This window comes from Taudactylus pleione, unplaced genomic scaffold (genome assembly GCF_031769625.1).
Source record: "Taudactylus pleione unplaced genomic scaffold, aTauple2 ptg000114l, whole genome shotgun sequence".
Lineage (NCBI taxonomy): Eukaryota > Metazoa > Chordata > Amphibia > Anura > Myobatrachidae > Taudactylus > Taudactylus pleione.
The window spans coordinates 6,436,720-6,693,582 of record NW_028284516.1 but is presented as its reverse complement, the minus strand read 5'-3'; the positions used below and the strand labels follow the sequence as shown (position 1 = coordinate 6,693,582).

Below are 256,863 nucleotides of genomic sequence, written 5' to 3'. Positions count from 1 at the left end.
GATGTGCGAACATCGCTCGGAACGAGCGTACTGCCGCTAGCGAGTGGCTCTGAATGAGGGCCATTGTGTAGATGAAGCAGTTGGGGGGGGAAGTCAGTAATAGTATTGAGTGTGAAATGAGGGAGCAGTACAGGTCAAAGATCAAAATCAGATAAAGGAAGAACAGTGCTGGAAGATGTAAAGGCACAACTACAATAGTATATTATAACTAGGGATGTGCACCGGACCATTTTTGCCGGATTTGGATTTGGATTTGGTTCTAATTCGTCGTCCGGCTTTGGATTTGGATTTGGATTTGCCAAACTGCGGTGACTGGCTTTGGATTTGGATTTGGATTTGGATTTTTTTACAAAAATTGACAAAAAAAGCTAAAATCACATAAATTGGTCTTTTTTTTCTTCCTAGAGTATTATTAACCTCAATAACATTAATTTCCAGTCAATTTAGACCATATCACAGCTTATAATATTGTTTTCAACATTATTGGCCAAAAGTTGCAGTGAGCTGACTGGTTACTAAGCGACAAAGCAGCGGCACAACGACACAGACACCACAGTATAAAGCACATCTATGACACATTGCCACACAGCAGTGGCAGAAATGAAAAGTAGTGCACCCACCCAGTGGGGTACGGCCAGCAGAGTCACAGTACTTGTTTACAAAGTGGGCTACGGCCCTAGGAGTCACAGTGCACAATCTTATTAGCATTACACCGCACATAGGGCCTGATTCACATTACACCATAAAGTAGTGTCTCTTATTTATGTTATGACACACAGTAGTGCCCCTTTTACACAATGCCCACAGTAGTGACCCTTTTACACAATGCCCACAGTAGCGGTGTCCCTTACACAATGTCCCCCAGCAGTGGTGCCCCCTATGCAGTCCCCTTAGTAGTACGGTCCACTATGCAGTGCCCCCAGTTGAATGCTCCCCAGTAGTATGCCCCCCATTAGCAGGCCCCCCCCAGTAGTATGTCCCCCATTAGCAGGCCCCCCCAGTAGTATGCCCCCCATTAGCATGCCACCCAGTAGTATGCCCCCCCAGTAGTATGGCTCCCCCAGTAGTAGGCTGCCCCAGTAGCAGGCCCCCCCAGTAGTAGGCTGCTCCAGTAGTAGCCCCCCCTGTAGTATGGGCCCCCCCTGTCGTATGGCCCCCCCTGTAGTAGGCCCCCCCAGTAGTATGGCCCCCCCAGTAGCAGGCCCCTCAGTAGTATGGCCCCCCCAGTAGCTGACCCCCCCCAGTAGTATAGCCCCCCCCAGTAGCAGGCCCCTCTGTAGTATGGCCCCCCCAGTAGTATAGCCCTGCCCAGTAGCAGACCCCCCCCAGTAGTGCAGACCCCCCCAGTAGTATAGCCCCCCCCCAGTAGCAGGCCCCTCTGTAGTATGGCCCCCCAATAGTGCAGATCCCCCCCAGTAGTATGGCCCCCCCAGTAGCAGACCCCCCCCAGTAGTATAGCCCCCCCAGTAACAGGCCCCTCTGTAGTATGGCCCCCCCAGTAGTATTGCCTCCCCCAGTAGCAGACCCCCCCAGTAGTGCAGACCCCCCCCCAGTAGACCTTTGACAAGTAAAAAAATAAAAAAAATAAAACTTACCTGTATCCCCGCTCCCGCGCCGTCCGCTCTGTCACACGCTGAGGAGGGAGCCGGAAGACAGAGCTCATGTGTGAGCTCCAGCCGGCTCCCTCCATGCAGCAGCCAATGAGAGTCTGTGTGACTCTCATTGGCTGCTGTAACAAACACACAGCTGCTGCTGGCGGCTGTGTGTCTGTGTCTGTGTAGGGCAGAGCGCTATCACTGCGCTCTGCCCTACACGCGAGGAGACCTGATGTCGGATTGTCTAGTGAGAATCCGACATCAGGCGGCCGCCGTTCGGCCCCGAACGGGGATCCGAGTCAGGCGGTGAACACCCGAACAGGGTTCGGGTGGACTCGGATCCCCAATGTTCGGAGCGGTTCGGATTCCACAGAATCCGAACCGCTCATCTCTAATTATAACCAAAAAAGGAATATAGAGCTGTTAAAGTAGCAAGACTTGAGAATTAGTATAAAGTATGAATATATAAAAAAAATAAAAGGTATAGGTGTGAAACAATGGTAGATACTACAGTGGTATAAAGATAAATTGACAGTGTCACTGGAATGATTTAAACAATGCAGAGAAGAAACACAAACATACAAGAATTAAATGTTCAGTAAGCAGGTAGTTGCTTACAATGCTGAAGCAGAGTGTTGGCAAAAGGTGTGCCCAGGTTATAATGAAAGCTGGTGGCTGAGCAGGGTTCCTTTGCTTTTTTTCCAAGTTATAGAGAGTTCTCCTGTTTAACTCCTGATTAAATCTTTAAGTTATGCTGTACATGTAGTCCCACTTAGAAAAAACCCACTTTGAAATAAAACCTAGCAGCCTTGTACAAGCCTAAAGCCTTGTAACCTACTGATTATGTAGTTAAGCATAACATGTGTAGTCAGTGATTACACCCACCCCCAATACCCTCACCCACACCCACACCAGATACAAGTCATAAAATTCTAATACAAACAAGCAGAGCCAAAACAGCATCCCATGAAGCTAGGAGATAAGATCTGACTATATAATTCAATTTTAAGTTACTCTGGAGTTTACAGATATTAATTAAAGACAATATACCTAGCAAATCAATGAATTTCAGACAGCATTGGTATTTCAATAATAGATGCCTGGTGCAAATATATGATTACCTAGCAAATCAATGAATTCCAATCATACATTGTTACTCTAATAGATGGTCAGTTACCTGGTGGAGTAGTACCAACATGGGTGCTTGGTTCCTTGCCTATTGGTTAGCTAAGCATCTATGGTGGCTGGCAACACCTCTTAAGAATGGGCTCCTACCACTGCATTCCCCCGGTGGGCCCTTCATGCCCCAGTCCGACACTGGACCTGTCTGCCTGGAAATCTTGTCTGCCTGTCCTAGGAGCTTAGATTCCTGCAGAGGAGGTAGCAAGGTCCCTTAGCAGAATCCTGTAAGTAAGTTTTGGAGGGAATCATCCCCTTCCTCTATACGTGCCAGCACCTGGATGGCGATTATCTGCCCAGTTGGGCACAGAGAAGTGACCACTCCCCATTGCCTATAGGGGAAAATGGGCCTGATTCATTACTGATCGCAACTACGATTACGCATGCAATTGGTCCTCTGTTACATTCTGCAAATGCATATGCATTGCAGTGCGCGTGCACGAACCAACCACTGCGATTGGAACTGCAGTGAGTAAGCAGACCCATTGCAGAGTGATTGACAAGAAGTGCCATTTGTGGGAGGTGACAGGGGGGTGCATTGTGAGGAGTGTGCACTGTGGTTGGAGAGGAGAGTTCTTGGCTAATTTGATGATTGTTGTTTGCTGTCTTTTTCTGTTTTCTTGCTATTTTTTACAGCGGTTACCGCAACCGCTGTCCCTGCGAGTTCCACTTTGTTCAGACGCCTTTCGATGTACTCGATTAATCTAATAAATAGCGGAGATGACGGATGATGCGAACGGCCAGGGGGCGTCTTTACAAAATAGCGAGCGCATATTTCGTTCGCTCGCTCAGACATAGAGGCATCAACAGACCGCAAAGAGTGAGCACTCTATTAAAATATCCGGCCCCTTTTTCTGAACGAGCGAGCGCAAATAGCGTCCGGCTCTGAATCAGGCCCTAATTTCCTACAGTATGAGAAACTTAACTTGATAAAGAAAGTTTTTATGGTGACATCACAAGTAGTAGATAAGTGCAAATCAGTGTTTACAGAAGACAGTGACATATTTGAAGGCTTAGGTTGTCTGCATGGTGAGCATAAGATAAATATAAACACGCAAGTTCCTCCAGTGAAACACCCCTGTAGAAAAGTGGCATTTGCACTGAGAGAAAAACTACAAAAAGAGTTAAACTGCATGGAAGCTTTGGGTGTTGTAGAAAAAGTTGATGAGCCTACTGAATGGGTGAGCTCCTTAGTAATTCTGGAAAAGAAAAATGGACAGCTCAGAATATGTCTAGATCCAAGAGATTTAAACAAAGCTATTAAAAGAGAACATTTCAAATTACCAACCAGAGATGAAATCATGTCGCAATTTGCGGGAGCAAAATGGTTCAGTAAATTGGACGCATCTTCAGGATTCTGGCAAATGAAGCTAGATGAAACCAGCTCAAAGCTGTGTACATTTAATACACCCAAAGGTCGATACAGATTTCTTCGACTACCATATGGGACACTGGGTCTCATTCAGACCCGCTCGCGAGCGCAGGACGCTTGCAAGCGGGTCGATGGTACCCAAATGCGCATGCGCACGACGGAGGCTGCTCTGTCGTGCGCATGCGCAAGACCCGGCGTCCATCATCATGGATGCTCGCATAAGCTGTGGGTGGTAACCCACAGCTATGTGAGCATCCAGGAGGACGCACCAATAAAAAAAAAAATACGCCCTGGCTCTGAATCAGGCCCACTGTCCACTCCAGAAGTATACCACAAAAGAATACACATGATTTTTGAACATATGCCAGGTGTTGAAACAATGATGGATTACATTATTATCTGGGGTTCTACAAAGGAAGAACATGATTCTAGATTGAGACAAGTGATGGAACTTACCAGAAAAGTGAATCTAAAGCTAAACAAGGACAAATGTGAATTTGGTGTGAAAACACTTACCTTTATGGGTAATGAAGTCTCAGATCAAGGTATGAAGCCTGACTGTCAGGACTGCGACTATTTCAGTACATAAAGATAGGCTACTTTTGCCAAAGTTACATTGTGGTCGTTGGAGGAGCTATCCTGCTTGCTGGTATGCTTCTCATTCAGGGGACAGAGGGCCTGATTCAGAGCCACTCGTAAGTGGCCGCTCGTTCGCTCCGAGCGATGTTTGCACATCTGCGCATGCGTATGGGTTTTAGTACGCATGTGCCAACCAGTCAGTGCGGCCGAAAATCGTGTGCTCGCAAAATAGCGAATGCCTGCTAATTTGAGTGACAGGATGAGGCGTTTGTGGGTGGTAACAGGGGAAGGTGCTTGAAAACGGGAAGTGGAGATCCGAACGCAGGCGTGCCAAAAGGTCAAAATGGGCGTTTTAAGGGTGTGCATAATTAACAAAGCAGCGTCATCGACCACGTCAGTTGGGTGTCTTTTAGCCAGAACTGCTCGCATGATTGCGGTAGGAAAATGCAACCACATCAATAGCGAGCAGTTCATTCGCCTTTCGATGTACTCGATTAATCTAATAAATAGCGGAGATGACGTATGATGCGAGCGGCCAGGGGGCATTTTTTACAAAAAAACATCCGCATGTTTTGTTCGCTCGTTCAGACATAGAGGCGTCAACAGACTGCAAAGAGCGAACGGTCAATTTAAATAGCCAGCCCCTTTTTCTGGACGAGCGAGCGCAAATAGCGTCCGGCTCTGAATCAGGCCCAGAGTGTTAAAGTGATCATTTGTTTCCCAGGTGTCGTCAGGTTATGGGATTCCTAGATTGCTCATTATTTCAATCCTGATTCCATTTGGGTCACATGTTCTGAAACTTCCTATGGATCATAGACCTCTAGTATAAAGCCTGTTACTAACTATGTCTCAGTGTCTGTGCAACGTTGCTTTCAGGTCTTTTCTTGGACTCCTGCCAGATCCCCGCTGTGCCTGTGGATTGCTGTGGACTTTGTTGTATTACAGATGAACTTATGATGTCAGTCACCCACTGCACTACAGGGCCCAGCATTCCTATTGCCTAAGTATTGCTTATTGCTCCATCACTGCAGTTTCACCATTTTGCTGCACTATTTACTTTGCCTGTTGTTTTTATGTTCCTGTGGATATTGAACTCATCCTTGTTACAGTTGTCAACTGCACCATTACAGTGTTATCTCTGCATCACGGGGCTCAACGACGCTCCGAACCCTAGCCGCACCACGGGGCTCAACCCTGCTACAATCTTCTCCGCATCATGGGGCTCAACACCGCTCGGAACCCTAGCTACATTACAGGACTCAACCATGCTCAAAACCCGAGCCGCACCACATGACTCAACCCTGCTACAATCTTCTCCGCATCACGGGGCTCAACCCCACTCCGAACCCTAGCTACATTACAGGGCTCAACCCTGTTACAATCTTCTCCGCATCACAGGGCTCAACCCCGCTCCAAACCCTAGCCGCACCACAGGGCTCAACCCAGCTAATAAACAGTGTTCGCATGCAGGATATTGTGCATTTGCCACTGAGCGTCACGTTAGCAGTGCAACTGTGCGTAATGTGCGATGTTTATGCATCAGATTCTATCTATGATGGACTTAACATATATATATATATATATATATATATGTATATATATATATATATGTATATACATATACATACACACACATATCTCATTCCTTACTTACAGTTTCAAACTGCAATGCAAATGTGTTACCCCCAGCTGTGAAGCCGGGGCCATTCTGTCTGGATGTGGGACTAAAACCTGTTTAGGATTCAGACAAATTCAATTGTGTAGATCAATGTTTGGGTTATATTACAATTGCCACAACTATACTTGTCTATATACAGGGATTCCCAATTTGTATGTAAAACACTCACAGTATTATGGTGTATTGTCTATTCTATTTACTTTTCTCAGGGGCTGTTTTTCTAGTTGTTTTGGTAGATTATCAAAAACATTGCCATCTGTACTTAGCTCATGAGTTGTAACTTAAAATGGCGCTGGTCGCAAAATGGCGTCTTGCAGATTCTTGTTTCTAAAATGGAGTCTAGCTGCCATTTGCAAGATGGCGTTCCGCACGCTAATTTTTATGCTGATTCTGTCTCAGCCACTAATCCAGCTTCGACAGTCCACCCTTTGATAGCGAACAACATGCTATCGCATCCTGATGTTAAAATTAATTTTAGGCATACATACGTATATTACTTAATGTTATTAGGGGGATGGTACAAGGTGGTTCTTAATCCATCAATAATGTGTCTCTAGGAGGGGACATAAAACTACCATTGTACGCACACCGCGGACCTTGGGAGATCATGTGAAGGATGTGGGGATGCACCAGTTCTATAAAGGCAGTCTTGAAGGGAAATTGAGACTTTACATTATCTGAGGTGTTTCAAAACTAACATTTCAATAATACATGCTATGCACGTCTAAATATAATACATTAGATGATGGTATTTCCTAGTTCAGGGTTGTAAAGCAGTTCTATATTTACCTCAGTATTCATATTGCCATAACTGACCACCATCATAATTTTGTTCTTTCGTCTTACTCTATTTTTATATTTTCCACACTTCAACACAATAGGAACATACCGGACACATAGGCCAATTACTATGATGACAATCAGTATAAGGATCAAGAATTTGCCTATGCTGGCAATCACTTCCTGGACCCATTCCCCTAGGCCTGAGAACCATTTCACTGGGTTCAACCATGAGACCCATCCTTCTATTTTCTCCCCTACTTCAGCCACTGAAGCATTATGGTTCTTACGAAACTCCCATTTTAGCTGCAGAATTTCGTCCATCTTCCAGTCTATCACCTCTTTGGGGTCGTTGGTATCATTGGTGACATAGGTGCAACACTTCACTCCAAATTGGGTGGCCAAAGTTACGCAATACCCTCCAGTAACAGCAGTTAAATAATTTAACACTAGTCTGTGTTGCACCAGTTCTTTCTTGTATGCTTGCAATTCTCTCCCTGTATACCTGAATGTGTCATCATACATCTCGGTGATATTATCTATTAAGTTATCAAGTTCCTGAATATATCTAAAATTTAATGTACCCCGAGCGATTCTGGTGGGATTCAGTGCGACTAAAACTTGGAAGCCAGTTGTCTCACTAATTAACTGAGTGGCTTTATGCACGTCACCAGGTATCATATTTCGTTTGCCTCTGTGTTCATACTGCGTGTGAAGATATGGTGATGGTGTGTTTTTATGGATACCGAGCATTTAAACATGTGTGAGGGTCATAACTTCTGGGACAACTCTTCCCAGGTAACACAAACCTTCGGAACTCGGGGAGAGCCACTTATACGCCTTTCTTCCACATATAAAATACACATTATCGGGGAGAACATAAGGAATAGTATGCATCATTATCATTAAACACATTTCCCTTGCAAACAATCCTATCTCAGGGTCTTCCATCTGGTACATGCGAGTCTCTGGTTGTATTATGTTAGCACAATAACCATCTGGGTACCTTACCAATAATTTCTTTGGTGGAAATCAATGTGTACCAGTACCCAAAATGTTTCCCACTAGATTTAATTGAGCGTAACAGATCATGGTTTATGGACTCATTATCAGCTCTCTGTGAGAAGGTCATCGTCTGATTATTCCCCGTCACTTTCCAACTCCCGGGTTTATTGGGGTTGGTTATGTTTAAACACAAAAGTGATCCCTTTTTGTAATTCTAAAATTTCCATGATATTCAGCGGAAATGGCACCAACCCTACGTTATGCTGTCCCTGTGGCACATGTGAACACACCCAGCAATCAGTTTGATTTAACACTTTGCCTACCATGCTATGATAATCCTCTAAAGGATACCCACCCCAGTACGGGTTATATTTAGGCTGGCACCGTTGAATACAGTTCTCATCAATTAGGGACCCACAAAGCTCACAAATACAGGAATCTTCAGACAATAAAACTCCACACCATCCCCGAGTATCTTGAATTATAGCTCTCTTAACAATAACAGTACTAAGATTGGTCAGACACTCCCCTGATTGGCATTGCACTCCTCCAGACTCCACTCCATCAGCACTGCCATCAGCTCCCATCTCCTCAATTGGTCCCCCGTCACAGAAACTGGCTATCCCCGAACCAACCAGAATGGTGAAAACTCTGGAAAAGAATATGAAAATGAACACAGCAGGCCAGTCCATTGTCACAACAAAGACCTGCAAATTTCTTTTAGTTCAGGTATCTCACTACGACCTTTTCAATCCTCCCGGAACAAGCTCGCGATAGACAGTTCCACGTTATCAGCCTTGTCTTCAACTTGTTTCTCCACCGGTTGATTGACCTTTTTGCAGTGAGTAGAATGGACCCAGGTATCTCTCTCAGCCACCTTCAAAGATGTAGTACTTGTCAGCAGCACCTGGTACGGACCTTCCCACCGGTCAGCCAAGCAACCTGAACGCAAGAAATTTCTGATCATAACATATTCTCCTGGTTCAACATCATGACAGCTAGTTTCAGGCATATCATTGGACAACAATTTCAGTTTCTGCTGTTGTTGTTTTAACTGCTTACTCATTGATATAAGATACCTTACAGTTACCTCATTGTTACCCTTCAAGTCTTCCTGTGGACTTATAATCAAATGAGGTTGACTACCGAACAGTATTTCAAAGGGGGACAGATTTAAAGGGGGTCTAGGAGTGGTCCTTATACTATGTAGAACCAATGGTAATGCTTCTGGCCATCCTAGTCCAGTCTCTGTCATGGTTTTACTTAACTTATTTTTAATAGTCCCGTTCATCCTCTCTACCATGGCGCTGGCTTGCGGTCGGTAGGGGGTGTGAAGTCGGCTATTAATACCCATCAGCTTACACATATTTTGAAAAACATCACCTGTGAAATGAGTACCCCTGTCACTCTCAATGATTTTAGGGATACCGTACCTGCATACAAATTTGTGAACTATTTTCTTGGCAGTAAATGCAGCAGTATTAGTGGCCGCTGGGTAGGCCTCAGCCCAGTTGGAAAATACATCAGTGCACACTAATACATACTTAAGATTCCTGCAGGGTGGTAATTGGATGAAATCAATTTGTATTACCTGGAAAGGTCCATCAGTCGGTGGAATGTGGGATGGTTCTGTAGGGATCACTTTCCCTATGTTCTTCCTCAAGCAGGTCAGACAGGAAATTGCTCTCTTTTCTGCTTGGGAAGAAAAACCTGGTGCACACCAGTATGCCCTCACCAATTTACACATACCTTGCTTTCCCAGATGAGTCAGACCGTGGGCTGCCTCAGCCAGGCTGGGGTAATATGCTTTGGGGGCTACTGGCTTACCTTGTCCGTCCCTCCAGAGCCCAGAGGACTCTTGCCCACATCCCTTGGATTTCCAGATAGACTTTTCCTGGATTGAACACAAATTTTGCATCTCAGTTAATTTCAGCATGTCAATTGTTTGAAAAGACATTATTTGTTCAGTTGGAAAAAACATTTTTAACCCTGCTGCCCATTTTGCAGCTTCATCGGCTCTGTTGTTGCCCAGTGACACCGGATCACTCTCACATGTATGGGCTTTACATTTAATTACTGCCACTGTTTTCGGCAGTTGAATTGCTTTTAATAATTGTTTTATGTGTCTGGAGTGTGCAACTGGTGTGCCTGCTGCTGTCATAAAATTTCTCAGACGCCGTAGAGCTCCGAAATCGTGCACCATCCCGAACGCATACCTAGAGTCAGTGTAAATGTTAGCAGACTTGCCTGCTGCCAGTTCACACGCTTTTGTTAGTGCTACTAACTCTGCCACCTGGGCTGAGTGAGGAGGACCAAGAGGTTCAGCTTCTATGATGTCTGTGTCATTTACAACAGCATAACCTGTACATAACTCACCTGTGTCTGTTTGTCTATGACAACTCCCATCCGTGTAAAAAGTCACATCTACATTCTCTAAAGGTGTGTCACGTATGTCAGGTCTAGCAGTAAAGGTCTGATTTAGATATTCCATACAATCGTGTGCATCATTATGTCCACTGAACTCACCTCCCGCCAGCAACTCGTCTCCTTCCACCCTTTGTACATCATGTTGTACATATGGTAAATACGTTGCTGGATTCAGCGTGCTGCAACGTTTAACAGTGATGTTTGCAGGTGCAATTAGAGCTAGTTCCCATTTGGTAAACCTAGCTGAAGAAACATGTCTGGTTTGGGCAGAGTTCAGCAGAGCAGATACAGCATGAGGAGTGTAGACAATCATATCATGGCCCAATACTACGTCCTCACTTTTACTCACCAATAGAGCAGTAGCTGCTACACTTCTCAAACAGTGATCTTGCCACAGTGTCCAATTGGGCACTGTAGTATGCTACAGGCCTACTGGCATCACCATATTTTTGTGTGAGGACACCTGCAGCACAACCATCGGCTTCCGTACAATACAAATCAAAAGGTTTTTCATATTCAGGTATTCCCAATGCAGGTGCTTTTGTCAGACTATCCTTAAGATTAAGGAAAGCCTGCTCTGATTCCTCTGTGTGTATGACACGATCGGGCTTTGAGGAAGAGACTAAGGGCCTCATTCAGAGTCGGTCGTTGCGGCCGCACGGTCGTACGCCACCGATGCTAACGCTAAACTGCGCATGATTAAAGTTCGCAATGCGTGTGCACAAACTAGCTGCTACGATCAGAAATTTCTCTCTCCTTGAACACAGCCAGGTCGGTAGTTTGAGTGACAGAATGAGGCGTTTGTGGGTGGTAACAGGGGAAGGTGCTTGTAAACGGGGGAGTGGAGATCCAAACGCAGGCGTGCCTAATTATGCGAACGGCGTTTTATGGGAGTGCATAATTAACAAAGTAGTGTCATGGCACACGTGACATGGGTGATTTGTACATTAACCTGATCGTAGTGCTTAAGAGAGGGTATGGTCAACCTTAAGCTCTACGACCAGTTCCGATGGTTACAGATGGTCTCGATTAATCCTTATATGGCTGGAGATGACGTGCAATGCGTACGAGAAGGGGGCGTATTTTTTGTCTTATGGCCGCATCCTCCCCTTGGTCGGCCAGCTAACGATCCGATCTTAAGGACGCAACTTGCGAGTGCATCGTTTGCATATCCGGCCCCTTTTCCCTTATGACCGTGCGGCCGCAATGACCGACTCTGAATGAGGTCCTAAGTCCTGTAAAGGCAAGGCCAAAATAGAAAAACCTGGGATCCACATTCTACAGTATCCACACATTCCTAAGAAGGTACGAATTTGCTGCTGGTTCTGCGGCAGTGTCATGTTCTGTATGGCCTGGATTCTATCATTTGTGAGATGTCGTAACCCCTGAGTTAGGCAGTGTCCCAAATATTTTACTCTGGATTGGGATGGCTGTAGTTTGTCCTTAGCAACCTTGTGTCCTGTATGCGAGAGATGAAGCAACAACAGTTTAGTATCATTCAAACATGACATAAATGAATCAGAACATACCAATAAATCGTCCACATATTGAATTAGAACAGATCCATTGGTAGGTTGAAAAGATTGTAAACAGTCGTGCAAGGCCTTGGAGAAGATACTGGGGCTGTCTATGAAACCTTGGGGCAACCATGTCCATGTATATTGTACACCTCTGTATGTGAATGCGAATAAATACTGACAGTCAGGGTGGAGAGGCACAGAGAAGAAAGCAGAACAGAGGTCAATGACAGTGAAATGGGTTGCATTTGGTGGGATCTGCATAAGAATGACAGCTGGATTTGGCACTACCTTATTAACACCTCTAAGGTCTTGTACCAGCCTATAACCCCTCCCACCACTCTTCTTTACCGGAAAGATGGGACTGTTGGCTACACTAGCTGTACGAACTAAAATTCCCTGTTACAATAATCGCTCAATTATTGGAAAAGCCCCTAATTCTACCTCCTGTTTTAGTGAGTACTGGGGAATTTTTGGAGCTTGCCTACCGCCTTTTAAATTTACCATTACGGGGCTTACGTTTGCCATTAATCCAGTGTCCTGTCCATCCTTAGTCCAAAGGGAACCTGGAATTTGGGACAACATTTGATCTACCTGAGATGGATTTTCATTTAAACTGGTAGAGTGATACATTATCCTTTGGGGAGTGTCCAACATATCCTGCACCTCGTTCGCAACTCTCTCTGGGATATCTAGAAATACAACATCACGGGTGCAGTATATGACACATCTCATCTTACATAACAAATCTCTACCCAGCAGGTTAGTAGGAGCTGCTGCATCCAGAAGAAAAGAATGCCTGGTATGCAACTGCCCGATTGTAACCTCCGTGGATTATGTTGCACTTTACCTGTTACACCCATTGTTGGTACTGTCTCTTTGGTCACCTGTAAATTAACGGGAGATTTTACCACTGACCTGGTCGCCCCTGTGTCTACAAGAAAAGGATATTTAGTACCAGCTACATCAACCATCATGACCAGTTCTTCCCTAGTACTTCCCGTTAACCTGACTATCTGTAGACTACAGGTGTGACCTGACCCCTAGCGTTGGCTACCTTTCTCCAATAATGCATTTACGGCCACAATTGGAGCTGGTGCCTGCTGGACATTTGCTGGTCTCTGTGCATATCCTTTATGGGGATATCCAGGTACTCTCTGGTTTGGGGGTCCTACCCTTTTTACCGGACAGTTTCTATTTAAATGTCCTAATTGTTTACAATTAAAACATGCTCGTGGATCAGATGAGGACACGGGTTGTTGTGAGATTTGAGCAGGGGGGAAAGGTGGTGGATATGGGTAGGGATATGGAGGATATGGGTATTGTGGGGGCATGAAGTTTGTGGGTAGTATAGGACCTGTGGTTGTGTAGGGTATGTGGGATAGAGCTGTGTTTGCTGTTGTGTGGGATTAGTGAGGGCGTATAACTGTTCAGGTGAAAGTGTGTCTGCTGGCTGTGATGTTACTGTTATTCCTTCCAGAGCTTGGATACTGACAGCCATTAGTTTTTCGCTCTGGGTCTCTCTGTTTTTTTAGATGTTTTTATCATGTTCTATGGCAGATTCTATGAGGGTATCTATTGTGACTCCCCTCCAGCCAGGCTGTGAGGTCTGAACCCGGGTCTTTAGGTTCTCTTTAAGACCGTCCATGGGTATAGTGACTATCATTCCCCTGTGGTGAGTGCTATCTTTAATATCCTCTAACCCAGTGTACTGGGTGATAGTCTGCAGAGCCCGGTCGCAATAATCTTCTGCAGATTCACTCTCCTTTTGCTTTATGGTGAAAATTTTGTTCCAGTTAACTACTGCTGGAAAATATATACCAAATTGAGTTACAATGCGGGAAATGTTACCTTGATTTACTTGATCTGTTAAGGGAATGTCACCATCCAATACACAATCCTTGATCAATTTTGTCACCTCGATATTGCGTGGTAGACAGGCCCTTAACACCACTCGCCAATCTTTATTAGTTGGCTCATGAGAACTACCCAAATTCCTCAAAAATCTTTGACATTTGGCTAGTTCCTTTTTGGGATCGGGGAAATCATTTATGATGGAATTGAGTTCTGCCCTTGTCCAAGGACAATGCATTATCACTTCCCTCGTGGGCACTACACCGTTCGCATCTGCATTTCCATTCGGAAAAGTTATTGTCCGAATGGGATGCAGACCGGCAGCGCTGCTACCTTTGACCTTGTTACCTGGCTGGGGGTTTAATCTGTTGCTGCTACGTATGGTATTAACAACTTCCTCTACGGGTGCAGAGGGTGTTAGCGCTTCCCTTGCTGTTACTGATGGAGATGGCGGCACCACTCATGATTGTCATGGTACAGCATCTATCATTTGTACAGCATGGGAAATGGCAGACATTACAATAGGCTCATCATCCACATCATGAACATTTTCTTTATGGTTGGAGGGCACAAATTGCTTGTTAAATTTTTATGGGTTTTTTCCTTAACTGTACTTGGATAACTGTATAACTGATAACTGGATAACTGTACTTGGATGGGGTCATCCACATAAGGTGGCGGTGGTGCACGTGAACTGCTGACAATACCTTCCGCAACGCTACCTTGCTGCACATGCGCGCCATTTTGCGGCTCGCACGCATTGCAATCCAGCGCCGCGGGTGTATTTTCTGGCAATGCGTTCGCGACGCTAGTTTGTGTCGCTTGCACATTTTTAAGCCACGCATCCCCTTCATGCTGCCACAATTTTAAACATTCATAATATTTTCCCTTCTTACCTCGAGACCGCATCAGACTGATGTGGTCCCGGACATTATCCAATACATCTTTATCAAAACTACCAGTTCTGGGAAACGGTCTAGCACTCTTCATCGTTATCTTAAACCATACATCACAATACCTTATTGCATAAGTACCGTACTTTGTATGCATGATACGACTGGCCGATCCAAGCGGCACTTCCATTAGCAGTACATCATTGTCTAACATCTCTATTGTTTGCGTGGCTCCCATCTTAAGACAACTCCTACATTTTTCAATAAAGATTTAAACTGGTGAAAGACAGTCAAGATACTTTCACTTACCTGCGGACGCCTTTGAAAAGGGTGTATCCACCAAACCCTATGAAGGACCTCTAGATGTCTTCACTCACCTATGGAAGAAAGATGCTCCCATACAATAAAATCCCTTTTTGACTATGTTTCAACTGCTAGGGGGCAGCTAAGTACCCTTTTTGTTCCAGTTGATTTCATCCACCCTCTCACCAGCTCACAATTAAAATCTAGCCAAGATTATGCGGTTCAATTATAATGTTCAAATAAGCCTAACAGATCACACACATTGATTACTGAATACTATAGTCACGCTGGGAGCCGAACCCTAACAAAAATAACAAACCATACACCTGCTCTGTGTAAATTAAACGGTAAGCTGCTACCGAGTCACTAGGCCACCTTCCTGTGCCTAGCACTTAAGGGTCCTACCGTACCCTTAACTTTTAGGTCCCGTGTTACACCCTAAACAAACACTCACAGTTACACACTTTTTTCCTGCGCAGAAAAATACACATTAACTCAGTTATTGGTAACAATTGAAAAATGTAAACCTCAACGGCTTTGTATAAACACGTGGCATAACAACCGGAAAAACGTATACGCTATTTTGCGACCAGTCGCATACACAATAATGTGACTACTACGCAACCGTATGACTTACCCTTAGCTGCGTACGCAAAAGTGCATCTTTATTGCGCGCAAAAATGCGACTTAGCCGCGTGCGCAATACTGCGACACCCCTTTTAAACGCAAAATACTATCAACAAAGGAAAACAAACTTTTTCCTTTCTTGTCCCTAGATTCTAGTCAGCGTACCTTGACTCACACGATAATGGATAACGATCTTTCAGTGGTTGCAGGGAAAACTGTGTGTGGCCACTATCCACCCTTTGGTGAGATATCGATAACTGTATTTTATCGTGTGAACAGGTAAGTGACTTCACTATGAGCCCCCAACTAAGAATTCTGGATTTGAATCTCTATACACTCCTGCCTATACCTTCTAATATCCTTCCTATAAACCTCTAAGGATGACGCTATTTTGCATACGCAGTCATACAGTAAATAAAGACTCCAGACCTTGAACCTGTGGTTCCAAAGCACAAAGTATTATTCAAGTAAAAGTACAGTCAGTTACACGCTATGATCTAAGTACAATTTAGCGCAAAGAAATTATACAGACCCAAGTACAGTTATACATACGCAAGCGCTCTGGACCAGATCCCGGCATCAGCAAGATAACCTCCATCAATCAGCAATCAGCAAGAAGACTAGAAACCCAGGGTCAGAGCACACATATTTATACCCCCCAGAAATAGACAACACAATAGAGGAGTTTGTTGCTGATCCCATTGGTTCCCAGTGCGGGTGCATTTGTTACAGGGCATTTAACAGGTTGGTTCAAATGGACACAGAACAGCCTCTAACAGCTTGTTGCCTCCCCTATTTCCCCTGCATGCACAAAAATACATTTTGGTTCTTTATGTCTTTACGGTCCATAAGTTGCGAACGCATGTTCCGATCTTCACACCGTTGATACCGGAAAGTTGTGGATAAAGTGAGGATCAGTATAATATCAAACACAGCTTACTTATCATGTATTAAACCTTAGATACCAAAATAGTCTTTATTTCACAGCATTTGTAATAAATGAATAAAACTTGGATCTTTTACTTTATAGCTATGGAACCTTTTGTGTAAGTGTGCATTATCTAAGTATTAGGGATATGGGAAAAGACGCTAGTTAGGTTTATCTGATTTGGGGCAGATGTGCACGCATGCAGCTAATAAACAGCATTCACAAGCAGGATATTGTGCATTCGCTACTGAGTGTCATGTCAGCAGCGCAACTGTGCATAATGTGCGGTGTTTATGCATGCGACTCTATCTAAGATGGACTTAACATATATATATATATATACATACACATACACACACATATCTCATTCCTTACTTACAGTTTCAAACTGCAGTGCAAATGTGTTACCCCCAGCTGTGACGCCGGGGCCATTCTGTCTGGGTGTGGGACTAAAACCTGTTTAGGATTCAGACAAATTCAATTGTGTAGATCAATGTCTGGGTTATATTACAATTGCCACAACTATACTTGTCTATATACAGGGATTCCCAATTTGTATGTAAAACACTCACATAGGGTACGCATAATATCATCCTCTGTGAGATGTGGAAAGTATGTCTGCCATCTAGAAACTCCCATAATAAATGTACCTGTAAAGTAGGGAATTCTTAATATATGATAAAAATTTGTTATGGTTCTATCACAGAATATCCAACAGACAGAATAGCGCTATCCAATTGGTTGTCCCAATCCAGGGGGGATAGAAATGATATTAATTTACTTGTATAGTGTGGTGCCTGTAAGAAGGTCATATCGCATATCTGAAGGAAATCATAATTTGCCTGAGCTTGTTGAAATGTAAAAGGATTCTTCAGTGACTTATCGGATAAATGTCTAACTGTGCGTATGCCCTGAGAATGCCACCTTCTAAATGGATGTGTCACCATACCGTTTTTTAAATGATTGTTACCCAACAAAGGGAGATGTAAAGAGTAAGCAGTATGCAATGTGAACTTGTTACGAACAGAGGGCCTGATTCAGAGACGGATGCTCTGAAAGAGCGCTCGCTCTGAATCAGGGCGTTTTTTTTTTTTTTGGAGTGGCCTCCTGGCCACTCGCATAGCTGTGGGTGACCACCCATAGCTATTGCGAGCGGCCAGGATAATGGTCACGATGGTCAAGACCATCGCTACCATCGGGCTTGTGACAAGACCCTTGTGGTAGGGTCTGGTGGCCGGTAGCTCTCCCACTGACATCACTGGTGATGTCAGTGGGGCCGCTCACAAACGGCAGGCGTTCGCATGAGAACGCCTCAGTTTGTGAAGCCACCCCCCACCATGCCTACAAAATGGGGCGAGTTGTCAATCAACTTCGACAGCCGCCCCTTTTGTAGTGAGCCACGGAGCGAGTGCTTTTTGCCCTCGCTCCGGGGCTCGTGCACGTGCAGTGCGCACGCCGCCATGAGCACTGGGCCACCATCGACCCGCTTGCGAGTGCTATGCACTTGTGAGTGGGTCTGAATCAGGCCCAGAGTGCCATGTCGATAATGCCCACACCTGAAGGGTATTATCAAGCAAATACGGGGGAATTTCACATTTTGGCAAAAGCAAAAAAGCTAACCAGTGTGTTGTTGTTGTTAATGTTGTTTATAGTTATAGTATTTTTAATGTTGTTTTCAGTTATGCTGTTTTAATGTTACGGTGTATGAATGCCGTTTAGTCACTAATTTGCGATGCAAGTCGCTTTTCGAAAGAATTGCATCCAGTCTAATCGTGTGGTTCCAAAGCACAAAAGTTATTTATGTAAAAAGGGGTAACATGATGTAAGTTTAACAATTTAGAGTAAAAAGCAATAAAATGGTACAGCCGATACATACGCGTGCAACTGCAAGCTGGTCCCAGTATACAGTCATCAGTCCTGAAGTCTGCGGTCGCAAAGAAGATGTCTGAATACTGGGGTCAGGACACAAGCATATAATATATACCTTACATTTTTCAGAGTTAACAAAGGGACAAACTGACAGGTTTTCATTGGTTCTTGCTTCTGGTCAATCTGGTCATTGGTCGTTCATACAGTGTCATCATGGGTATGACTCAGTCTTCCAACAGTCACATTGTGTAGCTTCCCGACGAAGAACTGGTTAAAACTGGCTACAATACTGCATACTAGTAATAACATTCTATTCAATAACTCCCTATCATCCATAACTAGCGGACACGCGATGCGACTTCTTTGCCGATAGAAACGGATGTCTGCAAATAAACAGGGATTTAGTATGATACCAAACATGACATGTCCACTGTATTCTGAACCTTAGATCTCCTAAGTACATCTTATATCATAATTATTTAGCTAACAATACCTTTAATAACTCTGGGACTGATTCAGACCCGCTCACGAGCGCTGAACCCTCGCGAGCAGGTCGATGTTAGCCCAGCGCGCATGCCGTTGCTCCGGGTCTCGCTACAAAGGGGGCGTGCTGTCGATGGTGAGTGACAGCACGCCCCCTTTGGTGGGCGTGCCGGGGGCGTGGCTGGCCAGACGGAGGCGTTCCCATGGGAATGCTACCGTCTGGGGCCGGCCCCACTGACATCACAAGTGATATCAGTGGGAGTGCCTTCGGCTCTTATAGAGCCGAAAGCCCTCCAGGGCTTGCGGCCACGAGACCCTACCATAAGGGTCTCGTCGCAAGCCCGATGGTTGTGATGGTCTTGACCATCGCGACCATCTTTTTGGCCGCTCGCTATAGCTGTGGGTGGTCACCTACAGCTATGCGAGCGGCCAGGAGGCCGCTCTAAAATTAGGCAGGACGGCCCTGATTCAGAGCGAGCGCTCTGTCAGAGTGTCAGTCATTAACTATAATGTGTGGGAACCATTTTATATGTGTGCGTTCGCATATGTGCATCTGTGTATTGAAATAGCAAATGAGCTTCTATGTGTATGTATGTGAATACGCATACGAGCGTCTGTGTGTGTATGTATATATATATATATATGTGTGCGTTATGTGCGTCAGTGTATGTGTGTTGTGAATTCGCATTTGTGCGCATTGGATTGCACCGATGCAAAGTAGCGTCCTAGTAATACGTCAACAGACCATAGACGACTATATCGTCAGATAACAATTGGAAAGCGATCATATCCAATTATTTGACTTTGACAGGTGTTTTAATGTTGAAGTTAGTTTTGAAATTTTGCATTTTTCTATAAAATTTTATTTTGAATAATTTCATTATATTATATTGTTCATAATATGAATTATACTGTTTTTTTAAATATATATTATATATTCACAATAGGGTTGGGCCTAGAATGGCGGAAAGTGTGACATGCATTTATACACATTGGTGGTCAGTGGGTGGGTCATGCATTTAATACACATTGGTGGATAGGGGAGGGGACACATTGGTGGTCAGTGGGTGGATCATGCATTTAATACACATTGGTGGATAGGGGAGGGGACACAGTGGAGGTTGACGTAAACCCAATAACGAGTTTCGTGAAATCTTTTTTTGGGGGCACGTCTGACATGATGAAACATATTTTTTATTTTCATCCACAGTCAAATGGGCAAACAAAGAGAACTAATCAGACACTTGAACAATATGTCTAATGTTTCAGCTGTTACCATTAAGGTAATTGGGTGAGCCTTTTAACCACCTCTGAATTTGCATAAAAAAAACACTGAACACAGCTCATTTTCCCATTTTCCCATTTTCCCATTATAATAATAATAATAATAATAATAATAATAATAATATTATTATTATTATTATTATTATTATAGTAATATTGTTATTATTGTGTAACATTTTAATATAGACATATTTTAATATACAATCAAAATTATGATAATCCTTTTAGTTTTAAAAAGCAGTTCTATGGACTACAAATATAGAAATAAATGCTATAAATAATAGCACTTATTTCCATTTTGCATAATGCATGCAGTCTCTGTACAAATCTTTTATTCCATTTATCCACTTATTCATGGTAAGACTGAGGATGTAATACTCCTAATGCACAGTAACTGGCATATAAATTATTCTGATGTAATGCTTAAAAAATGTCTTTAATAACTTTTAACATTCAAGTCCGGTTCTGGCGCTCATGTGAGGAGACGCTAGTCACCTCAGCTCTGTTGCAGCCCCGGCTATCGGGAGTTATAGCGCCACACCACCGCTCTTTTATACAGCGCCGCACACCTCATTCTGCAGGGGAACAAGCCTGGCACCCCATAGACAGGTATATGCTTACCTCCATGCCCGCTAAACAGCAACGCCAGCTCTGAGAGAAACGGAGGGCGGAATCCAAGATGGCTGCCGCGAATGACACACAGGTGGGAGAACTTGCCGATTCAGCAGAGATTGCTGTGGATACTCATTACCCGTCTGTCTCTCTATCTATGAAGGTGAATAGTGGAAAACTAATGAACAGCGAGTTGGAGAAGTTTTTCAGGATGTAGCTGATTTGGAAGATTAATATTTACAGAAGTCACATTTTCTACTATTAAATAAAATGGATGACCTTGAAAATAGATCAAGGAGAAATAACCTGTGTATAATAGGTTTACCTGAGTCTGTTAAAGGCCCTGCACTTTTTTCATTCATACAGTCATCTCTCCCTGAGATGCTTGAAATCCAAGGTACATGCTATGATTTAGTGGTCGAGAGGACACACAGACTGGGTGCTATCCATACTACATCCGACAGCAGACTGCGTGTGGTCATATTCCGCTGTTTGAACTTTCTTCACAAGGAGGCCATCTGGACAGCATTCAGACATTATCGTAACATACCACCCAACTTTTCTTCTTCACGAAGAGGAACGTGTTCGTCCAAAAAGGGGGCGCGCCTTCACTTGAAGGGGCGTTGCCTATTGGGAATGGGGCGGGGTCTCGCTGCAACCCGTTGATGTCACTATAGGGGGCATGCCCAGCACTATCCGAGATGCTGGGCAGCCCCCAGGCTCTCCCTACACAGGTTTACAGATGCCATGCGCATGCGCACAGCATCTATTCACCTTCTGCACACCCGCTGCTCTGCAGCAGAGCAGCGGTATGTGCTTTCCCCAACTTCCCCCCCACCGCGGGACACTGCGGCCCACGAATGGGACAGCGGGACAGTCCCAGAAAACGTGACTGTCCCGCTGAATGCGGGACAGTTGGGAGGTATGTCGTAATATTAGTTGGGAAATTTCCAGGATCCATATTTTTCAGGACTACTCCTCCGAGGTGACCCGGGCACGGAAAGAGTTCTCACCTTTCTGCTCTCGTCTTATTAAGGCTAACAAAAATGATTCACTACTATTTCCCTCTCAGCTACACTTATTTGATGGGAACTCCTTCAGAGAATTCACTAATGCTGCTAACGCTGAAGGTTTTCTGGCTGAAGATGCTGACGCTTAGCCTCTCAATCCTTTGATTCACGGAGAAGTGAGCCTGTATTTTGAATGTTTTCTCTACCTTCTCAACACGTTCTTTATACCTAGTTGAGCTATTTCTCCTTTTCTATATCACCTACTGTCAGTTTTGACCTATAATATGAGGTTTTATTTTTATTTTAAAATGATTCTTAAACAATGTACATTCACCCCCTTTGCATTGGATTATGTTTTCAGTATACCACCATTATGTTTCAAGGTGTTCTCTCCTACATCTCTGAAGTGCTACTTATTTGTAATTATTTTCTTATTCGGTTTCTTACTCAACATTGGATATTATTATGTTTTTTGATTCATATTAGCTGGGGCTCGCTAGGAGCGCTCCTGTTTTTCTAACTTAAATAATGTTCTGTCATTTATATTGTTCTATCTCCGGATGTCATATTTGGTTACCAATAGTAAGAGCTTCTCCTCTTGCTGGTTACTTGTTTTCTCTTATTTTTTATTTCTTTGTTTTATTTTTATGTTTCCTCTCCTTCCCCCCTTAAGTTTTTTGTGTCTTGTCGTGTCAATACTATATTTATGCCGTACATGTATTATTGCTTGTGACTTTCCAATAAGTAAATGGTTTATCTATGTTTCTAGGTTGGGCCTTACCCCTTTCCACTATTGCTCATGACTAGTCTGACAATTGGCACCCTTAATGTGGGAGGCTTTAACTCTCCAGTCAAGCGTAAAAAATTGCTTATATATTTATCTACAGGAATCTCATCTATTAGCCCCTGAAGTTTTACAATTAAATTCCCTTGGATGGTGTGTTTTGGCCTCAGCATTCTTCTCTTCAAAAGCCAGAGGAGTTGTGATTTTGGTCAAAAAACATATACAAACTAAAGTTCACTCTACGATTACTGATCCCCAAGGTACAGTAGATATGTCACAGTGGATGCCTCTGTTGATTCTTCTCGTTATTTGTTGTGTAATATATATGTACCTAATGTCTATTCCAAAGATTTTTTTCTGCATAGTCTTTCACATGTGTACACTTATGCAAATGCCCCTATCATATTTGGTGGTGACTTTAATTTAGTTGCCTTGCCTCTTATAGATCGGTCCACTCGTACTGGTATCCACTACCCCAAAGATTGGTATCCCTTATATATCTCAAAAGCTTCACCTGTTAGGTGTACGGAGGGTGTGCCATCCTTTAGAACGTGATTACACTTGTCTTTCAGTAGCCCACTGCTCTCTTTCCCACATTGATTTTATTTTAATGTCAGAACTCATGTTTCCACTTGTTTCAGATTCTAAAATCGAACCGATATGCATGTCTGATCACGCCTTATGTTGGGTAAAATTAGCTACCTCTGTAGATAGAGGGCCTTACAAGCAGTGGCGCTTCCCTTCATATCTCTCCCAATCATTGAAATTTGAACACACAACACAGTGTTTTTTTTAACATAGTGCCTGAAGCCCTGAGCACACAACGGGAAGCAGTCGGGAAACCGATGAACGTAATCCCGACCACCGGCGTCCCGACTGTCTAATCCCGGCAAGTGTCTAATGACAGGCGTCGAAATCCCAACGCCTGACATTAGACCTACGCCAGGAGCCCGACCACCGGCTTATCAAACGAAGGTTAGCCGGGCGCGGACAGCCGCGCTGGGGGAGGGTTAGGTTAGGGGCTCCCGGGGGGGAACTTAGGGTTAGGCACGCCCCGGGAGGTTAGGGTTAGGCTAGGGGAAGGGGGGGTTAGGGTTACGCACCCCCAGGGGGACGTTAGGGTTAGGCACCCCCCCGGGAGACTTAGGGTTAGGCTGCAGGGAAGGGGGGGATTAGGTTTAGGTACTTAGAGGGGGGTTACGGTTAGGCGTTTGGTGGGGAGGTTAAGGTTAGGCACCCCTAAAGGAGGGTTAGGGTTAGGGGGTCATATTATTTTCTTATTCGGGGTGAAGATCCTGAACGTCCAAAGGTAAATATAAACTAACCTAATTCGGACAGCACGCTGCACTGTCACTGCTTAAGCGAGACGTGGAGCCGTCAGGTGACAGTGCGTGATGTCAGCCATCTTGTGTTGTTGATGGGCTTGTAGATTCGCTCCGGGTGAGAAGCTGTGAGAGAGGCCATCATCTCATTTAAGAAACAGCCAGAGTGCATCTTTAAATACTACATCAATGTGGGACTAAGAAAACCTTGCATCAGTGAACTTGAAACCAGGGTAACCAGTATCTGGAAGCAATACTAAATCTCATACCACTGACTTTATTCTCTAACAGTGGGGGCGCTTTTATTGAACTTTGCTTTGTATTCAGACTCTCCAGGTGTCTTTGTGGCCTTCACTTTCTGGGATTATAGGTGCACCCCGCTGGTTCTAGCGCAATTGTACTGTATGTGTTATCATTGTTAAGTAACTGGGCTGTTTAAAGTTTGAGTCACCTGCTGGTGTGTGCCTTACTACTCTGCAACATCAACACCTGTACACACATAATTTCCAACAGTTTATGGGCCCAGGCACCCAAGGTCCCAGACATAGAAGTTATTAGAACGCTCAGAGCAACATACAGACACTTTCTTAGGTGCTTGTGTAGTGTAGACTGCATAAGAACACAGAGTGAGGAACAGTATGTCAACACAGAAGCTAGTCAGTGCACAAAAGCTTCATAAGAACACAGTAAAGGCAGCACAGAGTGTTTTCAGCATAGTATAGCAGAGTGAAGCTGATTAAAGTACAGAAGCTGCACAGTTATGTACAGTATGTAAGAAGCATAAATACAGGACTACACCAATATTGGGGTTTATTAAGCTATAAGGTGCAGAAAATTAAACAACCTGGAAGTTTGCTATGGAGATGCAATGAAAGCATAAAAAGGTTGTGGAAGGTCACTGTAGAACCAGACGCATATTCAAGCCCAGATGATATAGAAAGAGTCATGGGAATCATAGGCTTAAGTGTAGAGCAACATATGTACTCTATAATATATGGGAAAGAGTCAGTAAAGGACATGTGGACAGCGCTGCAAATAGCGTATCAAGATGGAGGTTTCATGATGAGGATACATGTAAGACGTGTATTGTACTGTATAACATGAAATTGAATGAATGCAGCAGTATAAATTTATCATAAACCAGCACCATCACTGAGATTGTGGAATAGAAATTTATCATAAACCAGTACCATTACTGAGAATGATGCATATATGTATCATAAACCAGTATCATCATTGAGAATGGGGCATATAAATGTATCATAAACCAGTAACATCACTGAGAATGGGTCATATAAATCTAATATATAAAAGCGAAAATTTGTCCTTCTGGCTTTCTATACAAATCCACAGTTTACAAGCCACAATCGTGAAATTTTACATACGAGCGTATTAAAACACGAGCGGAGGCAACTAAAAAATTTTTAAATCAAAATTGATTACTGTTAAGTTTTAATGAATGAAACACCACAATTTTTCCATAGCATTCGCCCTCTACAGGCAGGTACGGAATTTCAAAAGGATTTAACTTCTCTACTATTTTTTCTTTTCTATTTCTCTACTATATAAAAGCGAAAATTTGTCCTTCTGCACGTCTGTCTTTTTATACAAATCCACAGTTTACAAGCGAAGATCGTGACATTTTACATACTAGCGTATTAAAACACGGCAGAGGCAACTAAAAATTTTTTAAATGGAAATTAATTACTGTTAATTTTTAATTAATTAAAAAACACCATTTTTGCTGGACGCTCATTGTGGGGCCTCTCGGCATGTGGGTAGGGCCTCGGAGCAAGCGTTTTGTGTTGTCATGTTTTGTCATGATCTTAATGTTTATTATCGAAGAGAGCTTTAGCAGGCTTTCCCAGCATTCTCAGCTCTCTGACTATACCAAATTACGCAACAACATTCACTTCTTTTTTCCAACTGTGTCAAATGATGACTTTGCAAGGACCCTGCTGTACTGTGAGCTGCCAAAATATTACACAGGGAATGCTTCTCCAAAAGTTTTTCTGCACAGAAAACAGTAAGTCGCTGTAGATAGTCATCCTGGTATCAGAGCAACAGAAGCTCTTTACACTGTACATCCTACAAATTTTGAATGCTTCTATCTACGAAGTTTGCTTTACATCGTTACAGGTCCTACTTCCTTCAAAGACCTTGGGGATGTTTGTCACACTTTTCATGAGGAGAGGTTGGTTAGTGGATGATGTGTAAACAAACATTCTTAAAATCCCAGGCAACGCCGAGTACTCCAGCTAGTTTATCATAAACCAGTAATATCACTGAGAATGGGGTATATAAATTTATCATAAACCAGTACCATCACTGAGAATGGTTCATATAAATTCATCATAAACCAGTACGAATCACTGAGAATGAGGCATATAAATGTATCATGAACCAATGCAATCAGTACAAATAGAACCTACCAATTAACTATGCACCAGTGACATCAGAAAAACGGTACTGTCCCACTGAAATCGGGAAGGTTGGGAGGTATGGTTACTGGTACTGTATCTGCAAATTGATTGGCTGTATTCTCATTGATGTCACCAGTTCCTGGTTATGGATTAGGTTACATTCTCTACAGTTGCTTAAATAATTAAAATTCCTTGGTGTCCATAAAATGTGAACCCTGAATTTTAAAGCAAGTAAAATACTAACTACTAATAAGTAAGTAAACAAAAATAGCCCACCCTGTGTGCACAGATGCCTCAAATAATTATTAATTGCCTATTGAGTGAGGACACTAGGAGAATAGGGATTTGGATCAGGCCACCCAAAACTATTTGTGGAAACTAGAACATAGACGAGGCTGAATGGTCAAGTAATGTAATTCATGACTCTAGCATCAGCTGACTACAGTTAAGATAACCGGATGAGATTCCTCAAAGGAAATTAAACAGTTGACTGCTGAGGCCACATGAAAATAATCTAGTGCCTATTGTAAGAAGGGGTGGAGCTATGACTAGTGCTATGTGGGTGTGGCTATTGTTATGTAGGTGTGTACATCCCATATACTATCAGCCTATATGTGTCTCTCTAAATACAAAAGTAGAAACAATTGCATAATTTTTTTTAGGAAAATAGAAATACCATTTTAATACTGTTTTATGGCAACCCATGTGGCCAGCTGGGATGCTGGTCATCATCATACACTGTACTGTAAAATACAATTTTTGACCACCATAAACTTCTTCAAAACATATTCTCTCTCCTCTCATGTTAGTATGTATCTGCAATAATATAAATTGTTATTAATATTAATTGCACATTTGAATTTAAATCTATATCTCATACAATGTACTGGACAGCCCTACTTCTAGACCAGGGGTATACAACATGTGGCCCTGAAGATGCAGCTGTGACAGGGCATGCTGGTATGTGTAGTCCCACTACAGCAGGATGGCTGCATATTGCATATCCTATTCTAGAACCTAGGCAATTGCCTTGTAGGGAATCGGTATGTAAAGATCAAATACCGACAGCCGCAGACCGACGGATTGAAATCCCGACTGCAGCAGGTAAGTACTCTAACCCTCTACTCTCCCCACCCTAACCCTCCCTTAGTGGTGCCTAACCCCAGCCTCCGCCCCTAGTGCCTAACCCTAACCTCCCCCCATTAGTGCCTAAACCTAAACCCCCCCTGCACACTAAATCTAACCTTCCGGGGGGCGGGTGCCTAACCCTAACTTCCCCTTTCCCTACCCTAACCTTCCCGGGGGGTGGCTAACCCTAAGTCACCCCGGGGTCCCTAAACCTAAACCCCCCCCGGCTAAACACTAAGACGCCCGGCTTACCTTCGTTCGGTATGCCAGGTGTCAGGATTTTGTAGTGGGGCTAATGATATACGTCGGGATTTCGACACCTATCTTTAGTCCCGTGTCGGGATGTCAGTGTCGGGATATCGTCGGGCGGGATAGCGCCCATCGGCATCCTGACTGCATCCCCCTTGTAGGTAATCTGGCCTACCACAGTAGCCAGTGGCATGGTATTGGCAATATACTACATTCCTGGAATTAAATGAACATACAATTATAAAAACTATTTGAGGCACTAGAACTGAGCAATGTTTCATTAAAATGAACTTGAATCAAGTCTTGTGCCAGGACCTTTCACAGAGGAGTGAAGTTCCAGGGATATAATTAAAGACTTCCACTTCTGCTTCACCATTTCACAGGATGTCATTAACCGCTAAATGTATTCAGGGCCGGATTATAGGCAGGGCGGACGGGTGGTCGTCCAGGGGCCCACACACACATTGGGAGCCCCCACACTGCCGCAAGCATCCTGGAGTCTGCACACTCTCTGGCTGGTTCCACTCGGCAGCAGACAGCAGCAGTGACAGCTGAGCACACTTATCATAGCTGACGATGGAAGCCCCGCCCCCTCGTTGCCGCGATTCACAGGTGAATGGGTACGGGGTGGAGCCTAATTAAGTGACCCACATCATTCAGAAGCAAAGCACTGCACTGCCAGCCTGATCTGATCCTACAGCAGGTACAGTGTGTGTGTGCACTCTGTCCTTTCTCTCTCTTTCTCTCTCTCTCTCTCTCTCTTACTTTGTCACTCATGACTTCTCTGTCTCTGGGGGTTATTTAATTAGCCATTGCCTCTCTCTCCCTTTCTCACTTCCTCTCTGTCTCTCTTCTCTATCTTGCACTCCCTTCCCTGTCTGTCTCACTCTCTCCCTTTCTCCCTCCCCTCTCTCCCTCCTTGTCACTCCCTATCTTTGTCTCTCCCTTTCTATCCAACTTCCTCCTCCGCTCTTCTCTTTCTCTCCCCCCCCACTCAAAATTCTGCGTTTGCCCCTGGCAGTGGGGGCCAATTTATTAATTATCGCATTTGCAATACGATATGGGCATGACATTACCGCCCATGATTGCACTGCAAGATGCCATCATACCTGTAGAATAACAACCGGCACACGCATGGACAGGGGCTCCATCCCTGCAATGTGCCCGGAGTGCTGCCGGGGCTTCTGCGCATGCGTAGTACTGCTGACTGCACATGCGTGGTCACCGTTGCCGGGTGGGTCCAGGGGGCCCCCACAATTTAGTTGCCCCTTGGCCCCCACAAGCCTTAATCCGGCCCTGAATGTATTAATGCATGTTTAACAGAATATATATTTTAATGAGGCTGGTACAATGACAGTCAATTCATTCTGCATGGTGCTGTCATCTTTATCACTTAAAACAAAATTCCAGTGGTGAAACATTCAACATTGCACAACCATATATTGTCCATGGGAAAATTCAGCACAACCGTTTTTATTTGTAAATGCGCGTTTCACCGAATTTATAGTTTGAATGGCGTTGGGATGATGATAGTCAATTCATTCTGCAGGATGCTATTGTTGATTAGGACTAAGGTCACTTAAAGCCAGATTGCATTGGAGAAACGTGTCATATTGCACGGCAAAACATTGTACAAGACAAATATTTCACACATCTTCTCACTTGTAAGATGATAATATACATTGTTCCTCTGCACAGGTAACCTAAGAACTGTGAGTCAGTTGCATTCAGTTGTGTTGTTGTGTTTAGCATACAGTACATACAGACTAAAATAAACCAGAGGACTTGTGGCTTCCTGACAAGAAAGTAATGTCCGTATCATTTACCAAGAAAACCCTCAGCTGCCTGTTTCAATATACTGTTATTTAAACAGCACATAGAGGAACTCTCCCTGTACTTTTAATTGATGCCTCACACCTGGAAATCTACATTATTTTTATAAAGTTCCAGTAGAACAAAACTGTTACTTATTGATAACTGCAAAGGTAGGTTTGGCTGGCTGACTTTCATAAGATGACATACAATATTAGTCACTGTGTTTTATAGAACTAATTGCTTTTTATTTTTTTACAGACGTTCCATTTTGTTTGTATAAATAACATTATAATGCAGAAGTAAGATTAATACTGTGATCACTCATTGCAGAATATACAGTATTGCAACGACGGGTAAGTACTGATATAAAAGAATACTAAATGTAATTACTAAGGAGTGATCTCTGTATGTAGTATTAGGAACGACTTTTATATTTAATATTTAGTCTTTTATAACTACTGTGTGTTGTTTGTAATGGGCTCATCGCTGTATGGTTACTAAAGAACAATGATTAAGGGGTATATTTACTAAAGTGCAGGGTTTTAGAAGTGGAGATGTTGCCCATAGCAACCAATCAGATTGTAGCTATTATCTGTAGAAGGTGTTAGATAAATGTTAAGTGGAATCTGATTGGTTGCTATGGGCAACATCTCCACTTCTAAAAACCCTGCACTTTAGTAAATATACCCCTAAGTGATTCCGTTACTGTTCAGCATGATGGGCTCTATTTATTAACATTATTTTTACTAAAATAAAGTGAAAAAGGGTGTTTTCACACCCTTTTCACATTATTTTAGTATCACCTATAGTTATTACAGGGCAATTGGAGTAGAATTCTTAAAATTCTACTCCAACCCCTAAGTATCACTTATTTTTAGTAAGCAGATCGCATTTCCCATAATTGTAATGGGAAATGTGATCCGATCAAATTTACTAAAAATAAATTGTGAAAAAAAACGGTGAAAGCCCTGTGATAATAACGCCACCTGGAGGTGGTGTTATCCAGGGTCTCCCCCAGTTACCGGACTCCTGCCCTGCTCTAACGGGGAGAGCAGAGCCCGGAGCCGGCCCCAGTAATCAACTGTGTGGTCTAAACAGACCACACGCTGATACACTGTAAAAAAGTTAAAAAAAAAAAAAGTAAAAAAAAAATTAACTTACCTGACTCCAGGGACCGGTGGTCGGGGCTCCGGTGATGATTCCCCTCCAGTCAGCTGGGCTCCGATGCTGCACTGCGGCCCGGTCATCAGGTGATCGGGTCCCAGTGCAGTATGGGATATCACCTGACTGGAGGACATGGAAGACATCACCGGGGCCCGGATCATGCAGGTAAGTGTAATTAAGGGAGAGGGGGGGTTGCGGGTGGGTCCACGATCTCGGGGAGCGGGGCTTAACGACGGGGTGGGGCTTAGCACCGGGGGGTAGAAGCGGCGGCCGGTCGGCGCATGCACCGGGCACTAGTCACGGTATTTTTTTGCGAAAATACTGTGACTAGTGTGCGGATGGTATTCGCAGGGACAGAGCTTTCTCGCAAGCTCTGTCCCTGCAAGGGACTTGTAGTAAATCCCTGTGATATTGCCTGAATTTGCAATGCGAATTCAGTCGGTAATATCAAAGTACAATCTGCATTACAAATGCGGATTGTAGTAAATAGAACCCTGGGGGAGATGTATGAAGCCCAGAAGCAGTATAAGCTCACGTAAGGTGCGCTCATACCGCTTCTCCCCGATGTATGATCGGGGGGCTGGGCAGTAAATGACAGGGACATAGCCTGGGCCATGTACGAATGGTCAGATCACCTGACCGTTCAGCCCGCTGTAACTGTCGTTATCGACAGCTACAGCCTGGCGCTATCCTATTCCCACAGCAGGGATAGCGCTGTCCCTGCTGCGGTAGCTGCCGGCTCCAGGGCTGCACGCGGGGATCTCGCGATACTTGTGAGATCCCGCGCATGCTCAGTGGAGCCGGCCGGGACTGAGACACAGAGCATCAGCACTAGGCTGATGCGCTGTGGTCTCTTGCGGGTAGTGCCGGAGGGGGGAGTTAACGCTCTCCCTCTCCAGCCGATGAGATGTTCTTACATCTCATTGGTAGTGCTTCCTGCTTCGCCTCAGTAAAGAGGTGAAGCGGGAAGCGCTATAGCGGCACGTTAAGTGCCGCTATCATACATCTACCCCCCTATGTGCTGAATATCTCCCTGTTCATTCCATGTAAGTAGGATGTTTTGGGAAAAGTGCAGGATTGTATCAAGCTAATGAGCAGGATAATAATGAGGATTTGTTTCCTTATGTTATTTAGCCAATGACAGTTTGCTGATGCAGTGCAGGAAGGCAGTATAGTTACCTTACCTATAATAAAATCAAACTGGTTAACAAGGGAGATATTATAACTTATTTATTATGGGGGAGGGCTAAGCATATTTAAACGAACGCTGATATGAAAGCACGCATCAATACACTGTACTGGCATAGAGTCTAGATGTGCTGTGGATCTATTAATACTGAAAGGTGGAAGATAGCCAAACGCATGAGGCAGCACTCATGTTACATTAGTCTCTACAATTAGCCTCTACAGTGAAGAAAATACAGAATTATGGTAAAATAACTTCTAAGATGCTTTTTCCTTAAAACGGTTTTATGTATATACTTGTATTTTGTTTTATAATATATAATTCATTTATTCAAACCACAGCTCGCTGTCTGGCATTACAGTTCAAGTTTCTGTAAGAACAATTGCAGGCCATTGTATGGGGCAAACCTAGTGGAATAAAAATTGACTCTCTCTTTGCCCTAAGAATGTGATTTGTGTTGTGAACTGAGGATTTTATATATTTAGGTTTCGTACACTTCTGAAAAAGCTTTAGAAGATTAACTCTCATTTGTGGCATTGGGGCCCCATAAAGGAATGTAGTCAGAATGGTGATGGTTACAATCAGCAACGGCTCCTATCCTCTTGCATGAGAGCGGTGCCGCTGTTGCAGGTCCGGCCAGCCGGGTCCCAGTGCCTGCGCTATGGATCTGCCGGGACCGACGCATGTGCACAATCAGCGGTGGCGCCGCACTAGTGCATAACACCAGCTTCTAGGGACTGCATCGGCTGCAGCCCTTAGAAGCCTGGTAGGGCTGGCCAAAAGGCAGAGCAACTGCTTCCATTGGAAGCTGTTCTCTGCTAATTGCAGCCTGGAGTGGCTGTCCCAGGCGCAGAAAACACCTCCCACACGGGCTGCCTGTCCTGTGCATGGCTGGCAGGTAGCACTTCTCAGGGCCGTAACTAGGGTAGTGCGACCAGTGCCATGGCACAGGGCACCGCAGGGCAGGGGGCGCTGTTTGGGACTGTCAATATTCCTGTGTATTATCATTCTCACTTGTAGATCCCTCTTCTTTTAACCCCAACATCTCCTGGCCGCCCGTATCTGTTCCCTGGTCCTTCCCCATGAGGCCATGGCTCTTTTTCAGGTGCAATATCTTATGTCTCTATTTAAAAAGTGTGTGGGGAAAGGGGAGGCGCCAATGCTCTCTCTGGCACAGGGCACCAAAAAGTCTAGACACGGCTCTGGCGCTTTCAATGGGAAACAACTGTCAGTTACATTGTAGCTGAGGTGGCAGAATTTTTAATGGGGGGCTGCAGCTCTTAGGTAAAATCCGCCACTTCTCAAAATACTGACAGCGATTTCCTGACAGTCACAATCCTGACACATTCCAACGGTAAGTATTAGGATTAGGGTTAGGCACTAGGGGGAGGGTTAGGCTGTGGAAGCGGAGGGTTAGGGTTTGGCTGTGGGAAGGGTGGGATAGAGTTAAGATTTGTGTTAAAATACCATCCTGATGGCGCTGTTGGTATTCTGACCATTGGCATCTGACCATTGGGATCCTGTACCCAAGCCCCCATAAACTATAATTTTTTTATCGCAGCAGATCACCGACATAATAGATGATTTTAAACACCAATTTATGCCAGTCCCAACGAACAGTGAAGGTATGTGTATTTGGGGGGAGGATAGGTAATAGGAATGACCATGGAACCACATACAGGCAGCTTGATATTTGGTGGTTTCAGTGCATTCTGAATAGGGTTCTGAGGCTGCACAGAGAGAGGCTTTAGATGCAAGAGGCAGAGACTAATTAATATCAGGGGACTAGAAATCCTAATTTATATTGCTTCAGTCTGGGTACTTGGCTAACTGATAGGTGAAGTAAATTGAGACTTTTAGGAGTTCCGAGTCGAACCGAGTTCGGAATCACATTGGGGTACCGAGTCAAAACGAGCCCTGGTACGGATCTTCCAGCGATTCGGGACTCCGATTTTAAAACCAAACTCGTGTTTTGGATTGCATGTAAACAGGTCAAAATTACATAATTTTTAGCTGTTGTTTTTAAAAAAAAAAAAATATATAGATCCAAAACTAAGACATGTGAGGGTGGTTTTGCAAAACCAAATCATGAAGATGAATCCAGATCCAAAACCAGGGTTGGCGCACATCTCTTCTTGAAATTTCCTGCATGTTCTCAGCTAGGTTCATGTAACATGTGAAATACTGATATGGAGAGTCCTATGAATGGGGCTAACATTTTTCTTTCCTCTGTCCCTTTCATTCCAGCCCAGGCCGTGAAAATCAACAAAACATGTCACTACCGTGGACTTTCATTTGCTCTAAGCAAAATGGGGAAAAAAATAAAATCAACAAAGTAGATTCCAGAGGAAAAACTGTGAACAATATGAATGATAAAATGAAGATGAAGCAAGAAATCACATTGTTCAACGGGGTTTCCTTAATAGTCGGCAATATGATTGGATCTGGGATTTTTGTGTCTCCAAAGGGTGTCCTGATGTATAGTGAATCTTATGGACTGTCCCTCATGATCTGGACACTAGGGGGAGTTTTCTCCATGTTCGGAGCACTATGTTATGCAGAACTAGGGACATCTGTCATGAAGTCTGGAGCGAGCTATGCTTATATCCTAGAAGCCTTTGGAGGATTTATTGCCTTCATCAGACTCTGGTCATCGTTACTAATCATAGAGCCCACTACACAGGCCATTATTGCAATTACATTTGCTAACTACATAGTACAACCAATCTTTCCATCTTGTGAACCGCCATATGCAGCCGTCAGATTAATTGCTGCAGCCTGTGTTTGTAAGTATGCTTTTATAATGATTTCATGTCTTGTTGCACTGTGTATGTACTGAGGATCTAATTCATATGTGGAAAGTGTGCAAGGAAGCGGCTGTGCAATACCATCCAGCAAATATTTAAATACTGCAGGAGGCGTCTATAGGAAGCAGTTTTTATGCCGGCAGATGGGATGCCGGCAGTTGAAATACAGTACTGACACCAGAATCCCGCCACCCGGCATAATGCCGATGTCGATATCTCAAAGGACATCAGGATACCAGCATCGGCATCCCGACCACCGGAATCCCGAACGGCGGTAAGTATGCATGGTTAGCCAGGGATGGGGTATTTAGGATTAGGGACCCCGAAGGAAGATTAGGGTTAGACAGCCCTCAGAGAGGATTAGGGTTAGGCTAAGGGAAGGGGGGGTAGGGTTAGGCACCACTGGGGGGAGGTTAGGGTTAGGCACCCCCCTCCCGGGAGGGTTAGGTTTAGGGTGCGGGAAGGGGGAGTTAGGATTAGGCACCACTAAGGGAGGGGAGTACTAGGGTACTTACCTGCCCCTGTTGGGACTTTGTACCATTCTGGCTTCCAGCATCAGTATTTGAACCAGCAGCTATTCAGCAGCCAGCATCTCATACCGATTCCGGCTTCTATAGGAAGCAGACAGCTCCTAACAGCAATAGTGATCTGAATGCAGCGTCCATACACACTGAATCGGATCATCATTGTGACCATTGGTTGAGATGGCGGCAACAAAATTCAGCTTACTCAGGCTGGCAGCTTGCGAGACCAGAAAATCGGCATCCACTGATGCAGACCCTGGCCTCGGCTCTCCCAAAAAACAGGGGCAACACTCCCCCATTTCTGGGAAACCTGCCGAGGCACGCCCCCGCTCCTCCCCCCACATAAGCTGTCAAACATGCTGCCACTTGGGGGATCTGTGAGCAAGATCGTAGGACCTGTTCTGCTCATGTGAAGAACGGGTCCTGCGCATGCATAGTTTTCTGATCATCAGAAAACTGGGGTAAAAAACTGTATCGCTCAGACCTTTTCATTAGAACTGAAAACATACTGTTAACCCATCATTTTGTATAGACAAGACACAGAATACTTTGCATTTTATTTCCATTAATCAATTTATTGTAAATATATATATATATATATATATATATATATATATATATCCTTTTGCAATGAAGCGGCACTCTCAGTCTTTTGATGAAAAAAGTTTTACTGCATCAGCTTATCAATGTTTCGGGGTCATCCCCCTTCGTCAGGATGACCCCGAAACGTTGATAAGCTGATGCAGTAAAACTTTTTTCATCAAAAGCCTGAGAGTGCCGCTTCATTGCAAAAGTGGAGGGGTTTCATACCCCAGGGTGAGCACCTCAGCAGGATATAATTATTGCTCATGATACATTAGAGTTCCGGTGACTGGTTGTGAATATATATATACCACCAGTTAGGGGGATTTTTTGCAATATTAGCTGTTGGTCAAACACAAACTTCTAGTTACTCTTCAAATCACCATTTGTTTATGTTTTGGATATTACAGTATTCATAAAATAAAAGCCCCCTATGGTAGCCCATAATTCTTATACCTGAATTTTTTATTCCTGGTATATCAACAGAGGTAAAAATATATAAAACAATTTACAATACAAATCAATACATAAATAGCATAAAACAACTTTTAGTAAACCTGCCCCAGTACAGAAGGATAGATGTTATCTGCCACCTACACCCTTACAGGTGTGAGCTCTTAGGTGGACCTCTCATGTGGTATGTGCATGGTTTTCAAAGCGATGACCCTACGCATTTTGTCCACATATACGTGACTTCATCAGGGGTAAATACAAAAATGGAACTGGTCTGAATAAATACTCAATGATATGGAACTGGTTAGAACACTCAGTGGTATAAACTTATTTTCCGTCCCTTGATAGGGAGAAATTCTTAGAAAGGCTCTTAGATGCCAAGTAGTTCTGATAACGATTTTACTGGAACAATTAGATGGATGTTTCTCAACTGATAAATGTAAATAGATTCCTTAATAGCAATTTAAATATGAAGACGTATCATATACTCCCAAGGTGTAAAAACGATGAGACCCAGTGCCAAGCAAGCGGTAAAACTCTATTCAGTCAAATGAAGTGTATGTCTCCCTCTGTTACTGCTAACAGAGGGAGACATACACTTCATATGACATGATATGAAATTTCACAAAACCTATTGAATTTTCTGCCACTCAAACTTACAAAAGCAATGAAATTCCGATCTTTAAGGCTGACGCCTTAATGGACGTGTTCCTTGCGCAATACAGATATGCTATGCCATCACACCCTGTGGTTAACTGCAGATTCAGCACTCTCACAGAGTGAGATTGCTGTCACTCACAAAATGGTGGAGCTGCTAATTCACAGAATTGTGTGCTCCTTGGAATACACACATGCAGTCTATGTAACTGAGATCTGAGCAGTTATATGGCACACACATCCCACATGATGCCTACAATCTTCCCATTCAGAGACCACAACAATCCCACTGGGTTCCAACATCCTTCGCACTCAATACATCCATCTTATTCAAAATATACATTCAGCTAATTGCTAAAACTATCATACTCTGTCTATGCATGTATACTTATTTCCCCTATATGCCTTCATGCTGCTATATATTCCCCAATCCCTACTGCTGTGTGGTCTCCTAACTGTGCTAGTCTGCATGCCCTCATCCGCACCAATATGTATTTCCCTATCTGCACTGCCCTGTCTTCTTGCATCCATGCCACTCTGTTTCCTTCCATCTGCACCACTGCCTTCCCCCCAGCAACACCACTCTGTCTACCCCTCATCTGTGCCACTCTTTCATTCTCCATCTGCACCAGTCTGTCCCCTCCCACCCGCACCACTGTGTCTTCCCACCCATCACCACCAATCTGTCTTCCCCAATCCCTACTGCTGTGTGTTCTCCCATTGTGCTAGTCTGTATTCCTCATCCACACCAATCCTCAGCCCGGTGCACAGCCAATGGGGGGGCGCGATCAGCATGATCGCTCCCCCCATAGGCATAGTAGATTGCTCCTGCTATCTCCTAGTGCAGCCTGCTGTGACTTAAGAGCTGGGCTGCTGTGAATTAAGAGGGAGGGGGAGCTGTGCCGGACTCAGGCCCCCGCCAGGCCCCTGCAGCAAGCCCGGGTCCCCCCCACTCTCAGTGCCCCTGGTAGTATCACGCTAGGAATTGAGGTCCCAATGGAGGAATACAATCTGACATTAAGCAGTGACATTTGGCACTGCTTTATTTATGTATAGCACCTAGGATCTGACTTTATTCTCCTTTGAATCATTGGTATCAGTCAATAGAGTAGATTGTATTATTGTATTATATATTCTGAGCATTTAACTTAAACTGACAGAATACATGTGCTAAAGTGAGATTCCACAGGGTGCACAGCTTACGACTGCAATTACTGCCCCGAGCAGCTTTCACTGGGAATACCAATGGGAAGCTCCCTTCTTAGCTATGCTCCTACTACGCAAATATACATTGCACCCAGGGTGTATTTACAATGGGTGTAGGGTATGTGGTGCACACGGGCCCCTGGGTCCAGGGGGGGCCCGCACTGCACACCCTGCGCCTACATTATACTTACCTCTCCAAAGTCCCACGACAGCGCCGGTGTCTGCACTGTTAAAAACGGCTGGAAAATGGCCGCTGCTGCCATTTTCTTGGTCACCTGAGCATGTGCTATAGAATTCAGTGCGCTATAGACTCAGTGCGCTGCTGGCCGCCGGATGGAGAGGAGGGGGCCGTGACGGAGACTGCACATGGGCCCCTTACTGTCTAGAAACACAGCTGATTGCACCTATATTAATGCGAGTACTACCAATCATGTTCTGTCTACCACTATTATTATTATTATTCCAGGTCTCCTAATATTTTTTATAAAGACCTTTCAAATAACACTTTGTGGTCACGCCTGAGAACACCTCATTACTTTACATAGCAAAGCAGTAACTTTTTTTAAATCTCATACCTTTTATAATTGATGTTTAGGACTTTACCTCAGATTCACTTTCAAGTCCATTGGAGCACAATGAATGAATGAAGAGAGAAGGAGGGAGGGGATCAAACAGGGGAAGGGGAGAGGAAAGTGACGATCAGAGAGGGGAGGTGACAGAGGCCAATAGGAAAGGAGAGAGGAGAGGAAAATGATGATCAGAGAGGGGAGGTGACAGAAACCAATAAGAAATTCAGAGGTGCAAGGTTCTCAAAACCTTTGAACTTGCCACACGTGAAGTTAGTTCAGACGCTGCCAGCTTGAGTCAGGTCATTCCCCTCATCAGACTTTTTCAAAAACAGCTGGAGAAACTGAAGAAGGAGCTGAAACGGAGCAATTCCGCTAAGTATCCACAAGGATCCATGGGTCATCAATCTTTTGAAATCAGATCAATATATTTTGGCGACCATACTTAATCCTAGATTTAAGTCATACCTTGTGTCTTTTTTCCCAAGGGACATAAATCTGAAAAAATACAAAGAGCTGTTGGTAAAAAAATTGTAAGCTGAAGCTGCACGTGACACGCCATCATCTCCCACTTCAGTTTCTGCGGCTGCCAGGAAAAAACTGAATTTTCCCTACAGAATCCCTGCTGGTCATGCAGATCAGTCACCAAAAAATGACATCAAGCCTGAGAGAACTTCCTACTAATAGTGACATGTCTGATATGGTCCCCATTCACAGAATGGTGGATGACTATTTTAGGAATAACATCCAAATAGGCATGTCAGACAGTCCCTTTCAGTACTGGCAGGAAAAAGAGGCAATTTGGAGGCTCATACACAAACTGGCTTTGAATTACTTAAGTTGCCCACCCTCCAGTGTGTACTCCGAAAGAGTTTTCAGTGCAGCTGGCAACCTTATCAGTGATCGGCGTAGGAGGTTACTTCCTCAAAATGTGCAAAAGATGATGTTCATTAAAATGAAATACAAATTCCACAAGGAAGACCTCTACCAACAATTACATTAAAAAAATACAGAGGCGCCTATGGTGGAATCCAGCGGGGACTAATTAATATTGTGTGAAGAAGAGGATGTACATACTGATGGGGATGACGAGGACGAGGACGACGACAACATCTGATGTTGTAATGTAAAGCCAGTTTGTGTATGGGATCATTTCCATGTCCAATGCACATTGGCAGCTTGTTTTATGGGGGTCCAAACAAACCAATCATTTCAGCCACAATTTCCAGTCCCTGTCGCTGAAATGATTGGTTTGTTAAACTCTGAATGTCCTGTTTCATATACAGCATATGGGTGGGTGGGAGGTCCCAGGGGCGGATTGGGCCGCTGGGACAGCGGGTAAGTTCCCGCTGGGCCGGTCCCATCTTCCCCTCTGCCAGGCCAGCTGACGCCGCTAGTCAGCTGTTCCACGTTTTTCTATGAGTGCAAGGGCCGGCTGCTGCGTTTACATGAAGGTCCCGGCTTCTGTGTTCCCTCCCTCACCTTCTGACGCCTGCCTATCCCTCCTCTCTCTGTGATTGGTCAGACCATCCCCTGGGGCTGCTGGAGGCTGGGGCGTAGCAAGTGCTAGTGCTCCAGGTGCCGAGGTTGACAGGGAGTGACGTCCTGGCCAGAATAGTACTACTTTTTTTTTCCCTCTGACCTACTAGACCACCAGGGATCGTAGTAGCGTAGCAGATGGGACAGGTATGTGTGCAGGAGCGCCCTAAACCTCCCCCTCCTTCCCTCCTCCATTAAGAGAACACACATACTGACACTGTAGATCACATTCCTGTGGCTGAACGTTACCTGCTATTCCTCCTGTGCCGACAATTGACTAAGCACACACTGTTTGGCTGGCTTTGCTGCTGTGTGCTAATCTCACTCTCCTCCACCTCCCCCCCCCCCCCCCCCCCCCGTCAGGTGCAGCTCAGGGGCTGAGCTGTTGCTGCAGAAGGAAGGTTCTGGTACTTTGTCACCTGTTACGTGATACATACTGGTCCAAATGTGAATTCCAGTGTGTCTCCAGCCTAGTGAGTGTCATAGGTCAGTGTGTGTGTAGATAACTACAATAATATAAATATTGTGTATTAAATACAATACAGTGTACAGTGTATTATATATTATTGGATGTCCCAGTAGAAACTCTCCTTAACTTATTGTATACTGCAGATCATAATGTCATGTTATCTGCATTACATTAAGAGCTGCCTGGTGTACTGACACTGTACCCAATCAATATACTGTACAATCATTGTCTGAATTTGTGACTGATAATGGCCTGAGTCACATTTTCTGCATTGTATTTGTTTGTTTTTTCATTTATTTATCCATATTTCTTTGTACAATGCAGGCTGTGTGGGATTAACATAAAATTATTAGAGGTGTGGTACCACATGAAGATCAAACATTTTAAGTATACTTTTTTATATATCCCACAGAGCTGTATAATTTTGGTTTAATATAAAACACATTTACAGTATGTATAGATGCAGAAGGTATAAACCTAGTATGTTGTACTGGTCATTTGCCGGGTCGCTAGTTGTTGTGCCCAGCATTGAAGAGTTTTTTTTTCTCTCTTTATTCACCTTCCATACTCTCTACCTCTTTCCTCCTATATCTGCCCCTTGTCCTCTCTCTCTCTCTCTCTCTCTCTCTCTCTCTCTCTCTTCCCTGATTCCTCCCGTTCCGCTGTCTCCCTTTTCCTCTAATTTTGCCCCTTCTTTCCCCTGAGACGTATTACCTCACAGCCCTATATCACAGACACATAGCCATTTGCCCAACTCAATAACCGCTCCTCTTCCATGGCCTCACATACTTTGGTCTTTTAATCTTGGCTGACACTTGCTGGACAGGGCTTTTGGGTTGCCATCCCAGCATGGCACCATGAGCTGGGTCCTGTTGAGACTCACTGTCGCCTTTGTGCAGCTATACAGGGAGCTCAGGGGTCCCATCCTTCTCCAACCCATGCTTTCACTGTTGGAGTTTAGAAAGGATTTACCCTCTGGTTCCTCCAGAATGTACAGGGCTTTAGTGGCATCCTCCTTTTCTCCTGTGAGAGAATGAGTAGCTCGCTGTGCATAGGATGGGCACAAGGAGGAGGAACATCTAACTCTCACTGTACATGTCAGGGTCAGATATTTTAATTAATTATATAATTAGCTATGTAAATATTGTGTGGGGGGAGGGGGCAGCGTAGCCTGTACATGCTTCAGACGCCATAGCTCCATGCTACGCCTATAGCTGGAGATGAGCTAAACCTCGCAGCGAGGAGAGGGGTGTGCGCTGCTTTAGCTATGTAGCTGGGGGCAGGAGCCGACTGTCAGTACTGTACATGGAGGGAGGAACGGTGACCGGGACCCGGGAGCTGTGGAGATGTCTTCTTCCAGGTGAGTTCTTCCACTCCCATCCTGTCTGCTTCTTCTCACCACTACTTCCATCCTGCCCCGGCTTCTAACTACTGCTCCCATCCTGATCCCTGCTTTTATTTTTTCCTGTGGGGGCCAATGTGTCTTTTTTCCTATTGAGGCAATTGGAGTTTTCTTATTTTCCTGTGGGAGCCAATGAGTTTTAGTGTTTTATTGTTTTCTGGAAGGGCCAATGTGTTTTATTTTCCTACTGAAGCCAATGTGTTTGTATTTTTTTCTAGTGGGTGCCAGTGTTTGTGTGTTGCAATGATTTTTGTCTGCACATGCATCTGAGTTGCACCTCGGATGGTTCCCGATGGTGTTTATACAGAGTTGCAGTACGGATTCAGAAGCATGCACGCCAAAAGTGTATTAGAAATGTGTTCAATATACTGTACCTAGGGGGTTACAGGGAGCTGGCTAATCAGACGCAGATGTAGCAAAATCAGGCTCTATAAGGAGGGATCTCATCCCCTCAACAGTCCCAGTCTCATTAGGGCTGCTTCCATCCCAATCCGCCCCTGGGAGGTCCAAAGGACTATTCCATCTTTCACCTCTTTTCTCTGCATTATGTGCTGTTTGGGGCATTGCTGCCTGACATTTTGAATTTGATGGTTTATGAATGTCCAGAAATTGTAATGGCCACACTCAGCATCTCCTGTATGCCCCTTTCATTTTTTTAAAATGGCCACATGTTACTGCAGCCCACTGCTGTCGCTTATTTTAGTCCGCCAGCTAGCTGGATGCACCATTTTGACTACAAATGATTGGGAATAAATATTATTAAGGTTAATAATACTGTAGGAACAAAAACAGGCTCAAATTATGTGGTTTTACCTGTTTTTATCACTTTTTGAAAAAAGATCCAGATCCAAAACACACAAGGGTGGTTTTGCAATACTAGATCCAGATCCAAAACACGAAGGAGATACAGATCCAAAACCGAAAACAAAAACAAAACAAGGGGTCAAAAATATGATAATTCTTTCAGTTTCATAAAGTAGCACTAGGGACTACAAATATAGAATTAAGTGCTATAAATGTATTTAGTAATAGCACTTATCTCCATTTTGCATAACGCATGCACTCTCTGTACAAATCTTTCATTCCATTTATCCACTTATTCATGGTAAGATTCTGGTAAGATTCAGGATGTAATACTTGTAGACTCGGGTCGTCTCGCCAAGTTCGGAACTCGGATCTAAAAACCAGATCATATTTTGGATTGCATTTTAGTCCCTCCCTTGCGATTTCAGGTACGGTGAAGTGGCCAAAACTGATTGGAAATGACTGGAAATTATTGTTAATAATACTATAGGAACAAAAACAGGCCCAAGTTATATGATTTTAGCTGTTTAAACTTTTTATCAATTTTTAAAGAAAACCAAAACAAAACACTTGAGGGTGATTTTGCCAAAACCAAAACACGACGATGATTTAGAACCAGAACAAAAACCAGAACCTGGGGAACCTGTGCACAAAACTGCAGTGCTGTACATTGGGAAGATCACGGTGCAAACAAATTACATACACGGACATGAAACAGAGGGCAATAATGTGGACAGTCCCAAATGATGTGTACTGTATAAGACACTTAAAAAATAGGGGTATATATTATTTACTAAAGTGTGAGTTTATAGAAATGGAGATGTTGTCCATAGCAACCAATCAGATTCTAGCTATTATCATGTAGGTGGTGCTAGATAAATGTTAAGTAGAATTGAATTGGTTCCTATGGGCAACATCTCCACTTCTAAAAACCCACACTTTAGCAAATATACGCACTAGCGCACGGAGGGAGGGTTTCTAAGTACCCAGAAACCCCCCCTGACCGACCAATTTTGTTTTTTCTTCAGAGATGGAGACAACCTTGCTGCCCAACCGCTGCCTGTTCAGATGTCAGCGCTTCCGCATCAGGAGGTTTTCATACCACCTGACGAGGAAGCGCTGGCACCTGAATCGGCAGTGGATGGACAGTGCGCCATGCTCACAGCCCTCCCAGAGGGAGCTAGACAGAGGGAGACAGCACTGCCGGAGCCGGGCTCCACCTTCCGGCTCCCACAGTGGCTGATGGGAGAGACGTCATGAAGTTTCTCCCATAGTGCAGAGCAGGCCGGCTTGGGTGGACGGAGCAGCAGACGGCGTGACGATATTAAAATGACCCTAAATATACCCCTGCCTGTACCTTCTAAAATCCTATCTATAAACCTCTAAGGATGACGCCAATTTGCGTACGCAGTCATACAGTAAATAAAAGACTCCAGACTTGGAACGTGTGGTTCCGAAGCAAAAAGTTTTATTCAAGTAAAAAGTACAGTCAGTTACACGTTATTGATCCAGACACAATTAGACGCAAAGGAATTATACAGACCCCAAGTACAGTATACATACGCCGCGCTTTCTGGTCCAGATATTAGGCATCAGCAAGAAACCCCGTCGTCATTCAGCATTCAGCAAGAAGACTAAAGACCCAGTGTTTGAGCACACATATTTATACCCCCCCGAGAATAGACCGGACAACAGAGAAGTTTGTTGCTGATGTCATTGATTCCCAGGGAGGAAGCATCTGTTACAGAGAATTTAACAGGCTGGTTCAAATAGACTCACCCAGCTTCTAACAACTGGGGGTCTCTGCCCTCCTGCCACATGCAACATCCTAACAGTTATTTATATCATATACATTTTATTGCTTGAAGTCTCTGCGGTCCATAACTCGAGAATGCATGATGCGATCTCCCCACCGATATCACCGGAATACTGTGGAAAGAGTACGCATCAATACGAAACCAAACACGGCTTTCTTAGCATGTATAAAACCTTAGTTATCAAATATCTTTATTTCACAGCATTTATACTAAGTGAACAAACTTAAATCTTATACCTTAAAGCTTATTAAACCTTTTATGTTGATATATAATGTGTGAGTATGCGGGGTTTGATATAAAAACGCTAGTTAACTTGTGGCCAATGCATGCGTATTAATGTGTGTATGAGAAATGGTGCACTTAACACTTACTAAGTGAACACTAGCAGTGTGGATTGCTGAGCATGATAGTTCCACATGCCCCCTGTCTCAGCAGCCCCACCTTTCCCGTGTTCAAAGGAAAAGCTCTTTTGTTCTCCCAGACTCTTGTGTGGATGCAAATTAAGCCAGCTACAAGACACAAACCTAAGATAACACTCTAGTCTTTGAAGTTATTTCATTATAGGAAGCTTGCTAATGTAAGGTGTTTATTCTAGTCGGGCCAGCTGGAGTGAGAGCAGACGTTATCTAGGAAGCTTATCTACACAAGCTAGTTGTCACTTGGCCATTTGCTCTGTTCAACTAATGCAATCCAATTTTGGCATACTGTAAAGCCATTTCTGAAATATATATCCTTTATAATATGTAAAGTAATGAAATGGGCTTTTGGTGAATCGCCGTAACCTATAGCGATGGTCACAATGCATTCGCATGATGCTAATAGTATTAACGCCACATGTACTAAAGTGTGAGTTTATCTAAAATGGTGCTTAGGCGGCCATTTCGCAAAATGGCGTCTTGCGGCCAGTCGCAAGATGGTGTTGCTGCGATTCAATTTTAAACTGATCTTGTCTCAGCCAATAATCCAGTTTCGACAGTCGGTGGGCACAGGAGCGTGGATTCAGGTAAGTGTTTTTTTTATTTTTATTGTGTGTCTTTTTCATTCTATATATAAGGAGCACTGCTGGGGGGAGGCACTACTGGGGGGCACTGCAAGGGGGGACCACTACTGGGGGGGCACTGCTGGGGCACTATATAAGGGGCACTGCATAGGGGGGACCGCCACTTAGGGCACTGCATAGGGGGGACTACTATTGGGAGCACTATATAAGGGGCACTACTGGGGGACTACTACTGGGGGCACTATATAAGGGGTACTACTGGGGGCACTGCATAGGGGAGAACTACTACTGGGGGCGCTATAAACACAGTTGCCGACATTCAGCTCCCTCCTTCCGGGAGGGAGCTGAATGCCTGCACACAGCTGGGGGCGTGGCCGGGCACTGACTCTGCATGGGGGCCCCCTCTTCACAAAATAAAGGCATTGTGAAGCTGGGGGCGGAGCCACGATGACGCGATTTAGTGCGAATTGCGTCATCGGGCCCCAGGCTGCTTGGGGTTTCTAGTTGTAGTCAGGGGGAGCAGGCGGCAGCCGGGAGATTTGCCTGCCATTTTGGGGGTCAGGAGCGGCACCCGATATTCAAGAGGTTCCCGACCAAATCGGGAGGGTAGGCAAGCCTGACTATATAAGGGGCACTACTGGGGGACTACTACTGGGGGCACTATATAAAGGGCACTACTGGGGGCACTGCATAGGGGGGACTACTACTAGAGGCACTATATAAGGGGCACTACTGGTGGCACTGCATGGGGGGGACTACTACTGGGGGCACTATATAAGGGGCACTACTGGGGGACTACTACTGGGAGCACTATATAAGGGGCACTACATAGGGTGGACTACTACTGGGGACCTCCATCACGCGGACCTACTTGGGGGGCTCTCTGTTGTTTAACTTGCCCTGGGCTCCAAATACCCTAGTTATGCCACACACACACACATATATATATATATATATGTGTGTGTGTGTGTAGACATATATAATGGAAACCCCTCCCTGAGAATCCTGCGTTTGCCCTTGAAACCTCATACGGTAGAGGTACTGTATGACAATTGCAGCTGGTGGTGAGGTATTGTATTATCAGATAGCAATATCACAGCAGCTATTGGTGACTGGCATTTTTGTGCAGATCTCTGTCCTGTGATATGGTTGGGATAAAGACATACTTTCCAACTCCCCTCATTGTCAGGGAGACTCCCTGAAATAGTAGCAATCTCCCTGTCTCCCTGAAAAGCCTAGTAATCTCCCTGATTGCACGTTACCCACATTATGAAGCTGTTATCATAGGCGAAACTAGAGATCTGGTAATGGGTGGTCCCAGTTTTAGCACCATTGTCCTACTCCATGATGTCACCCTGTTTGGAGAGGGACGATGTGTGAGCGGCATAGCCACGCGCCGCCAAAAAGGGGGCGTGGCATCGTTGGCAGGGGGCGTGGTCACTCGGGAAGGGGGTATGGTCTCGTGGCCCGAACCCCAGTGGTCCGGTGTGTTGGGGGTGCTGACACTGTGCAGTGCCAGCTCCCTCACACTGTCAGGAACCGAGTGCTGCAAGTAATGCTACAGTGCAGCATCAGGCTCCTGTCACCTTGGTGTCACCCCTCAGCGGGTTTTTGGGACCCCAGTCAGTTTGACAGTCTTTTCTTACCTATATGGTGGTTTCTCTGCAACGGGGAACGTCTGAGGAATTTGAGCCTCACTGGGCAGCGTCTTCAGCCGGTATTCACTATTCATGCAGGAGATCACATTATCTGGAAGATGCCTGTTTAGGCAGAAATATAACCATGTCATCATCATAACCAGATAATATATACTGTAGTAACAGAAGCTTTTGTGTAGGAAAAGTTAGAATTTCCCTGATCAAACTTCTGTGTTACTCCAGACCCCCCAATGTCTCCATTACCAGGCCTGTGGTTCTCCAGGCTCTCTGTGTCTCTTTATCTCCAGGCTTCCATGTCTCTCCATCACCAGACCCCCTTCTCCCTCACCAGGACCCCCTGGACCTCGTCATCCTCAGGACCCCCCGCGTCTCTCTATCATCAGGCCATCCTGTGGCTCTCAGCCACATTCCCCCGGCCCCAGTGTGCGTCTCTCAGCCCCATTCCCCCGGCCCCAGTGTGCGTCTCTCAGCCCCAATCCCCCGGCCCCAGTGTGCGTCTCTCAGCCCCATTCCCCCGGCCCCAGTGTGCGCCTCTCAGCCACATTCCCCCGGCCCCAGTGTGCGTTTCTCAGCCCCATTCCCCCGGCCCCAGTGTGCGTCTCTCAGCCACATTCCCCCGGCCCCAGTGTGCGTCTCTCAGCCCCATTCCCCCGGCCCCAGTGTGCGTCTCTCAGCCCCATTCCCCCGGCCCCAGTGTGCGTCTCTCAGCCCCATTCCCCCGGCCCCAGTGTGCGTCTCTCAGCCCCATTCCCCCGGCCCCAGTGTGCGTCTCTCAGCCCCATTCCCCCGGTCCCAGTGTGCGTCTCTCAGCCCCATTCCCCCGGCCCCAGTGTGCGTCTCTCAGCCCCATTCCCCCGGCCCCAGTGTGCGTCTCTCAACCCCATTCCCCCGGCCCCAGTGTGCGTCTCTCTGCCCCATTCCGCCGGCCCCAGTGTGCGTCTCTCAGCCCCATTCCCCTTGCTCCAGTGTGTGTCTCTCAGCCCCATTCCCCGGCCCCAGTGTGCGTCTCTCAGCCCCACTGCCCCGGCCCCAGTGTGCGTCTCTCAGCCCCATTCCCCCGGCTCCAGTGTGTGTCTCTCAGCCCCATTCCCCGGCCCCAGTGTGCGTCTCTCAGCCCCACTGCCCCGGCCCCAGTGTCCCCAATCCCCCGGCCCCAGTGTGCGTCTCTCAACCCCATTGCCCCGGCCCCAGTGTGCGTCTCTCAGCCCCATTGCCCCGGCCCCAGTGTGCGTCTCTCTGCCCCATTGCCCCGGCCCCAGTGTGCGTCTCTCAGCCCCATTGCCCCGACCCCAGTGTGCGTCTCTCAGCCCCATTCCCCCGGCCCCAGTGTGCATCTCTTTGCCCCATTGCCCCGGCCCCAGTGTGCGTCTCTCTGCCCCATTGCCCCGGCTCCAGTGTGCGTCTCTCAGCCCCATTCCCCCGGCCCCAGTGTGCGTCTCTCTGCCCCATTGCCCCGGCCCCAGTGTGCGTCTCTCTGCCCCATTGCCCCGGCCCCTTTGTGCGTTGCTCTTACTAACTGCTTTGGGGCTCATTTACATTTGGATGTAAGTCAGGTTTATGACACGGCCCTCAGATGTAGCAGGACACGCCCACTTTACCATAGGTGCTGCTTTCACAATCTCCCTGAAATGCTTTTTCAAAAGTAGGCAAGCATGGATAAAGAGGGATAGCGGAAGGTGGATACATGAAGATGAACCAGGCACTGTAGGAATCTTAGGACATCAGCTGCTGAACACTGTAACCAGCACCATGTACATGAACTGAACCTCCTTCCTCTACTGGATAAGCCTTTGCTTCTGAGTCCTGCACTTCGCTGTAGCTGTGTACCGGGTGTGTTTGTTTAGAACCTTGCTCCCTGCAGGGCACAGAGCCAGGATTCTTGTTCCTCATGTTCCCAGAAGTTCTGGAAGCAGCAGCTGTCACCGAGGAGAGATCACCAGGGTATGAACAGAGATTGTGACAGTACTGACAGTTGAACTCTGCCTGCCCTTGCTGTGATTACTCCCTGGCACTGCTCTGTCATTTCCCAGCACCTTCACAAACTGTTATCTGCTTTCTATTGCTGAGGAGATGATTATAATGGAAGTGAGGCACAGTGCCGCCATCTTTGCTGCCCCCAGCATGAAAAAAGTTAATTTGAACTGATGTCTTAAACTAATCATGAGAATGAGGGACAACTATACTTTATAATTAAGCTAACATGATCCAATTATATTGTCTCAACAGACAAATATGTAATCCTAGTTTGAGATATTTATGGGCACATTTATCACAATCCGCATCTCAGATGTGGATGGTATGTGATAAATTTGTCCAAAATAGGAATGCGATATTTGAATACATCACAAGGATTTATCAAATATCGCATACTGGGACAGAGCTGCAGCTCTCCCCCGTGATCCCCCTCTCTACCCCACTAAGCTGACACTTACCTGCATGATGATTGGTGATTCCCCCCTCCTCACACCCCCTGCAACCCCCCTCCCCCCCCCACTATAACATACGAAGCTGACACTTAGATGCACGGTGATTGGTGATCCGGTCAGCTTTCTGTGACTCGGTCAGCTTATCTCCGGAGCTCAGTGCCGACTCCTGCTCCATACCTCCCAACTGTCCCGCAATTAGAGGAACAGTCCCGTTTTCTGTCCCACTTTCCCACTCGCAGGCAGCAATGTCCCGCAGTGGGAGGGGAGTTGGAGAGAGCACACACTGCTACTCTGCATAGGAGAGCAGCAGGTAAGCAGCGGGTGAATATATGTGCATGGCATTTATTCACAGTGCAGGGGGACCCTGGGCGCAGGCCAGCATCTCATAGAGTGCTGGACATGCCCCCACTGACGTGAACGGGGGTGCTGTGAGGCTCTGCCCCATTTCCCAGAGTCTCCATCCCCTTTCGTTGAAGCTCCGCCCCCTGTCCTATATCCAAAAACGTTAAAGTTGGGAGGTTTGCTGCTCTGTGACCCCAACATCTGACTTGTGCTGTAAACTGTGATGACGGTTTACAGCAACAGTCAGATGTCGGGGTCACAGAGCAGGATCCCAGTGATCAGCTGACCGGAGTCACAGAGGAGCTCACTAGATCAGTGGCATTACAAGGGGGTGCGGGTCGCACCCAGGTGTCACCCTCCGAGGGCTGACACCAAAGTGCCGACTCCCCCTCAGTGACAGGAGCCGGGTTCTGCACTATAACATTATGTGCAGCACTCGGCTCCTGACACAGCGAGGGAGTCGGCACTTCACACAGGCTGGTCCCTGGGGGCAGCCAGCACCTCAGGTGTGACAAAAACGGGGGTTCGAGCTGCAAGGCCACGCCCACTCCTGTGCTGAGGGCCTAATTCAGACCCGCTCGCGAGTGCTGAGCGCTCGCAAGCGGGTCGATGTTGGCCAAGTGCGCATGGCTGCTCCGTCATGCGCATGCGCGAGACCTGAATAACGACGGCCAAGCCATCGTTATGGGTCTCACACCAAAGGGGGCGTACTGTCGATGGTGATTAACAGCACGCCCCCTTTGGTGGGCGTGCCAGGGGCGTGGTTGCCCAGACGGAGGCGTTCCCATGGGAACGCCTACCGTCTGGGGCCGGCCCAACTGACATCACTAGTGATGTCTGAGGGAGTGCTTTCGGCTCTGATAGAGTCAAAAGCACTCCAGCGCTCGCGGCAGCGAGACCCTACCGCCAGGGTCTCATCGCAAGCCCGATGGTCGCGATGGTCTTGACCATCGCGACCATCATTTTGGCCGCTCGCTATAGCTGTGGGTGGTCACCCACAGCTATGCGAGCGGCAAGGAGGCCGCTCCAAAAAGGAGCAGGGACGGCCCTGATTCACAGCGAGCGCTCTGTCAGAGCGTCCGGCTCTGAATCAGGGCCTGAGTGTCTAATGAGACAGGGATGCCTCTGCACTAGATCACCGATCACTGGTCCCCTGGGTTCAGGTAAGTGTTTTTTTCTTTTTGTTTTTTTTACTGTAATTACTTTGTCGTCTATTTAGACACACAAAGCTGATCGAAGGCACTAGCTCCCAACTCTGCTTTGCCTGTCAGAGCAGAGCAGGAGTCGGTGGGTGAAATGGGGGAAAGCCCTAATAATGCCATCTCTAGGTGGCTTTATTATCATCACAAGGCTTCCCCCATTATTTTTTACAATTCAAATTTACTAAGGGGTCTATGTACTAAGGGGAGAAAAGGGGTAAAAATGTTAAAGGCAGAGAAAATCCCTGTACATACCGCTTCTCAGTATGTACCAAAGGGATTTTCTCTGCCAGCGCTAAGTGCAGGCTACAATATCACACTGGACCTGGGGCACTTAGCGCTGCCATAAACACCTATGGCAGCGCTAAGTGTCCCAGGTATTACTAAGATGAGAGGTCACTTACCGTCTGCTGACTTCTCCAGCGCTGATATCGCCTCCTGTAGCTGCCGGTATCTGTTTCTCCTCACTGGAGAAGCACGACTTCAGCTGTGTCAGGTTGGCCGTTTTTATATAAAGTTTTTTGGATAAAAAAAAAAAGTCACTGCTGCTGCCGGACGGAGCCTGGAGATGGTGAGTCACACACAGGGCTGTCAGGGGAAGGGAGTCTCAGCTGTTACCGCCGAGGGGGTGACTTAACGTTCCCCATCCTCGGCTGGTCTATTTTTAGTAAGTGCTGCGTAGCGGTAGCAGGAGAAGCAGGAGTGGCATTAACGCAGCATCTTAGTAAATAGACCCTTAAATCTGAGCAGATCACATTATCCATTACAGTTATGGGAAATGCGATCTGCTAACTAAAAAAAAATTGATAATTAGGGCAAAATTCTCCTACAATTCCCCATTAGTACATTTAGGTGACACCAAACCTAGTAACGGCTGAGGTGTGTCCTGGGTGGGTGTGCTCATCATACATAACCAACACTTATCTAAGAAATAAAGACACATAGGGCTCTATTTACTACAATCCGCATATTGAATGCGGATTGTAGTGTGATATTACCGAGTGAATTCGCATCGCGAATTCAGGCAATATCACAGGGATTTATTATAAATCCCTTGCAGGGACAGAGCTTGCGATAAAGCTCTGTCCCTGCGGATCCCATCCGCACTCTAGTCGCGGTATTTTCGGAAAAAATACCGCGACTAAGAGCCCGCGCATGCGCCGACCGACCACCGCTACTAGTCCCCCACCGACGCTAAGCCCCGCCCCGGCGCTAAGCCCCGCCCCCGCGATCGCGGACCCCCGCGACCCCCCCTCCACCCCCGCGACCCCCCCTCCCTTCATTACACTTACCTGCATCCTCCTGGCCTCCGGTGATCTTCTCCGGGCTTCCCGATCAGGTGATCTCCCATACTGCACTGGGGCCCGATCACCTGATGACCGGGCAGCAGTGCACTGTGGGAGACCAGCTGACCGGAGAGGAGCCATCACCGGAGGCCCGATCACCGGTCCCTGGATTCAGGTAAGTAAAATAAAAAATGTTTAATTTTTTTTTATTTTTTTTACAGCAATCAGCTTGCGGTCTGTTTAGACCACATGCTTAGACCACATTACTGGTACCGGCTCCCGCCTCTGCTCTCCCCGTTAGAGCAGAGTGGGTGCCCGGTAACCGGGGGAGACCCTGGATAACGCCACCTCCAGGTGGCGTTATTATCACAGGGCTTCCCCCGGTATTTTTTTACAATTTATTTTTAGTAACTATGGTCGGATCACATTTCCCATTACAATTATGGGAAATGCGATCTGCTTTACTAAAAATAAGTGATACTGGGGGTTGGAGTAGAATTTTTCTAATTCTACTCCAATTGCCCTGTAATAACTACAGGTGAAACTAAAATAATGTGAAAAGGGTGTGAAAACACCCTTTTTCACTTTATTTTAGTAAAAATAATGTTAATAAATAGAGCCCATAGACAGTAAATGGAATTAAAAAAGGTCAGCTATTTATTTAAGGAATATTAAATAATTCTATTTTTAAAAGATTGTATTGTGGCAAAAAAGGGCGGCCCCTAAACAGAGCAGCCAGCAATGCAAACTAAACAACCAAACACTGCATTGAGGGCGATACCCGCCCAGTGGATGCAAAACCAATCACTAGGGTACTAAGCACAAACCTTCGACTCTTTCAATCCCTTCCGAAGGTGGCCATACTGCCCCCGTTAAGGTGGTACAGTATTTCGCCACAATTACTAGAAGGTGAGTGTACCCAATGCACCAGCTGCACCCGGGCTGATGACAAGCCGTAGTTTCACACCAATGCCAGATTCTGCCTAACAAAATGCAGCCCGCCACCATACAAAACCTAGACCACCTGAACTATGCTATCGAACAAACTATCCATAAAAAAGACCAGACCCTCATCCGTCAAATGCACTCCATCGGGCCTATAAAGATACTTATCATGGAAACGGATCAAGGGATGCCGCACCACAAAACCACCATGCGCCAACACGAATTTAGCCACAGCAGCATTAATCTTTTTTCTAGCCTCGTCCAAAGCCCTCGGACAACGGGCACAACCCCAATGCTGCCTAGGAGTAATGCAAGACCACAGAATGATACAGAAAGGCCAAGCACCCATTATGAGAAGGAGGTCTGACACATTGCTAAGGCGTAAGTCCAGAGCTATCCTAGAGCCAAGATCATTCCCACCTAAATGGATTACCAGCACTTTACAACCTAGGTTTGAGAAACTCCCAACGAAGACCCCTGAAACCTAACCAACAAATCCAAGTTCACAAAGGACATCGCAGCCATTCTCCAGCCGCAGGGAGATGGAGGCACGGAGGCAGCGCCATTAATAATGGAGAAAGCGCCATTAATACTCAGGGCCCCTGACAGGCCAGGAACCCCAGGGGGAACAGTGGCGCTAATAGCGCTGCCGCACTGTACACTAGAACGCTGGGTCTGACGCTTGATTTCAGCCGTGAGTGACCAGCAGCGCGTGACATCACAGCTGCAACCCGCGTCTCCCACAGCCACTGGCTCTGGGCAGCAGAAACTGTAGCTGCCGCAGCAACTATCGGGGGAGCGGGCAGGGGAACACATTGCTGCGGCGATGGGAAATAGGGGTTTCAGTTGTAGAGAGAGGAGTAGGATGATAGAGACAGAGGCACTGAAAAAAAGAAAGCCAGGGAAAGATAGAAAGAGCAGAATAGCTGAGTGAGCAGGATTGGATTGAGAGTAAAGAAAAAGAGATTAGCAGAGAAAAGGATAGGATAAAAACTGCTTATATGAACAGTAATTCACTAGAAAGTTTTCTTCAGCAAAGAGGCTTAAAGCCTACACTGCTAAAACCACACCCCTAGCTGTCCGATAGGATAATTTAAAAATGCATGTAATCACCACTCAAGCCGGCCCCAGCCTTCTGGTTTAAGGCACTCCCAGCTCATCTTAGCTATTCCATACGCCAATATTTTAGTAAACATAATATTGATAAATATGCCAGTTAGTTTAAGACTACGGGCCCTATTTACTATAATCCGAATTTAAAATGCGGTTGCAGTGTGATATTTCCGACTAAGAGCTGTATTCAATTTGAGCGGACCCGCAATATTTTTCCGCCTCCCAGACTTTTCGCCTACATTGCGTGCTTTGTAGGCGGAAAAGTATCATGCGCGTGCCCGCGTATCCCCGTATTCAATTTGAAAGTATGCAAAAACGGGACCCGCCGACCCTGGATGGGTCTGTCGCAGCTGGGGTGGTGAGTGGTGGCTGGTCTGGAGACTGGAGTTGTGAGAAGAGCCATGTGCACGGCAATGGAAGTAGAGATTATGGGGGTGGGCAGCGCTCTGGAGGGGGGCATTTCTGGAGACTCGGTTATCCCTGGAGACGCAGGCAGGGTTGGAAGAGGCATCGGAGGAGGGAGAGGAGGCAAAAAAGGGGTAAACGAGCTGGTACTAGAGCCAGGCTCAATTTATGTTTTATCAAACCCCCTTTGCCTAGCTTATTTCTAGCAAATGTTCAGTCCCTGACTAGTAAACTGGACGAATTACATGCAGTTCTTTCATACATGAAGCATCTGGAGTCCTGCTCTGTATTAATTTTTACCGAGACTTGGCTAAATGACTTAGTTCTGGATACTGCGGTCTCTTTTGGAAACAGGATTCTGTTCAGAGCAGACAGAACTTCTTCATCAGGGAAAAGTAGGGGTGGGGGGCTGTGTTTGTATGTCCTGCGTACCTGGTGTATTGATGCTATCTGTATTGGTAATCATTGCTCAGTGGATATTGAATATCTGTCTGTCAAATGTAGACCCTTTTATTTGCCCAGAGAAGTTTCGGTGGCAATTATCATTGCCGTTTATATTCCCCCTCAGGCTAATGTGACAATTGCCCTGGGAATTCTTTACGAGGAAATTGCGAAATTACAATCTGTGTATGTTGAGGCAGTTTTCATTATAGCAGGTGATTTCAATCAAGCTGACCTGAGGAAAGTATTGCCTAAGTTATATAAAAATGTATCGGCTCCAACTAGGGGCATGCGTACCTTGGACCAGGTGTATACAAACCTCAAGTCAGCTTATGAAACTGTTGTTTGCCCCCATATTGGCAGATCCGATCATATGTCCCTGTTTCTCATACCTGTTTACAGGTCATTAGTTAGGAGAGTGCGACCGGTCAGACGTCTGGTAACTATATGGCCGGAGGACGCACTGACTAGATTACAGGATATGTTGGAATTCACAAACTGGGATTTGTTTATTGATGAGAGTAGGGTAAATGGCGATATAGATATTGACTCTCTAGCATCATTGATATTAGGTTACATCGGTTGCTGTACGGATAGTGTTACAGTAACAAAGAGTATTAAAATATTTCCCAACGTGAAGCCTTGGTTGAACGGGGAAGTTCGATCTCTACTCAAGGCTCGTGATAGAGCGTTTAAATCTGGTGATTTAGAAATGTTGAAATCTTCCAGGTGTGAATTGCAGAAAGGTATTAGGAGGGCTAAAATTAGTTACTCCGCAAAGATTGAAGCTAGAAGTCATGATAACAGGAATCCGAGAAGCCTGTGGCAGATGATCCAGGATATTACTGGTTGTAAAATAAAAAAGGAGGTGATTAGCAATGACAATAATCTATTAGCTGAAGATTTGAACCTGTTCTACTCTAGGTTTGATCAAGAGAATAGTTTTTCTGTTACGCCCCAAATTCCCCGGGTGGGGGAGTCTCCTCTTATGTTGGAGGAGTATGATGTGATTAAATGTCTACGTCGGGTTGATTTGTGTAAATCAGCCGGCCCGGATGGGATTAGCGGTAAAGTCCTCAAGGGGTGTGCAGACCAGTTAAGTTGGATATTAACGGTCTTATTTAATTTGTCCCTTTTTAATTGTGTAGTGCCGAGATGTTTTAAGAAGGCAAATATTGTTCCAGTTCCAAAAAAGGGGGTAGTAAAATGCCTTAATGATTATCGCCCAATTGCACTAACTTCATTGATAATGAAATGCTTTGAAAGGCTGGTATTAGGACATATTCAATCTTTTTTCCCAGTAGATTTTGATCCTTTTCAGTTTGCATATAGGAAAAATCGTTGCACTGATGATGCGGTACTTACAGCACTTCACTCTATTTTAGCTCATTTGGAAGTGAGGGATTCTTATGTTCGGATACTCTTTGTTGATTTTAGTTCTGCTTTTAATACGGTTATTCCCATCTCACTAACATCTAAGTTGTTTGACTTGGGGTTAAGTGGGTCTATTTGTAACTGGGTTTTAAACTTTTTAACTGATAGACCACAAGTAGTTAGAATTGGAGGTGCTGTGTCGGGGGAAGTGTTGATTAAGACTGGTGTTCCCCAGGGTTGTGTTCTCAGCCCCCTATTATACTCGCTATTTACCCACGACTGCGTGTCGACTTCTGATTCTGTGAAAATCATCAAATTTGCTGATGATATTGCAGTCGTTGGGTTAATTAGCAGGAATGATGAGTCCCATTATAGGAAAGAGATCAAAAATTTGGTTTCTTGGAGTGGTGATAATCACTTGCTCCTAAATGGTGACAAGACAAAAGAACTGGTAATTGATTTTCGTAGGAGATGTTTAGAGCAGAAATTGCCAGTGTCTATTAACAACCAGGATGTTGATATAGTTGAGTCTTTTAAATTTCTGGGTATCCAGGTTGCGGCAGATTTGACATGGTCTTTAAATACACTGTCCCTAATTAAAAAGGCGCAAAAGCGTTTGTTTTTCCTAAGACGTTTGAGGGCCTCGGGAGTTAGCAAAGTAACTATGCTAAACTTTTACAGATGCTCAATTGAGAGCATTCTGACATTTGGTATCATTATCTGGTATGGCAACTGCACAGCGAGTGAAAGAAGTGCACTGGAACGGGTTGTTAGGACCGCCAGCAAAATCATTGGCGTGCAGTTGCCAACTATTCATGATGTTTATGGGCTTAGGGTTCTAAAGAGAACCAAAGGTATCATATCGGATCCAAGCCATCCATTTCATGAATTTTTTGATAAGCTCCCATCTTTAAAGCGGTTTAGAGTACTTCGGGCACGTACGAGTCGCTTGAGGGTTAGTTTTCCTCCATCTGCTGTGCGCATGTTGAATGCTATGATTGTATCTCTTTAGTTAATTTTAATTTTATTATTTTTGTGAAATTGTTTGTGATATCCTTTACCATGGATTGCTATTCACTGTTTTAAAAAAGTGCAATGTAATTTCGTCTGTCAAACTTGTTTTGCTGATGACAACAATAAATACAATACAATACAATACAATACTTAAACAAGCGGAAAGTATTGTCAGATTTGGGGAAATCAGCCTGACACCTCCCAAAAGATGTTCTGACATGGGGGTTAGCTATGGTACCCCCCGATTTGGCTTGCTGAAAGTATTTGGTGTTTTTAAACGGGCTCAATAGCTGCTAAATAGCACTTTTGTATAAGTGGTGCAGAATAGCATTCTGGAGGGTTTTTTTGCAGAAAATAACTTAATCCCAGCAAATTTGGGGTACTTGAAAATGGGGGCCGGCATATTTTAAAGTTGCTAAAGTGAAGTTAAAAAAATTGTGAAAAATCCACCTGCCGCAAGCCCCTGCAATGAAAAAAACACCTGGGGCATACTTGGGGACCCCCTCAGAGTCAAGCTCGCTAGTTTTTAACTTTGGCCCCCAACATTTTATTTTTCACCCTCACATTCAAAGTGATTTTTTGGGGTGTTCTTAAGTGGTTTTTTTTTTAAACATTTTTACACAGTTTACCTTTGGGGGACTGTCTGAAGGCTGCACGGGGGGTTCCCGCAACGTTCCACCCCAAAACCCCATTTCTGCACTTTTTTCCGCCTGCTATTCATAGGCGAAAATTTTCCGTCTATTACATTGCATTGACTTTCCGCCTAGGCGGAAAGTCGTTCAAATTGAATACGGCGATACTTTTCCGTCTGGCGAAATGACGTGATCGGCGAAACTTTTCAGCGGATTCCGGTTTTTCGCCTCAAATTGAATACGGGCCTAAGGCCCTCATTTACTAACTAGTTATATCACCAAAACGAGTGATAAATATCACTGTGTATGATAAATGGTGCTCCAGCCAATCAGCTCCCAACTGTCATTTTTCTAACAGTTGTCAGTTGGAAGCTGATTGGCTGGAGCATCATTTGTCATACACAGTGAAATTTATCACTCATTTTGGTGATAAAACTCGTTAGTAAATGAGGCCCTAAATTCGCATTGCGAATTTAGGAAATATCACATGGCTGCACTAACACTTACATGCAGGGACACAGCTTGCAATAAAGATCTGTCCCTGCGAATCCCATAGGCTCACTTCTCCCTGAGAATCTGTCTGTGCATGTGTCGCTGCCGGATACTGCAACACCCCCCTCGTGACCGCCCTTGCGCGACTAGCTTGTGGTCTATATAGTATAACCAGCTTCTGAGTCCAGTCTGGTACTGGAAAATCGCAGGTGAGGCTTACACTATAGCAGGGAGACACACAGAGTGCAATTCAATTGTTTGTAGCCACCTACGCGTCCGACCGAGCTATTCAATTGTTGCTCGTGTCAGGCGCGATCAGCTACAGGAGCCGGTAATTCAGCTCACACCCATCGGGCGGTGCGAGCTGAAATGCACGAAAAGCCATTTTTCGTGGCTAAACCTGACACCATTGGGTGCGATCGCGCTATATTCTAATCAATTGAATCCTGCCCAGCGATCTCCTGTCACTTTAGACGGGAGATCGGGCGCAAGAAAACAATTGAATACTGTCCACAAAGTGGTGTACCCCCTATATTCTAGTAACCATCACCAGGTTGGGGCTGGTTTTACATTATGGCAGGTGGACCCCCATGCTGTGTCTCTCCCTGCTATAGTTTAAACCCCCCATCTGGTTCAGCCTGGTGCTGGTTACTGGAATATAGAGGGGAACTTATGATTTTCCCCTGATTTTCTAGTACTAGACCGGGCTCAGAAGTCAGTGGTGGGTTATACTGTTGAGGGGAACCCTATACACTTTTTTTTTTAAATCCTTTATTTAATATTTTAAACACCAAAGCCTGCACAGATCATAGTGATCTGTGCAGTGCTTTGAATCCTCTGCTGACTGTGAGCGGCTTCATGGGGGGACCGCTACAGAGAAGTTGAAGGAAGCCGATGGGTGAGGAGAGGATCAGGAAGGGCTTCGGCTGAACGGCTGCTGTCACAGTACAGCAGCTGTTTAAAGAGTTTTACTAGGTGCTGCTGCCCCGTTTTTTTCTCCCCCTGATCCTTGGGGCCCTTCTGATCCGGGCTGACTAGTAGTACTGTAATAATGCAATGTTTGCACATTAAACAGATAACTAGGGGTATATTTACTACAGTGCGGGTTTTTAGAAGTGGAGATGTGGCCCATAGCAACCAATCAAATTCTACTTAACATTTAAATAGCACCTTGTAGAAGATAATAGCTAGAATTTCATTGGTTGCTATGGGCAACATCTCCACTTCTAAAAACTCTCACTTTAGTAAATATACCCCTTAGTATTATTAAGACTACGCACTTGTGATTATTTCTATCTCACATCACTTTTATTTGTACCTTTAGGCACCTTAACATTTATTAATTGTGTCCATGTCAAATGGGGAACAAGGGTTCAAGATGTCTTTACCTACGCAAAGATTGTGGCTCTTCTCATTATTATTTCTGTGGGTCTGGTGAAGATAGGCCAAGGTAAGATCCTTTTTTTCAATCTCTTATTGTTACATTGCTCAATATGGTGATTTGCAAAACTGAATCCAAATGAATGTTAATAAATCTCACATTTTTAAAGTGAATACAAAATATTGTACTTGGCTGATCTATTAGACAGATTTATTGTGTAATGCTGGGTACACACTTGAGCGACCGGCAATCGGGCCGATGTCCAGGGACACCCTGGACATCACATGAATGTCGGTACACACTGCAGCGATGTAATGAAGGACAGAACGATCACTCGTTCCGCACTTGATTATTATGCACGGCGCTACATGCGATATCGTCCGTTTGGCCATGCAGCACAGCAAAACAAAAAATATTGCATGCAACCACGGGAGCGCACAAATTGGACATACACTCTGAGCGATATTCCCGAATCAGCCAAATTGTAACGACATCGCTCCAATGTGTACCCAGCTTTAGATTAGTGCTAGAGATCGTCAAGGAGAAATTGTTTGCTCTCTGCAAGTAGTTTGCCAATGACAGAAAAGCACTTAATCTAGGGTCTAAGGGTGATACAACGCAGCTGTTAATAAAAAAGAGGGATGTGCCTTATCCCCCCAAAAATATTAAAAGATATAACTTGACTGTGCAACTGTGCACCTAAAATGAAAAATAGACTCTAGTAATCAATTACGTTTTGCATTTAATGTAAATATGTATGTGTAGATTGAAGTTGTTTCAGTGTAAAAATGAGGTTTCGTTTGGGCATAAATTAAATTAAGAACAATGATGCCCATTATAAATACAGAACATACCCGGCTCATGTAGGGGCCAGTGGTCATATGAACAAGTTCAAAGTAACAGTACTGTATCAGTATGGTGATGGCACTTTGGCCCCGAGTTCCGAATGCGACTTCGGTATCAGCGGGACAGTCAGGTGCATCTATGCACGTGTCTTTGCAGGCAGTGTGTGGGGCCCCAGCTGGAGGAGCTCAGCCCCTATGATATGAGGAGGCAGGCTGGGGCCCAAAAGGCTAGTCATATGCAAAGTCCGGGCTGTATAGAAATATCCATGTGCTGCAATGATAGAACTCTTACCAGCACAATGGCTGTGTGACTGAAACAATGACCCCCCCTAATTGTGTATCAGCTGCAGGGCCGTAACTAGGGTAGTGCGACCTGTGCCATGGCACAGGGCACCGCAGGGCAGGGGGCGCTGTTCATGCCTGTCAATTTTCTGTTTATTATAATTCTCACTTCTGTTTTCCTCTTCTTTTATCCCCACCATCTCCTGGCTTCCCTTATCTCTTCCATGGCCCTTCCCCATGAGGCCATGGCCCTTTTTCGGATGCCTCTCTTATGTCCCTATTTGGAAAATAGGGGGAAGGGGCGCCAATGCTCTTTCGGGCACAGGGCACCAAAAAGTCTAGTTACGGCTCTGATCAGCTGTAGTAACTTATAATAAGCATGGTTGTCTGTAGCAGAACCATTGCTGACATAGAGGGGTATTCAATATGGGAGCGAAAAGTCTGTGCTGGCCTTTTCGCTCCACATCGGAGATTTTTCAGGGATAAAGTATCGGGCAGGCCTGCTTTATCCCCGTATTCAATATGAAATCTCCGAAAACGGGACCTGGCGAAGTGGGATTTGCGATAAACTACGAAATTTTCCTGGAAAAAATTGTAGGACCCCCCTAAAGTTGTAAAAACATGGGGGATCACTATGGGTACCCCCGTTTTAGCCTGCAAATGAAAGTCGGGGATTTAAATAGCCGCAGCAGGTGTTTTTTCCCCGACATTGAAGAAGTGTTGCAGAAGAGCACTTAGGTTATTTTTTTCGTTTTTTTAAGTGGTCGCATCAAATTTTGGGTACATGAAAATGGGTACTAGCATATTTTTATGTCCCTAAAGTAAGTTTTTAAAAATTCTGCAACTATGCACCTGCTGCTAATAGCCTATTCTAGAATACACCTGCCGCATACTTGCAGAATAGCCCTGAACCTATTTCCCTAATTTTAAACACTTTTTTCCCTTTTTTTTTTTTTTCACCCCAATTTTTTAATACATTTTTTGGGGTGTCCCTATTTTTTTATTATTTTTTTTTACACAGTTCTTTTTAAAATGTCATTCCCAGGGGTGTAGGCTATTTTTTTTTAAGCCTGCACCCCTAAACCCCAATTCTGCACTTTTATTCGCCACCTATTCAGTGGTGAAAAGTTATCCCCGTTTTTTTTCAAAGACTTTTCGAACCTGCGAAAAGTCTTTGAAATTGAATACAGTGTAAAACTAAAACCTGCGATAATGACGTCATAGGTGCGATATTAACGCAAAAACTGAGTTTTTTCGCTCCATATTGAATTCCCCTAATAATATTAGAGTCAGTCATCCTCTATTAGATGTTAAGTATTTAGTTATAGATCATATAGACTTGGCTAAAGTGAAGATTTATCTGGAATTAAATAGTGGGTTATTCCTAAATGGGAGGCCGACATGAGTCTTCTTCAAGATGACCATCGTGAACAGATTTTGGGATCTCTCCATTATATCTCACCATGGGCTCTATTTACTACAATCCGCATATTGAATGCGGATTGTAGTGTGATATTACCGAGTGAATTCGCATTGCGAATTCAGGCAATATCACAGGGATTTACTATAAATCCCTTGCAGGGACAGAGCTTGCGATAAAGCTCTGTCCCTGCGGATCCCATCCGCACTCTAATCGCGGTATTTTCGGAAAAAATACCGCGACTAAGAGCCCGCGCATGCGCCAACTGACCACCGCTACTACCCCCCACCGACGCTAAGCCCCGCCCCCGGCGCTAAGCCCTGCCCCCCGCGATCGCGGACCCCCACGACCCCCCCTCCCTCCATTACACTTACCTGCATCCTCCTGGCCTCCGGTGATCTTCTCCGGGCATCCCGATCAGGTGATCTCCCATACTGCACTGGGGCCCGATCACCTGATGACCGGGCCCCAGTGCACTGTGGGAGACCAGCTGACCGGAGTGGACCGATCACCGGTCCCTGGATTCAGGTAAGTGAAAAAAAAAAAGTTTAATTTTTTTTTTCTTTTTTTTACAGCAATCAGCTTGCGGTCAGCTTAGACCACACAGCTGATTACTGGTACCGGCTCCCGGCTCTGCTCTCCCCGTTAGAGCAGAGTGGGAGCCCGGTAACCGGGGGAGACCCTGGATAACGCCACCTCCAGGTGGCGTTATTATCACAGGGCTTCCCCCGGTATTTTTTTACAATTTATTTTTAGTAACTGTGGTCGGATCACATTTCCCATTACAATTATGGGAAATGCGATCTGCTTTACTAACAATAAGTGATACTGGGGGTTGGAGTAGAATTTTACTAATTCTACTCCAATTGCCCTGTAATAACTACAGGTGAAACTAAAATAATGTGAAAAGGGTGTGAAAACACACTTTTTCACTTTATTTTAGTAAAAATAATGTTAATAAATAGAGCCCATTGTCTCTGATTACAACAATCTAATATTATTATTATTATTATTATTATTATTATTATTATTATTATCATTATTATTATTTATTTTATCATATTATTATTATTATTATTGTTACTCATATTATTATAACTTATTTTATTATATTATTATTACTCAGATTATTTTTATTACTTATTTTATCTTCCATAGACCATATGGTACGCCTGCTGTTCTAGCTCATATTAGCGCTGGTGCCCCTACTAATTGTCCTGAATGTTCTGCTCTTGACTGTGATTTTTGGCATTTGCTGTTATTATTTGGCTTAGCTGTAGAGGAATTATATAATGTTACCATTTAGCCATACATTTTGGGCCTATCCGGTCTGTCCAAAGTTCTACATGTCCCAGGGGATGGGATTTAACTAATGCTAGTTAAAGCATTGTGCGCCAGATTCAGAGACGGTCGCAATGCCGATGTTCTCGCGAATGGCGTTTTTGTTTCTACTGTGCATGCGTATGAGTCTCACTGCGCACGTGCTGTGGCAGTACTGCGATGGCGGCCGCAGTGAGGATTTATTCACAAAGTGATTTACAGACAGTGATCGTTTGTGGGCAGCAATGAGGAGGGGGTGACCCAAAAGCACGTAGCAACCGTTTTCGGGGCATGCGAGATTTGTATATTTTCGCTCAGCCGATGCATTGCGGGATCGTAATGGTTACAATGCTTTAACTGATATTAGTACCGTGTCGACAAACTGTGCTTCACATTACACTGCTAACAATGTCATTGTGGACATTGTTACTGTTGAGAGGTGATAACCAATCCCCTCTGTGGTAGATGACGCTGTTCTGCTTTACTTGTATTTCCTCAGGTGAAACTGATAATCTGAAGGCTCCCTTTGAAGGCTCAACCACAAATGTAGGTTATATGGCTCTTGGCCTGTATTCTGCACTCTATTCTTATTCTGGATGGGACACACTGAACTTTGTCACAGAAGAAATGAAGAACCCCAAAAGGTTTGCAATGTAGACAGGGAATTACAACACTGACATCCGTTTTCACTTCTTCATTTTTCACTTTAACTCTGAAGTAACTTTTTTGATGTAATGCTAGAGGCACCTGTACTGAATTATAGTTACATTGTACTTTACCTATGTACTGTGGGCCTGATTCAGACCCGCTCGCAAGCGCTATGCGCTCGCAAGCGTGTCGATTGTTAGGCAGTGCGCACGCGCGGCGTGTACACTGCGTGTGCGCGAGCACCAGAGCGAGCGCACAAAGCACTTGCTCCGGCGCTCGCATCCAAAAGGGGCGGCTGTCGATGTTGATCGACAGCTCGCCCCGCTTGGAAGGCGGGGCGGGGGGTGGCTGGGCAAACGGAGGTGTTCCTGCAGGAACGCCTGCCATTTGTGGGCGGCCCTACTGACATCACTCGTGATGTCAGTAGGTGGACTTCCTGCTCTATTAGAGCAGGAAGTCCACTGGGGCTTGCGGCAACGAGATCCTACTGCAAGGGTCTCGTCGCAAGCCCGATGGTCGCGATGGTCTTGTGCGGCTAGTTTGTGCACGCGCATTGCGAACTTTACGCATGCGCAGTATAGCGAACATCGGTGGCGTACGACCGTGCGGCCGCAACGACCTACTCTGAATGAGGTCCTGTATGTAGTAAATATCTTAACAGACAACATATAGTGATATTTTACTATTACTATGTTTTACAGTCATTTATTAGGGGGTGATGAATCAAAGCTTGAAGAGAAATGAAGTGGAGCGAGATAAAGTACCAATCAGCTCCTAACTCAGGGCCTGATTCAGCTTGGATCGCAGTTGCTAATACACACGCATCCGGCCGATTGTTGCATTCGAACCGGCCGCTGCGATGGGGACTGTGGGCCTGATTCAGAGCCGCTCGTAAGCGGCCGCTCGTTCGCTCCGAGCGATATTCGCACATGTGCGCATGTGTATGGGTCATAATGCGCATGCGCCAACCAGTCATTGCGGTCGGAAATCGTGTGTTCGCAAAATAGCGAGTGCCTGCTAATTTGAGTGACAGGATGAGGTGGTTGTGGGTGGTAATAGGGGAAGGTGCTTGAAAACGGGGAGTGGAGATCTGAACGCAGGCGTGCAAATGGTCAAAACGGGCGTTTTAAGGGTGTGCATAATTAACAAAGCAGCGTCATCGACCACGTCACTTGGTTGTCTCTTAGCCTGAACTGTTCGCATGATTGCGGTAGGAAAATCCAACCACAAGCACTGCGAGCAGTTCAGACGCCTTTCGATGTACTCGATTAATCTAATAAATAGCGGAGATGATGTATGATGCGAACGGCCAGGGGGCGTCTTTACAAAATAGCGAGCGCATGTCTTGTTCGCTCGCTCAGACATAGAGGCGTCAACAGACCGCAAACAGCGAGCATTCAATTTAAATAGCCGGCCCCTTTTTCTGAACGAGCGAGCGCAAATAGCGTCCGGCTCTGAATCAGGCCCTGTGATCGCAAAGGTTATGCAGACCCATCGCAGAGTTATTTACCGGAAGTGTCGTTTGTGAGTGGTAACGGGGGGAGGGGGGGAGTGCAAACGCAGGCGTGCCAGTGCATTCCCTTGCCGTTTCAGGGGCATGCATAAAGTATCCACTGCGAAGCCATACACAGCGTGAGGTCTCATAGTGTGCGCTGAAGTAATGCCTGAGTGAGGGCTGACCTTCCTTAACGATGCGTATGGGTCCGATGATACTCGATTGTACCGACGTTTTCGCAGTCTTGCTAGCCATTACGGATGTGCGTGTAGGTGGAGTGGGTGTCCTTATGTAGTGGTGCGGCGGCATTGCGATTGCTATGGATTAGCATACAATTGCAGTTGAACTGCGTGTGTACGCTATATTGTGATTTGTAGTGAATCAGGCCCTCAGTTTTCAAACCCAGGCCCTCATTTATTAACGAGTTTTATCTTATCACCAAAACGAGTGATACCTTTCACTGTGTATGATAAATGGGGCTCCAGCCAATCAGCTCCCAACTGTCATTTTTCTAACAGTTGACAGTTGGGAGCTGATTGGCTGGAGCACCATTTATCATACACAGTGACATTTATCACTCGTTTTGGTGATAAAACTTGTTAATAAATGAGGCCCCAGACTGTTAAATGACAGTTAGAAAATGATTGGTTAATACCTTTTCTCTCTCCACTTTAGCTTGCTCCAAGGTTTGATACATACTGTATATCCCCCCTATGGTTTCTTCTAAATTCCTCTTCTCATATGTCTGCATACTGTAGGTGTGTAGCCATTATTTGGGCAGGTCTAAAGATTGAGGAGTATTAATAAGAGAGTGAGCTGGCAGAGACTGACATGTACTGGCAGAGGGCCTGATTCAGAGCTGAACGCTCTGACCAGAGCGCTCTCTCTGAATCAGGGCCCTCCTACCTTTTTTTGGAGCGTCCTCATGGACGCTCGCATAGCTGTGGGTTACCACCCACAGCTATAGCGAGCGTCCATGATGATGGTCACGATGGTCAAAGACCATCGCGACCATCGGGCTTGTGACGAGACCCTGCAGTAGGGTCTCGCTGCCGCAAGCCCAGGAGTGATTTTGGCTCTATCAGAGCCAAAGTCACTCCCACTGACATCATTACTGATGTCAGTGGGGCCGGACTCAGATGGGAACGCCTCCCATGGGAACGCCTCCGTCTGGCCGCCACGCCCACCAAAGGGGGCGTGCTGTCAGTCACCATCGACAGCACGCCCCCTTTGGTGCGAGACCCCGAGCGACGTATTTCTCGTCGCTCGCCGGGTCTCGCGCATGCGCACAACGGAGCTCCCTCTGTTGTGCGCATGCTCAGTATCACAACATCGACCCACTAGCGAGCAAAATTTGCTCGCAAGCGGGTCTGAATGACCCCCAGAGACTGGACTGTGAGAAGTGTGCCAGCATTCAGCACATTGTCTCTGAATCATCACTAGACTAAAAGATGGGGGGACAGTTTTATTTATTTAACTATTAACAGTTATTTATATAGTGCACACATATATACCAATGCTTTATAGAGAATATTTGGCCATTTACATCAGTACTGGGCCCAGTGGATCTTACATTACCTATATTCTACCACATGTACACACATATACAAACTACTGTAGGGTTAATTTTTTTTTGACCGGAGTAAATTAACCTAACAGTATATTTTTGGATAGAGGGAGGGAACCGGAACATCCAGAGGATAACATAACAGCACACATGCCTACCCTCCTGGAATTCGCGGGAGGCTCCCGATTTTATTGGGTAACCCCCCACACCCCCGGAAGGGTAAACATTTCCTAGTGAAGTGGGCAGAATGGGGAGAATTTCCGAGGCGATCGCGGGTCCCCATGTCCCCCGGGGTGGGGCTTAATAATGAGATTCTTCATGAACTGCGTCGTTTAGCTCCGCCCCCTATTTACATTTGCGCCAATCGTGGCAGTTTACCACGAAGGGGGTGGAGATTAATGACGGGAACCATCAGGCCCCGTCCCCATCGCAACCCACCTGCTTCTCCTTCCTGGTAGAAAAAAAAAGTAGGTAAGTATGCATAACAGCCACACTGTGACACTGATGGCATGTGGTCATTCAGAGCCAATGGAGTTGATTTATCAAAGCTTGGAGAGAGATATATAAAGTGTAGAGAGATCATGGGGTCAATTCACCTTGAAGAGAGACAAAATCCAGAAAGATAAGTCCCAGCCAATCAGCTCCTCACTGTCATTTTTCAAACACAGCCTGTAAACTGACAGATAGGAGCTGATTGGCTGGGACTTGTCTTTCTCTGTTTTATCTCTCTCCAAGGCTTAGTGAATAGACCCCAATGTACCAACCAATCAACTTCTAACTGGCACTGTACAGGCTGTGTTTAAAAAATTACAGGAGTTGATTGGTTGGCACTTTATCACTGGATGGTACTTTGTCACCGGATGTTTCTCAGGAGCACAGAGAGCATGCGTCTGCCTGTATATGTGGTGTTTCCCTTCATTAACATTAATTCAGAATTATAACTGGCCAAAAGATGCCTAACTTCACTCAAAAACACCAATTTCAGAAACAAACTATGCAGCTCTAATGCTGCATACACACAGGATGATTTTCGTTCATATCATTAATTTAATTTAATGTAGTGAACGATCGACCAACGATGCGCGTTCCCTCATGAACGATAACGATATCTATGGTAGACCGTACATGCAGGCCAACTTGGACGGTTTTGTCAAGATTTGCCTGTAAAGACATGATTTCACTGAAATGTCTATCATAGATATCTACCCAAAATCGTTTGCCCTGCACTACAGAAAGTCGGAGGGATATCTATCAGCCAGTGTGTATGCAGCATTTTAGTCTTAACTTAACATAACTTTTTTTTTAATTTTTAACAAAGGTTCCTTGTCATTTTTTTCCCACAGAAACCTGCCTCTTGCCATCGCAATTTCCATGCCAATAGTTACCATAATATATCTGCTGACTAATGTAGCCTACTATGTGGTTCTGGACATGACAGCTGTTCTTACCAGTGACGCAGTTGCTGTGGTGAGTTATTTAATGATAGATAGATAGATAGATAGATAGATAGATAGATAGATAGATAGATAGATAGATAGATAGATAGATAGATAGGACGTAAATGGGATTTGTGGCTTTTTTTGGCCGCAAGTTGCATTTTGCAAACTTGCAGTACAGTAAGAGCATGGTGTGGGTGTGCAAATGCGAAGTGCAACTAAAAATGGCAAGGCAAAAACACACAAACATAGCTGCCTGGAGGGGTCTGGGCAGCTGGTGCTATAACCCTGGTGTACGTTGCACACTTTTCGATAATGACTACGTCTGATTGGTTGCAAATTATAAAAACACATCCAGTTATGCAAACGCACTGGAACTGAAACTGATGCAAATGTTGTTTAAAATTTACTTTACAGTACAGTGGACCCTCGTTTTACACAAATGAAGAATGCTCTATGCGCAGTTGAGGAAGGGGATGCCTGCACATAAATTTGTGTTGTCATTTAAAATATATATATATATACTGTATATATATTTGTGTCTGCTTCACTTCACTTTTCAGATGCTCCAAGTCACTTGGGTACTTACTATCTGCACTATCCACCCAATAACCGTATTTCATTTGCATTGTGTACTGCGATTTTTAGCATTTTAAAAACTCACCCTGAACCCATGCCTACACTCTTATTACAGCCACATCAGACCCAGGTATATGGAAAGGAGGGAGCAGCAGCTACAGACTTGCAAATGCGACCGACCCTAAAATGCATCTAAATTAGGACGCATTTTGCAATTCTGTTGCTTGTAACTCTGTATGAGGCCCATTGTTTGTAGTGTGTTGGTTGTTCTAACCCTTATGCATAATTAATGACAGTTCTGATTTCAGTGGGACAGTTCTACTTTTCAGGCACTGCCCCACCCGTGAGCCACAGTGTTCCGCGGGCAGGGGGGGTGGTTGGGGGGGCAATCTTTCACCGCAGCAGTATCGCCACAAGATTGTGCATAACAGGGGGCATGCCTCGCATATTACAAGGCCACGCCCGCACATGAAGGTCCCAACTCTGTCCAATGTTGGAAGGACCCGTGTATCCCAATACTCGTCAGAAGATGTACCAGAGTCTGAGGACTGGATGGCGTGTGAGGCCGACCGTCTTCTGGTTTTTGGCTGTACTGGCCTAGCTGCTTGCTGTAGTTGCTGGAAAGCTGCTGAGAATGAAGCCACATTCTGACCTGAGTGAGAATACATGCCCATCCAGGACGGATGCATAGGTGGCATAAACATAGTAGGTTGCAGCTGCTGAGGGTACCCCATCATCGGGGCATTATGTACAATGCTACGTAAACCTTGTGGCTCCGTATAAATAATCAAAGATAATCATATATAGACAGAGTACATCCACTTTCATATATGCACATTTATGAGAAACTAGCTGGAGTACCAGGCGTTGCCCGGGATTTTAAGAATGTTTGTTTACACATCATCCTCCAACCAAACTCACCTTAGGCAGGCCTCACGAAAAGTGTGATAAACTTCCCCATCAACAGTCCTAAGGTCTTCGAAGGAAGTAGGACCTGTAATGGTGTAAAGCAAACTTCGGAGATAGAAGCATTCAAAATTTGTCGGATGTACAGTGTAAACACGGCCAAGAGCTTCTGTTGCTCTGATACCAGGATGACCATCTACAATGACTCCCTGTTTTCTGCGCATAAAAACTTTTCGAGAAGCATTCCATGTGTAATATTTTGGCAGCTCACAGTACAGCAGAGTCCTTGCAAAGTCATCATTTTGACACAGTTCGAAAAAAGAAGTCAATGTTGTTACGTAATTTGGTATAGTCAGAGAGCTGAGAATGCTGGGAAAGCCTTCTAAAGCTCTCTTCGATAATAAACATTAACATCATGCCAAAACATGAGAACACAAAACGCTTGCTCCGAGGCCCTACCCATATGCCATGAGGCCCCACAATAAGTGTCCAGCAAAAATTGTGTTTTTTAATTAAATTTCACGATCTTGGCTTGTAAACTGAGTATTTGTATAGAAAGACAGAAGGACAAATTTTCGCTTTTATATAGTAGATTATTGCTGTATTACTATCACTAGTATTTATTTTAATATACTACTTGTTAGTTGTTAATCTGACTTTATTTTTTCATAGACATTTGGAAATGAAGCTCTGGGTTATGCCAAATGGCTTATTCCTATAGCAGTGGCAATGTCTTGTTATGGTGGATTAAACTCATCTATAATTGCAGCATCAAGGTAAGAAACTACCATGGCAAAGTATTATACAGTACACGTACATCCAGGACATGTTCTGCTTAACTCACAGTAAACTGTGCACTAACTGTGGCAAACACAGACATTATTGATCTCTGTGGTAAAACTGGCCACAACAAAATGGAGAATTGTTAGATGAAGAACAGTATCGATCAGTCCACGGTGTTTATCTGCTTATTTACAATCTATTTGTGTATGCACCAGTTTTAACTGGATTCATTAATCACTATAGTATGTTTTGCTTTGTTAGGGATCCTGCATTGTACTGCCCATAACTCATGTGTGCCTGAGGTACATTTGTAAATTTCATATGGGTAACAATGACATAAAACTTTTTTACATTATTATTTAAACTCCTCCCACCTGCTACCTGTATCTGTATATTTATATTGATGAGGACCAGTGTAGCTTTAATCTAACATTAGCTGATGTACAGTACCAACTGCTGTTAAATCCAGACCTGAGATAACTCTCTGATTACTCAAAAATTAAAAAATATATATATATAAAATATATATATATATATATTATATATATATATATATATATTATATACTGTATATAAATATATATTTTATAGGTGGCAGCCTGGTCAGCATGGTGGGGGAGCAGTGTGTGGCATAGAGCCTGGCCGGGGATATTACCCGCCATTATGGGTGGAGGGGGAGCGTGACCATGCAATTGTGTCATCATGGCCCGGCTACACAATGTTGAGATTACCAGTATTGTGAAGCAGGGGGCAGGACCATGATGCCTGTGGTGGGGGGGGTCTGTGGGTAGACTGCCGGCCAGGAAACTTGCCTGCTTTTCTGGGCTGCTGGTAGCGCCACCTGATTTTCGGGAGCCTCCTGGCCGTTCCGGGACAGTAGGCAAGTATAATAGATATATACTAGCAACCTGCCTCGGCTTTGTTTGAATTTATGGCGATAGTCTTTTTTAAGTGAGGTCTTATACGAATTCTTTGTACATGACATTACACTTTTTTCTGACATCAACAAGAAAATATTCACAGCTTTCTCCTATTCATGGAAGGGGTCACCATAGAGAAATGTAAGATCTCTCCAGTGGTGCCCCTGGTCCGCTTCCCCATACATAGAGCCATTTCTAGGGGCAGGCAAGCCGTGCATTTGCAAAGGGCACTTTGACCCCTGCTGGCTGCTGAATGTCACTATCCTCCCAGACTGCTATCTGCACTGCGCACTAACATCTGAGTCCCTGACCCTGCCAATCGCATTCTCGGTGGGTGGGCGGGGTTACACATTATGAAGTGGCTCTATCGTGACATCATGATGTCACATTATGCAGCAGCAGAGTTGCCAACTGTATTTAAGGGGTCTATTTACTAAGCTGTGTTAGGAGATAAAGTGAACTGTGATAAGGTACCAGCCAATCAGCTCCTAACTGCCATGTCACAGGTTGTGTTTGAAAAATGGCAGTTAGGAGCTGATTGGCTGGTACCTTATCACCATTCACTTTATCTCCTAACACAGCTTATTAAATAGACCCCTCATGAACTTTACTCTGCAGTGCTGTCGACAGGTCAGGCAAGTCTTCTGTGGGGTGCTGGGGGGCAACTAATGTGTATTTTTTTTTTTTTTTACTGTGGTCGGCTATTGTGTTTTGTTTTTGTTTTTTTCACTGTGGAAGCCATTGTATTTTATTTTTTTACTGTGGGGGCCAGAGTGTTTTGTTTTTAGGCCAAGCCCCTTGTTGTGAGGCCACGCCCCCCCCTTTCGGAAGCACGCGCAAATGTACTATCTTTTTGGAAGATAACTGTGGCGGGGGGCGCATTTCGACTGTGACTGTTCGCACTTACAGTGTATAGAGAGACCAATTCACAGAAGCACGGAAAGCTCAGCTTTCCATTTCACTTCTACAAAAAACTTCACCATCTCAGCACGGCATAATGTGCAGGGGCAAAACTAATGGAGACAATGTAAGCGCCTTCTGTCGGGCACCAGCACTGAAGGGGCACCTCCTCCGTCGCCCACAATATATTGACCCCACTTAGGGCTGTAACTATGTACCCGGGAATGTACCATCATGGCTGCTCAATACATGGCACCTCTTCCCTGCACCTGAGAAGCCACCATAACCATATACTAGTAGAGAGCTCTGTGTCAGACCATGAGTTTCCATCTATCTATATAGTCTGTCCCTGCTCATTGGTGTCGCTGCTCCTCTGCAGCTTCTTATGCCAGTGAGACACGTCTGAAAAAGGGTGTTTTGGGGGAAATCCTGCAAATTTACTTTAGTAAATAGTAGGGGTGAGCGGGTTCGGATTTCTGAAATCCGAACCCCCCCCGAGCCCCCCCGATCCGAGGCAGATCCGAGTCAGGCTCGACTTTTCCCGCCTGACTCGGATCTGAAATCGAGGCAAAACGTCATCATCCCGCCTTCCGAGTCTCGCAGGTTTTGGATCCTATATAAGGTACCCGCGTCGGTGCCATTTTCTCACTCGGCTGTGGACAGTGAAGAGGGAGGGTGGGAGTTAGGGCTGGCTGGGCTGTGTAGTGTTGTGTAGTGTAGTGCAGAGTAGTGTTGTGCTGTGCTGTGCTGCGCTGTGCTGCTGTTGTCCACTACTTCAAAGTCCATAGGGGCTGGCTGTGTTGTGCTGTGCTGCTGTTGTTAATAGGGGCTGTGTCCACTACTTCAAAGTCCATAGGGGCTGGCTGGACTGTGTTGTGCAGTCAGTTCTCCATAGGGGCTGTGTCCACTCCAAAGTCCTGTGCAGTGTCCCAGTCCTAAAGGGGTGCTGTAGTGTTGTCCAGGGGGTGCTCTGTCCATCAGGGGTGCTCCCCCCAAGTGCTAAAAAAATTATATTTTTTGTGTGTTTGTGAATTGTGTGCGCAGTAGCCACACGTGCATCAACAAAGTAGTGCCAAGCGTGCGCCTGTGTCATAAGTAAAGGACCGGCTGGCTTGACCGTTAAAGGGTGCTGTAACCCCCAAAGTACACTCCAAACCAAAAAAATATATATTTTCTGTGTTTGTGAATTGTGTGCGCAGTAGCCGCACGTGCATCAACAAAGTAGTGCCAAGCGTGCGCCTGTGTCATAAGTAAAGGGCCGGCTGGCTTGACCGTTAAAGGGTGCTGTAACCCCCAAAGTACACTCCAGTCCAAACCAAAAAAAAAATTATTTTCTGTGTTTGTGAATTGTGTGCGCAGTAGCCGCACGTGCATCAACAAAGTAGTGCCAAGCGTGCGCCTGTGTCATAAGAAAAGGGCCGGCTGTCTTGACCGTTAAAGGGTGCTGTAACCCCCAAAGTACACTCCAAACCAAAAAAATAATATTTTCTGTGTTTGTGAATTGTGTGCGCAGTAGCCGCACGTGCATCAACAAAGTAGTGCCAAGCGTGCGCCTGTGTCATAAGTAAAGGGCCGGCTGGCTAGACCGTTAAAGGGTGCTGTAACCCCCAAAGTACACTCCAGTCCAAACAAAAAAAAAATTATTTTCTGTGTTTGTGAATTGTGTGCGCAGTAGCCGCACGTGCATCAACAAAGTAGTGCCAAGCGTGCGCCTGTGTCATAAGTAAAGGGCCGGCTGGCTTGACCGTTAAAGGGTGCTGTAACCCCCAAAGTACACTCCAGTCCAAACCAAAAAAAAAATTATTTTCTGTGTTTGTGAATTGTGTGCGCAGTAGCCGCACGTGCATCAACAAAGTAGTGCCAAGCGTGCGCCTGTGTCATAAGAAAAGGGCCGGCTGGCTTGACCGTTAAAGGGTGCTGTAACCCCCAAAGTACACTCCAAACCAAAAAAATAATATTTTCTGTGTTTGTGAATTGTGTGCGCAGTAGCCGCACGTGCATCAACAAAGTAGTGCCAAGCGTGCGCCTGTGTCATAAGTAAAGGGCCGGCTGGCTTGACCGTTAAAGGGTGCTGTAACCCCCAAAGTACACTCCAGTCCAAACCAAAAAAAAATTATTTTCTGTGTTTGTGAATTGTGTGCGCAGTAGCCGCACGTGCATCAACAAAGTAGTGCCAAGCGTGCGCCTGTGTCATAAGTAAAGGGCCGGCTGGCTTTACCGTTAAAGGGTGCTGTAACCCCCAAAGTACACTCCAGTCCAAACCAAAAAAATAATTATTTTCTGTGTTTGTGAATTGTGTGCGCAGTAGCCGCACGTGCATCAACAAAGTAGTGCCAAGCGTGCGCCTGTGTCATAAGTAAAGGGCCGGCTGGCTTGACCGTTAAAGGGTGCTGTAACCCCCAAAGTACACTCCAGTCCAAACCAAAAAAAAAATTATTTTCTGTGTTTGTGAATTGTGTGCGCTGTGGCTGCACGTGCATCAACAAAGGAGCAGCGCCAAGCGTGCGCCTGTGTCCCATAAGTAAAGAGCCGGCTGGCTCATTTCTTAAAGGGTGGTGTAACCCACAAAGTGCACTACTCTCCAGCAAAAATAAAAAAAAAATTTCTGTGTTTGTGTGCGCTTTAGCCGCACATATATATCAATATAACATAAATGGAGGACCAAACTTTCTCCGATAAAAATAAAATAGGGAAAGATCAAGAACCACTTCCTCCTAGTGCTGTTGCTGCTGCTGGGAGTTGTTCATCATCCCAGAGAGGAAGTAGGAACATCACTACTTTTACTAAACAATTGACCCTCCAACAGTCCCTAGCGATGAGGATGAAGTACGACAGCAGTCATCCTGAAGCAAAACGTATAACTGAGGCCTTGACTGCTATGTTGGTGTTAGACGTGCGTCCGGTATCCGCCATTAGTGCAGTGGGATTTAGACAATTGATGGAGGTAGTGTGTCCCCGGTTCCAAATCCCGTCTAGATTCCACCTGCATCCTCAAAGCAGCAGCGACAAGCGTGCGTCTGTCTGTTAAAGGGTGGTGACACCCTCAAAGTGTGCTACACAAACAATAAAAATATTGTTCTTTTTTTTTCTGTCTTTGTGAAATATGTGGGCTGTAGCCGCACCTGCATCCTTAAAGCAGCAGCGACAAGCGTGCGTCTGTCTGTTAAAGGGTGGTGACACCCTCAAAGTGTGCTACACAAACAATAAAAATATTGTTCTTTTTTTTCTGTCTTTGTGAATTGTGTGGGCTGTAGCCGCACTTGCATCCTCAAAGCAGCAGCGACAAGCATGCGTCTGTCTGTTAAAGGGTGGTGACACCCTCAAAGTGTGCTACACAAACAATAAAAATATTGTTCTTTTTTTTTCTGTCTTTGTGAATTGTGTGGGCTGTAGCCGCACTTGCATCCTCAAAGCAGCAGCGACAAGCGTGCGTCTGTCTGTTAAAGGGTGGTGACACCCTCAAAGTGTGCTACACAAACAATAAAAATATTCTTCTTCTTTTTTCTGTCTTTGTGAATTGTGTGGGCTGTAGCCGCACTTGCATCCTCAAAGCAGCAGCGACAAGCGTGCGTCTGTCTGTTAAAGGGTGGTGACACCCTCAAAGTGTGCTACACAAACAATAAAAATATTCTTCTTCTTTTTTCTGTCTTTGTGAATTGTGTGGGCTGTAGCCGCACTTGCATCCTCAAAGCAGCAGCGACAAGCGTGCATCTGTCTGTTAAAGGGTGGTGACACCCTCAAAGTGTGCTACACAAACAATAAAAATATTCTTCTTCTTTTTTCTGTCTTTGTGAATTGTGTGGGCTGTAGCCGCACTTGCATCCTCAAAGCAGCAGCGACAAGCGTGCGTCTGTCTGTTAAAGGGTGGTGTAACCCTCAAAGTGCTCCAAAAAATAAAAAACTATTTTTTTAATGTGTTTGTGACTTGTGTGCGATGTAGCCGCACGTGCATCAACATAGTAGCAGCGCCAAGCGTGCGCCTGTGTCATAAGTCAAGGGCTGGTTTGGACATCTGGTCCGGACTGAAGGATGTGCCAACAATTTCTGACAAGTCTACTGTCACTGCATATGATACTGTCCTCAAAGCAGCAGCGACAAGCGTGCGTCTGTCTGTTAAAGGGTGGTGACACCCTCAAAGTGTGCTACACAAACAATAAAAATATTGTTCTTTTTTTTCTGTCGTTGTGAATTGTGTGGGCTGTAGCCGCACTTGCATCCTCAAAGCAGCAGCGACAAGCATGCGTCTGTCTGTTAAAGGGTGGTGTAACTCTCAAAGTGCTCCAAAAAAAAACAAACAATTTTTTTAATGTGTTTGTGACTTGTGTGCGATGTAGCCGCACTTGCATCCTCAAAGCAGCAGCAACAAGCGTGCGTCTGTCTGTTAAAGGGTGGTGACACCCTCAAAGTGTGCTACACAAACAATAAAAATATTCTTCTTTTTTTTCTGTCTTTGTGAATTGTGTGGGCTGTAGCCGCACTTGCATCCTCAAAGCAGCAGCGACAAGCGTGCGTCTGTCTGTTAAAGGGTGGTGTAACCCTCAAAGTGCTCCAAAAAATAAAAAACTATTTTTTTAATGTGTTTGTGACTTGTGTGCGATGTAGCCGCACGTGCATCAACATAGTAGCAGCGCCAAGCGTGCGCCTGTGTCATAAGTCAAGGGCTGGTTTGGACATCTGGTCCGGACTGAAGGATGTGCCAACAATTTCTGACAAGTCTACTGTCACTGTATATGATACTGTCCTCAAAGCAGCAGCGACAAGCGTGCGTCTGTCTGTTAAAGGGTGGTGACACCCTCAAAGTGTGCTACACAAACAATAAAAATATTGTTCTTTTTTTTCTGTCTTTGTGAATTGTGTGGGCTGTAGCCGCACTTGCATCCTCAAAGCAGCAGCGACAAGCATGCGTCTGTCTGTTAAAGGGTGGTGTAACTCTCAAAGTGCTCCAAAAAATAAAAAACTATTTTTTTAATGTGTTTGTGACTTGTGTGCGATGTAGCCGCACTTGCATCCTCAAAGCAGCAGCAACAAGCGTGCGTCTGTCTGTTAAAGGGTGGTGACACCCTCAAAGTGTGCTACACAAACAATAAAAATATTCTTCTTTTTTTTCTGTCTTTGTGAATTGTGTGGGCTGTAGCCGCACTTGCATCCTCAAAGCAGCAGCGACAAGCGTGCGTCTGTCTGTTAAAGGGTGGTGACACCCTCAAAGTGTGCTACACAAACAATAAAAATATTCTTCTTCTTTTTTCTGTCTTTGTGAATTGTGTGGGCTGTAGCCGCACTTGCATCCTCAAAGCAGCAGCGACAAGCGTGCGTCTGTCTGTTAAAGGGTGGTGACACCCTCAAAGTGTGCTACACAAACAATAAAAATATTCTTCTTCTTTTTTCTGTCTTTGTGAATTGTGTGGGCTGTAGCCGCACTTGCATCCTCAAAGCAGCAGCGACAAGCGTGCGTCTGTCTGTTAAAGGATTACATCGGTGACAGCATCCAAGTAGGCATGTCAGACAGTCCGTACCTGTACTGGCAGGAAAAAGAAGCAATTTGGAGGTCCCTGTACAAACTGGCTCTATTTTACCTGAGTTGCCCCCCCTCCAGTGTGTACTCCGAAAGAGTGTTTAGTGCAGCCGGGAACCTTGTCAGCGAAAGGCGTAGGAGGTTGCTTCCACAAAATGTGGAGAAGATGATGTTCATAAAATGAATTATCAACTCTTCCAGGGAGACCAGCCTCCAGAACGTACAGAGGGACCTGTGGTTGTGGATTCCAGCGGGGACAAATTAATACTCTGTGAGGATGAGGATGTACACAACACTGAAGAGGGTGAGGAATCGGTGGATGAGGAGGATGAGGACGACATCTTGCCTCCATAGAGCCAGTTTGTGCAGGGACAGATTAATTGGCAGCTTGTTTTGTGGGGGCCCAAACGAACCAATCATTTCAGCCACAGTCGTGTGGCAGACCCTGGCGCTGAAATGTTTGGATTGTTAAAGTGTGCATGTCCTGTTTATACAACATAAGGGTGGGTGGGAGGGCCCAAGGACAATTCCATCTTGCACCTCTTTTTTTTCTTTGCATTATGTATAGTTTGGGGCCTAGTTTTTCAAACTGCCATCCTGTCTGCCACTGCAGTGCCACTCGTCGATGGACCACGAGTTTGTGCCGCCCACTCGTATCTCTTAGCATAGTCATCCAGCTACCTCGGTGCAACCTTTTGGACATAAAAACACTATTGTGAGGTGTTCAGAATAGACTGGAAATGAGTGGAAATTAAGGTTATTGAGGTTAATAATAGCATAGGAGCAGAAAAACCCACAAATTCTGTGATTTTAGCTGTTTTTATGCTTTTTTTCAAAAAAATACAGATCCAAAACACAAAACCCAGAACCCAAAACACGGAAGGGTGGTTTTGGCAAAACCAATCCAGATCCAAAACACGAAGAAAGATCCAGATCCAAAACCAAAACACAAAACACGAAAAGTGGCCGGTGCACACCCCTAGTAAATAGACCTAATAGAAACAGTCACATATTTGGGGATGGGGGGCGTTCACCAAATGATAACTTGCCACCGGGTGTCTGGGATGAACTTACGCCACTGGTAATGTGCCAGAGAAGAGCAGAGAAGACTCCTGTCTCCTTGTCTTCTCCCTATGCTCCTAGCCCCCTTCTCAGTCACTGGCCAATCAGAGGAAACCAGGGGAAGAAAAATAAATAAATCTTCTCCCCCGCCACTGCTGCTCTGAACTGTATCACCCACTTCAGTGTTCTGCTGACTGGTCGCTGCTGGCATGCCCTCTCTACCCAACCCCAACGCTATATGTTAGGTGACCCAAGATATGCATATGCAGGGTCACCGTTGACTGCCCGCGGCCCCCACGGCTGACTCTCAGACAGGAGCCGCCAGTCGCATACGCTGGGCTTTATTTATAGTCATGCCAAAGCAGACTCTTATCATTGACTTGCTTCACTAAAATCATCACTGCTCGTCTCCCTTTTGTCATAAATTAATGTTAACCTCCCTCGACAAATGCTCTATAGAATAGTGAAAACTGCATCAAGTGGTTCTGGAGATTAGCCCAAACAGACAAATGCCTACCAGGGACTTTATTTTATACTAGGTGATATATTATTATGATATTATTATATGTGAATATCTGGCATTCGCTATAATAGCAACATCTTCACCCCTTGCCCACCTTAGTGCAAAAAAAACAAACCCTTACAGGTATGCATAGATACAGTTTGTTGTGGGCGGCACTCAGGGATTAAGAAAAACACACAAGACGCCATTTCCTCTTTTCGACATTTTAATGTTCTACCATATTTTCATCAGGACAATAAATACAAAATAGAACTCACCTTATAAGTGCTGCCCTCCACACTACTGCTCCCATCACCATTACAGTACAGTTTACTCACAAATACAGTGCATAGTGCAAATAAATGCAATAAACATAAACAGTGTGTAAGGTATATTAGACCACCAGTTGTAACGAATCAAAAAGTGTAAGTACTAACAGTAATATGAATAGAGATGTAAATGCAGCATCTAGTGGTGATATCTGAAAATGCACACATCATATATAGTAGATAGATCAAAATCTCTAATAATAAGCAGGCAGAACAAAGTAATACCTAGGACTCTATTTACTACAATTCGCATATTGAATGCAGATTGTAGTGTGATATTATCGACTGAATTCGCATTACGAATTCAGGAAATATCACAGAGATTTACTACAAATCCCTTGCAGGGAGAGAGCTTGCGAAAAAGCTCTGTCCCTGCAAATCCCCTCCGCACACTAGTCACAGTGTTTTCGCAAAAAAAACACTGTGACAAAGTGCCCACGCATGTGCCGACTGTCCGCCGCTGCTAGCCCTCCCCCCAGCTCGAAGCCTTGCCCCCTGGCCCCCTCTCTCCCTTAATTACACTTACCTGCATGATCCGGGCCTCCGGTGATGTCCTCCATGCCTCCGATCAGGTGATCTCCCATACTGCACTGGGACCCAATCACCTGATGACCGGGCCGCAGTGCACTATGGGAGACCAGCTGACCAGAGGGGAGACATCACCGGTCCCTGGAGTCAGGTAAGTAAAAAAAAATTTTTACTATTTTTTTTTTCTTTTTTTTTTAGCAGAGATCAGCTTGCGGTCTGTTTAGACCACACAGCTGATCACTGGGACCGGCTCCGGGCTCTGCTCTCTCCGTTATAGCAGAGTTGGAGGGCGGTAACCGAGGGAGACCCTGGATAACGCCACCTCCAGGTGGCATTATTATCACAGGGCTTTCCCCGGGATTTTTTCACAATTTATTTTTAGTATCTTTGGCCAGATCACATTCCCCATTACAATTATGGAAAATGCGATCTGGTTACTAAAAATAAGTGATACTTAGGGGTTGGAGTAGAATTTTACGACTTCTACTCCAATTGCCCTGTAATAACTATAGGTGATACTAAAATGATGTGAAAAACTTGTGAAAACACCCTTTTTACTTTATTTTAGTCAAAATAATGTTAATAAATAGAGCCTGAAATCAGAAGACAAATCCATTATAAAAAACATTAAAGGCTAAAGATCTCAATTAAACCTTTATTGATTCTATGACCCCCTAAAGGGTTCAATGAGACTTTTGGCCTTCAATGTTACTTTGCACTTTTTTTGTGAACAAAACTGTGCTGTTATGGTGATGGGAGCACTGGGGTTACGTTACTGAGCCGCATCACCTGGCGTGAAATGCTGGAGTTCGTGGGATTAGCTTGGTGGAAGGGAGCACTTATAGGGGGGTATTCAATTTGGTGTGAGAATAGCAAAAGTCCCGCACATGCAGGGTGTATCCTGCAGGTGTGGTATTTTTGCTATTCAATTATGTGCGGGGTTTTTCATTTATTGAGCGGCGGGAGGTTTTTTTTTTGCGCACCAACAGAGACAAATTTTTCCTAAAATCCAATTGCTCTTGGACCCCTGAGGCACTCCCCTAATTACTAATTAAGCAATTGGAAGGTTCAAATTAGCTTAATTAGTCAGTAATAACACCGTCCAAAGAGCTGTCTTCTTCCTTTGGAGTGTCAGGACCCGGTCTTCTGCAGCAGCGTGTGTGGTCAGTGTGTGTGAGTGTGTCTGAGTGCGTAAGTGTGTGAATGACCTCCGTGTGTGTGTGAGCCCCACCAGAGGTAGCAGCAAGGAGAACTACTTCTCCCAGCAGCACCTCCCCTGCCATACTTACCTACAGCCGTGGCCAAAAGAATTGGTTTTCACAAAGTTTGCCAATAGTAAAGCATCCTGAGACCATTCATGTGTGGGGTTGCTTCTCAGCCAGGGAGTGGGATCACTCACAATTTTGTCTAAGAACACAGCCATGTATATAGAATGGTACCAAAACATCCTCCAAGAGCAACTTCTCCAAACCATCCAAGAACAGTTTGGTGATGAACAATGCATTTTCCTGCATGATGGAGCACCTTGCCATAACACAAAATGATAACTAAGTGGTTCTGGGAACAACACATCAAAATTTTGAGTCCATGGTCAGGAAACTCCCCAGACCTTAATCCCAGTGAGAACTTGTGGTTCAGTCCTCAGGAGACGGGTGGACAAACAAAAAAACCCAAATTCTGACAAACACCAAGCATTAATTAGGCAAGAACGGGCAGCCATCAGTCAGTATGTGGCCCAGAATTTGAATGACAGCATGCCAGGGCGAATTGTAGAAGTCTTGAAAAAGAAGGGTCAGCACTGCAAATATTAACTCTTTGGATAAACTTAATGTAATTGTCAATGAAAGCCTTTGGCACTTATGAAATGCTTGTAATTATACTTCAGTAAACCATAGTAACATCTGACAAAAAGGTCTAAAGGTCTAAAAACACTGAAGCAATACTTCTCAAAACTTTTGGCCACGGCTGCACTCTCTCAATTTGGCTGGGAGCCTCCCGAAAATCGTGTGCCGCTCACGGCTCCCAGGAAAGGTATGTAATCCTCCTGGCCGGCCACTGAACCCCCCGCGAATGCCAGACAAACCCCTGCAATGTGAAGGGGGGGAAGGGAGATGATGAAATTTGCACTGAATCGCTTCATCATGACCCCGCCCCTTGCTTCACAATGCAGAAAATCTCGGCATTATATAGAGGGGGGGGGCCAAAATGATGTGCCCCGCTCTACTTCCACTGCCGGGTAGTATCCCCGGCCGCGCCCCCCTCTACCGTGCCACGCCCCCCTGCTTGTCTGACCTGGCTGCCCCCTGCCGGAGGGGGCTGCCAGAATGTCGACAAGTATGCCTCCCTTCCCAGCAGCATCCTGGCCACCTAGCAGCCCCCTCGACTCTCAGCAGCCCCCTATCTAGTGCAAAGATGGAGGGGAAATGACCGGAAGCCGTGGAGATCACCGGAGACCACCAGACCGGTAAGTATTTTACTTTTTCTTTCTCGCAGCGCAAGGTTTTCAGTGCTGAAAACCACACATGCATTATTTATTTTTTTATTGAATACTGCGAGTATTGGAAGTGCACCTACACACACATATAATTATTTTTTAAAGGGTAAAATACTGTACTAGAGTAAAATTGACCTATGTTTCTAGGGTACCCATTTATCAACGAAGCATAACCCTTTTAGGGCATAAATATCGGTACCATCAACAGACATCGGCAGCCATCTTGCCCTTGTCTGACCAGCCGCAGACTCAGGAGCTCTCCTCTCACGCAGAGGGCTCTCATGCTGCGTAATCCAGTAGCTAATTTATGCACGCCCATGTAACGGCCCTGCACGCCTGCGTTTTTTTGCCACACCCCTGTCGCCACCCCCAAATGCTGACAACTTGTCAATCACTATACAATGTTTTTCTAAGTGTGCCTGTAATCGCAATGTGAACGCAGCGCACGCGCAGTGCAGCTTATCTGCGTGAAAACAATCGCTTGATCTGCGTGACAATCGCATTAGCGTCCATCTCTGAATCAGGCCCATAGAGTATAACAAGTGTGATAAGTAGAGATGTGGTTTTGGATCTGGATTTGAAAAAAAAATTATAAAAAGTTTTTAAAAACAGCTAAAATCATGTAATTTTTGCAATACAAAGCCCGAAATTTGGATTTAAAATCCGAATTTCCGAACCGCTGGAAGATCAGAACCGCGGATTTATCCGGATCTCCTCAAGAGATTAGAACCGCGATTCGCATCTGTCCGGATTCACAAACTTCTGGTGGATTCGGATTTCTGGAGAACCGAACCGCACATCTCTAATGATAAGCGTAGTATTTCTGATGTGGGAACTGAACTGTAGATCACTGCGGGCAGATATATCACTTATCTGTATTGTGTGTAGAGTACAATTTATAGTCACCCCTTTCTTGTTAGAAGAATCCTCAATGACAATCATCCAGAACCAAAGACTCTCACAGATTAGGGACTTTATTAAAAAAACTCCCAACACTGTAGATACTGGCCTGGCTCTCCCAATCGGTCAGCCACACACTGTTCTCCACACAGTCTATACACCTTGTGCCTCTCCAGTCATGGCAGGGATTGACCGTCCTGTCTATGAACTCCTCAACGGTCATGTTCTGGCAGTCACGCATCCAGGCAGGACAGACTGTAGTCTCCCAGTCGGCCTCCTGGCCCTGCTTCCTCTCCTCTCTTATGGGAACCACATTTGGCATCAAACCAGACCCTTTTAAAGGCTCAGCTCTTCTGTTTCCCGCCAACCATTGGCGCCGACCCCTTCACATTAATCATGCTCGGCTCACTCTAGCAGCCCTGTAGTAGCCATCTTGGCATAGCCCATGCAGCAAATCTCTATCTTGGAAGGGTCACAGTGTGTGTAGCTCCTGAGATATCTGGACATCACTGCCAGGAGAGCAGGGGGGCTGCATATATATCTAATTGGAGCACATTGTTGCAGCTGTTTACACGTATCTGAAATGTAATACACCTCCCATCTGTTCCAATTTGGAAGACGCAGTGCCAATTTGAGAGGTATGTCCTGCTACCACTGCAGTAGACACCTTTTTCCAGACTGTCTGAATTGTAGAAGGTATGACCCATTTTCAGCAGTACCCTGATGAACAAGTGCTATGCGCAGCTGCTACTGGTGCGTTTAGCAAGGCATGTGGGATTTTAGAGAATGAGGGATTGTGCGTAGGATAGCAATTCAAAAGTGCTAGGCATGCCCCAGGCATGTGACTATACCACTTTATTATGTGCTACGTCCCTATTGTCCCATGTTGATTTGTGGAGTTGGAAAGTTGGGAGGTATGTCCCCCCATTAAGACCTATAAAATCCACGGAAGTAGAGGACACATGGGGTTAATGTCAATGCTTTCCTTCTTAACTAAGAACACTCTTTTAATACTCCTAGACTATTTTATGTTGGATCAAGGGAAGGCCATCTACCTGCAAGCCTGAGTCTGATTCACAAGCAGAATTTCACCCCTGTGCCCGCTCTTCTCTTCAATGTAAGTAGAACTAGAACAAGACATGGTCATATCATCCGCAAGGAGCAGAGTTTGGGTATATGCAAATAATACAAAATGCTATGGTTATGCCAATCGCCCAACCGCTAGTTCAAATCTTTTTCTTTCGTCTTTAAACATTTTAATTTTTGAAAAGGATTCTCCCAACAAATATTCATTCCTACAAATAACCTGCCCGGAAGGACAGTATTGATGTAGAATAATAGGTTTCTTTTTATACAGCAATCTTACATTTCAGAATATTCAGCAAATGATTCACTTTATTCCTACAATTGACTGAGAATGTGGCTGGTATTTGTGTTCTCTGCTCTATCCCAACTACAACACACAGCAGAAGGAATGGCCCATTGTCATTTAAAATATAATATCCTTCCTGGATATAAGGGAAGCTTAATCCTGAAGGATTGAAGTAGGGAAGTATTCCTATGGTAAGGAGCAGTAGAGGTCAGTGAGTAATATCACAGAGGTAGCTGGGAATGTCTGGAGCCAGAGTTAAGTCCATTGCAAAAAAAGATAGTCAAAGAACCAAGAGCATTGTCAGAGTTAGCCAAGGCCATGTAAGGTAATCAGAGAACCACTGGATTATGGCTAAATAGCATATTAATGCAAATACAATGGATTGACTACAGACAGGAAGTGGGTGATATCTATAGGCTGAAATGATATACATATATCACATACTGTATATCACGTACAGTATATAAATATATGCTAAGGGTTGCAGAGAAAGCTTCCTGGCTACTCCAAACAATTTTCCATCCTCTCCTGTAGCTACAGCTTTCCCAAACCTCCCAAAATTCTGAAGCTTGAATTTCCGGTCTCAGCGTGACCTTGTGGGAAGGGTGCATGACCTCACGGCACGTCCCTGTTTTGATCACTCTATGGGGGCTTGTCAAATATGCCAAATAGTCTCGTTTGGCACACCTCTGACCAGGGGCGTATTAAGAGAGGAGGGGGCCCATGTGCAGTCTCGGTTCAAGGCCCCCTACTCTCTACCCGGCGGCCGGAAGTGAACTGACCGCAGCAGTAGACTCTGGGCCTGCTCAGGTCACTGAGTGATACTTTTGTTAGTGAAGCATGATGAATGCCTCCAAACAGTTTTTTAAACTTGCAGCGAGTGATAATTATGTAATGATGAATAGACCCCCTAGTTCTTATTTTCCTAGATTCCCTAAAAGTGTGTAATGATTGCTATAAAGAAATCAGTCAAATAGAATGCACGAAACCAGGACTGAGCAGATCAGAACATATTTGCATCATGACAAAGTAATAAGAAGACTAAATTATTAACCACACATAAAAATTCAAACGCTGTATTACACTGGTCTCCAGCAATCAATTAGTTTACTATTTAAATCCCTGCTGCTGATTATAGGGCTCAAGCACAAACAGCCCCTTAAGAAAACTCAAACAGACACAGGGCCTGATTCAACAAGGATCGCAGTTGCTAATACACTCGCAGTCGGATAATTGTTGCGTACTGCAATGCAGTGCGCATGCGCAAACCGGCCACTGCGATTGGGACTGTGATCGCAGCGGCTACGCAGACCCATCGCAGAGTGATTAACAGGAAGTGCCATTTGTGGGTGGTGATGGAGGGATGGTCGGCCGAACTTAGCTGTGCCAGTGCGTTTCAACGCCGTTGCAGGGGTGTGCACAAATTAGCCACTGCGATACCTTACGCAGCCTGAGGCCTCATAGCGTACGCTGAAGTAAGCAATTCCCGAGTGAGGGCTGACCTGCCTTAACTGTGCGTATGGGTCCGATGGTACTCGATTGTACCAATGTTTTTGCAGTCTAACCATTACGGATGTGCGTGTAGGTGAAGTGGGAGTCCTTATCTAGTGGTGCGACGGCATTGGGATCGCTATGGACTAGCATACTATCGTACTTAACTGTGTGTGTACGCTATATTGCGATGTGTAGTGAATAAGGCCCTCAGAGAACTAGCGTTTTCCAGAACAGTTCTTGGAGTAAATAAGATTCCAAAACTAGCTAGCTGCTGCCACCTACTGGTACTAAGACACACAGGACTTGCAGACTGCTCATGCAGGCATTGGTGCACTTTGTAGTGACACCCTGAACAAGCATGCAAATGCCAATCAATAGTTATTATAGGGCTTGATTCAGAGTTGTAAGATTTTGCACAGCAGCTGCTGTTTTTGGATGCAGCTCCTGTGAACAATTTACTAATGTCTGCAGGAGGCATCTGAGGAAAAAGACACCTCCTGCCGATATCTTAGATCCGATGCCTGCGTCCAAAAATGCAGCATTGGATCAACATCACGACCATTGGTCGCAAGTTTGCAGCATCAGCCATCTGAGTAAGCCTATGCTTACTCAGAATGGCCACCTCCTGCCTGTTTGCGAGGCTGGTAAATCCAGACTTGCCTACCCTACCGAATCGGCCGGGAGCGTCCCGAAAATCGAGTGCCGCACCCGTCCCGCCAGAAAGGTAGGCTAGCCTCCCAGCGGACGCCGCCCTCTCTCCGGTGGTAACTTTAGGAAGCACTGCAGCAGGGGGGGGCGGTAACGCGATTACCACTGAATCGCATCATTGTGGCCCCACCCCCTGCTTCACAATGCCGTTAGTTTTGGCATTGTGAAGAGGGTGCAAAACAATTATAATGCAATCGTGTGGTCACGCGCATGATCCGCCCCTAATGTAGCATCATCTCCCCATGTTACGCCCCCTTTCAGACGCAACACGCCCCCCCTCACCCTGGAAGCCTGACAGCTCCCTCCCGGAAGGAGGAAGCTGAAAGTAGGGATGTATGGGTAAATCTGCATCAGAAGGTGCAGACAGCGGCCTCAGCACTCCCAGAACCGCGGCCAACACACCCCCATTTTCTGGAAAATCAGGCAGCGCCGCCCTGTCCCTATCCACAAAAGGCCGCAACATGTAAATCATGCTGTGACTTGGGGGCACTGGGTGTGAGCTTGCAGGACCAATTCTACATGTGTGCAGAACGTGTCATGTGTATGCGCAGTGCCCCCGCCATCAGAGATGTACGCAAACCATCAGGTGTGTGTACGTCTCATGCATCAGGGCCATAGTTGCACATGGTATTTCTATAATGGACAGAAACCATTATTTGCTGTAATAGTGAAATGATTATGTTGTACTGCTCCTTTTTAGGGATTGATGGCCATAATCTATCTACTCGTGGAAGATATATTTCAGCTGATAAACTACTACAGCTTCAGTTATTGGTTGTTTGTCGGACTGTCTGTGGCTGGATTAATAGTCCTGCGAATCACCCAACCTGACAGGTCACGTCCTGTGAAGGTACAGTTTATATTTCACTGATAATGAGAATATACGAATATACGGGGGAAGTGAACTGTCAGTGCTGTGCCGCTGTGATGTGCAGCTGCCCTGGAGATTACAGTAGCCCAGCTTCACTCATTTCCTTACGCACCTGTATGGACTGTGGGCCTGATTCAGCAAGGATCGCAATTGCAAAACTGAACGCAGGCAACTTTGCAATTGCAATCCTTGCAATAATGCAAATGCTATAAAAACAAAATAGATAAGGGAGGCGCTAATAAAATATAATAAATATATGTTTACCCCATCTGTGTCACACCTGTTTGTCTGCCCCTCCCCTTTAGAATGTAAGCTCTTACAAGCAGGGCCTCTATCCTCTTGTGCTTCTCCTTACTTTACTTTTACCTACTTCTTACCCCCCACCAGGGCACCTAACACTTGGCTGCTTACCCTCTGTTGCATATCTAGGTGTTATGGTCACTAATGTAGCAATGTATATTATCCATGTCCTTGTCCTGTATTGTACTGTAAGTCAGTTGTCAAATTATTTGTTTATGTACTTTGTAAGGCGCTGCGGAACACTTGTGGCGCCATATAAATAAAGGATAATAATAAATATATATATATATATGTGTGTATAGCTGCAAGACAAATGAGCCTGTGGAAGCTCAATAAGACTATTGCTAGTCAATATAAATCGAAGACGAAAAGAGAGTCCAGCGCTAGTTTATAAAATATGAATTTACCCAAATATATTGGATATGGCAGAAAAAAATGGATCAAAATGCCAAATTATGTAACAATATTATTTATAATGTAATATAAAAACGATACAATAACATTAATATAGCAGCAATTACTAGAATCTACAAATACATATAAAATATGCTTGGATAAATGTATATGACAATTAAGGTTCAACGTCCAAACCCTTAATAGGACAAAGTTACAAATATTCTCTCCACATTTTAGAGTCTCACCCAGTCCTGTCACAAGCGGGTTAAATATAACAGCTTCTCTATATGCCGGGCTCCGAAGGTTTATAGCGTCTCGCAGCCAAGCTGCGATATAGCTGTGTGTAGAAAAAGCACTATATCTCCGTTGGTGCTGGCGGCTTTGCGGGCAGTAGTTAGGTCAGCTTCGTGACAGCCCTTGCGGTCGCTGTTTACATAGATTATCCCGTGCTGGGTGGCATTCAGGTAAATTACGTGCCTCCAATATTACCACTCTTTGATAAAGCTTCCATCTGGATCCGAAACCGGTGAGAGGACCTTATACAGATTTTCGATTATATTTTTACAAAGAACATTTAAAGCCTACTCCTCATCTCTCTGTGTGCCATACTGTACCAACAACAGACTTAATTTGGAGGAGCGTACTGCACTGTAAGTGCTTTTACCTCCAGCCTCTAATTTACCTGAATGCCACCCAGCACTGGATCACCTATGTAAACAGCGACCCCAAGGGCTGCCACGAAGCTGACCTAACTATTGCCCGCAAAGCCGCCAGCGCCAACGGAGATATAGTGCTAAACCTTCTATCGGATGAGCTGTGTCATGTGTGCAAACCACTTACCTTACTAAAATAAATAAAGACACTGAGAAGTGGATTTGGCAGATAACTTGATGGCGATTTATTGGAGCATAATTATTTATTATTTATTTAAGGATGTATGGTGGCAAAGAAAGGACGGCCAGAAATCAGCCAAATCTGCAATGCCCACACACAACAACAGGCATAGCAGGCGTAGATCGCCCAGAGTGCATAAACATAACAATATAAACCATGTAATCAACAAAAAGGTAACGCTCACTCTTGTAGTAAATAGAGCCCTTTGTCTTGAATAATGCAAATGCAGCAGGAGGTGTATGACACCCTGTGCTACATTTGCGATCCCAGCAGTGCGACCTCCATCGTAGGCTGGGATCACCATCGCGACCATTGGTGGTTGATGGTCGCCATGGTGGATGGCGTCGGCCAGCTGAGTAAGCCTCAGCTTACTCAGGATGGCCAGCTTGTGAGCCCAGCAGACTACGTATGTCCACTCAGTCCCTGGACTGGCCACTCCCGAAAAACGGGGAGGACACGCCCCATTTCCAGGAAAGCCGGGCTACCCTGCCCCTGCACCTCCCCTTTAATGTCTCTGCCAGTCAATCAAGCAGAGGCATTCAAGGGCTTGCGTGCGTCTTAGCAGGACCCGTTCTGCACACTCGCAGAATGGGCCCTGCGCACACGTGCAGATTACTGATAATCGGGAATCTGCTGAATGAGGCCCAGTGTGTGAAAATTAACACTGCTCTGGGGTTCTCACTGTTCCAACAGCATTCTGCCGGCAGTTTGCATATATCGCCTAGAATTTAATTTCACCTTGAAATGAAATTGTACTGTGGCTGTAAACACTTGTCAATCTCATGTTTACAGGAAAAGTAATCATTCTGCATGTGGCTATGTGATTATATATGAATTTGTAGATTTCCATCAACCTATATTGGAAATAAGTATGATGTGACAGTAAAGGCAGGTGGTGTTTTATTAGAGGAGATGGCAGTACCTTGCGCTGGGGCAAGAGCAATAAAGATTTCTCTACTGCCCTGTACATGTCACCTGAGCATATGCCACAGAGTAATGAAAGTGATAATATGCCTCTCACATTAGCGCAGCTCCTTTTTGGCATCATGTCCCATATTTCCGTTAAGTCATACTTGTAGACACATTAATTCTCCTCTTCAGGAGAAGAGATGCAGCTGGCCACCTAGGGGGCTTTGTATGAGATTAGGCACCGTTACCGTCACAAAAAAATACTGCGATTTGCGGGTTCGTGAGCATCATTTTAGCTCCACCCCCTCCAGTGGCAAAAGCAGGATTTCTAGCGGGGGGTTTCCAAATGTCTGATTTTAGAGTGAGTGTGGCCAGTCCGTGCAAAGGGCATAATTAGCACTTATCCAGCTTTAATATGCGTCATACAAAGTATATTGTGTGTCATAATTCCAGCATATAGAGGATCAGTGATCACAATATGCCATTAAATGTGGCAGTAGGGCCATCCTGCCTGAGCTGAATGTTTTTATTTCAGATGTGGGCATCATTCAAGAGCATTGGAGCAAGTCCGGGAGTCTTGGGGAGCAGCAGAAGATCCTAGCACTGCCCTGGAGATATATGTACATATTGGTCTACTTATGCACTGGACAGTGTATTATTATTATAAAGAATTAATAATTAACCCAATTGATGGTCTATAGCAGTGCATCCCGAACAGTGCATGTTTTCCAGATAACCTAGTTGGTGCACAGGTGTATTTATTACTGGCTGAAACATGTTAAAAGAGCCACAGGTGGTGCTAATTAATTAATTTGTGATACTGAGCAGAACATGCAGCTCTAGTAAAATTCTATTATATTACTATTTCTATTGTTCAGGTGTGTACCCACCCTTATTACATTTATATGTGCAGGAGTTGATATTGCAGAGTTTTATAGGCACACACCAGCGGATGATAAACTATGAACAACCCAGTTACTTAACCAGTGGTGTTGGCTTATTAACAGATAGTAGGTACAACAGTACTCACCGGTGATGGAGTGGAGCTTGAGCGGAGTAGGGTTCTATACAGCTCACCAGCTAAAGAGTATATGCTGCTTGTGGGTAGTGGTGCAGGAAGCTGGAACCGCTTTATATGCAAGTATTAACCGGGTCTCTCGTAGGAGCCAAGTGGGAGACTACTGTCTCCCACCATGACACTCTACATAGTACTCAGTAAAGACAAGATGGTCCCTGTGCATGCTCAGTAGTGACCTCGGTGGCCATCTTGGAACATGGCATGAAGCCTCCCTGGAGGGACAGGAAGTTGGAGTCTGCGCAGTAGCACACTCCTGATTCAACAGAATACCCTTGTAATAAAAAAATTTAAACAGAAAAATATAAATTAAAAAAAACAGTCCTGTGTCCCCTCACTAATGTAAAGTTGTAATTAATGATGCGCGTGGTTCCAAAGTGGTAGTAGGCAAGATTTAGAAGTGAATTCATCAAAAATGTACGCATTCCCATTTCATGGGAGGCAGTTCCGACAAGTGAAATCTGGCACTCACCTTTCCATATGCAATGGGGGAAAACTGGCATATTGTAGTTGCGCATAAAAGAATGAATTCCCTATTCACCTTTCTCCCCATGCTTGCGTGAGTTTCTTCCGGGTGCTCCGGTTTCCTCCCACAATTGAAAAATATACATACTGGTAGGTTAATTAGCTCCCCACAAAAATTAACCCTACTGTGTGAGCATGTGGTAGAGAATATAGGCCCTGATTCAGAGCCGGACGCTCTGACCAGAGCGCTCGCTCTGAATCAGGGCCCACCTCCATTAATATGGACCGTCCTCCTGGACGCTCGTATAGCTGTGGGTCACCACCCACAGCATATACGAGCGTGCAGGATGATGGTCGCGATGGTCTTGACCATCGCGACCATCGAAACTGCGAGCAAAAGCCTGCGGTTGGGTTTTTCAACCGCAAGGCCAGGAGTGATTTTGGCTCTATCAGAGCCAAAATCACTCCCACTGACATCACTAGTGATGTCAGTGGGGCCGGCTTCAGACGGTAGGCGTTCCCTTGGGAACGCCTCCGTCTGGCAGGCACGCCCCCGGCACGCCCACCAAAGGGGGCGTGCTGTCAGTCACCATCGACAGCACGCCCCCTTTGATGAGACACTCCGAGCGAAGGAAAGTCCTTCGCTCGTCGGGTCTCGCGCATGCGCACGACGGAGCTCCCTCCGTCGTACACATGCGCAGTGGGGACCCTCGACCCACTTGCGAGCGGATAGCCGCTCGCGAGTGGGTCTGAATGAGGGCCATAGATCATAAGCTCCACTGGGGCAGGTACTGATGTGAATGGCCAGATATGCTCTGTAAAGCACTGTGGAATATGTGTGCGCTATATAAGTAAATAAGGTAGGTTAGAGGTGATGGCCAAAGGGCCCTGGCCCATCAGTTGGAAGCGTCGACCTGGGAAATCCAGAAAATGCTATCTGCATCGCACTGACAAGTACAATGATGAGCCCAATGCAACAAGCGGCATATGCAAATTGTAACAGCCCTTTCTCAGAGTACGTATAGTGTAATATGGAAATTGGTTGTAGAGTTCGCATTAAATACAGTATGCACATATATATATATATATATATATATTTAAATATCTGTATTCTTCTTTTGTGGTGCACTCTCATGTATTTGTCTGCTTGGCCGGTTTCAGATTGCTTACAATGTATTTTCATTATTGTGTGATTGCAGGTGAACCTGTTCTTCCCTGTGGTGTATTGCCTCTGCAGCTTATTCCTTGTTATCGTTCCGCTGTACAGTGATGCCATCAATTCACTCATTGGCATCGGAATAGCACTTTCTGGAATTCCTGCCTATTTCCTAGGTGTTTACCTGCCAGCTGAAAAGAGACCAAAATTCCTATCATATATTTGTGGTGAGTATTGTTTTTCTGCATGTTAATAATTATGTTGTCCACGTGCTAGGTCCCCAACAGCTGGAGCAGGGAAACCACAGGTCGCATAACATGTACTTTGGGTACAACTCCCATCCCCTTCTCCAATGCCACATTTGTCTGAGGAGTCTCTGATGGTCTCCTCAATCTGCCCCCCTCCCCCTATAAGACTGCCCCATAAGAGAGAAAGGACAACAATATATGGTTATCAATATTTCTTAAGGGTCAATTTAGTTAGCTGCGATGTGCTGTATATTGCACTCCGGAATGACACATGGTGTTAGTAATACAAAACAATGTGGCATTCCGGATAGCAAATATTGAGGATTACATCTTGCACACAGTATACGAGAAACAACACTGTCCAGAAGCAAATACCGACAAATAGATCTTGTATAATGAGTAAGATTAGTGGTACAGTGCAATTGCCTAATGTATAAATTAAGAATAGGATATAGAACAAGATTGTAGTATTGTGAAGTAAGTAACCCAATTATACAAGACTTGCACCAAGAACGAGATAAACCGGGTTGGGCACGGGATGCCGGCGTTCGGGATCCCGGCGGTCAGAATCTCGACGCCGGCATCCTGACTAGATTACCATCCTGGCGACTGTAGGTAAATATCCTAACCTAACCCGTAACCCTACCCCTAACCCTAACCCTCCCTCCCCGGTTCCTAAATCTAATCTTCCCACCCTAGTGCCTAAAACTAACCTCCCTCTCCCCGCACCCTAAACCTAACCCTTCCCCCATAGTGCCTAACCCTCCCCCTAGTGCCTAACCCACCCCCCAACCCCGCTACTTACCTTCGGGATTCCATCAGTCGGGTTGCCGGCACTGGTATTCCGATAAGTGACGGGTTTCTGGTGTCGGCATTCAGATAAACCAGTTTTCCAATCATTTGGACTATAAAGTAAACATACTGTATATTTAACAGTACATCCAGTATAGAGATGTAGTACTGTGCAATAGGGACAATCAAACATTTTTAAAATTTATTTTCAATTAAATGTATTTACCTACTCTCTCTGGATTTCTGGGAGACTTCTGGATTTGACTAGACAGCCTCCCCAAATCCAGCCAACGTCTCCAGTGAAGTGGGCCGAGTGGTGCCTTTATGATGTGATTTGCTATGAATCTCGCCATCCTGAGCCGCACCCCCAGTGGCATAATGCCACATGTCACAGCACTACGATGCAGTGGGTGGGGCGGTGATGAGTTGGTTCAATGAGCCATGTCCATCATACATCCCACCTGGACATACCCCTCCCCGAGGGCACCATGACAAAATATGTAAATATGCTGCGAAAATACCTAAAATTTCAGCAACATTGTACACCTATATGTTGTTTACAGACTGCATTGCACAGACCATCCATTGCATGATCCACATTTTTGTTTCTTCTACAATATTATAACTATAACCAGGGGCACCGAGAGAGGGGGAGGGTACTAATTACCCAGGCACGGGCTTGTTTTTAGGGGAGCAGCAGCAGTCTCCTCTCCTCTGCTTGTGGGGGGTGGGGGGGACCAATTGCACTGATCACACCCCTCCCCTGGATTTGTGCCGGGCTGATGGGGTTCACAGCGCCCCCCTCCCCAGCACGCAATGCCACAAAATATTTTTCTAAAGGGACGTGGCCACACCACCTGCGATTAGGTAACGCCGCCGATAGTAATGGGGCCCGGGACGACTCTCTAGGGCCCTAACTATAACTCCTGCTCCACTGCAGTTGGATGAGATGCATGTAGCAGCTTCAAAAGGTTTAAACTTTAAACCTACAAATTTAACTTAATGTCTCCCTCTCCCATATATATGTTGTTCAATAAACAAGAACTGACTGCTAAGGCTTGTGCTACAGTTTCCAGACTCAGGACCAGTTCAGTAAGAAGGAAGCAGGCCATGTTCTGGAGGCACTTATAGTATGGGCAGGTCTCAGCAAAACTGACCAAAATCTAAATGCCGACTATAAAAGTTAGAAGTATAATACACTAAGGGCCTGATTCAGCTGATCGCAGATTCCCGATTATTGGGAATCTGCACGTGCGCAGAACCCATTCTATGAGTGTGCAGAATTGGTCCTGCGTAATCGCACGCAGCCCCTCTGGTGCCTCTGCCTGGTTGACAGGCAGAGGCATTTAAGGGGCGGTGAGGGGGAGGGGTCAGCTGCCATTCCCTGAAACGTGGGCATTTCCGCTCCATTTCCCGGACGTGGCAAGCCCAGGGACGCAGTGTCCTGGGCTTGCAAGCCGACCAGCCTGAGTAAGCTGAGGCTTACTCAGCTGGCTGGCGGGCCAGCGTTGTACACCATCGTGACCATCGACCACCGATGGTCACGATGGTGATCCCAGCCTGCGACCTACGTCGCAGTTCTGGGAACGCAAATGCAGCAAGGGGTGTCATACACCTTCTGCTGCATTTGCATAATAGCAATGACGTAATTCAAAAGCTGCCTGCGCCCTAAGAACTATAAACCCTCATTTACCCATTTATTACAGAATAAAGGTGACATATACTGTTCAGTCCCTGTAGCATCCAGAATTTTTGCAAAATAAATAAATGCTGCTACTGCTACTCCTTTCGCCCCATTGTGAAAAGAACAATATTATTTATAAATAATTATTACTATTACTTTTGCAGTCAAAATTCCGGGGGTGCGGAGGTCCCGAGAGTGCGGAGGATAGTCCTAGGCTCTCAATGGGATGGGTACGGGATGCTGGCGCTCGGGATCCCAGTGATCAGAACCTAACCCTCCCTCCCCGCACCCTAACCTCCCCCATAATGCCTAAACCTAACCCTCCCTCCCCGCACCCTAACCTCCCCCATAATGCCTAAACCTAACCCTCCCTCCCCGCACCCTAACCTCCCCCTAGTGCCTAAACCTAACCCTCCCTCCCCGTACCCTAATCTCCCCCATAGTGCCTAAACCTAACCCACCCTCCCCTTCCCCTAACCTCCCCCCTAATGCTTAAACCTAACTCTCCCTCCCCGCAACCTAACCCCTTCCCCTAACCCCAGTACTTACTTTCAAGATCCCGGCGGTCAGGATTTTGGCACCGGTATTCTGATAAGTGTCGGGATTCCGGCATCGGCATTCTGAACGTCGGAATCCCAGTGGTAGGGATTATGACAGCATCCCCTCTCAGTCCAGGGTTGTTTGGCTTTAGGTTGGGGGGGGTGAGGCATTTTGGAGGGTCCTCACTTTTCTAATGATTCCATCCCTGGGTGACCAGTATGGTGCTGGTTGCTGCTATGCAGGGGGAATCCAAGCTGTATATCTCCCTACTATAGTGTCACTAGCCCTGGCTGGTCCAGCTTAGTGCTGGTTATTGAAGAATAGGGAGGATACCATGCCATTTGTCCCCTTTATTTTTCAATACCAGCCTACGCTCAGACTTCCATGGATGATTACCATTTTGGGGGAACCCCATGACATTTTTTATTTATTTTCACTCAGCTAACAGAGCTAAGCCTGCACAGATCATACTAATTGATATGTGCAATGCATGTCTTGCCTGCCAGAGGCAGGTCTCTTATTTGGGCGGATTTGCTGTTGGCTTTGTGACGGGGAATCTGTATGATATACCGGCGTATGGGATGCCAGTGGTCTGAAGACCAACAGCGGCATCCCGATGGTGAAGAACCCAACAGGGGCCGATAAGTATATAGGAAAGAATCCTGGACTGCACACCCTGAATATTGTATAGGAAAGAATCCTGTACTGCACACCCTGAATATAAGGGGCCGATAAGTAACCTAACCCTCCCCTGGTAGTGCCTAACCCTAACTCCTCTCGGTGGTGCCTAACCCTAAACTCCCCCCGGTGGTGCCTAAACCAAACCCCCCCTTCCTGCATCCTAAACCTAACCCTCCCTGGGCAGTGCCTAATCCTAACCTCCCCCCAGTGGTGCCTAACCTTAACCCCCCTCCCCGCAGCCCAACCCTAAGCCTCCCCGGTCAGTGCCTAACCCTAACTTACCCAGGCAGGTCCCTAAATCTAACCCCCCCCCCCATCCCCGGCCTAACCATAAGCCTAACCCACATACTTATACATGCCGGTGGTCGGGAAGTGTCGGCATCGGTATCTTGATCCCTTCTGATTCCGGCGTCGGAATCCTGACGTCCGGCATCACGTCCGCCGGCATCTTGACTGGATCCCATGCGATGGGTTTTAAAGTCAATGCAAATTAAATCCAGGGATTCTATACTTCAACTGAAAAGAATTGATGGCGAGCCGATGTTCTATTATTGCATTTTAAAGTCTGTATTTTCGGTGGGTTCCCATCAAATTTGCCTTAAGTAAATCAGCGGATTGCAAACCCGACATGCAGAATAAAAACAAACCAACACTTAATAAATATACCTAAAGGCGCATATCCACTATACGATATTCTCAATGAGCGATATTGTCTAGTGTTTGCCCTACCCTGTCATTAACGACATTGAGCAGCCACACTGAACGATAACGTTAACGATATCATTCAGTGACGTCACTCTCCCTCATCCCCGAAATTGCAGAACCTGATGATATCGTCAGGTTGCCCTGCAAGTACGGGCGATGAAAGATGTCGTCAACGACCAGCGGGAGCGCGCATCGATGGTTGTTGACGGCATACACACTGAACGATATTGTGGACGATGAACGATAAAGATATAATTATTGATCAATTTATCGTCTAGTGGATACGCGCCTTAAGACTGGTGTGAAATGCAAGTGTAACACCAGCTTAAGAGGCTTACTGCAATTCTGTAACAACATTTAATACTGTACACAGGGCCTGATTCAGAGCCGGACGCTCTGACAGAGCGCCCGCTCTGAATCAGGGCGTGTTTTTTTTTTTTTGCGAGGCGGCCTAGTGGACGCTCGCATAGCTGTGGGTTACCACCCACAGCTTATGCGAGCGTCCATGATGATGGTCGCGATGGTCAAGACCATCGCAACCATCGGGCTTGCAACGAGACCCTTGCGGTAGGGTCTCGTCTGCAGCAAGCCATGGAGTGATTTTGGCTCTATCAGAGCCAAAATCACTCCCACTGACATCACTAGTGATGTCAGTGTGGCCGGCCCCAGACGGTAGGCGTTCCCATGGGAACGCCTCCGTCTGGGCAGCCACGCCCGCGGCACGCCCACCAAAGGGGGCGTGCTGTCAATCACCATCGACAGCACGCCCCCTTTGGTGCGAGACCCATAATGACGGCTACCCCGTCGTTATTCGGGTCTCGCGCATGCTCAGGACGGAGGCGCCTCCGTCGTGCGCATGCGCATTTGGGAAACATCGACCCGCTTGTGAGCGCTCAGCGCTCGCGAGCGGGTCTGAATGAGACCCACAGTACACACTAATAAAGCAAGACTTACTTGCAAGCCTACTATCTGTAGGAAAATAGGAGTTTGATACATGAGGTTAAGCTCCATACATTGCATATTGTTCCAGCTTGTTGGGCTGTATTATCCAGTCACACAGTAATATTGGTGTGAGAGCCTGAGGGTTATTTGAGTAGAGAAGGAAAATAAATGTAAGTTTCAATGAACTGGGTAGAGAGGCAGTAATCGTTTAGAATATCGTATGATGGTGATTCAGGAATTTTATAACCTTGGTGAGTTTTCTATGCTGCTACATTTAACAAAAAAAAAATAATCTAACCCTCAATCTATCTGATTCTGTGGATCTGTCATCTAATGGGGCCTATCCACTAGGCGACCTGAAAGACTGAATGTCTAGCGTTCAGACCTTCAGGTCGCCGAGGTGTGGTGGCATTCACTGAACGTCATTTGGTGAAGGAGCACAACCTCCTATCTCTAAACATGCCGAACCTGACGAGCGTCGTCAGGTTGACGGGCATGTTCAGTAGATAGTCGGGGATGGCAAGGAACCAGCGTGCACGCACATCGCTGGTCCATTACACGACTTTGTGAACTATGCGACCAAAACTTCCTGGTTTTGGACGGATTGTTCACAAAGTCGGGTAATGGATAGGCCCCTTCACATTACTGACTGAAAACAAAATTCTGCACCATTATTTCTTATGTATATTTTCCTAAGTTTTATACACGGTATTATTCTTGTTTATACTGAGCTCTTAGTCCTGTCAGTATACTGTAGTGACGTTTTTAATTATTTTTCCAGCATGGATAACAAAATATGTACAGATCCTGTGTAACTGCTGCTTGACAGACCTGGATGAAGAGAAGAAAATATAAGGTCCAAGTGATGTCTATATATATATATATATATATATATATATATATATATATAATTATATATATAAATATAAATATATATATATATATATATATATAAAACTTCTTGTAAATATTATATGTATAAACAATGGATTTTGATATTATTGATTATAATAGGCAAATTCTAATGTGTATTATAAAGAATGGTACACCCCTTACTGTAAATTATTAAGGATGTTGGAAGTCACCTCGCTCCTCTGTGACTTCACGGAACTCTGGTAAATTCTAATATCCAACAATCCCATGTATTACTGACTTGTATTTATATTAGCTTTTGGATTGTACTATTATTATTGTATGATACTCGTTTTGTAATTTCTGTATTCCCTGAAATCTGCAATAATCCCATTTTGCTGTGTTTTATTCTTATTATTGTATCCACTTATTACATCTGGGGAGATGTACTAAGCCTTGGAGATAAAGTGAAGAGAGATAATGTACCAACCAATCAGGAGCTGATTGGTTGGTACTTCATCACTCTCCAAGGTTTAGTACATGTCCTGTGCCATTGTCATTGAAATCCATTATGAAACTAGATTGTTTTCCTAACAGAGAATGAGCATAATGAGCCTATTAATGTGTGGGAATCCAGAGCCTTAGGGGTATATTTACTAAAGTGCAGATTTTTAGAAGTGGAGATGTTGCCCATAGCAACCAGTCAGATTTTACTTAACATTTAACTAGCACTTTCTAGAAGATAATAGCTAGACTCTGATTGGTTGCATTCCACTTTACCAGTCTCATTAAGTTTTGTATTAGTAATTTGAAGGGTATTAGCATACAAACATCTCTAAGGGGTATATTTACTAAAGTGCGGGTTTGTGGAAGTGGAGGTGTTGCCCACAGCAACCAATCAGATTCTAGCTATCATCTTCTATAAGGTGCTACATAAATAAGTAGAATCTGATTAGTTGCTTTGGGCAACACCTCCACTTCCACAAACACGCACTATAGTAAATATACCCCTAAGTATCTGCAGAGCATTGCCCTTAGTTAAAATTAACCTAAAAACACCCATTCTCTCCAGCGATAGGGCTAATATCTGCTTAATAAAAATAAATACTTATGTGACTGTAAGTGAGACCAAAGGAAGTTACACTGAGAGAGAGAAAGTATCCGCTGCCTCCTCCCACTGTCACTCACTCTGCTGCTCTCTGTGCTCCTGCACTCACTGGGGGCCTGATTCTGAGTTGCACACAGAAGCGCACGCAGCAGCATCTATTGGTGGTCACTCGTCTGCGACTTTATGCAAATGCTGGTACAAACTACTTCCCTTATCTACATCCATCTGGCTGAACGTGCCATGACTGAGACGCCCACTTTCAGCGTTTGTAGACGCAGTAATACGGATCGGTGCGTCCATCTACCTAGTGATATTCGGGAAGATGGCACATGTGCACAAGAGAGCCAGAGTCTTTGCTTTCATTGTGCAGCGCCATTTTCCCGAAGCTGTCATTGGGAAGATGGTGCCACGGAGGAAGAGGGACTTGCCTGTTCGGTGCAGAGTGTGCAGTGCGGGGCCCTTGTCACCTTGCAGTGCTGAGAACATGTCACCTTTAGAAAGCAGGAGTAGGGGCCTAATTTACCTTGGTCGCAGTGTGGTCCCAAAAATTATAATTCCTTAATGCAGCGATAAGTAATAATTTTTGGGGATATTTATCAATTTATTCATGCTGGGACAACTTACTGGAGCATGCTTGCCTACCCTCCCGAAAAATCGGGTGCCTGCTATCGGCCCCCCGGAAAGGTAGGCAAGCTTCACGGCGGCAGCCACCCTCCGACACAACCGTCACTAGCTACTGCCTACTGATCTTCCTCACCTATGTTTCTTCTATTTCTTGAAATATATTGATAGCACCATGTGCAGGTTTCAAAATGTTGCTTATGATGTACCCTTAATATACAATGTGATTAAAGATGTATGTAAACTTGCATGTGTCACGGTCAGGATACCACAGACATGTGACTTAGCTGTGGCATCTTGACATGGCTCTGTAAACACGAACATGGTTCCCCATAGTTGGGCTTTCCTATACTGTAGATGGGGTATCACACCATCAGTTTGAACATTGTCTGAGTTTCTAGCACCTCAATGTTGTCCATGCAGATTTTGCTAACATACCACTGTTATTTCATTAGTAATCCCTATCAGAGGAAAATCCAAGCTATTTAATTTTCTCGCTTCAATATAATATAATGCATAGTTACCAACATTATAGTTTAAATTCGGAAAGACAGTTGGTTAACTCAAGGGAGAAATGTCAGTGTGTGGGGGTGTGGGTGGGGGGCTGTACCGTTATCTAGGCTAAATGTCAAACACTGGAATAAAACTCTCTGGGATCACAGCTGAGAACAATTTACGCAATGCATCCAGTTACACAATGGGCCTGATTCTGAGTTGGATCCTGCCATATCCGTGTCTGCGTCTTGCCAGTCGACACAACTGTGAGTTTATGTGAAGCCACTACAAAGCCCTACACTGGTGATATCCGTGTCTGAATGTGCAAGGACTGGGACACCCACTTTCAGCTTCTGTATACACTGTAATACCGCCTGGTGGCTCTTTAGAAGCAACATTGGATGCACCATGGAAACTTGGACCAGCCCTATGTCAGGTGCAGATATTCTGTCTGTGTATGGCCTCCTATGTGAGTAATGAAGTGTTGGTGTACGCGACCACTTCAGTGATACGGCTGCGACAGTCCCATAACACGGCCATAAGATGCGTTGGAGAGGGGAGAGCTACCATGCTGTCTCCTACCAGGTAATGACGCACTGCCGGGGTGATGTCACCGTGCATTAATGAGCATATGCAAATTCCCTTTGCGTCACTGTATTAAGAGTATCACAGTGCTGTACGGACATACAGCACATAGCTCCAATCTGAGAACTGCCTACGGCTATTACATTAATCCTATCTTTACCGCTGTTACTAATACACCATCCTACTGGTCAAGGACGTCTATGTGGACTAACATCCATTTCACATACCACTGACACCTACAGAAATCACTTTGGTTCTACCAATAAGACAGACTGTCTCCCAGTCGCCACCCAGGAACCCCGAATACATTTCCAATGTACTTCTCCTTGTGTGCATCTGGAATCGCAACTGCGACTCTTTACGAACACAATCGAGGCGCATGCAATACTTAGATGCATGGGTAGTAAACAAAAATTGCACAACTACATCCGAATTGGTATACAGACTTTAGATAGAAAGTAAAAAGGTCGACAGTACCTAGATAGACACCAGGGGGTATATTTACTAAAGTGAGAGTTTTTAGAAGTGGAGATGTTTCCCATAGCAACCAATCAGATTCTAGTTATTATCTTCTAGAAGGTGCTAGTTAAATGTTAAGTAGAATCTGATTGGTTGCTATGGGCAACATTTCCACTTCTAAAAACTCTCACTTTAGTAAATATACCCCAAGATGTTAGACAGTCAATAGGTTGACAGGGACAAAAGGTTGATACAGAAAAGATCGACATGGAAGAAGGTAGATAGATACAAATGGTTGACATGGTCAAAAGTACGACATTAAAATGGTCAACGCAAATATGGTCGACACACTTTTTTTTTTTTAAGGTTAGGCACTTAGCCCAACGATTAGTGTTAGGCACCAGGAGGGAGGGTTAGGCACTTACTGGAGGGTTAGGCACTAAAAGGCACAGTTAGCGTCAGGCACCTACCCAGACGGATAGGGTTAGGCACCAGGAGGGAGGGTTAGGTACCAAAGGGAGAGTTAGGGTGATGATTAGGGTTAGAAAAGAAAAAAAAAAAATGCTGATCATTTGTGTGTCGAACATTCTGACCATGTCGACCTTTTCTGTGTCAACCTTTTGTCCCTGTCAACCTACTGACCATCTAACATCTGTTGTTTTGACACTGTCAACTGTTTTACTGTCTATCTTTTATACCATAACCCTGGTGCCAATGCGTGTTTCTAATGTTCTTGTCTTCCTAAGAACAATTAGGGCACAAATACATCCTCTAAATGAGACCCTTTGCACTTTATTTTATGGCTTTCAAATTCTTCATATTTAGTTATCAGTAAGGCCACAACTAAACACAATAATATTTATTCATTATCAGGGACAGAAGCAGTTTACAGATTTGGACAAGATACTGTGGGCCGTATTCAATTAGGTGCAAAAAGCCGTTTTTGGCGATAAAGTATCGTGAGTGACGTCATTTCGCCATGCGAAAAGTTTCCTCCATATTCAATTCTGGAGACTTTTCGCCAGTGCAGAAACTCAATGCAATGGAAACTGCGAAAAAGTTTTGCCTATGAATAGGTGTCGAAAAAAAGTGCAGAATTGGGGTTTTGGGGTGCAAACCTCGGAAAAAATCCCTGCACCCTTGGGACAGTCTCCCAAAGGTTAAGAAATTATGAAAAATACTTTAGATTACTCCAAAAAAGTACTTTCATTTTGGGGGTGAAAAAGTCCAAAGTTGGGGGACAAATTTAAAAACTAGCGAAATAGACTCGAGAGGGGTCCCCAAGTATGCCCCAGGTGTTTTTAAGTTTGCAGGTGGTTGCGACAGGTGGATTTTTTAATGTTTTTTAAAACTTCAGTTTAGCAACTTTAAAATATGCTAGCACCCATTTTCATGTACCCCAAATTTGCTGGGACTACTTTTTTCTGCAAAAAAACCCTGCAAAATGCTATTCTTCACCACTTCTGCAAAGATCATTTAAGTACCCCAAATACCTTCAGTAGACCTATTTGGGGGTGTCTATAGTGATCCCCAATGTCGGTGCATACTTTTGGGGGATGTCAGGCTGATTTCCTCAAATCTGACAGCACTTTTCGCCTGTTTGCGTTTCACCGGGTCCCGTTTTCACCGATTTCTAATTGAATACGGGGACAAGCGCGATACTTTTTTGCATGGAAAACCAGTGATGTCAGCGAAAAGTACGGCATGCGAAAAGTACGGGACTTTTCGCACCTGTTTGAAAATGCCCCTGTATGTCTAAGTGAACACAACAAGTTTTGCCAAATGACAGTAAAGTTATTTGTAGTTACAGTACCAAAAAATGAAAAGAAAAGAAAAACCCATATGTGAAATTAAAATCATCACGGTCGTCATCATCATCAATACAAACGATATAGGGAAGTATGGCAGTAGTATCTATAAATAGGTAAGAATGTCTAAACGAAGAACTAATGACTATGGCCATATCCACTTAGCCGTGGGGTACACCGCAGCTAATCATCGCGCAGGTCGGGATTCAATTAGAGGGGATTCCACGCTTGGGTGTCCCCGCTGTCGGACTTTACCTCGTACCTCATGTAGGTGTGAGGTAAAATCTGCGTGAAGCACCCCTTATTCGGCCTCGCGCGAGAGGGTATAACACACTGTTTCCGCAGTTCTCGTGGAATCAGTGTGTTCTCACGCGGAAGTCCTGTTTTAATGACACGGGGGAAAAAGCTATTTAGTTGAATAGCTAATCCCCGTGTCGCGGGACTTTTGCCCAAAAATTAGCCGCTGGTGAAACCCTGCGGCTAATTGGATATGCCCCTATGATAGGCAATACGTGGCATGGAACTACTTTCTGCGTAAATATAAAATTACAAATATGTAGTAAAGTAGTAAGTTCATTTTTTAAAAAACACATAAGGTTCTCTAAAAATAAAAAAACAGGATAATTTGCTTTTAGGATTCCATGCACACTATTTAATGTGCTTCCACTAGGCACATATACATACTGTACATACACTGTTACACCCGCTGTGCTTCTGATGTAAGTACTAATTAATTTGATTTTGTTGCTAAAAGAGGCTAAATGAGGTTGGCTGCAGTGTACTATAATGGGATTACTGATAGGAAGTGTCTGAAGCTCCTGATACTCAAGTATGATTTTGGTTGTTGAGAGGGGAGACATAGACAGAGAATCCAATCCTAATGCTGAGTATGTGAGATTGGGAGGACTGCCTGTGCTAATTTGTCCTGTGTGTGACTAGCATAAGCATGGGCATCCGCTCGACCAGACACTGGTGACTTAACTCGTCAGTGTTCTGAGTGCGGCTGAGGACAGAGGAGCATATTTATGCAGCCCTTTCAGAGGATTTCCAACATTACATTTTTAGAGATATGCTGCAGTCCTATTTTCAGGCAGACATCAATCCCCACAGAAGACTAAAGATTAGTGTATGACTCTCGATACCTAAAGCTTTTGATGGTGCCAGCCATTGCGGCCTACAGGATACAATCAGGGACTGGACTTTGTGGATCCCATAGGAACATTTTGAAGGGGCCACTACCCTAATGCTTCCAGAAAGAAACCTCTATCTGCAGCAGTGGTTCATTGTATGTCCCATAGTAGTGCCCTAGTTCATTTTATAAACCATACTAGTGCCCTAATTAATGTTATGACCCATAGTAGTGCCATAGATCATTTTATGCCCCATAGTAGTGCCCTAGTTCATTTTATGAACCATAGCAGTGCCCTAGTTAATTTTATTACCCATAAAAGTGCCGTAGATCATTTTGTGCCTCATAGGAGTGCCCTAGTTCATAATATGCCACATTGTAGTACTTCCAATACACATAATGCCACATAGTGCCCCTAATTCACATTATGCCATACAGTGTCCCCAGTACACAATATGCCACATTGATGTGCCCCATTGTAGTGATCCCAGTTCATATTATGCCACATTGTAGTGTCCCCAGTTCATATTATACCACATTGTAGTGTCCCCAGTTCATATTATGCCACATTGTAGTGTCCCCAGTTCATATTATGCCACATTGTAGCAGTCTCAGTTAATTGTCTGCCACATTACAGAGCCCCCTCTTCATATTATGCCACACTAGGTACTTCCAGTTCTTATTTCGTTCCACATTACGGTGCCCTCTATTTCATATTATGCCACATTACAGTGCCCCAGTTCATATTATGCCATACTAAAGTGCCTCCAGTTCATATTGTGCCACATTACAGTGCCCTCCAAATTATACCACGTTCCAGTGCCCAGTATAGGTTATGCCACATTACAGTACCCCCTTCCCATTTTACCATCCACTAGACACAGCACTGAAAATGGAATGTAACCCCATTCAGGTCAGGAAGTGATCAGAATAGCTGCTGCTTAGCAGGCAATTCCGGGAACTGGGTAGACAATTATATACCGTATATACTCGAGTATAAGTCGACCCGAATATAAGCCGAGGTACCTACTTTTACCACAAAAAACTGGGAAAACTTATTGACTCGAGTATAAGCCTAGGGTGGGAAATGCAGCAGCTGGTAGTGCCCCCAGTAGTAATTCCCCCTGGTCGTGCCCCTAGTAGTAATCCCCCCTGGTAGTGCCCCCAGTGGTAATCCCCCCTTTCAGTGCCCCCAGTAGTAATCCCCCCTGGTAGTGCCCCCAGTGGTAATCCCCCCTTTTAGTGCCCCCAGTAGTAATCCCCCCCTGGTAGTGCCCCCAGTGGTAATCCCCCCTTTTACTGCCCCCAGTAGTAATCCCCCCTTTTAGTGCCCCCTGTAGTAATCCCCCCCTGGTAGTGCCCCCTGTAGTAATCGCCCCCTGGTAGTGCCCCCTGTAGTAATCGCCCCCTGGTAGTGCCCCCAGTAGTCCTCCCCCCAGTAGAGAGTGATGTAATAAGAATAAAAAAAAAATCAGTTACCTGAAACCCCCGCTCCTGGTCCCGCCGCTAACAGCTCCTCCGGCCGCTTTGAATGGGAGAGACGTCATTACTCATGACTTCTCTCCCATTACCCACTGCGGGAGCTGGAAGATGGCTCCCACAGTGGGAGCAGCAGCAGTCGCTGAGAGTCTGACAGACTCTCAGCGGCTGCTGATTACAACAAACACACAACTGCCGGCTCCGGCGGCTGTGTGTTTGTGCTGTGTAGCGCCGACCGAACTCCGTCCGGTCAGCGCTACACACTTCACTCGAGTATAAGCCGAGGGGGTACTTTTTCAGCACAAAAAATGTGCTGAAAAACTCGGCTTATACTCGAGTATATACGGTAACCTGCGAATAAGAATGTATTATAATTTAGCTAACAGTTGTGGTTATTTCTTGATTATAAAGTACTAAACGTAAATAGAAAAATTTGTCTATTATAAATGTATATAAAATGTATGCAAAAAGTCAGAATGCTTGACATTCATTCTGAATATTTGGCGAGTATGACGACTTGAATGCTTATAATAGCTACATATATATAGGTAAAAATTCTTCTGCTTAATGTTAGCGAACTTGAGCACAGACTTGGAAAGGGCGAGGGCTGAAGTTGAATGTAAACAAGGGATCATCCCGGGGACGTGGCTGATCATCTGGTATGTGGAATTCAAAACGTTGCAGCAGGGATGTAAAGAAGATGAACAGATCCATTCTTGCCAGCTGCTCTCCTACACATATACGGCGACCTACAGCAGAAAAAGAGAGAGGAATAAGACAGTGAAAAACGTAACTCAAGCCGAACGTCCACTATTCTGACGGTCATAAGTGTTCACAGTCATTCAAAGCATCAAGAGGCATATGTACTAAACAGTGGCTCAGTTAATTACTGTACATGTGCACTAACTGGAAGATCCTTTGAACTTATTTCAGTACTTTACACAGACCTTACAGACTAATGAGGGGGAGGTTTATCAAGCCTTATAAAGAGGACAAGTGGAGGTGGTATCCATAGCAGCCAATCAGCGCATAGCTATCATTATTCTACTGCATTCTATAAAATGGTAGGTAGAATCTGATTGGCTTCTATGACAAACACCTCCACTTGTCCTCTTTAGTAGATTTGATAAATCTCCCCATAAAAGCAATATTGATGTAATAGCAAACCCATGATAATCATGGCTGCAAAAAATGAAGAGAGAGGTAAAATAGAAAGTACCAGCCAATCAGCTCTTAACAGTCATTTTTCAAATTCAGGGCCTCATTTATCCACGATGATTGGTTGGAGCCCAATTTAAGATTAGTAACAAGTGAATACAAGAATATCACTCATTGATAAATGAGGCCCATAGACTCTAACGGGTTGGCTGTTATCCCGACTGTCGGGATGCCGCTAGTCAGAATACCAACAGCGGCATCCCGACAGCCAGAATGCCGACACCCATAGGACTTAATGGTGAGTATTTTTCTAACCCCTACCCTAACCCTAACCCCCCCTTCCTGGTGCCTAACTCTCCCCCCCTAGTGCCTAAACCTAACCAGCCCTTGGCCGCACCCTAAACCTAACACCCCCTCCCTGGTACCTAAACCTAACCTCCCCCTCTACTGCCTAAACCTAACCCCCCCACCCCGTACCCTAATCCTAACCCTCCCTCCCGGGTGCCTAACCCTAACTCTCCCCCTAATGCCTAACCCTATCCCCACTAGCTAACGCTACCCTCACCGTGCACCCCGATACTTACCTTCAGGATGCCAACGGTCGGGATACTGATGCCGGGATCCCGACCTGTCGGAATTTCGGCGCCGGTGTTAAAACCGTCGGCATCCTGCACGCCGGGATGCCGACTATATCCCGACTCTAACATGACAGTTAAAGGCTGATTGGTTGTTGCTTTATCTCTCTCCACTTTATCTCTCTCCAATGTTTGATACATCTCCCCCCATAAAAAGGCTGGAAGAAAATCACAGTTACCCTGGCTTTAGTGTTTTATTCCTCATTCTATAATTCAGGGAAGGTATCCTATGTACTAATATATTTAAATAAAGTTTTTTTTTCTCCTACAACTATATGGTTATATGAAAATATTATTGTCACCATTACGGGCATATTGGCATTCTGCTTGAAAATCTGTTCAGAATCTGGTAATCCGTCTGGATGGTTCCTACCTGCAGAAAATGGAATGAATGCTTCTTTCTTCACAAACTTCCCCTCTGCATCCAAGAAATGTTCGGGGTAGAACTGATGCGGCTTCTTCCAAATGGTCTCATCTTTTAAAACTGAAGTCAAGTTGGGTATGATTGTAGTGCCCTTAATTAGCACAGAAATAAAATACATAATTATGTTTTATTGGTTGTATATCTTTATACTTTTATACAACATGTATGTTCCAGTAAATAATGGGTGCATTCATTGTTCCCTCTATATAATGGAGGTGTAGAATTCAGCAGAACTCCTTTCAATAGTTTATTTTTCAGGGTTGGGTTCTGATTAGAGCAATGGCTTCACTCTCAGATACAGCTGCTTGTGTGCTTTGCTATGTTTAGTCTGTACTGTCAGGGACTCTGACTTCTGTATGAAAGAGAACGCCTGCATACACAATACATAAAGCAGATTACAGAATATAAATGAATACACATAGTTACCCACTCTCCTGGAAGTTGCAGGAGACACCCAAATTTGCGTAAGAGTAGGTGGTCCTCCAGCATTCTGCCCATTTCCTAACAAAATGGGCACTTTGACGAGGATTAAGTCTCAAATCGCGGGTAAACAGGCAGGGGGTGAGGGCAACATTACATGTTATTATGCAAAACACTTCATATTGGTCACGCCCATCGCGATCGACCCACGAATCGCGATATTCCCCGTGAGGGGGTGGAGCCTAAAGACACATAGTGCCGGGCATCGTCCTTCACCCTAAAGTCAGTGGCATCTCTACTCTGGGCTTCTCCCAGAGGAGAGAGCTGAAAACAATGTATGTATGTGAATAAAGCAATGTCTGCAGGTTCCACATACACTGTGTATGCTGCATCACATCTGTGGGGAGCAGTCTGAGATGCAATGCATCATGGGAGACAGAGGAGGAAGCATCCTAGCCATATGGATTAAGGTAAGAAAAAGTATACATAAATCCATCAGATTCTTTTCTTTTCTATCTAAATATGGTCTGAAGGAAATCACTGATTTCTCTGGACGGTTCAGTACAGTTAAATATAGAGATAACTTAAATAACACATTATCCAGCTAATATGCTGGATAAATGGAATTATGAGGATTAATAAAAAGACCGCTTAGGTGAATATTTACTAAAGGTCGATTTGGTTTTTGGGTCAATTTTGTAAAAGGCAAAACTGACACAAAATCAACTAAAGAACCGACTTTCGACTACAATAGACCACTGACTCAAACATTGATACTTCTAAATAGACGACTATGCAAAGCGCCTATTTACTAACAGTTGTTTCGAAAGTCCACTCAAGGCCAGTTTTTAGAGAAGCATGCACAGATCGTAGTGGCAATGCATCTGCCTGAGGCAGGCCAGTTTGTGAGAAGCATGCACAGATCGTAGTGACAATGCATCTGCCTGAGGCAGGCCAGTTTGTGAGAAGCATGCACAGATCGTAGTGGCAATGCATCTGCCTGAGGCAGGCCAGTTTGTGAGAAGCATGCACAGATCGTAGTGGCAATGCATCTGCCTGAGGCAGGCCAGTATGTGAGAAGCATGCACAGATCGTAGTAACAATGCATCTGCCTGAGGCAGGCCAGTTTGTGAGAAGCATGCACAGATCATAGTGACAATGCATCTGCCTGAGGCAGGCCAGTTTGTGAGAAGCATGCGCAGATCATAGTAACAATGCATCTGCCTGAGGAAGGCCAGTTGTGAGAAGCATGCGCAGATCATAGTAACAATGCATCTGCCTGAGGCAGGCCAGTTTGTGAGAAGCATGCACAGATCATAGTAACAATGCATCTGCCTGAGGCAGGCCAGTTTGTGAGAAGCATGCACAGATCATAGTAACAATGCATCTGCCTGAGGCAGGCCAGTTTGTGAGAAGCAAGCACAGATCATAGTAACAATGCATCTGCCTGAGGCAGGCCAGTATGTGAGAAGCATGCACAGATCTTAGTAACAATGCATCTGCCTGAGGCAGGCCAGTTTGTGAGAAGCATGCACAGATCGTAGTGGCAATGCATCTGCCTGAGGCAGGCCAGTTTCTGAGAAGCATGCACAGATCGTAGTGGCAATGCATCTGCCTGAGGCAGGCCAGTTTGTGAGAAGCATGCACAGATCGTAGTGACAATGCATCTGCCTGAGGAAGGCCAGTTTGTGAGAAGCATGCACAGATCGTAGTGACAATGCATCTGCCTGAGGCAGGCCAGTTTGTGAGAAGCAAGCACAGATCATAGTAACAATGCATCTGCCTGAGGCAGGCCAGTATGTGAGAAGCATGCACAGATCATAGTAACAATGCATCTGCCTGAGGCAGGCCAGTATGTGAGAAGCATGCACAGATCGTAGTAACAATGCATCTGCCTGAGGCAGGCCAGTTTGTGAGAAGCATGCACAGATCGTAGTGACAATGCATCTGCCTGAGGAAGGCCAGTTTGTGAGAAGCATGCACAGATCATAGTGACAATGCATCTGCCTGAGGCAGGCCAGTTTGTGAGAAGCAAGCACAGATCGTAGTAACAATGCATCTGCCTGAGGCAGGCCAGTATGTGAGAAGCATGCACAGATCGTAGTAACAATGCATCTGCCTGAGGCAGGCCAGTGTGTGAGAAGCATGCACAGATCGTAGTAACAATGCATCTGCCTGAGGCAGGCCAGTGTGTGAGAAGCATGCACAGATCGTAGTAACAATGCATCTGCCTGAGGCAGGCCAGTGTGTGAGAAGCAAGCACAGATCATAGTAACAATGCATCTGCCTGAGGCAGGCCAGTATGTGAGAAGCATGCACAGATCGTAGTGACAATGCATCTGCCTGAGGCAGGCCAATTTGTGAGAAGCATGCACAGATCATAGTAACAATGCATCTGCCTGAGGCAGGCCAGTATGTGAGAAGCATGCACAGATCATAGTAACAATGCATCTGCCTGAGGCAGGCCAGTTTGTGAGAAGCATGCACAGATCGTAGTGACAATGCATCTGCCTGAGGCAGGCCAGCATGTGAGAAGCAAGCACAGATCATACTAACAATGCATCTGCCTGAGGCAGGCCAGTATGTGAGAAGCATGCACAGATCGTAGTAACAATGCATCTGCCTGAGGAAGGCCAGTTTGTGAGAAGCATGCACAGATCGTAGTGGCAAAACATCTGCCTGAGGCAGGCCAGTTTGGGGAAGCATGTTTAGATCATAGTGATCATAGCGATCTGCGCATGCTTCTCCCAAACTCGCCTGCCTCAGGCAGGTGCATTGTATAGCTGCATTTAAAGTCCGTTTTGAAGTCGATTTTCAGTTGATTTTCATAACGATTGTTAGTAGATAGATGCTTCTTAGAGCTTAAAATAGGCTAAAAAATGAAAGAAAAACAAAACGGTGTGGGGTTTTCCCCCTTCCCCTAAACCCATAACCAGTCCTGGACCTTTTAGTCTGGTCTGGTCATGGAAAATCAAGGGGAAAAATGGAGTGGTGTTCGCCCTATTTTTCAGTTACCATCATCAGGCTGAACTAGCCAGGGTGGTAATACCACAGCAGTAAGACACACAGAGTGGGATGTGTTCTGTGCTCAGCACCTTTGAGAAACAGACATGCCCGGCTGCGCTCTGCATCTATAGAAGGGGAGCGGTGTGGGTAATGCTGCTTCATGTAAATCCAACTGTATTACTCGTGTAATGGTTTATCAATGACACACAACTTATTAGCCCTGTTCAATGACACAGAAAAACAAGCATCTTTGTTTACATTCCTTTCCTTTCCTGTTTTCCCAACTAGATTTACTGGGCGTCATTTCAAGAATTTACTACTCTTGCAGTAAAATGCTATTTTTAATGCTCATATTTGCCTTACAATGTGACTCATCCCCCAGGCTTGCTGAGAGCCTTCATTTACTTAGAGCAATTAGGTTTATAATTCAGACATAAAGGACCTGATTCTGAGCCTTACGCAAAGTACACACAAGCGCTGATGGCCGCAGCAGTCACATTGTTACCTTATGGTAATGTGACTATCTGCACAGCTTCATGCCGCAGCCATCATTAGTGTGAACACTTACACTGAAACTATGCTGGTCACGCCTCAAAATAGTACAGAACTCTGGCGACAGGTCCACGACACTGCCATGACACCACCATGTAACTGATGTCTTGCATGCATTCGCACGTTAGGCAACCAGTTCACACCCAGAAACGCCTATTTCACAGGCAGAGAGAAGCAGCCATGCATGTAGCTTCCGTCAAGGTGGGTATGCAAGGTGCAGTGCATGCACAGTTTGCTAAAAAATCTCTAGTGTCCGATTTTGGATTGAATGCAAATTGGAATCAGGGCCAAAGACATCATCAATTGAACTGCAATTGTTAAGTAAGACAATTGGCAAGCTATTCATTGCAATTACATTCTCCTATTTAACCAGCATCTGAATCATTGTATAAGAGCTGTGAGATATGAATTTGCTATTTTAAATAGAGAAGCAGGAAAACAAGGGAGAGGCAGGGAAACAATGGAGAGGCAGGAAAACAATGGAGAGGCAAGAAAACAATGAGAGGTAGGAAAACAATGGAGAGGCAGGGAAACAATGGAGAGGCAGGAAAACAATGAAAGGAAGTAAAACAATGGAGAGGCAGGGAAACAATGGAGAGGCAGGAAAACAATGAAAGGAAGTAAAACAATGGAGAGGCAGGAAAACAATGGGGATGCAGCAAAACAATGCAAAGGCAGGAAAACAATGGAGAGGCAAGAAAACAATGAGAGGTAGGAAAACAATGGAGGGGCAGGGAAACAATGGAGAGGCAGGAAAACAATGAAAGGAAGTAAAACAATGGAGAGGCAGGAAAACAATGGGGATGCAGCAAAACAATGCAAAGGCAGGAAAACAATGGAGAGTTAGGTAAACAATGAGAGGCAGGAAAACAATGGAGAGGCAGGAAAACAATGGAGAAGCAGGAAAACAATGAGAGGCAGAAAAGGAAAACAATGAGATGCAGGAAAACAATGGAGAGGCAGGAAAACAATGAGATGCAGGAAAACAATGGAGAGGCAGGAAAACAATGAGATGCAGGAAGACAATGGAGAGGAAGGAAAACAATGGAGTGGTAGTAAAACAATGGAGAGTTAGGTTAACAATGAGAGGCAGGAAAACAATGAGAGGCAGGAAAACAATGGAGAGTTAGGTAAACAATGAGAGGCAGGAAAACAATGGAGAGGCAGGAAAACAATGAGAGGAAGAAAAGGAAAACAATGAGATGCAGGAAAACAATGAGATGCAGGAAGACAATGGAGAGGAAGGTAAACAATAGAGAGGCAGGAAAACAATGAGAGGGAGGAAAACAATGAGAGGCAGAAAAGGAAAACAATGAGATGCAGGAAAACATTGGAGAGGCAGGAAAACAATGGAGAAGCAGGAAAACAATGAGATGCAGGACAAAATGAAATGCAGGAAAACAATGGAGAAGCAGGAAAACAATGAGAAGCAGGAAAACAATGAGAGGCAGGAAAACAATGAAATGAAGGAAAACAATGGAGAAGAAGGAAAACAATGGAGAAGAAGGAAAACAATGGAGAGGCAGGAAAACAATGAGCGGCAGGAAAACAATGAGAGGCAGTAAAACAATGGAGAGGCAGGAAAACACTGTTTGGCTCATTACAAAATGTGCAGTAGAAAAGGTAAAATTGGATAGTAGGATTTAGATTCAGGATTCCTATGTTGTTCTTTAATGCTCATTGCATAATTTGACAGAACGTCTCTAGTATAAACTTTACATCACTGGAATGCTCTTAATGCACCCCCGTAATCACAATTGGAGCAACTAAACACAAATGCAGGAAACAATCAGCCATGGTGAACCTCTAAGAACCTTCTAAGCTCAAAGAAAGACCAGTCTGTGTACTGTCCTGCTAGAGACACTTCCGGATGTTAAATACCACATCACCCCTAGTGTTAGTGCACCTCCTCACATACTAAGCTATGTTATGGCATATTAATGCAGCTATTGAAAATTGATATATAAATAAGCCAACAGAATAAATAAAATAATATTTTAATAACAACTAAACCACAAATAAAAATGTATATCAGGGGTAGGCAAGTTGTGGCAGTCCAGCTGCTGTGGAACTAGACATCTCAGCCTGCCGTGCCACAGTTTTAGCATGTCCTAACAGTAAAACTGTGGCAGGGCATGCTGGGATGTGTAGTTCCACTCGTTGCCTGCCCCTGCTGCTTATTCTTATTATCACCCACACATGCAGCTCTAACTAGTAAAGTATACATATTTGGCATCCCTATAATCGTTACATGTTGCTGAATAAGACTCGCCGTATACTTTGTCAGTTAAATTAATCGTTTAAAACATGGCAAGTAAATAATTATTGCAGAGTACTTATTTCTCATTTTCCCCTGTTATTCCTAACATAATACCTGTAAAAGAAAATAATTATATATATTTCCCTATGTGACTTGGGAAAAAAAATCAGTATAAAATGTATCTAAATGGAAAAAGTGATGAACGTGATGCAATATTCAATAGTGAAAAACTTTTTGGCTTCCTGAATTTTTTGTGTTACTTTTTTGTTTTTTGGAAACTAACACTATAATATGTTAAAAATAATAAGAGCTACATAATGTCACAGGTGTTCGTCCCACCTCTATTCTGGGCGCGTGCAAAGTACCTTGGGGATATCAAAGCCTTGGATGTTGGTGTCTCTGGAAGTCATATGAAGCAGAGCAATAGGCAAGATATTTCCGTAACGTTGCACCTCATGGATAACCGCATTGGTAAATGGCATGTTGGAACCATCTTCTGTTGTGGGCAACTTATCTCTGCCGATCACCAGGTCTATTTCTTCATGAACTTTCTCTGTATAACAATATAGTGTATTAAACGTCCCTGTCTAGGAAAGATCAATGTTGTAGCCTCACAGCTGCTGAAATTCCTAAACATTGTTCCGCCTTTAGGGAACCTCAGTAGCATACAGCATCACTCCATAGTACCTCCTGCTGACACCGGCCCACATCAGGGCTGTCAGACTTGTTTTGATGGAATCACTCCACCAATCATGAGCCTGCCCTTAATGTCCAAAGCCTGGTATTGGTTGTGGATTAACAGATAGACAGTAAAATGGTCGACAGGGTCTAGATAGACACCAGATGTTAGACAGTCAATAGGTCAACTTGGACAAAAGCTCAACTGGGACAAAATGTCGACACACTAAAGGTCGACATATAAGAAGGTTGACAGGTACAAATGGTCGCCAGTGCCAAAAGGCCGACGCAAAAATGGTCAATACGTGATTTTTTTTATTTTTAGCCCTAATCCTCACTCTAACCCTAACCCTCCCTCCTGGTGCCTAACCCTAACCGTAAGGGTAGGTGCCTGACTCTAATCGTCCCTTCTAGTACCTAACCCTAATTGTCGAGGTACGTGCCTAACCCTAACCCTCCCTCCTGGTGCCTAACCCTAACCATCGGGGTAAGTTTCTAACCCTAACCGTCGGGGTAAGTGCCTAACCCTAAACCTAACCCTAAAAAACAAACAAAATCAGGCATCGACCATTTTTGTGTCACCATTTTCGAGTCTACCTTTTGATCCTGTCAACCAGTTGTACCTGTCGATCTTTAGTATGTCAACCTACTGTTCCTGTCAACCTATTGACTGTCTAACATCTGGTGTCTATCTAGACATTGTTGACCTTTTTACTGTCTATCTATAGTCCGGAAACCCCTGGTATTCAGGTTCAGAAATAGGAAGATGTGAGAGTACAGGAGATTGGTGGAGCGACTTCCATATATAAGTGAGTGGGAGGTACAGTGCCGCAGCCCATATGCGAATGAGGGGAGGGTGCTAGACACCCCCAGATATATGTCTTACACTAAAATATTTAAATACTTTTTTGAAAATATGTTTAAGACTACAATTATTGACTTATGTAATTTAAAAAAAAATAATTGTCAGTCAAGTGGATAAAAAAAATAAAGTGTGTCCCCCATCCAGACAGACATGTGGCAGTGCAGCTATAACTAGTGCAGAATCCCTGAGAGATACTTGCCCTGGATGTGAGGGTGGAGTAGCATCATTAGCAGGGACCAGCGTAACGTGTTGGAAGTTGTATCTGTACCAGCTACAAAGAGATCGGCCATTACAATGAGAAGCGTCTTCTCACTGAAACTGCTGCTGGGATTATCTTTACTCTGAGACATAGACAAGAAAAGACAGAAATGACACTTAATTATATATTTATTAAAAGTTTCTTATATAATGTAGCATATTCTGTTGCGCTTTACAATTGGGAACAACATTAATAGAACAAACTAAGCAGAAACAGACAGACAAGATCGCTAGCTTACAGTCTATAGGGAACTAGGCATTGATGATACACAAAGATGTTGCATATTGGCTCCGCCAGATTGCAGAGGTTCTTAGTGAGATGTATGATCCGGTCACACAGGAAAGTTGGCCTAGGGTTAGGAGGATGTGAAAGTGAAGAAAGAGAAAATACAGTATGTGAGCTTATGTGTGGACGGTAAGAAGGGATGTAACTTACTCAGAACTATGTGATATACTTATATTAGTGGTTCCCAAACTGGGTGTCGTGGCACCCTAGGGTGCCTCAGGGCCAGGGGCATATCTATAATGGGTGCAGGGTGTGCGGTGCACGGCCCTGGGTCCAGGGGGGCATGCACCGCACACCCTGCGCCCATATTATCTATAACTTACCTCTCCGAGGTCCCGCGTCAGGGTTCCCAGCGCTGCTCAGATGCCGGGAAATGGCTGCCACGGCCATTTTTCCGGCATTTTGTGCATGCGCTGTGAGGATATCGCCGGAGATCTGTGCATGCGCAGTAGACTCTGGGCACACTCTAGTGCCCAGAGTCTATCAATTCTGCGGTGGCTGGTCAGCTGCTTCAGTCGGCTACCGGCCGCCGAGGTGAGAGGTGGGGGCCCATGATGGAGGATGCCCATGGACCCCTCCTCTCCAAAGACCCCCCCATGCACAGGGCACTTGCAGAGGTGCCACAGGTTGGTGGTCCAGGACCAGATCAAATAATTTATGGTCAATGTGATAGGAAAAAGCAGTGCTGGTGGCTGACAATCATAAAATATGTGGACAAACAAAAGCACAACCCTGTCCACCAGCACGTAACTGCCCCTAAGGATGACAGGTCAGCATAATTTACTTCATTTAATAGTTTGTGCTGAACTTCTCAATAAAAAACATTTGGTCCAGGGGTGCCGTGAAAAAAATGCTGAAACTCTAGAACACCGTGGTTCAAAAAAGTTTGGGAACCACTGACATATAATATATTTATACCATAATGTACTACCCACCCTTAAAACTTTCCTAGAGCAAACACAAATGCCCAGTAATTTCTAATATCTATATTTTTTTATATGTATGTATATATATATATATATATATATATATAATATATATAGCACCATAAGATATGAAGTTTACTAAATTTACAAAGTATAGCACAAAGAACAATGCACAATGCCTCCGATAGATAAAAGAAAGTGGTGCTTACCTTATATTTAGGAAGAAAGCAAACAAAATCAGTATGACATAATTTAGTGTAGGATTTAATGCAAAGTATAGGACGATATGTACCTAGCAATGGTCAAGGCATTAGAGCATTTATCTGATTGTCACACAGCAAATGGTGCTTGAGCAGGGTCATGCAGGTGTGAAAGGAGGGTGATAGCTGGAGATATGACGATTGGGAGTTCCAGTGATAATGAGCTACATAAGAAAATGGTTCTGAGCGACGAGAAGTAGGCCAGCCACAGCACTGGGAGTGAGCAGCTGATTAAAAGTTTCAAATAGACCACCTCCTGAGCTGTGACTTTGGCAGAAATATACATAGATCAGCGTGATTTGTGTATTTCTGCATGTAAAGGGTTAATATATTTTTTTTTAAATTACATAGGGTCCCCCACCCAAAAAAAACGCATAACCAGCCCCTTCTAAAAATACGGGGAAAAAATGAGTAAGGTTCCCCCTGCTGACCAGTCCTGGTTTTCAAAATAGGGGGAAAAAATTGTGTAGGGGTCGCCCTATTTTTAAAACCAGCACTGACTCAAATCCGGAGAGGTGGGTGCAGGGGTAATAGTGGTATCAAAAAATAGAAACTATTGTTTTTACCGTAGAACTACAGTTTCCAGCGTGCCTGCCCTTTGGCACTTGTGGAACTACAAGTGCCAGCAGGAGGCCGACACCCGTACCTCTGCTGTAAAAAAATAGTTAAAAAAACAACAATACACACCGTAGTAAGTACAAGCTTATTACATACGCCTACCACACTCACATATACTTACCTGCTTCCAGATGTGCTGTCCCCAGGGTTTCTTTACATCTCTTCCTGGGGTTCAAAATCTGAGATTTTCTTCAAACCTTTATGCAGGTTGTTTCCAGGGAAGGTTTACACCGTCATGGAAATTACATTATTAATTTTTTTATAGCGCCAGGATATTCTGTTACACTTTACAATTGTTAATCCTTCTGCACTGTACTGAGTTAAACAGACAGGTGTTATGGTCCCCCTTTTCCAGAGTTGCTTGAAGCAATAGCCAAGATGGAGAGGCTACAGGTATCTTCTGTTCTGTAATATCTCCAAAACATAAGGATTGCTCTCCCCTCTTCTCGTCTAGAGACTCTGATTCAGAGACGGACGCTCTGAATCAGGGCGTTTTCTTTTTTTTTGGAGCGGCCTCCTGGCCGCTCGCATAGCTATGGGTTACCACCCGCAGCTATAGCAAGCGGCCAGGTTGATGGTCGCAATGGTCAAGACCATCGTGACCATCGGGCTTGCGACGAGACCCTTGTGGTAGGGTCTCGTGGCCGCAAGCCCCAGAGAGCTTCTGGCTCTAATAGAGCTGGAAGCTTTCCCACTGACATCACTGGTGATGTCAGTGGGGCCGCCCACAAATGGCAGGCATTCGCTTGGGAACGCCTCCGTTTGTGAAGCCACCCCCCCAGCCACGCCTACCAAACGGGGTGAGCTGTCAATCACCATCGACAGCTCGCCCCCTTTAATGCGAGACCCGGAGCGATGGAGCACCCGTCGCTAGCTGGGACTTGCACATGCGCAAGATGGAGCCGGCTCCGTTGTGCACATGCCCAGTGGGCAAACATCCACCCAGTTGCGAGCGCTCAGCGCTTGTGACCGGGTCTGAATCAGGCCCTCAGGTCATTTGGCATGCTTCCTGCCCTTGCTTTGGAAATGTCAGAAAGATCAATGGCACCATCTGTCCCTACAATCCACCCCTTTTCCTCTCTGAGCAGTTCCCTCTCTCTGGATCCCAACCTCCTTATCCAAGAGGGGAACAGACTGCTACTTTCCGGTCTCCCTGCACAGAATTAGCATTACAGTAACGTTCCAATCTCTCAATATATGTAGCCCAGACCTCTATAGTACTATCAAAAGCAGCTATTGTGCCAATATATCCTGACATTTTGCCTTTATGTCCCTTTTCCTCCCTTCCTTAGAGAAAGAGTGATATAACTCACGTGCCCCTTTATTCAGGCTAGGTGATGCTGGCAGTCTGCATGTGCTGCTCCTCTTGCACCTCACAATTGTGTCAGTCCACTGGTGCTCCGCTAATCACTGGAGCAATGCTGAAGAAGATTTTAATCCTCAACGCCAGTGTCTGCGACTTATACTTCAATAAGGGTTTCTTAATAACTTAGACACAGTGAGTGTGCATGCTTCTTACTGAAAAAGTGCAGGAAACCAAAGACGCAGAATAGAGATTCATACACTAACTAATACACACAAAAAATAACATCCATTGTAACCTTCCACCGGAATACATACACAGCAATGAGAACTATTGCCCTGATTCAGAGCTGGATGCTCTGACAGAGCGCTAGCTCTGAATCAGGGCCGGGCTATTTTTTTTTAGAACGGCCTCCTAGCCGCTCGCATAGCTGTGGGTGACCACCCACAGCTATAGCGAGTGGCCAGGAAGATGGTCGTGATGGTCTTGACCATCGGGCTTGTGACGAGACCCTTGTGGTAGGGTCTCGTTGCCGCAAGCCCCAGAGACATTTCGGCTCTAACAGAGCCGAAATCTCTCCCACTGACATCACTCGTGATGTCAGTGGGACTGCCCCCAAATGGAGGCGTTCACATGGGAACGCCTCCGTTTGGGCAGCCACTCCCCCGGCCCGCCGAACAAATGGGGCGAGCTGTCACTCAACATCGACAGCTCGCCCCCTTTGTTGCGAGACCCGGAGCGATGGAGTGCCCGTCGCTATCCGGGTCTAATGCATGCACACGACGGAACCGGCTCCTTCGTGCGCATGCGCACTGGCCCACCATCGACCCGGTTGCGAGCACACATCGCTTGCGACCGGGTCTGAATCAGGCCCTATATACACCACAAAGGCTGCTTGTTTGGGAGAGCTGAGCAGAGAAAATACTGCAAACTTGGGAGAGAAATCTCTATCTAAACTTGCTACTCGGGTGTTCTCGATCTGTTTCAACATCGCCCAACTCAAGTAGCGTTCCCGCTAGGCTGTTTTAGCAGGGCGCGGCGCCCTGCCCTCCTTCTGGAGGGCAAAAAGCACCCTGCCCTCCAGGAGGAGGGCAAAAAGTGCCCTGCCCTAACAGCCTGCGGGAGCCGTTCTCACCCGCGGGACGCAGTGTCCCGCGGGTGGAGAAACATGCGGTGACCCGGTCACCGCCGGAGAATAGACGCCAGGCGCATGCGCCCGGCATCTATTCTCCCTGTCTGCAGGGCTTGGGGGCTGCCCGGCGTGTCCGTAAGTGCCGGGCACGCCCCCAAGAGTTACGAAAAGGGGACGCGTCTAATAGACACGCCCCCTTTTCAGATGACCACGCCCCCTTGTCGGTCGCACGGGCATGCCCTCTCTAGCTCCGGCGCCCTGCCTCCCGCCGGAGCTAGAGGGAACACTACTCAAGCACAGCTAAACTCACTTCTTAGTAAATTTGAGAGTTTCAGGAGCATCAAATCACCCGATTTTGGCGATGCAAATCGAGTTTAAAAAAAAACAAACTCGATCAGACTTGATTCTTAGTAAATTTACCCCTACAGTAGGTCCCTGATTCAGAGTTGAATTCGAATGCCACCAGGGGGTAAAGTTACTAAAGTTCAATCTTGTTTTCTGTTTTATTTTGCATTCGATTTCGGTTCGATTTTTTATGAAAGGTTTTACTAAAGCCCAAATCGAAAGTCAAATTGAATAGAGAGATGAATTTGAAATGAAATCGAATTTAGGAAAAACATCGATGTTTTCACATAGAGGACAATAAGATCCCTTCATTCACTAACAGTCGATTTGTAAATCGAATAGAAAACAAACTCAAACTCAAACAGCAAATCCCCAAATGACTTGAAGAACTTCATGCATTAGTTTTCAGCATGAGCAGTTCGTTTTGACACAGATACATGCATACATCAGTGAGATGCCTGCATGTATCTTAATGTAAAAAGCTTAGTAAGAGTTAAAAACATTTTTTAAATGACGTGGGGTCCCCCCCCCCTAAAACAGAACCAGCCCCGGACTTTTCATAGCCAGTCCTGGTTGTCTAAGTACAGGGAAAAAAATGCGTACGGTTCCACTGTACTTAGTACAACCAGCACTGTGCTCTGAGAACCAGTCCTGGTTCTGGTATTACAGGGGAAAAATTTCGTAGTGTCCCCCTGAATTCTCCAGAACCAGCACTGGACCCTTTCTAGCGTGGGGCAGATGCCACAGCCAGGGAAGCCCTTTCACTGGGCCCCCCAGCCGCAGCATCAGCCCTGACCACTAGTCAGCCCAGGCCAGGGTTCCTTGGAGAGTTGGGGCCCCCCCTCAATTAAGGGGTCCCCCTCTCCAGGGCACCCCTAGCCTAGGCTGATAGCCCGGAGCTATCCCAGCCACGCCTGGGCAGTAGGTGGCAGGTTGATAGTGTAGGTGTAGTGTAAAAAAAATGAAGTATAAATATTGTCTTTACAGTAGAACTGCAGGTCCCAGCAAGCTTCCCCCACATGATGGTACTTGGGGAACGATGAGTACCAGTATGCGGGGCATTAAGGGCCCACTGGTACATGTAGTTCACCTGTAAATAATTTTTTTTTAGAAACGGAAGACACACACACCATGAAAATAAAGTTTTAATACATACATACACACTCACACATACTCACCTACAATTACCTGTACTTGTCCCCTTGTCCCTGTAGGCATCCATGGTCTTCTTAAAATAAAAAAACAAAAATCCCGATCCACGCGCTAAGTAACAATCAGGATGGTTGTTACTTCCCGAATGAAATGCTCAGATGCGGCTTCTTCCTTTGAAGGGTCATGTCTGATCGTTCATTGGCTGAGAGAGGTCAGCCCCCGCCTCTCAGCCAATGAACAGATCCCTCCATTGAAGTCAATGGAGAGCCACAGGGTTATTAAAGTTTACTCAGTGGTTCCCACCATTGACTTCAATGAAGGGAGTCGTCCATTGGCTGAGAGAGGTGGGGGCAGAGCTCTCTCAGCCAATGAACGCTCAGATATGGCTCTACAAAGCGTTTCATTTGGGAGATAATAACCATCCTGGTTGTTATTAGTTGCGGGTCTCGGATTTATTTGTTTTTTTATTTTTATTTTAAGAAGACCATGGATGCCTACTTTGGAATGAAGAGGACAGATCCACGCATAGGAGAAGGTGAGTATGTTTTTTTTTTACCACAGGTCTCTATGGATAGTCTACTGGAGAAGAGGACTGATGCTACAGGGATACATAGGTGAGTATGAGTACATGTGTGTGTACATGTGTTCGTGCAAGGGTCCGGTGCTGGTTCTGGAGATTACAGGGGGACCCTATGCATTTTTTCCCCCTGTAATGGATCTGAGCCCAGTGCTGGTTGTGTAAAGTACAGTGGAACCCTACGCAATTTTTTCCCTGTACTTACACAACCAGGACTGGCTATGAAAAGTCCGGGGCTGGTTCTGTTTTAGGGAGGGACCCCGCATCATTTTTTTTTTACATCTTTTTTTAAATCTATGGTAGTGAGGTCCAATTGCGCATATAAATTAGGGGTGTGCACCGGCCACTTTTCGTGTTTTGTGTTTTGGTTTTGGATCTGGATCTTTCTTCGTGTTTTGGATCTGGATTGGTTTTGCCAAAACCACCCTTCTGTGTTTTGGGTTCTGGGTTTTGTGTTTTGGATCTGTATTTTTTTTAAAAAAAAAGCATAAAAACAGCTAAAATCACAGAATTTGTGGGTTTTTCTGCTCCTATGCTATTATTAACCTCTAACACCTTAATTTCCATTCATTTCCAGTCTATTCTGAACACCTCACACCTCACAATAGTGTTTTTATGTCCAAAAGGTTGCAACGAGGTAGATGGATGACTATGCTAAGCGGCATGAGTGGGCGGCACAAACACGTGGCCCATCTAGGAGTGACACTGCAGTGGCAGACAGGATGGCAGTTTGAAAAACTAGGCCCCAAACAGTACATAATTCAAAGAAAAAAAAGAGGTGCAAGATGGAATTGTCCTTGGGCCCTCCCACCCACCCTTATGTTGTATAAACAGGACATGCACACTTTAACAAACCAATCATTTCAGCGCCAGGGTCTGCCACACGACTGTGGCTGAAATGATTGGTTCGTTTGGACCACACAAAACAAGCTGGCAATTAATCTGTGCCTGCACAAACTGGCTCTACGGAGGCAAGATGTCGTCCTCATCCTCTTCATCCACAGATTCCTCACCCTCTTCAGTGTTGTGTACATCCTCATCCTCACAGAGTATTAACTCATCCCCGCTGGAATCCACCACCACAGGTCCCTCTGTACGTTCTGGAGGCTGGTCTCCCTTCAAGAGATGATAATTCATTTTTATGAACATCATCTTCTCCACATTTTGTGGAAGCAACCTCCTACGCCTTTCGCTGACAAGGTTCCCGGCTGCACTAAACACTGTTTCGGAGTACACACTGGAGGGGGGGCAACTCAGGTAAAATAGAGCCAGTTTGTAAAGGGGCCTCCAAATTGCCTCTTTTTCCTGCCAGTACAGGTACGGACTGTCTGACATGCCTACTTGGATGCTGTCACTGATGTAATCCTCCACCATTCTGTCAATGGTGACAGTATCATATGCATTGACAATAGACATGTCAGAAATTGTTGCCAGGTCCTTCAGTCCGGACCAGATGTCCAAACTTGGTCCTTCCTGCCCTGCATCACCGCCAGCGGGTTGCTTAGGATACCTAAGTTTTTTCCTGGCAGCCCCAGTTGCGGGAGAAAATGAAGAAGGAGCTGTTGACGTGTCACGTTCCGCTTCAGCTGACAGTGTTTTCACCAGCAGGTCTTTGCACCTCTGCAGGCTTGTGTTGGCCAGAAAGAGAGACACCACATAGGCTTTAAACCTAGGATCGAGCACGGTGGCCAAAATGTAGTGGTCTGATTTCAACAGATTGACCACCCTGGAATCCTGGCAAAGCGAATGAAGGGCTTCATCCACAAGTCCCACATGCCGAGCGGAATCGCTCCATCTTAGCTCCTCCTTCACTTTCTCCAGCTGCTTCTGCAAAAGCCTGATGAGGGGAATGACCTGACTCAAGCTGGCAGTGTCTGAACTGACTTCACGTGTGGCAAGTTCGAAGGGCTGGAGAACCTTGCACAACACAGAAATCATTCTCCACTGTGCTTGAGTCAGGTGCATACCCCCTCCTTTGCCTATGTCATAGGTGGATGTATAGGCTTGAATGGCCTTTTGCTGCTCCTCCATCCTCTGAAGCATATAGAGGGTTGAGTTCCACCGCGTCACAACCTCTTGCTACAGGTGATGGCGGGGCAGGTTCAAGAGTGTTTGCTGGTGCTCCAGTCTTCGGCATGCAGTCGCTGAATGGCGAAAGTGGCAAGAAATTTTTTGGGCCACCCAAAGCGTCTCCTGCACGCCCCTGTCGCTTTTCAGAAAATTCTGCACCACCAAGTTTATTGTGTGAGCAAAACATGGGACATGCTGGAATTTGCCCAGATGTAATGCCCACACAATATTGGTGGCGTTGTCAGATATCACAAATCCCCAGGAGAGTCTAAGTGGGGTAAGCCACTGGTCGATGATTTTCTCTAAGAGGTTATCGGCGGTGTGCCTCTTACTGAAACCGGTGATACACAGCGTAGCCTGCCTTGGAACGAGCTGGCGTTTCTGAGATGCTGCTACTGGTGACGCTGCTGCTGTTGCTGTGTAAGTTGATACATCTACCCAGTGGGCTGTCACAGTCATATAGTCCTTAGTCTGCCCTGTTCCACTTGTCCACATGTCCGTGGTTAAGTGGACATTGGGTACAACCGCATTTTTCAGGACACTTTTTGTGACGTTTCTGTACAGTCTCGGTATCGCCTGCCTAGTGAAGTGGAATCTAGACGGGATTTGGAACCGGGGACACACTACCTCCATCAATTGTCTAAATTGTCTAAATCCCACTGCACTAATGGCGGATACCGGATGCACGTCTAACACCAACATAGCAGTCAAGGCCTCAGTTATACGTTTTGCTTCAGGATGACTGCTGTCGTACTTCATCCTCCTCGCTATGGACTGTTGGAGGGTCAATTGTTTAGTAAAAGTAGTGGTGTTCCTACTTCCTCTCTGGGATGATGAACGACTCCCAGCAGCAGCAACAGCAGCAGCGGCAGCAGGAGGCGTAGTAATGCAGGATCCTCTGGAGGAATCCCGGATAGGAGAGTCAGTCATGCCAGTGACATGGCCTGCAGGACTACTTCCGATCCTGACTAAGGAGGAAATTGACGAGGAGGGAGTTGATGCTGTGGTTTGCAGGCGCTTGAATACAACAGGACAACGGGATTTAGGTGTCCCTGGACTGCTTATGGTCTTAGCCAAAGTTTCTGAACTTGACAGTAACTTTTTATGAATGCGCTGCAGGTGCCGTATAAGGGAGGATGTTCCTAGGTGGTTAACGTCCCTACCCCTACTTATTTCACCTTTACATATGGTACATATGGCAAGACAGTTGTTGTCCGGATTTGGATAGAAATATTGCCAGACCAAAGAGGTGGAATGTTTGGTCTTCTGCCCAGGCATGACCGTGATGGGCTTTTTCATCCCACGGACAACAACTGTCTTCCCCGGAGCCTGATTTAAACAAACCACATCACCATCAGAATCCTCCTCGCCAACTTCCTCCTCAGCGCCAGCTACACCAGTATCCTCATCCTGTTGTACTTCAACAGTGACATCTTCAATTTGCATATCAGCAAGTGGACTGTGGGTGCTCCTTTCAGCACTTGCAGGGGGCATGCAAATGGTGGAAAGAGCCACCTCTTCCCGTCCAGTGCTGGGAAGGTCAGGCATAGCAACCGCCACCACACTTGGACTCTCCTTGGGGATTTGTGATATCTCCTTAGAACGCACAGTTCTTCGCTGTGCTTTTGCCAGCTTAACTCGTTTGATTTTTGTAGCGGGAGGAGGGCTTCCATCGTCATGTGAAGCTGAACCACTAGTCATGAACATAGGGAAAGACCTTAGCCATTCCTTGCCACTCCGTGTCGTAAATGGCATATTGGCAAGTTTACGCTTCTCTTCAGATGATTTAAATGTTTTTTTCAAGGTCATTTTCCTGAACTTTGTCATTTGGGATGGTATGTGCCCTCTACTATGACATTGGGCATCGGCCTTGGCAGACGACGTTGATGGCATGTTATCGTCTATGTCATGACTAGTGGCAGCAGCTTCAGCACTAGGAGGAAGTGGTTCTTGATCTTTCCCTATTTTATTTTTATCGGAGGACGTTTGGTCCTCCATTTAAGTTATATTGATATATACGTGCGGCTAAGGCGCACACAAACACAGAAAATATTTTTTTATTTTGTTTGGCGTGCCCTTTGGGGATTACAGCACCCTTTAATGGTCAAGCCAGCTGGCCCTTTACTTATGGGACACAGGCGCACGCTTGGCGCTGCTCCTTTGTTGATGCACGTGCAGCCACAGTGCACACAATTCACAAACACAGAAAATATTTTTTTATTTTGTTTGGAGTGTACTTTGGGGGTTACAGCACCCTTTAACGGACAAGCCAGCCGGCCCTTTACTTATGGGACACAGGCGCACGCTTGGCGCTGCTCCTTTGTTGATGCACGTGCAGCCACAGTGCACACAAGTCACAAACACAGAAAATATATATTTTTTTGTTTGGAGTGTACTTTGGGGGTTACAGCACCCTTTAATGGACAAGCCAGCCGGCCCTTTACTAATGGGACACAGGAGCACGCTTGGCGCTGCTCCTTTGTTGATGCACGTGCAGCCACAGTGCACACAAGTCACAAACACAGAAAAAATATATATTTTTTTGCACTTGGGGGGAGCACCCCTGATGGACAGAGCACCCCCTGGACAACACTACAGCACCCCTTTAGGACTGGGACACTGCACAGGACTTTGGAGTGGACACAGTCCCTATGGACAACTGACTGCACAACACAGTCCAGCCAGCCCCTATGGACTTTGAAGGAGTGGACACAGCCCCTATGGACAACAGCAGCACAGCGCAGCACAGCGCAAGCACAGCACAACACTACACTGCACTACACTACACTACACTACACAGCCCAGCCAGCCCTAACTCCCACCCTCCCTCTTCACTGTCCACAGCCGAGTGAGAAAATGGCGCCGACGCGGGTACCTTATATAGGATCCAAAACCCGCGAGACCCGGAAGGCGGGATGATGACGTTTTGCCTCGATTTCAGATCCGAGTCAGGCGGGAAAAGTCGAGCCTGACTCGGATCAGCCTCGGATCAGGGGGGCTCGGGGGGGTTCGGATTTCAGAAATCCGAACCCGCTCACCCCTAATATAAATGTGTGTTGTCTGTGTAAATGTGATAATTGAAGGCAAATACACTGTTGATTTCTCCAAATTGGATTATGTAAGCAGAAAAGAGTAGGGGCCCACCTGACCTTTGAGATACAACTACAGAGAGACTTAATACACACTTGGAATGGCTATTGATCGGTTTGGCCACATATCTCACCTTATGGAGGGTGCACCAAGCAACCAGATATTTACTAGCTCCATTCTCCTTGTGTCCAGACATATACAGTATAACCAGTGGCGTCACAAGGGGGATGCGGGGCGCACCCGGGTGTCATCCCCCTCAGTGACAGGAGCCGGGTGCTGCACTTTGCTCCTCACACAGTGAGGGAGCCGCCACTTTAGACAGGCTGGTCCCCGGGGGCAGACCGCACCTCCGCCACCCCTGGTGAGAGAAAAACAGGGCTTGGACCATGAGGCCACACACCTGTGTGAGGCCACGCCCCTTCTCCCCAGTGCACAGCTCTGCCACGCAAACTGCGAACCCAGCCATCACTACTCCCCGCACCGGGTGTCTAATGAGGTAGGGATGCCACTGAGTATAACTATTAGACCATGTCTTCCATATTCGTCTGCCCGAAGCAAACCTCCCTTCATCTAAACATAAAGTTTTGTTTAGTATTCATACTCATGATTATTATTATATGTTTAGGTGAAGTATATAGTACAGTATATAGTACAGTATTTTTGCATGAAAAAAAAAGCACAGAAAAGTTTAAATCCCTTAGGAGAGGGTTCAATGTGATTGTGGCTATTGTTTGATCACTTGTCCAAGATGTGGTTTGAATTTCACATACAGAGTAGTGTTTTATGTAACTACCACAATTTAAAGTTACAGTACCTGACATACAAAGGGATAAACAGTGGCAATTATAATAGCATCTAATTCTCCCCCACTAATGTACGAGAGTTAATAAACACAAATGTTATTTCAAAAAAGTCTGTTTCAGAGTTTTACTCTATTAATGGATCCAACACTAAAAGTGTAGAAAAGTTCTCTTACCTTTTCAATTTCCTCAAAAAATACATCAATGAAGTCTCTCCTGATGGCAGGATCCCAAGTCTGTCTGTGTTTCTGGATGATTGCTTCTAGGAAGTCTAGGTAAGTACGCTGGATTGTGAAGAGCTTTTGATGTGGTCCAGGCATCTTCATGAGCCAAGGAAAAAGTTTGTAGAGCTGAAAGAAAAATGATTCATACAGGGATAGTAAGGTGAGATAAAGTTCTCAGAAGGAGGAATTATTTAAACAAGTTGGATGTATGGACTATCTTCTATACAGAGATGGATTTCATGGTGACATTTATCTACTCCCTGGATATTTCATTATCTGTTTTGACCCCCTGTTACTTAATGTCTTTCTGCCAATTCATGTTGGATTTCCTTACGCCATCTTAAAATCATTCTTCCAGAAAATTAGCTAATAATCTTCACACCAGTCAATAGAAGCTACCTATTTCTGTTGATAACAGAACAATAAACCCTGCCCCACATAGTCGCTGACTAGGTGTCATCCTTCACTCCAAACTGTCCTTTGTACCCCACATGCAATATGTATCCAGATCTTGTTAAAAAAAACATATTGTCATGGACCCAGTTCCAAGGAACTTCAATCTTTAACCACTGTCCGTAACTTTGTCATAATCAACACTCTTTAGATCCTGCGTGACGTGAGTCTGACACAGAGTTAAAAAAAAGAACCACCACCTAGTTTGTCTACAGAAATGAATACACTCCTTAGTGTCTCTCTGACTCACTATTAATTTGCCAAATATAACTGCCACCACAGAAAAAGGATTTCAGGAGTGAAACACTCAAATTAGGAAGTTTCTGATCTCCCTACACAATTATAACTAAGTCCCAGGTTTCACTACCCAAATAATAGTACAGATATGTAGCATGGGTAGATCCAATCAACAGGCAAAGTGGATCCAACAAGAATCACAGAGACCAATCTTCTTAAATGGAGTTTAATGTGAGAAATATACAATACTTAAAGTATATACAAAAACAATAAGAATGACATACAAAGATAGTCTTAAGTAAATAATTTTCTCTAAACCAAAAGGAAACATTAATAGGACAGTAACACTTACTTGAATCTGCTTGCTGTGAGATGCAAAAGAAGATGGAGCAATTCCCAATATCAGATTTACTCCCAAGAAATGTAAAAAGTTTCAGAGTACTACATGGTATCTTTTGCCTACCTGGGCTGTCATATAGCCTCCCTTCTGATGGCTCATTGGTTTGTGTCCAGAGCATGCTGTAACTTAGGTATTGAGGAATGACACTACCCAGAAGTGGTGAGAAGAGCAAGCCTGGAATGTATAAGACTCCATAATTTCACCATTATCTGTCAAGTGGATCATTACCTTGCAGTCACAATGGGCTATACATAAAGCCCCCTTGCAATGATGACGCTGTCTGTGACCTCCAAAGTGACTGTCGAAATCACTCCCCAGAATGCCGTATGAACTGTACTTTGAGGTGCATGTGCTAGAGACTAAATTGTGGAAACCTTTGCCCATTCTGAGCACTATGTGGCTTATGTGCAGATATCAGCTGAAGCAGGGGTATTGATGATCAGTCCCCCCTACCCATGCTCTGCCCCATTCTGTAAGATGGAGGCGAGACAAGTGCTTGGGGAGAGGGTAATGTCACACCAGGGGGGTGATATTTTAGTACAAGGACATGGGTGTAGCAGGGGGAGGTGGGTAGTGCACAACCTAAGAATTAGTGGCCATGGGAGAGAGTTAGATTATACATATATTTATACTGACACATGGGGAGGGGGTAGTGCCTTTGTGGTGGTCTATGGACACTGCTGGCTGGGGGTATAATGCCACTAGGTATCTATTACAGCTAGGGAAGTGGGGGATAATGCCACTGGGGGGGATAAAGTGGGAGTTTTATTGCCACTTGGGGTTGGGAGGTGCTATTACAATGGAAAAGGAGGGATGCAGGACAGCCCCTATGCTTTTTTTCAATAAAATATTTAAATCCATTTTTATAAAAAATACATTCTAAACTTAATTAAATAAAAAAAAAATGTTTTTGGGGAAAAAATAAACCAGTTATGTGATTAATTAATAGATCTCTCATCAACTCCACAGTCTGATCCCTAAATTTTGCTAATTATAGCAAACACATAGAAACTAAAAACAAAAATAATCCTAAATAACATATTCAAAACAGGAATAATAGTCTCTGTAGTTAAATGTTCTTTTCAGTAGTTCATTTTATATAATTATCATAAAGTTTAAAAGCTTTATTGGTATATCTATTAACACTATAGGACAGATGTACTAAGCCTTGGAGAGTTATAAAGTGGAGAGAGATAACTACCAACCAATCATCTCCTAACTGTAGGAGCAGATTGGCTGGTACTTTATCTATCTCCACGGCTTAGTACATCTCCCCCCTTATCTTTATTAACTTCACTCTATGGGTCTCAACACTTTTCATCAGCTGTTTTTGCATTCTGCTGCCAGTTAACTCCACCTAGGGCTATTTGCACATAGTATAATGAGGGCCAACTGGTTGGCCACACCTCTCTGTGTACTGGCTACACCTACATTGGCAGATGGTCAAATTCTTTCAGTGGGCCCCCACCATTACATGCCCTTGGTGGGTCTTTCATGCCCAGTCTTACAGTTCCAAAACCAATATAAATACTTAGGGGTAAATTTACTAACAAGGGAGTTCTATTAAGAAGTGATGATGCCCATAGCAACCAATCAGATTCCAGGTATTATCTTCTAGAAGGTGCTAAATAAATGAGAAGTAGAATCTGATTGGTTGCTATGGGCAACATCACTTCTTAATAGAATTCCCTTCTTAGTAAATTTACCCCTTATACTGTACTAACATACAAAACCATTCTAAAACTACAGTTGCATACATATCTTCACTTGTCTCACAATATCTCCCAACATCAAGGATGCTTGATAATAGGAAGCACACTGCTTTTGATGGCATCCCGGTGTATTGCTCTGGATCAGCGGATGTTGCCGTAGCAATACTGGTTTGGTGGCCCTGGCTGTGAACTTGAGCATAATATGACGTCCCCTGAGACAGTGCTTTAGACTGATGGAAAGAGCCAGCCTGAGGTGCTGCAATACCAGCATATGGAACTAGGCAATTAACAGAGCAGAGCAGGTATGTGCAAGCCTTAACGCGTTTCACCAAAACCAACAGCTTTTTCAGAAGTGCAAGTACATTTTTATTCTGTTATTAATATTGTTATATTAAATACTTACAGGAGATTTTCATGCTAGACCTGCACAAGGAATTAATTTTCTTGTGCTATGAATCACGCATAATCTCTAAATTTAAAAACTTTCATGAAAACTCACCTCTTTAGGCAAACTTATTAAATTCCTAATTTATTACTGTGTTTGCTCCCAATCACAGAATGTACTGGTGCTATATAGACAAATGTAAATAAATAATATGTGATGCTGTGGACATTTCAGCCAGTCTGTCATGTCTATTCTAGAGATGAGCAGGTCCGGTTCCAACCCACCCAAACAATTCCGAGTCGGATCCAAGACCGGCTCGGGTTTTCCCACCTGATTCAGATCTCAAAACGAGGCAAAACGTCATCCTCCTGCTGTTGGATTCTCATGGGTTTTGTATTATATAGAGGTTCCCGTGATAGGCACAATTTTCACTCCGGCTGTGGAGAGAGAAGCTAGCAGACGTGTAGTCACTGTCAGTCACTCAGTGTGTGTGTCCAGTCGGGGTCTTGGGCTGAAGGCTGCTGCTGTGTTGGGATCGGTGTGAATGACCACCGGATGTGAGGCTGGTGGTTGAAATCCCGACGCCGACAACCCGAACAGCACAAATCCCAACAGGGCAGGTTAGTATGCTATCCCTACCCCACTCCCCTCCAACCCTAACCCTCCCTTAGGGGTGCATAACCCTAAAATCCCCCCCTAGTGCCTAACCCTAACCTACCCCCAGGAGTGCCTAAACCTAACCCCCCCTCCCCGCATCCTAATCCTAACCCTCCCGGGGGGTGTCTAACCCTAACCTCCCCCCGGTAGTGCCTAACTCCCCCTTCACCTAGCCTAACCCTAACCCTGCCAGGGGGGAGCCTATCCCTAAGTCCCCCCGGGAGCCCCTAAACCTAACCCTCCTCCTCCGCGGCTGTCCCCTTGTCCCCTCGCGACGCCCAGCTTACCTTCGTTCGGTATGCCGGGCGTCGGGACTTCGGTGGGTGGATAATGATAGGCATCGGATTTCGAAGCCTATCATTACACCCATGCCGGGATTACACACTCGGGAAGCCGGCGGTTGGCATTTCGACCGCCGGCTTCTTGACAACATACTGCTGTGTTGTCCATAAAGGGGCTTAGGCTGCAGTATATAAAGGTGGGCTTCAATCAGTGGGTGCTGCAGCTTCTGTGTCACTTGTCCTGTCAATTAACTGTGGCTGCTGCTGCTGTGTTGTCCTGTCCATCAGGCTAGGGCTGCAGTCTATAAAGGGGTGCAGTGTTGTCAAAGGGGTCAATTAGAGGTGCTCTTCCCCAGTGTAAAAAAAATAAAAGTGCTTTTTTTCTTTCTTTTTTTTGTGTGTGTGCGTTAGCAGCTTAGCTATTATTTTTCGGTGACACTGCCATAGTTTATCGTTCACGTATTAGTGACTCTGCAGGTGGTCTGTCCGCACCCGGCAGGGGTGCGTTGTTATCCATAAAGAAGGGGTACTGTCTGTGTTGTTCATGAAGGGGCTGCTGCCTCATTCAGGGGTGCTCTTCCCCAGTGTAAAAAAAATAAAAGTGAAATAAAATTAATATTATCAATCCACAAAAAAAAAAGATTTTTTTTTTTGTGTGAGTGGTTTATCAACTTAGCTGCGCTATTATTGTTTGGTGACACTGCCGGCCAGACCGCAGTTTATCGTCCATTTATTTGTGACTCTGCACTGCAGGTGGTCTGTCCGCACTCAGCAGGAGTGCTTTCTTGTCCATAAAAAATGGGTGCTGTCTGTGTTATTCATCAAGGGGCTGCTGCCTCATTCAGGGGTGCTTTTCCCCAGTATAAAAAAAATAAAAGTGCTTTTTTTGTGTGTGTGCATTAGCAACTTAGCTGCGCTATTATTGTTTGGTGACTCTGCCGGTTAGACCACAGTTTATCGTCCACATATTTGTGACTCTGCAGGTGGTCGGAGAATTACAGGCTGCTTTCCTCTGATGTAAACAGCAAGTCTTGGTCCCATTATTCCTAACAACCTCCCTGAGTACAAAGTAAACATCTGTTTACAGTACGTTCTAGCAGCACCTCCACCAGCAAGGCCACTTCATTTCTATTAGATGTATAAAAATTATAAAACCTCCTCCAAATCAAAGATGTCTCTTAGGAACTGAAGAACTTGATCCTAGATTGATCTTCCTTCATAATGTTTTTAAGAATCAAAACATTAACATAAATAAATTAAAAATGTATCAATCCTTCCGTCCTTTCCCTGTCTTCAGTCCATAGACATATTCCAACTTTGTCGAGCCTCTGACCTAGTTAAGGAAAACATTCTTCGTTTTTAAACTTCCCAGGGGTCGTATAGTTTATTAAACTGCCATCCTGTCTACCACTGCAATGCCACTCTGTGCATTTTGTTGGAAGCTGAACTGCCAGATGTTAGTGCTGCCAACTGCTGTCGCTTAGCTTAGTCAGCCAGCTAGCTGGATGCAACCTTTTGGCCTAAATTAGATTAAATCAATATAGTGAGCTGTGAGGTGGTCAAAACTGACTGGAAATGCTGGAAATAAATGTTATTGAGGTTAATAATACTGTAGGAACAAAATAGGCCCAAATTATGTTATTTTAGTTTTTTTATGATTTTTTTAGAAAAAATACAGATCCAAAACCAAAATATGCAAGGGGCGATTTTGGCAAAACCAAATCCAGATCCAAAACACAAGGAGACACAGATCCAAAACCAAAACATGGGGGTCGGCGCACATCCCTAGTCTATTCACTGTTTACACCCTAAAGTTCAGGAGATACAATTAATATAATAGTCCTCTGATGGTAGATGAATGCATATAAAAGTAAAGATAGATGACAGAAATAATGATTTAATCACCTGAGTAATGGGTTCTGTTTCCAGCTCAAACATTTTTCTCAACAGACAAATCATCCTCTGAAATGATGAATCAGTGTAATCGAATCGTTCACCGAAAATAATGGAACATATGACGTTGCTAACTGCATTATTTAGCACCATAAATGGGTCAAATGGACGTCCTGAAGAAATAAAGACATGAAGTTATGAGGATATCTTCACAAATATAAGTAGCCCTTTTGTATATCAAAGAAGAATCTTTGAGACCTTCATCACATAATGAACAGGTGTCTTTACCCTCTCCATTCACAGAGTCACACAGTCACGCCTGCTTGAATGTCACAATTGTAGTAATGTACGCTTAGCGAAAGGCCTTTTACCACATTGCTTCTGCATTGCATTTACTTTCATATTTTCTGGATCAGACATACGGTACATTTTTTTTGTGTCAAATGTCTTATATACAGTAGAGAGCTATATGAGGTTGAAATATATACAAATTCATAAAGTCCAGATGTTCATTCTGTAACTTCTAGAATAGATCTAGAATATGAAAATGTAACCTCAAAAAGGGAAAGAAATTCCTTCTTGACCCAATGCCTGACAATCAGGTTACTATTTATCCTGATCAATCAGCTCAACTGTTTTTTTTTTTTCAATCTATCCAATGACCCTTTCATCAATATCTCCTCTGCAGCCAATTCCATAGTATAACTACCCTTTTGGTGACATAGCTCTTTCTATGGGGCAGATTCAATTATCCGCTGTGTTTACTGCCTGGGTAAAGCTCCAGAGTTATTCAATTATTATTTAATTTTTGCGCTGTAGACTCACGGGTAACACAGGTTAATCTTGTTAGGGTTAGTAGGGATAATTACCCAAGAGCTTAGTCCAGCACAGTCTTGAGGACTGAGATGTAACCAGAAGTGGCCTGTGGGCCTAATGACAAGATGCAGCCTTTGGGCTGAGTTACAGTCTGAGAGTTGTGTGGCAGCTTCTGGGCTGAGTAGCAGCCTTGGGGGCTGGTAACCTTGGCAAGATGCAGCGTTTGGGCCGGGATGCAGCCTTTGGACTGAGGGCCTGATTCAGAGCCGGACGCTCTGACCAGAGCGCTCGCTCTGAATCAGGGCCCTCCTACCTAAACTTGGAGCGGCCTCTTGGAAGCTAGCATAGCTGTGGGTTACCACCCACAGCTTATGCGAGCGTCCATGATGATGGTAGCGATGGTCAAGACCATCGCGACCATCGGGCTTGCGACGAGACCCTGCGGTAGGGTCTCGCTGCCGCAAGCCCTGGAGTGATTTTGGCTCTATCAGAGCCAAAATCACTCCCACTGACATCACTAGTGATGTCAGTGGGGCCGGACCCAGACGGTAGGCGTTCCCATGGGAACGCCTCCGTCTGGCAGCCACGCCCCCGGCATGCCCACCAAAGGGGGCATGCTGTCACTCACCATCGACAGCATACCCCCTTTGGTGTGAGACCCCGAGCGATGGCTATCCCATCGCTCGCCGGGTCTCGCGCATGCGCACGATGGAGCTCCCTCCTTCGTGTGCAAGCGCATTTGGGTACCATCGACCCGCTTGCGAGAGTCCTGCGCTCATGAGCGGGTCTGAATGAGACCCTGACTTGCAGCCTATAAGCTGTGTAGCAGCCTTGAGGGCTGGTAACCTTGGCCAGGTGCGGCCTTTGGGCTGTGTAGCAGCCTTGAGGGCTGGTAGCCTTGGCTTGATGTGGCCTTTGGGCCGAGATGCAGCCTTTGGGCTGAGTAGCAGCCTTTAGGCTGTGTAGCAGCCTTGAGGGCAGATAGACTTGGCAGGATGACGCTGAGGTGGTAAACTTGACTTGATGTGGCCTTTGAGCCAAGAAGCAGCCTTTGGGCTGAGTAGTAGCAGCCTTGAGGGCTGGTAACCTTGGCTTGATGTGGCCTTTGTGCCAAGGAGCAGCCTTTAGGCTGAGGAGCAGCCTTGAGGGCAGATAGACTTGGCAGGATGACACTGAGGTGCGTTACGTGCCACCGGGATGATACTAGCGGCAGTACACAAGATTGCGTACACAGGACGCTGAGGTGCGCTAAGTGCTGCTGGGATGACACTTGCAGCAGTTACACAAGATTGTGTACACAGGACGCTGAGGTGCGCTTAGTGCCGCCGGGGTGACACTTGCGGCAGTACACAAGATTGTGTACACAGAACGCTGAGGTGCGCCTAGTGCCGCCAGGATGACACTATCGGCAGTACACACAATTGCGCACACTGGAGTGTAACCTGTGCTGCCGGGTTGACACAAGCTGCTGGATGCTGGGTTGCGTACTCTGGACACTCAGTACGGTCTGTGCCGCCTGGATGACACAAACGGCAGAGAGTGGTAATGCAGACCATGCCACCTGGATGACACGAGCGGCAGGTAGTACAAATGCGGACCGTGCCGTCTGGATGACACAAACGGCAGGAACATAAAGAATAACTGGATACTGGGAACTCGACTGAATACAGGAGACAATGCCAGAACGGAAACATGAGAATGCTATCACCGGCATCGGAACAGCGTTCACACAGGGAGGAAATAGAAACAGGAACCAATCAAATTCAATCCCAGCATGACTGACAGGAGGTAGGAAGAGTTTCAGTGAACATTCGTCCGGCGTTCACCTCGTCCTGAGGACGCAGTTCGGTGGCTTGTGACAGTACCCCGCTCCCCCTTGACAAGGGGTTAATGAACCCCTAGACCCTCGTTTGCCAGGAAAGTCCTCAAAGAATTTTCTCTTCAGGGTAGGAGCATGTAACGACCTTTCAGGAATCCAAGAACGTTCCTCTGGTCCATACCCTTTCCAATGCACAAGAAACTGAAGACCACTCTAGAAATTCTGGAGTCCAAGATCTTTTCAAGGATAAATTCCCAGCGCCCCTGGACAAGCACTGGTGGAGGTCTAACTGAATGCCTAGGAGAAAACCTGGTGAGAGGAAAACCAGATTCAGAAGAGAAAAATAAAAAGTATTATTAATTTTGAGAGTCCGGGGTAACTCCAGATGGAAAGCCACAGGATTCACTTGAAAAAGAATCCTGAACGGGCCGATGAACTTGGGTCCCAACTTTTGGGACCTCTGATGTAGGTTAATGTTTCTGGCAGACAGCCAGACCAAATCCCCCACTTTGAGACCACAGGGCCTACGATGCCTGTCTGCCCAGATCTTGGAACGACCAGAAGCCTGAAGAAGGGACTGATGCACTTTCTTCCAAACTAAATGTAACCTGGAAACAGACGAAGGAGAAGGAGTGGTGGAAGCTGAAGTTTCAAAAGAATTACTGCTTGGATGAGTCCCTGAGTTGCAGAAGAAGGAGACACTGAGGAGGTGGAGTGGCAGGAGTTGTTGTAGGCAAACTCAGCGAACAGCAACAGAGACACTCAGTTGTTTTGACACTTGGAAATAAAGCAACGGAGGTACTGTTCAAGAGTTTGCTTGACCTGCTCCATCTTCTCCATTGAACTGTAGGTGATACCCTGATGACAGACTGATATTAATGCCAAGTTCAGCACAAAAGCACCTCCAGAACAGTGCAATGAAGTACCACAGTCAGAAACGATGTCTACTGGAAGTCCATGAGGTCTAAAAATATGTTGGACAAAAAGAACCGCCAGTTCTTTGGGTGAAGGCAACTTGCTGAAAGGAACAAAATGTACCATTTTGGAGAAACGTTCCACAATGGTCCGGATGACCGTGCAGCGGGAAGATGATGGTAGATCAACCACGAAATCCATTGCAGTCTGAGAGGAGTTGGTAATGGACACAACAGACCAGAAGGAGTGGTACAGAGCATCTTGTTTCTAGAGCAGACCTCACAAGTTGCCACATGAACGTCATGAGACATGGACTGCTACCAGACAGAGCGAGAAAGCAGTTTAAGTGTCTTGGAAATGCCTGCATACCCAACAGCTTTGGATGAGTGGAACTCCTTAAGGACTGCATTATGAGACTTCTACGGAGCAAAAATTAATCCTGGAGGCATCTCAGGAAGAGCTTCAGACTGGTACTGCTCCAGGGAGTCTGCCAAGGTTCTTGTCAAGGCCAAATGATTTCGAGAAGAAGGGATGATGGTTTCTTCTCCAACAGTGGAACCATGGTCAAGAGAAAAACTACGGGAAGGGCATCCGCCTTCAAATTCTTAGTCCCAGGTTGAAAGGAGATGGTAAAGTTAAAGCATGTGTAGAATCGGGGCCCATCATGCCTGTCAAGCATTCAGTCTTTTGGCAGACTCAATATAGGCCTGATTTTTATGATCCGTCAGTACAGAAACAACATGGTTAGCCCCCTCTAACCAGTGTCGCCAATCCTCAAATGCCCACTTTATGGCCAGAAGTTCCCGGTCGCCCACATCATAATTTCTCTCCGCAGACTGAAATTTCTGAGAGAAAAAGGTGCTTGGATGTAATTTATTGTCCTGCAAATCTATCTGGGAAGGAATGGCCCTTACTCCAACTTCAGAGGTGTCCACTTCCACCACAAAGGAAAGGTCGGGATTAGGATGTCGGAGGACAGGAGCAGATACAATCGCCGTCTTGAGACAATTGAAAGCATGAACAGCTCTGGAAGACCAATTACCAACATCCGCCCCTTTCTTGGTCAGATCCACAATGGTAGAGACAATAGTGGAAAAGGATTTGATGAATCGGTGATAATAATTAGCAAATCCTAAGAACGGCTGAATAGCCTTTAATGAAGTGGGTTGTTCCCAATCCAGGACTGCCTTCACCTTACTCGGATCCATGGAAAATCCACGAGAGGAGATTATATAGCCCAAGAAGGAGATCTCTTTTACCTCGAACTTGGCATACAAGCTATTATCCAGGAGTCTTTGCAAAACCAGCCTCACATGTTGTCAATGTTGTTCCACGGATTTGGAAAAAATAAGAATGTCATCCAAATAGTCAACAGCAAAGACCCGCAGAAAATCCCTCAAGACCTCATTGATAAAGTCATGGAAGACAGCTGGGGCATTGGATAGACCGAAGGGCATAACCAGATATTTGAAATGCCCCGACTGGGTGTTAAAAGCCATCTTCCATTCGTCTCCTTTCCGGATGCGGATAAGGTTATAAGTACCGCGTAAATCAATCTTTGAGAAGATAGAGGCCTCCCATAGCTGATCGAACAGGACTGAGATGAGTGGAAAAGGATAGGCATTTTTACAGTGATCTTGTTCAGTCCTCTAAACTTGATGCAGGGTCTGAGAGTTCCATCTTTTTTCTGAACAAAAAAGAAGCCGGCATCTACTGGGGACTTGAATGGCCGAATAAATCCTTTCTCAAGAGTGCCTTAGATATACTCCTGCATTGCCTTATTCTCGGGAACTGACAAGGTGTATAGCCTACCCTTGGGTAGTCTGGCATCTGGTATCAAGTCAAAGGCAGAATCGAAGAACCAATGTGGCGGAAGAACATTGGCTTTCTTTTTAGAAAACACCTCTGCCAGGTCACGATAAGGAGTGGGGACCATGAAAGTCTCAGACGGAATGACTGAAGCAAGATGAACTGGATGAGACAATCAATGAACAAGACAGGAGGATCCCCATTGTAGAATCTCCCCAGTTTGCCAGTGGATAACCGGGCTATGTTTCTTCAGCCCCAGCAGACCCAATACCACAGGAGCCAGTGGGCATTGCAAGAGGAGAAAGGAAAGTTCTTCCTGATGAAGAGCTCCAATGGTCAACTGTATAGGAGGTTTTTGGTAGGAAATAGGTACAGAAGAAAGATCCTTGCCATCCAGCCCAACGACTCCGACTGGGGTACACAATGGTTCTGGGGAAAGCCCCAAGGTCTCAAAAAATGACAGGTCCATGAAGTTCTCCAAGGCTCCGCTGTCAATGAAGGCTGACACCCAGATTTGGCCAAAGGAAGACTTGAGAATGATGGGGAAAAGGACTGAATTTTTAGGAAAGATGGATGCAAGGCCTAGATGCAACTTTCCACTAGCATCTAGACCTTGCCTTTTCCCGACTTAACGGGACAAAGTTGAGTCATATGACCTTTACCTCCACAATACTTTACCTCCGCAATACATGCACAGTCTTCTTCGTTTCTCTTCAGCAGGGAGACAGAAAGCCCCCAGTTGCATAGGTTCCTCCTGTTCACTAGCAGGCATCCAGAGAGGACCTTGTGGAGGCAAATTCCTCTCCAACCTGCGCTCTCTGAGATGTCGGTCAACGCGGATAGTCAGACTCATAAGGTCATCAGGGTGTCTGCAGAAGGATGTTGGACCAGGATGTCCTTAATCTGATCCAAAAGGCCCCAGCAGAACTGACATCGAAGAGCAGAGTCATTCTATCCCGAGTCTACGGCCCACTTCCAGAACTCCGTACAATAATCCTCCGCTGCCCTGTTCTCCTGTTTAAGAGACCGAAAGCTAGCCTCTGCCATGGCTGCCTTGACTGGGTCATCATAAAGCCAACCCCAGAGTAGAGAAAAAAAGCATCCACGGTCTGCAGGGCAATTTTGAAGAGGAAGGGAGACCGAAGGCCCAAGTTTGGGATCTCCCTGTAAAAGGGAGATCACAATCCCGACTCGCTGAACTTCGGAAACTGAAGACAGAGGTCTGAGTTTAAAGTAAAGTTTACAACTTTCTCGGAAATTCGCAAAGTTCTTCCCACTCCCAGTAAATCGGTCGAGCGAGTTCAATTGGGGCTCACAGATAGTGGAATGGGCAGGCACAGCCCAAGTCTCCTCAACTTTGAGGGAAATTCCTGCACTTTTTAGGTGAGCACCTGAATCAGGGCTGCCAGTATTTGCGCAGGCTTCTGCCCAGGTTCCATGATGAAGCACAATAATTTTTTGCAGCTGGTGATAATGTTAGGGTTAGTAGGGATAATTACCCAAGAGCTTAGTCCAGCACAGTCTTGAGGACTGAGATGTAACCAGAAGTGGCCTGTGGGCCTAATGACAAGATGCAGCCTTTGGGCTGAGTTACAGTCTGGGCTGAGTTACAGTCTGAGAGTTGTGTGGCAGCCTCTGGGCTGAGAAGCAGCCTTGGGGGCTGGTAACCTTGGCAAGATGCAGCCTTTGGGCCGGGATGCAGCCTGTGGGCTAAGTTGCAGCCTATAAGCTGTGTAGCAGCCTTGAGGGCTGGTAACCTTGGCCAGGTGCAGCCTTTGGGCTGAGTAGCAGCCTTGGCGGCTGGTAGCCTTGGCTTGATGTGGGCTTTGGGCCGAGATGCAGTCTTTAGGCTGTGTAGCAGCCTTGAGGGCTGGTAACCTTGGCTTGATATGGCCGTTGGGCCAAGGAGCAGCCTTTGGGCTTAGTAGCAGCTTTAGGCTGTGTAGCAGCCTTGAGGGCAGTAGACTTGGCAGGATGACGCTGAGGTGCGCTAAGTGCCGCCGGGATGACACTTGCGGCAGTTACACAAGATTGTGTACACAGGACGCTGATGTGCACTTAGTGCCAGGAAGAAAAAAGAAAAATATGTGAGACTCGTGGGTGCACACTTATGTGAGACTAAGAGTTGAGAGAGGAGGCTGGGCTGTCATAATGCTAGTATTTACATCATAATAAAAATTAACTTTTATTGGTAAAATTTAAAAACATATAGTAACACAATGGTTAAAAATAAAGATACAGTGTATATAGTTAAGAAAAAATAGTGAATTAAAATATTCCTGATGAGACCGCTGGGTATTGTGATAATTATCTAGATATATTGTCTGAGTGTATTTATATAAGGGACAAGTATTCCTGTTCACTATTCTCTAGTTTGTATTTTGCTATTTTATAGAGCAGAATTAGTATGTTGCATCATACATTATTGGCAACATTTGTTTGTCTCTTGATACATTTTGATAACGGTTACTTTAATAACTGTTACAATTATCTCAGGGTTGATTTCCACAGTGAAAATAAATCTACCTGTGGATATTTTGACAATGAACCAAATAGAATGGCCAATCTCATCTGTTAATCAGTATAAATTATATCATATACAACATATGCTTGACCCTTAATTAGAAATAGGTCCCAAATGTAATATTGTAGAATTGTTTAAAGTGATTGTCTCAGTCATAATTCCTTTATATTTTGTTTATAGTGCCCACAATCATGTTATTTGATAGCAGCACTGCAACTGGAAATAGTGACAGTGTATAAGTTGTTTCACAAAGTAGATGAGGTATTTATTTCATACAATATCCTACAAGCACACTCGTCCTAAATTCCTAGAGCTCTCCAGCATACACATAATCGGCATTTATAGCCCCGGCTTCACTGCCGTCTATTCGTTGCCGTTTATTCCAGGAACGAGTGCAGGAACAGTATGGAAATAGTCAATTATAACACTTGGTAACAATACTTCTGTTTGGACACATGCGTCCCATTAACCCAGCTGGCTATAGCCGCGGCTTTACTGCCGTCTATTCATTGTCATTTATTCCAGGAACAAGTGCAGGAGCAGTATGAAAATAATCAATTATTACACTTGGTAACAATATTTCTGTTTGGACACATGCGTCCTATTAACCCAGTGGGCTCTCAGGTGCCACAATCATGTTATTTGATAGCAGCACTGCAACTAGAATAGTGACAGTGTATAAGTTGTTTCACAAAGTAGATGAGGTATTTTTCTCATACAATGTCCTACAAACACACTCGTCCTAAATTTCTAGTTGCAGTGCAGATGGTGAATAACCATATTGAATTATTAAAAGGATGGGTGAAGACTTCTTAAGATACTAACAAAGTGATTAAGATTAGTGCGGATTTTCACAACAATTTCTAAATTTAAAAGTGCACTTAGTGCCGCCAGGATGACACTTGTGGCAGTACACAAGATTGCATACACAGAACGCTGAGGTGTGCCTAGTGCCGCCAGGATGACACTAGCGGCAGTACACACAATCGCGTACACTGGAGTGCGACCTGTGCTGCCGGGTTGACACAAACCGCTGGACGTTGGGTTGCGCACTCTGGACACTGAGTGCGGTCTGTGTCACCTGGATGACACAAACGGCAGAGAATGGTAATGCAGACCGTGCCGCCTGGATGACACACATGGCAGGAACAATAAGGATGATTGGATACTGGGAACTCGACTGAATACAGGAGACAATGCCAGAACCAGAAACACGAAAACGCTATCACCGGCATCGGAGCAGCGTTCACACAGGGAGGAAATAGAAACAGGAACAAAATCAAGGCCAATCCCAGAATGACAGACAGGAGGTAGGAGGAGTTTCTGTGAACATTCGTCCGGCGTTCACCTCAGGACGCAGTTTGGCGGCTTGTAACAAATCTATAGAAATGGCACTTAGCACAGAATCTACACGTTAACCCTGGGGCTTACCCTGAGGCTAAAACTTTACCTACAGCTATCGCATTAGACCTGCAACCTCGCGCTTTAATCCCCAGTGGGTGTATTTAACATGGATTTTGATTTCTTCGCTCCGGAGGCAAAAAGGTAGAATCTGCGGTTAGTGCACCCTCTGGGCCCTGGGCTTAATGAGCAGGGATGCAACTATGAATGCATAGCTGCATGCAGAGCTTTAGCCACAGGATAAGCCCCAAGGATAACTGAATCTGCCCCTATGGTGGTAATGAAAATAGTTTTTTTGTCTACTTCCACTGGTTGCCCCCTTGTCATATCTGTCATTGAATTTTGTGGATATTAATTAGGTCAACCCCGTTTGCCAAGGCTTCCTTTACAATTTAGCCCCTACAATTTTTTTTATTAGCAATGAAGCCCGTTTCTGAACTCCTATATCTTTCTTATTGACAAAATGCCCAAACGATACCTATATATTTAAACTGTGGACTAATATACGATTTATACAAAGGCAAAATTGCATAAGCGTCTCCAGCATTTATGTCCAGTTTTATGCATCCTAAGATTTTAAATGCTTATTGTCTACTAACATGCCTGAGTCCTTTTCATCCTTGATGCACCCAATTGCATCTTATTTAATGTATAGTTAGGGCAAGTATTAGCACCGCCTATATGCATTTCTCCTTATGTTGTTCTATAGTAAGTCTCATCAGGATTGCGGCCGCCGGTCACCATCCCGACTGCAAAATGCCGGCAAAGGATTTATGATGGGCGTCGAAATACCGATGCCTATCATAATCCCAATATTGGAATCCAGGATGACGCATGCCCAAACGAGGTAAGTCCGGGGCGCCCATCCTGTTAGCCGCGGGGGGGAGGGTTATGTTTACAGCAGTCAGCAGGGTTAAGTTTAGGTTTTGGGGGGGTTAGGGTTAGGCACCCCTAGGGGATGGGTTAGGCCCCCCTGGGGGGAGGTTAGGGTTAGGCACCACCCCGGGAGTTTAGAGTTATGCACCCTAAAGGAAGGTTAGGGGGGAGAGAGGGGAGGGTTAGATCACTTACCTGCCACTGTCGGGATTTCCTGCTGTCGGGCTCACGCCGTTGGGATTTGAACCGCTGGCATATCAATCCCATTCCATCTCATCTGCCATTTCTCTATCCATATTGTTATCTGGTCTAATTCCTACTGTAATGACTCAGACAGGGTCGGTGCAGGGTTTTTGGGCACCCTAGGCAAAATTTCACCCACCGCCCCTGCTCCCTCCAATTCATAATATGCCATACATCAGTGTCATCAAATTATATTGTGCCACAGAACAGTGTCCCAAATTCTTAATATGCTATGTAGAAATGCCCCAACTAATATGGCACACAGCGGTACCCAAAATCATAATGTACCTCATAACACTGCCCCCAATTCATAATATGCCACACATCTGTGCCACAAATTCATTATGTGCCAAACAACTATATGCCCACTTCATAATATGCCACACATTTGTGCCCCCAATACATAATGTGCGGCACATTTATGCCCTCCATACATAATATGGCAAAAAGCTGTGCCCAAAGTGTATTGTATGCCACATAGCTGTGGCTATAATTCATAATTATGCCCCACAATGCCTTCAATACATATACCACACATGTGATCCAAATTTTTTTTATGCCATACAGCTATGCCCCAATACATTATGCCACACATCAGTGCCCCAATATATGTCAGCACCCATTAAACATTCACCACACACACACACACACACACACACACACACACCCTGCCAGCACTCCCCCCACCTTACACTCACCCCCCTGCCAGCACTCCCCCCACCCCACACACACACTCACCCCCCGGCCAGCACTCCCGCCCACCCACCCCCACACACACACTCACCCCCCTGCCAACACTCCCCCCCCACACACACTCACCCCCCTGCCAGCACTCCCCCCAACCCACACACACTCACCCCCCTGCCAGCACTCCCCCCACCCCACACACACACACACTCACCCCCCTGCCAGCACTCCCCCCCACCCCACACACACACTCACCCCTCTGCCAGCACTCCCCCCACCCCACAAACACACACACACTCACCCCCCTGCCAGCACTCCCCCCACCCCACACACAGACACACACTCACCCCCCTGCCAGCACTGCCCCCACCCCACACACACACACACACACTCACCCCCCTGCCAGCACTCCCCCCACCCCACACACACACACACCCCCTGCCAGCACTCCCCCCACTGACTGACCCACACACACAGATTACCAGCGCTCCCCACCCCTCACACACACTCTAACCCTGTCAGCACTTATTAACACTTATTAAAATACACACACAAGCCCCCACCCCCTGCCCTAAACACACTCTTTCCCACCCATTAATCCTTTCTCCTCACCAAAATGTAATAACAGATATGCTTTACCAGGTTCCATTCAGCAGCAGCTCCTCGTGTTGTCTAGGGGGGCGGAGCTTCTTATATGATTGACAGTCTGGCTGCCACCCAGGGAAAGCAGAGGACTGGAGGAGAGGGAAAGGGCTGCTAACACTGCTGCTGACTCTATCGCACTGACAGGTGACAATGCAGTGCTGGGGGAGTTCCAGAAGCTTGTCACCTCGGCAGCATTGGCTCTGGTCATCAGTAGTCCCATCCAGGACTGAAAGAGGCATCCTTCTTTCTTTTTTTTTTATGGTGGACTCAGTAGTGCCCTCCCGTGGCCGATGCCCTTAGGCATCTGCCTAAAGCTGCCTAATGATAGTACTATTCCTAAACTCAGGGGTCTGTTTAGGATTATGTGGAGATAGAATAGATTTGTATACAGTATTGCTGCTTATAATCTATCACCACAATTTAACAATAATAGATCACTGGGGACAGCTGATGCTAAGCTCCCCAATGGTGCTGGCCGAAGTTGGTAAGAGTATACCCACTACTGCGCTGGCTTGTCTGGGTTCGCTCTGCACATGCGTAACCTGGCATCACTGGGTCACACATGCACTGTACTGGAAGCCCAGACACGGTGAGTAACAAGTAAGTGGCATAAGAGTCAGCTATGGAAGGAATACCTTTCACTACCATGGTTTCCTTTTGACCATCCATCTCTCCATCTGAGAAGAAATTCTGTGACTATGAGGTCCTGATAAGATATGAGAGTACCTACATTACTTGCCTATCTTTTACCCACATCTCCTTAGAAGCTCCCCCACTCACAGTCAGTCAGTCTGGCCCTTTCTGACCAACCTTCCTAGGACACTTTCTCCCCATTGTGCATACATGCTGGCACTAGGACACAGTGGAGCTCATTCAAACCCGCTCGCTAGACTCATTCTTTCGTACCCAGCGTATGCAAATCCAGCACATGCCCAGCAAAACAGGCGATCGCATGACAAGGCATTAGCACGCCAACAAAGTCTTGGCGTGCGATCACTTTGTGTATGCAGACGCCCACCAGCCTGGCTTAAGACACCCACTATTGCACATCATCTCCAGGAAGTGTAAGCAAACATCGGTACATCGGGTAGCATCGGATGTGAACACAGCGCTTGAGGTAGACTATACCCTACCTCAAGCACTGCAATCACTTGAGTGTAAAAAACAGCCAGGTGACGTGTATAATGACGCTACCTTTTACTTATGCACACCCCTTAAACGGTGTTGGGATGCTCAGGCACGCCTGCTTTCGCACCTCCACTCCCCCGTTTCTACCAGCCAGCCCCTGCCACCACCCACAAACAGCTTCTCCTGTCACTCACTCTGCTGGGCAGTCTATGCACCATGAGAGATCGCTTCCCTATCTCTAATACTGGTTTGCACACACACACTGCGATGCATACGCATGCACAGAATGCAAACATCGGCCAGCTACGAACGAATGCATCTTAGCATCCGGGTCTGAATCAGGTCCAGAGTCTGCAGAAAGGTCTGACCTTCAACCTGATGTGCTCCTACACATGTGACTGCAGCCGTCTTAGTACTGTGGAGAATGACATGGTTAGAGCCAGTAGTCTCCTGCTTAGCTCCATGTGAAAGACCTGATTATTACCTGATATAATGTGGTTCCAGCATCCCTGCAACACTACCAGTTTGCAGAATACACTCACCAGCAGTGAGCTGTATGCAGAGCCGGCCCTAGGCATAGACAAACTAAGCAAATGCCTAGGGCATTTGGAATGCCTAGGGGCACCCAAGCCCACCTAAGGCTGGCAGAGCCGGTTTGGGACAGGCATGGCCGGGGCACCTGGTGCTGGCTAGGCAGAGACTATGGCAGCTGCTACTGTCACTGTGCAGCATCCATGATCGGAGCTCAGCTGACAGCTCCGATTGGGCCTGGCAGCAGCAAACAGTGAGTGGGCAGCGGCTGTTTGCAGGGATGGGGCACCTGGACGACAGCTAGTGGTAAGTGTGGGTGCTGTGCTGGGAAAGGGGTGCTGTGCTGGGTGAGGGGTGCTGTGCTGGGACAGGTGTGCTGGGTGAGGGATACTGTGCCGGTAGAAGGATGCTATGCTGGGTGATGTGTGCTGTGCTGTGATCTGTGCTGGGTGAGAGGTGCTGGGAGCGCAGCACAATGGGGAAGGGGCCACAGCACAGTGAGACCACGCCCCTTCTGTGAGGCCACACACTTTTTCAGGATCCTATGGGGGGCACCTCCCAAAATCTTGCCTAGGGCACTAATTTGGCTAGGGCCGGCTCTGGCTTTACGGGACCCCAATTCTGCTCAAGTTCCGCTGCTTTACCCGTGTACATGTAACAGTGAGTACAGCTGTACCTGTTATCTATCAATAAATTGACACTACTGGTTAAGTAACTGGGCTGTTCATAGATTGAGTCATTCACTGGTGTGTGCCTACATAACTCTGCAGTGTGAACACCTGCACACACATAATTTCCAACAACTAAGTGCTACTGTCCATAACTATCTCTTGTTTGTTATCAATAACTCACTGTTATATTTTTACCCTTGCACTGTCTGTCTGAACTTTTTTTTATATTATATAGTATGTTTATACTATTGTGATTCCCCCTGTATGGCACTATGGACTCTTGGTGACCGCTTTTAAATGAAAGATAATAATAATAATAATAATAATAATAATAATAATAATATATGTTCCCAAGGCTCTCATCCTGATCCCCTATGAATGATGAGGGGTGCATGTGCTGTGAAACCCCATTTGGACTTTCAGTTATGGAATGATAACCCAAACAGAGGCCTTGCAAGGATAGACTTCCGTCACTGCCCTCTATAATATTGCTATGGGCCCGGAAATTTAGTGTATAACAGCAATAATAATACAATCATATTATTCAACATATTTGAGAATTACTGCTTCAAATTAATCCATATTAAAGATGGATGTTGCTTCCAGTGACAAACAGGGTTACCAGGTATATCACCAAAGCAGCACTCCATCCTTATTACTGTAGATACATAGACATACAAAGTAACTAAGGTACAACTGCTCTGCTCAAATCAGATCTTACCTTCTTCAGCCTGAAAAGCTGAGCAGAGGTAACCAGCCTCCTCGTGTACACGCTCTTCGATAGATTTCTTTCCCATGCCAAAGTTTCTTAAGGTTGAAAGAGCAAATCGTCTTTGCTCTTTCCAATGTTGACCGTATCTTGAGAATGCGATGCCTGAATAAGAACAATAGCATTTCAGCAGCTCTTGAGAAATGGACAGAACAAGAATACAAATATAAATCTCACTCTTCTATCTAAAGATTGTTAAGAAATGCCCTATTTTGTTGTACTGTGATGTCTGCTTAGTGTTAGGGGCTTGGTCAACCCTCCTAATTCAGTTACCATAGAACCAAAAACAACCAAATTATAGGGGTTCCGAGTTAAACCGAGTCTGAGTTTGGAATCACTTTGGGGTTCCGAGTCATACCGTGTCCGGTTCGGTACTGCAGTCAGTTCTGAACTCGGATTTAAAAAATTAACTCGGTTTCTGAATTACATGTAAACATTTCCAATCATATCCAAATTACATGATTTTAGCTGTTTTTTGTTTGTTTGGTTTTAAATACAGATCCAAAACCAAAACACGAAAATGAATCCAGATCCAAAACCAAAACAAGGGGTGACCACTATACATAGTGATGCAGCAAAAGATTCCTTAATTATAATACATGCTTTCAGCTGAGGTCCAATTTTGAAACCATCATTGGCTGCCACCCACTCGCTTCTGTAGCACATCATGTGTGGCAAATGGAGCACTGTCATGTGGCTGTATTAATTATGCTTCTTCAATGTTTTGCAATATGAATTCCCATTATCTGCAGACTTACTATTAATACACTGGTCCTGTGAGTACTATAACAAATTTCCTAATATATTCATTATTTCATTCTGTGCCATACTTGCCTACTCCCCCTGAATGGCCTAAAGGCTCCCGAAAATTAGGATGGCGCTCCCGACTGCCCAGAAAAGTGGGCAAGGCTACTGGCTGGCAGCTACCCATCTGTATACTCCCGGACTCCCGCACACACACCAGGGGGCTGTTATTGCAATATGTGCTGAATCGTGTCATCATGGCATTGTGCAGCGGGGGCAAGGCCCACATGACGCAATCGCTTGGTTACGCCCCGAGCTCTGCCCCTAATGCTGGGTAATTTCCCTGGCCATGCCCCCATATGCCACTGTGCCGACCTGTCTGCCCCCTTCCAGAGGTGGCAGCCAGAATGTTGGCAAGTATGCTCTGTGCATGCTCAGAATGTGAATGCACATACTGTATATGCACAATTACTGACCAGTATGCCATAGCTGGGGGTGCAAGCGGCGCCTGAAGCACCCTTAAGATGCTTCAGGCAGTGGTCTACTTCCTAAAGCCGATGGGACAGGTTTAGTGGGCGGGGCCGGCAAAGGGCTCAGCAGCAGTAGTCTCTCTCCCCACCCCAGCACACACTGCTGTCTGCTGGACTGCGGAGGGTCCAATGAGGCTGCAGTCTTCTCTCTCTCTGCAAATGTTACACTGCGTGTCACCATCCACAGGGGGGGACAAAAAATTGGCGGCTCCTCAGTGCTCAACCCTACCCAAAAGTCCAACATTTGAGAGGATCAATTAGTAATTGAGATCTGACAAAGGGGTCACAGTCGTCAATGATCCTAGTTGTGAACTGCTTTTTATGCACAGACAGTTCTGTAAATGAGATGCAGTTAGCACCAGAAGAGCCAAGGTAAGGAGGATGAGGATTCTGAGTCCCTCTCAGTTGTTCTTTGTGGTCCAGTATGCCGTTGCGCTGCCTGTGCCGTTAATCACTGCTGAATGGAGACTTTTTTTCTTTAGACGACCCCATGCCTTTGTGGTTCTGGCATTCAGTTTACTTAAGGGGCACACATTGCTCATGTATTTCCTTACACCATGATCCGCTTCCACTTCTACCTTGCTTCTTACATTGTTCGGCTGCAAATGTGTCCAGAGTAATATGTATATGTATTAATTACCATATTAGTGTTGGAGCATATATGATTTCCAGATTTCATGAGATAATGTAATTTTGTTTGACCTAGGCTATTACCACTATTATGTGGGGATTATACTCAACTGGATTGACTCTACACACTAGAGATAGTCATAGACCATTGATGGTTTGCCACCAATAGAAAATGGTTTTTGCAGATCCGATGGTCCTCCACCATCAATGGCAGAGAGCAGTGGGAGTGTGGAACTTACTCATGCGACTAACAAAACCTTGACCCTTTTGATTTTCCCACCGAGTCCCATCTCCAGCCATTGCACTAATGGCCATCAGTGGTGCAAACCAACTATGGTTTCCTATCGATGGGTTCCTTTGTCTTCAATGAAAACCACTAGTGGCACCACTGATGGAGATCTTTGATGGTAGACCCATCGATTGCCATTCCTACTAGCTAAACAGAATACAGCAGTGCTCACTCTTTAGCTGACAAAAGAAGCACAGACGAGTTACAGTATCACGTTACTACCTCACCCTATATACTGTATATCCATAACAATTTGGACAAGTAGTATAGACAAGCAAGAAACATACTGGCCACCAAAGAATGAGGATATGTCATGCCTTCAACGACAATGGATAATCTTCTATCTTAACAGCAAACTTAGCTGCTAAACCAGGAAAAATACTATACATACTTCTATGCAAGGTTAGTTCCTAATAATGATATTTTTTGAACTGTCAGAACCCCTATCTACAAGAATAGGTAAGTAAAAATGTATACACACATACATTTTAGTTATCTAATAATAATATTTTTTAGAGCTACTGAAGACCACATGTAATTCCACTAGAATTTGTTAATATCCATACCAAAATGACAGACATTGAACAAGCTTCTTTCTATGGGTTATTTTGTGAATTTTTGCACCTGTTTGAAAAATTGTAACAAAATTAACATGTGACTATTATTGATTTGTAGATTTGGAAATACCTTTGTGTCTCCTCTACCATACTTCCCTCTACGTTCATTTGCCTTCCCCCATTTTCACTGAAGCCATTTAAAAATCTGGCGTTAAACTCTGAAATTTCAGTCAGATTTATTTAATTACATTATCCACTACTGAGTCGAATGCAGATGTGGATCTACTGTGAAACTAATGAAGCTTAAGCTTCAGGGCCCCTAACCCCGAAGGGGCCCTGAAGCAATTATTTTTTTTCTTTAATGAGTGAATTTTTCAACAAAATCAATGGATTTTTTTAAGTGTGTGTTATTAAAATAAGGTTATTTTAATGATATAATCATAAGCCAATGGGTTGAAGTACTTAATATTGACAGATCCCACTCATTAGGATCAATAGCTGGAATCCTACAGAGGAAGTGATTAAGTTTTGATTTTGTATGTGATCTATCTCTAGTCTCTCTCTCTCTCTCTCTCTCTCTCTCTCTCTGGGAGGTTTCTACATCCATCTATCTATCTATCTATCTATCTATCGTGACATCTTGGGGGTAATTAGCTCGGCAGAGGGTGGATTGGTGCAGTGTTTAGGTGCTTAATGAGGGTCCACACACAGCTTTCAAGCAAAACAAATGAGATGGTGCTTTACTTCCAGCAGGGAAAACAGGTACAACACAAGAACCAGAAAATAATAAACAACCTAGCCCCTGTTTAGGGCATCTAATTCACTTCTTGAGTCCTCTCTAATGTGGTGCAACTAGTCTCCCAACAAAGTCTCTGCCTGCTTCTTGCAGGTCTATCGCCGGCTCCAGCCTGGCTTGGCTTTGCTGCCACAGCTGCACAAATACAGTCAGTCTTGGTGGCCTTCCCTGTATAATACAGATATAGGCCCTGGCTTCCTCAGCTTCACTGCCTTCCTGTCACACAGTCTGAGAGTTTGTGGTCCCCCCTTGCCTCCTGCAAGGTCCAGACACAGGCCTCCTGGCCCCCAATGGCTCGCTCAGCTTCACTGGGCTCTCTGACTGGTCTGCCTTCTCATCAGCCCACACCTGAGCTCTATCCACAAGGTAGCAATTAGGCATCTTCCCACTTTGTTTTTCTAGTCTGTGTGGGCGGATCTTCCCTGCCCCAACACAGAATCTGCTCCTCACCAGTGCCACCTCTGATACTGCCACACTATCTATCTATCTATCTATCTATCTATCTATCTATCTATCTACAGTCTCTCTCTGGGGGGTTTCTACATCTATCTATCTATCTACAGTCTCTCACTCTCTGGTGGTTTCTACATCTATATCTAAAGTGTCTCATTCTCAGGGGGGTTTCTATTTCCATCTATCTACAGTGTCTCACTCTGGGGTTTGTTTGTTTTTAAAATCTATCTATCTGCAGTGTCTCACTCTCTGGTGGGTTTCTATTTCTATCTATCTGCCTATCTATCTACAGTCTCTGTCTCTCTGGGGGTTTCTATAATCTATCTATCTACAGTCTTTTACTCTCTGTGGGGTTTCTGAATCTATCTATATACAGTGTCTCACTCTCTCTGGGTTTCTACATATATCTATAGTGTCTCAATCTCTGGGGGGTTTCTACATCTATCTATCTATCTATCTATCTATCTATCTATCTATCTATCTATCTATCTATCTATCTATTTATCTATCTACAGTATCTCACTCTCAGGGGGTTTCTACATCTATCTATCTATCTATCTATCTATCTATCTATCTCTCTATCTCTCTATCTATCCACACTCTCTGGTGGGGGGTCTACTTCTATCTACAGTGTCTCACTCTCTGTGTGGTTTCTACATCTATCTATCTATATACAGTCTCTCACTCCGCCATTCGGGCCTCAAGGTCCTTGCAAGGCCCTTTGGATATTGTTGAATGTTGACCTATTGTTGCTGGTTGCAAAGGGGCCCCCATACCAGTCCAAGCTTCAGGGCCCCAAAAATGTAGATCCGCCACTAGTTGCATGTGTTCAGTTGCTTTTCTACAGGTTTCAGAAAACAACTGAAACCTGTAGAGAGAACCGAATTATTTAGGCATAAAAGAAATAAAAATTCACCTACCATTATGAAGTCCTAGATGTTCAAACATAGGTATAGAGGGTCGGTCTGCAGTGTCCTCTGATTTTGTGATTAGTCCCTCTCTTATAGCATTATACCCATTCAATACAACTGCATTCTCAAAGAATATCTGCAGGCTGAACACGTCTCCATAATGTGTCCTCAACTGGAATCAGAAAACATGATTTACATTTTTCTACACACAGCTACAAGAGGCTTCATCATGTAGCCTGGCACAGGATGATTATACTCATAATATGCCAGCATTGGGGTATGCAAGACATTCTGCTTAGGGACATGTGCCATATGGAGATCAATGTAATGAAGGTCCCATTGTGTTGAGAATCTGCTCTTCAGTGTAACCTTTTTTTTTTTTTCTCTTGCTGCAATTACTGTTCTAACGCCATGTATCAAAGAAAAACCTTATGGGTGGGATGCACTATAGTGAGACTCTTTCTTGATGATGATGGTACTGATTTTGGGGAAGAGGTTTGACATTATGAGGAAGAGTAACTTTGGGCCTGATGCAGGGATGAACGCTAACCCGATGGATAGTGCACATCTCCGATTGTTGGAGGACTGTGCATGCGTGGGATGTTTACTGCGCATGTGCAGCCCTCCATCTGCGAGGCAGCTCCCAGACACATAAAAATTACAGTAAAGGTGCATACACACGTAACGATATTGTAACCAACGATTTTCTGGCAGATTTTTTTTCAGATTTTCCCTTGAAAAAATGAACGACTTTTTGAAGTGTAATGAACGATTTTTACAACGATGAATAAAAAATGTTCCTTCCCTTAATGAAAATCGTTACGTTGGACAGTCTGAAATGGACGATGAACGATAACTGCAAACTACAAACGGGAGCGCGCTTGAACGATTATCATTATAACTCAGAAACTGAACGATTTTTGTAACGATTGAACGATATCGATGTCGTTAATGACAAATCGTTCAAAAAATCGTTACGTGTGTATGCACCTTAACAATTGCTGACAATGGCGATCTCAGTGCAACCTGCAGACAATGGGCCAATTGAAAAATGTGTACAGTTCTTCAAAAGACAATAAAAGCAATAGCTGCACGATCCACCATGTAATAACTGAAATCCTTATTAATACAAAAGAATATAACATTTATTGCCACATAAGTATGACACATAAAATATATACAACACTTAAAAGAATAACAATAAAATACGTGAAGTTATAACCTTGTTTTCAAAATGTAATATTTACAAAATGAATCACTTATAACATAACTCCCACCAATACTGCTATCACTTAGGCTGTAGAAATGAATTGTGATGATAAAAGCATATAGTTAACAGAGTGCACTTGTACATGTAAGTGAACAATATTCTGTGTTGGATTCTTGTTCCAGGTCCCTGATGGGGATCCTTATGGGATTATAGGAAAACATTGGTTTGCAAGCCAAAGAAAGAATTATGCCGCATACCCACTAGACGATGAGTGTATGTGCCAATATCGTCTGCGGCAGGTCCTGGCAGGGGTGCCGACATTGGTAAGTGTATACACACTTACAATGTCGGCCACAACGAATGACAGCGAGGGGGCAGGGCCATGCTGCATTCGGCAGCATGGCATCGTTAGCGATATCCCTAGATCATACCTGCCTAGTTTTGAAAAAGCATTTCAGGGAGATTGTGAAAGCAGCACCTATGAGCCCAGCGGTAAAGTGGGCGTGTACTGCTACATCTGAGAGGTGTGTCATAAACCTGACTTACTTCCAAAAGTAAACAAACCCAAAAGCAGTCAGTAAGATCTATTTGTTTATGAAAACACACTGATACTTTCAGAAAATGCATGTAGCCATAGGGATCATTGTACCTTATAACCAATGCAGGGAAATGATCCAATTTGAATGTATATATCTCTGTTTTTTTAAATAATATGAGATATGGTAAGAACTTACCCTTGTTATCTCTATTTCTACGAAGTCCATAGGGTTCCACAGGATACCTTGGGGTATAGGTGTGACGTCAGTCGCTGGGCACCATAGAGTTAAGCTTTTCATCCTCCCAGGATGCACTAGGGTCCCCCTCCTATACCCCGCCCCCGAGCCAAGGCACCTCAGTTAGTTATCAAGCCATAGGCCAGAGGAGGAGAAGGAAGAGAGAGAAAAAAGATCTGGACACATACAAGAATCACATTCTCACCAAAGGGAGACGGAAAACCGGTGACCAGAGCGAAGCCCATCTGCAGCACAGGTGCGACAGGGCGGGAGTCCTGTGGAACCCTATGGACTTCGTAGAAATAGAGATAACAAGGGTAAGTTCTTACCATATCTCATATTTTCTACTTCAGGGTCCATAGGGTATCCACAGGATACCTTGGGCATGTCCCAAAGCAGTATCCTTTAAGGGTGGGGATGCTCCTGTGCAGAAAGGAGAATCCGCCGCCCGAAGGAAGCATCCTGAGAGGCGAAGGTGTCAAACCTGTAATACCTCACGAAGGTATGGACAGAGGACCACGTAGCAGCCTTGCAGATCTGAACTGCCGAGGCACCACGTCGAGCTGCCCACGAAGGACCCACAGACCTAGTGGAATGAGCCTTCAGAGAAGGAGGAACCGGTAGGCCTTCATGAAGTTAAGCTTCAGAAATAGCCATACGGATCCAGGCTGCCAAAGTTTGCTTTGAAGCAGGCCAACCCTTTTTACGGAAGCCATAGAGGACAAACAAAGCGTCCGACTTCCTAAACGAAGAAGTGCGGTCAGCATAAGTCCTTAAGGCCCGCACAACATCCAAAGAGGCCTCACCCACGGAAAGACCCGGTGAGTTAACTCGTTAACATGAAACTGGGAAACAACTTTGGGAAGAAACTCGGGCCGAGTGCGGTCACTGCCCTGTTCCCATGAAAAACCAAGAAAGGGGGTCTACAAGAAAGAGCCCCTAACTCAGAAACACGTCTGGCCGAAGCAATAGCCAGAAGGAAAACAGTCTTAGCTGTCAGCCATTTAAGATCCACTGAGCCCAGTGGTTCAAACGGCGGTCCTTGGAGAGCCCTCAGGACCACAGCCAGATCCCAAGGCGCCACAGGTGGAACAAAGGGCGGCTGAATGCGGACAACACCTTGCATAAAGGTGCGCACATCCGGGATTGTAGCAATCCTACGGTGAAACCAGACAGATAGGGCCGAAACCTGTACCTTCAAAGAAGCAAGGCGAAGCCCATGATCTAGTCCCGCTTGCAGGAAGGTGAGAATCCGAGACAGACGAAACTCCCGCGGTGCATAACCTCTCGGTCGACACCACTGGAAGAACGTATGCCACACGCGATGGTATATCCTCGCGGAATACGGTTTCCGAGCTCGCAACATGGTACGCACCACAGAGCTGGAAAACCCCCGGGACCTCAGCATGGCCATCTCAACAGCCACGCCGTCAAAGACAGCCGAGTCAGGTCCGGGTGAAGACAAGGACCCTGAGACAGAAGGTCCGGTCGTAGCGGCAACCGCAGAGGACTGTCCACGGACATACCCTGAAGGTCTGAGAACCAGTGCCGTCTGGGCCACGCGGGAGCTATCAACAGGAGCGTCCCTCCTTCCTGTTTGAATTTCCGGATTACCCGTGGAAGAAGGGAGACCGGTGGGAACAGGTATGCGAACCGGAACGTCCACCGGACGGACAGAGCATCCACCAGAGACACCCCTTCATTCTTGTGCGAGACCCGTACACCGGCAACTTGTTGTTGTGCCGGGACGCCATGAGGTCGATCTCTGGAAGACCCCACCTGTCCACCAGCAGTTGAAAAACGTCCGGGTGCAGGGACCATTCCCCCGGATGAACGTCCTGGCGACTTAGAAAGTCCGCCTCCCAATTTAGCACTCCCGGGATGAAGACCGCTGATATGGCCGGAAGATTGCGCTCCGCCCAAACCAGGATCCGAGAGACCTCTATGAGAGCCGCCCGACTGCGAGTTCCTCCTTGCCTGTTTATGTAGGCCACGGTGGTAGCGTTGTCCGACTGGACCTGCACCGGGTGACCCTGGAGAAACCGATGTGCCTGCTGGAGAGCATTGAAGACCGCACGGAGTTCCAAGATATTTATTGGAAGCTCCGCTTCTGTCGGCGTCCACCTGCCCTGGAACAAGTGTGGACCCGAAACTGCTCCCCAGCCCCGAAGACTGGCGTCCGTTGTCAACAGGACCCAATTTGGAACCCAGAACGGACGTCCCTTGTTGAGGTGGGTCGTCTGTAACCACCACGCAAGGGACAGGCGAACCTCCGGGGTGATCACAATCGTCTGGGACTTCAGATACTGAGGCAGCCCGTTCCACTTGGACAGGATCAGGTGCTGCAAAGGTCTGGAGGGAAACTGTGCGTATTCCACCATGTCGAACACCGACACCATGGAGCCCAGTAACCTCATCGCCGAGTGTAGGGACACCCGGCGGCTGTGCAGACAACTGCGCACCCTTGACTGTAAAGCAGAGATCTTGTCCTCCGTCATGAAGATCCTTTGCTGTCCCGAGTCCAATAAGGCTCCAAGATGCAGAATCCTCCGAGACGGGATTAGAGTGGACTTCTGCCAGTTGATTAGCCAGCCGTGCCATTGCAGCAGTGCAATGGTCAGGTCCAAGTGGCGTAACAGGAGCTCTGGAGATCCTGCCACCAATAACAGGTCGTCCAAGTACGGCAACATGCGGACTCCCTGCAGCCGCAGAGAAGCCGCCATGACCGCCATCACCTTGGTGAAAACACGTGGTGCTGTCGCCAGGCCAAAAGGTAATGCCCGAAACTGGAAGTGGTCGCTGCGGATTGCAAACCTGAGGAACTGCTGATGGTGCAAAAGAATAGGGACATGCAGGTAAGCGTCCTGTATGTCCAATGACACCATGTAGTCCCCAGGTTCCAGCGCCAGAATGATGGACCGTAGGGTCTCCATCCGAAACTTCGGAACCCGCAAAGACTTGTTGAGTGCTTTGAGGTTGAGAATCGGACGATACGACCCATTGGGTTTCTGTACCAAAAATAGATTTGAATAGAAACCCTGGCCCCTCTGGGAGAATGGAACAGGCACTATAACTCCAGCCTGGAGCATAGTGTGCAATACCTTCCGCAGCTCCGTAGCCTTGTTCCGGTCTGATGGTAGACCCATTTTGAAGAATCGAGCCGGGGGTCTGTGCCGGAAGGAGAGGGCGTATCCGTGGGAAACCACCTCCAGAACCCAAGTGTCTGTCGTAGTGGCCGACCAACACTGGGCGAACTGCAGCAGGCGGCCTCCCACCCTGGGATCCCCCAAAGGGAGGCCCGGACCATCAGGCCGCAGGCTTGTCATCTGGCTTGGGGGCCGGACGTCTGGTACTCCATGCCTGCTTCCGGGGCTTGGCCGATTTCTTAGGGCCAGCCTGTCGAGGAAACGACTGTGGTTTGGGCCTGCCCTGGGCCCTAGATGACCGAAAGGACGATGGTCCAGAACCAGAAGGAGCAGCGGCCGACGGGAGACAAGCCGATTTGGCTGCCGCCAGCGTGGCCACAATCTTATCCAGATCCGGACCGAAGAGAACTTCTCCGGTAAACGGCAACGCCTCCAGACTCTTTTTGGAATCTGCGTCCTCCTTCCAGGATCGCAGCCACAAGGTGCGACGAGCAGCCTCCGCTGCTGAAGAAATTCTAGACACCAGAGTACTAATGTCTAGGGCCGCCTCGTTGATATAAGTGGCCGAATCACGGAGATTACCAATCAACTCCGCCTGTTCGGCCGGACAGTCGGAATCAAAAGAAGCCTCTAATGAATCCGCCCAGCGCTCCATCGCTCTGGCAACCCAGCAAATGGCCATACTGCCCCCCGCAAGGGAATAAGCGGACTTCAGGCAGATCTCCACCTTGCGGTCCGTAGCATCCTTAAGGGAGGACATAGATGGCATCGGCAATGTGGCACTACGGACAAGACGGGTCACGTGAGAATCCACCTGTGGGGAAGATTCCCACTTTGCAAAATAATTATCCGCGAACGGATAAGCCACCGCCAGGCGTCTCTGCGGCTGGTATCTTTTGCCAGGCTGTTTCCACGCCTCCTCTAAATGGTCCACCAACTGACCCGAAAGAGGAAAGACTGTGGTATCGCCCTTCACATCTTTGAAAAAGGCATACTTAGATTTAGCCGCTGGGGGAACTTCGTCCTCAATCACCAAGGCTGTGCGGACCGCCCGAATAAGTCCAGGAATATATACTTTGGACTTAGCATCAGCGTCCTTAGTATGGAGAGGTTCCTGATCGTAAGGATCCAGAATCTCCCCATCATCAGACGTCCCCTCGTCATCCTCATAAGGAGCCGACAGAGACGCCACCGGCCATTTATGCAGCCGCATCACAGACTCCCCTTGCAACACATCCGACAAGTGCTGTACAGAACTCGTCAGGGAGTTAATCCACGCTGGCTCCTGAGAAACCGGGAGCAGGGAATTAGGGAGACTGTGGGGTACCACCAATTGTCTTGGGAAACCCTGCATGGGTGATGACACCACTGACTGCTGGGATAAACCCATCGGTGTAAACGCGGGTTGCGGAGCTAACTGGCCCACTAAGGCTATAAGCGCCTGAGCGAAACAAGCCCAGGGCGGCTCCTGTACCGGTGCTGTAACCGTAAGAGGCCGCGCCATGGACAAACACTGCCGGCAAAGGCCCTCTTCGCTACCCTCCCCCTCCGCTAACGGTACTTTACACGTAGTACACTGTAGCCGGAGGGGAAAATCACTTTCGGACATGATGGCACCACGTATGTGACCTCTCTCACTCATAACTTAAATAGGCGAGAGACCACCCTGCAGCACCGCACCGCAAGGGCTTAGCAGAAAGAACAGGGACAGTAATAAACAGTTTAGAGAAAAGTTACAGGCAGCAGCGCTAGCACAGTCACATACAATGCAAAGGAAATCAATTCCTGCACTAACAGCGCTGATCACTCAACTACGCAGACACAGGGTCTGGTAAGACACAGCGCTGCATACAGAGACCTGACCACAGCGGAGGAGAGGTATGCGGGGGGACCCAGACCACGATGCTTCCGTCCAGCGCTTCCAGCAGCGTTCACCATGCATTCTGGAGAACATGTCCGCCGAGGAGCAGAGAGGAGGCTGGCCTGGGGGAGGAGCGCTGCCACAGGACCAGTCGGCAGCGTGCAGAGAGGGCTGTGTGCAGCGGGGGAGGCGCCGGCTGTGAGACAGGGAAGGCGCACTCCCCTGGCATGCATTTAACCCCTGGGACACCGCAGCGCTACGCTCTGCTGCGGTCCGCTGTCCCAGGGGGTAGTGGAAAGCGCAGGTTGGTCGCCTGGCTCCACGCTGCAGCCAGTCCCCAGGGAGCCTCCTGCCTGGGAACTTAGGACCATGTGACCAGCGGGGACCCACCGCGGGACCCCGCTGCTTACCTTTGTCCCCCTTGGATCCGGCCATGGTCCGGAACATCTGGGGTCACCGCTAGCTGTGACCCCAGATGCTCACCAGCATCCCCGGATCGGTACCGGCGTTCTGGTACCGGCGGGGGTGTAGGGAAGACAGCATGGACGTCAGGACTGACTGTCCATGCTGTACATCCAGATGTGCAGCCACAGCTGCACTGAAGAAAGCTTCAGGGGCTCTTCTAGCCCCCACTCCGACAGGTGCACCCGACTCCGGCCGGGCACCAAACTAAACTGAGGTGCCTTGGCTCGGGGGCGGGGTATAGGAGGGGGACCTTAGTGCATCCTGGGAGGCTGAAAAGCTTAACTCTATGGTGCCCAGCGACTGACGTCACACCTATACCACAAGGTACCCTGTGGATACCCTATGGACCCTGAAGTAGAAATAACAGCTTCATAATGGGGGTAAGCAGGCCCGGTTCCAGGGTGGGACAAGGGGGACACCAGTACCGGGCCTCGAGGATTCAGGGGCAGAAAAAAATGGGTCTGCAACACCTACTTTTTAAACTGTTGTGCTGCTGTATTCGACAGGACTCATACAGTGCCAGCAGCAGTAGCACCTCCCACTGTCACCCTTCCTTCCTTCCTTCCCCCAAGTCAAAACACTGTTCACACTGTGAAACGCGGAGGCCGTGTTCCTCCTCCTGGGCCCGCATCCAAGTCTGCACTCTTCATGACCAGCAGCAGCCCGTTCAATTCTCACTCCTCCTGCTTCCTATTCCTCTCCCATCGGGAGATTGCTACTATTTCAGGGAGTCTCCCTGACAATCAGGGAGAGTTGGCAAGTATGCCCCAGATTTAGCTGCATGTTCAGCCAACTGGGGACATCATTATTGACCTGCGGGAGCGTGCATCATTGGTCATTCAGTGCATACACACTGGACGATATGAACAACATAAAAAAGTAATGATATTGTAATCGTTCATATCGTTCATAACAATCGTCTAGTGTGTATGCCCCATTAGAGTCAGCTTAGAAAGATCTAGAATCCTTTGCAGAACAATATCAGTTCAATGAAGGGGATGAATTATACCCCTTTTACACCAGAGCAAAAACCTGGGTTTTTGCTGGGTCTACCCGGGTCGCAGCTCAGTGTAAAAGGGTCCCTGAAAAATAACCCAGGTCAAGTGACCCAGCAATCCAACCCAGGTAGCTACCAGGGTTGGACCCAGGATGGACCCGGGTAATGGTGCAGTGTAAACGGTTCAACCCGGGTTATCTGACCTGGGTCATGCCTAAAATGAGCTGATTGGTGGTTGTGGGGCATTCACCTCCCACTTTTTATGACCTCACAGGTTTAGCAGGGCAGAGTTCAATGTAAAAAGAAATAGTGGGCGCTAATCAGGGTGCAATTAAAAAAGGTATTTAATAAAGGGCAATAGGAGTAAACTCCAAGAGATAAAAACACATGTGGAAATACATGAATGAAAATGTATAAATTAAATGAAGATGCAACAAATGAAAAATATTAAAATTAAAAATAATAAAAATAATAAATAACAATGAAAAATAAAAAATATTGAAATGAACCCTAAAAAATGAAAAATAATGAATGATGAAAATAATATGAAATGATACAGTAAACACGCAGTGTATGCATACACAATAATGATAAATCACAATGCACCACTACTCGTATGGTGCTGCACATAGAACTACATAAGTGTATTGAACCACAGAGCAATTGCTGTTTGATAAACACAGATGTAGCAATGTTGAAAGATTAGGATACTAGGATCACTTGGCAAAAGAGATACATGTCCTTCAAAAAAATGTATACATTTGTATCTGGAATTGTTCCTGCTAAAAGTTGTTCCCAAAAAGAAATTTCCTGAAGCAAGGTATAAATGGATTGTAGCTCGTAAATATATAACAATCCCAGTTAGAGCTATGAATGGATCCAAAACGAATATTAGTAGTTGGAGGCTGTGGATTTGCAGCGTGGGTTGTCAGACGGGAGAAAGTTAATCACATGCATGTGTGTTTGGTAAATGTCCCGCTCAGTTTTCCTGCCCTGAATGTGTCCCTTCTATTCAGACCAAATGCTGCATGGCCAGCGAGCCGGCAGTAGTATTTACCAGTATGATGGTCAAATGAACAGGGACCCACGATCAGGGGAACAGCAGCCCATATACTCTATGCCTCTCCACAGCGGGCACTCGTGTAACGCGTTTCTCCGCCTATACGCCCATCAGTGGTTTCCTCAGACAGTGTCAGGTAGCTACCAGGGTTGGACCCAGGATGGACCTGGGTAATGGTGCAGTGTAAACGGTTCAACCCGGGTTATCTGACCTGGGTCATGCCTAAAATGAGCTGATTGGTGGTTGTGGGGCATTCACCTCCCACTTTTTATGACCTCACAGGTTTAGCAGGGCAGACCTGAGTTCAGTGTGAACAGGGCTGACCTGGGAGTAACCCAGATCGAAGCTGCAGTGTAAATGGGTCTGACCTGGGTCTGACCAGGGTTGGAACCATGTCCAAAAACGAAAAGAGGTATTAGTTAGTAGTTGGGTCCAGAGATTCGAACAAGAGTTAATTAGAACTAAAAATGACAAATTTACACGGATTCCATAAATTATGAGAGAAAATAAATAAACACTTTGTCACAACCCGAGTCTGTTTCTCCTGCCGTTGGGTCACTTATCGATTCTGCCAGAATTCTGTCATATCCTAGACATGCAGGCTTCAGTATTTCCCGGCCTGCTAGGCCACAGACAACATCAGAACCTGCTCTAGAGTATTGCAATGACAAGTCCCGATCACCTGATTGTAGCAGCCAATCGAGTGACAGCCTGAGCCTTCCCATACCACCTGACTCTGCTCAGCCTATCCCTGGTAACCCAGGGGTATATCTCCCAGCTGCAGGCTGTACCAAATCACCAGTACTATGTCTAACCTCGGTTTCTACTGAGTATTGCATTCCTGGATTTCCATTGATGCAGGTTTGTCCCTGTTTGCTTCATGGCTTCTTGCAAGTTTTTTACACCTGTGGCAGCTATTCCACTGGCTGCACAGGTAATCTCAGCCTGTTCCATTTACCTGAACCAGTGCCACGCCTGTGTATATACCATCCATGCTGCACAGTGAGTTTCTGCTGGTTCCTGCTCCATTGGTGCTGTTCCTGGTATCACTATCCATACTGGTGTTCGGTCTGCATTAGGTCCTGCTACCATCTGAGTGCTCTTTATCCTGGACTACAGCGACAACCCAGTTCGAGCCTGGTAAATACATTGCCAAGATCTACCACTCCAGCATTCCGGTTTAGAGATACAAGTAAGAAGAGTGTTATTATATGTTATCTACAGTAACAACCCAGTACCAGCCTGGTCAATCAACTGCTACACTCTTCTCTGCTATACATACCAACCTGTCTCCAACACCAAAGTACCTGGTGGTCTAGTGGGTAAGATACGGCATCTCTCCGCCGAGACCCGGGTTCTATTCCCGGTCAGGGAAGTGTTCTCTACCTCATGCCAGGTGGTCTACTCAGGCCTGCCAGCTTTCTCTACACACTTCCAGACATCCATACAGGCTTTTTTCAGACACCGGGTTCACAAACAACTTCAAGTCTGACACACTTGTCTTAAAAACAAGAATGACAATCAAGTCTCCTCTCACAACCCAACATATATACAGATCTAGAGAATGTAATAATTACATATACACCAGATTATTTACTTCTGATCATTTAGGTATAGACAAACTATGCACAGACCAAATACACCACAACATACAACACAAATTTTTTCCTCTCCAAATTGGCATGGAACAAAACCAAATCCCCACTTTCAAGTTCAAAATGTCCCTTTTTGACCAAAATCATCAAAGGTCAGGACCTTTTACAGTAAAAGTCAATACGAACATTTACAACAAAAAACACCAAAAATGCTAAGAGGAAATAAGACTGCAAAGAAAAATAAACAATTTCAAAACCTAGTTAATCTGCAGGGTATCTTTAACCTGTCATCTAAACAATGAGCAGATGCAGACATGTATCTACTTACTAAAGGTCTAATGCTGCGTACACACGGTACGATCAGTCAGCGATAACGATATCGCTGACTGATCTCCCTTCACCTTTCTGGTGTGCTGTATGATCGATAACGTTCATCCAGCACACCACCAACCCAGCAACGACGGTCCAGCGATGACCGATCGCGGGTCCTTATGTGCCCTGGTCGATATCGACCAGGTTGGCCTGCATGCATGGCCGATGGACGATACCATTAACGTCCATACGTGCCTGCGCATCTCTAATCGTTTGAGGGTTGGAGGGCACCAAAAAACTTATATTGTTAATATTCGTTAATTTTTATCGTACCGTGTGTGTACGCATCATTATGTTTGCTCCTACTAATAATCATCTGTTTGAACTGTTCACAGAGCTAAATTGATTTGTACATTGCCTCTGTGGAAAAAGATACTTAAATACTGAAATAATTAACACATGTAGAAGGGAAGAATCTTTTCTACCAATAATACTGGATAGAGTGGATAAACAATGTAATAAAATTTTGGTGGAACTAAGAAAGAAAATGTCAGTCGTACTGAAATAAATTCAACTCCTACCAGTATGACTAAAATTTATGATATAAAGAGGAGCCCTTTAGATGTAAATCAAATTTTTTTCCTATTATACTTATAATAAAGTTGCAATGGTTGTGTCTGTACATTTTTTGCGAGAAATATACTCCTTGGGACTGTGTATGAACTATGGAGACAAAAAAAAGTGTTCAGAATTTTTGTTTCTGTTCATTCCCGCATCACGCAAAAACTATGAGATAAATTTGGATAACATATTCAATATTGTATAGCTTAGTCACCTAGAAAGAAACTGAGGTATGTATTATCTCAATGTGACATCAAGGAGAGGAGCAATTTAGGAAAAAACAGACGCTTGACACTTGGCGCGTGCAGTGTGAAGGCTACGCAAGCCAAAAATGACTAGATGTATAAAAATATAATTTTTGGGGGGGGACAAATATACTTTTAGGGACTGTTTATGAACTATGGAGACAAAAAAAAAATATCGAATTTGCACAGGCTCGAGTCCAAAATGAATATATGAATTTAAATATGTATATAAAATATATACATACATTTCACACACCAAACACAAACTGTTATATATGTATGCATATATAAATACATAGAAGGTTAGATAGATAGATAGATAGATAGATAGATAGATAGATAGAGCTATATCTCAAGATCTATTTTGCAGGAAAATACAACTATATATTAAGCACTAATCAGGCAGCTTATCTTGATTCATGAAGTTGCAGTAGTGGATGCAAAATTCCTGGCCTTGTAGGTGCCAGGCTGAGGTAAGCTTCAGCTTACGCAGCCTGGCCAAAGAGGCAACCATCGCAACTGATGGTCGAGATGGTTGTGATGGTGATCCGAAGCAACTTCTACACCTGCTGTACTCAGATCTCTCAGATGCAGCAAGAAGGAGTCTATTTCCTCCAGACACCTACTGCTGCATTTACATTTTGTTGGACAGTATTACAGAGCAGCTTCTGTGAGGCCCTGCAATACCATCCATCTCTGAAACAGGCCCTTTATCAAGATTAGATAGAAAATTACCCTAAGAACTAGAGATGTGCACCGACCCCCATATTTTGGATCTGTATCTCCTTGTGTTTTGGATCTGGATTTGGTTTTGCCAAAGCCGCCCCTTGCATGTTTTGGATCTGTATTTTTTTTTCTAAAAAAAAATCATAAAAACAGCTAAAATCACATAATTTGGGCCTGTTTTTGTTCCTACAGTATTATTAACCTCAATAACATTTATTTCCAGTAATTTCCAGTCAATTTTGACCACCTCACAGCTCACAATATTGATTTTTTTCATCTAGTTTAGGGCCAAAAGGTTGCATCCAGCTAGCTGGCTGACTAAGCTAAGCGACAGCAGTGGGCGGCACTAACATGTGGCAGTTCAGCTTCCAACATGGCACAGAGTGGCATTGCAGTGGTAGACAGGATGGCAGTTTAATAAACTATACGACCCCTAGGAATTTTAAAAACCAAGAATGTTTTCCTTAACTAGGACAGCAGCCCGACGGAGTTGGAATATGTTTATGGACTGAAGACAGGGAAAGGATGGAAGGATTGATTCGTTTTTAATTTATTTAATTTAATGTTTTGATTCTTAAAAATTTTTATGAGGGAAGATCAATCTAGGATCAAGTTCTTCAGTTCCTAAAATACATCTTTGATCTGGAGGAGGTTTTTAATTTCTTATACATCTAATAGAAATGAGGTGGCCTTGGTTGTGGAGGTGCTGCTAGAACATACTGTAAAAAGACGTTTACTAGTTTGTACTCAGGGAGGTTGTTAGGGATAATGGGACCAAGACTTGCTGTTTACATCAGAGGGAAGCAGCCTGTAGTTCTCTGGCTGAATTAGAACTCCCAGTATCTGTGATGTTTGCTGGTCCTATGGAAGTTATTTGTCAACAACAGGTGACGTGCTTCAGGTTACGCACTGTATGTACCATGTAAATATGTATGTATGTGACCAATATACATAACTAATTTTTGTATTAAATGTATTTGCACTTTATTGCACACATCCTGGCAGGAAGATGTTCTGTGTTGCTGCTGCTCATATTTGCCCACCCCATCAACTTGGTGGTTCAGAATTTTCTTTAAAAACATGAAAGGAGCATGCAGGATGTGCTACTTGTGGCCATTACAATTTTCTGGTGCAAGATGGAATTGTCCTTGTGCCCTCCCACCCACTCTTATGTTGTATATATGAATCAGGACATTCACAGTTTAACAAAAGAAATCACTTCAGCGACAGGGACTGCCACTTGTGGCTGAAATTATTGGTTTGTTTGGACCCCCACAAAACAAGCTGCCAATGCGCAGTGGACATTGATGGCAATGATCCCATACACAAACTGGCTTTACAAAATAGGTAAGATCAGATGTCATCATCATCATCATCAGGGTGTACATCCTCTTCTTCACACAATATTAATTTGTCTCCGCTGGAATCCACCATTACAGACGCCTCTGTATTTATTTTACTTAATTGCTGGTAAAGGTCTTCCTCGTGGAATTTGTCATTCATTTTTATGAACATAATCTTTTCCACATTTTGGGGAAGTAACCTCCTACGCCGATCACTGACAAGGTTCCCGGCTGCGCTGAAAACTCTTTCAGAATGAGTACACACTGGAGGGTGAGCAACTTAAGTAAAGCAAAGCCAGTTTGTGTAAGGGACTCCAAATTGCCTTTTCCTGCCAGTAGTGAAACTGACTGTCTGACATGCCTATTTGGATGCTATCCCTAAAATAATCATCCACCATTCTCTTAATGGTGACCGTCTCAGACAAAGTCACGGTAGACATGTCACTCATTGTAGGTAGTTCTTTCAGACCCAACCAGATGTCATTAGGTTTTGCTGACTGATCTGCATCACAGAAGTGTAAAAAAGAAAAAGAAATGGGGCGCTTAAACCAAACCAATGTGTGAATCTAAAGCTGCTCACCAGACAGGGGTGGCTATCCCCTATGTATATGGAGAAAAAAAAAGAAGAACTGGGAGCGCTAAATGTCACATAAATATTTAATGTACAATATAATCATAAACAGTAATGAACATTATGTAAAAAACCGTACTGTGGCCACAGAATCTGTATAAATATGCATGCAAAATAAAAATAAATGATGGTAGAGAGTAAAAAAATGCTTTGAGGAAACAGCCGGTGATCGTTTGGCTGAGAAACGCATTAGGTTTCTGTACCCCCGCACATCGGTGCACCCAGGACTCGGACTGCATCCTCCGCTGAATTCATCTTTTGAGTCTTCTTCTATTGTCTTTATATTTTTAATAACTAATATTACTTTAGTAGAAATTGAGACTATTAGTGAAAATAACTAATCAGTCCAAATGTGAAAATTGGGCCTCATGCTGAGTTTGAACAAATTGGCTTCAAAGACACAGACTAATGTGTTGGCTTAAAAAAACACAATTCCTTGTATTTCTAACAAGTGGCCATAGTTGGAAGGTCAGTGATCTACTCCTGTGCATGGCAGTCAGTTATGTGGGCAAGGGAAGTTGTGGTGGGCATGGAGAGGTCATGGAGACAGTACATTGTTTGGTATGGATGGGCAGGGGAGTAGCGAGGGTGGTTCCAGTGGAGCATGAGCTCCGGGCACCAAAATGGACAGAGGGCACCATCCAGAGTTCCGGAATTCCTGGGGCGCTACATAGTATGACGGCCGCCTGTTAGGTTTATCTCGGTTAGTTTACACTATATCCTAAATAAGTTATGGATTTTTTTAAATATTATTAGGAGACCTGAACTAATAATAATGGTGGTAGACAGAACATGTTAGTAGTACTCACATTAATATAGGTGTAGTGTATATTTGCGAAGTAGGAGCAAAGCTGAGTAGGGAGCTTCCCATAGGTGTTCCCACTCCAGTGACAGCTGCTTGGGGCAGTAATTGCAGTAATAAGCTGTGCATAAGCTGTGCACCCCGTGGAATCTCACTCTAGCTCATGTACTCTGTCAATTTAAGTTAAATGATCAGAATATATAACACAATCTCCTCTATTGACTGATAACAATGGTTCAAAGGACATAAAAGTCAGATCCTAGGTGCTATACATAAATAAAGCAGTGTCAAAGCCAGAGCCGTAACTAGACTTTTTAGTGCCCTGTGTCAGAAAGAGCATTGGCGCCCCCCTCATTTTTCAAAGGGATATAATGTACCCAAAAAAGGACCATGGCTTCATGGGGAAGGGCCAGGGAAAAGATAGGAGAGACCAGGAGGTGCTGGGGATGAATAAAAGAGGAAGCTACAAGCAAGAATGATAATAAATAGAAATTTGACAGGCCCAAACAGCACCCCCTGACCTGTGGTGCCCTGTGCGATGGCACCAGCCGCTCTACCCTAGCTACGGCCCTGGTCAAAGCAGCTACCCCTTAATGTCAGACAGTGCATCACTAAAGCATTCCATTCCCCCAATGGGATCTCAATGCCCAGCGTGATACTGCCACTGTTTTCTGTTTTTCTCTTCACTTTCCCTGCAGGCTGGCCATACCCCACTGGCACAGTTCAGTAACAGGAGTAAAAGGAGGGTGCTATGACATGCACTTTCTCCGGCGCCATGATTCCACGCTACTCCTCTGTGGATGGGCCAGGGGCATACTACAGACTGCAGAGAGATAGTGTTTGGTAAGGAGGTGTCAGGGGTGTAGAGCAGAGAGGCAGGGGCGCTTAGAAGAGGGGGAGAGTGGGTACTAATTACCCGGGCCCATGCCTGCTGGAGGGGCCAGAAGGGGGCCTGGGTCCAGTGCCGCCCCTTCTCCTCCCTCCTACCTCACAGCAGCCCAGCACATGCTGCTGTGTGCTGGGCTGCAGTTGGAGACTGCTCGCAGCTGCTGAGCAGCAGCCACAGCAGTCTCCTATCTGTGCCTGTGGGGGGAGTGATCACACTGATTGTGCCCCCTCCTGGCTTTGCACTGGACTGAGGGGATCACAGCGACCCCCCTCCCCGGCACGCAGTGGCACAAAAATGTTTTTTGATTTTTTTTTATCCTAAGGGGGAGTGACCATGCCTCCCGTGATTAGGTTATGGCCCCTTCCACCAGCGCCACGGCAGATAGGTAGTGGTGAGTATGGAGGGGTCAGGGAGATATAGGGGCTGATTCAGACCCGCTCGCTAGATGCGATCGCTCGCATCCAGCGTATGTAATTTGTCAAAGTGACGACATGGGAAGCGATCTCTCGCCAAGGCATAAGCACACCCACTTTGGCTGTGCGAGCGATCGCTCTGTGTATGCAGACACCCATCAGCGTATGTTGAGACGCCCACTAGCGCACATCATCTCCAGATAGTGTATTAAAACATTGGTACATCGAGCACCTTCGGAAGCGATCGCAGTGCTTGTGGTTGCCTTACCCTGCCGCAAGCACTGCAAGGACTTCAGTGTAAAAAACAGGCATGTGACGTGTACTATGACGCTGCCTGTTAATTATGCACGCCTTAAAAACGGCATTGAAACACGAGGCACGCCTGCATTTGCACCTCCACACCCCTGTTATTAGTGTCCTGCCCCTGTTACCACCTACAAATAGCCTCTCCTGTCACTCATTTCACTGGGCTGTCTTTGCTGGGCGAGCAAGCGGGCTGCGATCGCACAGAGTAGTTCGCGCACGTGCAGAACGAACTGTGCGCATGTGCGTTCGCAAACCATCGGGCCGCCTGCGAGCACACAGTGCTAGCGAGCGGGTCTGAATGAGGTCCATAGTGCAGAGATATAGTGTTTGGTAAAGAGGGGTCAGAAGGGTAGTGCAAATAGGTAGTGGTAAGCATGGAGGAGTCAAAGAGGTAGTAGCGAGCAGCCCAGTAACCCTTGTAATGCTGGCCAGTTGTGGGTAAATGAGACCACTACATAGTGTTCCTGCTAGGCTGTTTCAGTGGGATGCTGCACACTTCCTGATTTGAAATGCGCGCTGTTCTGATGGCGGTGCCCTGCTGAAACAGCCATTTCTACCCACAGGCTACAGTGTCCCGTGAGGGGGGGGGATCTTCCAGTGAAACAATCACCGGCAAGTGAATAGATGCCATGAGCATGTGGGCTGGATTTATTCACACAGTGGAGAGAGCTTGGGGGCATCCCAGCATTATTGTGCTGGGCACACTCCCTACAATAATGAAAGGGGGTGTGTCTCAAGGACATGCCATCTTTTTGTGTGAGATTATTTCAGGCGCGCCCAGAGAAGTTACCTATAGACACCTACATTAGCATTTTAGATGGAGGGAATTGCACAGCCGCCTGTGTGCGGCTCTGAAATTCTGTCTATATCAGGCCCATAGTAAATTAAGTACTTCCTATAGTAGCTATAAATAAATGTGCAAAACTGCTGACACTCCCCCCACCCCACCACCACCATCAAAATTGCTCCCATCCCCATCACTTCTTCCTCACATTATACCACACTGTTGTGCCCACACATTATACCACACTGAAGTGTCCACACATTATAGCACACTGCTGTGCTCATACATTATACCACACTGCTGTGTCCACACATTATACCATGCTGCAGTGCCCACACCTTATACCACACTGCAGTGCCCGCACATTATACCACACTGCAGTGCCCACACATTATACTACACTGCTGTGCCCACACATTATACCACAATGCTGTGCCCATACATTATACTACACAGTAGTGCCCACACATTATACCAACCTGTGTCTCTCATTACACCACACTTTGGTGCATCCACATTATTCCACAATATAGTTCCTCACACATTAGGGAATGATTAAACTGATCACCTACACACAGAGGGTTTGACTCTGAGTTGCACTTTTTGCAAAAGTAATTCCAGACACCAGCAGCAATTGGAACGCAAACAGAATGCTAATGCGACTATACATCCATATTATGAGTCCTATGCATCTATGCCAGCACACCACCAAGTCCTCTGTCACTATGCTAGGAGGTGCAGGAGATGTGAATGAATGTGCATACACATGACACACCCATGAAATGTCACTCTTATGTGTGAGCACCCTGACACATGCTTAGTTGACTCTAAATCGCTCATAAGCTCTTAATGATGTGTATGCAGTCGTACAATACATGCACAATAGCTAAAAAGGCTAGATACAGCCACGTTCCAGCTTACGTGCAACTCAGAAACAGGCGCAGTGTATGTTGCCATTTTGTTGACTGTGCTAATATTCAGCCTTTTGTGAGATTACCGAGGTACTAAGTCAGATGTTCATTTGTGCTAGAAAGCCCCTGAATTCACTTCTTTTGGTCCTATTGTCTTCAGTGTTTGAAGATCAATTTTAGGGGAAGATTTATCAAAGTTTGGAGAGAGATAAATTGGAGAGAGATAAAGTACCAACCAATCGGCTCCTAACTGCCATTTTTCAAACACAGCTTGTAACATGACAGTTAGAAGCTGATTGGTTAGTACTTTATCTTTTCCACTTTATCTCTCTCCAAGCTTTGATAAATCTTCCCCTCAATGTCCTCCCAGGGTACGTCATAGTATTGAGCCCCCCCCCTCTTTTTTGTCTACAGGTTAAGCACTGTGCCAAGAGGATTGCTAAGCATCCTTCTCATGGCTGTATTTGCTCCCCATGAATGGCCACCCCCACAAGTGCACTCTGAAGCATACAGTTTCCTTGTAGAAATGCAGATGACAACATTATAAAAGAATCACTTACCTTTGATAAACTTTCAGGTAAGTTGTGGAAATCCAGAATAAACATGTTTCCAACCAAAGGCAGAGGGAAGGGTCCTGGGGGGTAGTTACCTCCTCTTTTGTTCCTCACCCAGTGAATTAGCAGAGCTAGCGCCATGACCGCGAACCCTATAACAGCAGCGTTCCGGACAGACAGCAAGGACGATTGAAAAGATAGAAGCTCCATATCTAAATCTGACTTCTCGGTTACAGCGCACGTTTTCCTTCTAATATGTCAAAATAAATGTGTATGTGGCCGTATTTCCCAGCATTACACAGTCCTCTCTACTTGTAAACAATGCTACTTTATACTCCCAGCCTCGGCCAGACACATATCCTGCCCTGCGCAGTCCCACATGTTATCAGCAGGACACAATGACGTGCAGAGTGGGAAGCAGTATTATATTTTATTCTTATTGGCCACCTTCCAATTACAGCCTCGTTTCAATCTGTAATAAAAATGTTAACTAGATGCTGTGTTTATAATGTTAGGAAACCAAAAGAAAGAGAAGGCTATTAATACAAATGGCTTGAAATGAGCAACAACTATCTGTACAAAAGACTACTAAGTTAGTGAGCAATTATAAGTCTATCAGAGAATATTTACAATTGTAAGTTCTAACTGTTGATCTATGGGGCGTGATTCATGACGGATGGCAACTGCAACAGAGTACGCAAATCGGCCGATGGTGCATATTGAGCATGCGTATGCATAGCAGTGTGCGTGCGTGAGTTAGCATTGCGATAGCTCTGCGATCACGCACGCAGACAGAAAGCCATTGCAGATCGAGGAATGGGACGCCTGCATTTGGGGGTGGTGATGGGGGAGTGGTCGGAGAAACGCAGGCGTGCCTGTTCGTTTGAACGCTGTTGCATGGGTGTGCATAAATTAGCCACTGCAGCAGCATAAGCAGCTTGAGTACTCACTGCGTGTGACGAGGTTAGCAATTTCTGAGTAAGGTCAGACCTGCTGTAAGTGTGCGTGAGGGGCCGATGTTACTCGATGTTCCCGATGTATACACAGGACTGCAAGGTATAACGGATGTGAGATATCGGTAGTGGAAGGCTCTATGCTGGCTGTGCGACGGCTTTGCGATTGCATTTATTTGCATATATTCGCAGCAGACCTCCGTGCGTAATCACAACCGCGCTCGCAATACCAATCCGTAGTGAATAAGGCCCTTTGTGCACTATATGTGGTATGCACTCTGTGGATAATAGTAGACACCAGCAGAATCAGTATATGAAGTGGGCCACGCAGTGAGAGTTAGCCAGGGCTGCAGGTTTATTGATATATCTCAAGGTATCCATCCAGGTAGCGGAGGTAATGCAAAAACATATAGAGGACCAGCCAGTCATATCTATGCAGTGGTATGCTGGTAAACGGTTACGTCATTGAAGCTGAGTACTACACAGCCATGTAGCACTGCAACACTCAATCGCAGTAAAGAGAAATTGAGCCGCGTATGAGCAGAAGCCCTGTTGGCAGCCATTTTGGTAAAGGGACTAATGCCTCAGTAAAGGCATCATGGAGACAGCACAGGAGCGCACTCTATTACCAACCCTAACACATTACACAACCTGTTTCATTGGTTCCCCATCTCACTCAAAATTCAGTTAAAGCTACTCATCCTTGCTATCAAATGCTTACAGCACTCCTCCCCATCTCTAACTTCATCTCTCACCACACTCCCTCCCTCCAGGTCACTTCCTCTCATGTTTGCCCCCATTCCCAGGAAATCACTCCTTCACCTAGTCAGACCCTAAACCAGTCTCCTCAGCTTTAAGTGCACCCTTAAAATATACCTTTATTTTAAAGCGCACAAGCCCTACTGATATCTCAATACTGCTCTCATCCTACTGTTCACTAAAAAACCTTCCCAGTTCACCCTGCAACTGTTGACCCCTTCCCATTAGTATATAAGTTCTTGCAGGCAGAGCCCTCCACCCTCCTGTTCTTCCCTAGCACACTCCATGTCATCAGTGATCCGCTCCCTTGCCTCCTTCTCCCATTTAGTGAATTAGAAGGAACTCCATTTGTAACTGTATATCAATGGACCCAAAGTGTAATATTACTGACCCCTCCAGGGTGACTGTGTTTCCAACACTAGGGTCACCGCCGAGGAGTGACTTATATATTGTATCAAATGGTTAAAAGAGGATTAAGTAGAGGGATGCAGTCAGGAAGCCAACCCCGAATGTCAAATCCCGGCAAGATACTAATGACAGGCGTCGAAATCCCGACACCTGTCATTAGACCTACGCCGGGAGCCCGACAGCCGGCTTACCGACCGAAGGTAAGCCGGGAGTGGACAGCCGTGGGGAGGGGGGAGGGAGGGTTAGGTTTTAGGACTTCCGGGGGGACTTAGGGTTAGGCAACCCCCAGGAGGGTCAGGTTTTGGCTAGTGGAAGGGGGGGGTTAGGGTTAGACACCCCTAGGGGGAGGTTAGGGTTACGCATCCCCCCCAGGAGACTTAGGTTTAGGCTGTGGTGAAGGGGGGTTAGGTTTAGGCACTTAGAGGGGAATAGGCACTAGGGAGGGAGGTTAGAGTTAGGCACCTTTAAAGGAGGGTTAGGGCTAAGGGGGGAGTAGGGTTAGTAAATACTTACCTTTGGGGCTGTCGGGATTTTCACTGCTGCCGGTCTTCCGGCATAGGTCTGGCGGTATTTCATACCGAACCCAAAGTAGATGTAGATTTTATGTCAAAAGATATTTTGCTTTTTGTGACTTTAATTTGTTTATTCTATAATATTATTTTTTTAATAGTTAGGCACAAAAAAAATATATAACAAGGTGTTTTTCAGTTTTTTTTACATTGTGTAGACATTATGTAGTTAACACTTGAATTTTATGGTAAGGATCACGAATTGGAATTTGCGGATTTTTTTTAACCCTATATTGACAATATAAGGGGGATATTTAATAAAGCTTGGAGAGAGATAAAATTGGAGAAAAATAGTACCAACCAATCAGCTTCTAACTCACTTTACAGGCTGTGTTTGAAAAATGACAGTTAGGAGCTGACTGGTTGGTGCTATCTCCTATTTTATCTCTCTCCAAGCTTAATTAAATCTCCCCCTAAGTACCATTCGAAATTCACATTATAATTATATCAATGGAGAAGCAAGAGATGTATAATCAAGGATGGCTGCTACCCTTTTATGCTGTGAAGGCAGTGATACTTTATTTTTCTGGAACACAGTATAAGTTAAATATTAAGCAGTCTATGTACTAAGCCTTGGAGAGAGATAAAGTGGACTAAGATAAAATATCAACCATTCAGCTCCTAACTGTCACGTTATAGGCTGTGTTTGAAAATGACAGTTAGGAGCTTATTGGTTGGTACTTTATCTCCGTCCACTTTATCTCTCTCCAAGGCTTAGTACATAGACCCCAAAGTGCCAACCAATCAGATTTCCACTGTGTTAAGATGGGTACTTACCTATACAATCATCAGGCCATTCATGCAATATGGAGCGAACGGCCCTTGTATTGTATAGGTGTGTACCCTGTCCCGATGCAGGAGCGTTAGCCAATAAATGGCTTTTAACGATACTGCAATGGTCGGGATCGGGAGATCGCATCTTATGTACTGTTTAATATTTATCGGTTCCACCTCCCGATCCCATAGAAGCCCGTACACACTGTGCTATGTCTGAACAGTGTGTATGCGGCTGACAGGCAGCTGACCGATGCTCACACTGGGGACAGACTGCACGGCTCATCGGGACAGTTTTACCCGACCAGCCTGCAATCGAAAAAGTGTGTACCCAGCTTTATACAGCAACAGAGCGCATGATGCAGCTTCTGACTCTGTGCTATCTAGTGCAGGGTAGGAGAGGAGGCAGCAGTTCTTGACTGAGAGGGCCAGATCTCAACGCCAATATTTGAGCAGGAGGAGAGCACTGATGTCATCCAGCATCATATCCATTATGAGAATAAGCACACAGAGAAGCGTTCATGCTGACTGTGGAAGCTTTTCAGGAGGAGCAGTGGATGGGTCACGTGCTACATTCTGTTATATATTGGATCTACTGGCAGCAGCACTGACCATGCAGACAACCAAGTTCCACAAGCCCATCACCCCAAGCAGGAGATTAGCAATTGCAGTCTGGTGGTGTGCTACCCCTGGAGAGTACCGTACACTCTCCTGCTTATTGAAGTTGGGATGGGCACAGTCTGCAAGATAATCTGCCAGGTCACGCAGGCATTTGTGGACACCCTTTACCAAATCTTCATCTCCTTGCAAGAAGGACAGCACTTAGATTACACCATTCAAGGCTTCCTCAGGTGTGGGTATCCGCAGTGTGCTGGTGCCATCAATGGGACCCACATCCCCATAACCCCCCCACCACCCATGGCAACCCCATGGCGGCATCCGATTATACTTCAGGCTGTAGTGGGCCACAAATACTGGTAAGTACTTTTGTACTAGTGAGTGTTCTTTTGGTTTTTGAGCTATTACATTTTTTGTTTGTTTCATAGACGTATTCATCAGGTGGCATGGACGGGCACATGATGCCAGAGTCCTCGACAACGCTGATCTATTTCAGATTGCGGAAGACAAGCAAGGATGGCTTTGCCCTAGAGGTAAGAATATGTAATACACTAATTATTACTTGTTTGAAGTATGACTAATCAGGACAGTATTAAAGTTAGGGTGATGACAAATAATGCCTCCTTGGTCTTCTTTCAACAGGATTTCTGTTTATTTGAGAATAACACTACATAAGCAAGATCCTTGACATTTACTGTATATTAACAATACATTTCATTGAACAGTAACATACACAATTATTTTATTTTACAGGAACTCGTCGATCACTAACGGGCCTGGGAATCAGGAACCTGCAACCTTAAACAAGGTAAGTAATTCTTATCTAGCAGATTTGATATACATAGCATACATTCAATATTCTTTTCTTAGCACTAAGGTGCTTTAACTGGTCAATTTCAAATCAATTCACTAATGCAACCTTGTTAATTTCAATATATGTCTTATATTATGATTTTTTAGAATCTGTTACTAGGTGCTGTAAATGTCCCCAAACTATTACAGTTCAGCGCTTAAATAATTTTATAATGCACTATCCATTGCCCGGGTTTGATGAGATGTTTTGAGGAGTTAATTGTTATGATCACTATTTTTGTATTCAGCTCGGGGTACTGTTCCTTTTAAAACTGTTCCAGCTTAAGGTGTACATCCACTAGCAGATATTAATGGACGACTGAACGATAACGACATCATTACCGTTCAGTTGTCCATTAATCCTGCACAATAATGCCAGAAAAGACAAGCGATGCGCGCTCCCGCTGGTCGTTTCCGATATCAATCATCGGCTGAACACGGCGGTCAATCTACCGATAATGAAAGATTGACCATGTTCAGGGGTGAGGGAGGGTGCCTGCACTGAATGACTAATCGTTCAGTGTAGGTACTGCAGGGGATGGGGAATGACGATACGATTATGATGTCTTAATTGTAATGTCTTTCCCTAGTCGGCATGTGTATGCGGCATTAGAGTGATGTGCAACAATCTTCACTACCAAATTCCTTGCTGAGCAGGGTAGACAGTCTGCCTGGATACAATGTATTAGAAAGTCTTCTAACTAAATCACTGGTTACTGCAGTGTAGCATTTAAGTTGCCAAAGAGAGTGCGTTTCAATGTAGCTTTACAATTCTGTGTGAGGGTTGTTACTTGTTACTCCCTGCAATCATATGCTGGATTGGGTTCTTAAGTCACCGGCTTTTTATTATAATGACTGGATTCACTCAGTGTAGCAATCCCTCACTACTACACCTGTAGGTGTATATTTACTAAAGTGAGAGTTTTTAGAAGTGGAGATGTTGCCCATAGCAAACAATCAGATCCTACTTAACATTTAACTAGCACCTTCTAGACGATAATAGCTAGAATCTGATTGGTTCCTATGGGTGTGGGTAAAAGCCGGAAACATAGTAAGCCGGAAACAATGTAAAGTGTATTGAAAAAGCCGGAAATCATAGTAAGTGTATTGAAAAAGCCGGAAACCCATAGTAAGTGTATTAGAAAAGCCGGAAATCCATAGTAAATGTGTTAGAAAAGCCGGAAATCCATAGTAAATGTATTAGAAAAGCCGGAAACCCATAGTAAATGTATTAGAAAAGCCGGAAATCCATAGTAAATGTATTAGAAAAGCAGGAAATCCATAGTAAATGTATTCGAAGAGCCGGAAATCATAGTAAATGTATGAGAAAAGCCAGAAATCATAGCAAATGTATTAGAAAAGCCAGAAATCATATTACATGTATTGAAAAAGCTGGAAATCATAGTAAAGTGCATTAAAAAAGCTGGAAATTATAGTAAATGCATTGAAAAAGCCGGCAATCAATTTACTATAGATTTCCGTCTTTTCTAATACATTTACTATGGATTTCCGTCTTTTCTAATACATTTACTATGATTTCCGTCTTTTCTAATACATTTACTATGGATTTCTGGCTTTTCTAATACATTTACTATAATTTCTGGCTTTTTAAATACATTTACTATGGATTTCCGGCTTTTTCAATACATTTACTATAATTTCCGGCTTTTCTAATACATCTACTATGGATTTCTGGCTTTTTCAATACATGTAATAGGATTTCCGGCTTTTCTAATACACTTACTATGAAGTACCGGCTTTTTCAATGCATTTACTATGTTTCCGGCTTTTACCCTCTTCCGTTCCTATGGGCAACATCTCCAATTCTAAAAACTTTCACTTTAGTATATATACCTCTTAGTCTCTCAATATTGTTGCTGTCAACAGGTTTTAACCTCTCTGCTTGCTTTCTTTTGGACCCGGGCTTTATGAAGGCAATATAAACAAAACAAGTCAGAAGGTGCCTTTAGGACCTAACCGGGTGAAGTCTGCTGAGCGATTTATTATCAGTCTTATCTGTCAATGTTACAATTCATTGCTCTACTTTTCCTTCCAAATATTTCCCTAGTGTTAGACAAGTGAGGCTTGGAGGGCTTACACCCTTAGTAATTAGCTGCACCTGTTTTTCCTCAGCGATCATGCCTCCAGCTCTATTACAGGATAACTGCTCCGCCTGTGCCTTGCCTCCTTGGGGCCGTCCGTCACACCCCTTGCCAGGCTGCTGGATATGGGAGTCACCATCCTGTGTCTCCACCCAATCTTCCAGATGCTCTCTGATGAACCTGCTCTTCCTTGGCTCATCTCGATCAATGGCCATGATCCCCTCAGGTAAGCGCTGCTGCTCTGCTGTCCACTCTCCTCACAGCCACTTCACAACTCACTGTGGGCCTGATTCAGAGCCGCTCGTAAGCGGCCGCTCGTTCGCTCTGCGTGATGTTCGCACATCTGCGCATGCATATGGGTCGTAATGTGCATGCGCCAACCAGTCATTGCGGTCGGAAATCGTGTGCTCGCAAAATAGCGAGTGCCTGCTAATTTGAGTGACAGGATGAGGCGTTTGTGGGTGGTAACAGGGGAAGATGCTTGAAAATGGGGGGTGGAGATCCGAACGCAGGCGTGCCAAATGGTCAAAACGGGCGTTTTAAGGGTGTGCATAATTAACAAAGCAGCGTCATCGACCACGTCACTTGGTTGTCTCTTAGTCTGACATGTTCGCATGATTGCGGTAGGAAAATGCTACCACAATCACTGCGAGCAGTTCATACGCCTTTCGATGTACTCGATTAATCAAATAAATAGCAGAGATGACGTAGGATGCGAACGGCCAGGGGGCGTCTTTACAAAATAGCGAGCGCATGTTTCGGACGCTCGCTCAGACATGGAGGCATCAACAGACCACAAAGAGCAAGCGCTCAATTTAAATAGCCAGCCCCGTTTTCTGAACGAGCGAGCGCAAATAGCGTCCGGCTCTGAATGAGGTCCTGTGTCCCCTCAGACAGCTTACTATCCCACAAGTTCTCCTTTTATAACCACAGTCGCATGCCGGTCTCTTTCCGCTGACTGCACGTGCCGCTCCAGCCCCTTCATTCACTTGGCCCTCTATTGGGATATTTCTCCCCTATACTGCGGCTGCATTTCAAACGTCCCTGCCGCGTGTCCCTCAGTTCCCATAGTCCAGTGAGGGCAGTCTGCTCCATGTTCCCCAGGGAGGGGGTTGTGGAGCTAAATAAACAGCATTTCCTATACTATTAACAATGTGTATATATATTAATTCTTACTTTGTCTAATTAATGCAGTGTGAATACATGTATTAGGTTTGAATCAAACATGCAGATATATATTTATGGATTGGACAGTAAACACTTTAGGGGTATCACAAATATATTGTCCTTTTGTATTATCTCCCCTAAACCTATCTATATTCATGTGTTATAGCAGGTAATGTGTGCCTCTGCAATATCCCCCCCACCCACTAGTTGCAAGATGTGTCAGCGCTGTAGTGTAATGATTAGCATTATACGCACTTACCTGGTGAAACATGACCTCGGCGTCAGCATAATATTGCATTGATGGAATTGGTTTCTGTACCCTAAAAATCCATGATATTTATATTGTTTGTGTCCAAATAGACTGTTAGCTCAAGTGATGTAGAAGCTTTTGTAATGAGTAAAATATTATGTGTAAACCGCTGCAGAATATGTGTGCACGATAGACCCAAGTATTGCAAGCATATATATTCTGCAGCTATTTACACATGATATGTTGATCACTTGCTGGACCGCAATGTGAATACACTTATGCCATCTTTGCATCACTGTGACAATATTATATTTCTATCTATGGTCACCGATTTAGAAATCGGTGACCATAGATGGGGAGAAGATACTGGTCCACATCAGCGGCTATGCGGCATATCCTTTACAGCATTGGTGGATGAAGGGCGCTAAACCCAACATGTCGATTTGTCCCCAGAAAAGGTCAACTTCACCCACACTCTAAGTTCTGCCCGGATGGCTGTAGAAAATGCCTTTGGCCATTTAAAAGGACGCTGGTGCTGTCTCATAAAGAGGAATGACGTGGACCTAAATATCATGCCCCATGTAGTAGCTGCCTGCTGTATTCTGCATAACATTTGTGAGGTCCAAAAGGACAACTTCCTTCCAGAGTGGAATGTGCAGGACACTGAGGCGGGGGGCACTCTGGATGCCGCAGGCTATTAGGGGGAACATTACGCCAGCGCAGAGCGCATCTGGGCCACCATTGCAGCTAACCTTCCCTCAATGATTTCATAGACAAGACAATAGTTAGACTAGGAAAACATGTTTCTGGTTTATTTTGTTCAAAATGTAATGTTTCACACCTTATCATAATGTTGTGTATTACACATATTACCTGATATAATGTAGAGGTCACTACAAGCAGCAGATTCCTGCACGCAACAAAGTACACATTATACAAAAGTAAACACAACAGTACAAAATAAGTGCAAGGTATAATTTGGCCAGACATGGAGGAGATCCACAATATAAAATAGTGCTTCGCACTAAACGTGTGGTTTCACATGATAAAAAACATTATAAAAGTGCTATGTATTAAAACTGCCTTTGTAGCATCCCTTGTGCATGCCTTGTGGAATACCTGCATGTAACATTTCACACATGCACATAAAATACAGTAGGTGCATGTAACAGTTCACACACACTCACAAAAAAACACACACATATAAACACACACACACATAAACACACACACACACACACATAAAAACACACATACACAAAAATACATACACACAAAAACACATACACATAAACACAGACACACATATACACATAAAAACATACACACAAAACCACATACACACACACAAACACACACACACATTAAAACACACAAACACATGAAAAAAACAATTAACAATAAGGCATATTAATATGAAGGGTTACCATACTGGGTCTACGAGGCGGCCTAACAGATCAGGTTTTAAATATACATGAAAATGTAAACACTATTTTTCCATTGTAACAAAAAAACAATACATTATTAATACAGAAATGGTGCTTGTTGGCACAAGGAATTTTGGCAATAGCCACGTTTAAGGCAATTGCCTATAGATTGGATATTCCGGTGATTCTTGCTTAGTTGATGATGAGTTGGGAATGGGAGTGCTTGGGTTGTAGTAATTGGGCCCTCTGTTGTACTGCCCATATGTGTGTTCTGGGTAGACTGGAGCATGTTGGATTTGTTGGGAGTGTTACCCTAAAGCATGACCAAACTTGCGCTCAAAAAAGGATATTTGCCTGTCCTGCATAGCCAGTAGCTGTGACATAAATGATTCATGTATTTCCCTCTCTGACTCAAAAAACCTCTCCATGCGAGCATCCTCCTGAGTCTGTGTCTCAGAATCCAAATGACAGTGTCAGGATGCGGCTTGGGATCGGCCACTACTCACCTCTGCGCTGGTGTCCTTGGGCTTTGGTGTCCAGATGCTGGGAGTGGAGGTGAGTGGTGACTGAGTATTCTCCCAGGGGTCCGCAAAGGCTTCCGTGCGTGCGTGCGTCCTGGTTTCCAAGGTGCCGGGCATGGGCGCAGCCATGTTGGTTCATATCGCCTGACTAGTCTTTCCCAATGGTAGTCCTGTGGTCACTCAGCTGAACCTCTGATCCAATGATCAGCTACCCAGGGGTATTTAAGTCTGACTCCAGGGACAGAAAACTGCTGTTCACCTTCGCTGTTCCAGTGACTTGTGATTCTCACCAGTGTTGCTCTGTGTTTTCCCTTCAGAGTGTTGCTTCAGCCCACTTACAGTCATCTAGAGATCCTGCATTGGCTTCGATGCTACTTTCAGTCTGAGACAGTTCTCTCCCAGTGCTCCTGTCTTTTGTGTTTCTATGCCTGTGTGTCTTGTTATATGTTCTGCTATTTCCCTGTGTTACTGAAGTCTCAGATTACCTGCAATCACTGATTAGCTCCCAGCTGCATCTCTTAGCATTCTCAGTATATGTCTGTGTCCACCCTGCTCTGTGTTTGTCTGTGCAAATCAGCACCTGCATATCTAGCAATCCCCAGTATATGCCTGTGTCCACATTTCTCTGTGCAAATCAGCACCTGAATTTCTAGTAATTCCCAGTACATTTTCCATTTATCTCTAGCAAGCCTGTGATTAGGATCTCTAACAGGGTTCTAGCATTTATTTAATTAAATATAGTTTCTGGTCTTCTGCCATTCCCATGTACCTGTCCAGAGGGCTGCGACCTGCTCACTTGGTGCAGCGAAAACCAAATCCCAATTGGAGGGGTCACTGGAGAAAACCAACTAGTGAGTTAGACTCCGCGCCTCTGGGCAGATCTAGCCAAACCTGGGTTCGGCCACAATGAGGAGACCTACTTACAGTCACTTCTCTACTCACCCGAACCCCTGGCTCACCGTCCTCCACAGAGAAACACTTGCACCGGATCGTGACACAGAGATGCTCAATGATAACAGTTTTATGCTCCTGCCGCTTGCTTGGACTTTGCCTTTTGTTTTCTTGCAGGCATGTTGTAGACTGGAAAAGGAAAGAAACACAAAACAAATTACTATGAGGGTATATAAGCATAGAAGTGCTGTTTGCATACATGTGCTTGTGGTCTTCTCCCTCCCTCATGCTACCGACACTCTGCAACAGATACCATTTGGATTTTAGTGAATGCAGTGTGTGTGTGTAATGTGTGTTTTGTTTTATTTTATACTTATTATTAGAATGTAGCGCAGGGGTCTGTTTGAAGTGCGCCGTCTTGGCGTTTCCATCGAATACCTGTTCTGTAGCGGCACTACATCTGGTTTCATTAATGGTTGAATACATTCCACTAGTTTCGGCAGGGTCGTCTGACAATAGGAGCTGTGATGGAGGGCTGCTAGCTTGTGTACTGGCCAGTGTCTCCTGATTGTTCTCCGTGTGACTGGAGCAACTGGGTTTGTGAGCGCAGAATTTCCAAAGATGCTGAAGCATAAATCAAAATATGGCCATTCCTGGCGTGCAGCCCTGCTTTTTTCTTATTATAATCGTGCACTTTTGAAAATTGCTTGCGTAATGAATTTCATTTATAGACCAGTGGCTGTGACCGGTGTGTTCCGAGTGATGCCAGCATCTTCCTCCTCCCTGATAAGCAGTAACTCTTTGATCTCCTCCTCGGTCCAGGTGGAAAAGGAAGATATGCTGCTGCTGTGGGGCAGGCTGAGGGTCAGCCAGTGTTTAGGGCCACTAGTCAGGCTGTGGGTCAAGCTGATGTTCAGACGTAGTGTCAGCCTGCATTTCTGGTTGCTGGTCAGGCTGTGGGTCAAATAGTAAATATGAAAAAACAGTATAGTACTTCCCTTTCTTGTTGTATAGCTTGTTGATTATTTCAAGCGGCCCATAAGCCAAAGATTTTCAGTGTACTGTATATAAAAATATAAAGGAGAAAATATCCCCAGCATGGTGTAATATTGTTTATGCAAATGTATTATTCAAACTGTACAACACACATTTCCACATAAAAGACCCGGCATCTAAAATCACCAGCTTGTGGATGAGGCTCCTCTCCACCCAAGACGACTCCACTCCACAGCCAACGTGGTTTCAAGCTATATGGCTCTTCCTCAAGGCAATGTGTCACACTGCTTTGAGGAAGAGCCATATAGCTCGAAACGCATTGGTTGTGGAGTGGAGTGGAGTCCATGGCTGTGGTCTCTCCATCTAACATCCTTGGGATACAAAATATTTGTCAGTACCCCTCGTAAACTGAAGTATCAGGGGATATCCCACAAATACATTTTAATAAATATGCCCTATAGAGAGCTCCAGGGACGGGTTGGGCTGGGGGGCAGAGTGCCATCTGCCCCCCAGGCCGGCACAATGTTGCTGCTTGGGGCCGCAGGCACAGCGTGCATATCACTAGACTGTGGCTGGGAGACATGCAGAGTGTGCTCCCGGGCCCGGACTCTCTGAGACACACACGGGGCTGAAGGGGGTGGAGTTTCAGGGGGTGGAGTCATCTGGGCTACAGCAAATCAAACTGCTGCTAATCCTCCAGCTCCAGGTCACCACTGACTCTGAGACTGAGTTGCTTTCCAGCTTGCTTGTGTGTGTGTGTGTGTGTGTGTGTGCTTCATTTAGAGACCAATGGCTGTGACCGGTGTATATATATATTGATCTATTGATTGTTGCTCCAATATCCAGTCATTAACATCAGACTTTCCTACATATTTAGTTGTTTACATTCTTGTATTGGTGTATATTCTGGTTGTCAGGGTGATAGATCACGTCACCTTCGAGATTGTGATATGCTGATGGGGTTGATGGGGTAATGCTGATGCTACTGATGTGCCTCCGAGGTCACATACAGCAGATGTCTTCAGTGTATGACCGTGCATCCTGGTTGTTGGGTAGAGCAGATGCTGTTGATGTGCCGCCGGCGTCACCTCCAGCGGATACTTTCAGTGTGTGACCGCAAGTCCGGGTTCAGCTGCACGCATCCACTTGTCCGATGGGCGCGATCGGTCCCTTGATGACCAGACAAGTGAGGGCTATTTAGATAATTAGGTTATTATATATATATATATATATATAGGCTGCGCCAGCATTCTATGGTTTATATCCCCCTGAAGATGGTTCAATAACCGAATCAGCTGTTGGGTTCAGTAACTGGGTAGGATGGTGACACTCCAAGGATGATAACTCATGTATTGTATGATATGCTGAAGATTCTAAACATGCTGCTGTATGTTATATATTGTTTCATTATGAGAAAGAAAACTCTATGGAGATAAAATAATTGATTTATATATGAGTGTGCTGGTCTCGTCTATACCTGGGCCCCTGTTGGAGCCTTTGGAAAGATTCTGATATATATATATATATATATATATATATATATATATATATATAAACCAGACATTATATTTTTTGGACGACTGTAGGCACTCAAATTCCTCTCCACTGTTTATGTTTGTTTTGTGTTCACCAGCACATATTTCACTGAGTAAGCAGCTGCCACTCATTTATCACATGAGGAGTGTCAATTAATGTTATTACTTGCTTGAACGAGTATTTTTATTTAAGTTCGTCATATCGTTACCTGTGCATCTACATCTATTACAAAAATGTCTCTCTTTGCTTACTTTTGGAGGCAGCCGGTAATTATAACATCTCACAATGTTTAAAAACAGAGGCCTTGATAAAAGGATTGACCTCTGGCCCTGATTCAGACCCGCTCGCAAGCGCTATGGGCTTGCAAGCGGGTCAATGGTGGGGCATTGCTCCGGGGCTCGCAACAAAACTGGGCGGCTGTCGATGTTGATCGACAGCTCGCCCCGTTTTGTAGGCGGGGAGGGGGGGTGGCTGGCCAAATGGAGGCATTCTCAAAGGAACGCCTGCCGTTTTAGGGCGGCCCTACTGACATCACACCTGATGTCAGCAGTGAGCTTCCTGCTCTATTAGAGCAGGAAGCTCACTGGGGCTTGCGGGAACGAGACCCTACCACAAGGGTCTCGTCATCGCGACTATCACCTGGCCGCCAGCTAAAGCTGTGGGTGGTCACACACAGCTTAGCGAGCGGCCTGGAGGCTGCCCAAAATAACATAAGATGCCGCCCTGCTTCAGAGCGAGCGCTCACAAAGAGCGTCCGGCTCTGAATCAGGGCCTCCGTCAACAGATTTTTAATGAAGGGAATTCTAATACATTAAACACAACCACTAATGATGATATAGACACTCTGCTCTGGGATGCAGAAAAACTTCTGACAAAAGAAATAAAAGCTTGGTGGGAAATAAAAGGCCTGGAACAATACATCACAGTTAATAGGATCCCTAGAGGCCTAAGACTGATTAAAAGACCTACATTAGGCCTGGAGAATCAGGAATTCATTAACAAATGGGATGAGATTCTTCACAACTGCTCTATTAACTTAATGAAATTGATTATAACAGAGAAGAAAAAAGTTTTAGTCACCATAGAGGAAGATCTAAAAGCAAAAGAACAACTCCTATTGACCCACAAAGACCAGGAGAAATTGAAGGCAAATGATGCAACACTCACGAAGAAGCTTGAACGGATTGAAGAGGAGGTGATTAAAGGGAAACAGAAGAAGTTTTTTCAGGGATAAACAAGATTACCAAAATAAGATCAATAACTGGAGCAGATTTCAGGAAAAAAGGAGCCATTACTTCCCAGTTTATCAGGACCAAAGAACGAAAAGATAGAACAATACCCCTCATCAAAAGAAGAACTACACAGGACGACAAGAACAACAGCCACTCAGAAAGGATTCTACATACTCCCCCTTTTCGAGAGCCATTACCACAAACAATAGATTTTCTGCACTTCAACGCCTTGAATCAAACAGCGACTCTGATTTTTTATCCCCGGATCCACACTGCCGAAGTTTACGTTTCATATCTGCGTTTTCTCGCATGTTTTCTCTGCGTTAAAGTATCGGGCGCGCTCCCGCGTATCCCCGTATTCAATTTGAAATCGTCAAAAACGGGAACCTCCGAAGTTGGATTTGCGTAAAGTTACGATTTTTCCATAAAAAATTTGTAAGACCCCCCTAAAGTTGTAAAATCATGCGGGATAGCTATGGGTACCCCCGTTTTAGCCTTTAAATGAAAGTCGGGGATTTAAATAGCCGCAGCAGGTGTTTTTTTCCCGACATTGAAGAAGTGTTGCAGAAGAGCACTTAGGTAATTTTTTTTGTGTTTTTAAGTGGTCCCATCAAATTTGGGGTACATGAAAATGGGTACTAGCATATTTTTAAGTCCCTAAAGTAAGTTTTTAAAAATTCTGCATTTGTGCACCTGCCGCTATAATTCTATTCTTCAAAACACCTGCCGCATACTTGCAGAATAGCCCTGAACCTATTTCCCTATTGTTAAACAATTTTTTCCCATTTTTTTTTTTCACCCCAATTTTTAAATAAATTTTTTGGGGTGTCCCTTTTTTTTTTTTAAACCCAAATTTATTTTTTTAAGGGTGTCCCGATATTTTGTAGGACATTTGTTTTCCTTTTAAGGGGACATTCCCAAAACTACAGGCTATTTTTTATAAGCCTACACCCCCAAACCCCTATTCTGCTTTTTTTTTCACTTGCTATAGTGCTTAGAAAAATTATCCCTGTTTTTCAAAAAATGACCCTTGAGCCCATTTAAGGAAAAAAACGGGAATTTTCGGGAAATATGCCTGGGACCCCCCTAAAGATATCCTGACATGGGGTATCACTATGGGTAACCCCGTTTTTGCCTGCTTAAGAAAGTCGGGTTTTTAAATAGCTTTGCAAGGTGTTTTTCCCTGCCACGGCTATTAGACACCCCGACTTCCTTCAGGAGTTAACAATGGGGGTACCCATAGTGATCCCCCATCATTAGGGGGGTCCCTAGAATATTTCCCGAAAATTCCCGTTTTTGTTAACCTTTAAAAAAGAATTGTAAAAATTTAGAAAAAAAATGACATAAGGTCCCCCCCCAAAAGCCTAACCAGCCCCAGGCTAGCCAGCCAGTGGTGGTTTCTAAAAATACGGGGAACAAAATGTGTAGGGTTCCACCGTGATTTAGAAACCAACACCAGGTTGCAGGGACTAGTGCTGGTTTTAAATATAGAGGGCAAAAACGACGTGGGGTACCCCCTATATTTAAGACCAGCACCAGACCCAACCGACCGGGGTGCAATGCCACAGCCCGGAGCCCCAATCACCGGGGCTCCAGGTCCAAAGCATTACACCCCAAGTCGGTCAGCGCAAGCCGGTGATCTCGGGGGAGTCGGGGACCCCCCAAAAAAGGGTCCCCCCTCTCCCGAGCACCACAGGCTTACGCTGAAGCCTGGGGCTCTTCCCTATACCCCTTGCTTGGTGGGTATGGAGGTAATAGGGGGGCCAAATAATGTAACACTATTGTACTTTACAGTGGAACTACAAGTGCCAGCATGCCTGCCATTTTGCACTTGTGGAACTACAAGTGCCAGCAGACATGCTGCACCTTTAGTTTCACTGTAAAATAAATAGTTAAAAAAAGACAAAACACACACACCGTGCCCAGTATAAGTTTATTACACACACCTACCCATTCACACATACTTACCTATACCAGATGTTCGGTCCCCTTGTCAAGTAGAGATCCATGGTAGCTGGGTGAGTCAGGCCACGTGGGAACTGTCAGTTGCCGGAGCCAATCAGTGGGCGCTCTACAGTGAGCGCTGCCGCTGATTGGCTGATGGGACTGCGGGGCCCCGTGAAGTTCCGGCAGCGGCCATTCGGGAGCTATGTGTATGTGTGACAACACACATACACATAACTTGTACCGTGGATCGGGTAACATGTTTTTTTGTTTTAAAACACCCATGGATTACTGCGGAGACCAGCGCTGCATGTAGGTGAGTAAGAAATCTTTCTTGCAGGGCCAGCTACCATGGATCTCTACTGGACAAGGGGACAGAAACTTCTTCTATAGGTAAGTATGTGTGAATGGGTAGGTGTATGTAATAAACTTATACTGGGCACGGTATGTGTGTTTTGTCTTTTTTTAACTATTTATTTTACAGTGAAATTACAGGTGCCGCATGTCTGACAGGCTCAACAGCGCCCCCTGACCTATGGTGCCCTGTGCGATGGCACCGGCCGCACTACCCTAGCTACGGCCCTGGCCTTGAGGGCTGATGTGCACTTGGTTGAGGTGCGGCCTTGGGGCGAGTTACAGCCTTTAGGGCTGATATGTATTTGGCTGGTGTGCGGTCTTGTGGCCAAGTTGCAGCTTTGAGAGCTGATGTGTATTTGGTAGAGGTGCAGCCTAGTGGCCGAGTTGAGACTGAGAGTGAGAGTCTTTTGCCAAACTGTGGCACTCAGACGCTGCTGTGCGGCTGCGACTGTTGTGAAGTTAATAACTAAAGTTCACTCAGACGCTGCAGTGTGGCTGAGACTGCTGAAATATAAGAAACAAAAGTCCACTCAGACGCTGCAGTGTGGCTAAGACTGTTGTGAAGTAAATAACTAAAGTTCACTCAGACGCTGCAGTGCAGCTAAGACTATTGTGAAGTAAATAACTAAAGCTCACTCAGATGCTGCAGTGCAGCTGAGATCGCTGAGATACATGCTGGACAGGAGGAACTGGAACACAACACGAGGAAGATTTCCACACACAGGAACAGAAAGGCACTTACTGAACGCGATCACCAGGATCCGATCAGAGAACCAGCAGAGAAGAAAAAGAAGGATCCAATCCGAGCAGGGCGCAGATGACAGAGCGACCAGGTAGGAGAACCTCACGGAGAAGCAGGACGGCATCCTTGACTCCTAGCAGCAGGTCTGAGAAAGCTGCCCAGAGTACTGTTGTCAGACAAGACGCAGCGGCAGCTTGTGACACTGTGATAGCGATGTATGCCCCAAAGTGTTTTGGCACTTCCGGTGGCTTTTTCAAGGTGCTGCGGTGCATTGCCTTCTTCTCTTATCCGTCTTTGGCTATCTCCCATTGGTTAACGGAGGTGTGGTGATAATAAATGTAATAGGTACAACCTGGTCTCTTTCATAATAGTGCATAACTGCATAAAAAGGGGGATAATGTCATAATCAAAAAATACTGCTTTATGCCATTCTTCACCACTTTTGCAAAGACGCTAATAAGAAGAAATGTAAACTAGGTAAGTACCCCAAACAGGATTGTGAACAACAACTATTAGGGCTATTAGTACACATCTACATTGATTCCCTATGTAAGTGCATCTTTTTTTGTGGTACAGACTGATTTCCCCAATTCTGACAGTACTTTCCGCCTGTTCCGCATTCGCGCGCATACATTTTTCACCTCCTGAAACAGGCGAAGGAGGCGGAAAGATGGACAGGTGAAACGTTTCCGACTTTTCGCCTCCAATTGAATACGGGCCTAAGTTTGCAGCAGAACAGTCTTTGCATGGTAGGCTAGGAATTTAGATAGGTGTGATCAGTATTGCAGAGGGGACCCCTTATTCTAATAAAGGACATGTTATATTCCCTGTACAAGTTATAAAAGATATAAAAATTAAAAAATAAAAACAAAACAAAAAAAATATATAAATATATATATATATTTATGTATATAGACGATAATATAAAAATATATGTACAGTATATACCAATCAGTACATGCAGGTTATGGGTAAGTTAAACTGTATAGAGGGTGTTAAAAATATCGAGAAATATATATGTAATCAGCTAAAGAACCCCCTAATATACCTTTAAAAAGTGTCCTAAATCAAAGTCTATGTTTAGTCTATTGAGGTGTAAAGTCCCCATGTTGTAGATCCACTCCGTTTCTGATTTACAGATCTTTGCAATAAAATCTCCGTCTCTCCAATCTGGTTCAATTTTTTTAATAACCATGAAGCATAACCCCTTGGGATTATTCTAATGGACATGGGAAAAGTGGTTAGAAACATTATGGGTTTTGAGACCTTTCCTTATATTGTTAATGTGTTCACCAATTCTTATTTTGAGTTTTCTGATGGTGCTGCCAATATATTGAAGGCCGCAACCACACTCCAACAAGTAGATCACTCCTTCTGTGTTGCAACTCAAATTTTGCTTGATTTCAAAGTCCTTTTTGTGTGATTGACATACCTCTGATGAAACTGCCGGGTGCGGAGAAACGCATTAGAAAGTGTCTTTAGAATTGCAGTGGTACCTTGTGATAAGGTTTGAGCTTGGCTGCGAACATTCCTACTCCTTAAGCTCATTTACCCTACAGCAGCCGCACTCTAGTAGCGGCTTTCAGCAATCCTAGCTTCACGTGGAGGACAGGTATATACACCCCCCGCTGCTGAGAGTAATCTTCAATCTTCTCTCCATAATTTGATCTTCCCCGACATTCACTGGGAATTGACGCGGCAGGTCCGCTTGCCGTGAACACAGCCGGCCGGTGTGTATCATGTGCTTCTGCCGTCCGGACACTGCCTGCACATAGCGGCTGTAAACCTTTGGATCTATTGCAATACCATCGATTCTATGCATATAAACTGATATCTAAGACTGCCATTGCCACAATACTTTGCTACGTATGCCCTACGTTGACTTTCCTTTTTGGAACATTTGAGTTCAAATCATTTGCAATTATTCGGGACACTTGGAGCTTGTGCAGTTGCTCAACTCAGGATTAACATCTTTACCTGTGCAATTAGAGCAATCTACATATGTGTACTACCTGCACCGAGATATAATTGATTGGTACCATTGTATAATTATTTTTTATGTATTTTTTATATATGTTTGTTTATGTGTATGTAATAAATTGTGATTGATTCCTCTTTTATATATAAACGTGTGGTATTACATTTTATTCATAATTCTATGCCAAGCGCTGTTGTATGTTTTTTCTTTTTGTGTGACTGGACTGGAACTTGGTGACAGGTTTGGTGGAGGCCCTTTTTAAAATCATTTGCAGTTAAGACAATAGTGAAATCCCTTTTGATGCTACTCTACAGTATCTGTTTATTATCGGGGGGTATGCACCTCAATGTGAGAATATTCTGGAGGGTTTGAGCCCTCCTGTAGACAATTTTGGGGTTAGATGTAATTTCGTCTTTTAAAGTTCTGATCCAGAAGAAGTAGATGCCAGTGTATTTTAAGGCTTGATTCTAGGCCCTTTATGTAGCTGTTATACTGTGTAATAAACAATGTTTTGGGCTGGCTTTTTTTCATCTCTTTCTTTTCTTTATTCCGAAACAGATCTTCTCTCTTTAAATTTATATAAATCTATATTTTTGATTATTACATTATCCCCCTTTTTTATGCAGTTATGCACTTTTATGCAATTCTACATATTTTTAACCTATGCAGTGTTTTTAACAATGTCACTATCACAGGCAGCTGTGTTCCCTGACGATGTCAATTAATAATTACAAGAGAACGGGTTGCAACTATTACATTTAATATCACAACACCTCCGTTAACCAATGGGAGATAGCCAAAGTGGTATAAAAGAAGAAGGCAACACACACATAGCACCTTGAAAAAGTCCACGGAGGTGACGAAACGCATTGGATCATAAGACATCACTATCACAGGCAGCTGTGTTCCCTGATCACAGGACAAGTGAACACACTAGGACTGGAGCTCCAATTACGCACGGAGCTTGAGCGGCGACCACAGGACTCTAAGCAATGGAGCCTTCCGGAGAACTTACATTTCCAAACTGTATAGAGTCATTGACAGCAGAGAAGGACACTGCTACATCTCCACCCAGCGACCACTGACTGTAAGCAGGGCAAGATAAGGACAGAAGCTGCATCATACTGCGAACTTGTCTGTAATACATGCATCTACCACTATTTTTACATAAGGGCTATAAACATTCTGTCTCTATATATGTTGTACCATGTTTTCTTGCAGCACCTGTGGATCTGGGACTAGCTACCATTCTATGTTAGTTTAGTATTCTATTATACTCTTTTACTTTCTATAACATTTTTAATTTCTCTACTACCTAATATTTTCATTTTAATGTTCCTCAGTTTACATTATTTAATTTCACACAATATATATAATTTTTTTGTCTCATTCACACCTCGTGTACCTCAACTACACTGACCCTGTTTAAAACACCTTATGATATAGAGTGCTTTCATTTTGCTTTAATATTTACCAATATTGATTCTTTCGGGGTATCATTATTACTGAGAGCTGCTTACGTATTAGGATAAAATAGGCTTACCTAGAAGAAGTGATACAAAAAGCACTCGAGAAGACGAATAGTTCACATACAAAAAGCACTCGAGAAGATGAATAGTTCAGATAGAGCTAATCTACTTCTGAAGAAGCCCCAAAAGAAGACAGACAACTTCACCCCTTTTATCATAATATATAGCAGTCAGGAAGGTCTGATAAAGAAATCCTTCAATCAATATTGGAACATCCTTCTGATGGACCCTATCTTGAAAGAAGTTCTTCCTCCTCGCCCCAAAATTGTATTCAGAAAAACCGCAAACTTGAAAGATATCTTGGCACCTAGTCTTCTTAAAAGTAGAAAAATATCAGGTAAGACCACCTTGACAAAATGTAAAGGATGGTTTAAATGTGGCAGTTGTAATATTTGTAAATTCCTGCATCCAAACAAGAAAAAGTTTTTTTAATTTTAACAACTCTAAGGAATATTCTATTAAAGATTTTATCAACTGCAACTCTATGATGATGATTTATCTATTTGAATCCACCTGCAGATATAAGTATGTGGACAAACAAAGAGAACCTTAAAATTACGCATAACATGTCCGGGACATTAAAAACAAAGTGGAAACTCATGTGGCGTCAAACATTTTTCTCAAAGACTTAACTCGAATCCAGAAGATCTAGCATTTAATGCAATCAATTTGGTCAAATCGGGAGAAAGAGGTGGTGATGTTCTGAATCAACTTTCAAAAAGGTAGCTGTTCTGAATTTTGAGCTCCAAACCATGTCACCACTGAGGTTTAATGAAAGTTTTGAAATTGCCCCTTTCCTCTGAGTTTTAGCTTGATCCTTGATTTTCAGTCTGATTTTTTTCATTTTCATTTCTCATTTTTATATTGTTTCTATCTATATATTGATATTTCCATATTATATGGCTTTTATTATATGGCTTTAATTATATATTTTAACTTGAACTAGTCACTTTTAAACTTAGGTCACTTTATGTCTACAAACATTGTAATACTGTATGTGTAATACAAGATGTTCCCCCGTTTTATAGTATACAATGGAGATTAATCTCTCCAAAAATGATCGCCCACACTGGAAAGAAGATGGGTTCCCAAGAAAATGACTGAAACACTGTACTGCACTATGTATCACTATAATGGATTTGAATCACTCCCAACATGGCTGCCCGCACTAGGAAGAAAACGTGCCTCCAAGAAAATAGCTGAAACGCCTGTTTAATTTGGCCACCACATCTTCCACATCGGCATTTACTATACAGAATGTAAACACCTGGTAGATATTCTGTTACGCTAATGTTCCGTTCACATATACTAAGACTTTGGTTTGTGTCCTGTACTGTGTTTATCAGTTTGTGATTACACCACTGCTTTGTTAAAAGCCGCGGCGGAAGTGATGCCAGGATCCAATATGGTGGTGCATTCCATGTGCATTCCAACGCCGGATATGACGGCGGTCTGTTCCACATGTGCCCCACTGCCATCTTTCTATGTTTTTATAGGATGTATTATGTTTTAAAGCCCTCTGACCACCCGATGGTGCCTTAGACTTATCGTTATATTCATGTTTGTAAGTCTAATTGTGCTTGTTTATGTTTTAAGGTTTTTTGGCTCATCTAGAGTTTGGCTACAAGTTGTGATGTCATAATTGTAAACCATGTGGAGCATCCATCTTAAAGCCATCTATGTAGGTATAAATTTAGCTCCCTGGCTCATAACCTTCATCCCCTTGATGAAGTCTGAACATTGAAAGACAAAACGCATTGGGATGGCTGTACCTCTACCCCTCTATATGGACAGAAAAGCTCTTTTTTTATTTAAATCTTGTACGTGTGTTTTTTAGCCATTTGTATGTCACTGCTGGATTACATCTGTTTTTTATCCTTCACTTTACTCAATTTTCCAAAAGTCAGGTACCATTCAATCACCACCGCTAACGCCTCAAACGTTTGAGGATCAGGGTGTAGGGCCCACTGTTGTACCACATGGTCTAATACTCGTACAGCATGGTCCAAAGCCACCATCTCTACTATAAACTGAGGGGAGTTTTTATCCAGCTGCAATCATGCCTTACTCAGCTGGGCTAATTTGGCCAGCTGGACCCTTGGAGGCTCAGACGAGTTTAGCTACCATTCCTGAAACTCCTGAGCATTGCTGGGGCCTGTCACTCCAACCCTGATGAGTATGGCCTTTTTCAAGTGAGGACAGGAGTTTGCCTCAGTCACGTTTAAATCAACATATGCTCTCTGAGGTTCTCCTGTGAGACAGGGAGCAAGCCTGGCAGCCCACTCCTCAGGCCATTTTAAACGTGTAGCAGTATGCTCAAAGGTGCACAGAAAAGCTTTAATGTCATCAGATGGGGTAAGCTTCTGTTACACTTCTTGCTCATGCCCATCTTTCCTCATTTCAGTTAATTCTGCATGTAATAACTGAATTTGAGTCTGTTGACCCTGAATCAAAGTCTGCTGTCCTTGCACCTGTGCTTGCTGCCTTGCTGCTAATTCAGCAAAACTTTTCAAAAGCTCCTCTATTCCACACTGCTTTATCCCTTTATGGACAAACTTAGGAGGCTTTATAAACTCTCTTTGGTGTGCCAGTTTAAACTAGAGCAAATTAACACCACGCTATCTGCATACAGTTTTATCTCACTGGCCACTTCACCATAGATAAACATACAAATAATATATCTGGCTTCAAGTCACATGCATAAAAAAAACAATTATGCACAAGCTGTGAAAACAACTGCCAGGCTACTTAACTGTATTCTGGGTTCCATTTGGCGTGTAGCAACATCCAGCAATGTGTCCCTGTTTGGGTGCCAAATGTGAAAAGGATCACGTACGCTGGATTAAAAGGTTCAAGCAGTTCCTTTATTCTCAGGCAGGTACACAGCATCAGGTAAGCTTGGGACAGCATAAACTTCACAGCATGGCAGTTTACAGTTCACAAGGAAGTTGGTGACACATCCATATGACTTCCTATCGTAACTCCACGTCCCCCCAGCCTATCGTCCGGGCGACTGATTCACCATCGGAAGCATTGTGGATTTGCACTGACACAACTTTAAAGACAGATAGCAGGTGCTGATAATTAGCCTTGCTTTGTGGCTTACAACTGATCCCAGGAAAACCTGGACTGGGTCTCATTACCATGCTGTTTATCGCTCCATCTCTGAACAAACCTGCTGCTCCACATTAACCTCATGTGAAAGCATGCTGTCCCTGTCACAATATATTATATATATATATATATATATATATATACATAGGGACACATTGGATGCAGTGGGGGGATGTTTTCTAACTGTGCATGCATCCCAATTTTATTTGTACAGAGTCGCAGTACAGATAGCAGAATTGTATTGGAAATGTATGGGGCGTTCCTGGGCAGGGACAGGGGGTGGCTAATCAGACGCACAATTATGTTGCATCTTATGGGAATGTCGCAGGCATGTGTGGCTGATAGTGGTTGCGTTCTGAGATGCAGATTCAATCACATAGGAGGCCATATGCAGATAGAGATACTGCACCTACTATAGGACTGGTGCAAGTGTCAATGGCGTGACTGATGGTGGCGTCTGAAGACTCAGCAAGCAGTATTTCAGCATCTAAAGACACTGAAAGTACACCAGGGAAGGGATGTACACCAGGGAAGGGCTTTGTAGTGCCATTAGCAGAAAGTCACAGACGTGGCTGCTGTAAAGAACGCAAGAATGGCCGTGACTGACTCAGGAACAGGCTCATAATAGGGAAAACAGAGCAAGAAGAGCAACATTTCAGTCTAATGAAACACTTCTGTCAGGGTGCATATGTTTCCCTGTGTATTTATTTCTAGTGCTGCATACAAATCCATTGCAAGTGCTGGTAGAAAGTGGGGCCACTTGCTTGCGTCTGCCCCCCATGGTGAAAGTTGCCTGCCTGTCCCTGGAGAGCTCACACAAGAGAGACACTGACATGTGGTCATTGATAGATATCATTTTTGGCAACTAGAGGGCACCAAATCCTTTGATCTATTAGCTACAATTATTATTAACAGCTACAAGTAATAAAATATTTTGTAGCAGTACATTTTGTTGCTATATATTCAGGAGTCAATGGTTTATACCATAGGTTTATTTTTACAGGCTTTCTTCCAAATTACACTAAATGTTTCATAAATAGTTATTTAAATATAAAATAAATATGAACGTTAGACCAATATATTAATCTTTTTTTTTTTACTCACTGTTTGTTTGGTTCAGTAGGACCCGGAGTCCTTTCTGCAGTTACTGGGGTGTAACCCACAGGCTGCTGGGCTGTCACATGATCACACTGAAGCTAATCACTGAGTGTGGGTGGCTTTGTACTGGCCTTCTGATTTACTGTGCATACATTTAGTTTAGACAGAGCCGGCACTAGGCATAGGCATTCTAGGCAAATGCCTAGGGTATCTTGAATGCCTTAGGGGCCTCCCGCAGCTCGGTGGCTGCGGCATAGTGACAGCGCAGGTCAGGCACGGTGACTACCTGCTATCCACTGCTACTGCAATCAGAGCTTAGCTCTGATCGGGAGCAGTCAGAATGAGCTTCTGTACATGTGCAGAAGCTCATTCTAGCTACAAGTAAATTGACTACAGGGGGGCATGCCCAGCCAGGGCCACTCCTCCCATGGGCCTTTGTGGAGCTGAGTCGTGAGTCACAGCTCCGCCTCCATCCCCGGCCGCCGCTCAGCGCCCACCAAGTACAGCAGTAGGGACAGTCCCAGGAGCTGGAAAATTGGCCCAGGCTGCCTTCTTGGTCTGGCTGAAGAGAAGAGACAGACGAGAGTGAGTCTGTCTAACTAAGTAAGTTAACTGAGCTCTCAGCTGGGAGAGGGCACTTGGCAGAGGGTGCTGCTGGATATGACTAAGGGGTGCTGTGCTGGATGAGGGGTGCTGTGCTTGAAAAGGACTGCTGGATGAGGCCAGGGGTGCTGGACTGGGAGAGGGTTGCTGGATGAGGCCAAGAGTGCTGTGCTAGATGAGAGGTGCTGTATAAGGGGTGTTGTGCTGGGAAAGGGGTGCTGCATGAGGCCAGGGGTGCTGTGCTGGGAGAGGGGTGCTGGATGAGGGGTGCTGTGATGGAAAATGGGTGCTGGATGAGGTCAGGAGTGCTGTGATGGAAGAGGGATACTGGATGGGGCCAGGGGTGCAGTGCTGGATGAGGGATGTTTTGCTGGGAAAGGGGTGCTGGGTGAGGCCAGGGGTGCTGTGCTGGAAAAGGAGTGCTGGATGAGGAGTGCTGTGTTGGGAGAGGGGTGCTGGATGGGGGGGGGCTGCTGTGCTGGGAAGGGGGCGCTGGATAAGGGGTGGTGTGCTGTGAGGTGGGCAGTGAAGGGGGAAGGACAGGTATGTGGTGCTGTGAGGAGGGTCAGTGAGTGCTGTGAGGTGGTCAGTAACTGGGTTAGTGTGTGTGCTGTATATATACATGTGTGTGTATACAGTATGTATATGTAGCTATATATCTAGATATATGGTTATATATGTCAATATTTATTTAGAGTGTGCGAGTTTAGAGAGAGAGAGAGAGAGAGAGAGACCGTAATAGATATGTTAAAATGGGGGCAAATGAATCACAATTTTGTGTACTCTGCCAGCCTCCAAAGGGAAGAAAGAAGAGGAAGAAAGAAAAGGGAGGAACACCTAAGAGATAAGTGAAATTCAGTATTATGTGTGAAATAGGTATAAGAAGTGTATACACACTAAGCTTGGCGGTAGGATTATATGCTAGGGGGCAACAGCCAAATTCTTGCCTCAAATGCAGTAGATGCAAAAAAAGGGGAAAAAAATTGCAAAGGGAAAAAAATTGGGACAAAGTGCCAAATGCTTATCTTATTTAACATTTCCCGGCAAGTCCATATAGGGCAAGAGTGGAGCTTCACTCCGCTTTTTTTTCATTTACTGCGTTTGAGAATATCTATTATATGCATTATTAGGAGGATATATTTATGAATTTATTGTCTTCCATGTCCCTTATCCTTTGTGTTTTTAATATGTTTTTAGTTTAACAAACATTGTAACCCCTTTTATACTGAATATTCGCTTGTTCTATTTTTAATCTAATAAGCAATTTAAACATGGAGGTTTAACAAGCACTTTATTACTGCACAGACACCTTCATCATTATGTTTTGGGTTATTAAATCCTTGGGAATATTCATATTTTGATTTATCTTTGAATTAAATACCTTTTTAAATAAGGTCTAGGAGGTATTTTAGTAGTTATTATTATTTATTATTTTTTAATTTGCAAACTTTGCACTGACACTTTATGCACATTACTTAACCTATTGTATCTATTTGCACTGACACTTTACAGACTAAGTATATATTTATTTATTAAATTATTGTCGCTTTGCACCAAGGGCCTGATTCAGACGCGCTCGCAAGCGGGTTGATGTTGGGCTGTGCGCATGCGCACGACGGTCTCGGCTTCGTCGTGCGCATGCGCGAGACCCGGATAGCGACGGGCAAGCCGTCGCTATGGGTCTCGCTACAAAGGGGGCATGCTGTCACAAGTGATGTCAGTGGGAGTGCTTTTGGCTCTGATAGAGCCAAAAGCACTCCAGGGCTTTTGGCAGACGAGACCCTACCACAAGGGTCTCGTCACAAGCCCGATGGTCGCAATGGTCTTGACCATCGCGACCATCTTTTTGGCCGCTCGCTATAGCTGTGGGTGGTCACCCACAGCTATGCGAGCGGTCAGGAGGCCGCTCTAAAATTCAGTGGGACGGCCCTGATTCAGAGCGAGTGCTCTGTCAGAGCGACCGGTTCTGAATCAGGGCCCAAGTTCACTGTCTAATAGATAGATAGATAGATAGATAGATAGATAGATAGATAGATAGATAGATTGAGCTTTTATCTTATATAGGGGGAGATGTACTAAATCTTGGAGTGAGATAAAATGTAGAGAGATAAAGTACAAACCAATCAGCTCCTAAGTTTAATTTTTCGAACACAGCCTGTAAGATAACAGTTAGGAGCTGATTGTTTGGTACTTTATCTCTGTCCACTTTATCTCTCTCCAAGGCTTAGTACATATAACCCATAATGCTTAAATATTATGCAGCACTTTACGGCGAAAATGTAGTCATTCACATCAGCTCTTGCTTCGTTGGAGCTTAGAATCAATTATTCCTTGCGTGGACACGCATAGACATTAGGATTAATTTTCTGTCAGAGGCCAAATTACCTTCCAGTATGTATTTTCGGAATGTGGCAATAACCCAGAGCATCCAGACGAGGACATCTTGGTTGTATAAAACACTGAATGACTGACATAATATCACTCCTATGTCTTCAATGTGGTGCGGTGCCCTCAGTCATGCAAGAGCAGCAGCTGGCACCTTTCCTGTGATGCTGCACCTATATATCTGTTATACGCTGGGGGTAGGATGCTGGGCTTTGGTGCCACAACTCCCAGTTTGAGAAACAGGAGATGCTGCCTCCCACTTCCTGCCTACTAATGCAAGAAGAAGCAAGGAAGAGGAACTAGCCCTGTATATGAGAAGGGTAGCTGCTGGTTGTAGCCCTGTATATGAGAAGGGTGGCTGCTGGTTGAGGCACCTAAACATCTTACACAAACCCGGATGATACTTTAATTAATGACTGTTTAAGTTCTCTTTAAATGTATCAGTTTGGGTTAAAGTATCTGCACCTTTCATAGGTCATGGTGACATAGGTAGTAGGAGAAGTATAGATGAATATTTTGATTTTCTACCTTTATTTCCTGTGTAATCTTTTGGTACAGAACAGTGTTTATAAATTCCTATTTAGCGCCCAATATTAACCCATTTTGTATTTCTGCATTTCCATGTACAGTATTATCTCTAAGTGACATGAGACTGATTAAAAATAATTGTTAGTTGGCTGGTTTGGTTTTAGTGCAGATTTGTACAGTTCAGCAATGATAGTACAGTAAGTAACCTGTTTGCCCTCCATGAAAATTACTGCCCATAACATTTCTATAAACAATTACTTATGGAGCATACACACGGTCAGATTTGTCAGAAGTGTCAGATGAACGATTGAACGATTTGAACGATCTTAACGATTTGATGAACGATTTGACCAACGATTTGAACAATTTGAACTATGAACGATTTTTGACTGCATTAAAATGAATGGAATCATTCAAATCTGACTGCAAACACATCAGATGTCAGATATCGTTATCTGACCATCGGGAACGCGCATCGTTCATCGTTCAGGCATGTCAGATGTGTCAGATTTTCCTTCAGATATGAACGATTTTTTAAATCGTGATCATTCAGATCTGAAGAAAAATTTGACTGTGTGTATGCACCATAAGTCATGGCCCCATACACTTATAACCCACCTTGTTTTAAGATGTCAGCGCTGTCTGGTGATGCTGAGGGTAATATTTGTCACAGATACTATAGTGTCATGAATCAATATATACTATTCATATAGTTACAGGATCTCACACTAATCAGCTGGGTCTCCATCACAAGTTATTTCCACATTACAATATACAGGCATATCTGTGTACACATAGCTTCGTTATAACGTGCTGGTATCTGCTGATATAAGCTGGGTGAGCGCTAACCCAAATAAACACATCATTTTCTGTTACTGTGACTGATGCTGTGAGGCACAGATCTGTTTATAGATTACCAGCACAAAGATCTTTATGTACTGTCCAGCTGCTATTTCACTGCTTCAGTCTTTGGCATTCAACTTGTTTTTGTCCAAAACAAAATCAGATGTTTAGCGCTTAGTAGTCATTATTCCATCAAAGAGGCTTCTGGAAATAGCAGCCAATTCATAAAGATGAAAACAGGACTCTACTGTAAACAGGTCACACATATCTCTGCTTGGCAGTGGTGCAGTCCATTTTTTTCACTAGGCATTATCCCAATAGGAAAGAGTAATGAAAGAACAGATCAAAACAGTCAGAATGTCATTATATTTAATTATGCTACATACCACTAAACTGTCCCAATTTGTACAGGGACAGTACCCATTTGAGAGGACCATGAGTCACAAGGTTTGTGACAACTCTCAGAAAGTTGGGAGGTATGTCCTCACTCACCACGGGAACATCACCAAGTGGAACGGTTGTCACACACACAATAGATATGTGCCTTTTGTTTTTTCCCTCTGAAGAAGTCTTATGCTACAAATATGAAACGCGTAATGGTGATCAACACTAACCACGGTTGATGCTGGATTTGTATAAGACTCTTATATCATCACCTTTATATTGGCACTTATATCCTGGCTTCCTCAGCGCAATAAGGAACACCCAATCAATTAGATCAGGTCTATCATCTAGATCATTGTGAACTTTTGCAAGTATAGTTTTATGGTGCATACACACTGGGCAATTTTAATGAAAGATCAAGTGATTACGATATCGTAATCGCTTGATCGTTCATAAATCGTTCAAATATCGTTCAACACAATGTCAAAAATGACCAGCGATGCGCGCTCCCGCTGGTCGTTTTCGACATTGTTCATCGCGGCTACTTGCAGCACGATTAGGACAATATCGTTATCGTTTAATCGCTCGGCATGTAGTACATGTTTTTTGCCAAACGATCAAACGATAACGATAAAGATAACGATTTGGCGCCGCGCGGAGAGCCAGACACAGCCATTACTGGTATTCAAGAAGAAGGAAGTTTGCTGCGCGTGGTCGTGTCTAAAAAAAAGGTAAGTAAAGTCCCCCACTGTCCACCAATGTTCTTGGGGTCATTATTAGGCATAAGGGGCAGCATAAGTACTGGGGGCATTGCACAGCATGGGAGGGGGGAGGGGGGGCAGCATTATGGGGCCATTGCACAGCATGGGCTGGGGGGGGGCGCTGCATTAATACTGAGGGCATTATACTGGGGCATTGCACAGCATGGGAGGGGGGAGGGGGGGCAGCATTATGGGGCCACTGCACAGCATGTGCTGAGGGGGGGTGCTGCATTTATACTGGGGGATTATACTGGGGGCATTGCACAGCATGGGAGGGTGGAGGGGGGGGCAGCATTATGGGGCCATTGCATGTGCTGGGGGCACTGCATTTATACTGGGGGCATTATACTGGGGCCATTGCACAGCATGTGCTGGGGGGGCGCTGCATTTATACTGGGGGATCATACTGGGGCATTGCACAGCATGGGAGGGGGAGCAGCATTATGGGGCCATTGCATGTGCTTGGGGGGTGCTGCATTTATACTGGGGGCATTGCACAGCATGGGAGGGGGGAGAGGGGGCAGCATTATGGGGCCATTGCACTGCATGTGCTGGGGGGAGGGGGGTGCTGCATTTATACTGGGGGATCATACTGGGGGCATTGCACAGCATGGGAGGGGGGAGGGGAGGGCAGCATTATGGGGCCATTGCATGTGCTGGGGGGGCACTGCATTTATACTGGGGGCATTATACTGGGGGCATTGCACAGCATGGGAGGGGGGAGGGGGGGTAGCATTATGGGGCCGTTGCACAGCATGTGCTAGGGGGAGGGGGGGCGCTGCATTTATACTGGGGGATCATACTGGGGGCATTGCACAGCATGGGAGGGGGGAGGGGGCGCTGCATTTATACTGGGGGATCATACTGGGGGCATTGCACAGCATGGGAGGGGGAGGGGGGGCACTGCATTTATACTGGGGGATCATACTGGGGGCATTGCACAGCATGGGAGGGGGGGCAGCATTATGGGGCCATTGCATGTGCTGGGGGGTGCTGCATTTATACTGGGGGATCATACTGGGGGCATTGCACAGCATGTGGGGGGAGGGGGGGCAGCATTACTAATGGGGCCATTGCACAGGGGGGGGCTGCATTTATACTGGGGGATCATACTGGGGGCATTGCACAGCATGGGAGGGGGGGCAGCATTATGGGGCCATTGCACAGCATGTGCTGGGGGGGGCGCTGCATTTATACTGGGGGATCATACTGGGGCCATTGCACAGCATGTGGGGGGAGGGGGGGCAGCATTACCAATGGGGCCATTGCACAGGGGGGGGCTGCATTTATACTGGGGGATCATACTGGGGGCATTGCACAGCATGGGAGGGGGGGGAGCAGCATTACTACTGGGGGCATATCTTATATTTTGTGCTATTAAAAATAATTTATCTTTTTTTTATTATTATAAAATTTTCAGATATGCCTTCATCCAAAGACACCGTTTTCTGGACAGGGTTCATTGAGCTATATCAAGCTAATGAGTGCCTCTGGAGACTGAAGAGTAAAGACTACATGAATAGAGTGATGAAAAATGAGGCATTTGAGAAACTACGCCAATACAGTACAGAATATAAGCCTGGTGTGACCATTGAATGGGTCAAGAACAGAATCCAGGGTCTGCGAACCGTGTTTTTGAAGGAACACAAAAAATACTTGGAATTGCAAAGATCAGGAGCAGGGGCAGCTGAGGTGCGAAAGCCATCACTATGGTACTACGACCTGCTGCTGTTTACCTTGGATAAAGAGCCAAGTGAAAGTTCCCAGAGCTCGCTGGTGCCACAGTCACCAGATGTGGTACCACAGGACACCGTGAGTCAGGATGCTGTAAGTTTTTTTTTTTGTTTGTTTTTTTAAAATGTCACATTTTTTAATAAATCTAAATGTAGTCACGTTTTTTAAATAGTAATCAGTCGGGAAGCCGATGGTTGGAATGCCAACCATCGCCTTTCCAAATGTTTAAACCCTGCAGTGGATAAAAGCCAGGCGTCGTAATCCCAATGCCTTAACTACGCATGAGTCCAGAAGCATGGTATCCCGGTCACTGCTAAGCCGGGCAGGGATAGTTGTGGGGGGGGAATGATTGGTTAAGGGTTCCTGGGGGGAGGGGGGTTGGGAGGTATAGGGTAAGGCTGGGGAAAGGGGGAGCTTCAGGTTAGGCACCCTAAAGGAATGGTAAGGTTGGGTAAATATAAAGGGTTTCTTACAACTATAAACATTCTGACTTTTTAATCCCTGTTGTTTTGGATGTTTTATTATTTATGGCACCAGAAATGCGGGAGTGGGTCATTTATGTTGAATATAATTTAAGCATGTGTTAACCATAACATTAATTATGTAATAATTTTTTATTGCCATTTATTCGATTTTTGTTGGACCAGAGAGTTTTATATTTTGCAGGTTTATGAGTTATTATTGGTAAAAAAAAATGTTTTAAAAAAAAAACCTTGCCTTTTTATTACAGCATTCGTGTTTTTAATGTTTATATTGTTGATATAATTTTGTTTTTTTCCATTTCTTTTAAGTTACTGCTGGCAGTAGAGGATCCTGACCCGGTCTCCAGCGAGCCCCAACAAGTGGATGTCCCTGTGCGTGTGGCCGAGACGCCATCCAAGGTGCCCGCTAAGCAGCGAAAAGGGACAACGCAAGCATCCACTTCGGGAACGTCAAGGAGTGATACGTTTCTAAAACATGCGGAGGAGGTTCTTTCCAAACCCCCGGATGAAAATCAAATATTTGGCCAAAATCTCGCCAATGAAATGTGGACCATTCCTCCGGAACAGGTCCGGCCTTTCAAGCGTCTGGCTTATAAGGCATTGGTACATGCTATTGAGGGGGACTTGAGTATGGCAAGTACCATTGTCTTAAATAACAGACAGCAGCCCACCCCAACGGCCACATCAGGCAACCTCACCATCCCTCACGAAACTTATGCGGATCCACAACAAGAAAACCCTTCTACGTTACAGTCCCACCCCTTTTCTTTGTCGCGTACCCCCTCGCCCCCTTCTGCTTTTCCCAGTACTTCATCCAGTGGTGTTCACACAGCACTGGGCAGTGCTTGCACCACTGTATTTGGCGAAGATGAATTTTTAAATATGTAAATTATTATAAAATTGGCAGTTGTTTTTTTTTCATTTTTTAAAAACTTACCACTCCTTATATTGATTTGGCTCTTTGTTTCATGGTGGACTGTAGCATGGTCGTAGTACAATAGCGATGGCTACTCCACCTCATGTGCCCCTGGTTTCTTGTTCTTTGTGATTCTTAAGTACTTTTTGTGTTCCCTCAAAACCGGGGCCCAGATCCTGGATTCTGTTCTTGAACCTGTTCAAATGTTCACATCAGGAATATTGTTCTGTACTGTATTGGTGTATTCTTCAAATGCCTTATTTTTCACACTCTATTTGTGTAATCTTGTCTCCAGAGGCACTTAAAGTCTTGATTAGACTCAATGAATCCTGTCCAAAAAGTAAAAAAATTTTTTTTACAAAAGTTAAAAATTCGTGTGGTCTCTTATTTAAAGGCTTATTAAAATTGTAATGTAATAATGTGTTATTTTGGGTACTTAGGCTTATCGGACACAGATATTTTTATATTACATAAACACCTGTTTTCGGGGGTTACCTCAAATACTATGTATCCCCCGAATGTATGAAGGAGGGACCGCAGTAGGGATCTCCGATACCTGCTGCGATCCCTCCATTGCCGCCAACAGCCGCCTCCCCCATAGGTTTCTATGGGGGATGCGATGTTGCCAAATGCTGGCAAATGTATCAATATCGGGAATGCGAAGCATTCCCGATATTGGCACCAGCAGATAACGCCAAACTGAAGATGGCATTAGCCGCTGTGTCCTATGGGCACTTATCCGCAATTCAGCTGGCGGAGGGATCTTCCAGATTCCTCCGCCGGCAATGGGCACCGCTCATGTGCAGTCCGCGGGACTGCACATGTGCAGCAGCTTGGAATGTGCTCCGGCCACATCGCAGGAACGGGCTCTTTTCGGAGCCCGTCTACCTGCATGTGCCGGGTCATACATTCGACCGGTATGACCGCATTTTGCAATGCAATCATGGGCGGTACTGCATGCCCTGATCGCATTGCAAAATGCGATCCTTAATAAATGGGCCCCTATGCCTCATAATGGCGCTTGTTCACACCCGGTCATTAGCTCTACAAGCTTGCAATTGGGTGGATGTTGCTCCAATGCGCATGCGTACAAAAGGAGCACATGCCCGTGACCTGGCTAACGATGGGTGATCTGTCGTTAGGGGTCTCCTAGCTGACGGGGCAAGCTGTCGATGTTGAGTGACAGCTTGCTCCGTTTGTTTGGTGGTACGGGGGCGTGCCTGGCCAAACGGCAGTGTTCCTGCCAGAACGCTTGCCGTTTGGGGGTGGCCCCACTGAATCATCAGTAATGTCACTGGGGAGCTTCCTGCTCTGGGGCTTAAGGTTGATGAGACCCTACCTTAGGGTGTAGCCATTAGCCCCAATGGTCGCGATGGTCTTGACCATTGCAACCATCACCAATAGCGGCCGTTACAGCGGTGGGTGTTGACCCACAGCCTAACCGGCGACATGGAGGCGGCCGTTCAGGGTGCAAGCGGCCGTCCTGTTTCAGAATGAAAGCTTGCATCCTACGACCGCCTCTGAATTTGGCCCTAAAACTGAATACTTAACTTTCATTATTAAAATTCGGTTTAATGGCCACTATAGTATTTCTTATTCTAATTTTGCAAAAAGTTATGTTAAATATTAACATGCAAAATAAACACAAGGTGAAATTTTTTTTATTATTTTTCAGTTTTTAAAAACATCAAGAAACATAATTCCAGATTATATTTAAACCTGCCATAAACGGCACCTTCACCATTAAAATAATTCAAGTATTTCTCTCTGACCTCTTTTGCCTGGGCAGAGGCCACAGAGGGAAATCTTGGGGGATTTAGAGATGTGAGGACAATATTTTCCTCACTCTGGTCAATATTTTCAGGCAATGTGTTTATGGCAGGCGGTTGTCCAATTCTTTTGGCTCGAAGCAAATTATGTAGGGCACAACATGCCAAGACAAGCCACTCGATTTTGTCTCGCCTGAAATTTATACAAGTATGGAAAATGCGAAACCTATTCGCCATTATGCCAAAGGCATTCTCAACAGTGCGCCTCGCACGCGATAGTCTGTAGTTAAAAAATATTTTTTCAGGTGTTAATGCCCTTTGAGGAAAAGGCCTCATTAAATTTTCATTAAGGCCAAATGCCTCATCGGCAACGAATATAAAATTTAAACCATATTTGGTTTGCGACCCCGAAGGTATGTTTAGCTGATTCTTCATTAGTCTCTCAAAAAAGACGGTCTCTCGGAAAGTCCCACCATCGGAAGACCTTCCATTTTTGCCAACATCAACAAAGATGAATTTATAATTGGCATCCACGACCGCCATCATAAACATACTAAAGAAACCTTTGTAATTGAAGTACAAAGATCCAGTGTTTGCAGGTTGTGTTATCCGGATGTGTTTCCCGTCTATGGCGCCACCACAATTTGGGAAGTTCCACCGGGTCTCAAAATCGTTGGCAATAACTTGCCATTCCTCAACAGTTGAAGGGAACTAGAAACAGAAAAAAAAAAAATAACATATGTTAAACATTACATTAATACATTTATAAGGGGTATTCATTTAGGTGCGAAAAATTGTCTGAAATTAAAATTTTGAATCGAAGACATCTTTTTCGCTAGTCCATGATGATGGTTGCAATGGTCAAGACCATCGCGACCATCGGGATTGCGACGAGACCCTGCGGTAGGGTCTTGGGGTCCGCAAGCCCTGGAGTGATTTTGGCTCTATCAGAGCCAAAAACGCTCCCATTGACATCACTTGTGATGTCAGTGGGGCCGGACCCAGACGGTAGGCGTTCCCATGAGAACGCCTCCGTCTGGCAGCCACGCCCCCGGCACACCCACCAAAGGGGGCGTGCTGTCAGTCACCATCGACAACATGCCCCCTTTGGTGCGAGACCCCGAGCAACAGCTTCCCCGTCGCTCACCGGGTCTCGCGCATGCGCACGACGGAGCAGCCTCTGAATGAGACCCTCAAATCAATAGATTTTTCGATTGAACACACATACAGATAGCTGTGTTCCGTGGGTTGTGTAATGATTTTTTTTTAGTTTTAACAAAACCAAGGTAATGGAGACCAGCACTGGATGTAGGTGAGTATGAAATCTTTCTTGCAGGGCCATGGTTTTGGGAAATACTACGTGGACAAGGGGACCAAACATCTGGTATAGGTAAGTATGTGTGAATGGGTAGGTGTGTGTAATAAAATTTAACTTGACACGGTGTGTGTGTTTTGACTCTTTTTAACTTTTGAACTTTAAAGTGAAGTTACAGGTGCCGCATGTCTGCTGGCACTTGTAGTTCCACAAGTGCAAAATGGCAGGCATGCTGGCACTTGTAACTCCACTGTAAAGTACAATAGTTTGACATTATTTTGGCCCCCCTATTACCGCCATACCAACCACTCCAGGGGTATGGGGATAAGCCCCGGCTTCACTGTAAGCCTGTGGTGCTCGGCAGAGAGGGGAGACCCTTTTTTGGGGGGGATATATAATCGGGATATAATTTGGGAGCAGCAGCAGCAAAGACAGAGGATGGATAAACAGCTATTTATATACATTTGGGAGGAGATATAGTTGGGAGCAGTAACAGGGACATACAACTGGCATGCACCTATATAAACACATTTTTGAAGACATATAGAAAGAAGTAACAGATTTAGGAGATTTGTGACAGGGTTATTAAAATTTAAATACCTTAAAGTACTCCGGCTTGAAGACGTAAAAGATGGCTTTACAGGTCTCCGGAATAATAAGACCCAAAGCCTGCGGTGAGATGAGAGTCCCGAATTTCAAGTCGGCCAAAGATCTCCCTGTAGCCAGGAAACGCAGGGTCGCAATGAGCCTCTCCTCTGCAGGAATGGCTCCACGCAACCTGGTGTCCTGCCTTTCTATGTATGGAGTCACCAAGGCCAGTAATTCTTGAAATGTTGAATCGTCCATTCGCAAGAAGTTCCGGAAGTCATCTGGGTTGTTCTCGCGAATCTGCATGAGCAGCGGCATATGAGAGAACGAATCCCTCTGCTGCAACCACTCCTTCGTCCAGCATGAACAAAGCCTTCTCCTCTTCTCATTCCTCTCCCGGTCACTTATCACCACCACTCCTGCATAAGCAACCATCAATCGATAACGGTACGTATCCATTACGACAGATAGTACAGACAGTTTGTTTAAAGCCAAAGCAATAACAAACCACAGCAAATAGCTAAGCAACAGCGTTCAGCAAGGAATACACCAAACCAAACTAGCCACAGAGCATAAATGCAGTGATTTAAAATGGCCGACACAATTTTATCACCTCATGATAGCCCTGCCCACATTTTTTTACATTAAAAATAATAAAGCCTCTATAATATTATTAATCTGAACGATATCGCTGATCGCTGATCGTTTGTAAAATCGTTTGAAAATCGTTTACAAAATCGTTTGAAAATCGTTTGCATAAAGTCATTGAACGATCAACGATCGTTGATCGTTCAACGATCAAAGATCAAACAAATCGTTCAGCGATATCGTTCAGGGTGAAAATTGCCCAGTGTGTATGCACCAGTTCTTGCCAGCAGAAAGCATCACTTGACTATAGCCAGATTTATATTTGTCTATTATAAACTGAGTATTAATTCTGTGCTGTTTTTTTGTTTGCTTTTTTTATGATATTTTTTGTTATCCACATATACTCATATATATCTATATGTTGATTTTTTTTTTTTTTTTGTACACTGCAGTTTGATCAATATGGTATTTTAATATATTTTAATACATTTTTATATTATCTATACCACAGACATAATTATTACAGATATGTATATTTTAATATTACTCATTAAATCTATGCCCATCAGCGTATTGTCACAACTCTCGGATGGATTGTGGATGTGTGTAGGCCCTTTAAATTTTAAACAGGTCGGCGCGTGTGCCCATAGGGAGCCGTGGCCGCCTGCATCTGACAGAGGAAAGAAAGGCTGTGACTAGCGGGTAATGCCGGTGACGCACCACCCGATGCCCCTCCGCAGACCAGCGCCGCCGGACCCGGTAAGTGAGTGCCGGAGCCCAGCGCGCTGTGACATTACCCCCTCCTCTAGGAGTAGGCACCGAACACCCCACAAATGGCTTGCCAGGAAACTTCTGATGGAATTTCTGAAGAAGTCGGGGTGCATGAATATCTGAGGCCTTGATCCAACAGCGCTCTTCCGGACCATATCCTTTCCAGTCTACCAAGAATTGGACTATTCCTCGGGACATCCTGGAGTTTAAAATCAGCTTCACCTTGTACTCCTCCCAATGATCTACTGGAATAGCTGATGGCAAATCTATTCAGAACCAGCGGTTTCAAAAGGGAAACGTGAAAAATTTTTGGAACCTTAAGCGTGCCACAGAGTTTTAAATGATAAGCCACAGGATTTATCACTTGGAGAATCTGAAATGGCCCAATAAACCTGGGAGCCAACGTCATTGTAGGTACCCTCTCAGACGTAAATTTTTGGTTGACAGCCAAACTCTGTCACCAGCACACAGTAAAGGAACCTTCCTCCTCCTTCTGTCCGCCCCCATCTTGTATCATGAAGATGCTCTGCACAAGTTCTTCTTAATGTCCCTCCAGATATTGAGGAATCATTTAACTGTATCACAAACAACTGGAAGAGCTATTGACCCAAAGACTGGTAATTCCGGTAAAGCAGGGTGTAACTCACACTGTATAAAAAATGGAGAATGACCTGCCGACTCTGGAAACAAGTTGTTATGAGCAAATTCAGCGCAAGGAAGTAAACAAACCCAATCATCCTGATTGGCCGACACGTACATACGAATTAATATTTCCAAATCTTGATTTACCTGAGGATGATAGGCCGATGAAAAGCTTAGTTTGACCCCAAAACATTTACATAATGCTTTCCAAAATTTGGAAGCAAATTGCACCCCACGATCCGACACAATGTCCTTTGGAAATCCATGCAACCGGAAAATCTCCCTTGTAAAAGCCTCTGCTAACTTTGGAGCCGAAGGTAGTCCTTTTAATGGAACAAAGTGTGCAGCTTAGGAAAACCTGTCCACAACTACCCAGATGGTAGTAAATCCTTGACAAGAAGGCAGATCTGTAACAAAGTCTATCGAAATGTGGGTCCAAGGACAATCAGGCACTGGTAGTGGAAGCAGGGGTCCTGATGGCACGTGCAGCGTAACTTTATGCTGAGCACAAATGGGACAAGCTGCCACAAAGTCATTCACATCCTGACGGACCATCAGCCACCAATAATTCCTGAGAATTAGCTCTAAAGTTTTCCTTATGCCTGCATGGCCCGTGAAGCATGATGAATGAGCCCACTGAAGTAACCTAACCCGGAACTCAGGTGCTATAAATGTCTTTCCCATTGGAATCTTGACCCTGTTGGTAACCGCCACAAAACACACAGGGTTCAAAATTGGTTTGTCTTCTTTTACCTCCTCTACTTTAGCAGTGTTGAATGCTCGGGAGAATGCATCAGCCTTGACGTTCTTTTTACATGGCCGGTAGGTAATCACTAAATTAAACTGATCAAAAAACAATGACCACCTGGATTGACGATAATTTAGGCAGTGAGCGGTTTTGAGATAAGTCAAATTCTTATGGTCGGTATAGACTGTCACTGGATATTTTGCTCCTTCTAATAAGTAATGCCATTCTTGAAGGGCCAACTTCATGGCTAATAGTTATTTATCCCCAACAGCATAATTACTTTCTGGTGCAGAGAACTTTCGGGAGAAGAACCCACAGGAATACCACTTGCCCGCACCTTCTGTGACAGCACTGCTCCAACACCAACCGTGGAGGCATCCTCCTCCAGAAAAAAGGCTTGATCACAATTTGGCTGCCTCAGAATGGGTGCTGAAAGGAAACACTACTTTAAACTGAGGAAAGCGTTGTCTGCCTCAGGAGGCCACACACGAGTGCCTTGACCCTTTCTGGTAAGAGAGCTGCGATGGACGAGTGGGTTTTTGGTAAAAATTGCAAAAACCCAAAAAACGTTGTATTGCTTTCAATCCGACTGGGCGGGGCCAGTTGTTGATTGCGGTAAGCTTTTCTGGGTCCATCTGAAGGCAGGAGCCCGAGATAATATATCCTAGAAATGTTAGTTCCTTTTGTTCAAAGGAGCATTTCTCAAGCTTACAAAAAAGCTGGTTGGCCCGAAGTCGGGACAGTACTTCACATACATGTTGGTGATGACTCTTTTCGTCTTCAGAGAATATTAGGATGTCATCCAAGTATACCACTACATATTTGTATAGTAAGTCCCGGAAGATATGATTCATATATTTTTGAAAGACAGCTGGTGCAATACTTAATCCAAAAGGCATGACTAAATATTCGTAGTGGCCATCACGAGTGTTAAAGGCCGTCTTCCACTCATCTCCGAGTCGGATTCTGATCAGATTGTAGGCCCCACGAAGATCTAGTTTAGTGAAAATCCTCGCTCCTTTGATTCAGTTGAAGAGCTCAGAAATCAAGGGTAGAGGATACTGGTCTTTGATGGTAATGGCGTTCAGGCCCCGGTAGTCAATGCATGGTCTCAACCGCCCATCCTTCTTTTTGTCAAAGAACAGGCTGGCTCCAGCAGGTGATTTAGAATCCCTGATGAAACCCCGTTCTGATACTGCTTGGGACTCAGGTAGAGAAAGAGGAAAGACTCTTCAACTAGGAGGCATCTTCCCGGGTAACAAGTCTATAGGACAATCCCACTCCCTGTGTGCAGGAAGCATTTCAGCAGCCTTCTTACAGAATACATCCCTGAAGGACCTGTATAGAGCGGGAAGAAGATCTCCAGAAGAAGTTACTGAACTCAGGATAACACGATGTGGGGGTTTGACCAACGACAAACATAACCAATGGCATTGAGGTCCCCATGACAGGATTTGAGGTCCTTTCCAGTCTAAAATGGGAGTATGCTTGCGGAGCCAAGGTAAACCCAAGATGACCGGATACTCGGCTGATGGAAGTATGTAGAATGCTATCTGCTCCCGATGGAGCGCACCCACCTGCATGGAGATTTCTGTCGTTTGAGAGTGGATGGTAGCTGTGGGAAGTTTATTCCCATCCACTCCAATGATACATAAGGGTGTTTGTAGAGGTACACTCAGAATTCCCAGTTCTTGTACCTTCTTAGCGGAAATGAAGTTCCCATCGGAACCTGAATCTAGGAAAGCCTTAAAGATCTCAAAGGAATTTCCATGGACCAGAGTTACATCAATGACAAACTGAGGAATAGTACAGTCTTTTGGGGTGTGTTGAAATGTACCTAATCAGACCACCCCTTGATCAGTTAGGCATTCTCGTTTCCCGGGCGTTTCGAGCAGCCAGAAAGAAGATGACCCGGTTCACCACAGTACAGACAGAGCTTGTTTTTGAACCTCCTCTCCCTCTCTAAGGCAGGAAGGCGAGACTTCCCAACCTGCATAGGCTCTTCAGGAGATTCCACTGGTGCCGTGAACCGTGGAGCGAGCTTGAAGGTGAAGCAATGGGACTGTTCCTTCTCTCTTGCTCTCTCCCTGTGGCGAAGATCTACCCGGATACACAAGGAGATTAAATCATCTAAAGTGGGTGGCAATTCTCTGGATGCGAGTACATCTTTGATTTGATCTGACAATCCCTGCATAAATGCGGCCACCAGAGCTTCATTATTCCACCCTAATTCTGAAGCAAGGGTTCGAAACTGCAGAGCATACTGTCCTGCAGATTGATTGCCTTGTTGCAGCTGCAAGATAGCTGACCCCGCAGAAGATACTTGTCCAGACTCATCGAAGACCCTCCGAAAAAGTTTCAGAAACTCAGTGCTGTTATTGACCAGGGGATCATTCCTTTCCCACAACGGTGAAGCCCAGGCCAATGCCTGATCAGCCAGCAGGGAAATGACCTCAAATTGAATTGAGCATTGGTTCAGGAATCCTTGACAGCCTTCATACTTCGTAGGATTTGGAATGCATAATGGATGGGTAGCACCCGCAGCTTGTACAGTCACCATAGGAGGAGTGGTTAACTGCAGCGGGGGCAACTGAGCAGCACCAACTTGCTGCATTAGGGTCTGCAGACACTGCATAATCTGGGCCTGGTCTTGTTCCTGCTTCTCGACCCTAGCAAGAAGGTTCTCGAGTAGGTCTCGTGGAGATGGGTTTCCAGCAGCATCCATGTTTTTTGGGCCAGAGTATTCTGTCACAAACTCACGGGCAGATAGTGGATGCAACCCGTATGCAGGGAATTGGCTAGACCTATTCCTGAGGCGTGGAGTCTAACGTGCCGGCGGTATTTACCAGGGATCCTCGCAAGAAGGTATGGACTTGGCTGCGTCCCACACACAGGTCGCGTCCCTCAGGTTAGGTTTCAATATACAAGTGCAGGTGAACTTTGGACGGAGTGCACAAGACTTTAGCGTAGTCAACAAACCGGGTCAAAACTAAACAGACGAGACGGTACCAGGGAGCAGGCGTAAACCGGTCACAGGGAATAGCCGATGTCAGAACCACATATCAATGCAGAACCAGGGATCAAACAGAATCGGAGTCACGAACAAAGCCAAGGTAAGGATCAATAATCAGGATATGCACGGAACGCTGGAGTATGGTAATGAGCCTATACTCTGGCACTGGAGTGCTCCCAGAGTCTTCTTTATATATGCAGACCTACCCCAGTCACTTCCTGTGACGTCACTAAGGGCGTGTGTATGGCCCTTTAAATTTTAAACAGGTCGGCACGCATGCCCATAGGGAGCCGTGGCCGCCTGCATCTGACAGAGGAAGGAGAGGCAGAGACTAGCGGGTAATGCCGGTGATGCACCACCCCCTCCCCCTCCACAGACCAGCACCGCCGGACCCGGTAAGTGAGTGTTGGAGACCAGCGTGCTGTGACACGTATTATATTATATAAAGTACCTAAAATGGGAATGGGATTGAAATGCCGGTGGCTATTTAGCCGCCGGTTCAAATCCCAACAGCGTCAGGTAAGTCACCTAACCCTCTCCTCTCCCCCCCTAACCCTCCCTTAGCGGTGCCTAACCCTAAACTCCCAGGGTGATGCCTAACCCTAACCTCCCCCCAGTGGTGCATAACCCTAACCCCCCCTTCCCCTAGCCTAACCCTCCGGCGTCCTTCGACACTCCGGCGTCGGGATGAAGATGGGCATCGGTATTTCGACACCTATCTTCTGTCCCTTCCCAGTATTCTGGTGTCGGGATATAGATCGGCGGCATTTAGTCCATTGGTCTATTAACTACATCCCCCTAAAATGATGTATATGCTTGTGACTCTCTAATAATGGAGGAAACAGCAGGGGCTAAATGTAATAGCCTGCGAGCTGACGCCACTGCGGGAATACATGCGAGTATGCCACAGCAAGCATGTTACAGGCTAAACTGAGCTGGCGCTGGCTCGCACGCTATTGGATTTAGGTCCTGATTCAGACCCATTCGCTATGTGCGCAAACTAGTCCATGCGATCGAGAAGCATGCACACCCTGTACACAGACGCTCCGCAAGCATGAGTAACAGGACGAGCCGTTTGTGGGTGGTGACGGGTTGGTCGATGGTAACGGGGGTGTGGTGGTGTGAATGTAGGCGTGTCTGTGCATCTGAATGCCATTTCAGGGGCATACATAATTAAGACGCAGCATCAGCAGCATTCGGTATGAAAAGCCGGCTGCCGCATGACCGGCAGTTCGATTCCCGGCTGTGGCAGCCCGACAAAACAGCAGAGCCCAGCAGCGGAAGCCCGACAGCGCTGGAAATCCCGATCGTCCCTAAGGTAAGTATAAACTAACCTAACCAACCCCCCTAACCCTAACCCTCCTTAGGGGTGCCTAATCCTAACCTCCCCCCCAAGTGCCTAACCCTAACCTCCCCCTTCTAAGTGCCTAACCCTAACCCCCCTTCCCCGCTGCCTAAACCTAAGTCCCCCGGGAGGGTGGCTAACCCTAAGTCCCCCCCCAGGGGTGCTTAACCCTAACCCTCCCTCCCCCTAGCCTAACCCTAACCCTCCCGGGGGGGTGCCTAACCCTAAGTCCCCCGGGTGCCCTAAACATAGCCCTACCCCCCCGCGGCTGTCCGCTTGCGGCGCCCGGCATCTCTTCGATCGGGATGCCGGGTGCTTGTCTCCCGGCGTCGGGAAAATGACAGGCGTCTAGGTTTTAGATGCCTGTCATTTAACCCTAGACGGGATTGCGGCCACCGGCTTCCTAAACGTATCCCCATCAGCATACATGTCACATGGCTGAATTACACACAGCAGCACTCGCAGTGCTTTCGGTAGGGTATGGTCAGCCACAAGTGCTGCGTATGGGTCCAATGTTACCGATTGTTTAATACACTTCCTGTAGATGACGTATGTTACTAAGGGAAAGTGGGCGTCTTGTGTCAGGCTGGTGGGCATCTAAATACACACCGTGATCGCACGGCAAGACATAGTGGGCGTGCTAATGTCTTGCTAGCGATCGCGGGATTTGCGTACTAAGGCTGCTGACGGCTGCGTGCGAACGCATCCTAGCGAACAGGTCTGAATCAGGCCCTTACCCCCATATGTATAAAATATTTATAAATTTAATTAAAATTCCAACAGTTACTAAAATTAATCTAATTCGATTTTGAGCATTTCAGTGTGAACAAATCATTTAATGTATTTTCCACTTTATTATTATCCTTTATTTATATGGCGCCACAAGTGTTCCGCAGTGCATTACAGAATACTGTACATGAACTGATAAGTGAACAAGAAACGAGTAACTTACAGTACATTACAGTGCAGGACAAGGACACGATTTATATACATTGCTGCAATAGTGATTAAAGCACTCACAATAGACAGCAGGGAGTTAGCAGTCAAGTGTTAGGTGCCCTTGTGGGGAGGGATTCGGTATGAAATACTGCAGGACCTATGTCCGGTGGTTCAAAGCCCGCCCCCGTTCCCGCAGCCTAAACCTAACCCTCCCAGAGGGTATCTATAATGGGTGCAGGGTGTGTGGGTGAACATGGGCCCCTGGGTCCAGGGGGGCCCCACACCACGCACCCATAGAATTACTTACCTCTCTGGAGTCCCACGTCGGCGCGGGGGTCCGGCGCTGTAAGAACGACTGGAAATGGGCGTCGTCATTTGCGCATGCGCAGTACAGGGAAAATGGCCATGGAGGCCATTTTCCCTGTACTGCGCATCCTCTATAGACTCTGGGCGCACTCTAGTGCCCAGAGTCTATTACTCCAGCGCTGGCCACGCACAGCTCAGTGCGCTGCCGGCCGCCAGACAGAGGGGAGGGGGCCCGTGTCGGAGACTGCACACGGGCCCCCTCCTCTCTAGAAACACCCCTGCCCTAACCCCCCCCCCCTTCCCCTTGCCTGACTCTATCCCTCCTAGCCTATCACTAGACCCCTGTAGGGATTGCACAGTTGGGAAGCCGGCGGTCGGCATTTAACCGTCGGCTTCCTGACTGCATCCCGTGGGGAGTAAGGAGTAGAAGAAAGTGTAAGGAGAAGCACATGAGGGAAGAGGTCCCTGCTCATGAGAGCTTACACTTAGCTGGTTTGTCCAAAAATAGAATAAGGTGGAAGAACAGTTAATCACAAATATGCGTATTATAAGTAGTTATACTGTTACCAAGGTGATCTTCAGTAATTGTTCATTTTTGATAGTATCACAAGTCTGTGCTCTATTACATATTCCAACCAGGAAATCCGTATGATGTGTGTAATGGGCGGCACAGTTTTATGCCCTAGCAGGTGGCTGCAGGTGGACGTTTCTGTACAAGTCCCTGCGGCTGCAGCATTTGCATATTTCTGAAGTACCACTGCATACGGATCTGCAATTCAGATCACACCAGTCGCCTGACGCATTTTTTTTTGACGTTTTTATAGTAGCTACTATATGTTAAATGTATCCAAATCGAAAATATTTACACCATGTAAGGTAATTATATTATTGTTTCGCAAATTTCACCTGTCCTTTGAAGTATCTTAAAACCATTGTTAAATGCCATGAAATACATTTTGGACATGTCCCTCAATGCTCAGTGCATTGTTTTACAACCTACAGTATGACTCAGTGTACAAATATTTATTCTTTTGTTGTGTTATAGTATTGTACTCACAAGGGTGCTTGCCAAATAACTATTCAATCATCTGGACTTAATTCATTTCAGAGGCCTTGTTCCCACGATTTGATCCTTTCCCTTAACAATTAAAAAGAAAAAAAAATAATGACTTTTTACAGATTGTAGTAATACTTTAAAAGACAAATCTAACTGGAATCTGTTTAACCTGTTCCCAACCTCATGCCGTCTGACTTATGTTATCTTCTTTATACAGCAATGGTGAGGTGTGTACTGACCTGACCTTTATTTGCTGACATGACAATAATGTCAGGGGGGGTAAATAAAATTAGCTCCGAGATGCAGCCGTTTTTTAGAGGTCTATTTACTAATCTTTGTTAGGAGATAAAGTGAAAGGAAATAAGGTACCAACTAGGGGTGTGCACCGGCCACTTTTCGTGTTTTGTGTTTTGGTTTTGGATCTGGATCTTTCTTCGTGTTTTGGATCTGGATTGGTTTTGCCAAAACCACCCTTCCGTGTTTTGGGTTCTGGGTTTTGTGTTTTGGATCTGTATTTTTTTTTAAAAAAGCATAAAAACAGCTAAAATCACAGAATTTGTAGGTTTTTCTGCTCCTATGCTATTATTAACCTCAATAACCTTAATTTCCACTCATTTCCAGTCTATTCTGAACACCTCACACCTCACAATAGTGTTTTTATGTCCAAAAGGTTGCACCGAGGTAGCTGGATGACTATGCTAAGCGACACGAGTGGGCGGCACAAACACGTGACCCATCTAGGAGTGACACTGCAGTGGCAGACAGGATGGCAGTTAGAAAAACTAGGCCCCAAACTGTACATAATGCAAAGAAAAAAAAGAAGTGCAAGATGGAATTGTCCTTGGGTCCTCCCACCCACCCTTATGTTGTATAAACAGGACATGCACACTTTAACAAATCAATCATTTCAGCGCCAGGGTCTGCCACACAACTGTGGCTGAAATGATTGGTTCGTTTGGGCCCCCACAAAACAAGCTGGCAATTAATGTGTCCCTGCACAAACTGGCTCTACGGAGGCAAGATGTCATCCTCATCCTCCTCATCCACCGATTCCTCACCCTCTTCAGTGTGTACATCCTCATCCTCACAAAGTATTAACTCGTCCCCACTTGAATCCACCACCACAGGTCCCTCTGTACCTTCTGGAGGCTGGTCTCCCTGGAAGAGCTGATAATTCATTTTGATGAACATCATCTTCTCCACATTCTGTGGAAGCAACCTCCTACGCCTTTCGCTGACAAGGTTCCCGGCTGCACTAAACACTCTTTCGGAGTACACACTGGAGGGGGGGCAACTCAGGTAAAATAGAGCCAGTTTGTACAGGGGCCTCCAAATTGCCTCTTTTTCCTGCCAGTACAGGTATGGACTGTCTGACATGCCTACTTGGATGCTGTCACCGATGTAATTCTCCACCATTCTGTCAATGGTGACAGTATCATATGCAGTGACAGTAGACATGTCAGAAATTGTTGCCAGGTCCTTCAGTCCGGACCAGATGTTCAAACTTGGTCCTGCCTGCCCTGCATCACCGCCAGCGGGTTGCTTAGGATACCTAAGTTTTTTCCTGGCAGCCCCAGTTGCGGGAGAAAATGAAGAAGGAGCCGTTGACGTGTCACGTTCCGCTTCAGCTGACAGTGTGTTCACCAGCAGGTCTTTGCACCTCTGCAGGCTTGTGTCGGCCGGAAAGAGAGACACCACATAGGCTTTAAACCTAGGATCGAGCACGGTGGCCAAAATGTAGTGGTCTGATTTCAACAGATTGACCACCCTGGAATCCTGGCAAAGCGAATGAAGGGCTTCATCCACAAGTCCCACATGCCGAGCGGAATCGCTCCATCTTAGCTCCTCCTTCACTTTCTCCAGCTGCTTCTGCAAAAGCCTGATGAGGGGAATGACCTGACTCAAGCTGGCAGTGTTTGAACTGACTTCACGTGTGGCAAGTTCGAAGGGCTGGAGAACCTTACACAACACGGAAATCATTCTCCACTGCGCTTGAGTCAGGTGCATACCCCCTCCTTTGCCTATGTCATAGGTGGATGTATAGGCTTGTATGGCCTTTTGCTGCTCCTCCATCCTCTGAAGCATATAGAGGGTTGAGTTCCACCGCGTCACAACCTCTTGCTTCAGGTGATGGCGGGGCAGATTCAAGAGTGTTTGCTGGCGCTCCAGTCTTCGGCACGCAGTCGCTGAATGGCGAAAGTGGCCAGAAATTTTTCGGGCCACCCAAAGCGTCTCCTGCACGCCCCTGTCGCTTTTCAGAAAATTCTGCACCACCAAGTTTATTGTGTGAGCAAAACATGGGACGTGCTGGAATTTGCCCAGATGTAATGCCCGCACAATATTGGTGGCGTTGTCAGATATCACAAATCCCCAGGAGAGTCTAAGTGGGGTAAGCCACTGGGCGATGATTTCCCTCAGTTTCTCTAAGAGGTTGTCGGCGGTGTGCCTCTTACTGAAACCGGTGATACACAGCGTAGCCTGCCTTGTAACGAGCTGGCGTTTCTGAGATGCTGCTACTGGTGACGCTGCTGCTGTTGCTGCGTAAGGTGATACATCTACCCAGTGGGCTGTCACAGTCATATAGTCCTTAGTCTGCCCTGTTCCACTTGTCCACATGTCCGTGGTTAAGTGGACATTGTGTACAACGGCATTTTTCAGGACACTGAGGACACTTTTTCTGACGTTTCTGTACAGTCTCGGTATCGCCTGCCTAGTGAAGTGGAATCTAGACGGGATTTGGAACCGGGGACACACTACCTCCATCAATTGTCTAAATCCCACTGCACTAATGGCGGATACCGGACGCACGTCTAACACCAACATAGCAGTCAAGGCCTCAGTTATACGTTTTGCTTCAGGATGACTGCTGTCGTACTTCATCCTCCTCGCTAAGGACTGTTGGAGGGTCAATTGTTTAGTAAAAGTAGTGGTGTTCCTACTTCCTCTCTGGGATGATGAACGACTCCCAGCAGCAGCAACAGCAGCAGCGGCAGCAGTAGGCGTAGCAATGCAGGATCCTCCGGAGGAATCCCGGATAGGAGAGTCAGTCATGCCAGTGACATGGCCTGCAGGACTACTTCCGATCCTGACTAAGGAGGAAATTGACGAGGAGGGAGTTGACGGTGTGGTTTGCAGGCGCTTGGATACAACAGGACAACGAGATTTAGGTGTCCCTGGACTGCTTACGGTCTTAGCCAAAGTTTCTGAACTTGACAGTAACTTTTTATGAACGCGCTGCAGGTGCCGTATAAGGGAGGATGTTCCTAGGTGGTTGACGTCCCTACCCCTACTTATTTCACCTTTACATATGGTACATATGGCAAGACAGTTGTTGTCCGGATTTGGATTGAAATATTGCCAGACCAAAGAGGTGAAATGTTTGGTCTTCTGCCCAGGCATGACCGTGATGGGCTTTTTCATCCCACGGACAACAACTGTCTCCCCCGGAGCCTGATTTAAACAAACCACATCACCATCAGAATCCTCCTCGCCAACTTCCTCCTCAGCGCCAGCTACACCAGTATCCTCATCCTGTTGTACTTCAACAGTGACATCTTCAATTTGCATATCAGCAAGTGGACTGTGGGTGCTCCTTTCAGCACTTGCAGGGGGCGTGCAAATGGTGGAAAGAGCCACCTCTTCCCGTCCAGTGCTGGGAAGGTCAGGCATCGCAACCACCACCACACTTGGACTCTCCTTGGGGATTTGTGATATCTTCTTAGAAAGCACAGTTCTTCGCTGTGCTTTTGCCAGCTTAACTCTTTTGATTTTTTTAGTGGGAGGAGGGCTTCCATCGTCATGTGAAGCTGAACCACTAGTCATGAACATACTAGGGATCGACCTTAACCGTTCCTTGCCACTCCGTGTCGTAAATGGCATATTGGCAAGTTTACGTTTCTCTTCAGCTGATTTAAATGTCTTTTTCAAGGTCATTTTCCTGAACTTTGCCATTTGGGATTGTATGTGCCCTCTACTATGACATTGGGCATCGGCCTTGGCAGACGACGTTGATGGCATGTTATCGTCTATGTCATGACTAGTGGCAGCAGCTTCAGCACTAGGAGGAAGTGGTTCTTGATCTTTCTCTATTTTATTTTTATCGGAGAAAGTTTGGTCCTCCATTTATGTTATATCGATTTGATATATACGTGCGGCTAAACACAGAAAATAATTTTTTTTTTGGTTTGGACTGGAGTGTACTTTCAGGGGTTACAGCACCCTTTAACGGTCAAGCCAGCCGGCCCTTTACTTTTGACACAGGCGCACGCTTGGCACTACTTTGTTGATGCACGTGCGGCTACTGCGCACACAATTCACAAACACAGAAAATAATTTTTTTTTTGGTTTGGACTGGAGTGTACTTTGGGGGTTACAGCACCCTTTAACGGTCAAGCCAGCCGGCCCTTTACTTATGACACAGGCGCACTCTTGGCACTACTTTGTTGATGCACGTGCGGCTACTGCGCACACAATTCACAAACACAGAAAATAATTTTTTTTTTGGTTTGGACTGGAGTGTACTTTCGGGGGTTACAGCACCCTTTAACGGTCAAGCCAGCTGGCCCTTTACTTATGACACAGGCGCACGCTTGGCACTACTTTGTTGATGCACGTGCGGCTACTGCGCACACAATTCACAAACACAGAAAATAATTTTTTTTGTTTGGACTGGAGTGTACTTTCGGGGGTTACAGCACCCTTAACGGTCAAGCCAGCCGGCCCTTTACTTATGACACAGGCGCACGCTTGGCACTACTTTGTTGATGCACGTGCGGCTACTGCGCACACAATTCACAAACACAGAAAATAATTTTTTTTTTGGTTTGGACTGGAGTGTACTTTCGGGGGTTACAGCACCCTTAACGGTCAAGCCAGCCGGCCCTTTACTTATGACACAGGCGCACGCTTGGCACTACTTTGTTGATGCACGTGCGGCTACTGCGCACACAATTCACAAACACAGAAAATAATTTTTTTTTTGGTTTGGACTGGAGTGTACTTTCGGGGGTTACAGCACCCTTAACGGTCAAGCCAGCCGGCCCTTTACTTATGACACAGGCGCACGCTTGGCACTACTTTGTTGATGCACGTGCGGCTACTGCGCACACAATTCACAAACACAGAAAATAATTTTTTTTTGGTTTGGACTGGAGTGTACTTTCGGGGGTTACAGCACCCTTTAACGGTCAAGCCAGCCGGCCCTTTACTTATGACACAGGCGCACGCTTGGCACTACTTTGTTGATGCACGTGCGGCTACTGCGCACACAATTCACAAACACAGAAAATAATTTTTTTTTTGGTTTGGACTGGAGTGTACTTTGGGGGTTACAGCACCCTTTAACGGTCAAGCCAGCCGGCCCTTTACTTATGACACAGGCGCACGCTTGGCACTACTTTGTTGATGCACGTGCGGCTACTGCGCACACAATTCACAAACACAGAAAATAATTTTCTTTTTGGTTTGGACTGGAGTGTACTTTTGGGGGTTACAGCACCCTTAACGGTCAAGCCAGCCGGCCCTTTACTTATGACACAGGCGCACGCTTGGCACTACTTTGTTGATGCACGTGCGGCTACTGCGCACACAATTCACAAACACAGAAAATAATTTTTTTTTTGGTTTGGACTGGAGTGTACTTTCGGGGGTTACAGCACCCTTAACGGTCAAGCCAGCCGGCCCTTTACTTATGACACAGGCGCACGCTTGGCACTACTTTGTTGATGCACGTGCGGCTACTGCGCACACAATTCACAAACACAGAAAATAATTTTTTTTTTGGTTTGGACTGGAGTGTACTTTCGGGGGTTACAGCACCCTTAACGGTCAAGCCAGCCGGCCCTTTACTTATGACACAGGCGCACGCTTGGCACTACTTTGTTGATGCACGTGCGGCTACTGCGCACACAATTCACAAACACAGAAAATAATTTTTTTTTTGGTTTGGACTGGAGTGTACTTTCGGGGGTTACAGCACCCTTAACGGTCAAGCCAGCCGGCCCTTTACTTATGACACAGGCGCACGCTTGGGACTACTTTGTTGATGCACGTGCGGCTACTGCGCACACAATTCACAAACACAGAAAATAATTTTTTTTTTGGTTTGGACTGGAGTGTACTTTCGGGGGTTACAGCACCCTTAACGGTCAAGCCAGCCGGCCCTTTACTTATGACACAGGCGCACGCTTGGCACTACTTTGTTGATGCACGTGCGGCTACTGCGCACACAATTCACAAACACAGAAAATAATTTTTTTTTTGGTTTGGACTGGAGTGTACTTTCGGGGGTTACAGCACCCTTAACGGTCAAGCCAGCCGGCCCTTTACTTATGACACAGGCGCACGCTTGGCACTACTTTGTTGATGCACGTGCGGCTACTGCGCACACAATTCACAAACACAGAAAATAATTTTTTTTTTGGTTTGGACTGGAGTGTACTTTCGGGGGTTACAGCACCCTTAACGGTCAAGCCAGCCGGCCCTTTACTTATGACACAGGCGCACGCTTGGCACTACTTTGTTGATGCACGTGCGGCTACTGCGCACACAATTCACAAACACAGAAAATAATTTTTTTTTTGGTTTGGACTGGAGTGTACTTTCGGGGTTTACAGCACCCTTAACGGTAAAGCCAGCCGGCCCTTTACTTATGACACAGGCGCACGCTTGGCACTACTTTGTTGATGCACGTGCGGCTACTGCGCACACAATTCACAAACACAGAAAATAATTTTTTTTTTGGTTTGGACTGGAGTGTACTTTCGGGGGTTACAGCACCCTTAACGGTCAAGCCAGCCGGCCCTTTACTTATGACACAGGCGCACGCTTGGCACTACTTTGTTGATGCACGTGCGGCTACTGCGCACACAATTCCCAAACACAGAAAATAATTTTTTTTTTGGTTTGGACTGGAGTGTACTTTCGGGGGTTACAGCACCCTTAACGGTCAAGCCAGCCGGCCCTTTACTTATGACACAGGCGCACGCTTGGCACTACTTTGTTGATGCACGTGCGGCTACTGCGCACACAATTCACAAACACAGAAAATAATTTTTTTTTGGTTTGGACTGGAGTGTACTTTCGGGGGTTACAGCACCCTTTAACGGTCAAGCCAGCCGGCCCTTTACTTATGACACAGGCGCACGCTTGGCACTACTTTGTTGATGCACGTGCGGCTACTGCGCACACAATTCACAAACACAGAAAATATATTATTTTTTTAGCACTTGGGGGGAGCACCCCTGATGGACAGAGCACCCCCTGGACAACACTACAGCACTCCTTTAGGACTGGGACACTGCACAGGACTTTGGAGTGGACACAGCCCCTATGGAGAACTGACTGCACAACACAGTCCAGCCAGCCCCTATGGACTTTGAAGTAGTGGACACAGCCCCTATTAACAACAGCAGCACAGCACAACACAGCCAGCCCCTATGGACTTTGAAGTAGTGGACAACAGCAGCACTACACTACACTACACTACACAGCCCTAACTCCCACCCTCCCTCTTCACTGTCCACAGCCGAGTGAGAAAATGGCGCCGACGCGGGTACCTTATATAGGATCCAAAACCCGCGAGACTCGGAAGGCGGGATGATGACGTTTTGCCTCGATTTCAGATCCGAGTCAGGCGGGAAAAGTCGAGCCTGACTCGGATCAGACTCGGATCGGGGGGGTTCGGGGGGGTTCGGATTTCAGAAATCCGAACCCGCTCACCCCTAGTACCAACCAATCAGCTCCTAACTGCCATATCACAGACTGTGTTTGAAAAATGACAGCTAGGAGCTGATTGGCTGGTGCCTTACCTCCGTTCACTTTATCTCCTAAGAAAGCTTAGTAAATAGACCCCTTAGTCCTTTTTAGCCGTTGTAATTACTGCTGCCGCTTAAGCAGCTTACCCTACTATACGAGTGTGACCAGAGCCGTAACTAGTCTTTTTGGTGCCATATGCCAGAGAGAGAATTGCCCCCCCCCCCATTTTTTTAAATAGTCACATAAGGTAGCGCACCTGAAAAAGGGCCATGGCCTCATGGGGAAGGGCCAGGGAAGAGATAGGGGAGGGCAGGAGATGCTGGGGTTAAAAGAAGAGGAATCTACAAGTGAGAATGGTAATAAACAGGAAAATTGACAGCCCCAAGTAGCGCCCCCTGCCCTGCGGTGCCCTGTGCCATGGCACTGGTCGCACCACCCAAGTTACGGCCCTGAGTGTGACCATCCTGGACTGTCATAGCCTGGTTCTAGTTGAAGCTTTTCCCTATAGATTGAAAGCTTGCGTGCAGGGCCCTCTTATCTTTATGTCTGTCTGTTATTATCCAGTGTTGTTCTATTAATAAACACTATATCACGTTAATAAAATACCAAGTGGTTCAAAATACACGATTTAGTGTTTCTTAATGTTTTAATTTGAGGGGAATCAGAATATACCCCTTTTAAGGGGCTGCTTTTCTTAAGGTAATTGAATCAACCTAAAACTTATTATCATTAACAACATTGACCACATATAAGGCTTCATATTTGTATATTTGGTTTGCGCACAAATTAGTAATAATCTTCAATTGTTCTATTACTGTTGTTTCCATTTGTAAAGCTCAATGGAATATGCTGTACTATATAAGAAACTGTATCTAAATAAAAATGATGTTAATAAGCTTTTGCAGAGGAATCTCACCTCCATATTAGCAGCAACAAGCCCAGGTTATAAGCAGTGGCACTTAGATAACTTTTATTTCTTTTTGCAATATAGATTAAACTACCATTCATCACCACAAGCTGATTAAGAGAACGTGGGTTAGTTTCTGCAGCTGACATTTGATGTCCCCATTTAGTGTGCAGAGGTATTTTGTGTTCTTTCCCTTGTAGATAGAGCATTGCGGTCAGGGCCGGCCGTAGCCCAAATTTCTTGGTAAGCGAGTATATTTTATTGCGCCCCTCTATGCAGTGCCCCTTTTACAGTGCCCCCGGTAGTAGTCCCCCCTGTGCAGCGCCCCTTGTGCCCTCAGTAGTAACCCCTTATATAGTGCCCCCAGTAGTAGTCCCCCTATGCAGTGCCCCCAGTAGTGGTACCCCATATGCAGTGCCTCTTATATAGTGCCCCCAGTAGTGGTACCTCCTGTGAAGTGACCCTTGTGCCCCCAGTAGTAAGCCCCTTATAGAGTGCCCCCAGTAGTAGTCCCCCCATGCAGTGCCCCCAATAGTGGTACCCTTTATGCAGTGCCCTTTAAACAGTGGCCCCAGTTGTAATTTGCCCCATGCAGTACCCCCAGTATTGCCCTTTATATAGTGCCTCCAGTAGTGATCCCCCCCTTGTAGTGCTCCTAGTAGTAATCCCCCCTTGTAGTACCCCCAGTAGTAGTCCCCTCTTGTAGTGCTCCCAGTAGTAGTGCCCCCAGTAGTAATCCCCTCTTGTAGTGCTCCCAGTAGTAATCCCCCCTTGTAGTGCCCCCAGTAGTAGTCCCCCTTGTATTGCCCCCAGTAGTAGCCCCCCCTTGTAGTGCTCCCAGTAGTAGCTCGCCCTTGTAGTGCTCCCAGTAGTAGCCCCCCCTAGTAGTGGCCCCAGTAGTAGTCCCCCCAGTTGTAATCCCCCCCTTGTAGTGCTCCCAGTAGTAGCCCCCCTAGTAGTGGCCCCAGTAGTAGTCCCCCCTTGTAGTCCCCGGCTCTGGCAGTGGGAGCAGCAGCAGCCGATGAGAGTCTGTCTGACTCTCATCAGCTGCTAAAGCAAACACACAGCTGCTGGCACCGGCGGCTGTGTGTTTGTGCTGTGTAGCGCTGACCGAACTCCGTCCGGTCTGCGCTACACACGCAGTGCAGCTGTGTCATAGAGACACAGACTGCCCGTGGTCCACATGGTACGCAGCTTGGTGTCAGTGTGTGTATCAGTAAGTGGTGTCAGTCAGTGTGTGGGTCAGTAAGTGGTGTCAGTGTGTGTGTCAGTAAGTGGTGTCAGTGTGTGGGTCAGTAAGTGGTGTCAGTGTGTGTATCAGTAAGTGGTGTCAGTGTGTGTGTCAGTAAGTGGTGTCAGTGTGTGGGTCAGTAAGTGGTGTCAGTGTGTGGGTCAGTAAGTGGTGTCAGTAAGTGGGTCAGTAAGTGGTGTCAGTGTGTGTATCAGTAAGTGGTGTCAGTGTGCGTGTCAGTAAGTGGTGTCAGTGTGTGTGTCAGTAAGTGGTGTCAGTGTGTGTGTCAGTAAGTGGTGTCAGTGTGTGGGTCAGTAAGTGGTGTCAGTAAGTGGTGTCAGTGTGTGGGTCAGTAAGTGGTGCCAGTGTGTGTGTCAGTATGTGGTGTCAGTAAGTGGTGTCAGTGTGTGGGTCAGTAAGTGGTGTCAGTGTGTGTATCAGTAAGTGGTGTCAGTGTGTGGGTCAGTAAGTGGTGTCAGTGTGTGTATCAGTAAGTGGTGTCAGTGTGTGGGTCAGTAAGTGGTGTCAGTGTGTGTATCAGTAAGTGGTGTCAGTGTGTGGGTCAGTAAGTGGTGTCAGTGTGTGGGTCAGTAAGTGGTGTCAGTAAGTGGTGTCAGTGTGTCAGTAAGTGGTGCCAGTGTGTGTGTCAGTAAGTGGTGTCAGTAAGTGGTGTCAGTGTGTGGGTCAGTAAGTGGTGTCAGTGTGTGTATCAGTAAGTGGTGTCAGTAAGTGGTGTCAGTGTGTGTATCAGTAAGTGGTTTCAGTGTGTGTGTCAGTAAGTGGTGTCAGTCAGTGTGTGGGTCAGTAAGTGGTGTCAGTGTGTGGGTCAGTAAGTGGTGTCAGTGTGTGTGTCAGTGTGTGTATCAGTAAGTGGTGTCAGTGTGTGGGTCAGTAAGTGGTGTCAGTGTGTGTATCAGTAAGTGGTGTCAGTGTGTGGGTCAGTAAGTGGTGTCAGTGTGTGTATCAGTAAATGGTGTCAGTGTGTGTGTCAGTAGGTGGTGTCAGTGTGTGTATCAGTAAGTGGTGTCAGTGTGTGGGTCAGTAAGTGGTGTCAGTAAGTGGTGTCACTGTGTGGGTCAGTAAGTGGTGTCAGTGTGTGTATCAGTAAGTGGTGTCAGTGTGTGGGTCAGTAAGTGGTGTCAGTGTGTGTATCAGTAAGTGGTGTCAGTAAGTGGCATCAGTAAGTCGTGTCAGTGTGTAGGTCAGTAAGTGGTGTCAGTGTGTGTATCAGTAAGTGGTGTCAGTGTGTGAGTCAGTAAGTGGTGTCAGTGTGTGGGTCAGTAAGTGGTGTCAGTGTGAGTATCAGTAAGTGGTGTCAGTATGTGGGTCAGTAAGTAGTGTCAGTAAGTGGTGTCAGTGTGTGGGTCAGTAAGTGGTGTCAGTGTGTGTATCAGTAAGTGGTGTCAGTGTGTGGGTCAGTAAGTGGTGTCAGTGTGTGGGTCAGTAAGTGGTGTCAGTGTGTGTATCAGTAAGTGGTATCAGTGTGTGGGTCAGTAAGTGGTGTCAGTGTGTGTATCAGTAAGTGGTGTCAGTGTGTGTGTCAGTAAGTGGTGTCAGTCAGTGTGCGTGTCAGTAAGTGGTGTCAGTGTGTGTGTGTCAGTAAGTGGTGTCAGTGTGTGTGTCAGTAAGTGGTGTCAGTAAGGGGTATTGGTCAGTATGTGTTGTCTTTCAGTAAGGGATATCTGTCAGTAAGTATGTACTGTATGTGCCAATAAGTGGTGTCAGTAAGAGGAATCTTTCAGTGTGCGGGATGCATGATGCATCACATGACGCATCGCATCCCGCCGCTCTTCACATGCATGCCGGTGTTGGTAATGCCGGTATGCATGTAGAAATGCGCATAGGACCACTCTCTTGGTAAGAGCGGACCTTTGCAAATGAGGGACTTCCAGGTCTATGACCCTGAAGCCCCTCAGGCGTCCTTCTGGATCCCTCTCACAGCACTCTCCTGATAGAAGCCCGTAGGCTTCTACAGGGTAACGCCAATCATGAGATGGCATTACCCACCGCAACCAAGCCCCCGAGTGCATTGCATTGGGTCAGTAAGAGGTGTCTGTGTCAGTAAGTGGTGTCTGTGTCAGTACGCGTGTCAGTAAGATTATTTGTGTCAGTAAGAAGTGTCTGTTAGTAAGAGGTGTCTGTCAGTACATGTGTCAGTAAGATTATTTGTGTCAGTAAGAGGTGTCTGTTAGTAAGTGGTGTCTGTCAGTACGCGTGTCAGTAAGATTATTTGTGTCAGTAAGTGGTGTCTGTGTCAGTACGCGTGTCAGTAAGATTATTTGTGTCAGTAAGAGGTGTCAGTAAGTGGTGTCTGTGTCAGTACGCGTGTCAGTAAGATTATTTGTGTCAGTAAGAGGTGTCTGTTAGTAAGTGGTGTCTGTGTCAGTACGCGTGTCAGTAAGATAATTTGTGTCAGTAAGAGGTGTCTGTTAGTAAGTGGTGTCTGTGTCAGTAAGTGGTGTCTGTGTCAGTAAGAAGTGTCTGTTAGTAAGTGGTGTCTGTGTCAGTAAGTGTAAGGCCCCATAGCAAGCGCACCCCTTGCACCCTCTATAGATATGCCACTGGCTCCTCCCCATACACCCATATATAACATTATTTGTATTTGTTTTATGTTTATATTTGCCCACCCCTCCATTCTAGCAGTGGAACTGGAAGCTACCAGAGAAACACACAACCACTGCACATGCACAGTTGTGCTGAATGGGTCTTTTAAGGTAAACCGTTATCACGGTTCAATTAATTTGCTCTTCTGCGTCATTGATAAAGTAATGATAAACCCCTGCAGTAAGTCATTTGTTGTGGAGACAATATTACACTTAAATCTCATGTATGTTATAGGTTCATGTCAATGGTCATTACTATAAATCACATATACAGTATACAGTCATTTCCTTAATAATAAAAAAAGAAAATTCTGTTGGCACAATGGCATTTTCTAGACCAAGTATAAGGGTTTTTAATGTCCCAGTAGAGGTGAGGAATTGCTGTTCTGGTAAAATGGAATTTGGTAGCGGGGACACATGACCTCAACTAACTGTCTAAAGCCAGATGCATTGATGGCAGATATTGGGCGCAAATGTCATGCTAGCATATGCGTCATGGCTTCAGTGATCGGCTGTGCAACTGAATGGCAGCTTTCATACTTGCTTGCTCTTGCAAAGGATTGTTTTAAAGTCAATTGTTGTTTGAAACTACTAGTCGTCTTGGTCCCTTTCTGTGATGAAGATTCACTCCCATCAGCCCTAGCATGCAAGGATTCTTCTGGGAAATCCTGGATAGAGGAGTCAGTTAGCCTTCGTAAATTGAATGCAAGAGGGGCTACCTCTGAAGTGTTGCATGTGCTTGGATCCATCTATGCTGCTAGCAGCTGATTCTGGACTGCTTGTTATTATTTTTTTAGAGGATTTTTTAGATTTTCCCAATAATTTGCATGAACTCGCTGCAAATAACATAACAGGCAGGAGGTTCCTATTTGGTTAATGTCCCTACCTCTACTTACTTTGGCCTCACAAACGGTACAGATGTCTTGAAAAATGTTGTCAGGATTTGGATAAAAATAATTTCTCACAAAAGAGGTGGCTTTTTTTGGTCTTATAGCCAGGCATGACAATGGCCTTCTTTTTATCATAAGCAAGAACTGCTGCTACTGGTGGCTGACTTTGACACAAACAACATCCTCCTTAATTTTATCAACTTCTTCTTGTCCAACACATTCATCAACATCCTCAGTAGTGTCAGATACACAAATATCCCCCTCATCCTGTTGCACTTCCACAGTAGCATCCTCAATTTCTATGTCACCATCTTTACTTTTTCTGCTACTCATCCTCAAATTTGCAAAGGGTGCAGAAATGGAAGAAGGCTTCTCTAGGATTACAGTATCATAAATGTCAGACTCACACATACCACTTGTGGACACGCTAAAGCTGGGCATCCACTATACAATTTTCTGTCAGATATCTGTCCAATTTGGCTGGTTGGAATGAAAACCTGGTAATGTATGGTAGCAAATGACAGTCGTCCATTTGCTCACAAACACTGGAGAATTGCCATAAATGGTTGTCCAGACAAATTGGTTAATAAACACACAAATTTAACCAATTTGAACAATTTTTTTTGTCCCTTTTTCAGTGTTTAAAACCATATGATCGACTGTCATTTGCTCCCATACATTACCAGGTTTTCATTCCAACCAGCCAGATTGGACAGATATCTGACAGAAAATTGTATAGTGGATGCCCAGCTTTAGACTCTCCTCAGGGATCCATGAAATGTGAACATACACTCTTTCAGCCTTATGGGTAAATTTACTAAGATGGGAGTTCTATTAAGAAGTGATGTTGCCCATATCAACCAATCAGATTCCAGGTATTATCTTCTAGAAGGTGCTAGATAAATGAGAAGTAGAATCTGATTGGTTGCTATGGACAACATCACTTCTTAAATAGAACTCCCATCTTAGTAAATTTACCCCTTTTTTCTTGTGCACTGATTTGCCTGTTTTAAAGGTGAAACCTTGTGAGAACGTGTTGCATGTGAAGTTACATAAGATGACTGTCTGTCTTGTGTATGAAACAGCAGGACCACCACTCGCAAAGAAAGACCAGGGTCTGAGCCTTTCCTTGCCACTGCGTGTGATGTATGGCATACTGACAATTTTTCATCTGTACATTTTCCCATTATTGTTAGAGGTGATGTTTTTCTCTTTAACATTGTGATATATTGTTTAGATTTCAGGTGCCCTTTCTTAAACCTTCTGTCCTCTTGACCACCTCTAATACTGCGTTGCTGGTCCTGCTCTTCTAGTGACTGATCCATGCTTGGTTTTATTTTTGATGGGTATGATGCAAAAGGTCGAAAATAAAAAGGTCAACACTAATTTGGTCAACGCCAAAATGTCGACATGACAAAAGTTAACCAGTACAGAAGGTCGACAGGTATAAAAGGTCAACATGTTCAAAAGGTCGACATGGAAATGGTTGACACTTTTTTTTCTAACCCTAATCCTAACCCTCTCCTTGGTGCCTAACCTTACCTGTCCCTCCTAGTGCCTAACCCTAACCGTCGGGGTGTCTAACCCTAACCCTCCAGTATTTGCCTAACCCCCCCCAAAATATAACGTGCCGACCATTTATGTGTTGACCATTTCCAAGTCGACCTTTTTTTACCTGTCGACCCGTTGTACCTGTCAACCTTCTGCACTATCAACCTTTTGTCATGTTGACATGGTGTCGACCAAATCATTATCAACCTTTTCATTGTTGACCTTTTGCATGGAACCCATTTTTAACACCAGCCAAGAAATGATTTATATACACTTGAGAAGAGTTAGGTTTAGGGTGTGGGGAGGGGGAGGTTAGGTTTAGGCACTAGGGGGAGTTAGGGTCAGGCTCCGGGGAGGGAGGGTTAGGGTAGGGAGAGGGGGAGGGTTAGCATACAGACCAACAAGTGTCATTATGCTAACCCTGTCGGGATGCCGGTGTAGGGATCCTGAGCGCAAGCATTCCATACCCAACCCCTTGAGAATTTATTTTGGAGGGCAGATTAAGGGTGGGACACCACCTCACACACTCTCGCTTACAATGGTAGGATAACACACTGTGCAAATTCAATTAGAAAAGACTGCAGTTTTTTTGGGGTTTTCAACAGGAAAATATATATATTTTTGGGAATTTCTTTACATGTAACTGGGGAAAAAAAACCTCAAAACAAATTGGTCTTCTTGAGGCGCAGTAGCCTCCAACCTAGTAGAGTATTTTTGCACAGATATACAATAAGAATTTGCAGGAAAAAAAGGTGCAGGTTCACTTAAAGAACCAAAAAAACAATCTCAACAGCAGTCAGCAACATAGACAGTAGCTAGCCTGTTTGCACTGCAGTGTGTGAGTGTGCAGCGTATGTGACAACAGTGATAAGTGACAACGATGCCTGCAGTCACACTTCATAGTCACTGCTCTAGCCCACAGTCCCACACCCTCCCCCTCTGGTCTCCTGTGCAAAATAGTGCCCAATAACGAGGGAGGGACTTTTATATGCAGTCCAGAACAAGGGAGATCCAGCGTCAGGAAGATGACGTTTTGCCTCATTTTGGGATCCAAACTTGGCAGAAAAGACCCAAGTCGGGATTCGGATCCACTCGTTTCCCTAAGCTCGGGTGCATAGGCAAACACAGGGGGGGGTTCAGTCTGCCTGGAAACCCCCCTCCCCAGCCCACACCATGACCACAATAGAAATAGTAATATAATAGATTGTTACTAGTGCTGCATGTTCTTCTTGGTATCACAAATGAAATAATTAGCACCACCTGTGGATCTTTTAACATGTATCAGACAGTAATAAATAACCTCTGCACCAACTAGAAGATCTGGGACTGTTACAGATGCACTGCTATAGAGCCCAATATGTACATATACAGTATGTCCAGGGCAGTGCTAGGTTCTTCTGCTGCTCCCCCAGGCTCCAGGACTTGCTCCAATGCTCTGGAATGGTGCCCACATCTAAAATAAATATGTTCAGCTCAGGCAGGATGGCCTACTGGCGTATCTAATGGCTTACTGTGATCACTGGTCCTGTATATGCTGGGATTATTACACACAATACACTTTGTATGACGCTTATTAATGCTGGATAAGTATTAATTCTGCCCTCTTCATTGGCAGGCCACACTCACTCTAAAATGAAGCATTTGGAAACCCCCCTCTAGAAATCCTGCGTTTGCCTCTGGAGTGTGTTAATTTTCCAGGAAACCAAACACACACATCTCTAACTAGGACACATCTGTATGTCATGTAAATGGGGATTTAATCTAATAAATGTTAGTAAAACTAAAAGAAAAATGAATGTACAAAAAACACATTGAAATGTTTCATCCTTATTTATGTACTTCTTGCTAATACTCCTCATGGAAACTATTTATATTTAAATGAGTCTTTATAAAGTCAGTAATTGACGGTTTTAATTCAAATAGTTAAATTCAAGCAGCTGAACCTCACCTACAAACCCCACATAATGCTTCACCTCAGACCTCATCACACCCCAGCTGGACCTCCCCACTCAGTCTTTCTTATCCTCTAACTGCCGCCCCCAAGACCTCCTATGTTGCTTCCCACCTATGGAACGCCAAACCCATATTTCAACTATTCCATATCCCACCCTACCTCCATACCCACTCTTTAGTGCTTTTACACACATCATGTCTTCTCCTGTCTCATTTGCTTGCTTGATTGATTACAAAATAAACAGAAAAGCTTTTAAGCCTGCAGTGATCATTTGTATGAGAAGGTGTGGAGGCCTAAATCAATGCAAATTGACATCTTTGTATTGGTTACAAAAGTACTTTCAAATCTACATATTATATTGTAAAAAAATATATATATCTTACTTACATGTTTATTTGTTTTAGTATACCAGATATATAAATGCCTTGCATTCTATTAAACCCCCTAATGGCATAAAACTTTTAACACCATCAAAATCAAAGTATGCAAATAAGCTTAAAGTATGGCGAATTGGAATTTATTTTATTGAAAAACGGTTTAATAAATACTGAATACTGTTTGTCTTAATTCCACATTTAATGGACATTATAATAATCAGTTAAATGAGAGCTATAAAAACAACAAAAAAATTCTGGTTAGGGTTAGACACTTACCAGAGGATTAGGGTTAGGCTCTAGGAGGGATGATAAGGGTTAGGCCCTTACCCCAACGGTTAGGGTTAGGCACGAGGAGGGACGGTTAGGATTAGGCACTTACTGGAGGGTTAGTTAGGGTTGACGTGTGTTAACTAGGGGTGTGCACCGGCCACTTTTCGTGTTTTGTGTTTTGGTTTTGGATCTGGATCTTTCTTCGTGTTTTGGATCTGGATTGGTTTTGCCAAAACCACCCTTCCGTGTTTTGGGTTCTGGGTTTTGTGTTTTGGATCTGTATTTTTTTGAAAAAAAGCATAAAAACAGCTAAAATCACAGAATTTGTAGGTTTTTCTGCTCCTATGCTATTATTAACCTCAATAACCTTAATTTCCACTCATTTCCAGTCTATTCTGAACATCTCACACCTCACAATAGTGTTTTTATGTCCAAAAGGTTGCACCGAGGTAGCTGGATGACTATGCTAAGCGACACGAGTGGGCGGCACAAACACGTGACCCATCTAGGAGTGACACTGCAGTGGCAGACAGGATGGCAGTTAGAAAAACTAGGCCCCAAACTGTACATAATGCAAAGAAAAAAAGAGGTGCAAGATGGAATTGTCCTTGGGCCCTCCCACCCACCCTTATGTTGTATAAACAGGACATGCACACTTTAACAAATCAATCATTTCAGCGCCAGGGTCTGCCACACAACTGTGGCTGAAATGATTGGTTCATTTGGGCCCCCACAAAACAAGCTGGCAATTAATGTGTCCCTGCACAAACTGGCTCTACGGAGGCAAGATGTCATCCTCATCCTCCTCATCCACCGATTCCTCACCCTCTTCAGTGTGTACATCCTCATCCTCACAAAGTATTAACTCGTCCCCACTTGAATCCACCACCACAGGTCCCTCTGTACGTTCTGGAGGCTGGTCTCCCTGGAAGAGCTGATAATTCATTTTGATGAACATCATCTTCTCCACATTCTGTGGAAGCAACCTCCTACGCCTTTCGCTGACAAGGTTCCCGGCTGCACTAAACACTCTTTCGGAGTACACACTGGAGGGGGGGCAACTCAGGTAAAATAGAGCCAGTTTGTACAGGGGCCTCCAAATTGCCTCTTTTTCCTGCCAGTACAGGTATGGACTGTCTGACATGCCTACTTGGATGCTGTCACCGATGTAATCCTCCACCATTCTGTCAATGGTGACAGTATCATATGCAGTGACAGTAGACATGTCAGAAATTGTTGCCAGGTCCTTCAGTCCGGACCAGATGTCCAAACTTGGTCCTGCCTGCCCTGCATCACCGCCAGCGGGTTGCTTAGGATACCTAAGTTTTTTCCTGGCAGCCCCAGTTGCGGGAGAAAATGAAGAAGGAGCCGTTGACGTGTCACGTTCCGCTTCAGCTGACAGTGTGTTCACCAGCAGGTCTTTGCACCTCTGCAGGCTTGTGTCGGCCGGAAAGAGAGACACCACATAGGCTTTAAACCTAGGATCGAGCACGGTGGCCAAAATGTAGTGGTCTGATTTCAACAGATTGACCACCCTGGAATCCTGGCAAAGCGAATGAAGGGCTTCATCCACAAGTCCCACATGCCGAGCGGAATCGCTCCGTCTTAGCTCCTCCTTCACTTTCTCCAGCTGCTTCTGCAAAAGCCTGATGAGGGGAATGACCTGACTCAAGCTGGCAGTGTCTGAACTGACTTCACGTGTGGCAAGTTCGAAGGGCTGAAGAACCTTGCACAACACGGAAATCATTCTCCACTGCGCTTGAGTCAGGTGCATACCCCCTCCTTTGCCTATGTCATAGGTGGATGTATAGGCTTGTATGGCCTTTTGCTGCTCCTCCATCCTCTGAAGCATATAGAGGGTTGAGTTCCACCGCGTCACAACCTCTTGCTTCAGGTGATGGCGGGGCAGGTTCAAGAGTGTTTGCTGGCGCTCCAGTCTTCGGCACGCAGTCGCTGAATGGCGAAAGTGGCCAGAAATTTTTCGGGCCACCCAAAGCGTCTCCTGCACGCCCCTGTCGCTTTTCAGAAAATTCTGCACCACCAAGTTTATTGTGTGAGCAAAACATGGGACGTGCTGGAATTTGCCCAGATGTAATGCCCGCACAATATTGGTGGCGTTGTCAGATATCACAAATCCCCAGGAGAGTCTAAGTGGGGTAAGCCACTGGGCGATGATTTCCCTCAGTTTCTCTAAGAGGTTGTCGGCGGTGTGCCTCTTACTGAAACCGGTGATACACAGCGTAGCCTGCCTTGTAACGAGCTGGCGTTTCTGAGATGCTGCTACTGGTGATGCTGCTGCTGTTGCTGCGTAAGGTGATACATCTACCCAGTGGGCTGTCACAGTCATATAGTCCTTAGTCTGCCCTGTTCCACTTGTCCACATGTCCGTGGTTAAGTGGACATTGTGTACAACGGCATTTTTCAGGACACTGAGGACACTTTTTCTGACGTTTCTGTACAGTCTCGGTATCGCCTGCCTAGTGAAGTGGAATCTAGACGGGATTTGGAACCGGGGACACACTACCTCCATCAATTGTCTAAATCCCACTGCACTAATGGCGGATACCGGACGCACGTCTAACACCAACATAGCAGTCAAGGCCTCAGTTATACGTTTTGCTTCAGGATGACTGCTGTCGTACTTCATCCTCCTCGCTAAGGACTGTTGGAGGGTCAATTGTTTAGTAAAAGTAGTGGTGTTCCTACTTCCTCTCTGGGATGATGAACGACTCCCAGCAGCAGCAGCAACAGCAGCAGCGGCAGCAGTAGGCGTAGCAATGCAGGATCCTCCGGAGGAATCCCGGATAGGAGAGTCAGTCATGCCAGTGATATGGCCTGCAGGACTACTTCCGATCCTGACTAAGGAGGAAATTGACGAGGAGGGAGTTGACGGTGTGGTTTGCAGGCGCTTGGATACAACAGGACAACGGGATTTAGGTGTCCCTGGACTGCTTACGGTCTGAGCCAAAGTTTCTGAACTTGACAGTAACTTTTTATGAACGCGCTGCAGGTGCCGTATAAGGGAGGATGTTCCTAGGTGGTTGACGTCCCTACCCCTACTTATTTCACCTTTACATATGGTACATATGGCAAGACAGTTGTTGTCCGGATTTGGATAGAAATATTGCCAGACCAAAGAGGTGGAATGTTTGGTCTTCTGCCCAGGCATGACCGTGATGGGCTTTTTCATCCCACGGACAACAACTGTCTCCCCCGGAGCCTGATTTAAACAAACCACATCACCATCAGAATCCTCCTCGCCAACTTCCTCCTCAGCGCCAGCTACACCAGTATCCTCATCCTGTTGTACTTCAACAGTGACATCTTCAATTTGCATATCAGCAAGTGGACTGTGGGTGCTCCTTTCAGCACTTGCAGGGGGCGTGCAAATGGTGGAAAGAGCCACCTCTTCCCGTCCAGTGCTGGGAAGGTCAGGCATCGCAACCACCACCACACTTGGACTCTCCTTGGGGATTTGTGATATCTTCTTAGAAAGCACAGTTCTTCGCTGTGCTTTTGCCAGCTTAACTCTTTTGATTTTTTTAGTGGGAGGAGTGCTTCCATCGTCATGTGAAGCTGAACCACTAGTCATGAACATACTAGGGATCGACCTTAGCCGTTCCTTGCCACTCCGTGTCGTAAATGGCATATTGGCAAGTTTACGTTTCTCTTCAGCTGATTTAAATGTCTTTTTCAAGGTCATTTTCCTGAACTTTGCCATTTGGGATTGTATGTGCCCTCTACTATGACATTGGGCATCGGCCTTGGCAGACGATGTTGATGGCATGTTATCGTCTATGTCATGACTAGTGGCAGCAGCTTCAGCACTAGGAGGAAGTGGTTCTTGATCTTTCTCTATTTTATTTTTATCGGAGAAAGTTTGGTCCTCCATTTATGTTATATCGATTTGATATATACGTGCGGCTAAACACAGAAAATAATTTTTTTTTTGGTTTGGACTGGAGTGTACTTTGTGGGTTACAGCACCCTTTAACGGTCAAGCCAGCCGGCCCTTTACTTATGACACAGGCGCACTCTTGGCACTACTTTGTTGATGCACGTGCGGCTACTGCGCACACAATTCACAAACACAGAAAATAATTTTTTTTTGGTTTGGACTGGAGTGTACTTTGGGGGTTACAGCACCCTTTAACGGTCAAGCCAGCCGGCCCTTTACTTATGACACAGGCGCACGCTTGGCACTACTTTGTTGATGCACGTGCGGCTACTGCGCACACAATTCACAAACACAGAAAATAATTTTTTTTTGGTTTGGACTGGAGTGTACTTTCAGGGGTTACAGCACCCTTTAACGGTCAAGCCAGCCGGCCCTTTACTTATGACACAGGCGCACGCTTGGCACTACTTTGTTGATGCACGTGCGGCTACTGCGCACACAATTCACAAACACAGAAAATAATTTTTTTTTGGTTTGGACTGGAGTGTACTTTCGGGGGTTACAGCACCCTTTAACGGTCAAGCCAGCCGGCCCTTTACTTATGACACAGGCGCACTCTTGGCACTACTTTGTTGATGCACGTGCGGCTACTGCGCACACAATTCACAAACACAGAAAATAATTTTTTTTTAGGTTTGGACTGGAGTGTACTTTCGGGGGTTACAGCACCCTTAACGGTCAAGCCAGCCGGCCCTTTACTTATGACACAGGCGCACGCTTGGCACTACTTTGTTGATGCACGTGCGGCTACTGCGCACACAATTCACAAACACAGAAAATAATTTTTTTTTTGGTTTGGACTGGAGTGTACTTTCGGGGGTTACAGCACCCTTAACGGTCAAGCCAGCCGGCCCTTTACTTATGACACAGGCGCACGCTTGGCACTACTTTGTTGATGCACGTGCGGCTACTGCGCACACAATTCACAAACACAGAAAATAATTTTTTTTTTGGTTTGGACTGGAGTGTACTTTCGGGGGTTACAGCACCCTTAACGGTCAAGCCAGCCGGCCCTTTACTTATGACACAGGCGCACGTTTGGCACTACTTTGTTGATGCACGTGCGGCTACTGCGCACACAATTCACAAACACAGAAAATAATTTTTTTTTTGGTTTGGACTGGAGTGTACTTTCGGGGGTTACAGCACCCTTAACGGTCAAGCCAGCCGGCCCTTTACTTATGACACAGGCGCACGTTTGGCACTACTTTGTTGATGCACGTGCGGCTACTGCGCACACAATTCACAAACACAGAAAATAATTTTTTTTTTGGTTTGGACTGGAGTGTACTTTCGGGGGTTACAGCACCCTTAACGGTCAAGCCAGCCGGCCCTTTACTTATGACACAGGCGCACGCTTGGCACTACTTTGTTGATGCACGTGCGGCTACTGCGCACACAATTCACAAACACAGAAAATAATTTTTTTTTTGGTTTGGACTGGAGTGTACTTTCGGGGGTTACAGCACCCTTAACGGTCAAGCCAGCCGGCCCTTTACTTATGACACAGGCGCACGCTTGGCACTACTTTGTTGATGCACGTGCGGCTACTGCGCACACAATTCACAAACACAGAAAATAATTTTTTTTTGGTTTGGACTGGAGTGTACTTTCGGGGGTTACAGCACCCTTTAACGGTCAAGCCAGCCGGCCCTTTACTTATGACACAGGCGCACGCTTGGCACTACTTTGTTGATGCACGTGCGGCTACTGCGCACACAATTCACAAACACAGAAAATATATTATTTTTTTAGCACTTGGGGGGAGCACCCCTGATGGACAGAGCACCCCCTGGACAACACTACAGCACCCCTTTAGGACTGGGACACTGCACAGGACTTTGGAGTGGACACAGCCCCTATGGAGAACTGACTGCACAACACAGTCCAGCCAGCCCCTATGGACTTTGAAGTAGTGGACACAGCCCCTATTAACAACAGCAGCACAGCACAACACAGCCAGCCCCTATGGACTTTGAAGTAGTGGACAACAGCAGCACTACACTACACTACACTACACAGCACTAACTCCCACCCTCCCTCTTCACTGTCCACAGCCGAGTGAGAAAATGGCGCCGACGCGGGTACCTTATATAGGATCCAAAACCCGCGAGACTCGGAAGGCGGGATGATGACGTTTTGCCTCGATGTCAGATCCGAGTCAGGCGGGAAAAGTCGAGCCTGACTCGGATCGGACTCGGATCGGGGGGGCTCGGGGGGGTTCGGATTTCAGAAATCCGAACCCGCTCACCCCTAGTGTTAACCATTTTGTGTCGACCATTTAAATGTCACTCTTTTGTACCCGCCTATCTTCATCCATGTCAACCTTTTGTGTGTTGACCTTTTATACCTGTTGACCTTTTGACCGTCTACCATTTGGTGTCTATCTAAACATTAGTCTATATTTTTCCTGTAGATCTTTTACACCAAACCTGTGCAAAAGATACTCCTCCAAACAAGTATATTTTAGTTTAAGTCAATACGCCCTCACTGAACTTTATCTTGGCGAGAATTCCAAGTTACAACCAAGTTATTATTATTTTCCTTTATTTATATGGCGCCACAAGTGTTCCGCAGTGCCTTACATAGTACATAGAACTAATAAGTGAACAAGAAACAAGTAACTTACAGTACATTACAGTGCAGGACAAGGACACAATTTATATACATTGCTGCAATAGCAATTAAAGCACTCACAATAAGCAGCCGGGAGTTGGCAGTCACGTGTTAGGTGCCCTAATGGGGAGTAGAGAGTAGAAGAAAATATAAAGAGATGCACATGAGGGAAGAAGTCCCTGCTCGTGAGAGCTTACATTCTAAAGGGGAGGGGCAGACAGACAGGTGTGACACAGAAGGGGAAGATAGGGAGGAAAGAGCATGAGGTGGGTTAGGATGAGTGCTGGAAGGCCTTGATGAAATAGTGGGTCTTGAGAGCCCGTTTGAAGATTTGTAGAGAGGTGGTGAGTCTGATGGGGAGAGGGAGAGCATTCCAAAGGTAGGGAGCAGCACGAGCAAAATCTTGGATGTGGGAGTGGGAGGAAGTAATCAGTTGGCAAGAGAGGTGGCATGCATTTGTTGAGCAAAGTGGACAGGCGGGAGTGTGAGGGGAGAGAAGGTCAGAAATGTATGTGGGAGAGGATTTGGTGAGGGCTTTGTAGGCGAGTGTAAGAACCTTGACTTGACATCTGAAGGGGAAGGGGAGCCAGTGTAGAGCTTGAAGGAGAGGGGAAGCAGATGTAGAACATCTGGAGGGGAAGATGTTCCACCTATTCAATGGTACAGTAAGTGTAGATCAAAATACAATTCTGCATTGCCCATAACTATCTGCGCTCATTTCCAGACCATGCGCACTGCGAAAACACCGTATTAAAAAGATCTAGAGGACCCAAAGAGTGATGAACAAAAAGTATGGCATACATGTCTGTGCACTGTAATCACTTACATATGGAAAATGCCTTCAGCCAGAATTCTGGATAATACTGTGATACATTGTAATCAACGTTTTGGCTGCTTGCTTTGCATTCTTTAAGGTGTGGTTTGCATTGGCTTTATGACTAAAGGAAACTAATAGTCCTTACCAAAAGAATTTCAGAATAGAAATATAAACAACTCTAGAATATTATTGTAGGAGTATAACAAACCAGAACTCTGGCAGATCATGAAGGTATTATTTTAATTACAGCACATTAATATGAAGCTAAAGGTTTCTGCAAGTCTCAACTAATGGACACTAATTACAATGAGTTTGTTTCATGAACCTTTATTTGACACTGCACCATTCAATACCTTCCACTGAGACTATAATATAATGCCCCCTAATTAATACCATCTATCAATACATAGCTCCCAAAGAATTTATCTCTGAAGAATCATGCGATTAAAATTCTTTGCTTGTTCTAACAATCATTTACTTGCACAAGATTTTATGTTTCGACTGGATTCACTTTCATTTGAAGGTATGTTATTAAATGACTGAATGGCTTAATATAAGGTCTCATGCTTTAAGCATAAAGTGCCACCTACAGACTAAACCTTTACGTCACATGGGAGGTTAGGAGTCTGGTTACAAGAGGATGGGTCCGGGATGCCAGCGCTCGGGTTTCTGACAAGTGTCGAGATTCCAGCACCAGCATTCTGAGCACCAGAATACCCGCATTTGGGATATTGACCGCATCCAGTTATAAGAACCATTCACACACATACCTGCAGTGTTTATAAAGTGCCTTTTAAATTATTATTGTCTGCTGACTGCTATCACTACATCCAACCACTGTTCCCTCTAAATTGTGCAATCTGGAAATGACCAATTTTTTAATTTTTTTTAGATTGAGACCATTTAGTCTCTGTCTCTACACTGGGTAGCTCCTCATACAAAGAGCTCTCTATTCCTTGCAACAAGCAGATGGCCCTGGGTGAGCTATTGCACATGCCCAGCCGCTGCAGCTCCTCACGTCACCTGCTGCCCAATGGCCAGTCTCTTTACCTCTCCCTTTTCCTCTGCCCCTGGTTGCATATATATATATATATATATATATATATAATGATGCACAGATGATCCGGCACTCGCAACAAACAACCTTGGTATACCTGCTCCAGTGCCCTACTTACAGGGAACAGCGCCCCCAACACATGCAGCACATAGAGGCGGCACTCGGAGACCTTCATACGGTGTATACAAAAAATAAACGTTTAATCCATCAAGACCCAAGCATTGTTACCCGACGAGGAGGGGCGGTTTCAAGAAAAAGATAGAGGGGCAAGAGACTATAGCTACCTGTATTTATCCAGCAATCCCCTCTCTGAGGCTGAGATGAGCCTCCAGGGTCTGGGTCTGGATCTGTCTTTTGTCCCCACTGTACCACACGATGGGAATTCTTCTCAAATGAGAAAGCGGAGATCAATTCTCCAGCATCTACGTTCACTGTACCGAGCATGTTTGATCCCACGTCTTCTAATGCCAGCATTAGAACATTTTTGAGACTAGTGGAATCTGAGATGTCTGTCTCTAATGACTCTTCTGGTTTTGATAACCTAACTGTGGCACAGAGAATGGCCTTAAAGAGCCCTATGAACAATGACAAAATCGTGATTCGGCAAGCCGACAAAGGCAGGGCAGTCGTTTTTTAAGATTGGCACTTTTTATGATGCTGAGATAAACAGGCAGTTATCTGATTGCATAGTCTATGAAAAATTGACAACTAATCCCATGTACAAAATCAAATCAGAGGTAGATCCTATTGTGGGCCAGGGGGTTCAACATGACTGGCTTGAGGTTGGGATCTCCAACTTTTTGACTGTTGAACATCCCATTTGCTCAGTTATCTACATGCTTCCTTAAATACATAAAAGCGCCTGGATGAGCCGCCTGGTTGCCTGATCATCTCTGCTCGTGGATCTGTCTTACAACCCCTTGCCATGTTTGTTGATAGTTTCCTGCAGGCTCATGTGTGTGTGTGATGCAGGGCTATCTTCGTGACACTACAGACTTTTTAGACGAAATCTTTAATCTCAATGAGATCCCTGAAACTATTTGGTTGGCATCTATGACTGTAGCTCTTTATATACAGTGATACCACACGATGATGGCATTGATGCCTTATGTTCTGTTTTGTCTAATGGGGTACATATTGGTCCACCTATTAAGTTCATACTTGAGTTGGCAAGGTTGGTTCTCACCAAGAACCATTTCATGTATCGCGGTGAATTCTATATACAGCACACGGGCACCGCAATAGGTATGCGAATTTGTACATGTACCGTTATGAGGACACACACATTTTTCCGAAATATTCCAAAAATATTTTTTTCTACGGACATTATATAGACGATCTGTTTATTCTTTGGAAAGGCACTAAGGTTGAATTTGAAGATATAGTCAATGACCTAAACACCCTTGACAACCCAATAAGGTTACATACCAAATTGATGAATCTGTCATGAATTTCCTCAATGTATCTATTTCTCTCATTGATGGTCGTCTGGGGTCCTGTCTATACTGTAAACAGACAGACCGCAACACTCTGCTCCATGCCAGGAACCATCACCCAACAAGCTTGAAAGAAAGTTTACCAATTTCGCAGTTTATGAGAGTGTTGCGGAATAACACTTCAGTTGACACTATGGAAATACAAATCGATGAGATGAGGAATCACTTCCTTGATAGAGGTTACACTCCTGCCACTGTAGACAGATGTTTGCAGAAAGCCAGAAGCAGGCACTCACAGGTAGCACTAATGCGTAAGAACTCTTCAGGCAGAGGCAGGATGATTGCTACCACCACGGTCAATGTCAAATCTCACCAGGCACAGAAAGCTTATAAGAAATTTTGGCCCATTATCCATACTGACCCCGTATTTTCGGGGGTCAGTAAAAAGCCTCCCATGTGCTCTTATCAGCGTGGTGCCAACCTCAAACAGTTACTCATGGGGCCTACCAAGCAGCCCCAAACCACACAACAATCCTGCCTGCCTTCCAACAAGACTGGTTGTTTCAAATGTGCCGACTGTACGACTTGTCGCTCAATGCTGGTTGGTACACATTTTGTATATCCCCACAGTGGGAAAAGGATAAGGATATGTCATAAGTTATACTGCCTAAGCGATCATGTATGGTATCATATTATGTGCCCGTGTGGCTTGTACTATGTGGGTATGACCCTACGCACCTTCCGGGAGTTGATGGCGAACCATCGCTCTTCGATCTGGAGTGCTTTGCAGACAAATGAGTCAGATAAACCAGTGGCCCGGCATTTTGCCATTTTTAAACACCCAGTTTCTAGTTTACGGTGTATGCTTATTGATAATGTTCCGAAACTTCTGCTGGGTAGTAACCGTGAGTTAATACTGCGACGGCGTAAGTCAAGATGGATTTTTGATCTGGACACTGTGGCCCCAAAGAGTCTTAATGAAGCTAGTCCTCTACAAATCTATTTGCGCTGATTTATGGGTTCAAACACGTTGGATCGTTTGTTCTGGATTTCTTGTGGTATCTTATTCTTCTGTTTTTCACATCATTTTTTTAGTTTGAATGATATTTTTTATGTAGATGGTGTGATCACATACCAAGGGCACCCCTGATGGTTGAGTGCCGTGGATATATATATATAGTGCAACTTAGTCACATTGTTACCCAATATTATTATGCTTAAGCAAGGACCAAATGATTTTCTGAATGCTTATTGTTTTTGACAAGATGCTATCATCCATTTGTTCTACATTACTGTATATCATTTTGGCTATTACAATTTTTAAATTTCTTTATACATGCCCGGATATTGGGGAGTGGTATTTTATTTATTATTATGTATATTTTCCCTTTTTTTCACTTTTAAAGAGATGATGTTTATATTTGATTGGCAGCTGTTTGACATCATGATGATGTCATCAGGGAGCCTTTTTGTTTTTAAATCTAGCCATGGAAAATATATTTGTACAGAAAAACACAGTATGGCGCTTCAGATAGTGATGAAGCAAGTTAATACCTGTGTTCAAAGTATGTGATGATGTGATGTTATTATTTTTTATTGCAACCGCATCTCTATACAACAGCTTAATTTAAAATAACACAGAGAAACTGCGGCTTCTGGGAAGCAGATTTATATACATTGTGATATGTTATTTACTCTGCTCAAACATATATTTTACTCCTTGTTATTACGAAATCTACAGTAGTCATACATGCATATGAATTCACTGATATAATGGCAGTGCAGGACATGTTTTTCAGTTAACGCCTATATTGCATGTCATGTTTTCTTATAGCACATCTCTATATAGGTGTATAATTGAGAAAGATTTTGTCTTTTTTCCTCTCTAAGGTTGTGGTTATTTTCATATAAGCAAAAAATTATTCTCATGTAATAAATGATGTGCGTGTGTCTGTCTTAACACAAGCATATTAAGCAAAAGTGTTAGACTAAGATTTTCACCTCACAGAATATTATCTGTTAGTATTTTATATTTTTTTTTACTAGGGTCAAGTAGGGAGCTACGAGTGCGCTCCCAAGTATGTGAAATATACTGACCCCTTTTAATGTATTGCTAATAAAAGTAAAATTTTAATAAATATAAATTTTCTTAAGAGTGTCCCCAGAAAGGTTTCTTCTTTCCCTCCCGCTCAAACCTATCTGAACATGTGCACTGGGGGTGAAGTGTAATCCTCACACCAGAGTCCTGCCTCTTTCCACTTTCATTTCGTTACTCAAAACTTTCTGGAACTTCTGCTAAAATACTGCTCAGAACACTCGCGCACGCAGGGGGGTTTCCGAGTACCTAGAAACCCCCCTGCCCGCCACTCCATCGCAGCCCAGCTTAACAATAATTTTTCTTTTGTGTGTAAAACATGTGAGCCGGCAACTGTCCCTGGCTGAGCTGCCCGTAGGGGGAGCTGCAGCGCTTGCGCACAGCTCCTCCCGGGCAGTTCCCATAGGGCACCGCGCTTCGGCATTGTGGGAGGCTGAGACATCGGAGCCTGCTGAGTGACAGTGACCGGCGCTCTCTCCCAGAGCCGCACCACAGGTGGGTGTAATGTTTTACATGTGGGGGGAGGGTGATCTTTGTTAGTGTGCCAGTCTGTGTGTGTATAGGCTTTGTCAGTGTGCCAGTCTGTGTGTGTATAGGCTTTGTCAGTGTGTGTGTGTGAGTAGGCTTTGTCAGTGTGTATGTGAGTAGACTTTGTCAGTGTGTGTGTCAGTCTCTGTGTGTGTGTATAGGCTATGTCAGTGTGTGTGTGTGTCAGTCTCTGTGTGTGTGTGTATAGGCTTTGTCAGTGTGTGTGTTTGTCAGTCTGTGTGTGTGTGTGTGTGTGTGTGTGTGTGTGTGTGTATAGGCTTTGTCAGTGTGTGTGTGTCTCTGTGTGTGTGTGTATAGGCTTTGTCAGTGTGTGTGTGTGTGTGTGTCTCTGTGTGTATAGGCTTTGTCAGTGTGTGTGTGTGTGTGTGTGTATAGGCTTTGTCAGTGTGTGTGTGTCAGTCTGTGTGTGTGTGTGTGTATAGGCTTTGTCAGTGTGTGTGAGTGTGTATAGGCTTTGTCAGTGTGTGTGTGTCAGTTTCTGTGTGTGTGTGTGTGTGTGTGTGTGTGTATAGGCTTTGTCAGTGTGTGTGAGTGTGTATAGGCTTTGTCAGTGTGTGTGAGTGTGTATAGGCTTTGTCAGTGTGTGTGTCAGTCTCTGTGTGTGTGTATAGGCTTTGTCAATTCAATTTAAGGCAAAAACATTATTCATTTCTGCAGATCACTGTTGCTTGTTTCTTTGTAGTGTGTGTATAGGTTTTGTCAGTGCAGTGTCTGTCAGTGTGTGTGTGTGTGTGTGTAGGCTTTGTCAGTGTGTGTGTGAGTAGGCTTTGTCAGTGCAGTGTCTTTCGGTGTATGTGTGTGTGTCTAGGCTTTGTCATTGTATGTGTGTGTCAGTGTGTGTGTGTATATGCTTTATCAGTGCAGTGTGTGTATATAGGCTTTGTCAGTGCATTGTGTGTGTTAGTGTGTCTGTGTCAGTGCAGTCTGTGTCAGTGTGTGCGTGTATATGTCACAGTGTATGTTTGCAGTGCCGCCTTTTTATTTCTTCAAGGAGCTGAAAAGCTCCATATAAATATAGTCAAGTAGACTCCAAATAAAAAAGTTCTAAATGCGGGGTGCAGATCCTAAGAACTAAGCAGACTGCTCAGTCTTGAACATACAATCACATACAGGCAGCACTCCTCAGGTACTCAATAACCCAAACTTGTTAATCCATTACTGTAATGTTAAAAAAGTTGATCCAGGCACAGGTTTTTGGCGATTCACTCACCATAATAAATATGACCGGTAATGATTAGTCTATTTTGTAGAGATACATCAAAAGACTATGAACAGATATACCTTCTGTTCCCGGCGGTGCTCCCCAAGAGTTAAATATTGAATACAAACAAAGAAGAAAAAGAAAACTCCTTTTGTGGGGGCACTCTATGTGTAACTAAAAATTCTTAATATTTTAATTGGATCTCTTAAGATCAAACAGACTTACAGAACATACAATGTGGTGCTGTGTGGGGACGAATAACAGTCCTCCTCTTAACACTAGCACCAGACAGCACATACATTTAAACACAATAATGATAGATAAATTGAAATTGCATGATAATAGAGAACTTGAAATTTAGGGCCTGATTCAGAGCCGTTCGCTATTTGCGGTCGTTCGTTCAAAAACAAGGGGTGGCTATTCAAATGATCCGTTCGCAAATTGCAGTCTGTTCACACCTCTAAGTCTGAACGAGCGAGCAAAACATACGCTCGTTTATTTGTTAAAAACGCCCCCTGGCCGCTCGCACCATACGTCATGTCCGCTATTTATTAGATTAATCGAGTACATCGTACAGCGTATGAACTGCTCGCTATTCTTGTGGTTGGTTTTTTCAACCGCTATTTTGCGAGCAGTTCTGAGTTAAAAAAAACCAAGTGACGTGGTCAATGACGCTGCTGTATTAATTATGCATTCCCTTAAAACGCCCGTTTTGACCTTTAAGCACGCCTGCGTTCTGATCTCCACTCCCCGTTTACAAGCACCTTCCCCTGTTACCACCCACATACGCCTCATTCTGTCACTCAAAATAGCAGGCACTC

The 256,863-nt window shown here is 45.2% G+C and overlaps 2 protein-coding genes across 2 annotated transcripts; one reads left to right on the top strand and one right to left on the bottom strand.

The window, feature by feature from the left end:
* The first annotated feature begins 29,996 nt into the window (after positions 1-29,996).
* On the top strand, positions 29,997-101,115 carry LOC148524929 (Y+L amino acid transporter 2-like). The gene is made up of 10 exons (XM_088471393.1): positions 29,997-30,069; positions 34,314-34,852; positions 60,544-60,669; positions 64,967-65,111; positions 69,521-69,644; positions 71,771-71,874; positions 86,049-86,145; positions 89,303-89,452; positions 94,712-94,895; positions 101,042-101,115. Exons 2-10 carry the CDS (start codon positions 34,339-34,341, stop codon positions 101,113-101,115), a joined length of 1,518 nt encoding a protein of 505 aa, XP_088327519.1. The 5' UTR covers positions 29,997-30,069; positions 34,314-34,338.
* A 7,635-nt stretch (positions 101,116-108,750) lies between these two features.
* On the bottom strand, positions 108,751-177,608 carry LOC148524928 (cytochrome P450 2D20-like). The gene is made up of 9 exons (XM_088471520.1): positions 177,248-177,608; positions 157,607-157,769; positions 152,640-152,792; positions 137,866-138,026; positions 131,788-131,961; positions 118,994-119,135; positions 117,617-117,804; positions 110,963-111,104; positions 108,751-109,545 (listed from the first exon to the last, which is right to left on the bottom strand). Exons 1-9 carry the CDS (start codon positions 177,449-177,451, stop codon positions 109,367-109,369), a joined length of 1,506 nt encoding a protein of 501 aa, XP_088327646.1. The 5' UTR covers positions 177,452-177,608; the 3' UTR covers positions 108,751-109,366.
* Between the last annotated feature and the right edge of the window lie 79,255 nt (positions 177,609-256,863).

Bases quoted from the DNA above. Each gene is read 5' to 3' on its own strand.
- LOC148524929 (XM_088471393.1), top strand. From the start codon at position 34,339: ATGTCACTACCGTGGACTTTCATTTGCTCTAAGCAAAATGGGGAAAAA. The intron at 60,670-64,966 runs GTAAGATCCTTT...GTATTTCCTCAG, and splicing joins TCTGGTGAAGATAGGCCAAG to GTGAAACTGATAATCTGAAG. The intron at 94,896-101,041 runs GTGAGTATTGTT...TTATTTTTCCAG, and splicing joins ATTCCTATCATATATTTGTG to CATGGATAACAAAATATGTA.
- LOC148524928 (XM_088471520.1), bottom strand. From the start codon at position 177,451: ATGGAGCTTCTATCTTTTCAATCGTCCTTGCTGTCTGTCCGGAACGCT. The intron at 111,105-117,616 runs GTACTTTGCACG...GTGCTAATTAAG, and splicing joins AAGGCTTTGATATCCCCAAG to GGCACTACAATCATACCCAA. The intron at 109,546-110,962 runs GTAGGAACCATC...TTTCTGCTGTAG, and splicing joins ATTCATTCCATTTTCTGCAG to GTCGCCGTATATGTGTAGGA.